Below are 288,358 nucleotides of genomic sequence, written 5' to 3' on the forward strand. Positions count from 1 at the left end.
ACTTCCTGACCCAGGTGGTGGGGTGCGTGTCCTATTTTTAGACTCTGATGGCACGTCCCCCAGTGAACTAAAAGACTCTGGCCTTGGAAGTGCGAAGAAGTCCGCAGACTCAGTAGGGAAACATTTTAGGGTGTTTCTGCGCCCACTCGGACTGTCATACCCCGGGCTGAATGGAGTGTCCGGAGGCCTCTCCTTTAGGAGGGGGAACTGTCAGGAACGGTGTCATTTCCAGTTTCACCTGCTGGTGGCACTATTACATTCAGCACCAAAAGGGTGTAATTCCAGTGGCCACCAGCGGGTGTCTCCCTGCCTGGACTTCAGACTTGCCATCAAGCACACCTGTCATGGGTCTGCTGGACTATATAGACCCGCCCTAAACTATTCTTCAGTGCTTCAGAATTCGTCTGCTAGCCTTTGTCCTTGCCAGTACCTGCTCTTGTTCCAGCCTGTTCCTGTTTGTTCCTGGACCCCGTTTGTGTATCCTGTCCTTGAGTCCTGTTTCCCGTTCCCTGCTCCTTGTTCTGCTTCCTTATTCCTGGTTTCTGTTCCCTTGTCGCTATTGCCCCTGCCTTATTTTTATTTCTTGTTTATTTCCTTGCTCGTGTATTATATTAGTTAGATAGATAGTTAGGTGGGTTTGGGGGTTTGCTGTGTTCTCACTATTTACTTGTTTTTGGTTTGCTTTCTTGATTACATGTGTGTCTTTATCATTAATGATAAACATAGCTTTTTTTTTTCATTTAATCGTTTGTCCCTGATTCCTTGGTGCAGCCCAGCGATCTGACCACCTGCATTGGATGTTGTGTATAACATCCCCTGACACAAGCGTGTCCCATGGCCACGTGCTGATGAGGATGCACCATCTCCATGACCAGCAATGTTGCCTCTAGACACAGAGCCTGCTTGCCCTCTTTTATTGGCTTGTGACTGTCTGCCTCTCCTTGTTGGCCTTCCAGACATACTAATGGCCTGCACTGTAGTGAGATGTAGCTGCACATAACTGGGATGTATATATATTCTGATTATACAGCAGCTAACAGAATGCCTGCCTGTGGTATTAATAGGATCAGAAGAAGCACACCAGCACTTGTCTTCAGGTAGCTATAGGTGCAACTGTGCAGGGTACACAGTACACTAACTGTAAATACTTCAAGAGCCTGCCTGTGCTATTAATAGGATCAGAAGAAGCACACAAGCACTTGTCTTCAGGTAGCTATAGATGCAACTGTGCAGGGTACACAGTACACTAACTGTAAATACTTCAAGAGCCTGCCTGTGCTATTAATAGGATCAGAAGAACACAAGCACTTGTCTTCAGGTAGCTATACTGTAGGTGCAACTGTGCAGGGTACACAGTACACTAATTGTAAATACTTCAGGAGCCTGCCTGTGCTATTAATAAGATCAGAAGAAGAACACAAGCACTTGTCTTCAGGTAGCTATACTGTAGGTGCAACTGTGCAGGGTACACAGTACACTAACTGTAAATACATCAAGAGCCTGCCTGTGCTATTAATAGGATCAGAAGAAGCACACAAGCACTTGTCTTCAGGTAGCTATAGGTGCAACTGTGCAGGGTACACAGTACACTAACTGTAAATACTTCAAGAGCCTGCCTGTGCTATTAATAGGATCAGAAGAAGCACACAAGCACTTGTTTTCAGGTAGCTATAGGTGCAACTGTGCAGGGTACACAGTACACTAACTGTAAATACTTCAAGAGCCTGCCTGTGCTATTAATAGGATCAGAAGAACACAAGCACTTGTCTTCAGGTAGCTATACTGCAGGAGCAACTGTGCAGGGTACACAGTACACTAATTGTAAATACTTCAAGAGCCTGCCTGTGCTATTAATAGGATCAGAAGAAGAACACAAGCACTTGTCTTCAGGTAGCTATACTGTAGGTGCAACTGTGCAGGGTACACAGTACACTAACTGTAAATACTTCAAGAGCCTGCCTGTGCTATTAATAGGATCAGAAGAAGAACACAAGCAGTTGTCTTCAGGTAGCTATACTGTAGGTGCAACTGTGCAGGGTACACAGTACACTAATTGTAAATACTTCAAGAGCCTGCCTGTGCTATTAATAGGATCAGAAGAACACAAGCACTTGTCTTCAGGTAGCTATACTGTAGGTGCAACTGTGCAGGGTACCCAGTACACTAACTGTAAATACATCAAGAGCCTGCCTGTGCTATTAATAGGATCAGAAGAAGCACACAAGCACTTGTCTTCAGGTAGCTATAGGTGCAACTGTGCAGGGTACACAGTACACTAACTGTAAATATTTCAAGAGCCTGCCTGTGCTATTAATAGGATCAGAAGAACACAAGCACTTGTCTTCAGGTAGCTATACTGTAGGTGCAACTCTGCAGGGTACATAGTACACTAACTGTAAATACTGTAAAAACACCTGACTGCCTGTCAGTATATTAGGAAGAGAATAACAGGAAAGGATCTAGCTAAACTGAATACAGTCTATATATATATATATATATATATATATATATATATATATATATATATATATATATATATATATATACAACACCTGGGATATATATATATACACAATACACTGTAAGTGCAGCTAACTGACTCGACCTGCCTACTCTATCTAACATAAATCAAATGACACTGTCTCTCTGCCTATCTATCTATCTCCACTGCCACTACACAAGGTCGACACGCAGGCGGCCTTATATAGTGTGGGGCGTGTACTAAACCCCCTGAGCCATAATTGGACAAAGCCACCCTGGCTTTGGCCAATTACGGCTCTCTGTACACACGGCGCTGTGATTGGCCAAGCATGCGGGTCATAGTGCATGCTTGGCCAATCATCAGCCAGCAATGCACTGCGATGCCGCAGTAAATTATGGGCCGTGACGCGCCACTCGAATTTGGCGCGGACGGCCAATATCGTTCGCAATTCGACGAACGGTCGAACAGGTGATGTTCGAGTCAAACATGGGTTCGACTCGAACTCAAAGCTCATCCCTACCCACTCCCTCTCTGCTCTCATCTCAGGACCCCCTCCCTGTTGTCATCCTAGGTCCCCCTCTCTGCTCTCATCTCAGGCCTAGGGATGAGCCCGATGTTGGAGTCGAACGTAAGTCTGACTCGAACATCGGGTGTTCGCTCATTCGCCGAACTGCGAATAATATGCGGCGTTTGCAGCAAATTCGAAAGCCGCAAAACGCTGTTAAAGTCTATGGGACACTAACATGAAAAAGCAAAAGTGCTCATTTTAACCACTTCCATACCAGCCATTTTCCCCCCTTCCTGCCCAGGAGAGAGCTTTCTTTTGGTGGTATTTGATCACCTCTGCGGTTTTTAATTTTTGCACTAAAAACTAAAAATGACTGACAATTAAGAAAAGAAAAACTGATGGGCACTGATAGGCGGCACTTATGGGCACTGATAGGTGGCACTGGATAGGCAGCACTGATGAGGAGCTACTGACAGGCATTACTGAGTGGCACTGATTGACACTTTGAGGCGGCACTGACAGGCATTACTGATGGGGCACTGATTGACACTTTTTTGGGCACTGATTGGCACTGTTGTTGGCATTGATCGGTACTGTTGTGGGCACTGACAGGCGTTCATTATAGGGACAGGGTGGCAGGTGTTGGGCACTGATCGGCGGCTGATGGGCACCTTTTGATGAGGGCTGTGCTGATAATCAATTTGCTGATTATCAGCACAGACCCCCCCTCTGACAGGGAGAGCCGCCGATCGGCTCTCCCTATCAGAGTGAACTGAGGAAAGCCATTTACAGGCACTTCCTGGTTCACGCGATGATCAGCTGTGATTGGTCACAGCTGATCATGTGGTAAGAAGCCTCTGTCAGAAGCTTCATACCACGATCGAAGTTGTGGTGTGTCAGACTGACACATAGCGCCACCGATCGCTGCGCTTTGTTCCCCCATGGGCACGCGCTCCGCTGTGATATCCTGATCTTGTCATATGACGTCCGGTCAGAATATCACAACCACTTTGCTGCTGTCATTCTGCTATATGGTGGGCGGCAAGTGGTTAAAGGCTTATATGCAAGTTATTGCCATAAAAAGTATTTGGGGACCCGGGTCCTGCCCCAGGGGACATGTATCAATGCAAAAAAAAGTTTTAAAAACGGCCGTTTTTTCGGGAGCAGTGATCTTAATAATGCTTAAAGTGAAACAATAAAAATGAAATATTCCTTTAAATATCATGCCTGGGGGGTGTCCTTAGTATGCCTGTAAAGTAGTGCATTTTTCCCATGTTTATAACAGTACCGCAGCAAAATTACATTTCTAAAGGAAAAAAAAGTAATTTAAAACTGCTCAAAACTGTAATGTATCGTCAGGTCCCGGCAATATAGATGAAAATCATTGAAAAAAACAACATGGGTTCCCCCCCAGAGTCCATTACCAGGCCCTTTGGTCTGGTATGGATATTAAGGGGAACCCCACACCCAAATTTTTTTTAAAAATTGCGTGGGGGTCCCCCCAAAATCCATACCAGGCCCTTCAGGTCTGGTATGGATATTGTGGGAAACCCTGCGCCAATTTTTTTTTCAAATAGCGTAGGGGTCCCCCCAAAATCCGTACCAGGCTCTTCAGGTCTGGTATGGCTTTTAAGGGGAACCCCGAGCCAAATTTTTTTTTTATAAATGGCGTAGGGGTCCACCCCAAAATCCATACCAGACCCTTATTCGAGCACGCAACCTGGCAGGCCGCAGGAAAAGAGGGAGATGAGAGAGCGCCCCCCCCTCCTGAATTGTACCAGGCCACATGCCCTCAACATGTTGATGGGGACAAGGGCCTCATCCCCACAACCCTTGACCGGTGGTTGTGGGGGTCTGCAGGTGGGCCCCAGATCCTGCCCTCCCCGTGTGAGTACCCCTGCTCATTCACCAAAAAAGTGTCAAAATGTTAAAAATGACAAGAGACAATTTGTGACAAGTCCCTTATTAAAAAAAAAAAAACTGTCCTTCGATGTCCATCCATCTTCAATCACAGCATCCCGATAAAAAATAAATAAAAACGGAAAAAACTCTGCCTCCATGGGAAGCTCCCACTGACTGAAGCCTCTTCGCAATGACAGCTGTTATATAGTTGAGGGCAGGGCAACCGGTGATGTAAAGCATTTCTTGCCTCAGCTATCTTGAGTAATGTAGCATTTACTTCCTGGAATCCATCTGCCCTTAGCTCATGAATGCAGGCATAAGGGTGTGCTTAGATGAGAAAGCCCCTCCTCCAGATGAAAGAAAGAAAAAAACGCCCATGAAGACTCAGGGGGTTTATGACATCATTTTGGCCTAGGTCAGAAACCGGGAAATGTAAATAAGCCCCTCCCACTGTTAAACCTGTTGCAGTGTCACCTAATTAATTTCCTCTAGGTACTAAAGGCTGAAGCCCCCATCCTCAGGCAAAAAAAAAAGATCTACAAACCTGCCTAGATGAGCACCTATACTGCTCATATTATCATCTGCCATTGCATGGAAAACAATAAACATTTCTCTTACAGTCTTAAGGAAAATTCAGGTGGGCCTCCCAAAAAAATGTAGTCTGCTACATCCCTTAATTAAGGTGACATAACCTTGTCAAATTGGCTTTATGGTTTAATGTACATATTTTTTTTTTCCATTTTTAATTAAATGTACAAAAGAAGGAAAATCTTAACCCTGTGACTTACAGAGTTGTTTGCATTGTGTATTCACATAGGATAATGTCCCCTCTACACATCACAGGAAGGTACCTCTCAGGGCAGGCAGCCCCCACACAAATAACTACAAGGGGTCACCATGCAGGACCTCCAGGTGTGCTGGTGCCTCATCCCCCTGAGTGAAAATCTATAATCAATCAATTACACCTTGTTAGCCCAAAATGTACAAAAAAAAAGAGAAAAAAAGAAATAAAATAGACCAATTTTTTTAAAATCTTTTTCTTAAATAGTTTTATCTTAAATGATGATCCTACACTTAATCAATTAACCACTTCAATACCAGGCACTTAGACACCTTCCTGCCCAGACCAATTTTCAGCTTTCAGCGCTGTCGCAATTTGAATGACAATTGCGCGGTCATGTTACACTGTACCCAAACAAATTTTTTATCATTTTGTTCCCACAAATAGAGCTTTCTTTTGGTGGTATTTGATCACCTCTGCGGTTTTTATTTTTTGCGCAACAAATAAAAAAAGACCGAAAATTTTGAAAAAAAACAAGTTTTTCTTTGTTTCTGTTAAAACTTTTTTGTAAATAAGTACGTTTTCTTCTTCAATGACGGGCACTGATATGGCTGCACTGACGGGCACTGATATGGCTGCACTGACGGGCACTGATACGGCGGCACTGATGGGCACCGATGAGGTGACACCAATGAGGTGGCACTGATGAGGTGGCACTGACGGGCACTGATGATGGGCACTGATAGGCGGCACTGATGGGCACTGATAGGCGGCACTGATGGGCACTGATAGGTGGCACTGGTATGCGGCACTGATGGGCACTCATAGGCGGCACTGATGGACACTTATAGGCGGCACTGATGGGCACTCATAGGTGGCATTGATGGGCACTCATAGGTGGCATTGATGGTTACTTATGGGTGGCACTGATAGTTGGCACAGATGGGCATGGATGGGCACTGATAGATGGGCACGGATGGGCACTGACAGGTGGCATGAATGGACACTGATGGGTGGCACTGATGGCACTGCTTGTTTGCAGTGATGCCCCTAAGGATGGCATTGCTGGGCATCACTGCAACATAATGGTGCCAATCAGTGCCCATTTGTGGGCACTGATTGGCACAGGTTTGGCACACTGGGCACATGTGGATGGCCATGGGGTACATACCTGGCCATCCACATGTTGCCCCTTCCCTGGTGGTCCTAGTGGCGATCCCTGGTGGTCCAGTGTGGTGATCTGAGGGGGGGCTGCGCTGATAAACAATCAGCGCAGACCCCCCCTGCCAGGAGAGCCGCCGATCGGCTCTCCTCTAATCGCGTCTGTCAGACGCGAGTGAGGAAGAGTCGATCAACGGCTCTTCCTATTGACAGCGTGATCAGCCGGGATTGGACACGGCTGATCACGTGGTAAAGAGCCTCCGGCGGAGGCTTTTTACCAAGATCAGTGGAGCGGTGTGTCAGACTGACACACCGCTCCACTGATCGCCGCGATGCGCGCCCCCGGGACGTCATATGACGTCCAGTCAGGATAACAGAACCACTTCCCGGACGTCAATCCGCTATAGGGCGGGCGGGAAGTGGTTAATCAGTAAAACATCCTCAGTTACAAAGCTTCCTCTAATGGGCGCTCTCCTGTGAAGTGTGGAGGGGACATTATCCTATGTGAATGTCAGTACAAACAACTCTGTAAGTGTAATCTATTGTAACATTAGACATTACTGCTGTGTTATTAGTGAACACCATTTTTTTTTTTTGTACGTTTTCTCATTGTATTTATATTGTTTTGTAGATCATTTACCCCTGTCACCCCCTAATGAAGATTGTAGAGTTCAATTGAAACGCATTGGGGACTCGACGGCAGTATGGAATATACTGTATAGTGTTCTTGTATGTTTTTGTATGGTATATTGTAACTTTTCCATTTCAATGAAGTATGTACATGTACTTATCCTTCTTAATATTTGTACAATCAAATGATTTGATTGTAAGGTATATATTGTGCAGCTGCATAAATGTCCCAGGGTTAAGATTCCCTTTCTTCTTTATTTGAAGAGGGTTGTTAGATGTTAGAACCTTCCTTTGCTGGAGACCTTTTTAAAGGGAACAGTTCTTCCATGAGCATATTGACAAAAATTACATTCCTCTCCCATTATATTCCAAAAGACACAAGTTTTTGGAGTTCCACTTTAACTTTTAATGAATACATGACTGCATAAATTTTTTTCTTTTATTAAACCTATCTGGAGTTTGACTTTAGGGTTTGATTATCCAGACAATTCACTTCTGCCTATGTTTGCATTCGTTTTTTAATACTTATCAACAGAATGATATCGCTCCTCTCACAGATATGCCTGTGGCATAAATGCAATCTTATTGAAAGCTATCATTGTTGAATACCACTTTTCACAAATATGAGTCTACTGATTAAGGTTTTCAGGCTTTTACTGGATCCATAACAGGACAGCTGCAAATGGAAAGGTGACATAACCTTGTCAAGTTGGCTTTATGGTTTAATGTACATATTTTTTTTTACATTTTTATTACATTTTTTCATTTTTTTCTGTAAGTGATTGCTAGGACAGTTATGGTTACATAGATTTTATAGTCAGCACACGCTGCAATGAACCAAACCCAGTAATTTTTACCGGCATCACTAATTAAATGTGAGGTCACATTGCTATGGGATATTGTACATGAGGTACAAGCTCCAAGCTCTGTGCTCCATTTTGTACACTCAGGTGGCCAGACCATTTTTGCAATTTTTCCTTTGCTTTTTTATTTTTCACTTATAGCTTTCAGAGTTTGTAAAAGACCCACCAAACCATATATTTTCTGAAAGTACATTACCAGTAGAATAAAAAGAAGGTGCTACTGATTTTTAAGGTCCCACGATATTTGCGAAATGTTTATCAAATCAGTATTTTTGCTAAAAATCCACTAAAATCATTATTAGCAGATAAAAACACAGCAAATTTGACAAAATTCCTACTAAATATAAAAACGTAACCTGTACTGAGTTAATAAATAACAAACATCTGTAACTTTTTTTGCGCCTTTTTGCGAAATGGTGAAAATCGAACAGATGCAGAAGTGTAAATATCCAAATTTCTCCAAAAATCTGCATTCTATGCATTAAGATAAAAAAAACCTTCTGTGTGTAGAAGCCCCCCCCCCCCGAAATCCCCTAATTACTTACCTGAGCCCCATCTATCTGCAGCAATGTCCACGAGTGTCTTAGCTGTCCCAGACACTCTTCCTGATTGGATGAGACACAGCAGCAGCGTCATGGCTCCCACAGCTGTCACTCAAAATCAGTCAGCCAGCCAATCAGGAGAGAGATGGGGCTGGGCCAGGTCGGGGCTCCGTGTCTTAATGGATACCGGAGAGGGACTCAAGAAGAGGCAGATCGGGGCTGCTCTGTGCAAATCCAACTGCAACAGAGCAGGTAAGTATATCATGTTTGTTATTTAAAAAAAAAAAACAAGTCTTTACAATCACTTTAAGGGCACTAAGTGTCATTGCTGTCCCTTGATTGTTCCTCTGCCATCCACATGAATCACTTCTGACAAGTTTTCCTGACACAAAGGAAAAAATGGTGATGGGGAGGGATCACTAGCAGATTGACAGCCTCAGCTCTGTTCCTGTGTGCTGTGTGAAAGGTTGTGTCTTCCTTCCCTCCAATCAGCTCTCAGAGCTCTCCTCACTGAGCTGAGCTATGCAGAATGTAACTTCACCTCTCCGCCCCCCTTTTTTAATATTTCAGACAAGCTGTTGGGATTGAGTTCACCTGCTGGTGGCACTATCCTGTTCTGGGCTGTTTGCTGCAGCTCCAGTGTCCACCAGCAGGTGTCTCTCAGGAGCCAGCAGGCAGTGGTAATCAGGCACATTAGTGTTCAGCTGCCGGGGGGGGGCTACTTAAGGCTGCTCCTCCCTTCCCCCGCCGCGTCACGATTCTGATCCCTTCCTTGCTACCAATTTGATACTGATTGCCAGATCCAGCCTGCACTCCTCTGCCTTGCTCTTGCCCCCCTCTTCCTAGCTCCTGCTTAAGTTCCCAGTCTTGATCTCCTCTACCACACACCCCTGCATTCCCTGTACCCTTAGCAGTATATTGTATATATTTATATTTAATTAGTAGTTAGGTTTATTAGTTATTCTGGTTCTTGTGCATTGGGGTTTGGTTCTTGTTCGTCTTTGGGGTTGTTCATGTTTGTTGTTTGCTGTGTTCATTATTTGCTGTTTTTCACTGTAAATAAATATCACCTTAAAGATTAATACTTTGATTGTTTGGTTTCAGTTCCCTTGTGTAGCTAGGTGGCTGGTCTGATAAGCCGATGATTCCTGACACAAGCTTTATAAATTCTGTATTTTGAAGGGATGTAGAGAAGAGAAGACTACAGATAAACTGGTACAACTTATGTAGGAGGATTTATTTTATCTCTGTGTGTCACCTGGGGCCAGTCACTTTACTGGGTATACAGCGGGTGAAATAAGTATTGGATACATCACCATTTTTCTAGGTAAATATATTTCTAAAGGTGATATTGATAGTAAATGTTCACTACATGTCCTTAACAACCCATGCAAACCATAAATACAAAGAACCCAGAACAAATAAGTTCAGAAATAAAGTTATGTGTAATAAAATGGAATGACACAGGGAAAAAGTATTGAACACGCTAACTGAAATGTATTTATAATTTAATACAAAACCCTTTGTTGGTAATGACAGCTATAAGATGCCTCCTGTATGGAGAAACTAGTCGCATTCATTGCTCAGGTGTCATTTTGGCCCATTTTTTTACACAAACAGTCTTCAAATCTTGAAGGTTCCTAGGGCCTCTTCTATGAACTCTGATCTTTAGTTCTTTCCATAGATTTTCTATTGGATTCAAGTCAGATGATTGGCTGGGCCATTCTAGCAGCTTTATTTTCTTTGTTTGAAACCAATTGAGAGTTTCCCTGGCTTTGTGTTTGGGATGGTGCAAAAAGGCACGGAAAGCCAAGACACCAGCTGAAATCTATCAGTAATTTGAAAGCAATCCTGCCCCTTGTCAGTGCAAATTAATATCAGCTGGTTCAGTCACAACTGATGAGAATTCTCAACTGGTGACACCTTGCATTACCAAGGTGTCACACAAGAAACATCTCATGACAGGTAAAAGCAAAGAGCTCTCTCAAGACCTTTGCAACCTTATTGTTGCAAAATATACTGATGGCATTGATTACAGAAGAATTTCTAAACTTCTGAATGTTCCAGTGAGCACTGTTAGAGCCATAATCCGAAAGTGGAAAGAAGATAATTTAACCATAAACCGGCTACGACCAGGTGCTCCTCGCAAGATTTCTGACAGAGAAGTGAAAAGAATTATCAGAAGAGTTGTCAAAGAGCCAAGGACCACTTGTGGAGAGCTTCAGAAAGACCTGGAATCAGCAGGTATAAATGTTTCAAAGAAAAGAATACGTAATGCCCATGGCCTGTATGCACACTCACCACACAAGACTTTACTGCTAAAGAAAAAGCATGTTGAAACTTGTTTAAAGTTTGCTGCACAACATTTAGACAGGCCTGTGAAATCCTGGGAGAATATAGTCTGGTCAGATGAGACCAAAATTGAACTCAAAATTGAACTCTTTAGATGCCATAATACACATCATGTTTGGAGGTCAAATGGCACTGCCCATCACCCCAAAAACACCCCAATACCACCAGTGAAGTTTGGAGGTGGGAACATCATGGTGTAGGGCTGTTTTTCACTATACGGTGCTGGAAAACTTCATATCATTGAAGGAAGGATGAATGGAAAAATGTACCAAGACATTCTTGATAAAAATCTGCTGCCATCTACCAGGATGATGAAGATGAAACGAGAAAAGAAAAAGATCCTGGACGGCCGCACACCATAGAAGGCATCTTTATTGATATGAAGAAATAAAATCCAAATGTCACAGTCACCTCATGTACAGGGAGGAACAGGAAAAATAGCTAACATGTTTCACGCACCATCAAGGCACTTATTCATAGCTGGGTATATATAGGGACTTCAGGTTTTGATAGCCAATCCAGAAACGGTCTCAAATGGAGACCTGCCCACATAATCAAACTCTAGAACGACACCCAAGAGATAGGAGACACTTGGGATGTGAAGTTGAATTTTAAATCAAAGATTGAAGACAAGATAATATGACATTATAATAATGCCTATAAAGGTCCACCAAACCAGAAAAGTTTATATATATATATATATGTATATATATATATATATATATATATATATATATATATATATATATATATATATATGCGCTAGACACATGATTATTTTCAATGTTCGCATTATTCAACTTCTCCCATTGTGTACATCCATAACCTTGGGATAAAGACCATGATACATACTAAAACAATATTAAACAATAACAAAATACAAAGTAACAACATTAATTTTCAAATCGTAAATGATAAATAATCTCAAAGGAAAATTGTGTATAAATGATGATAAACAAAATTCGTAAAAATGTAAAACATTCTGAAACCATACAAAATCGCAAAATAACATATACATGAAATTGATGTGGAAATACCAATAATCCTATTCCCAGCACTATCAACAATGTCTTGGTAACTGCATATATATATACACATCATCCTGAAATATATAAACCTAACTACATATAGATAAAACCTTAATTTTCGTTAAAAATGATTATGTATAAATCATTATTCCCACATAAATCCATGCACTCAAGAAAAACGCAAGCCCCATTCGACGACATCTGGAATCCATTCAAATTGGATTCATAAACAAAAAATATATCTCAAATTTGCAACAAACGGCCAAGAAAAAAAGAGAAGAAAAAGACAGAAAATCGTCATCAGATGGGGAAGCAGTTAAATGGTGCATGGAAAAGGTGGGAAAATAAGATGAAACGAGGGTGGACATTTCAGCAAGACAATTATCCCAAACACAAAGCCAAGGAAAATCTCAATTGGTTTCAAAGAAAGAAAATAAAGCTGTTAGAATGGCCCAGCCAATCACCTGACTTGAATCCAATAGAAAATCTATGGAAAGGAATAAAGATCAGAGATCATAGAAGAGGCCCTAGGAACCTTCAAGATTTGAAGACTATTTGTGTAGAAAAATGGACCAAAATCACACCCGAGCAACGCATGTGACTAGTTTCTCCATACAGGAGGCGTATTATAGCTGTCATTACCAACAAAGGATTTTGTATCAAGTTATAAATACATTTCAGGTAGCGTGTTCAATACTTTTTCCCTGTGTCATTCCATTTTATTACACATAACTTAATTTCTGAATTTATTTGTTTTGCTTTCTTTGTATGTATGGATTGATGGGTTGTTACGGACAGGTGGTGAAAATGTCATGTCAATAGTACCTTTACAAATAGATTTACCTAGAAAAATTGTGACGTGTTCAATACTTATTTTACCTGCTATATGTAAGGGTCTTCAACCACTGTAAAACTGAACTCCAAGTATGTTTCTTATTTCATTGTTGCTTTGGTCCAGCTTGGGACCGTTGCGGTAGTGATGAATCACTGTAGTAGTTGGCGCTACTACCGTGATCGTCACAGACTTTTGGGTCCTGTGAAGAGGGAATGCCCTTAAGTATAGTACACACAGGGGCTCACTTGCTCAGCATAGCTGCCAGTGACAGCCTTGTATTTTTTTCAATGAATGCAAGGAATTCTCTGATTGGATGAGGTAAAGCGGCAGGACGGTGACATCACAATCTCCTCCTCATCCAAACAGAAAGTGCCTTGAATTTATTGAAAAAAACTACAAGTTGTTCTGTAAATGTCAGCCGTGCTGAGCAAATAACCCTCTTCATTCACTATGCAGAAGGGCAGCCATTACGCATAGGAACCCGGAAGACCACGACAGTCACTGTAGTAGTGCCAACTACTACAGTGATTGTCTGCTACATGATGGCCTCCTGCATGCGCACACCCCCTGTCAACCGGTGCTGTGTGATTGGACACAGCACAAGTTTGGCAGCAGATTTCAGCCAATTATTTCGGCTGAAAGCAGCTGTTTAGCTGTGTCCAATCACACACCTAGTTGTGTGTTTACAAACACACAGAACACTGTTTACTGTAAACAGCTATCTGGCTCTTTCTTCCTTCTGAAAATCAGGGAGAAAAAACAGCCAGATAGTAAGGTAAAAGCAGCACACATTACATATTGGTAGGCACACAGTTAACCCCCTTAATTGCCCCTAGATGTTAACCCCTTCTCATCCAGTATCATTAGCACAGTGTCACTGTACAGTATTATATCTGATCACTGTATTAAAGTCAATAGTGATGTCAGTGTCAGTTAGTGACCCTCACGAGAACAGTCACAACAATATCAGCAATGTGTAGTAGAGCAGGTCTAGATGTGCTGACAACGCCTGTCTTGAGGGGTGGAATGCAGCCTGGTTTTTCCAAGTACAATTGGGAAGATCTCCAGAAGTAGGGCTTGTCCCTATCCTTTCCCTACTCAACTGGAACCTCTTCCTACCACTAATCACTGTCCCTCTCCGATGGGTGACCTGTCCCTACTGTAACAACTCCTAGCTAGAGTGCTAGATTTTTTATTAGTGTGGCTGGCAGCCAAGCCTGTTTATTATTTGGGTCAGGGTGAGTGACTCAGGGAGGCTAGTATGACTCACTGGCAGTATCTCTGATACCTCCCCCTACTTCTAGAAACTTGCTGAAAATTTTAGAAGAATGGGGGTGGAGGTGAGGAGGAGCTGCCTGGAGTATTCATGAGGGCTGTGACCAATCCCCAACATATGGGTTAGCGGGGGGGCAGACCCCCTCAAATAGTCAGGGTCAACCCAGCTGGAGCAGTGGATTTCTGGTGGAAGATGGAGATGGAGTGTTAGGAGGCTATCAGAAACCCTTGAAGGTAGCCCCTGGGGGGGGGGGACACCTCGAGTCTGGGAGCTCGGGTGCAGAAGGGACCCTCTTCATGACACACAAAGGGTGTCCTGACCAGTGGCACAGCAGCAGGTGTGAGGATAGCAGGAGGAGAACACTGCCAGGCAAATCTCCAGGGAGGAAGACAGCCAGGTGGGCAGTTGAGTGTTACAGTCGGGGAGGACAGAGAGGCAGCCTGAGAGGACTGAGTGAGAGCAGTCTGAGATGGATGCAGGGTCAGTCTGGGAGGACTGTGGAAGTTTAGCCAAGAGGGCTGGAAAATGGGGCAGCTGCAGTCAGGTGGGCTGGCAGTGTCTGAAGAGGTGGTGCTGGGATCAGTAGCCACAGAAGGACAGTTGGGCACTAGGACTTTGCTACACAAACAAGGGGCTCGTAATCCCTGCCTGTAAAGGACATTTTCTACCATTCTAACAGTGTCAGCTGGTCCTGGGAGTTGTAATGATTCAAGCAAGTGTGGTGCTGGAGTAAGCTGAGGAGTGTAAATAGCTGTACAGAAGAAGTTGTCCCTGAAGAGTTCTACTAAAGTCAAGTGGGCATCCTATATTACCCTTCTCCCTATCCAAGTTAAACCCCTAATAAAAATACAAAACAAAGCACTGGACTGTTCCTTGCTCCAAGTGTGCTGTGAAAATGCAGTGTGCCTGGCTGTGCAGGGTGGGGGATCCCTTTACACTTGGGGCTCCCTAGCGGGTGCACTACACTACCCATGCACAAAAATGCACGCCAAGCCAGGGCCTTAAAACGGAACTACACTGCATCTGAGCAGCACAAACCAAGATCGCTGTATAATTAATTTTTAAAGCTACCCCCTCCCCCCCTTGAATGGATCCATGTCTCCATACATTATTTTGCTGAAAATTCAGATGATCCATGTAGCATTTACTTTCTGGAAGCCACCAGGCCTTAGCTCAAGCATGTAGGCAGGAGGGTGTACTTAGCTGAAAAAAAACTCCCACCCCCCTGAAGACACCTGGGATATATGGCATCATTTGCTTAGGCATGGAAACCAGGAAGTAACTGAAGAAATGTAAAAAAAGTTTTAAACAAGTAAATATAATATACTTTCCTATCTATTTAGTAATGTTAGCAGCATAAGGATTAAAAATAGCCAATGTTGAGTGGCAGAGTGAAGAGAGAGTGAATGATTTAAATAGGCTCTGCCTGTCCCAAGATGGCTGCTGGAGTCACATGGGGCAGCAGCATCCAATCAAATAGCTTCCCCAGTGGCCCAGGAAACATGTTCCTCTTGACTTCCTCTACCCCTGCAATGCTGCTGTTGTTGATCGCTACCTGTAAGGAAGAAAGTACACTGCACCTGCCTGCATACAGCTTCATGGTCCCCAGCTGTAAACCGTAGACTGTTACAGTCTGCCTACAATAGTGCTATTGATACGGCAAGGAAAGTGTCCTCTGCCAATAATACCTGACGTTTTGCAGTATCTCACATCACCCCAAGACTGATCAATGATCTTGATTGCAGGAACTTGTGTTGCTGTGTGCCTGGCTGCCTCTGTGCTGTTTGAGAAAGGACCCTTTCTAATCTACAGCAGCTCCTTGGGGGGGTAGTGCTACATTTGATTTTACATTTGACCATAGCTATGCTTTAACCATTTAGTGACCGCCCAACATACATTTACTGGGGCAGGGCGGCCGCTCTGTGCCAGATCACATACCTAGCACATGATCTGACATTTCCGGGCCTGGGCATACACGTGTGGTGCTGGTGACCCAATCTGTGGGCCCGTTGGACTCAATATCTGCCAATACCCACCAATTGTTCGGGATACAAGCAGAATGGTAGTCTGCCTATGTAAACAAGGCAGATTCTTGTTCTGTCAGCGGAGAAGGCTTTGATCCTGTTTCTGCAAAGCAGGAACACGGATCTTTGCCGTACCCTAGTCAAAGCACCTCCCCCACAGTGAGTAAGCAAAACATAGGCATACATTTAACCCTTTGATTGCCTCTGATGTTAACCCCTTCCCTGCCAGTGTCATTAGTACAGTGACGGTGCATACTTTTTAGCACTGATCACTGTATTAGTGTCACTGGTCCCCAAAATTGTCAAAAGTGTCAGTTAGTGTCCGATTTGTCTGCTGCAATATGGCAGTCCCGCTATAAGTTGCTGATTACTGTCATTACTAATAAAAAAATTAAATAAAAAAAGATAAATAAAAATATCCCATAGTTTGTAGATCCTATAACTTTTGCGCAGACCAATCAATATACGCTTATTGGGGGTTTTTTTTACCAAAAATATGTAGCAGAATACATATTGACCTAAACTGATGAAGAAATTTGATTATTATTTTTTTTTTTTTTAATTGGATGTTTTATAGCAGAAAGTAAAAAATATTGTTTTTATTCAAAATTGTTGGCATTTTTTTTTTTTTATAGTGCAAAAAATAAAAACCGCAGAGGTGATCAAATACCACCAAAAGAAAGCTCTATTTGTGGGGAAAAAAGGACATCAATTTTATTTGTGTACAGCGTCGCACAACCACGCAATTGTCAGTTAAAGTAACGCAGTGCCATATCGCAAAACATGGTCATGAAGGGGGTAAATCTTCTGGAGCTCGAGTGGTTAATAATACATACTTTTATTTTTGGTTAAACCAGTTCCGAGTCCCTTTAACCCCTAAATGTCTATGTACTGGATGAGCGGGGAATATTACAAGGAGCCCCCTCCGGCTCATGTACACACTCCATCACAAGCCAAGAGCCATTTAAAAACATGAACATAAAAGCACACTTTAGTAATTTGCACTTACATTAAAGTGCTGCATTTTAATCACGCTTAATGGAGTTTATTCTGGAAGCTGGAGTGCTTGCCGTTTGATTTGTTTTACATACATTTGAATGATTCCAAGGCGGAGGAATAATATGCAGTACATGAAGGTGCATGCATACAGCCATGCATAATAATAACGCCATATCCCATCAGGGGGCGCTCTCCCGCGGCAGAACAGAAGGCACGCAGAGCACAATCCCAATGTAATAGGCTAATCAGCTCATAGTTACAGAGAGAGAGAACGCATTCACATCCTACAGACAGAGAGAAGTGTGCGAGAGAGAGACGATCCATCCTGCCGGGCGGAGAGAACACACTTCATCCCGCTGATTACTCAGGACACTTCCCAGGGATCCTGTCCATGTTCTACAGGAGACAGAGGGGGTGAGCCCCTGGTGACAAGTGTCGGGGGATCAGACCAATAATCATGCTGCAAAGTGTCCCTCTCTTCCAGGGAGGAAAGTCAGCGGATGTCTGGAGGAAGACCTGATCTCCACTACGAGAAAGACCTGATCTCCACAATGATCTCCACTATGATCCCCACTATGAGGAAGCCCTGATCCCCACTATGAGGAAGCCCTGATCTCCACTATGAGGAAGCCTTGATCTCCACTATGATCACCACTATGAGGAAGACCTGATGTCCACTATGATCTCCACAATGAGGAAGACCTGATCTCCACTATGATCACCACTATGAGGAAGACCTGATGTCCACTATGATCTCCACAATGAGGAAGACCTGATGTCCACTATGATCCCCACTATGAGGAAGACCTGATGTCCACTATGATCTCCACAATGAGGAAGACCTGATGTCCACTATGATCCCCACTATGAGGAAGACCTAATGTCCACTATGATCTCCACAATGAGGAAGACCTGATGTCCACTATGATCTCCACAATGATCTCCACAATGCAGCTACAAGAGGCGAAGTGCCTGTGGCCCCATACGAGGCTATAACTAACCTGAGGATCAGCTCTCCAATGAATGAAGAATGGGTATGTGTATTACTGGCATCACATTACATGTCACCAGGTACCAGCATGGCACATCCAACCATACACTTCTATACACCACACTACATACACATCCATACACTTCTATACACCACACTACATGCACATCTACCTAATACTTCCCTCTACCTATGGGATAGCAACACTCACACTCACATTTCTGTCTATCACACATTACATAATACATGTGTCACTGTATAGATGTGTCTATCTATTCTATCTATCCGATGTCTATCTACTATAAAGCTGTCTGTCTATGTATGTATCTTTCTATCTTATATCTATCTATTTACCCAATATCTGTCTGCTACGGATCTATCTATCTATCTATCTATCTATCTATCTATCTATCTATCTATCTATTTATCTATCTATCCACTATGGAGCTGTCTGTCTGTCTATATATGTATCTGTCTATCTTATATCTATCTGCACTGGATCGATCGATCAATTTATCTATCTATCTATCTATCTATCTATCTATCTATCTATCTATCTATCTATCTATCTATTTATCTATCTATCTATCTATTTATCTATCTATCTAACAATATTTACTGTATCTACTATGGATCAATCAATCTATCTAGCTAGCTAATATTTTTCTATCATGGATCTATCTATCTATCTATCTATCTATCTATCTATCTATCTATCTATCTATCTATCTATCTATCTATCTATCTAGTATTTATCTATCTAATATCTAGCTACTATGGATCTATCTATCTATCTATCTATCTATCTATCTATCTATCTATCTATCTATCTATCTATCTATCTATCTATCTTTCTCTATCTTCACCCTACCCTATCTCTACCTTTTATCACTCTCTGTTCCTATCTATATTTGTATGTATTACACCGATATGCAGTTCTGTCCATTCGAATGCAGAATGGCACAAATTGGGCACAGTGTTATGCCACCCATGAGAGGACAGGAGGCCAGCTTTTGTGATGTTGTTTCATATTGTGTCTATATTCTATTCACTGTCATTCAGAAAATTACTTTCAGGCTTTCGCTTGTAGGTTTCAACCCTTATCGGTTATTAAGAGGATCTGCTATATTCCTGCCTATAGCCCTGCTGGTTTACATGGCAATGCTCTCCTCTGCTGAACGTGGGTGCCCTACAGGATGTAGGTGTGATGGAAAAATGTTTTATTGCGAGTCTCAGAAGCTGCAGGAAATCCCTTCGTCAATATCTCCTGGATGTGTCGGGTTGTCTCTCCGGTATAACAGCCTCTACTTACTGAAATATAATCAATTTAAAGGTCTTAATCAGCTCACTTGGCTGTACATAGACCATAACCATATTAGCAGTATTGATGAAAATGCATTCAATGGGATCCGTAGATTAAAGGAGCTTGTTCTGAGTTCTAACCGGATTTCCCATCTGCTAAACAACACCTTCAGACCAGTCACTAATCTAAGAAACTTAGATCTTTCCTACAACACCATCCAGAAATTAGGACCTGGTCAGTTTAAGGGTTTGAGGAAACTGCAGAGCTTACACTTGAGGTCGAATTTACTGCGTAACATTCCAGTTCGGATATTTCAGGACTGCAGAAATATGGAACTTTTGGATCTGGGGTATAACCGAATCCGCAGTTTGGCCAGAAATGTTTTCACAGGTATGATCAGGTTGAAGGAACTTCACTTAGAGCACAACCATTTTTCCAAACTTAACCTAGCCCTTTTCCCCAGGCTTGTCAGCCTACAGAACCTGTACTTACAATGGAACAGGATCAGCTTTATAGGTCAAACCATGTCTTGGACCTGGACCTCCTTACAGAGGCTTGATTTATCTGGTAACGAAATAGAGGCTTTCAGTGGCCCAAGTGTCTTTCAGTGTGTACCCAATCTACAGCGACTCAACCTGGATTCCAACAAACTGACCTTCATAGGCCAGGAGATCCTGGACAGCTGGGGGTCTCTTACCGACGTAGGTCTTGCTGGCAATATCTGGGAATGTAGCCGAAATATTTGTTCTTTGGTCAACTGGCTTAAAAATTTTAAAGGCCTTCGGGACAACACAATCCTTTGTGCCAGCCCTAAGGACCTGCAGGGGATCAATGTCATGCAGGCAGTCAAAAACTACAATGTTTGCAGCAAAAACGTTACAGAGAGCAGGGAGTTGAAAACCACTGGTCGGAATACAACTACAAAACACAAAATATTGAGAACTAAGCATGAAAGTAACCACTCAATGCCCCCGACTGTTGGAGTGACGGGACCTGGCTATGAGACCAGCGGGGATGCAGATAGCGTTTCTTTACATAAAATCATAGCGGGGACTATAGCGCTGTTCCTGTCTGTGTTAGTGATCTCCTTAGTAATCTACGTGTCATGGAGACGGTCTCCCGCAGGTGTTAGGCATCTGCAGCAGGCTACTCTTATGAAAAATCACAGCCAAACAAAAAGATCATCCCTAACACAGATTAGCCTAACGCCACAGGAATTTTATGTAGACTACAAGCCTGCAACAAGCAGAGAGACTTGTGAATCCATAAGCACTACTGGTTCCTGCACATATACCAAATCAGGTTCCAGGGAATGTGAGGTATAAAGATTGCAAATACACTTTCTTCTTATTTATTTTTTTTATTTTTAGTTTTTTTTTTAGGATGACTTGGCTTATTTTTTATTGAACTGTAGCATTTTAACTTTTCTGTCACTTTTCACTAACACATCACCTATAAGCAACTGTCCATTTATGAATATGTTTATTTCTCCTGCCAAATTATAAGCCAACAACATTTCAAGAGAAGCTGATATAAAGTCACGGTGAGATGGTGTGCAGTCTATTGTGAGTTATGGTGCTGTTTCCTTTTTTTTTTTTTGGATTAAAGTATGACATGTTTTAAGATTTTGGAGAGTTGAGCTGACATTTCTTTAATCCATGCTGTAGCGTTGGTGGTGTGCTCTTTGGTTGTTCTAAAAAAAATGGTAAAATATTGCCTATATATGTAATACGTCTACATTAATGTATAACTATGGAGCTGCAGTTTGTTAGACTAATTAAGCTATAAAACCCTATTTCTTACATTACTGGAGGCAACGTTCTAAGGATACAGTGTGTTTTTGACCTTATCAGTCTCCTCCAACCTCAGCAAACGTCTGTATGGTTCTGCTATTTTCGTGTTGAGACAGGTCCTTTTATGAGCAGTACAGGCTGATGTGACATCTCAGCCAGTTAGAGGATATGAATACAGATTTTGCATACTTGACTTTGGAAAAACGGCATAATAGAGGCTTTATATCATAAGAAAGCAGTGATGTGCTGTAATCCATAGCAACCAATTAAATATTAGGTTTTATTAAACATAATATTACTGCTGAAATCAGATTTGGTTGGTGTAGATTGCAGCACATCGATCTATAAACGTCAGTGGAGGGAAAAAAAAATATGAATTTTTTATAATGCTCCTTACTGTGTTCCAGTTTTTAGTTTTCTGTTTAAGGCCACGTTGTAAAACAGATGTTTATTTTACAAGGAGATGATTATGATGTGTTTTGTTCTGCCATGCATTCATTCATGGTTGAATTTTTTTTGACAGGGAAACAGTTATGTGATGTGCTTATATTGCAAAAGAAGCAAGTGGTTTTCACAAAAAAGAAATAAATAAATGCACTAAAACGCACATGCTTATTCTGTAAAAATAATGTACAAAGAGCAGTAACCAAGCAAGTGCAACCAATAAGAGATCTTAAACCAATATGACTTTAATAACCTGAACTGTGGTTGCTGTAGGTTACTGAACTTTGCACAACATCATTACTCCTTGCATTGACTAGTTTAACAAATATGCACTTTATTTGAGGTTTTTAAATATGTTGATGCTGTGTAGTTTTTTTTATTTTTTATGTTTTGACACATAACAGCAGGTTAATAAAGCAAAGTGCAATAACTGTATATACACTGGCTTCTTTAATCTAAAATCTGTAGGTTTCTATGGACTACTGCACTTTGTTAATCTTCATTGCCCCTTGCACCGCCATATTAATTAGGCTGTATAGTATTGGAGGATGGTAAAGTGGCAGTGGGGGAGTTATTTGTACAGCAATTGAACCTGAAAAGCAAATACTACCTGGTCATGGTTGACAGGAGAGAATGAAATGTAGGACAGCCTCTGGAGGCCTCTACCTACAAAAGTATTTCTGAAGCACAACAAGGCGGTCTAGTTTTGCTTAAGGCCTGAGGTGACTACCTCAATTGATATGTAGTTCTGGATGAACAGACACAAGCTGATGCACTAACTGGTTATTTTTATCTGTATAGAACTCCAGTGGGGAGTTGCCATTGCCAGAGTCTTCAGTTCTGCCCTTGATGAATCTGATATTAACGCCCCAAATGCTCTCCAACCTCAGTTAACCATGACTGCTGTCAAGAAAGGCAAGATGTATGAAATATTGAACAAAGAGAATGCCAAACCAACTGTATATTCCAAGTAATAAAGTTTTTTGATAAGAAATTCCATTAACATGCCAACACTTTTTACTTTCAAAGGATAAGACTACTCAGGCTGTAAAGAAATCTGGTTTGTTGATAGCTTTGTGGTGGGATCGCTTCAGCAGCTGGAAAGTTCTTTATGGTCCAGTTATCGCTATCTCCTTAAAGTTTGAAGCCCCGATGAAGGGTGTCCTCTATAACCTCCCTAAAATGATTTGGCTTGTTAAGGTTTATTTTACCTCTTATTTAGACTTTATCATTGTCTTCCACTCTTTTTTGTTTAGTAAATATGTTTTATTGAAAATCATTAAAGCTACCAAGATAGTTAGAGTACTGAGGGAGACATAGTATACCCTTTTACAAACCATTGTCAGCTGTACAATAAGGCACCCGGGGTGTCGGTGGGTATCGTTCAGAAGATTGGACCAAGTAGCATAAAGTGCAATTAGTAAAACAATAAGGAAGCTAATCTAAGTGGGCATGGTCCAGTTTCATTGGTGGAGGCCCTTGAAGTGAAAACAAGGTCCAAAATAAAGTAGTTGTAAGACCATAGAGATATTTAGGTGGTTGCTTTGTCTCGATCTGTCCAGTAATGAAAAATAAGGAAGATAAAGCAGGAAGGAAAGAAATGTGAAAAGTAGGGGGTTGGTGAGTATATTATAGGAAAAGAGGCAGACTGGGGCACCATCAGTCTGCCACTTATTTTGCTTCATATTTTGCATATCTCACCTGACACCGGAGTTAATTTCGACAACAAAATAAACACTATTTTGGTCCACTAAAATATAACTAAAACTAAATAATTCAGATGACTAAAATATGACTAAAACTAAAATGGCATTTTAGTCAAAAGACTATGATTAAAACTAAATCGAAATTTGACGTCAAAATGAGCACTGCACTATGGCATAAGAATAAGTAGGGGGCATCTACTAAGCTGCTGAAAAAAAAAGAAATGAAGAAAAAGGCTTTTATTAATTTTTTTCTTTAATATTTATTGTTGGTAATATATTCAGGTAATATGTGCAATGGCATTACAGCCAAAAGAGTTTACAGTTTTTGGGCATTTTGTTTGTCAAAAAGAGATATTTTTTGTTTGTTTATGAAACTTGGATTGATTTATAAAGACATTATATATCACAACAGCTGAATCTGTGTCTGTAGTATATTTTCAGACCTTAATACCATAAATAATAACATGTTATTCTATTTTTCCTCCAGGAGTATATCATGAGTTTGGAAATTCGAGAGAAATGCTTAACCACTTGCCGCCCGCCATATAGCAAAATGCCGGCGGCAAAGTGGTTTTGATATCCTGACCGGACGTCATATGACATCGCCAGGATATGAAGCCGCTGCGCACCCCCGGGTGCGCGCATCGCGGCGATTGGTGGTGCGGTGTGTCAGTATGACACACTGCAACACCGATCTAGGTAAAGAGTCTCTGACGGAGACTCTTTACCATGTGATCAGCCATGTCCAATCACGGCTGATCACAGTGTAAACAGGAAGAGCCGTTGACCAGCTTTTCTTCACTCGCGTCTGTCAGACGCGAGTAGAGAAGAGACGATCGGCTGCTCCTCTGACAGGGGGTGTCTGTGCTGATTGATTATCAGCGCACTCCCCCCCCCCCCGATGCCTACACTGGACCACCAGGGACACCACTAGGACCACCAGGGATATCATCACCAGGTATGCCACCCTAGACCACCAGGGATGACAATCAGTGCCCACAATGGATGCCAATCAGTGCCCACAATGGGCATCACTGTTTGGCAGGCTTTATTGTTTGGCACTGATTGGCATCCATCGGTACCATCTATTAGTGTATATCAGTGCCCATCTGTGCCACCTATCAGTGCCCATCCGTGCCACCTATCAGTGCCCATCTGTGCCGCCTATCAGTGCCCATCCGTGCCGCCTTTCAGTGCCCATCAGTGCCACCTATGTGTACAAATCAGTGCTGCATATCAGTGCCGCATATTAGTGCCCATCATCAGTGCCACCTCATCAGTGCCACCTCATTGGTGCCATCTCATCAGTGCCGCCTTATCAGTGCCCGTCAGTGCAGCCCCATCAGTGAAGGAGAAAACTTACTTATTTACAAAGTTTTGTAACAAAATTTTCGGTCTTTTCTTTATTTGTTTAGCAGAAAATAAAAACCCCAGAGGTGATCAAATACCACCAAAAGAAAGCTCTATTTGTGGGAACAAAATTATAAAAATTTAGTTTGGGTACAGTGTAGCATGACTGTGCAATTGTCATTCAAAGTGTGACAGCGCTGAAAGCTGAAAATTGGTCTGGGCAGGAAGGTGTATAAGTGCCCTGTATTGAAGTGGTTAAATAATCCATTACAATTTAACTAAATTCATTCGATTTTAGTTGACTAAAATACGACTAAAGTGATTCAGATGTCTAAAATACAACTAAAACAATTCAGATGACTAAAATACGACAAAAACCTAAAATGCCATTTTAGTCAAAAGACAAGGGGCGGATTTACTAAAGGCAAATGCACTGAGCACATTGCACAGTGCAGTTGCGCTCTGCAAGTGCAGTTGTTTCAGAACTTAGTTAATGAGCAGAAGCTCTGCTGACTTCCATCATCCAATCATGTGCAAGCAAAAATGCTGTTTTTTAAAAATTTTCCTTGCATGTGATTGGGCAGTCCTTGCAAAGTAAAGATTTACCACATTTACTAAGCTCTGGAGCAACTGCACTTTGAAAGGTGCACAGTCTATTTGCCCCATAGTAAATAAACCCCTATGCCTAAAACTAAATCTAAATTTGAAGTCAGATTTAAAACTGCCTGAGATGCTGGCCTTTTGATTTGACAGCTATCTTGCTAAAGACATTGGGGTTTATTTATTAAAGGTAACTCCACTTTGCACTACAAGTGCACTTCAAGTGTACTTGGAAGTGCAGTCGTAGATCTGAGGGGGACATGCAAGGAAAATAAAAAACAGCATTTTTGCTTGTACATGATTGGAAGATAAAATCAGCAGAGCTTCCCCTCATTTCAGATCTTCCCCTCAGATTTACAGCGACTGTACTTCCAAGTACCCTTTCAAGTGCACTTGTAGTGCAGAGTAGATTTGCCTTTAGTAAATCAACCCCATTGCATTCAAGGCCTGGAACATACATTATAGCAAACCTAGCTAGCCTTTTGAATCTAGCAAAACTGGACCCACACCTGCTATTTGTTACCTAGAAAGGTGCAGGAGTTTTCTTACTCCTTCCCTTGATGTGATATAACAGATACCATCATGTATCACTGTGTATGAAATTCTGTCTGCGTTGTCCCAGAGGGACCAGTCATATTCAAACTTCAAAGTGTAAGTTCACCTTTTGAGAAAAAAATGAAAATGCGAACTAACACCATACACCCCCTCCCTCTGATCCCTGTTGTTCTTACCTCTGTGGGCGATGAGTTGTCAGTACTTACACAGCAGGTGCAGCCATACAGGGATTTGAAATAGCTGCTCATCTCTTCTTTCTGCAAGGCTTCCGGAGTGGATCAGAGCAATGCTCTGTGCTGGCGCTGACCAATCAAAAGAATTCAGATATGTCCCGGAAGCGCTAAAGAAAGAAGAAGGAGAAAAGTGGGGATTTAAAATCCCTGTACCACTGCACCTGCTGCGAGGGCACTGACAGCTCTTCACCCACAGAGAGGGGACCAGGGGGATGGGGGGTGTATGGTGTTAGTTCACCTTTAAATTTTCTGCCTCTTCTTCCTGCAGCACTTCCGGGACAGATCAGAGTGATTTTGATTGGTCAGCACTAGCACAGAGCATCGTTGTGATCTATCCCAGAAGCCTTGCAGAAAGAAGAGCAGGGATTTAAAATGCTTGGACTGCTGCACTGGCTGTGTGGGCACTTGGCAGCTCATCACCCAAAGAGGTAAGTACAGCAGAGACTGCACTGGCTGTGTGGGCACTGGCAGCTCATCACCCAAAGAGGTAAGTACAGCAGAGACTACACTGGCTGTGTGGGCACTTGGCAGCTCATCACCCAAAGAGGTAAGTACAGCAGAGACTGCACTGGCTGTGTGGGCACTTGGCAGCTCATCACCCAAAGAGGTAAGTACAGCAGAGACTGCACTGGCTGTGTGGGCACTTGGCAGCTCATCACCCAAAGAGGTAAGTACAGCAGAGACTGCACTGGCTGTGTGGGCACTGGCAGCTCATCACCTAAAGAGGTACTGTATTTTCCGGTGTATAAGGCGACCGGGCGTATAAGACGACCCCCTCATTTTACAGTTTTTTAACAGTTTTTGCCTGTGCTTACCGTATAAGACGACCCCCCGTCCGAGGCTTCCGACGCTTCATATTTCTTCACTTCTTGCTGGAGCTGGCGCCATACCTTCTTCCTGCTTGCTGGAGCCAATCACGGAGAGTGATGTATTCTATTAATGAATAAAAAGCCTGCTTAGATTGGCAGAGGCTGTAACATCATCAGCCCGTGCCTCTCTGACTCTCAAAGCCAATCCGAGCAGGCTACTCTATGTAGCCTGCTCGGATTGGCAGAGGTTGTTACTCCAATCCGAGCAGGCTCTCATTTGAATACATCGCTCACCGGGATTGGCTCAGCGGTATATACTGTATGTAAAATCAAAGGTATAAAAATGATACTGTGCCAAACCTATAGATAAATGAGCAGCCAACACAACTAGACTAATTGTAATACAAATGAAACATAAAGTGTGGCGCTAGTGGATAGTACAATATATAATGTGTAATGTGTATGAAAATACATAAAACTGTATATGAAGAAAAGTCTCCGGGAACTAATCTTTTCATGAAAATAATATACTATACTTAAAACAAGAAGTGAATGTGCAATTATCAAGCGATTATAGATCGCAAGGAAAAAAAATTAATTGCAAATCTATTTAAAACATGCAGATTGGAGTGCAGAGAGCACTAGTGTGCAACGTATATCTGGGGTAATACCACAGTTGAAGTCTCTTAAGACGAAACGCGTAGGGTACAATACGCCGGCTGTGGCCACCTTTTACTGCGCTATATTTTACCTATTTTTCACTTGTTTTTATATATTTTTGGATATCCGTTTTTACTGTCAATAAATCCTGCCTTACGGATTTACACCATGCGGAGATTTCTTTCTTTTTGTCCATGCTGTTAACATCACACTTCCTACCTGGATGATAAGCGACTAATGAGCTGTTTCCGCAGTTGGCTGATTAGAGGGGTGCCGTACAGTCCACCTGGAGAGCCCGTTCTCTGGGCCTTGCTGTCTTGCCTTACTGACCCACCGCCATAAGGATAAGCGACCACCGAGTTGTCTCCGCAGTTGGCTGATCAGAGGGGTGCCGTACAGTCCACCTGGAGAGCCCGTCCTCTGGGCCTTGCTGTCATGCCTTATTGACCCACCGCCATAAGGCAAGCTGGGTCCATCATTCCGGGTAAGAGTATCCCTTTCTCCTTTTGCGTTCTTGATGGTGAAGACACTCTAGGGTGTATACCCACCATTGAAAACATCCATTTAAAGACGATATATATGTCACTTTCTCATTACATTTGGATGCACCAGTGACGCCAGTTGGAGTTTTATTTTTATATTTTTAGTTTTCATTTTTCTTTTCATATATGTTCATGCTTATATGTGCACATGTTTTATTGATCACAGATATATGTGGCACACTAGTGCTCTCTGCATTCCAATCTGCACGTTTTATATGGATTTGCAATGAAATTTTTTTCCTTGCGATCTATAATCGCTTGATAATTGCACATTCACTTCTTGTTTTAAGTATAGTATATTATTTTCATGAGAAGATTAGTTCCCGGGGAATTTTCTTCATATATGGTCTTATGTATTCTCATATACATTACACATTATATATTGTACTATCCACTAGCGCCAACACTTTATGTTTCATTTATACTGTATGTAGCCGAAGCTACATACAGTATTACCGAACACCCAGCAGGCATCCAAGGGGCTGACCTGGCATATAAGACGACCCCTGCTTTTTGGCCAGTTTTTTTAAGTGTAAAAGGTCGTCTTATACATCGGAAAATACGATAAGTACAGCAGAGGCTGGGGGGGTGGGGATAAGGGTTTTACAGTGTAACTTCACCTTTTGAATTTTTTTCAGAAGAGGTTAACTAACCCTTTAATTCTTTGACTGATATCTCCAGTGTAAATCTAAATCTAATGGGATAAACAAAGACACTCCTTTGCATCAGTTGGTAAATTAGACCTTTAGCGCCATCACCATTTTAAGTATCTAAAGAAGAAGCGGGCATTCGCATCAGGCAAACCTTCAAGAAGGCGGAAAAAAAAAAAAGAAACGTTAAACTGACAATTATCTTTTATGTCATCAGTTTAAAAGCATTGCGCTTCTTTTCCTGTCAAGTCCAGTCACCTTGTGATCTTATTGTCGCTAAACTCGAATGTAATCCCTACCTAAACCCAGAATAACACACTCAGATCCTAGTCACATACACAGACAGTCAGCGAAGCAGAGAGAAACTTGACTGAAGTTCTACCCTTGTGCTTGATCTCCAAAGAAGAACATATTTTAGCAAGAGAGAAAAAAAAGATACTGGATAATAGATGTAGCTTCTGGGCAAAAACATACTTTGTTCCTTTTGTTATTGCTATACATGCTTTGAATGTTCTTATGTTGTCTGCATAATGCAGGCCGAATGGTGAAATTTAGATACGCTGAATATTGTGCTTGATAAATTTTTAGGCAACAGTAAATACATTTGAACAATAGTTTATTTATTTTTTTTATGTACTGAATGGCAAAATAAGATTGCTTTTTTCTTTCATTCTTTTTACTAACTGAAAAAAAAAACACTGTGCTTTTGAATTATAAATTTCATCTTGAGGATCAGACGCGGTTAGGATTTTGCCAGAAGGGTTCGTTTGTCTGAAATACCTGTGGGCTAGTAGGAGCTCCTGTGGGTGTTTTGTTGAAAGATTGTGGGCCTGATTTACTAAAGGGAATACAGCAAACTAATGAGAGTTGTTTATTTCAAACATCCAATCATTGGCAGGGAAATGTAAAAGCTCTGTATTTTTATTTATTTTTTTCCCCATAAACTTCAATAGGAATGCCTGAAACTGCTATTGCAAGCATTTTTTTCAGGCGTATTTCAAGCATTATTTAGCCAGTTGAAACTGGTCTCCTCCCACTATTATTTTCTATTGGCTAAAATAAGAAAGGCCCAAAGCTTGAATACACATGTAAAAGGCCTTAAATACGATTACAAAATGTGTGTGTACAGACGTAAGAATGCTTGAATAAAAATGAATGAAAACATCTGAAAATTGTTCTGCTCAGGTGTAAATGCAGGCTGGCGCTACTATTACTATTTAACCACTTAAGGATTTGCCCCCTTAATGACCAGGCCATTTTTTGCGATACAGCACTGCGTCGCTTTAACTGACAATTGCGTGACCGTGCAACGTTGTACCCAAACAAAACTTATGTCCTTTACCTCCTACTAATAGAGCTTTCTTTTGGTGGTATTTGATCACCTCTGCGGTTTTTATTTTTTGCGCTATAAACAAAAAAAGACTCAATTTTGAAAAAAAAACAATATTTTTATTTTTACTAAAATAAATATCCCCCCAAAAAAACAAAACATTTCTGCATAAGTTTAGGCCAATATGTATTCTTCCACATATTTTTGTTAAAAAAAATCACAATAAGTGTATATTGATTGTTTTTTGCGCAAAAGTTATAGCGTCTACAAAATAGGGGATAGATTTATGGCATTTTTATTATTATTACTTTTTTTTACTAGTAATGGTGGTGATTTGCGATTTTTAGCAGGACTATGGCATTGTGGTGGACAGATCGGACACATTTTTGGGACCATTGACATTTATACAGCGATCAGTGCTATAAAAATGCACTGGCAGGGAAGGGGTTATCACTAGGGAGCGATCAAGGAGTTAAATGTGTTCCCTGGGAGGTGCTTCTAACTGTGGGGGGGTGGGAGAGGACTGAAGGAAGAGAGAGATCGCTGTTCCTAATCACTAGGAACAGCAGATCTGTCTCTCCTCCCCTGTCAGAATGGGGATCTGTCTGTTTACATTGACAGATCCCCATTCTGGCTCTCTATGGAGCGATCGCGGGTGGCTGGTGGACATCGCGGCCACCGGCCATGTGCATCGGCTCCAGCGTCTTGCCCTCTATCGCTCTTAAACCGGCCGACGTACACCTACGAAGATTCGCCCAGGAGAGCCAACCTGCCACAGTATAATGAAGGCGGCTGGTCCTTAAGTGGTTAAAAGAGAAGTATGGGAATATTTTTTTTTTGGAATCATACTTACCTGGGTGAATGCAGCATCAATCCAATGCTGCATCTGTCTCCCGCTGGCTCTAAGACTTAAGAATCGAGTGATCAAACACTACCGATTACTTGGTTCTCACAGCACCTTGAGCAGAGACCTGGTGACTGTCAGTCAGGGCTCTCTGCTGTCCCCCCCCCCTCACTGGAGCTCAGGGCTGTGGAGGGGGCTCAGGCTCTCAGTTGCTTGCTAGAGCCTGAGCCGGGTGCTGACCGTGATCTTTCTCGAGCCTGGACCGGCTCTGTGACGTCAGCCGCTGAAAACGGGTCACAGAGGTGCAGCATGAACTGCACTCCTGTGATCCAAAGGAGCTTTGGCTGTACTTGTCCTTTAATAAATGAGGTTTACTGCGCGTCCTCTCAATATATTGCATGTCAGATTTTATTAAATTGGACCCTATAGATCTAATGGCAATAGTTAAATAAAGCCCTGCACTGCTTAGTATCTAATAAAAGGTTTTGGGAATCTTATTGGCAGGTTATTATTCAAGGCTCTTACATAAACATACTATATTGTATATACTGAAGCTGGAAAAATGTATATTTTAGTGTTTGGTCAATGTTGGAAAGCTCAGTGGCCCACTGGATTGGTTTTCAGGTAATTTCAGCTTGGGTTCCTAGGTAACATGTCAATGAGTTTCTAATGCTATCCAGAAAATGTGGCAGCTATGCTAAACTCTGGAAATTAATCTTAACCTAAGACCCCTTTCACACTGGGGCTGTTTTCAGGTGCTGTAGCACTAGAAACTGCCTCTGCTAAGCGCCTGAAAACCGCCTCCCATTCATTCCAGTGTGACTTTTCACACTGGGGCGGTGCGTTTGTGGGACATTCCGAAAAGTCCAGCAAGCTGCATCTTTGGGGTGGGTTGGAAGCTCTGTATTTAGAGCTCCCAAATCGCCCCGCCCATTGGAATCAATGGGCAGCGCTTTCAAAGTGCCTGAAAAGCAGTTTGAAAGCGCTGCAAAACTGGAGTTTTTAACCTTTTTTTGGGGTCCCGCTAGCGACCAAAAAGCGGTGCAAAAGCGCAGCCTAAACAGCACCTCTAAAACTAGTATTAAAGGCTGGCGCTTTCATGGTAAAAGCAGTCTAAGTTCTCTGTAATCCACTGTAGCCAGATTTCACTGGGAGTGTATTTCAGGACGAATGTGCTGTGAAACGTGCTATCTCTCTCTGTGCTTCTCTTACCACCAATTACACGTTTGTTGACCGGGAGAAAACTGCACTTACATTTGTTTCTATAAGCCTTTTTTTTTAAGAAGAAGAAGTCATCTAAAGGAGATATCTATGGGGTCTGTATTAATTGTGCTTGAGAACTGCCTGTCTGCATCACAAGCACTGCTTCTCAGATAGCCCAATTACTGAAAAAAGTGACTGGAGTAAATTCTTCCACTAAAGCATTGCCTGGATAGATCATTAGTGTATTGCAGTGTTTCTTGACCTTTTTCACTCAATCTTGAGGCACCCCATTCTAAAATGTAAAAAAATGAAACAAATAGTTTTACATAATGCAGCCACACCCACACACATAGGACACCCAACCTCAGACACAATTTATTCTTACAAAGCAAACACCTTTGCACACTGGTCCTGACTAGTATTCCAATGTTTCTCTTCATCCCCAGTTTTTCTCCCTCACTCAGCTAATGTGACCCCAGCTAGATTGAGAGAGGCAGGGGATGGGCAAACAAGGATGCTGTGCATGCACCCAACATCCTCCTTATCACATGACATCATTGGTTGTTAGGACACTGGTGGCAGAAAGGTTGTAATGGTGCACAATGAGAATCTGTGGCTCAGGCTTGATCCACCCCATGACTTTTATACAATTGATGGGCAATTTTTTGACATTTTGCTAAAGCACCATAAAGAAACCTTTCAACCAGGATGCCTAAAAAAGATTGATGTATTGAACAGGTAGGATGGGCTCCCCATCTCAAGGTTTCATTTTCAGTTTTGGTGGGAATCTATCTTTAAATAATCCACAGAAGGGACATCTTGCTACAGGAGTCCCTGAACAATAAAGTAAGCCGGAGGGTGATTCAGCTTGCCATCATCTTCCAAAAACTTCAATCTCAAATTTATTTGGGCTAACTTTCCCCAGTGCATGACCAGAGCTTGTTTTTGTCTAGGACATGGCAGGACAGAGTACTGTACAGAGCCCTGTACTATATACGCTTTGTTGTACATTTCATTGGGGATGGGCCGAATAGACCCCTGTTCGGTTCGCACCAAAACTTTCGAACACAGCGAAAGTTCGGACCCGAATAACGAACCCCATTAAAGTCAATGGGACCCGAATGTCAAAAATCAAAAGTGCCCATATTGAAGGCTTATATGCCAGTAATTGGGCATACAGTGGTTATAGGGGTCCGGGTCCTGTCCTGGGGGACATGTATCAATAAAAAAAAAGTTTGTGAAAAATGTCATTTTTAAATGAGCAGTGATTTTTTTTATTTTTAAAGTGAAAGCCTAAAAATGAAGAATTCCTTCCAATATAGTGCCTGCGGGGGGGGGGGGGGGGGGGGGTCCCCTTAGTCTACCTGTAAAGTGACAGATCTATACCATGTTTAGAATCTGCTGCAGCAATAATTGCATTTATAAAGCCAAAAAAAATGACATTTTCCCTGCAAGCTGCCTTTATTTTGCTCAGCAACAGCTGGGGAGCCAGTGTGTATGATGAGGTCACACTGTAGTGCACTGGGAACAAGATTCAAGATTTTTTGGATACATTATGGTGTCACTTTGACTTTAGATAGAAGTAACGGGTGCGTAAAAATTGGTCTTTGAGTGTCAGTGGCGCCTTCCCACCGTAACCCTATAGAGGTAATCTTGATGAAAGCAAGAATTGGCCTTCCTGTAAAAAATTGCAATGATATGCACCTGTCAAACAGGTGCAGAAAAATTACTCTTTGTGGACAAGGAGGCAGGTTTATCCACTCTGGCAACTGCAGGGAACTGCACACTTGTCTCTGCTTGCGTGACATAGGATGAGGAGGATGAGGACGGTTTAGTAAGCCAGTCCACCACCTATGCTCTACCTGAGGACTGATGACCACCACGCCCACCTTTGCCTGTGGACACATTTGTTTCTGGTCCCCTTACAGTGCAAGGGAACGTCTGCCTCTCCTTGTCCTCCCAGACATTATTGGGAGGGAGGGGATGGTGCTTATAAGCAAATGTAAAGAAGAAGTGGAAATCTGTAGGTAGATGCACTTTAATCAATGTAAAGTGGTGTTTGGTGCACTTTAGTTGAGTACTCACACTACACAGATACACTCCACAGATACACTATAATATACTGCAAAATAATGCGCCAAACGTACAGTGACGCACAGAACTATATGACGTTAAACTGGCAGTAACGCACGCAAAACTATATGGCGTTAAACTGGCAGTAACGCACACAGAAGTAAATGGCATCAAACTGGCAGTAACGCACAAAACTATATGGCGTTAAACTGGCAGTAACGCACACAAAATTATATGGCGTTAAACTGGCAGTAGCACACGCAAAACTATATGGCATTAACCTGTAAGTAACGCACACGGAACTAAATGGCTTTAAACTGGCAGTAGCGCACGCAAAACTATATGGCGTTAAACTGGCAGTAACGCACACAGAGCAATATGGCATTAAACTGGCAGTAACGCTCGCAAAACTATATGGTGTTAAACTGGCAGTAATGCATACAAAACGATATGGCGTTAAACTGGCAGTAACGCACACAGAAGTAAATGGCGCTACACTGGCAGTAATACACGCAAAACTATATGGTGTTAAACTGGCAGTAACGCACACAGAAGTAAATGGCGTTAAACTGGCAGTAATGCACACAGAACTATATGGTGCTAAACTGGCAGTAACGCACGCAAAACTATATGGCGTTAAACGGGCAGTAACGCACATAGAAGTAAATGGCGTTAACCTGGCAGTAACGCACACAGAAATAAATAGCGTTAAACTGGCAGTAACGCAATCAAATAGACGGTGTTCAACCATCACTACACTGACGCTATCTGAATTGTCCTTACTCTAGCTATACACTAATATAAAGATTACTGACACAGTCTCACTACACTACACTGAAACTATCTGAGCTGTCCCTACTCTACACTAATGTATGTATGAATGACATGGTCTCACTACACTACAGTGAAACTATCTGAGCTGTCCCTTCTCTAGCTGCACACTATGCAAAGCTGAACGATGGTCCTCCTCACTACACTCACACTATCCCTAGACTGACACTAAACTAATATTCTACACTGACAATTGAAGCAAATTAGCACAGTATAGTACACTAACTAATAGCACTGAACAGAGCCCTGATCTATCTCTCTCCACGCCGAAATCACACTGAAAATGGCTGCCATTGAAAGAATACTTTTATACTGTGGGGCAGGAATGAGCCATGATTGGATAAAGTCATGATGACAGTGTCCAATCATGGCTCTGACAGTGCTCTGTGCCCTGATTGGCTGAAGCTTTCACTGCTTCAGTAAAATACAGCTTTCTTTTCGTGGTATTTGCTCATCTCTGCGTTTTTATTTTTTGCGCTATAAACAAAAAAAGAGCGACAATTTTGAAAAGAAAACTATATTTTTTACTTTTTGCTATAATAAATATCCCCAAAAAAATTTTCTTCATCAGTTTAGGCCAATATCTACATAATTTTGGTAAAAAAAATAACAATAAGCGTATATTGATTGGTTTGCGCAAAAGTTATAGCGTCTACAAAATAGGGGAAAGATTTATGGCATTTATATTATTATTTTTTTTTACTAGTAATGGCAGCGATCTGCAATTTTTAGCGGGACTGCGACATTACGGCGGACAGATCAGACACTTTTAACCCTTTTTTGGGACCACTGAAATTTATATAGCGATCAGTGCTATACAAATGCACTGATTACTGTATAAATGTCACTGGCAGGGAAGGGGTTAACACTAGGGGTGATCAAGGGGTTAAGTGTGTTTCCTCATGTGTGTTCTAACTGTGAGGGGATGGGACTGACTAGAGGAGGAGCCAGATCTCTGTTCCTACTCAGTATGAACACACAATCTGTCTCTCCTCCCCTGACAGAATCGGGATTTCTGTGTTTACACACACAAATCCCCGATCTGGCTCTCGTGCCCGCCGGGCACATGCATCAGGTCTTCCACCATAAAGCGTGCACCTGCTATGGCTGTTAAAAGAGCCGCCGTATGGGTACGGTGATTCGGGGAGCGGTACCACTCTGCCGCCGTATATCAGCGTGAGCCAGTCGGCAAGTGGGTAAAGTGTAAGTTGACCTTTACTAAAAATCTGTAAGGTGAGCTTACACTGGATCCCCTCCCCATCGCACCCGGTCCTGCTAACCTGGATTCCGGCGATCCCCCGCACTGACACATCGTTTAGCCGCTTTACCAGTCTGGGGATTTGAAATCCCTGCGGCTTTCTCGCCTCTTCTCCAGCCCTGACAGGATGGGCTACGCAGGTTCTGATCGGTCGGCGCCAAACAATTAGAATACCTCCTATACGTTAGGGCTGGGGGAAAAAAATCGATTTTAACCTGTAGCTGTAGCAAATTGGAGCATGCTCTGCTGGGGTTTTTTTTGCCTTCCTCTGGATCAACTGAGGGTATAAAATTGGATATATTGGATTGTACGATATTTTTTATTTATTTATTGTTTTTAAGGTTGAACTGGATGGACTTGTGTCTTTTTTCAACCTGACTAACTATGTAACTATGTAACCTTGAATCGAGTTGAGAGGTCAAATTGATTCAAAATTTCAGCAAATCGATTTTTTTAGATTTTTTTTTCCCACCAGGACCGGTGCGGTGTCACACCGCGCCGGTCCTGAGGAGCTGTGGGCAGGAGTTTTTAGGTAAGGCTGTGGCTTCAGCCTAGTCCACGAGGCCGGATGCCGCAGACTAGGCCGAAGCCGCGGCCTCACCTAAAAACTCCTTTTTTTGGACACCGCGCCGGTCCTGAGGAGCTGCGGGCAGGAGTTTTTAGGTGAGGCTGCGGCTTTGGCCTAATCCGTGAGGCTGGACGCCGCGGATTAGGCCGAAGCAGCGGCCTCACCTAAAAACTTCTGCCCGCAGCTCTTCAGGAACAGCGCGGTGTCCAAAAAAAACTCGATTCGAATCGTGAATCGAGTTTGTTTTTTTTTTTTTTTTTTTTTGGAGAAAATCTCCCAGCCCTACTATACATTCCTTTACGAGGAACTTTCTCAAACTAGTTGATAAAGAATTGAACAAATTAAAAATCCGCACAACACATTGCAATAACCTAACTAAAAGAGAAACCTCAGCATTAAAGGCACTTTCTAGTAACAACCAAATTACTATAAAGGCCGCAAACATTATAAAGGTGCAAACATTGTTGTGCTGGACAATGACAAATATGTCAACATGTGCAACAGAATACTAAACAACCTGGAATGGTACCGCCGGACACCGGCAAGCATTGCCCAAAAATACAACAATGATTTCTATCTGTTAGTAGATAACTCTACAATTACCAAACAACTCTGGGAATTTATCAGGAACAACTTCCCCCCACACCCCGGTATTTTATGCACTGCCAAAAATCCATAAGAATAATAAGAACACACCCGGAAGAACAATCATCTCCGGTGTGGGGGCGATAAGTGAGAAAGCTAGTAAATTAGTGGATGAAGTTCTAAAACCGTTTGTTTCATCCTTACCTTCCTTTGTCAAGGACACACTTCATTTTTTGTAAATTATTGACAAACTGAGGATCCCCACAAGTGCACTACTAGTAACAGTGGACGTTGAATCCCTGTATAGCTCGATCCCCCATGAGAAAGGCCTAGCGGCAATAAAACACATTTTGCATAAAGCCAAAAAAGTAGATCCTGTATATGGAGAGTTCATCATTTCTTTGTTAGAATTCATCCTCAATCATAACGTATTTACGTTTAATGGCTCCCACTACCTCCAGGTACAGGAGGTTGCGATGGGGACATGTTGTGCCCCATCGTATGCCAACCTGTACCTGGGGGAGTGGGAGGCCATGTTCCTAGGTGATGAGACTCTATCAATGTACAGGGACCACATCCTTGGGTGGTACCGGTACATCGATGACATATTCATCATCTGGGACGGACCACCAGATGTACTTCAACGATGCCTCTTGAGGATGAATCGCAACGACTTCAATTTAAACTTTACCATGTCGTTTAACAAGCACTGTGTTACATTTTTAGATGTAGAAGCCTATAGAGGGGAGGGGGGGCATCTTGAGTAGATTATATAGGAAACCTACTGCGAGCAATGCAATTCTGCATGCCACCAGCTTCCACCCCAAACCCCTCATGGACTCTATCCCATATAGCAAGTACCTCAGGGTAAGACGAAACTGCTCAAACGATAATACCTTTAAAATGGAAGCAAACAAATTACGGGAGAGATTGTTACAGCGAGGCTACTCTCATGCTTCACTAAAACAATCCTTTAAAAAAGCCTCCTTACAACCAAGGAACGAGCTACTTCACTCTGAAAAATCTAAAAACGAAAATGACATCAGTACCATTAAAATCATTACAAAATACAGCAACCAACAGAAACAAATTAAAAGTATTGTTCAAAAATACTGGCGTATGCTACAATGTGATCCAGCACTGGGACCGTTTGTCCCTCCTAAACCTCTCTTTACTTTTAAACGGGCTACATCTCTGAGGGATAGAATCACAACCAGTGAATATAAGGGGGAACTAAATAAATCTCACTGTAAATACAAGAGAACTTTTAAATGTGGGGCATGCAATTATTGTAAATTCATGCTCACAGAAAAAAACCCCACTCTCCCGAACGGTCAGACCTTCTACCCCAAGCATTTCGCCAATTGTAAAACCCATGGGGTAATATATATGCTTCTATGCGAATGCACATGCTTTTATATTGGCAAAACAAAAGTGGAGTTTTGGAGAAGGGCGTATAGACATATGCTATGCATGAAAACATGCGACCCCGATCTCCCTCTTGGGAGACACACCACATTAGTACATAATGGAAAGTTCCCAAAAATAAGGTTTCTCATCTTAGACCGCGTGCATCCTGGTCTCAGAGGGGGAGACTGGAACAAGACCCTATTACAAATGGAATCCCGATGCATATACAAATTAAAGGCCACCCAGCCTCCGGGCTTGAATGAAACAATTTGGTTCAAGCCATTTCTTGAGGGCTTTTCCTCGGGGGGTAGGGAACAATAACTACCACTGTTTCCCCCCCCCCGCTCTGGTTTCCCCCTCTGCGACTTGGATGCAGGCGGTTGATTGTCATTTCACTATTTCTTTATTCTTTACTATCCTTATTATCTTCTTCCACCTATACCCTATAGTTGGAACTAATAGGTCAATGATGAATTCCTGCTGCATACGACCAGTTCATTAATACATCTTTTACAGCATGGAAATTATAAATATTTTGGGTCCAACTGGCAATAGATATTTAGACGCATTTAAAAATGCATGTGAACATGCTTATATGTATATGGACATTATACTCTATGGTAGTCCTTTTAAGTATTCACTACTCTATGCGACTCCAATCTATATATATATTCCCAGCTTGTCATTTTATATTCACATCTATGGATTATGTATGCGTCCGACCCAATGTTTAAATACTCTTAGGAGTCCTCCTTGTTTACAGTAACTGTTATTATTGTATGCTCTAATTACTAGACTGCCTGTGAATGAAAAGACATTATGGTTGATCCTGCCATAAACATCATGTACATTAACCATTTCTGTTCGATCTGATTGATTCTCCTGTTCATGTTTCATTGTGTTCTACATACCTTACCTTATGCTGTTATGTGAAGTTATACTCATCTATTCCATAATACCATGTTAACCTGTGAGACTCTGTCTGTCACCAATGTTTTTTTGGTTCCAAAAAATGCAAATTACATCAAGGATAACTATATACATTTTTTATTCTTTTTCTCATACAGAAGGTGATGTTCTTGCAACATCACATCATCACATTGCATAATCAACTTGATGCTTGCCCAGCACACTAAGCCGCCCGGGCTATCGAACCCATGGCGGCGCTACATGAGGCTACAGTATACGTCCATCCTCGACTGGTCTCCATCTTGCGACCCCGGCGGACATACACAGTCCGCCGGGGAAGCATACTGTGTCGGCGGGTGGAGTGGGCGTGGCCACGTTTCGACACGAGCGCTTGCGCATGCGCACCGCGGACTGGGTGGCGGTCACTCCTCCCGGGGGGCCATACACGGCTCGTACCTGCCTCCTCTCCCGCCCACATCATCAGCTGTTGTAATCTCTATCAACAGCTGATTGGGGGAGAGAGGCTTTATATACACAGTATACTTTCATGCCGGACATCCCTTGCAGTCTGCGGGATGACACCGGCCTGAATAGACACACATCTACCTGCTTGCTATGTAAGTAATCTTTGTATGGCTGTCTTTTCAGCCTAGACTTACCAACTACATGTCTGAAAATTATGCACTAAGACCTTGCCTGTGGCTTCGTTTAAACAATTTAACAGCTGAATCTAATATTAAATTAACTACACCTTTTACTATCTTACATATATGAACTGGTCTCTAATAAATAGACTATTTCATTTAAATGGTATAGTAATGTAGTATCTCTATTACCCTCTTACATAATCCGTTGAGAAACACACATCCAGGATTTAACTATTTAATTAATTGAACCTTTATTTATTTGTTACTATTTTCAGCCACTCACCATACGTCTCTAAAACAACATCTATTGAGCCACCTCCAGGTAGGAGCTAAACTTTATAGGATAACCCTTTTTTAACATTATGTCAATTCATGAACTTTTAAACACAACAATTAAAAAGATCTCCTATTATACACTGCTATTATCACATCTTTTTTGCAGGACCTGCCTATCGGCCTCAGTGGAGCCTCAAGTTTTTATTTCTATACGCCCCTCATGGGCTTTCTCTTCTTTTTAATAGAATACCATATACATACAATTTTTTGATAGAAATCTCATCGTTATCCATATAGGAATTCCATTTTCAATATGCAAAACAAGCATTCTCTCTCAGAATCAAGAACACACTGGGTAGACAGACCGTGTCATTGTCGCTGTTTTTAATTTAAAGTTTCATGGAATGCCAAGTCAGCTAATACAGTGTTAATGTAAGTGAAAAAGACATGAAAAATATACCATGTAATTCACGTATATGTATATCTACATGCTCATTATTGTTTTCTCACTATATTTTTTCTAATATAGAACTATTGCTAACTCACACCCACCCCTGAGGAAGGAGGCTAATCAACTCCGAAACGTGTCGGGTGCAAGAGTACTGTTTTATACACTGTATATACACAAATGTTAAACTGCTTGATTCGAATTCCCATAATAGACGTTACATTATTGTCATATTTTTTAGTATTTTTCTATTTAATAAACTATATCTGTACTTCATATACTCTTCTACGCCCTTTTATACGTGCCTAAAAAGTCCACCAATAGGGGAACTTTTTGTTTAATTTTACGAGGTACGTTTAGGAGATTAAGCCGCGTGGGATTTCTGATCTCCGGACCGGTAAAGTGGCTATACGATGTGTCAGTGCGGGAGATCGCTGGCTTCAGGTACAGCGGGACCTAGTTGTGGTGGGAACGAGGTCCAGTGTAAGTTCACCTTACTGATTTTTCTGTAAAGGTAAAGGTGAACTCACCCTTTAAAGTGGTTGTAAATGTCAGACGTGAAATATGAACAAGTTGTATCCCTCAATACTGTGTACTTATCTCAATTAAGAGCACTAAGTGTCATTTCTGTCTGCTGCTTCACTCCTCTTCTATCAGAATGAAGAGAGAAAAGACAGCAGGGGAGGTACTTCCAGCACACAGCCTGTGATTGACAGCCTCATTTCTGTTCCTGTCTTCTGTTTAAAGGGGGTGTGTCCCTTCCCTCCAATCATCTCTCAGAACTCTCCTCACTAAGCTCTGCAGAGTATAACTTCAGGTCTCCATTTTTTCCCAAATTTCACATGCAATACTGAAAATGTCAGTTCACCAACCCTCTATGCGGTATTTTTCCGTCAAAAACACTTGGTGAATACTGCGTAAAACAGCTTTAGTGTGAACTCACTAAAGGAAATGAATCAAGAAATGCATGTGTTAAATAAGTAGTGGTCCAGGGAGGTCACAGGAGCACACTTATTTCTGCGGTCCTGTGACCCAGATTCAGCCAACAGCAGGCTAAAGCCCACTGTTGACAGACATCACAGAGCCAGTCCAGGTTCTGTAGGGACCTTGACAATAATGTCAGGATCCACCACCCAAATGCCTTTCTCAGCAGCTGGCTAAGCTTCTCTGCGTGCTGCTGAGAGCCTGAGCCAGCTTCCCCGTCTTCACTCCATAGCTCAGCGCTCCAGTGACAGTCACTGCTCTAAGCTTCAGTGAAGATCGAGAACTGAGTGATCAGTGGTCTTAGAGCTATCAAGGGACAGCTGCAGCATTGGACCATCTTGTTTTTCATTCTAGGTTTACGCTTTTACACTTATACAGTATGAGCTAGTAATGATTAAAGTGTATGTCAACCAAATTTTTTATATTCTTGATTAATGGGTGAATCATTTGGCCTGAGCATGACTTCGGACTGAACATTGGCTGTTTGCCCCATACAGGAAACATCCAAATTTACAGGGTGTTCGTTGGATGTTCGAAGAGCCCCCCTGTCCCAAAGCCCCCCACGTTGAGGTCATGTGGCCTGGTACAGTTCAGGAGGGGGTGGGGGACACTCGTTTGTCCCCTCCCTTTCCTGATCTGTCAGACTGCTCGCTCGGATAAGGGTCTGGTACGCCGTATTTTTTTTTACATTTTGGCTCTAGTATGGACTGGGGGGGACCCCATGCAGTTTTTTGTTTTTTCTTCAATAGCCGGGTGCCAGCAATTGCAACTGTGAGTCAATTTGACTTCCTTTTATTTTCTTTAAAAATGTAATTTTTGCTGTAGCATGCTCTGTACATGCTACAAATGTGGCACTTTACAGGCAGACTAAGGGGATCCCCCCCCCCCCAGGCACTGTAGTTAAAAGAAGTTTTTCATTTGTATCGTTGCACTTTATGCATCATTAAAATCACTGCTTTTAAAAAAAAGTTTTGCATTGATACATGCCCCCAGGGCAGTACCCGGATCCCTATGCCCCTTTTATTGCCAATTATTTGCATATAAGCCTTCAAAATGGTCACTTTTGATTTTTCCTGTTCAGCTCCCATAGACTTCAATGGAGTTTGCCGTTCGGGTTAGAACTTTTTCCCCTATTTTGGGATTTCTGCTGCGAAACGAACAGAGGGGTGTTTGGCCCATCTCTGTTCCTGACATGTACCTGCTGTACCATGTACTTGTGCTAAAAAAAGTAATCTGTTCTCTTTATATTGCTTACTTTATGTGAAGTACCTGTTGATCCTGCCAGTCATCCTGCTTTCCTATTTCAAACTGACCACATCCATCCCAGTGTGGCCTGTTTTATTGCCCAAGATTGGTGCTGACACCTTCTCCACCTCTGCAGAGCCATTCACGAGGAAGATCGGTGTGCTGCTGTTTTTCCACCTCCCAACCCCAAGCCCTTTATGCAGCTGAGAACAGAGATTATTGTAATCACTTACTGTAATATATATATATATATATATATATATATAATACACACACACACACAAATATGTAGTATTTCATTTTTAAGCTGATCGGGTTGTTTTACAAGGTAAGGGTTTATGTTCACATATACTTTAAGGTTTTAGTTTGGGTTTGAATTTGGGGCTATAATTAACCCACTTTCTATAATTTAAAAGTATAGCACTTGAGATTTGGTGAGTCAACATGCCACAGTTTAAAAAACAAAATGACATTAAGAGCCACATTTTATGAAATTTTGTTCAGTTTTAATGTTTTTCAAAGTGTCGGTGTACATACACAGATGAGTATGTAATAGTGAGATCCTCTAACCTTAGCAGCTTAAGCAAAAAGCGGATAGCAAACAAACCTCTACCTGGGAGCGTTGTTTGCTACAAGTTTGATTTGAGTTATTACTCGAAGGGTCGCAGCTGAATATCAACACTCCAATGACAATATGTGAGTCCTTATTGAATCTCTCTGCAAGTCCTAACAAGATTGAACAGACTCCACACCTGATGTTTTTCATTATTTCAGTATTGTGGGTTGTAAACAGGGTATGGAGAAACGTTTTTTTTACTGAAAACACATGTCTGTTAATAATTGCTAGAAATAGGTGACTGGTGCTTAATTAGATCTTTTCATCTTTGTGATTGTATTGGGTGCCATGTGATGACAATACAGTCTTAACCTAACTCTGCACAGAGATTTTCCAACTTGCTGGGTAAGTTTGAAAAATGTTACTCATCACAGTGGCAAAGATTCTTTAACTTCTGATTTAGAGCATGTAGAGATTCAGCGTAATAATTTTTACATTTAATTTTAAAGAAACAGAAAAATGATTCAAGAAAATATCCATAGAATAACAGTACAACAAATAAATAAATAAGCAACAGTAAAATAAACAGAATTCAAAGTGAAAAGTACTGAACAACGTTTCTCTGTTCTTTGCGTCCCATGTACAGTAATTGGCTTGCAGAGTACTCCAACCTGGTATAGCAGAGTCACTGTCTCTTATTAAAGATGACAGCTGTAGATGCAGCCAGTCAATATTGCTGGTCTGAAGAGGGCATTTACAAAGTTAACAAAACCATCCCAGGGACCTGAGGGGTGTGCTGAATAAATGTTGAAGTAGTTTATCATGCTCCAGAAGACCCTCCCTAAGTGCCACATTTTCTGAAAAAAAAATACAATATATTTAATTCTAAAAGTATTTTACTAATATACTATTGAATAGTATGAATACATCAAATATACCAAATATGGTATATACCAGCGGTGTGTTTCTATTAGGCTGTCCCCCATCAGTCTGGTGATATAGGTGTGTTTGGCGTCTATTTGTTACTTACCTATACCGTAGCATATTCACTTGTTATGAATATATATCCATCATAGCAGGAATTATGGAAATTGTATTAACGTTAACTCTGAACAGTTCTTCAGTAGGTCATTTTAGATTACTACCCCAGTCTGACAGTTGTCCCTCATTAGACTGTATACAACTATTCATGACAGGGAATTAAGAGACTTTCCAGACTCTTAAAACTAATGTTTACAGCTAGAAAATTTACAACATCCAGCTCCGGTTTTGCAGTAAGTGGGATTTATGATGGCTCTTCTTTGTGCCTTGAGCTGAGTTGTGTTCTAGTGTGGGGGGGTTTATGAAATATGTCACTCTGTTTAGCTGCCACAAATATTAGATTTATATCTGAATGCTTTGTCACTGACTTATGCATTTTTGAGAAGTGGGTAGCACTGTGTTTAGTATGATATCCCCATTCTCCATGCTCAGTTTGGGGTTCAACAAAGCTCATTATTATCCCATGCCAAACTGGACCAACAGTATAGTCTTACTTCTTGTTTTCTTGATGTCAGAGCAGAATGGTGCCTAAGTGGATAGGTCTTTTTTCCTTGCAGTGCTGGTATCCCCACCTTGGCTGTTATCTGTATTGAGTTTGGATGCTATCTTTGTGCATGTCTGGACTTCTTCTAACATTTCAAATATATTGGGGCTTATATATGATAAACATGTCAAGAAGAAAATTACTTGTTGCCTATGAAACCAGTCAGCCTCCAGATATCATCTCTCCAGTCTTAATCTCAAATTGGAACAAGGATTTGAACTGGTTGCTATAGGTACAAACGAGTATTATCTTCACACTTTTCATATGGAACCCCTATTGTTAGGTTAGTTTTCCACCAAATATTGGCTTTGCTGTATGTGTGGGATTGTGCAGGGACATTGTTAGCTTCTCCGGGTGTAGAAAACAATAGTTCAGTGATGTTTGTAAAGCACTATAGAAAGCATCAGCACTGTATAAATGAGTGAAATAATTATGTTATACTGATAGGTTTATGCTAAGTAAACCAATTTCTGGCTTTTAGGAGAACTACGTTTACTGTGCACATGGATTTCATCAGAGGCGATTGCCAACAAATGCTTCAGTTTATTTTCAGACTCTTTAAGCAAATGCAATCTCATGCATAGTTTGTCTCTACCACTATTTAGTTAAGCCAACTAAGGAAGAGATATGTGAATAAATGTACACTGTCCCTGTGCCTCAGCCAACAGCTATTATCTTTTTTTTAATACCCTTTTTAAAATCATCTAATATTCAAGGAGCAAGCTTTTTATTGTGTTTTTGGACAGCACTTCAGGCTCATCTTGCATGTTTCTGTGCTGTGCAACCTCTTTTTCTAAAAGCAAATTTTGTGCTTTGAACTAGGTGGCATGCACAGGTCTGGATTTTTGCATACTTAAATTTTAGTTCGTAACAACAACGCCATCAGCCATGAGGATTTACCGACACCATACATCACAGAAAAGCTGCAGGTACTCTAGATGAGTTCCAAAACATAATAGAGGTGACACCTTTCCTGTGATTTAATCCTCAGGACTCTTTTCTGCCAGATGTGCTGTCATGCATTTTGCTGCATTTATTGTACTGAACAACTGTAGTTGACATCAGGAAATTCATTGTGTTAAAGAGTCTGTACTTGCGTTGCCGGGCAGCGTGTTAGAAAAAAACCTGCATTCAGTATTTGGGCACATAGACCTGCACTTTGCGAGTTACTGTAAGTTAATTCTCTCAAAAGCACAATGCTTTGCATGACTATGATATGATATGTGAATATACTGGAAACTTCAATTTTCTCATGAATTCTGGTGGAAAAGGATATATCCATGCTCTGACATCTTTCTAAAGTGACAGATGCCTAACAAAATGAGACACCAAGTTGGGAATCAAACCCTAAAGCGGTTGTATGCCCCAAAAACACAAAAAAAACCAAAAAAAAACTGTAAGGCAAAGGCATAATGAGCTAGTATCCACTGCATACTAGCTCATTATGAAATACTTACCTTAGAATGAAGCTCCCACAGGGCCGCCCGGTCAACACTGAGGGAGCTGACATGATCCCTCTGAGTTTCTTCGGCGCATGCGCCCTCCGTTCCCGACAAGTTCCGGCACGATACGCCGGACCTTCACTGCACATGCGCCGCTGACATCAGCGGCTGCATGCAAGGTGAATATCGCCTAAACCATACAGGTTTAGAGATATTCATTTTACCTTTAGGTAAGCCTTATTATAGGCTTACCTGTAGGTAAAAATGACCAAGCAGACAATACAACCGCTTTAATATATAATCCTTTATAAGAGCCATGAAAACACAAACTTAGGGCAGGGACAATCAACTTGATAGATCTTACGGTCTAATGATCGATTCACGCATAGGACTTTTTCAGAGGTTCAGGCATTAAACCGTTGGATGCGTCAAGCTCCTTGTCTCTTCCTCAAGTTTGTGTTACTATGGATCTAATATAGCACTCATTATTTAAATTCGATGCCCACCTTTCTGCTTTTTTGTTGGATAAGGATTTATTGAACAGTAGATGCCGCCGTATAAGATGAATATGAATACTAGAGTAAAAAACTCAGCACATCGGCTGTGGTTAGTTTTAATGTAATTCGTTTTATTTGTAATTCATTTTACTGGAATGTACATTATATGAAAAGGCAAATGCCTTCCTTTGTCTGAAGGTGTGGATTCCGGTGATCAGTAATTCAACATTCACTTACCTCGATATCATTATTGACAGTGCTTACTGATAATCTGGATATTTAGTGGTCGTTGGTTTAAATTATTCCTGGGCTTTTAAAAAAAATATATTAAACGTGCACAAAAAGGCTTCACTTGCGCTAGGTAATAGATGGAATGAAATTTTCGAAAGCATCAACATTTCCGACAAATTAAAATCTTCCATACAGAATTAATATTTAAAAGCACACTGAGCATGTTGTGTGTGTTGATCTTGTATCATTACTTTTCTTTAAGGAGCTAACTCTTCTCTAAGTTCTCTAGTTTCATTTAAACCAGCAGACCCTTTTAAACCAAGTCAAAGATAAACCATCTATGCTTCTGCTTCTGCTTCATGCCTGGTGAAATAATTCTAGCAAAGATGGTAGTAGTAGAGTCCTTTGGTCATTGTTCTTTATTCCTGATGTGAGACTCTTGACCCATGATTGACACTTCTTATAGTTCCTCATTATAGACCATCCTCTCAATTATTGTGTTTTCTTTGTTCTATTCTGTAACAATTATTTCTTGTTTTCTGCCCTACTAGTTATATTTCTGTTCTGCTGCTTTGCTAAAGTCTGTATACACTGCCTCAATGTACTTTGCATAGCTAGCTGTACTTTAGACATGTGCACACTGAAATATTTTGTTTCGGAATTTCGTTTTCGTTCGAAAAATAAATTTATTTAGTTACTCCCGAAATTCGTTTTTATTCATTTCGTTTTTCGTTAAAAATTGCATTCGTCCGAAAATCCAAATTAGGTTGAATCTGTCATTGAAGACTTATGGTGTCTGTCGAATGTTCAAAGAAGATTTGACGGAGCAGCTAAACTGTACAACGCCGTATAGTTTACCTGCTCCGTCGAATCTTCTTAGAACTTTCAATAGACACCATAAGCCAAACTACGTGTGTACTTAGTTCTAGCTATTTTACTGCTCCTCCTCTTTGGTTACAATCAGCCAATAACATTCATCATCATCATTATTTTTATTTATCTTTTCTCCCCTACGTCGGATCTTTTCTCCCCTACGTTGAATCTTTTCTCTCTATGTCGAATCTTTTCTCTCTATGTAGAATAATCTTGGACTAATAGAGTTAGGGTTAGGCACATTTGACCACAGGTTTGATGGACACAGATTGTTATTGTCATCATCATGTCGAATCTCCTAACTATATCGAACTGTTGTAGCAATCTTGGACTAATAGAGTTAGGGTTAGGCACATTTGACCACAGGTTTGATGGACACAGATTGTTATTGTCATCATCATGTCGAATCTCCTAACTATATCTCCTAACGAATCTCCTAACTATATCGAACTGTTGTAGCAACGAAAATGAAAATAAAGCATTTGTTTATGTTGGATCTTTTGTTTTTCGGATTCTGCACTTTCATTATCGTTTGTTAAAACGATAACGAAAATACCTGAAATTCGGACGAAAATGCATTCGGACAAAAACAAATGCACATGTCTACTGTACTTTATACAAATGCTTTCTTATTCCCTAAGCTGCTTTATTTGTCTTTGTGTTTTGCATTATTATTATTTTTTTGTGGGCCTCCTCCACTTCAGAGCGCTCTGCTGCTTCTCTAAGTCATGTGTTCCAAGCTACTCTCCAAGCACCATCCCTCTCAAACATTTCTGCCCTCTCTTTTCAGTGCACTGCTGTGAAGAAAGGCCCTGGAAATGACACCCAAAGCCACTGCTTGTAATATCTGATTTGCTAACGTGTGTTGTGAGATGGGTTAAAGCGGAGTTCCACCCAAAAGTGGAAGCTCTGCTTATTTGTCTCCTCCCCCTTTTCCGGTGCCACATTTGACACCTTTCAGGGGGGAGCGGGTACCTGTTTTTGACAGGTACCCATCCCCACTTCCGAGAGATCTCGCCGTGGTGAGATCACCCAGAAGTTCGCCCCCCCCCTCCTTCCCCCACCGCCAGGTCGTTCAGAAAGCACAGCGCGCTTCGTGCATGCACAGTAGGGAACCGGCTGTAAAGCCGAAAGGCTTCACTGCCGGTTTCCCTTACCACGAATGGAGGCGGCAACATCACTGATGGGAACATCGGCTGGGGTGCCGAACTCGCTGGGTTCCAGGACAGGTAAGTGTCCTAATATTAAAAGTCAACAGCTACAGTATGTGTAACTGCTGACTTTTAATTTTTTGCTGGGGTTGGCGGAACTCCGCTTTAAGTAAGGTGATACTGGAAGACTAAAGTGATGAGAACCTGAGTTTACTCTGAGCATCCAATCATGTAAAGAGTCATATGACAAAAGACTAGGTTAGGATGTTTGTGTTGAGCACAGGATCACTGCACCAAACTGTAATAAATCAGGTGTTGTTTTATTTAACCTAATTTCATCTTAATTTTACTTTAGTGAAATAGCTTCTAGGCTTTCTCAGTTACCCGTTAGTAAGCAATCAGAAAATCAGTAAAGAATAGTTCTTTTTCCATATAAAATAGATGCAGATTGACCTATTCATTTCCAGCTTTTCCTTTGAGGATCTGCATTACTTCTAGACTTCGCTATTAGCAAGAAATCAAAAATTTACAATTTCGGGGACGTTGGCATGTTTTTTCTAAGTACCTACAGTGTCACCCTGTTTTTAGGTACTACTAACTAGGACCCTCTCTTCGATAAGAAATCAAAAATGTTTTTTACACCTTCTCTCCTACGCCAAGTATACCACCCCACAGATGTCTCCTTTGAGGACTTAAAATATAGCTAAAGGCAAAACTTTTTTTGATTAGAGTGATATTAAAGTCTTGTTTTTTTTTTTGGTTTAAAAATAACAAGCATGTTATATTTCCCTACTCTGTGCAGTTGGTTTTGCACAGAACAGCCCAGATCCTCCTCTTCTCGGGTCCCTGGCCCCTCCCTCCTGCCAAGTGCCCCCAGAGCAAGCAGCTTGCTAAGGGGGCACCCAAGCTGAGTCACTGCTCTATGTGTCCATTTCGACACTGAGCCATGGCTCGGCCCCACCTCCTCTCTCTCCTCATTGGCTCACTGACTTTGGTGCCCGCTGCTGTCTCAGCCGATGAAGAGGGAGAGTTCCGAACAGCCGAGGCTCTCATGCAACATCGCTGGATTGAGATGGAGCTCAGGTAAGTATTAGGGGGGGCCTGAGGGGTGCTTCTGCACAAAGAAGGTGTTAAGGTGTTAAGATAAAAAAACCCTCTGCTTTTAGAACCACGTTTTCAAGTTTTGGATAGAGTGGAGAGGGATTGGAACACCTGTCAGTTTCTATTGCTCTCATTAATGCCCCCATTAATGAGATAAATTTTCTCTATTTGTCCTGTTTACCATTATCATTGAAAGTGAAAGTAAAAGAAAATCTCACATTTTGGGTTGTCTCCAAAAGTAATGGGGGGGGGGGTCTTCCAATGTGGGCACTAGTTCTGGTGACCTGGGGGTCCCCAACTAATTACCTTAATTTGAACGGATTTCTTCTCATGGTTTTCACATGGTGAAAAAAAATCTAACAGGGGTTATAACCCTCCCTTACTCCTCCCTTAATCCAAAATGAAAAAAAAAATGTTGCCTATAGTTCTACTTTAATCACTTGATGCCCGCGTTAGAGCTGAAAGACGGCTACAGTGCGGGCTCAAATTGCCGGGAGGGCGTACATGGACGTCCTCCCATGCTTTGTGCTGCCCTCTGTGATCACTGAGACCTTGGGACTCGGCTGATCACAGATTGGAGTAAAGGGCCGACCCTTTACCACGTGATCAGCTTTCAGCCATTGACAGCTGATCACATGATGTAAACAGAAGCCGGTAATGGCCTATTTTTCCCTTATGCTGACAGCCACTGCTGCTAAGCAGTGCCCACCAGTGCCAAATACCAGTGTCCACCAGTGCCACCTACCAGTGCCCATCATTACTGCTAAGCAGTGTGCACCAGTGCCACCTATCAGTACCCACCAGTGCCACCTATCAGTGCCCATCAGTGCTGCCAATCAGTTCCTCATCATCAGTGCCACCTATCAGTGGCACCTACCAGTCCCTACCAGTGCCCATTAGTACCACCCATCAGTGCCACCTATCGATGCAGCCTCATCAGTGCCTCCTGATCAGTGCCCACCAGTGCCGCCTCATCAGTGCCCATTACTGCCACCTATCAGTGCCCATCAGTGCAGCCTCATCAGTGCACATCAATAAAAGAGAAAAATTACCTGTTTGCAATTTTTTTTTTTTTAACAAAATATGAAAACTTTTTTTTTCAAAATTTTCTGTATCACCCAGTAGTGATTAAATACCACCAAAAGAAAGCTCTATTTGTGTGAAAAAAAAATGATAAAAATTTTAAATGGGTACAGTGTAGTATGATCACGAAATTGTCATTCAAAGTGTGACAGATCTGAAAGCCAAGAAAATTGTCCTGGTCAGGGGTATGTGTCCAGTAAGCAAGTGGTTACTTAGTAGGAATATTCTCTATTTGCACCCACGGAAAGTTGTGTGTTCTATCCAGATGGGTTACTGTAGCCTTGGCAGTTATAAGCTGTCCTTCTTTTTTATTTAAAGCAACACTCTGGGAACAAATACTATATTATCCTTACATACACAGTGCCTTGAAAAAGTATGCATACCCTTTGAAGTTTCCCAAAAACGTAAATGTATTTTATTGGGATTTTATGTGCTAGACCAACACAAAGTGGCAAAGTGGAACGAAGATGATAAATGGTTTTCAAAATTTTTTTACAAATAAATATCTGAAAAGTGTAGCATGCATTTGTGTTCAGCCCCCTTTACTCTGATACCCCTAACTAAAATCTGGTGGAACCAATTGCCTTCAGAAGCCACCTAATTAGTAAATAGAGTCCACCTGTGTGTATTTTAATCTCAGTATAATTACAGCTGTTCTGTGAAGCCCTCAGTGGTTTGTTAGAGAACCTTAGTGAGCAAACAGCATCATGAAGGCCAAGGAACACACCAGACAGGTCAGGGATAAAGTTGGAGAGAAGTTTAAAGCAGGGTTAGGTTATTAATAAATATCCCAAGTTTTGAACATCTCACGGAGCACTGTTCAATCCGTCATCCGAAAATGGAAAGAGTATGGCACGACTGCAAACCTACCAAGACCTACCAAAACCTACCAAGACATGGCCGTCCACCTAAACTGGCCGGCAAGGAGAGCATTAATCAGAGAAGCAGCCAAGAGGCCCATGGCAACTCTGGAGGAACTGCAGAGATCCACAGCTCAGGTGGTAGAATCTGTCCATAGGACAACTATTAGTCGTGCACCCCACAAATCTGCCCTTTATGGAAGAGTGGCAAGAAGAAAGCCATTGTTTAAAGAAAGCCGTAAGAAGTCCCGTTTGCAGTTTTTGAGAAGCCATGTGGGGGACACAGCAAACGTGGAAGAAGGTGCTCTGGTCAGATGAGACCAAAATTGAACTTTTTGGCCTAAAAGCAAAACGCAATGTGTGGCAGAAAACTAACACTGTACATCACTCTGAACACACCATCCCCACCGTGAAACATGGTGGTAGCAGCATCGTGTTGTGGGGATGCTTTTCTTCAGCAGGGATAGGGAAGCTGGTCAGAGTTCATAAGAAATGGATGGAACCAAATACAGGGCGATCTTAGAAGAACACCTGTTAGAGTCTGCAAAAGACTTGAGACTGGGGCGGAGGTTCACCTTCTAGCAGGACAACAACCCTAAACATACAGCCAGCGCTACAATGGAATGGTTTAGCATATTCATGTGTTAGAATGGCCCAGTCAAAGTCCAGACATAAATCCAATTGAGAATCTGTGGCAAAACTTGAAAATGGCTGTTCACAGACGCTCTCCATCCAATCTGTCAGAGCTTGAGCTATTTTGCAAAGCAGAATGGGCAAAAATGTCACTCTCTAGTTGTGCAAAGCTGGTAGAGACATACCCAAAAAGATTTGCGGCTGTAATTGCAGTGAAAGGTGGTTCTACAAAGTATTGACTCAGGGGGGCTGAATACAAATGGACACCACACTTTTCACATATTTATTTGCAAAAAACTTTAAAAACCATTTATCATTTTCCTTCCACTTCACAATTATGTGTCACTTTGTGTTGTTCTATCGCATAAAATCCCAATAAAATACATTTACATTTTTAGTTGTAACATGACAAAATGTGGAGAATTTCAAGGGGTATGAATACTTCTTCAAGGCACTGTATATACTATAAGGGCTCTCCCATCTGTACTCCTTTTGTTTTTTCCAGTGGACACCCTTTCTGTGGGCCCTCTCTTTGCCCTTTCAGCTCTACCCTGCAGACCCCTGAGGACCACAGTCACATCAATACTAAAAAAAGTTAGTACATAGTCAGCTGCAGCATGCAAACTTCTGGGTATCGGGGGAGCAGTTAGCCTTCTCTTACTACAAGAAATCCAATTGATTATTTTGGGATGGTATATCCCGTACCTAATTTTTTAAAAATGTAACATGTACATTATGTAATTTTACAATGGAGATGAAGCATACTATTCCAATATTCTAAAGATTGTTGCATTAGGAATTATCAGTATCACTGAGTCCCATTGGCATCTAAAGTACAGCACAGAAGAGTCTCTTATCTCCGTGTATAGCAAGTAGGAATTCTACAACTCAGCATAATACATTGGAGTACATTAAATATATGGTCTGATGAGCACTCCCACTGACTGTAACTTTCATTTCCTATAGGCTGTGCTCCCGAGCATTGGGACTTTAGTGCAGCAGCCCATCTGTAAGATAGCATGGTTTGTGAGCATCGTACGGTAGATTTGTATAGCTGTCAGCCAAGCCAGTTTATCAGGCTGCTGATGTTTCTTGGAGAACTCCGCTCTTGCTCTTATCTAGCAGCTAACAGAGCCAAGATGGTGGATTGTAAACTTTACAATGTAATATGTTTTAGAAATTGTCTGTCAGCGTAATAGTTTCGTAGAGGTGATATTAAAGTCAAAATCGGGGAGGAATGACAGGTACCATTAAAGTGTACCTGCCTCTTATATGAATTGCAGCCATTTATAAAAGTGAAACAAGATCCAGTACTACCTGCTGAATGTGCTATGAGATTCAAAGCTAGACCCTTAGATCTGAAAAAATGATCGAGTTAAAGAACTCCAGCCATACATATATAGGAACTGGTTTACCCATACCTCCCAACTTTCTGAGAGGGGAATGAGGGACACCTACTAGTAAAAGGATGTAGGCATATGAAAACGCCTACTGCCACACCTCCTTCAGGGAGAATTGTATAAAAGAAATTGATTGGCTAAACCCACAGGTGCTTTTTTACCACAAATGCAGCAATTTAGAAATTGGATGAAAGGTTTAGCACTGGGAAACACTTTTTGAAAGTTAAATAGTGCATTTTACATACAACTATATAAATCAGACCAGAATGAGGGACAAATGAGGAGCTCTGAGGGACAGCGGGACTTTGCTCCAAATCAGGGACATTCCCTCGAAATCAGGGACAGGTGGGAGCTATGGGTTTACCTACTAAAAAAGTTGTACTTTTGTCCATTCAGTCCTGAGATATGCCCAGCCCTTACAGAAAGCTGTGCAAGCCTGGGGATCTGATTTGTCTGTGCTTCAGTTAAGCAGTTTAGCCTGGTCATCTTCCTGCCCTTAACCTGTGATTGGACAGCTAATGTCGCGTACACATGGTCAGACTTTTCAGCTACAAAAGTCCGACAGCCCGTCCGACAGACTTTCGACGGACTTTTGACGGACTTTTGGTGGACTTTTAACAGACTTTCTAATGACCGGACTTGCCTACACACGATCACACCAAAGTCCGACGGATTCGTACGTGATTAAATAAGGAAGTTGATAGCCAGTAGGCAATAGCTGCCCTAGCGACGATTTTTGTCTGTCGGACTAGCATACAGACGAGCGGATTTCTGGGTCCGGCGGAGTTACGACGTAAAGATTTGAAGCAAGTTCCAAATCTAAAGTCCGTCAGATTTGCGACTGGAAAAGTCAGCTGAAGGTCCGGTGAAGCACACACACAATTGGATTGTCTGCCGGATTTGGTCCGTCAGCGTCCGTCGGACAAGTCCGGTCAAAGTCCGACCGTGCGTACGCGGCATAAGAGTCATCCCTTTGTTCAGTCTGCTCTTTCCCCCTGTCAGAATGTTCTTTCAAAGTTCATATACATTGCAGCCTGATTGGCTCCTAGTGATTCTTCTCCCTCTTCCAGTCTGAGTGCTGCAGTACAGGGAGTGGCCCAAAAATACACAAAATCATTTTTTAATGAACATAACTGCATTAATCAGTGTCTGTTTAACCTGCCTGGAGGCCAGCTTTAAATATCGGTCTATCCGAAAGCATACATGCACAAATGACAGGTACACTTCATATCTTTAAACACTTTGACTACAAGGCACAACACGTAGATGATAAACTGTGTAAATATTACTCATTACCTGTTTTGCTGCACGATATTTGTCCAAGGGGAAATATCCAAGTCGTATATTTGTTGCCATGGGGCTCTGTCTGCAGTCGTCTACATTACTCTGTCTAGGGCTCTGACATGGCAATATGAAAAGTTGAACATTTCCCAGCAGGTACAGGGAATAGCAGAAAGGTTTGTGCCTCTATAAAGCAACAGGATAGGTCATAGTATTTACAAAGCTTAGTACATCACTACACTGACTTAAAATATTAAACTTGCTGCAAAGCTGCAAGAAGTTTGAGCTGTGCTTTAAAACTGAATCTTTAGAATAAGCTGAAATGGTCTAAATACAAGAGGCACGTGTGTGTTGGTGTGCTTTGTGTATTTGTTGCAGGTCTGTGCAGTGATCTAGTGTGAAACTTTGCCTCTGTGCAGGAGCTTCCTGTAATCAAGACCGGTAGCTGCTGATCTTTCTCAGGCTCTATTCACACTAATGCATTTTTTGACGCATTTTACAGAAATGCAGGGAAATTTTTTAACATGGGTTCCTATGGAACATGTTCACACCAATGCATTTATGTGCCTCTGCATTTTTGTAAAGGAACAGAGACTTTCAGATCCAGAGGCCCCGCCCCCCTGTGACACCCCTGACCCATCATGCCCCGGGTGGTAACATCACAAGGGGGTGTGCCCTCCGGATGATGTAATCTGATGGCCACACCCCCATCATTATCTAAGATATGCTTGACATCGGCGCTGACAGATAAGCGGGACGCAGCATCGGAGGAGGGTCGGCGGCAGAGGAAGAAGAACACCAGACAAAGAAGAAAGAAGAGCGGAAGAAGAAGCAGCAGGAGAAAGAAGCTTGGAGGAGGAAGATGTGGGAGAAGATGGAGTAAGAAGCAGGGAAGAAGAAGATATTTTTAATAAAAAATTTGTCAAAAACTGTCAACTGAATTTTTTCACACTACACTACTTTTTCGGGGTGAATGGGTAGGGGTACAATGTACCCCATACTCATTCACATGGGGGGGCTAGGATCTGGGGGCCCCCTTGTTAAAGGGGCTTCCAGATTTTGATAAGCCCCCCGACCCCGACAACCACTGGGCAAGGGTTGTCAGGAAGAGGTCCTTGTCCCCATCAACATGGGGACAAGGTGCTTTGGGGTGGGGGTGCAGAGCTCCCCTTGCCCCAAAGCACCCATCCCCCCATGTTGAGGGCATGCGGTCTGGTATGGTTTAGGAGGGGGGGGCTTGCTTGTCCCCTCCCCTTCCTGACCTGCCAGGCGTTTTTTTCAAGATTTTTTTTTTAGCCGGCAATCCTTTTTATTACATTTAGCGGGGAAGCCCGCTGACAGCTGATGGCTCATTGGTTGTTAAGGCTTCCCGGCCCCTCCTTAGCAACCAGCTATATACAGCGTAAAAAAAAAAAAAAAAAAAAGCAAAATGCAAATTGCTGCAAAATCGCTGTAAAATCACGGTAAAAACGTGTGTCCAAAAATGCGACAGGCACTGCAAAAAGCACCGCAGAAACACTCAAAAGCAACATGCATAGATGTGAATCGAGCCTCAATGTGCAGGCTGACTGGTCTTGTCTCTGCCCCCTCCTTTCATTTTCTGCATGAAGCCTGAAGTGGGGGGGGGGGTGGGGGGCTATTGGGTCCCTCCCATAGTCCTGCACTTTGCACAGACTATGTACAGTATAGTGATGATGTCACTACTTTATAAGGTAATATTTGGGTTTGCAACGGTACTGTATTTGGTGCATACAAAATAGATTCATGTCCTTTGTGGCTATTAAACCCAAACATTAAAAATAATTGTCATTACATGCTATATAACACAGTGTGCATACTCTCTTAGCCACTAGAGCAGGGGTCTCCAAACTTTCTAAACAAAGGACCAGTTTACTGTCCTTCAAATTTTAGGGGGGCCGGATTGTGCCCAGTTGGAGAAGAAAATGTCTTGGCATCTGTGGTACTAAACAATGCCCCGTGACTGGTATTAGTCTCAGTAATAGTGCCATATCTTTGGTATTAATCGGAGGAATAGTGCCCAATTATTGGTGTCAGTGAGAAAAATAGTGCCCTATCATTTGTGTCAGTGGGAGGAATAGTGCCCCATTATTTGTATCAGTGGGAGGCATAGTACCCCATCGTTGGTGTTAGTGGGAGGAATAGTGCCCCATCATTTGTGTCAATGGAAGGTATAGTACTCGATCCTTGAAGTCAATGGAAGGAATAATGTGCCATAGCTGGTGTCACTAAGAGGACTAGTGCCCCATTGTCAGTGTCAGTGGCAGGAACTATGCCTCACTGTTGCTGACAGTGGAGGCAATAATACCCAGAGGGCCAGATAAAAGCAAGCAAAGGGCCGCAGTTTGGAGACCACTGCACTATCATTTCATACTGAATGCAAAAAAACCTGGTTGACCCTGCCTTTCACCAGCGCTCCCCCTTGTCTGTGTTCCTGCTGCTTTCTATGATTGTAAAGCTCGTTGCCACTTCTGTTGTGCATGCTCCCCACTTAGCTGAGTAAGTAAGCAGTGTATTATTATACATGGCTTACTAGGTCATGTGATTGCAGCTGTCATCCACCAGCACAGACCAGGGTGGGGGTGATGGCATATGATGTTGCTTTTGTTATTCATTATGTATAAGCCCAGCCTTCTAGGCCATTCAGTATGACGTGCAGTATGAGTAGGCATGTACTGCACCCCCTAGGCAGATCAGATGCTTGACTGACAGCACACTCTGCTCTGAATGGTATGAAGGGGAGGGATTGTGATAGCTAATGCAATTTCCCAAGACATGTGATACCCTTTGGCTTAGCTCTGCCTACTCCCAGGCTGTGCTGCTGACAGAGAGATCACATGACCAGAGCAGAAAAGGAAAAAAAAAGGTGGAAGCAACTCTTATTTTAATGCAATCCCAGATAGCAAGGATAACTTGCCACAAATTGGTGGCAGTGTTGATATGTAAGTCTGTTAACTTGCTGCATGTTTTCACTGGCAAGTCGTGCACTTGCAGAGCACTTGAAGCACAAGTTCTAGTTGAACCACTTATCCAATTTGTAGCAAATTTGTGTGGCAAGTCTCTAGCAAGAACAAAGTTGCAGTGATGAGTCTACAGCAAGAACTCTGTAAGTCTACAGCATGAAAATTCAGTCACAGTGATCCCTGTGGTGGGATGACTATTGCACAACATATCTGAACCAGAACTTTCTGCAGACTTGCAGAATGTTTGCAAAGAAAGTTGATCTGGAGTCGTTAGGGACCTTAGATTGTAAGCTCCTTGAGGGTAGGGACTGATGTGAATGTATAATATATATGTAAAGCGCTGCATAAATTGACGGCGCTATATAAGTACCTGAAATAAATAAATAAAAAAATAAAATACAATGGGGATTGCTGCAATTGTGCAACAAACTTGTGAAGCCTGGCAAGTCTAGCAATAGCTTAGCAAGTCATTTTCAAACTTTCAGCTCAATTGCTTACTATCTGGGATATATAATCACATTTGTGGCTGTTGGTGTGCTCTATCTATCCAGGTAGGGCAGATAACTAGAATTGAGTGATACTTTTGTGCCCAAAGTTTAGGATAAGGTAGGACTCTAGGAAGAAAATGTCTCCTGACTTTTAAAGTAATAAGGTAATAATCCTAGTTTCAGTATCAAACAGTATACTACTGTCATCATAGAACTTCCTGTGCTGTGGGTGAGAATTGCATATCTTGTTCAGTGAAGGGATCCTTTAGCCTCCCTTAGCTCTTCTCTTTTCCATTCACAAAACGGCTTGCATTCTGTTTACAGGTGTCCCCTGAAAGGACATAGGAAGAGGAGGACAGGAAAAAGGAGTAAACCCCTAGGGGTGGGACTTTTAAGGCACTACCAAAAATAAAAAAATATTGATAAAAAAAATAGTTTATTACAAAATAATTTTAGACAAGAGTACTGAACATGGTCATGAATACTGGAACAACAGAATACAAAATGAGTGTAGATATAATATCCTAACCTGACGCTTTCAGGGCTGATTGTCATCTCTTTCATCAGGGGTTAACAGGATATGTATGGTATCTATTCTTCCCGCATCATGGCTGCCTACAGATGCATGTTTGCGATAAAGAAACCCATTGTATAGGGAAAAAAAACAAAAGAGGTGAACCAAATGAAGGGACTACACCCAACCCAAAAGAAATTGGGGGAAGGGTATAGGAAAATCCCTGATGGAAAAAGCCATGGACACTGAGGCCTGAGAAGGAAGCCCTAGCATATAAGTTCACCTCGAGACCATGATATCAGGTCCTGAGAAGGATGAAGTTCAAAGGGTGTGAAATTAAGCTGGAATCCTAAATACACAACAACGGCTTGTCTTCTCGGTTTTCCCTATACAATAGGTTTCTTTATTGCAAATATGCATCTGTAGGCAGCCATGATGCGGGAAGAATCACCGGGGACCTCATGTGACAGTGTTTTTAAACGTGAACATGGATTTTTTATGTATATACAACTAAACTAGATACCATACATATCCTGTTAACCTCTGATTAAAGAGATGACAATCAGCTATGAAACGCGTCGGGTTAGGATATTGTATCTACACTCATTTTGTATTCTGTTGTTCCAGTATTCATGACCATGTTCAGTACTCTTGTCTAAAATTATTTTGTAATAAACAATTTTTTTATCAATACTTTTTGATTTTCGGTAGAGCCTTAAAAGTCCCACCCCTAGGGTTTTTCTCCTTTTTCCTGTTTCCATAGGATGTGGCACATTGGGAATTTTGTTTCATCAGAATTCTTTTCATCTAGGAAAAGGAGGATAGGGGAAATAGCATATATAAACATAATTCTGCCATGCTAATAATGATAATGTGCAAAACACAACAATATAATTCAATAGTGAAAAAATGAGAAATATTGTATAGAAATTGTGTAAGTCCATGTACACATGCATATCATAAAATACATATCATGCATTACAAAATGCATATCAGAAAAAATGCCACTCCCAATCGAATGATGCAAAACCAATATGTGATTTAAAGTGTCTACTTGAGAGAAATCCCATAATCACCACATAGACCATCACTAATGTAAGGAATTTACAACCTGACCAAACAACATGGGCCGCAGCACTTTATAATAGGATATACTGGATGGATACGGTTTACAGGCTGATTTGACTCCATAATAGTCCGCTTGCTCTGGTAAGAGTCCATTTCTTACATTGGTGATGGCCTATGTGGTGATTATGGGATTTCTCTCAAGTAGACATCTTCCATCACATATTGATGTTGCATCATTCGATTGAGGCTGTCTTTTTTTTTTTTTTTTTATTATATGCACTTTGAGTGGACTTACACAATTTCTATACAATATTTCTTTTTTTTCACTATTGTATTTTATTGTTGTGTTTTGTACATTATCACTATTAGTGCGGTAACATTTTGTTAATATATTTGATTGCACAGTGGGTCTGACTGTTTTTTGCCAGCAGCTTTTTTCGCACCTGCCAGCGCGTTTTCTACTATATACGTTAAGGGTAAATGACAGAATCTCCCATTGTCCATTTACAGAACACCTAGTATTCTATTTACAGGCATTCTATGAAAGAACATAGAAGGAGGAGGAGCTTGTAAACAATAGGATTCCCCTTGTGCATTTGTCCATTCACAAAACACTTTGTATTCTGTTCAGAGAATGGACAAGGGGAGAGGAGGGGCAGGTAAATTACAGGATCTCCCCTTGTCTATTCACTGAGCACCTTTTATCCTGGTCAGCGTTCTTAGAAAGAACATGGGGAGAAGAAGATCAGGTGAACAACAGGGTCTATCTTTGCACATTCACAAAGCACCTTGCCCTCTCTGAACAGAATACAAAGCTTTTTGTGAATGGACAAGGGGGAAAGAAAGGCGAGGTGAACGACATTATACCTTCCCTGTATGAGACCCACAGTTCTCACCTGCAGCTCCTGAAGCTCTCTGCTTACTGTAGTATCCGGCATAAACTAAACTAGGACTATTACTTTTGGAGAACTTGAGAGAAAAGTCATTAGAACGAATTTATTTGTATGCAGCAAGGGTCATAAGAATGTTTTTCCCTGGAGTTTCACTTTAAATATTCTTCCATTGTCCACAAGCTGATAATCTGCATGTATTACGAGTAGTATAAACATAATGAATATCATGTCCACAGGCCTCAGGCCCCAGGCCTCTATGCAATTGATGTCTTACTCTACAAATATGTACAAAACGCTGTGGGATACTTTTTTCCTTATTGATTTAGAAGGATTGAACTAATAGACATTCAATGAATGATAATGCTAACAGATAATTATCTGTCTGTATATTTATTAGGGGAAATCAGTAATGATCTACTTCCTGCATTATATTCGTTTTTCTTTTCATTCCAAGCTCTATAGTGACTGCGCTCATCAGTTCCTAATTGGTAATTACGGCCCCTGACTCTTATTAACCTTTCTCTATGGGGACTGCTGTTCTTCAAAATACATTTGCCGTGAAAGCTAAGTAAGTAAGATAGATAGATATGAAAGGGGACAACCGACAATTCATACTGATTTTTTTTTTTTTTTTTTCTTTTCTGTTTGGAAATGGTGATACGATTCAGGGAAACATATAATTTATACGAATAACATTTTACAATGCATTAGAAAGATAAAAAAAAAAAATGAAAGTGTCTTGTCATTTTTATTTTTCTGGTAAAATCGCAAATTGAAACAAAAAAAGCAAACACTGCCATCTTGTGGTTGCTGGAATTAGCGTTTTGGTGCTGCTGAAAGATGAGTCATGAGAGCTTGTAGCTCATTAGTTGCCACATTTTTGTGACATGTACACATTCAGGCCAGCTCCACCAAGTGCACAGCTATTTCAGCAGCTGCACATATAGTGTAATGTCTGCAAGCCTGCTTGGATGTCCTAATCCCCCACTTCGTACATTCATAGTATGACTCACTAGAAGGTCATAATACAAGTTGTGCTTTAGAAACTGAATATGAAAACCAATTAATTCGGAGACCTATTTATAAAACTTGAGAAAAAAAAATTGGGGATTGATGTGAAGTCGTTGCTCACACTAGGCAGATTCCTAATTAGAGGATAAAAATTGATCACGATTTTCTTATAGCCTGTTTTTGTAAATAAAACTCTTAATTTTAGGTGATGCATGATTAGGAAATCTAACTCAGTGTGTAAGTAGGTGGGAAACTCTCTTCTCAGCTGCAGATGGCCAATACCAATGAATGAGTTTAAATCAGCTAAATAAATTCTAGGTTCATCAATAGATTTTCAGTATGTTACAGTTTGTTTTTTAGGAAGCAGCCACAGCCTGAGTAGAAAAATCTATTCCCTGCCAGCTCTGTATGGAAGCAGCTGTCATTCTGCAGAGTTTCAGCACACACCCTACTGGGACAGAGCTAGCTTTCTCCAAACGCCAAGAATTGGCACCTTTGCCAATGATAATCGTGCTGTCATGCAAGACTGTACCTATATGACACATTCATAATTTTTTTCCACACAAATAGAGCTTTCTTTCTGTGATATTTAATCACCACTGGGGTTTTTTTTTTTTTTTGCTAAACAAACAAATAAAGACCGAAAATTTTGAAAAAAAAACCCCAACATTTTTCATAGTTTGCTATAAAATTTTGCAAACAAGTACCGGCAATTTTTCTCCTGATAGGGGACCGATAGGCTGCACTGATGGGCACTGATGAGGTGGCACTGATGAGACGGCACTGATAGGCAGCACTGATAGGTGACACTGATGAGGAGGCACTGATGGGCACTGATTGGCATCACTGATAGGCACTGATTTTCAGCACTGATTGGCAGCACTGGTGGGCACTGATTGGCAGCACTGATAGGTGACACTGATGAGGAGGCACTGATGGGCACTGATTGGCATCACTGATGGCCACTGATTTTCAGCACTGATTAGCAGCACTGGTGGGCACTGATTGGCAGCACTGTTGGGACTGCACTGATAATCAGGACATTCATAATCAGTGCCCTGATTATCAGTGTAGATGTCCCTTTTACACAACTTACTGAAGAAGTCTACGCCTTGTGCCCTGACGATACACGTATAGGGGATGGAGCCCACGTGCTGACGTCACACAGCGGCTATCCAGTTTGATTTGTATCTATGCCTGTACAGCTAGCACGGCTTATAGTGCCTTATTTGTGAGTATGTTTGACTCATCTTTTATGGGAAGAAATTGGTTTTAAATGGAGAGCACTAAATCTCGCCATTCTGTTTTTTACATATGTTGATTATTGCACACTTGGAGAGCTTGTCAAGCACTTAGAGGAAGTGTATGGAATTGAGGACTTCCAGTGTCAGCTTTACGCCAGTCCCTTATGATATCCCCAGATGGGAACTGCTTTATTTGACCCGCTGGTGAAACAGGGGTCAAATTGTGAGGTGAGCTGCCTAATACACAGGTGGAGGAGAGAACGAGCATGGTTTATTTGGATCATCTTACACGAATGGTGGATTGTTTTCTGTCACCTGTTTTACTCATCCTTTTTCATGGGCTAGAATATTTAGTTCATGTCTTCATTGTATTGTTTATGCACATTGTATTTTTAGTAGTGCAGCACTATTTATTTATGCGGTTATCGGCTCTCTTCTCCCTTCCTCACGCTATCATCGTGAGGAATAGAAAGCCAATAACCGGCTGGTGTTTACATCGTGATCAGCTGTCATTGAACACAGCTAATCGCATGGTAAAGAGCAGCTGTGATTGGCCCTTTACCCTGATCTGAGATCAGGTGAGTCTGAAGAACTCAATGATCACAGAGTACACCACCTGCACACCGCAGGGGGCGCATGGGCAGCGCGATCACGGGAGGACGTCCATGGATGCCCTCTGAACAAATTAAGCCTGCGCTGCAGCCATCTTTCGGCCATAGCGCAGATGGGAAGGGGTAAAACTGAAGGTGCATTTGGGCTTTAGACAAGAAGTAAAAAAAAAAAAATTACATATTTTAACTGGAGATTCACCGTAACACTTTCGCTGCCAGGCCCTGTGCTCCATTTTGTACACTCAGGTGGCCAGACCTTTTATTTTTCACTTATAGCTTTGAAAGTTTGTAAAAGACCCCCCAAACCATATATTTTCTGAAAGCACATGACCAGTGGAATAAAAAGAAGGTGCTACTGATTTCTAAGGTCCCACGATATTTGCGCGAATGTTTATCAAACAATATTTTTGCTAAAATTTTACAAAATTCCCACAAAATATGAAAGCTTAACTTGTATTGAGTCAATAAATAACAAATATTTGTAACTTTTAAACTGCACCTTTTTGTTCAAAATGGTGAAAACTGAAAAGATGCAAAAGTGTAAATATCCAAATTTCTCAAAAAATCTGAAGGTTTTCATTTTTCCCAGCTTTAAGAATTTGTGAAAGACCCCCAATGTCATATATTTTCTGAAAGCATATGACCTCTAGAATAAAAAGAAAGTGCTACTGATTTTTTAGACCCTGCGGTATTTGCGCAAATGTTTGTCAAACCAATATAGTCACAAAAAATACACTAAAACCATTATTAGCAGATAAAAACACAGCAAACTTTACAAAATTCCCGCTAAATCCCTAATAAATATAAAAGCTTAACCTGTATGGAGTTAATAAATAAATTTTAAATTGCGCCTTTTTGCAAAAAAGGTGAAAAATGAACGTACCCAAAAGTTTCTCTAAAAATCTGGAGGTTTTCATTTTTCACTTACAGCTTTCAGAGTTTGTAAAAGACCCCCCAAACCATATATTTTCTGAAAGCATATGACCTCTGGATTAAAAATAAGGTGCTACTGATTTTTTAGGCCCCGCGGTATTTGCGCAAATGTTTATCAAAACAATATTTTTGCTAAAAATACACTAAATCATTAATAGTGCACATAAACATAACTTACAAAATTCCTGTTAAATTGCTACTAAAGCATCGTTCACATGTGGCATACTAAAGTGTACGCCTATGGAGGGCCATGTTTACCTGCACAGGAATGCACAGGTGGTCCATACATCCCCGTACAGGCAGGCCCATTTATGTCATTTGAAATGCAATGGCTGCACAGGCATAGCTGCTGTTTCCAATCTGACATCCGTGTGGGTGTGTGTACATGACCCCGAATGCAGTGTGAGCTCAGGGACATGCATGTGGACCTACATGGATGTAAAATTGGGAGCATTGGCTCTGTTCGTCCAGGTGCTACATTGCTACATCCCAAATGACATCAATGGGACTGCCTGCACAGAGATGAATGGTACACCTGTACGTTCCCGTAAAGGTATGATGTTTATGCCCTGTGTAAACAAGGCCTTAGGCCCCTTTCACATAAGCAGACTGATCGGGTCTGCCTGTCCGTTTTTCAGGTGGGCCAAATCGGACCACGCATTGTTCTCTATGGAGAGGCTGTTGTAAATGGACATGTGTCTGTTTACTCCCGCCTGCATCCAGTCCATTCCACTAAAAAAAGACAAATGGGGATTCCATTCCACATCCATCTAGCCGATCGGATCGGATGGCATCTGAAAAGAATAGACAGACAGTCCGTTTCCATCCGACTGCCCCATAGAGAACAGCGGGCTGTTTCCGTGCCCTCTTTGCATCAGCGGAGCGGACACGGACCTGTCATCCGCCTGCTCAGTGGGGATCAGCAGACAGATCCCCCGCTGAGCAGGCGGATCTGCTTGACAGAGTCCACTCCATATGAAAGGGGTCTTACCAGGAGCAGACGGTCCATTAGGGGTGCTGCCCCCCTCGGACTCATAAGTTTGTATGAGTTTTTTTTTCAAGCCACATGATTAGAGCCTCAGGCTTGAAAAAAAACTCATACAAGGTTCGGCTCGGGGCGCAGAGCATTGCGCCCCGAACCCACCCACATGTGACAATAGTGAATTAATATTCGCTATGGTCTTCTGGCTTCTCCCAAGGAAGCCGAGGAGGGGTGAGTGCGGGGGGAGACCTTCACTATGGAGGGGTGAGTGCAGGAGGGTTGACGGCTGTTGGCTTCAGAAGAGCAGAGAGAATTGTTTGCATAGAAAGAATCAGGAAACACTTTAGTCAAGATCGCGATAACGATTCTTGATGATTAATCGTGCAGCTCTAATAGGTTTGCTTTAAAGCATATGCAAAAAAAAGTAATTATTTATAAGTTCACAAATACTGCAGGAGCTGCACTCGTCAGTATCCCCAGTGCAGGAGGGATAGATGCTCTGATCCATTTGGATCACATGTGGTAAACCATTTCGCTTCTTGGATACTTCCCTTAAAGGTTTAAAAAAAATGCTATACCAGTATGTATTTACTCAAAAAATCACATTCTGTTGCACTCAGCCTTTTCCAAATCTCCAAATTCCTTTTTTCTTTTTTGCATTTGTGATCGAACTTCATGTTAAAGGGTGGCTATGGTCATTCCCCACGGTCCCACTGTTTGTAGGAACATAGGCACTCTTCTTGATTGCTCCCAAGATGGGCTGTGCACTGAGGGATTTGTAGTGTGCATAAATGCAGGGAAAAAAAGAGAGGTTTGAAGATCAGATGATGTTACAAGGAGGCAGAAAAACACAGCATTAAACAGTTTCATGAAAAATAGATTACAGGGTCATGAGGTAATGGATGTGTAGGGATAATTTTTGTAGAATAATGCCGCGTACACACGACCGGACTTTCCAGCAGAAAAGGTCCGACGGAATCATTCCGTCGGATTTTCCGATCGTGTGTGGGCTTCATCTGACTTTTTCTTTCTAAAATTCTGACGGACCTAGAAGTAGAACACGTTTCAAATCTTTCCGACGGACTCAATGCCTATCGTGAAAACCGTTCGTCTGTATGCTATTCAGACGGACCAAAAACTACGCAAGGGCAGCTATTGGCTACTGGCTATTGAACTTCCTTTTTCTAGTCCCGTCGTACGTCATCGCGTTCTAAACGAATGGACTTTGGTGTGATCGTGTGTAGGCAAGGTTTCAGAAAAACCGTCGGAGTCTATTCTGACGGAGAGTCCGGCCGTGTGTGCGCAGTATTAGGATATCTATCAATTAGTAGCGATTTAATATAATCACACACATAGATTGGACTTGATGGACTTGTGTCTTTTTTTGACCTCACCTACTATGTAACTATGTAACCATGTATGTACCTTCATTGGTTCTACTGCTGTGAAGAAGTACTAAACTCCAAAACAAAAAATGTCATATATTGTAGCTTACCAGTTCTTATATGTGTGGCTGCATTAGTTTTCTTTTTTTAGTTCTTTTCCCCCCTTTATTTCCACCTTGTGATCCAGCCAGTAAGTCTGTTATTTTGCAGGTTCCTTTTACAGACCAAACTGTTCAGCAAAAGTTGCAGTTAGAGGGGTCAGACCAAGGTTTCTCAAGCAGGGCTCTGTGGAACCCTAGGGTTCCGCAAGAGGTCCCCAGGCGCCCCACCACAATCTACCCATCAGTCACAGGCAGCTGACAAGTAGATTGCATCTCCTCTGCTGACACATGCAGAGCTGTGCAGGCAAGCGGCTGTGATTGTATTAGCTGTGGAGCACTGCTCCCAACTGATCCCTCCTCCTCCCATCCTGTCTATCCTAGGTGCTTGTATGTGACATCACCTATGATAGACAGCAGGGGAGGAGGGGCCATTGAGGAACAGCGGGCCAGAAGAGGACTGATCACAGCTGTTTCCCTGCTTAGTTGCATATGAAGGAGACTGCAACCCTGTTATGTGCCCTGATCCCATGTTAAGTGTTCTCCTGTGTGCCCTTGATCCCATTTAAGGAGTTTTGCTGTGTGCCCTGATCCCATGTAAGGTGCCCTGCCATGTTCCCTGATTCCATATAATGTGCCCTGCCATGTGCCCTAAACCCATGTATATATGTAATATCATGTAAATACCATGTAATATCATGTAAAGTGCCTTGCTCTCATGTAATGTGCCCTGCTCCCATGTAATTTGCCGTGCTGTCTCCTATGTAGTGTGCCCTCCTGAACCTCTGTGCTTTGCCCTGCTAGCTCCCTGTACACTGCTTATCCCAAGTTGGAATCAGAATTGACCATCTGTGCAGAAAAGAGCAAGCACAAGTTTTTAATTAATTGGGTACGGTTTAATACTGATTCTATTAATTAATGCTATTTCCAAAAAATAATTGTTAAATAACCAGCTGGCTGATCACACTATAGTTCTGTGAGCTGTAGATGTGAACATTATTTTAGCGTTTCGCCCAAGATCTCAGACTTCTTGCCAAGGGTTCCTCCAAGGTAAAAAGGCTGAGAACCCCTGAGTTAGACAAACCATTTACCACTGACAGAGGTGCTTACAATGATTAGGTTTTATGTGAAGCTTTTATCCGAAAAGAAAAAAAAAACTGTTTCTGTAATGGTTTTAATAAGCTTTAAACAGTGTTGAGCATGGAACTGAATACTTTATGCATGCTTTGGATGAGTTTAAAAATGTACCTTCCCTGCTGCTGCCTCAATCGACTGCCCCAAGTCATCATCAATGACGATTCAGGTATGGTGGAAAATATGACAGTACCCCCCCAACCTCCTAAAGTTTTTGTCCATGAGCAGCCAGGCCCATATTCCATACCTTGGCCCTGTGTAAAGCCTGAGCAAGTTTAAATTTTGAAAGTTAAACCTGCACATGATTTTTAGAGGCTGCAGCAACCATGAAGGGTGAAGCATGAGAGTGGGATGACTAAGTATAGACTCCTTGTGGAGACTGCTATGAATCAGAGCTGGTAGTTTGCCTAGCCTGGGTTTTAAACGAATGTAATAACAGTAAGATTATAGTGTACAGATCTAATCATGCGTGACTTTTTATTCCATAACTGCCTTTTAATGGAAAGCAGCATGTGAACTGCATGTCTCCATTACAAGCATCATGTATAGGCAGTCCAGACTTTCATAGCACAAACTACACAACTAATTGCATTTAAAAAAATGACATTTTAGATCTAAAATATAAGCTTTTATGGACAGAATTGTGTCAGATGTACTTTGCCCTTCTCAGATTTCTGTGCAGTGAAGAAGACTACCTATTTTATAATATATGGCGTGGTATGGATAGTAAACACAACATGGCCTGGAGAAAAAGGTTAGCTTCAGTGTCTTTCTTTATTTACTAAATTAAGGAAGAATTCCAGGTATGGTATTTTTTATATAGTTACATTGATTCAATTTGGACCAATGTGACTCTGCATATGTCATACCTGTGGGATCCTTGTGGAAGTTGGAAATTGCTGTAGTAGACACCACTACTCCAGTGATCTCCACCTTTTTCTGGACCTGTGCTGATTAGCTGCCCTGCTACATTGTGAACACAGGAGGTCCGCCACTTGGCACGGGAGCCATTCAGAGATTGCTTTGCATTTTCTGGATGCAGCCGGTCAGCTGCTGGACATGGGACCCAGAAGCTAGTGGAGATCATTAGAGTAGTGGTATCTACCATAGTGATTTCCAGCTTCTCAACGAATCTCATAGTTTTGGTCTATGCACAGTTACATTGGTCCAAGCTGGATCAATGCAACTCCTGTGTGTAAAAATGCCATACCTGAAATTCACCTTTAACCACTTGCCGACCGCCGCACGCCAATGTACGTCCAAAGTTTGGCAGCGGATATCATTGTTATGGCAGCAGCTAGCTGCCATAACCCCGGTATCCCCGTTTTCGTGCGGCGGTCGGCTTTCAGATAAAAGTGGTCTCTGCGGCAGATTCGCAGTGAGATCACTTTTATTGGTGGCGGGAGAGGCCCCCCCCCCGCTGCGATCTGGTGCCCTCCACCGCTTACCGGAGCCATCGGTAGCGGCGGAGACAATCGCGTCTGTCTCCCTGTTGTGCCTGGAGACGAGTGAGGCTAAGATGGCGCCCACTCGTCTCCATGACACTGCAGGGCGGAAGTGACGTCAAAACGTCACTTCCGCCCATACGTCTTAAAGGCACATTTTTTCAATGACTTTTTTTTTTTTTTTTATTGCATTTTAGTGTAAATATCAGATCTGAGGTCTTTTTGACCCCGGATCTCATATTTAAGAGGTCCTGTCATGCTTTTTTCTATTACAAGGGATGTTTACATCCCTTGTAATAGGAATAAAAGTGACATTTTTTTAAAAAAAACAGTGTAAAAATAAATAAAATCATGTAAAATAAATAATAAAAATAAAAAAAATTAAAAAAAACCCCCCGTGAGTAGCGCCCGCATATGAAAACGGTGGTCAAACCACACGTGTGAGGTATCGCCGCAATCGTTAGAGCAAGAGCAATAATTCTAGCCCTAGACCTCCTCTGTAACGCAAAACATGCAACCTGTAGAATTTTTTAAACGTCGCCTATGGAGATTTTTGAGGGTAAAAGTTTGACGCCATTCCACGAGTGGGTGCAATTTTGAAGCGTGACATGTTGGGTATCAATTTACTCAGGGTAACATTATCTTTCACAATATAAAAAAAAAATGGGCTAACTTTACTGTTGTCTTATTTTTTAATTAAAAAAAGTGAATTTTTTCCCAAAAAAGCGCGCTTGTAAGACCGCTGCGCAAATACGCAAATACGGTGTTAGAAAAAAAACAATATATATTGTTTGGGGGTTCTAAGTAATTTTTTTAGCAAAAAAAAACTGTTTTAAACATGTAAACACCTAAATTCCAAAACGAGGCTGGTCCTTAAGTGGTTAAATACTCCACATTCTGATTAGCTCTGTGTAGCCACACAATGAAGCAGAGTCGAAGCTGGGTTAGCACTTAAATTGTATCCTTATTCTCCACAAATATTCCATACACATCCACTATTTAATGGCCTTGTAATCAATTTCTCATGACATAACTTTTGAAATAACATTTTTCTACCTCCTTGTAGCGCCCTCTGTGGGCTCCCAAACCTCTCCTTTTTTTCCCCTTACTTCTGTTTGGTTGTAATGAGCAGTTCACATTAGTTGCGGTCATGTGTACTGCTCTATGCACACTAAAAATCCCAAAGTCCACCTCAGGAGTGAGCAAGAGAGGGTGGCCCCTGTTCCTACATACAGTGAGACCATTCAGAATGAAAGTAACCACCCTCTAACAGGAGGTCAGATCACAGCTGCAAGAGAAAAAGGGAATTTAGAGATCTGGTGGAGGCTGAGAGCAATAGAAGAGACTTTTTTTGAGTTAAGAATACATACTTGTATAGATTTTTTTTTAAACCAGAGTTTATTGTCACTTTAAAGTTGGAATTTGGTACAAAAATCACATTTGGGTATAGCCATGGTGTTGCAGCTAGTAACAAACAGTCCTCCAAATCACCCCACTGCCAGACTTCATAATCACTTCCAGAGACAATGAACAGTCTTTTGCATGCTTTGTTTTTGTTGTTTTATTGGGAAGTACAACTTGGAGAAGGATAGGAATATGGGATGCCCATAGGATAAGTTATTGCCATCATATTTAAGGATTTAGTACACTTTGATAAAGTTAGAGCCAGAAGATTGAATGTGCATATTGAATTGGATACGATTCTCCTCCTGCATCCCCATGCAGACTGTTGCTCCTCCTGCAGCTCAACCCCCGCAGACTGTTCCATCTAAAAGTTCCCTGCCATCCGACCGTGTGGTGGCGGAGACATCACTAATGACCGTGTAAAAGCAATGTTTTTAGATCTCTTTCACCTCCTGCCCACAACTTGTTTCCTCCTGTACACTTGGTTCCTCCTGCACAAACTTGAAGTTACTTCTAGAAATATGACACATCCTCTTCTATTGAATAGTAGGGGCCCACTCTGAATAACCCTCCCTACTGTGGCTTTGGTTGCTCGCTGCCACTAGGCCTGAGGCCTGCAGAACCTCTCCCCGGAGCCTAGTGGGTTAAAAGCATATCTTCTTGGAAATATGGACTACTGTTCCCAGGCAGCCCAACTTGCAAATCATGAGCCCGCAGGCTACATCGACTTGACACAGATCCTCATGGTCTCTTTTCTGATTCAGGACTCCCAATCATCCACTGTGTGTTTGATTAAGACTCCACTAGTGACCGTGTACTAGCAGAGTTCCCTTCACAGACTCCTTGGCACTTCCAGCCCTTGGCACCTCCAGCCCCACTATGGTAACACTCATCGACCTTCCAACAGCCCTGAGTCCTTCATGAGGAACTTTAACTGGACCATACGTACTGACAGTTTCTCCTGCCCCTCTGCTCCAGGAGTTCCCTGCCATCTGACCGTGTGGTGGCAGAGACATTGCCAATAACCGTGTAGAGGCAATGTTCCCTCACAGCTTTCCCTGGGCCTTCTCCTGCGATTGGCGCACCCCCCAGATGGGGATGGCCTCCTGCGACTGTCTAACATGCCGATCCTCACTTCACCCAGCCAACTCTGACTCCAGTGGCATATCACCTCAGCTTATATATGAGGCCCGCCCCCTGCCAATACCGATTGGGGATTGGTCAGGGCTCACACACAAGCTGCCTGACACTCCAGTTCCAGGCCCAGCCCCTCTTTTAGAAAATTCTCCTCATAAGCAGGGGAGGTGCCTCAGAACTGAAGTGCAGGTGGTCACACCCACTGTTACTCTGACCACTCCCAGCCCCCAGATCAAAACAGACAGGCCTAGCGCGCAGCATAAGCCTGCCTAAATTTACCTGTGCTGGATAACCTAGTAAAAATACCTTACTAGCACCTACCTACTGGTAGAGGGTGCTACATGGGTGTGCTCACATGAAATTTTTAAAAACCAAACTGGGTTCAGCTTTAAGCTTTGGCACCCACTTGGGTGATGTCCTCCAGCCCCAAATCTACATCTTGTTTTAACCCCTGTAACCCTGCAGGCAGTTATACGTAGAGTCTTAAGAACCCATATGTGATTAGATGTTACGGATCATTTCTCTTCTGGGCATGGTTTTTCTATATTCAATAAATCTAGCAGTATCTAGGAATCATAAATTTAAGGATAAGTGCACCTTTAGCCACACAATCTAAATTGTTTTAATTCACCCGCTATCTGCCATTATTATTATTATACTTGCCCTCATTTTGGTCCGAGCAGTCCATTCTAATCTGGCCATAGAAAAAAATTATGATTTCCATATTTAGATCTAAGATGGTCAATATTCTTTCTGGCCACATTTCAAGGTACTCTTGGCAGCTGATATGCTTGCCCTGGGCAGGGTAATGTAACTGTGTATACATCGGAGGTATAGTATGCTGACTTTTTAAAGGTATATATACAGTTCACACAAGCAATAAGTAAAGGGAAAGAAAGTTCAGAATATTAACAAAGGAGTTATGACAAAAAAGAATTGAAAATTACAGTTGTAGGCTATAAACAAAATTATACACTGTCATAGCCATAATAAGCATAAATGACCCATAAGATAATTACTTATTCACTTGAATAGCTGTGTAAGTTTAAATGAAACTGTGGACAATATAACTGTCATTAATGCTCCATGCACAATTTAAAACCTACATATGTTAATATGTTTAGCATTGAAGCTATACGATCTGTACACATGCCTTTGAAGAACATATGTGTAAATATGCAGTATATGTATACTACATTAAAAAAATATACAGTATATTGCAAGAGGGACAAGTTCAATTGGCATTGACAGCAATAAACCATTCACAAGAGTGGAGCTACACTTTATTTTTCAGCAAGACAGCAAACAGACACAGATTCAGTGCAGGAGGGCTTCATACAGCAAGTCCATAGCATAAAACAGACAAAACATTGGCTTGCCAGAGTCCCCAACTAAAGTTATAACAGTTCTAAACTAACAGGGTGCCCCCCTAATTGGTTCAAACTGCTTTTGTGTCCTGTCAGTGTATATAGGCTACCAGATAAGATGTGGACCTAAAAATGGAGGCTTTATCCCACCCAAAGCTCTACAAAGCCTCTGGGCTGCAGCACCCAGGACAGGGCATGTTAAGTTTATAGAAACCAAGAAGTTTGTTACCTCTTTATCAGATATAAACCCCAAAGCCCTCACTGTAGTTGATTTTCTAAAGACAAATAGACTACTCACATTTCAAGGGAAGTTTCACTTTGCATTAACATTTTCCCCAAAACTTATTGAATGAGGTGAAGTTTTGCTAATTTCATCCAATCATATCTAATCAAAATGCTGTGTTTCTATTTTCCTTTCATGTGATTGGGTATTCTCGGCAAAGTGAAATATCACCACATTCACTAGGCTCTGGGGGTAATTACCTTGCCATTCATTAGCCTATCCCATAGCCCTTGATAATGTTATTTTCTAGTCTAGTCGGGAGAAGCTACAGCGGTGACTTTATAATACCCGCTGGGGTGTCTGTATGTGATTTATTGTTTTATATGCAATTTTACTCCTGCCTTCTTGTAAGTAGCTTTAACCTTCAATAAAAAGCCTGGATTATTATTTACTACACTATGTGTTCCTCCTTTATCTCTCCCTTTTGCTGAGCCCTCTGTTAAACATCCTGGTTGTACGGTAACCCATCCTGGAATCTTGGCTCTTGATTTCCATCCATCCCATGGTGATATTGGGATAACGTGCAGCCAGACCCCCATCTTGGGGTCAGAGTAGCTGGTAAGCAGCTTGAGAGTTGGGTGAGTACTTTTGGGTGTGAATATTTTGCTGTCCACACTGAAATATGGATTTTTGTTGATGCACAAGCTTAAGTTAACTTTTTGCACAAGAGCACTTCTCTTCTTTTTTTCTGATGGACTTTACTGGATTATTTACAGTTTTTGATACATATGAATGTTTTACTTGATTGTTATGAATTTATGCACTTTACATTGATAGCGCAATACGTTTTTCATTAATATTCATCAGCCTATTTGCCTTTACTAAATCATCTTCACTATCCACAATCTTTTCACCTTCCAGAAAGTGCCTCCCTATATTTATATACAGTGCCTTGAAAAAATATTCATACCCCTTAAAATTTTCCATGTTTTGTTGTGTTACGACCAAAAACGTAAATGTATTTTATTGGGATTTTATATGATAGACCAACACAAAGTGGCACATAATTTTGATGTGGAAGGAAAATGATAAATGGTTTTCAAAATTTCTGACAAATAATTATGTGAAAAGTGTGAGGGCATTTGTATTCAACCCCCCTGAGTCAATAATTTGTAGAACCACCTTTCGTTGCAATTACAGCTGCAAGTCTTGTGAACGTTTTGCCCGTTCTTCTTTGCAAAATAGCTCAAGCTCTGTCAGATTGGATGGAGAGCGTCTGTGAGCAGCAATTTTCAAGTCTTGCCACAGATTCTCAATTGGATTTAGGTCTGGGCTATGACTGAGTCATTCTAACACATGAATATGCTTTGATCTAAACCAGTGTTCATCAACCCTGTCCTCAGGGCCCACTAACAGGCCAGGTTTTATGTATTACCTTGGGAAGATGCAGACTAGAATACTGCAATCACTGAGCAGCAAATTATATCACCTGTGATGTATTTCAGTTATCTTGCAAACCTGGCCTGTTAGTGGGCCCTGGGGACAGGGTTGATGACCACTGATCTAAACCATTCCATTGTAGCTCTGGCTGTATGTTTAGGGTTGTTGTCTTGCTGGAAGGTGAACCCCCCCCCCCAGTCTTAAGTCTTTTGCAGACTCTAACAGGTTTTCTTCTAAGCTTGCCCTGTATTTGGCTCCATCCATCTTCTTATCAACTTCCTACCCCTTTCTCTGCTAAAGAAAAGCATCCCCATGCTGTCCCCACCATGTTTCACGGTGGGGATGGTGTGTTTAGATTGATGTGCAGTGTTAGTTTTCCGCCACACATAATGTTTTGCTTTTAGGCCAGAAAGTTCAATTTTGGTCTCATCTGACTGTAGTTCCTTCTTCCACATGTTTACTGTGTCCCCCACATGGCTTCTCGCAAACTGCAAACGGGACTTCTTATGACTTTCTTTCAACAATGGCTTTCTTCTTGCCACTCTTCCATAAAGGCCAGATTTGTTGAGTACACAACTAATAGTTGTCCTGTGGACAGATTCTCCCACCTGAGCTGTGGATCTCTGCAGCCTCCAGAGGTACCTCTTGGCTGCTTCTCTGATTAATGCTCTTCTTGCCTGGCCTGTCAGTTTAGGTAGACGACCATGTCTTGGTAGGTTTGCAGTTGTGCTATTCTCTTTCCATTTTTGGATGATGGATTAAACAGTGCTCCGTGAGATGTGCAAAGCTTGGGATATTTATAACCTAACCCTGCTTTAAACTTCTCCACAACTTTATCCCTGACCTGTCTGGTGTGTTCCTTGGCCTTCATGATGCGGTTTGTGCACTAAGGTTCTCTAAAAAACCTCTGAGGGCTTCACAGAACAGCTGTATTTATACTGAGATTAAATTACACACAGGTGGACTCTATTTACTAATTAGGTGACTCTTGAAGGCAATTGGTTCTACAAGATTTTAGTTAGGGTATCAGAGTAATGGGGGCTAAATACAAATGCATGCCACACTTTTCGGATATTTATTTGTAAAAATTTTTGAAAACCATTTATCATTTTCCTTCCACTTCACAATTATGTGCCACTTTGTGTTGGTCTATCACATAAAATTCCAATAAAATACATTTACGTTTTTGGTTGTAACATGACAAAATGTGCACAATTTCAAGGGGTATGAATTCTTTTGCAAGGCACTGTATGTTAGAACTATCAGACCTGAGCTGCAATTTGTGCTTGCACATGGTTGAATTCAGTGGTTGGAAGTCAGCAGAGCTTTACCCCATTCACTAACTTAGGGGAATACAAGTACATTAGAATCCAGAAGAATATTCTCATCTCAACATTCCTGAAAATGGCTTATAATAGGTGCTGTAGCAACTGTTGCCTGGGAACCAGCAGCAATACACGGTAAAAGCATATGTCACCAGAACACCGTGGATCTTAAAAATAGCATCCAAAGGTTAATTATGTGATCACATCTCAGCAAATAATTGCAGAATTGTCATGTTTCGGGGCCCCTAAAGACCCCTTCATCAGGCATGTGATCACAGGTAAACTTTTAGGCAACCTTTTTGAAGATCTATTGGACAGGAGGATGCCGAGAGATAGTCCCCTGCTAGAGTGAAGGAGAGCTCTGGCTGCTGGGGGAGTGGAGATCAAGAACAAAGGAGTGCTTTGCCATCCTAGGCTAGAGTAGCCTGACACATCTCTAGTACCTGCATACAAGGGTGGCTCCATAGAACACTGCGAGAGAAATCCTGAAACAGGAAACCTAGGGCAATGGTCATGATACCAGCTTACATGGGCAAATAAGCAAGAATTGCAAGATAAAGAAGTTTCATACTCAATAGGTAAGTAAAGCAGCTGCTGAAAGTGCTTAAAAACTGAGGGTTTAGGGCCAATTCACACCAGATGTGGTGGGACTGCATTGGATGGCTTTTCCAGTGCATTCTCACCACATGACAAGGCAAAATGCCTTGTCTCCTGCATGCCAGGTTCATATCACTGCATTGCGATGGTTTACAGGGCAGGCAGTGCACCGCAGAAGCCAGTTGAACTTTATGAAAAGTCTGTGTGACATTTCAATAAAGTTTTATGAAAAAAAAAATGTTTTAAAGATTAATTTTACCTATCAGGTTTAAAGCGATTGTAAACCCCTATTGTTTGTTAATTAACAAATGTGCCTTACCTTCTCTGTTGCATGGTTTTGCACAAAGCAGCCCTGATCCTCCTCTTCTCATGTCTTTTGTCAATGCTCCTGGCTCCCCCCCCCCCCCCCTGCTGAGTGTCCACCATAGCAAGCCACTAGCTATGGGGCACTCATGCCTAGCTATATGGCTCCCGCTGCTGTCTCTGATTAATCACATTTTTATTAAGCATTTTGCATTTACACAAGTTCCACTCACAGCATGTAGATAGTGTATTCACATATACCTATAATATTATAATTGTTAGTACATAGCGCCAAATTTTCTTTTGTAACAATTCGTAAAGGTTAAGAAAAGAACCAGAACCATATAATTAGGTATTTTTACCTATTCTTTCATAATGACTATTTTGTACATCGTAGGCAGATAACTGCCCTGTAGAGAAAGAGAGAGATAAGGAGAAAAAAAGAAAAAGAGAAAAAAAAACACCAAATACAAACTCGGACAAACCTGCACAAACCTCTGGGAAGCCCCCTCTCGACCTTCAACTGCAACAAAACATAACATAACAGCCAAGCCACACCAAACCACACAAAATCCGAATCTTACCCATGGACCTTAACTTTTCAAAGATAGATAGGATCTCAGTATCTCTGAGCTCAAAAATTCTATCCACGGTAAGCACACTTCCAAAAACGTATGATAGCTACCCTGTATACTCGCCGTTATTTCCTCCATTCTCTTTAATTGATTAATTTCAGCAACCCACTCTTTAATAGTGAGCGCAACGCTTGTATTCCAATGTCTAGGTATGATTATTTGTGCAAGATATTAGGTAAAGGAGCAGCCCTTTTGTGACCTCTCGCATAGAGCCCGGATATATGGATAACAGAGCTATTTCTGGAGATTTCTAATAAGATATGCCAGTTACATAAGAGCAAATCTGGGATACAATCTCCCAGAATTCTATTATCTGGGGACATGTCCACCATATATGAATCACTGTACCTGCATCTCTTCCGCAAAGCCTACACTCCTCAGGATAGATCTGAGAAATTCTATGTAGCCTCGCCAGGCATCTGTACCATCTAGTTAGTACTTTATAGTTCTTTTCTTGTATGTAAGTCGAGGAACTAGATTTGAAAGTTAACCAGAAAGCTTTCTTCCATTCTTCTATGGAAATCAAATGTCCCAGTTCTCTAATCTCTGATATAGTAAGGGCTTAAAGGAAATGTGTGGGATAGGAATATACCATAAAGCGTTGAAATAGTGCTAGAACATTCTAGTCCACTACAAAGAGATTCAAGCAGTGTTAAATCCCTATGAAGTGAGGTCATTTTAGATAGTTGTCTATAATAATGTTGGAGCTGGAAATAGTGAAACCACTGACCCACATGATTGCGTTCAGTAGTCATTATCATGTTCAATACCTGGAGTCCTTTTGATGACAGGGCTTGTGTAATCAGGGAAGGAGTCAGCAGTGTCCATCTTAAAAACCTATCCGACGACAAGCCAGGTAAGAATTCCACAATGGAACCAATCCCGTATTTTAGTCAATACAGAAGCTATATACCGTATATACTCGAGTATAAGTCGAGGCCCTAATTTACCACAAAAAAATGGGAAAAACTTATTGCCCCAAGTATAGGATGAGGGTGAGAAATGCAGCATCTACTGTAAGTGGAAAAAGAGGGTCAACTATGCCCATCTGCAGCTGTATACCTCCCTGTGTCCTGTGCATGTGTCCTGTGCATATGTGCATGTGTCATGTGTCCTGTGCACATGTGCATGTGTTTCCTTTGTATATGTGCATGTGTATATGTGCATGTGTCATGTGTCCTGTGTATATTTGCATGTGTCATGTGTATATTTGCATGTGTCATGTGTCCTGTGTATATGTGCATGTGTCATGTACCTGTGTCCTGTGTATATGTGCATGTTTCCTGTACCTGTGTCCTGTGTATATGTGCATGTGTCATGTGTATATGTGCATGTGTCCTGTAACTGTGTCCTGTGTATATGTGCATGTTTCCTGTACCTGTGTCCTGTGTATATGTGCATGTGTCATGTGTATATGTGCATGTGTCCTGTACCTGTGTCCTGTACCTGTGTCCTGTAAATATGTGCATGTGTCATGTACCTGTGTCCTGTGTATATGTGCATGTGTCCTGTGTATATGTGCATGTGTCCTGTACCTGTGTCCTGTGTATATGTGCATGTGTCCTGTACCTGTGTCCTGTGTATATGTGCATGTTTCCTGTACCTGTGTCCTGTGTATATGTGCATGTGTCATGTGTATATGTACCTATGTCCTGTGTATGTGTCATGTGTATATGTACCTGTATATGTGTCCTGTGTATGTATGCATGTGTCTGTGTGCATGTGTCTGTGTGCATCCTACCTGTGTCCTGTGCATGCCTCCGTGTGCCGCTCTGCACCGATCAGCGTGTGCTATTACTATTCGGCGGCCATTCACTGTTCAAAAGCCTCGCCTCCTCCTCGTCCATGATAGGGAAAAAACTCAATTTCCCAGCAGTCAGCAGTCAGCCAATCATGGACATTCTCTCATCCTCATACCACGGACGAGGATGAGAGAATGTCCGTGATAGGCTGTACACTGACTGCCTATCACAGATGAGGAGAAGGAGCGGCTTTGGAACAGGGAGAGGCTGCCGAGTGGTATGTAGCACACGCTGGCCGCCGTCTGCCTGCATGACACGCTGATCATGCAGGCAGACGGCGGTGACTCGAGTATAAGTCGAGGGGGGCACTTTCAGCCCCAAAAATAGGGGCTGAAAATTTCGACTTATACTCAAGTATATACGGTAATAAAGTAATAAAGTTCCATATGCGGTAAACCTGATCCCTCCTCTGTCTTCCGCTTTACCAGAATATCATAGCGAAGTCTAGCCGAAGAATTTGGCCAGATATAGTGAAGCAAGCTCGATCTCAGAGACTGAAAGAAAGTCCGTGGAAGAGCTATAGGCAATGTTTGGTATAGATATAAGAAGCGAGGTAAGATATCCATCTTGTATATTGCCATTCTCCCTAACCAGGAATGTTTCCCTTTGGCCATATGCTGCACTCTATTAATTGTGTAATTAAGTAAGGGGAGATAATTCAACTCATACATTTTTTCTTCTGAAGAAGCAATATTCACTCCTAAATATTTAAGAGATTGTAATTCCCATTGAAATGGGAAATTATTTTCTAGCGTTTCTTTTTCCTTTATGGATAAAGTAGTATTGAGGCAACAAGATTTTTCGACATTTACTTTGAAATTGCTATAGTAACCGAATTGTTCCAATTCATGAAGAACATTTGGAAAAGCTATTCTTGGATTAGATACATATATAAGTAGATTGTCTGCGAAAATACTCAGTTTATTTGAATTATTAACCACCTGAACCCCCTGAATTAAAACTGAATTAGGGGTTGGACCCTAGTCCGACCGCCAAGTGTTCTATGGCCAGAATATATAGATATGATGATAGCGGACAGCCCTGGCGTGTCCCATTAGAGATTTTAACAGGTGAATATAATGTCCTGTTGACCTTTATTCTAGCTGATGGAGCGGTATATAGGGACATTAATTTTTGTATAAAGTCTCCTGGAAGTCCTATTTGTTCCAATGATGCAACTATGAACTTCCAATCTAGGCAATCAAAAGCATTTTCCGCATCTAAAGCTGCTGTCTCTGAGCTTATTAGGAGTTTGAGATTGAAGAGAGCCACTCCAAAACACTTACCAGCTAGCCTGCTAAAAAAAAACAAATTGACAACAAATTGTCTAACAATTCACATTGAGGTTTTATAGGTTTAGCAACTAAATACTCCGTTTTTAATGTGAATTGTTAGACAGGGTCAATTTGTTTTTTGTTTTTTTGTTTATTTATTTATTTATGTTTTGCAGGCTAGATAGTAAGTGTGCTGGAAAATTGCTGCCTGTGCATTGCCTTCCATGTGCACCTTACTGCAAAGGCTAGTTATACATTGGGATGGTTGCCATCTTTTTGTATAGCTTGCACTTAGAAGATTTCTAACCTAAATATGGAACTTTAGTCAGAAAATTAAGTCCTGCTAGATCACTTCAAGCTGGGCCCTTTTGCAGGTATAGCTTTATATGTATAACATTAAAATTAAAATTGTGCAGCGACGGACCTGTCAGAGCGCCGCTCTCCCCTATGGGGGATCGGATGACGACGGACCGTAGAGTCCGTCGTCACCCGATCCGATCCGCAGACGGATGGAAAAGTAGGTTTTTCCTCCGTCACACTTTTTTTGATTGGAGTGGGTCAGATGTCAGCGGACATGTCACCGCTGACATCTGACGCTCCATAGACCTCCATGGAGTGTCCGTTCAGGTCCGCCTAAAAAATTGACAGGCGGACCTGAACAGATCGGCCGTGTGAAAGAGGCCTAAATCTACAGGTTTAGTTCCGCTTTATTATGTACTGCTGTTCAGGGTCTCTGGTCTTCAGCAAAATGGCAGCCTCCATCAAGAAGAGACCAGAGCAATGTTGGATGCAATTTACAGCACACACTATTTTATCATTATTTTTATCAAGTTGTTATGGGTAAAGTTCTGCTTTAACCTCCCTGGTGGTATGATTATTTCGGATTTTAGGTGCTGAAAGCGGTACAATTATTTTGCATGGAAATTTGGCGTTTTATATTGTAGGTCTGTAATTCTTAACAATAACACACTTAAATCTGTCCAAACAAGAGTCTAGTAGATATCCCGGGTATGATAGTTTGAAACACAAAAACATAAATTATAATATAATAAATAAAAATAAATAATTAAAAAAAATAAAAATAAATAGTAGTAAAATAAATTTCCCCACGATTCACTATTGCTCAATTCTGCAAGTGTTCTAATTTACTATCGCTGTTTTCTAGATGGTCTAAAGCCACTTTTGACGTAAAGGGACACTTTTTGGTTGCTATGGACAATCTCCAGTTTCCAGGCAGAAAGAACAGTATATATCACATAAAACTGCATGCAGGGCATGGGCCAAAGCACTGGGGACAAAAGGGATGTGAAATCATTTCATACAGTACTGTAATCTGTAAGATTACAGTACTGTATGTGTTATGATTTTGACATTTTTTTGAATTTGCCGCCAGGCTCCGCCCCGTGCGTCGCGACGCTCGCAGGGAATGGAGCCTGGCAAGGAGAGGCTTCGGACGAGGACAGAGCCCACGGACACTGCGGGGGACATCGCAGGATCCCGGGGACAAGGTAAGTAAAGCCACACCAGGATCCTGCGATGTAATCCCGAGTGTGGCTCAGGGTTACCGCTAATGGTCCTGATTTTTAACCCCGAGCCACACTCGGGAAAACCGCCAGGGAGGCTACTGCAGATAATGCATTAAAGCGGAGTTCCACCCAAAAGTGGAACTTCCGCTTGTTGTACTCCATCCCCCCTCAGGTGCCACATTTGGCACCATTTGGGGGGGAGGGGGAGCAGGATACCTGTCTTTCACAGGTATCCTGTTCCCACTTTCGGGAGCCTCAGCCCCGGGTATTGACGTCACGGCCTGGGCTCCCTCCTCCTCCCGCCGAGCCAGTGGAAGAGAGGAGCGGAGAAGAGTGCATGCGCAGTAGGGTTCCTGGCATGAAGCCATAAGGCTTCACTGTCGTGTTCCCTTACTTGCAATGGAGGTGGCATGCACCCAACAGCTGATGGAAACATCAGCTGTGGTGCCGACATCGCTGGACTCCAGGACAGGTAAGTGTCCGATTATTAAAAGTCAGCAGCTGCAGTATGTGTAGCTGCTGGCTTTTAATTTTTGCAGCGGTGGGCAGACCTCCGCTTTAAGGTAAAAAACCTTCAGTCTCAACCTTTACCCACTTTAAATCAAATGAGTAAAACGGAGCATTAGAGCAAAGTAGAGTGGGTCATGCTGGGGACCCAGGAATCCTTTTACATTTCTTTATGATTTTGTTCAGAAGCAAATGAAGGGTACAACTTGACCCTCTGCCAGTGCCACACTTTACCTTTGTATACACAGACAGACTCATGTAATACTGTAAATGCACTGCATGTTGTTGTAGTTCATTTGAAAAATCTGATATTATTAATTATATTTAAGTAAATGATTATTATATTTAAATCATATTTGAATCTGTTGTGTAAAAATAAGGTTAGCTGTTATTTTTAATATATTTTATTACAAAGAAAATGATACTTGTCCATAAATGGAGTAATCTGCAATATCCACCCAGCAATTATCTTTGATCAATCTATTACAAGTCTAATACTGGAAGCCAAGGTTTAATTAGTTGTTGCGGTTTCTGCTCATTCTCAACTTGCACTTTCTTAGTAAATAACTGCTGCTACTTTATTTTATGATGATGTATCATCTCACTAGTAAGATAAATACTGTGATGTTATTTTCTGCTGTCATTTATTTTACACGGGTTATATTCTTTATTTGCTGCAGCATAGCGAAAAAGAAAATAAAAAAATATATGGTGATCTATAACTAGTCTGTCTTCCCTCGTGAACAGATTCATTTATATTTTGTTTTTTACCACCGACTTAGTATTTTACATCAGCAAATGTAAAACAAAAAGACACAGAACACTCAAGAGACACAAAATAAACCTTTAAAATAAGCTAGATTCCGTAAGTATTCAATATAGTAAAGTGTGTTTATTGTACCGCAGTCTCCTAAATGTATTGTCGTTGGACGGCATTGGCCGGTTCAATAGAAACCGGCCGACATTCGGCCTGTGTGTGCTACAACCGGTCCGACAAAAGCCAGCCATTCAGCAAGCTTCTGTCGAAGGTGCGTGACCGAAAAAGGTTTGTTAACCGACTCCCGGTCAGCGCTCTCAACCAATGGCTGGGCACATATTATATCATTTTCTTGTACAATTTTCCTTTAGCTTTGTCAAAACCATATAATATGAGGTCAAATCTAAACACTTTCAATTTGTATGCAATCAGGCACGCTCTTGCACTACAAAGTTGACGATAATTCTAAAAGAAATTGAAAAAGAAAATTGTAAAATGCATGGCCATCTTTAGAGAGCTTCACCCTCTTTATTTGTCCTGCTTAAAGTGTAACTCCACTTTTGTTGAGAAAAAAGCATTCTCCTCTGGGTGATCTATGTACATTGCAAGGAGTATAACAAACTTTGTTGCAGATTCCTACCTTTTGTCATTCTGAAGAAATCCATGTGTGTTTGTAAGTGCCTTCTGAGTAGGTCTAATGGGAGTGGTTTAATAATTAACTGTCAGGTGTGGCAGCAGCAGGGCACTAATGAGGAAATCTGCTGGGCCTGCATCCCTTTTCACGGGTTCCTAATGAAAGTATCTCTCCAAAAATGACATTTTTGTTGCAGGGGATGCCTGAAATCTGACTTGTATCTTAGTGAAGATTTCTGGGAATATTGGTGAGGCAATCACACAAGCAGGAAATTATATTTCTGGGGGGTGGTCAGTACACACTTTGTGTACAGAACAACCCCAGGTAGCCATATTGCAATGTATTCTCAAAAAATAACTAGGGATTCCTTCTCTTTGGATGGATTTCCTCTCAATTCCAGTTATGGCACAGGAAGTGAAGGGACTTTACATATTAACTAAATTATATACCCCACTTTTTTGTTTGAGGTTTTTATCCGATTAATTGAAACAATAAACAATCGGCAACTAATCCATTATGAAAATATTCATTAGTCGCAGCGCTAGTTATAACCCTCCTTTAATCCAAAATGAAAAAAAAAAGTTTTGCCTTTATTCCTAATTTAAGTTCCAATTCCCCCTTAACTTTTCTGCAGTTTTGATAATTTTTTTTTTAAATGCAGACTTTTATTGAATCCAAACACAAAACTGATCAATACAAAGTAATCTCAATGATAAACAACTGTCCCATACATTCTAATTCTAAAACAAAAAAAAATGCAGCATAGCAATAAGAAAAATCCAAAGTACAAATGCAGAACCAATGTAAGGCAAGACAAGAGGCAATGTAAACCATCAACCATGGCAGCACATGGGGTGTACAGAATATTATCGCCCGTCAATTATCAGCTGTTTGGGAGGGCCCACAATTTTACCATTTATACCAAAACGTTGTTCATTCTTTTATTAGCTTTTAAAGGAAAGCTGTACTGAAAGAATTAGGGGGGCTACCATTACCGCTGTTTTTTTGGCTTTAGTCCTTTTGATTTGTTGAAATGGAATGAATGAGCAGCAGTCAAAACTTCTGATCTGCACACTTGTTCCATGTAAATGATTGAAAGTGAAGCTTTATCAATCAGAAGAATCCAAAGTCAGTAAAAGAAAATATTTTATACTTACCTGCCCAGCCATTTCTATTGCATTTTTAATTTACTTGCAGAGCAAAGCCGTCAGCAGGATTTTACAGAGGTGCCAAACTCCTGCGTCTTCCATCGTGTATTGTAGTTCCATTTGCCAACCCATACATCACTACATTACAGTTGAATTGAACCACAGGCAGCTGGAAATGTGTCAGGTGTAGAGATTCTGCTGGCGGCTTTGCTCTACAAAAAAGGAAAAATCTATGAATGGGTTGTTGGACAAGTAACAATAACCTTCCTATTTTTGCAAGTCTTTTTTAATTTAAAAAAAGTGACACAGGCAATCTTGACAATATTATAGGTTTTTACAACTTCTGTTGCCGCCACTGTTTCTTAACAGTTCAACCTGCAAGAAAGTGCAGCTAAAAACATAAATGTAGGCAAGAGAGGTACAGTATTTTTTATGATCATTTAAAAGGTTTGTTCACCTTTACCAAAATAAAGTTGCCTATGCAGGTAAGAGGCATCTGTAGATAAAAACAAGCTGTGCAGCTTTGACCAAAGTTAAATAATGTCTTTTGCTATAGGTGTAAGTCATTATCGTACCCCCTAAAGTCTGATTGCATCATATTATTCTACCTTGCTCATACTATCTTTTTACTATGACATTGCTAAGACACTCCCAGACAATTGTATACCCCCTTGCGTGTACTTTATCTCCCTTGTTGCAGTAACTCTAAGCTTAGCAATGCTGCAATGGCATTGATAGTGGACCACACATGTTCAGGGGTTTGTGACCTCGCTCATGTGACGCGGGGGGGAGCAGTAATGCCCGGGAGTGTCTTAGTAATGTCCTTGCAACAACACATGATGGGATGATGCCATCTCTGAAAGTTTTTTGGATAGGTTTCAAGAGATATGTAAATGGATCACACCTATAGCTACTGCATTATCCGACTTTAGTCAAAGCTGCACAGTTTGTTTTTACCTACACCTATCGTACCTGCATTTGCTTTTTTAGCACATGTGCGGTCGATCGCACTGTTGCAATTTGCAAACTTTGTCTGAAGAACATCAAGCGTGGCAAAAACACCAGCCATTTGGGCTGCTTGACAAGTTTGACAAGGAATTTAACCTCCCACCACTCAGCCCTTTGGCAAGAGCACTTGAGAGCCACACAAAAGGGACACAATTCTGTTCCTCCTCCTTACTCACCTCAGTCTACCCCCGCTATACCTCATGACCTCTCAGTAACCTCCACTGACAGGGATGATGGTATAGCGCAGGGTCCCAGGCCCTTGCAGCACATCTGCCAGTAGCACACCACCAGCTGTAGACTATAGCTGGCAAATTTCTCTGCCCCATCTGCTGTGGCAAAAAAATATACAGTCACTGCCACCCACATGCCCAGCGTCTAAATGCAAGCTGCTCAAAGCTGCTGGCTTTACAACTTCTGGTGGATTCTGCCCTCTTCCGTAAATTTGCAGAATGTGCTGTACCACAATGACAGGTTCCCAGTCATTATTTCCATTCATGTAAGGCCATTCCAGCTCTGTACCATCACATGGAAGGCACTGTTGTGGCATTGTTGGGCAAGGCAGTCAGCCGCAAAGTCCAAGTTACTGCTGACACGTGGTCCAGCAAGCATGGTCAGGGATGATATATTTTGTTCACAGCACACTAGGTAACTCTGCTTGCAACTCAGAAGGATGCAGGACAGGGCTTAGTGCTGCAGCTTATTGTGCCGCCATGTCTACATACAGCTAGTGCTGATGTGAGATTTGTCAGCTCTACCCCTCCTCCTCCTCCTTGCCCTCTTCTGCTGAATTGTCCTATGAACCACAAGTACCCCCTAAGCATTCACGGCGTTATTCAATGAATCAGGCTAAAAGGTGCCATGCAGTGCTTCAGCTGGTATGTCTAGGGGACAGGAACCACACCAGAGCAGAGTTTCTTGCAGCTCTGCAGGTGGTTCTTGCCAAGCCAGCTGGCGCCAGGAATGGTGGTGTGCGCTAATGGTACAAACCTCCTTTCCGCCCTTAGACAGTGAAAGTTGACACATGTGCTATGCTTGGCACATGTCCTCAATTTGGTGGTGCAGAATTTCTTAAATAGGTACCCAGGGTTGGAAGATCTGCTAAAGCAGGCCCGAAGAGTCTGTAGCCATTTCAGGCGGTCATACACAGCCAGTGCTCGGCTGGCGGAAATTCAGCGGGAATTCCACCTGCCCATAAACCACCTGATTTGTGACATGCTCATCAGGTGGAACTCAACTTTAACAATGCTGCAGCAGGTGCACATGCAGGAGAGGGCTATCAATGAGTACCTGTGTGTATGGCACTACGACATGCTCAGGCCGGCTCGGCTTTTTTTCCCCATGCCAATGGCTGCTGATAAGGGTTGCATGCACAGTTCTATCACTATTTGAGGAGGCCACAAGGAAGGTAAGCCGTCACAATGCATGCATCAGTGACACAATCCCTGTTGTGTTCCTGCTGGAGCAGACTCAGGGCCCGCTTTATGCAGACACTATTTTACCTACGCCACAGAACACACAAGAGGAGAGGGAGGAGGATTCTGGCAGTTTTGGAGGCATTGAAGCAGAGGAAGACATATGTCAAATCTTAAGAGATGGTTTTCCATCCCCAGAACCCTTTGGAGTGGTACGTGGCTGGGAGGAGGCAGTTTCAGATATTATAATCCTCAGTGACCCCAAGGATTCTGCTTCTCATGCCTTCTCAAACTTGTGGTGCATGGGCTCCCTCATGCTTCAAAGCCTGAAAAAGGACCCGAGAATACGTGGCATCAAGGAGAAGGATCACTATTGGCTATTGTATTGGCTACAACCCCCTTGAGCACCATTACAAGGGGAACATCTCAGAATTCATCCTGTCTCCACGAAGGGAGCAGAAGATGAAATCTCTTGAGGACACCTTAAAGAGGAGTTTATCCAATGATTTTCCCAACTCTGGTAGGTTACAGTGTCATGGAACAGTTTTGAGGCTTCGGTTGGTCAAGAGAGGAGTGGTGGAGAAGGGGGCCGCCTAAGTGATGCATTTCACAATTGTTTTAGTCCTCGGCGCCCAGGGCTCTAAGCTTCAACATCCCTCATTGGCATCTGCATCATATGGTGGACGATTATCTAGAGGCGAAAACAGAGGTGGAGAGCTTTCCAGTTGACAATCCATTGGGTTACTGGGTCATGACAATAGACCACTGGCCAGAACTTGCCCAGTATGCAATTGAGCTGCTGGGCTGCCCTGCTTTATAAATGCAACTATTGCTGCAGCAGCTTCTATACACAGTAAGGATGTGCCACTTTACAGGTAGACTAAGGGAACCCCCCAGGCACTATATTGAAAGGAATTTTTCATTTTTATTGTTATTTCTCATTTTTATGTTTTCACTTTAAGCATCAGTAAATCACTGCTCATTTAAAAATTACGTTTTTTACAAACTTTTTTTTTCATTGATACATGTCCCCCAGGGAAGTACCCGGACCCCATAACCATTGTATGCCCAATTACTTGCATATAAGCCTTCAAAATTGGCACTATTGATTTTTGCAGCTCGGGTCCCATAGACTTCAGTGGGGTTTGTTATTCAGTTCCAAACTTTTGCAATGTTCGAAAGTTCTGGTGAGAACTGAACAGGGGGTCGCTTGGCCCATCCCTATTTACAACCACTTTAAGGGGTTTGGGCAGGCAGTAAGCACTATGTACTGGCACTTCTGCTGCTGACTTAACCGGTGGTTGCATATCCTCAGCAAAGTGATCTCATAAAAAATCTCCTGTATGCGCCTTTGATTGGGGTCTCTCTGGTTTCTTGGATGCTGTTACTAAGCAACTTGTGACATCTATGGAGACTTGTTAGGAGATGAGAAGGCCAGATGAACAGAGATAGTAATTAGGAAGGTATACTTTTTTCTGCTGTTTATATTATGTCAGAATACCTTCCCTCCCGGGTCATTGGTGTGCACAGCCAAATCCAACACTTGATTGGTGCCAGATTTAGGCTGCATTCACACTCGAGCAGTCAATATAGGGAGTATTAGTCCTGCGCTCCCAAGCAGTGGTGTTATAGGTGGTTTTAGATAGGGAAAAGCAGCTTGCACCGAATGGGGTCCAGCCTTAAACCCTGGTGTGACTAACAACTGACAAATGGGATGGTGCTGCGCTAATCCTACAATAAATTATAATATCTAGGTGTACTGGGTATCAACTCTTGTCTTTACTGAGGTATAAGATGGTGATCTAAACCACCATGGGGAATATAGCACTATGTGGACGTGCAGGCAGTATGTGCATAATAGAAAAAAATAATAATAAATAAAAGGTGGAGCCCACCAAAAAAACTATACATATGTATCTCTCAGCTTAAATAAAAATAAAACCATGGTGAAATCTACAATAAAATTTTAAAAAAATATTAAAATATTTTTTCAATAAGATAGTGATTGCCGCTGAGACATTAAATGCCAGTACAAAGTGCTGTGAATTAATATCCGGAAATTATTATAGTTCAATGAACCATGATTCATATAAATAAATAGATGGCTAAAAACTCAATAACATAAAAGCAAAAATTGCCAAATGATACAATGTTACATTGAATGTCCAAAGTGATCTTCATAGTTGTGCATCATGCAATATAGTGTCCAGCGCCAGCAGGGGGTGCTCAAACTTAAAATAATACAATCCAATAAAGGTGACTTAGTGCAACAAAAAACAGCTTCAATGCTTCCTTAGTGATAACAGACAATTAAGTCGTGTAGATAGCAGCTGAGTTTAAAAATCATTTGTTCAGAAGAGTGGTGAATGTGAAGTGTGCAGCAGGATCTCCTTCATGCAACAATCCTCTAGTGGTAGATAATGGCCCCTTACCTCACTATACTGAGGTTACAGCATAGAGCAGACAGCGTTTGTGGTGTCTCCTGTGCAGGGGGGTCCTAGGTAATGGACTGTCATTTATCAGACCTCAGATCCATGGGGAGCATCATAGTAAATGGAGAGATGAAGATACCATATAGTGTAGTATTTCAAGCATGTATCAGACTTTATTCAACATTAGCAGCATACAGGGTACTCACACAGTAAAAAACGAAAGGTACAGTGTATCCAGACGAGCGGTGAGCTCATACACTGCTGACAGTAGGCGGTGCCTGTCCCTACGCGTGGAGTCACGGGTCACGTGGCTTCATCAGGGGAAGCATTTTAGACATGTATTACAAGCTTTTTACATGTGTATTCAAACTTCATGTGAGTTTGTGTTAGTTAGGGGAAAGCACTTGAGGAAAGGAGACCGGACCCCATAACCATTGTATGCCCAATTACTTGCATATAAGCCTTCAAAATTGTCACTTTTGATTTTTGCAGCTCTGGTCCCATAGACTTCAGTGGGGTTTGTTATTTAGTTCCAAACTTTTGCAATGTTCGAAAGTTCTGGTGCGAACTGAACAGGGGGTCGCTTGGCCCATCCCTATTTACAACCACTTTAAGGGGTTTGGGCAGGCAGTAAGCACTATGTACTGGCACTTCTGCTGCTGACTTAACCGGTGGTTGCATATCCTCAGCAAAGTGATCTCATAAAAAATCTCCTGTATGCGCCTTTGATTGGGGTCTCTCTGGTTTCTTGGATGCTGTTACTAAGCAGCTTGTGACATCTATGGAGACTTGTTAGGAGATGAGAAGGCCAGATGAACAGAGATAGTAATTAGGAAGGTATACTTTTTTCTGCTGTTTATATTATGTCAGAATACCTTCTCTCCCGAGTCATTGGTGTGCACAGCCAAATCCAACACTTGATTGGTGCCAGATTTAGGCTGCATTCACACTCGAGCAGTGCTATTTTCAGATGTTTTTTTCAGAGTTCAGAGTGTTTTTGCCAACATACACAAGCATTTTAGACATGTATTACAAGCTTTTTACATGTGTATTCAAACTTCATGTGAGTTTGTGTTAGCTAGGGGAAAGCACTTGAGGAAAGGAGACCAGTTCTTACATGCTAAAAACCACCAGAAATTTGCCTGAAAAAAACATACAAATATGCTTGATTCAAGTGTTTACAGACATTTCCTTTGAAGTCAATGGGGCCAAAAACGCCCAAACCTGCTTAAAAGTAGCTTTTAGAGCTTCAGGCATCGAGCTACCGGCATGTCAGCACTGGTGTGTGAATAGACACCATTGAAATACAGTGGATTTAGGATGCTGAGAGTTTTGGAGCTTCAAGCTACAAAAGGTTCAGGTGTGAATGGGACCTTAGTGTTTGGCTAGAGGGGAGAGGTCAATAGTGAAGCAATGTTTTTTCGTTTCAATGTTTTTATTAACATTTTCACATTAGGTATTAGGGATGGGCTTTATGTTCAGGTCGAACATGAGTTTGAATCGAACATTGGCTGTTCGCCGAACAGCAAACAATTTGGGGTGTTCACGGCAAATTCGAAAGCCGCGGAACACCCTTTAAAAGTCTATGGGAGAAATCAAAATGTGATAATTTTAAAGGCTCTATTGTCATAAAAAGTGTTTGGGGACCTGGGTCCTGCCCCTGGGGACATGTATCAATGCAAAAAAAAGTTTTAAAAACGTCAGTTTTTTCGGGAGCAGTGATTTTAATAATGCTTAAAGTGAAACAATAGAAGTGTAACATTTCTTTAAATTTCGTTCCTGGGGGTGTCTATAGTATGCCTGTAAATGGGCGCATGTTTCCCGTGCTTAGAACAGTCTGACAGCAAAATGACATTTCTAAAGGAAAAAAAAGTCATGTAAAACTACTATCGCTAGCGCCGGCTATAATGAATTGTCGGTCCGGCAATACACATAAATAAAAAAAAAAAAATGACGTGGGATCCCCCTCAAAATCCATACCAGACCCTTCAGGTCTGGTATGGATTTTAAGGGGAACCCCGCGCCAAAATTAAAAAAAAAAATGGCACGGGCCCCCCCCAGAATCCATACCAGACCCTTATCCGAGCACGCAACCTGGCAGGCTACAGGAAAAGAGGGGGGATAAGAGTGCTCCCCCTCTCCTGGACCATACCAGGCCACATGCCCTTAACATTGGGAGGGTGCTTTGGGGTAGCCCCCCAAAGCACCTTGTCCCCATGTTGATGGGGAGAAGGGCCTCATCCCCACATCCCTTGTCTGGTGGTTGTGGGGGTCTGCGGGCGGGGGGCTTATCAGAATCTGGCTTACCAGAAGAAAGAAGATGGAAGAAGAAGCATCAAGAAGAAGGAATTAAGAAAGGACTTGTCAAAAACCGTCTCTTGTGTTTTTTAACCTTTTTGACACTTTTTTGTGAAATGGTAAGGGTACATGTGTACCCCATTACCAATTCACATGGGGGGCCGGGATCTGGGGGTCCCCTTGTTAAAGGGGGCTTCCAGATTCCGATAAGCCCCCCGCCCGCAGACCCCCACAACCACCGGGCAAGGGTTGTGGGGATGAGGCCCTTCTCCCCATCAACATGGGGACAAGGTGCTATGGGGGGCTACCCCAAAGCACCCTCCCAATGTAGAGGGCATGTGGCCTGGTACGGTTCAGGAGGGGGGCCACTCTCTCATTCCCCCTATTTTCCTGTGGCCTGCCAGGTTGCGTGCGCAAATAAGGGTCTGGTATGGATTTTTGGGGGGACCCCACGCCATTTTTAACAAAAAATTTGGCACGGGTTCCCCTCAAAATCCATTCCAGACCTGAAGGGTCTGGAATGGATTTTGAGGGGGACCCCATGCCATTTTTTTTTCAAATTTTGGTGCGGGGTCCCCCTTACTATCCATACCAGACCTGAAGGGCCTGGTATGGAATTTAGGAGTACCCCCACGCACTTTTAAAAAAATTTTGGTTCGGGGTTCCCCTGTGGGGAAATTCCATGCCATTTTTATCAATGAACTTTTATGTGTATTGCCAGACCGACAATTCATTATAGCTGGCGCTAGCGATAGTAGTTTTACATGACTTTTTTTCCTTTAGAAATGTCATTTTGCTGTCAGACTATTCTAAACATGGGAAACATCCACCCCTTTACAGGCATACTATAGACACCCCCCAGGTACAAAATTTAAAGGAATATTACACTTTTATTGTTTCACTTTAAAGTGGATGTAAACCCAATGTCATCCTTTCTAAACTACTGCCATAGGGGTTATCTATAAGGATATACATGCCTCCTGCATGTATCTTTACTTGTCAAACGTCTCCCCTCTGTCTGTTATGAGACCCGAAAAACTGCAGATTCTGTGGGTGGGTCTGTTGTCTGGAGCTCGTTGGGTGGAGTTGTGATGTCAGTAGACTCCCCACCCACCTCTACACTCCGCTTGTCAATATGCATTTTCTCCTGTGTATTTCTTACACTGAATTTCTGCTATGATCTCTAACATCCAGTGAAAAGACAGGAAAGTAACCACATGACTTCAGCATGCCAAAACATGCTGAGGTGTGGAACAGCCAATCCTTGCAGACCTGCTGAAGAAAGGAGTGGGGGTGGGAATTAAAAAATAATGCATGTCTTAGGCTAGTGCACGAGATATGTAACTCACCTGTCATTCACAACAAGGGGGAGGATTTGACAAAGTTTTTCTCTGTTTGTCAAGTTTTATCTCACTGAACAATAAAAGAGGATTGCTCAGAGCTGGATTAACTTTTATTAAAATTGTGGGTTTACATCCACTTTAAGCATTATTAAAATCACTGCTCCCGAAAAAACAACCGTTTTTAAAACTTCTTTTTGCATTGATACATGTCCCCTGGGGCAGGACCCAGGTCCCCAAACACTTTTTATGACAATAACTTGCATATAAGCCTTTAAAATTAGCACTTTTGATTATTCATGTCCGTGTCCCATAGACTTTAACGGTGTTCACGTGTTCAAACAAATTTTTTGCCTGTTCGCATGTTCTGGATGTGAACCGAACCGGAGGGGGTGTTCGGCGCATCCCTATTAGGTACAAAAACAATAGCAAATTATTTAAACATTATATCAATTGCACAGTACTAGATGTTCGTTTATCGGAGAAAGGACATTGGGTACCTTTTCATTGGCACTTAGATGATACTCATTGAGCTCCTTATTAAACAAAGAAAATTTTAAGTGGGAAGAAGAGAGGAAAGAAAAAAGGGGGGGAGACCCCAAGCTCTGGTCAGTGCCGCTCGAAGGCTCCTCAGACAGGAGCCGTATGGAGATCTCCAGTCAGATAACTGATCCACGGGCCACAGACTTTTTCAAACACCTTTATTTTTACATTCAAGACTGCTGAGAGCCTTTCATTTATTATGAGCCAGGAGAGCTTGCTCTTAAGTTGGTCAAATGGGATGACAGCTGACCTCCAATTTCTGGCTATATTGATTCTGGCAGAAATAAATATGAAGGTGAGAAGCCTTCTCTGGGTTTTTGAGGCCGCATCAACTTTAAGCCCCAACAGGGCATGTTTAGGAGATTTAATGAGGTTGATTTGGGTAAGGGTAAAAATAAAGTTGTAGACCCTTATCCAAAATCGTTGCACCTTGGGGCATTGCCACCATATATGGTATATCGTTCCATCCTGCCCACAACCTCAAAAGCACTTTGGAGAAGCTCCCGAGACATATGTAGCCAGTCTGGTCGGCACCATGTCCATCTTTAAAGGACCTTATAGTTTGCCTCTATAATAGAGGTGTTAAGTGATTTGGAAGCTGCTTGGGCAATCAATTGCCATTCCTCTAATTCGAGGTTTTCTTCAAGGTCTAGCTCCCATTTGACAATGTAAGCTTGTTTGACTGAGGTATGCATTAAGATGGTATACAATTTAGAAATATGACCTTTAATTTTATTATATTTATGACATAGATATTACATGGGCGACATAATCGTCAGATTGCTATTGGGAGATAAAGTGTTTAGGTAATGTTTCAGTTGAATATACCGGTATTGTTCAGAATCTAGCATCTGGTGTTTATCTATTAGGGTCTGTTTAGTTAACATGCCCTTATGATCACAAATGTCTGCAATACGCAGGAGACCTTTATTGGTCCATCAGTTGAAGTTATGAGGAGTGAGGCCTGGGGTGAAATCTTTGTTTTGCAACAAAGGGGCCAGTGGACCATGGGGGGACTTGAATGATCAAGGTTTAGATCTATATCTATGCCAAATGCTAAATAATAGGGAGAGAGAGGGGCATAAAATTATAGGTCGGTCCCGAGCCGGTATCCATATGGTATAGGATATCAGTTTGGATGGACATGAATGTGATTTTATATGCATCCACAATGAATGAGGCTGAGAGGAGTGAAACCTAATAAGCTGGGACAGTTGAGCGGCATAGAAATATTTGAGTAGATCAGGGACTCCCAGACCACTCTTCATTTTTGGGATATATAGTGTGCGTCTATTCACCCTAGGCCTCTTGTCACCCCAGAGAAACTGAAAGAGCTTTTTTTTGAAAATGTAATAAATCAGTTCTAACCAGAGTATCCACATGGTATAGGATATCAGTTTGGATGGACATGAATGTGATCTTATATGCATCCACAATGAGTGAGGCTGAGAGGAATGGAACCTAATAAGCTGGGACAGTTAAGCGGCATAGAAATATTTGAGTAGATCAGGGACTCCCAGACCACTCTTCATTTTTGGGATATAAAGTGTGCATCTATTCACCCTAGGCCTCTTGTCACCCCAGAGAAACTGAAAGAGCTTTTTTTGAAAATGTAAAAAATCAGTTCTAACCAGAGCAAAAAGCAAAGTGTGAAAAAGGTACAGAATCCTTGGAAGGATATTCATCTTTATAGAGTGTAGTCTGCCGAACCACGATGGAGGATGGATCTGCCAGTTAATCAAGTCTGCCGTTTTGGGAATACAGGGTGTGCATGGGGGGAGTTAGATATATTCCTAGATAGGAGAGAGCTACAGGTTCCCAAAACAACTTATATGAAAATTGGAGGGCTTTCATTATCCAATCCGGTAGGGAGATGTTTAGCGCTCTGGATTTTTCCTGGTTAATTGAGAGGCCAGAGAGCCGTGAGAAGGGCTGTAATATGCCATAGAGATTGGGAAGGGTGGTGATGGGCATGGAGACCATCAGCAGGATGTCATCCACAAAAAAATGTGCATTTATGTTCCCTGTCCCCACATTCTATCCCTTTTATGTCCAAGCACTTGTGGATTTCGATAGCTAAAGGTTCTATAGCCAGTACAAACAATAAAAGTGATAGTGGGCAGCCCTGGCGAGTCCCCCTTTGTATTGGAAAGGATTTGAACAAATAGCCATTACTCATTAAAGGCGCTGTAGGAGAACTGTACAGGGCTTTTAGAGTCGACAAAAACTATGGAAAAAATCTATATCTTGATAAGACATAGAAGAGGTAGTCCTATGATAGGGAATCAAAGGCCTTCCGAATATCTAAAGATAGCAACATGCCTCATCTAGGCCCCTTCCCATCCCAATCTGAAAGGACAGCTGAAATAATGTCTATTATTCTCCTGGTCTGGTCAGACGCCTGGCGGCCAGGAATGAATCCTGCTTGATCGGGATGTATGTAACATGCAAGAAAAGTATTCAGTCTACAGGCCACTATTTTGGAAATTATTTTCACGTCCATATTTATCAAGGATATTGGGCGGTAATTGGAGCAATATTCATGGTCTTTCCCCCGGTTTCGGTATGACATGTTTATACGCTGTATTTTCATGGACTGGGATGCAATTGCCCCTACGGATGTCTTTAAAATAGGCGCATAAGTGAGGAATGAGAATTTCTTGATATTTACGATAGTATTGACCCGAAAAGCCATCTGGTCCTGGAGCCTTAAATGGGTGTAAGGATTTAATGCCCATTTTAATTTCTGGCTCAGAAAATTCTCCTTCCATGAGCTCGGTATGGGCCTGCTGAAGCTGCGGTAGAGGGACATTTTGAAAAAAATTGTCTGCCCTTTCTATTGAGAATTGGGCCTGTTGGTGATATAATATTGAGAAAAAGTCTTGGAATTCTTGTACTATCAATTGCGGGTTCTGGGTCGGTTGTCCATTGCGCAATTTCAGTTTGAGTAATGACAAGAAAACGAAGTAGATGTGGCGCTGTTCTATTGTGCAACTATCCTTAATAAGCCAAAAAACTACTAATGTGAACAAAATATATCCAATTGAATAAATAAATAAAATTGTGCACTGATATATGCATGTGCATAAAGGTGCATTAATATATTATACTACATGTCTTCATATGTGTTAATGAAAAAGGAAAACTTAACAAAAAACAAAAAAAATCAAATAAATATATAATATCTGTATAAGATATGCAATTCCAAATAATAAATAGACTCGATTTTTCTGCTTGGGTGAGTCAATTTTGTGTCTGATGTTAATTAAAGGAGCTTTTATCTGTTTATCTAGGAGATGTTATAACTCTATTTCCTGCTGTTTGATGGTCCTGTCTCGATTACGTTTAGATCTAGCAGCCAGCTGGATAAGCTTCTCCCAAATGGCAACCTTATAGGCAGCCCAGTTTATGGCTGTAGAGGTCTCCAACGGTAAATTGTCCCAAAAGGATGCACGTAATTCAATTTCTATTTCTGAGTACAAGATGGGATCATTGTGTGTATGGATGTGTTTAGGCGCCATGGAGAAGGACAGGGCTTCATCCGCATATTAGAGAGCAATACTTTAACGGGAGAATGATCCAACCATGGAACAGTCAAGATCTTTGTCCATATCATATATGAAAATAACGCTGTGCAAGTGAATATGTGGTCTATGCGTGAATACGTTTTATGCACATGGGAGAAATGAGTATAGTCCCTGGCAGAGGGATTGTCTTCCCGCCAAGTGTCAACCAGACCATAAAGATGTAGCAGTCGAGCTATCTTGTTGCTATTCTTAGGTACTTTTTTGAGGACTTCCCTAACCGGATCAGATCTGTCTAAAGTACGGTTAAGCGGGATATTACTATCTCCCCCCAAAATCACCTGTCCTTAGACCTTAGGCATTAGGACCTTGAGCATGTTACTGTCCAAAATTAGGGGCATAGTAGGAGATAAGGGATACTAGCTGATCATGGATATGGCCAACCACCATGATATATCTACCAATTTTATCCTTCACTATGGTGATGTCAGGTGAGTACTTACCGAGGCAGAGATGCCGAGAGCGGTTCGCCCTTGCCACTACGCGCATCCCGTCCCCTGGAGATGAAACAGGGAATGGGTGGTACTAAGGAGCACGGGCCACCAGCAGGTATGGGTCCCTTGTGGGAAACTGCAGAGCCGGGTTTGGGGATGCAGGAGTCCAAGAACCGGTGGAAGTCCCGTTGCTGAATGGAGCAGACAAACTGTAAGCAAGCAGAGGGTCAAACACAGGCAATAAGCAAGACAAGTCCGTAAAACAGGCCGGGGGTCAAACACTGGTATCGGGCAGAGGAAGTCCGTTAATCAGGCCGGGGGTCAAACACTGGTATCAAGCAGAGGAAGTCGGTTAATCAGGCCGGGGGTCAAACACTGGTATCAAGCAGAGGAAGTCAGTTAATCAGGCCGGGGGTCAAACACTGGTATCAAGCAGAGGAAGTCTGTTAATCAGGCCGTGGGTCAAACACTGGTATCAAGCAGAGGAAGTCCGTTAATCAGGCCGGGGGTCAGTCCAGGAGAGAGGCAGCGTGGTAAGAGCAGTCCGGGTCACAACAGGAGATCAGGTAAGCATAAACAGGAAACAGGAAGCAACAGGAGCTGAAGACAAACCAGCAACCAGTCTGGGTACTGGAGCTGATTTAAATAGCCCCGCCAGAGTGTCATGGTAGGCGTGCATGAGTCACCGCGCGCACCCGTGTGCTATCGCGCAAAAGCACGCGCCGCTCCATTGGGCCTCACGCACGCATGCGCCGAAGCGCCAATCCAGCGCGCACATGCCCAGGGACTGGATGAATGTGACTGGAGAAGACCCTTCTCTGACAGGTGATGAGGGTAAAGGGGGTCCTTTTCGAAAAGCATATAGCCACCATTCTTTTCTTTTCACTGCCTGATGAAAGGTATTATTGTGGGTATTTGGCGCTAAGATACCTGGGGGCCGAAGTTTTGGAAAAATGTGTCTCCTGTAATAACAGGATGTCAACTTTCTGTTTATAATAATATTGGAAGGCCAGTGTCCTCTTGGTTGGGGAGTTAAATCCATGTATATTATGGATGACAATGGAATATGTAGAGTTCTGTGTCTTAGCCATTGTGGTGGGGCAGAGCACTCTTACCTAGATGTTTGTATCAAACATCGGATGACGCAGCAATCCTCTTGTTGTGGTGGGCTGTCAGAACTAGAATCCGGAGTCAAAGTCTATTGTGAGGGTAGGAAGGGAAAGATAGAAAAAGGGTAAGAAGGTTAAAGTGGAAAGGAGAACATGTTATATGACCATTTGACAGTTATTCAAAATATTATAATCATTATATCGTACAAGTAGCATTGCCCTCCCTGGAATCAAAGCATGAAGTTGCCTCCATCATCTGGTGAAGGCAAGATCATAGGAGGGGCATGCGTATTCACCCCAGCTCAATATCAAAAACTCAAGAATAAAAATAAAAAGTAAGGCAGGTATAGGTGAGAGAATTAGCTAACAAACAATAAATTCTGAACAGGGTCAACTCCAATGGTTAGGTAATGTCTGGGTGTTATTCATGGTCCATCTAGGGTGAGCCCAAATCAAATAAAGCACACCCTGTGGACCATGGGGCAACCGATAAAGCCTTAGAGGAGTGACCAAGGTTAATCCATAATTAAATAATCAGTTATCAGAACAGTGAACTTGTCAACAATTAACTGAAAAAGGACATGGCAAAGTCTGGAGTGGCAGCGGTCGTACCACTACGATCAACAAGAGGGATCAATCCCCTACACAGTGTAGATTTCAGTAATCTCCCGGTAAGGTGATGGGGGAAGGAGGCAGGTAGTTCCTTCAGGTGTTAGGTGGGGACCTTCTAGCTCATTGTGACCTCTGTGCCGACCACAACGGGGACAGGGGGCGGGTCATCTGACACTATGGGGAAGATGTGTGCAGTTCCCTGGAAATGATGACCAACTCCAGCAGCAGATCTTCTCCATCTTGGAAAGTGACGAAGGAATAGGGTTTGCCTTTATAAGTGAAAGACAGTTTAAACGGGAACGACCATCTATATTTGATCTGTTGATTGAGTAGTTGCTGCAGTAGTAGCTTCAGGTTTCTCCGTTTCTGACGGTCGAAGGAGCAATGTTACATAGTTACATAGTAGGTGAGGTTGAAAAAAGACACAAGTCCATCAAGTCCAACCTATGTGTGTGATTATATGTCAGTATTACATTGTATATCCCTGTATGTTGCAGTCGTTTAACTGCTTATCTAATAGTTTTTTAAACTATTGATGCTCCCCGCTGAGACCACTGCCTGTGGAAGGGAATTCCACATCCTTGCCGCTCTTACAGTAAAGAACCCTCTACGTAGTTTAAGGTTAAACCTCTTTTCTTTTAATTTTAATGAGTGGCCACGTGTCTTGTTAAACTCCCTTCCGCAAAAAAGTTTTATCCCTATTGTGGGGTCACCAGTACAATATTTATAAATTGAAATCATATCCCCTCTCAAATGTCTCCAGAGAGAAAAAATTCAGTGCTCACAACCTTTCCTCATAATATCCTTCAGACCCTTTATTAGCTTTGTTGCCCTTCTTTGTACTCGCTCCATTTCCAGTACATCCTTCCTGAGAACTGGTGCCCAGAACTAGACAGCATACTCTAGGTGCGGCCAGACCAGAGTCTTGTAGAGCGGGAGAATTAATGTTTTATCTTTGAAGTTGATCCCCTTTTTAATGCATGCCAATATTCTGTTTGCTTTGTTAGTAGCAGCTTGGCATTGCATGCCATTGCTGAGCCTATCATCTACTAGAACCCCCAGGATCCCCCCCCCACCCGTATAGATTGCATTCATATTTTTGCCACCCAAATGCATTATTTTACATTTTTCTACATTAAACCTCATTTACCATGTAGTTGCCCACCCCATTCATTTGTTCAGATCTTTTTGCAAGATGTCATTGAATAATTGTATGGGCGCATCATAGAGAAGCAAATCCTGCTTATTTCTGGCTTCCAGCATAATTTTTTATTTTATTTTGTAATAGTGTGGTTTGGTGATCACATCTCGTGGCATGCCGTCTGCCCTTGGGGCTGTCAGGGCACGATGGATCAATTTCCATTTGATGGGGGATGGGGGGAAATATCTGGAATCAGGGTCCTCATGAGCACATGCATGGCATCCTCTAGGTCCGTACAGGTTTCAGGCAGCTCCCTGATGCACACATTGTTAACGTCCGCCAGTCTGTCCTGGAGCTCAGTGATCATAGAATTTTGATTGACCCGTGCGGATGTGTTATCAACTTTGGTTTCAGTGGCCTCAAATCTGTCTCCAATGCTCTGGATATCTCGCTTGAGATCAGTAGTGATAATGGAGCAGGCTTTGGATAGCTCTTGCTGGAGCATGGTGGAGAATCGGGCCAGGAGGTCTTCGTCCCTGGCATATGGGGCCTGTGAAGAGTTAGGTCTGTCTTGTTCAGGGCTGGGTTGGCTAAACAGCAAGTCTGCCATTTCAGCCATATTTCTGTCCATAGAAGATGCTGGGGAATCTGCAGCCTCAGCAGCGCATAGTAGATTAGCAGGGGAGGGGGACAGTGTATATGACTCACCCCGCAGGTCAGTGTCTTGCTCTCCAGAGGATTGTGAAGAGAATGGGTCCCGCACTGCCTCCATCTGCTGCTCGTATCTGGATGGAGGTGAAGGTGGTAGGAGTTGAGAGGGGCCCGGGCCCAGGCTGCCTCATGTCTCTTATCTGTCTGCCACCATCTTGGAAGGCTGTGCAAGGACCGGAGGGGGCACGCTGCTCTGCTCTGTTTGTCCTGTTTATATTGCCATTTTTTCTGCAGTCCAGATCCCTGCCACAGCATCATCCTCCCTGGATGTTGGATGGATGGGTGTGCACTTTCTAGCTTTGCCTCTGCCCACTGTTGTTGCTATGTTGAGCCGCATGACTGATCCCGAGCCCACGCGCATGCGCTCTGAAGCAATGTTTTTTTATGCTGATGGGACATATTTCCAGGATATATTTCCTATATAGTGGTCAAAAGCTTGACCATTGTTATGCCCCGTCGAACATTGATCGGACATTCTGACAACAAAATGCATGGATTTTTTCCGACGGATGTTGGCTCAAACTTGTTTTGCATACACACGGTCACACAAAGTTGTTGGAAAATCCGATCGTTCTGAACGCGGTGACGTAATACACGTACGTCGGGACTATAAACAGGTCAGTAGCCAATAGATTTCATCTCTTAATTTATTCTGAGCATGCGTGGCACTTAGTGCGTCGGATTTGTATACACACGATCGGAATTTCCGACAACGGATTTTGTTATAGCAAGCTCTCAAACTTTGTGTGTCAGAAATTCCGATGGAAAATGTGTGATGGCACCCACACACGGTCGGAATTTCCGACAACAAGGTCCTATCACACATTTTCCGTCGGAAAATCCGACCGTGTGTACAGGGCATTATAGTGACCATTATTATAATGTTTTTCTTTTCTTTATCTTAAAGTGATACTAAAGTCTTGTTTTGTTTTTATTTAGCTAAAATTAACAAACATAATATACTTGCCTGCTCTGTGTAGTGGTTTTGCATTCCTCCTCTTCTCCTGTCCCTGTTCAGTGCTCCTGGCCCCTCCCTCCTGTTGAGTGCCTCTGCAGCAAGCAGCTTGCTATGGGGTCACCTGAGCCGAGCCACAGCTCTGTGTGTCCATGCAGACACAATGCCCCCTTTCTCTCCTCATTGGCTAACTGACTTTCAATTTTTTAATTGAATTACTGAAATAAATGACCTTTTTGATGATATTCAAATTTTTATGAGATTCACCTGTAAGTAATTTTCTCTTTTTTATTTATTAAAGATCAATTCTATGCAACAAATGTAAGCAGTCAATGAGCTATTAATTTCATCCAGCTTTCAAAACAGCCACTGAGAGACCAACCATTCCCTCAATGTACTGTAGTCTGTATAGCCTGTTCTAGGCAGAATTTAATGAGCCTGTCACAGGGTCACTGAAAGTGAATTTTAAGTTGTGTAATTTCTTTTGTTATGCCACCTGTATCACTAAAAATCACAAATCATAGTTCTAAGACATGTTTGAATTCCAATGGTGGGCTGTGAAAAATGTATTACTACTTACATTTATTTTACATCAGATTTATGTTAGGAATCTGGTGATCTGACACGTTTATCCATCCTATATGTAAAGTAGGTAGCCTCTATGTTGTCTCTAACATACAGAAAGCCTGATGTATCAAATTGTCAGTTCTACATTCTGAGGAGCTACTTCATCAAAGCTGAATTTCAATAATTAAAGAACTGTTTCTATTCACGTCTCACTGGTTCTGGTTATGGCAGCAGTAACTACAGTATATGGTGGGTGGAAAGAAAAGAGACTTGGAGAACAATCATTTTGTTCTGTATGAAGGGACATCATCGCTCAAGTCTGTCCGAGCAAGCATAAGCCTTTTCTACGACCCTGCTTACAGAATCATTGGTTTAACAACATATACATTACAAGTGGCAATTTTAGCATTTTGTACAGTTTGAAAACAGTATGGTATATATGGGAATGTCTCTATAAAATCATAATCATACCATTTTTGTGTTATGTAAATACATTTTATATTTTTAATTTTTTTTGCAATATGTTATAATAATTTAGTACTTAGTAATTATGATAACGTAGTACTTAGTAATAGGTATCCGATAATGGTTATGGCTGGTAATGGGCTGCCAAGATTACAATAAGCTAATTTATGACTTATCTGTATTGTATTTTAAAGGGTATTTATACCCAAGAACAAAATAGTTAATATATTGCAGTTTACCCACTTGACGACCGCCGCACGATGATGTACGTCGGCAGAGCGGCACGGGCAGGCAAAAGGACATACATATACGTCCTTGCCTTCCCGCGGGTGGGGGGTCCGATCGGACCCCCCTCCGCTGCCAGCGGCGGTCGCCTTTGGTCTGGTAGCGATCAGAGATGAGGGGGAGGCCATCCGATCGTGGCCCCCCCTCGCGATCGCTCCCAGCCAATGAGATTCTTCCCCTGCCTCTGTGTAGTACACAGAGGCAGGGGATGTGCTGTCATCTCTCCTCGGCTCGGCAGTTTCCGTTCCGGCACCGAGGAGAGAAGACTGAAATTTGTGAAATGAGTGCACCAAACACACACACACATTAGAACATGCCAGGCACACATTACACCCCCCTTTACCCCCCGATCACCCCCCCTGTCACACTGACACCAAGCAGTTTTTTTTTTTTTTTTTCTGATTACTGCATGGTGTCAGTTTGTGACAGTTACTTTGTTAGGGCAGTTACTGTTAGCCCCCTTTAGGTCTAGGGTACCCCCCTAACCCCCCCTAATAAAGTTTTAACCCCTTGATCACCCCCTGTCGCCAGTGTCGCCTCCCTTAGTGGTATAGTATCTGAACGGATCAATATCTGATCGGATCAGATCTATACTAGCGTCCCCAGCAGTTTAGGGTTCCCAAAAACGCAGTGTTAGCGGGATCAGCCCAGATACCTGCTAGCACCTGCGTTTTGCCCCTCCGCCCGGCCCAGCCCAGCCCACCCAAGTGCAGTATTATTCGATTACTGTCACTTACAAAACACTAAACGCATAACTGCAGCATTCGCAGAGTCAGGCCTGATCCCTGCGATCGCTAACAGTTTTTTTGGTAGCGTTTTGGTGAACTGGCATGCGCCAGCGGCCTAGTACACCCCGGTCGTAGTCAAACCAGCACTGCAGTAACACTTGGTGACGTGGCGAGTCCCATAAGTGCAGTTCAAGCTGGTGAGGTGGCAAGCACAAGTAGTGTCCCGCTGCCACCAAGAAGAAGACAAACAGGCCCGTCGTGCCCATAGTGCCCTTCCTGCTGCATTCGCCAATCCTAATTGGGAACCCACCACTTCTGCAGCACCCGTACTTCCCCCATTCACATCCCCAACCAAATGCAGTCGGCTGCATGAGAGGCATTTTCTTTATGTCCTCCCGAGTACCCCTACCCAACAAATCCCCCCAAAAAAGATGTTGTGTCTGCAGCAAGCGCGGATATAGGCGTGACACCCGCTATTATTGTCCCTCCTGTCCTGACAATCCTGGTTTTTGCATTGGTGAATGTTTTGAACGCTACCATTCACTAGTTGAGTATTAGCGTAGGGTACAGCATTGCACAGACTAGGCACACTTTCACAGGGTCTCCCAAGATGCCATCGCATTTTGAGAGACCCGAATGGAACCGGTTACAGTTATAAAAGTTAGTTACAAAAAAAGTGTAAAAAAAAAATATAAAATAAAAAAAAATAGTTGTCGTTTTATTGTTCTCTCTCTCTCTATTCTCTCTCTCTATTGTTCTGCTCTTTTTTACTGTATTCTATTCTGCAATGTTTTATTGTTATTATGTTGTATCATGTTTGCTTTTCAGGTATGCAATTTTTTATACTTTACCGTTTACTGTGTTTTATTGTTAACCATTTTTTTGTCTTCAGGTACGCCATTCACGACTTTGAGTGGTTATACCAGAATGATGCCTGCAGTTTTAGGTATCATCTTGGTATCATTCTTTTCAGCCAGCGGTCGGCTTTCATGTAAAAGCAATCCTAGCGGCTAATTAGCCTCTAGACTGCTTTTACAAGCCGTCTTCCGTGTTTTTCTCTGGCTCTCCTGTCTCAACAGGGAACCTGAGAATGCAGCCAGTGATTCAGCCAGCTGACCATAGAGCTGATCAGAAACCAGAGTGGCTCCAAACATCTCTATGGCCTAAGAAACTGGAAGCTACGAGCATTTCATGACTTAGATTTCGCCGGATGTAAACAGTGGCATTGGGAAATTGGGACAGCATTTTATCACACTGATCTTGGTGTGGTCAGATGCTTTGAGGGCAGAGGAGAGATCTAGGGTCTAATAGACCCCAATTTTTTCAAAAAAGAGTACCTGTCACTATCTATTGCTATCATAGGGGATATTTACATTCCCTGAGATAAAGATGATTAAAAAAAAAAATGAAAGGAACAGTTTAAAAATAAGATAAAAAACCAAAAAAAAAATAAAAAAAAAAAAAAAAAAAAAAAAGCACCCCTGTCCCCCCTGCTCTCGCGCTAAGGCGAACGCAAGCGGCGGTCTGTCGTCAAACGTAAACAGCAATTGCACCATGCATGTGAGGTATCACCGCGAAGGTCAGATCGAGGGCAGTAATTTTAGCAGTAGACCTCCTCTGTAAATCTAAAGTGGTAACCTGTAAAGGCTTTTAAAGGCTTTTAAAAATGTATTTATTTTGTTGCCACTGCATGTTTGAGCGCAATTGTAAAGCATGTCATGTTTGGTATCCATGTACTCGGCCTAAGATCATCTTTTTTATTTCATCAAACATTTGGGCAATATAGTGTGTTTTAGTGCATTAAAATTTTAAAAAGTGTGTTTTTTCCCCAAAAAATGCGTTTGAAAAATTGCTGCGCAAATACTGTGTGAAAAAAAAATGAAACACCCACCATTTTAATCTGTAGGGCATTTGCTTTAAAAAAATATATAATGTTTGGGGGTTCAAAGTAATTTTCTTGCAAAAAAAAATAATTTTTTCATGTAAACAAAAAGTGTCAGGAAGGGCTTTGTCTTCAAGTGGTTAGAAGAGTGGGTGATGTGTGACATAAGCTTCTAAATGTTGTGCATAAAATGCCAGGACAGTTCAAACATGTTGCTCAAACATGCCATGGGAATATGTGAAATTACACCCCAAAATACATTCTGTTGCTTCTCCTGAGTATGGGGATACCACATGTGTGAGACTTTTTGGGAGCCTAGAAATATGTCATTTAGTGACAACTTTTTGTAAATATTTTTTTTTTTTGTCATTATTCAATCACTTGGGACAAAAAAAAAAATATTCAATGGGTTCAACATGCCTCTCAGCAATTTCCTTGGGGTGTCTACTTTCCAAAATGGGGTCATTTGTGGGGGTTTTGTACTGCCCTGCCATTTTAGCACCTCAAGAAATGACATAGGCAGTCATAAACTAAAAGCTGTGTAAATTCCAGAAAATGTACCCTAGTTTGTAGACGCTATAACTTTTGCGCAAACCAATAAATATACGCTTATTGACATTTTTTTTACCAAAGACATGTGGCCGAATACATTTTGGCCTAAATGTATGACTAAAATTGAGTTTACTGGATTTTTTTTATAACAAACAGTAGAAAATATCATTTTTTTTCAAAATTTTTGGTCTTTTTCCGTTTATAGCGCAAAAAATAAAAATGGCAGAGGTGATCAAATACCATCAAAAGAAAGCTCTATTTGTGGGAAGAAAAGGACGCAAATTTCGTTTGGGTACAACATTGCATGACCGCGCAATTAGCAGTTAAAGCGACGCAGTGCCAAATTGGAAAAAGTCCTCTGGTCCTTAGGCAGCATAATGGTCCGGGGCTGAAGTGGTTACATTAGTGGTTATAAAGCTTCAAGTTTTTTTAAAAATAAAAATAACAAAGATGCCTATGCTTACCTGCTCTGTGCAATGGTTTTGCACAGAGCAGCCCTGCTCCTCTTCATCAGGTGCCCCAGGGTAAGCCACTTTCTCTGAGGGCACCAGTCCCACTGCTGGGTTCATTGACACAGACAGCAGGACCCCCCCCCCCCCCCCGCTCCTGTGATCAATCGCTCTCGCTGCTGTCAATCTGTCCAATGAGGAGAGTGACAGTGGCAGGATGGGTTCAGGAAAGGAAAAGGGGGGTCTGGGGGGCAGCTGCAACACAGAAAGTTGTTAAGGTGAAAAACCTTAAAGCTTTAGAACCACTTTAAATTCAAAACACCATAGCTCCCTCCATAGATACAGATGCATGAGTGAGCTTAATCACCCTAGGACAGAATGTGTGTAATTCACAGGATCAGCAGGTGTAAATAAATGTAAAAAATGTAAAGAAAAAAAGAATACTAATGCAGCCACCACATCTGATACTGGTAAGTTGTAATATGTTATATTTTGGGGTTTAGATACGCTTTAAGCAAAAGTCATACTTAAGTTAAAATGAACCTGAAGTGATTTTAATGTTTCCAAAATGCCACTGCTACCACATAGCTGGCACCTTCAGGTTCCGGTATGTCAGCTCATCTTAAAGCGGAGCTCCACCCAAAAGGGAAAGCTCCGCTTGTTTGCATCCCCCCCGATCCACTGCCACATTTGGCACTTCATTTTGACAGATACGCTTTTACTTCTCCACGGCAATCGCCGAGTATGTCCAACCCCTCCTCTTTCCCCCCGCTGCCTTCTGGGACACACACAGGTCCCAGAAGGAAACAGGCCCATTCTGAAAGTGCAGCTCGATTTGCGCATGTGCAGTAGGAAATTGGCTGTGAAGCCTGAGGGCTTGAATGCCAGTTTCCCTTAGTGAAGATGCCAAAGCCTGCACCGAAGCCGATTGAAGAAACTGCTCGGTTGCCGACATCACTGGATCCCTGGACAAGTAATGCCGTGTACACACAAGCAGACTTTCGACGGACTGAACTCCGAAGGACTTTTTGACGGACTTTTGACTGAGTTCCGACGCAATGGACCTGCCTACACACGATCACACCAAAGTCCGACTGATTCGAACGTGATGACGTACGACCGGACTAGGATAAGGAAGTTCATAGCCAGTCGCCAATAGCTGCCCTTGCGTCGTTGTTCGTCCGTCGGACTAGCATACAGACGAACTGATTTTTCCACCGGACTCGAGTCCATCGGAAAGAATTGAAACATGTTCTATTTCTAAAGTCCATCTGATTTTTCGACAGCAAAGGTCCAATGAAGCCCACACAGGATCGAATTGTCCGGCTGATTCGTTCCGTCGGACCTTTGCTGCCGAAAAGTCCAGTCGTGTGTACACGGCATAAGTGTCCTTATATTAAAAGTCAGCAGGTACAGTATTTGTAGCTGCTGACTTTTCATTTTTTTTCCCCAGACTGGAGCTCCTCTTTAACTATTAAGCCCTGTGGGTAGTCCAAATTTTGAAGTATCCCGATGAATAAATATTGATCAAGTACATCCTTACCTGCCTCTTCTGATATTCTTTTGGCCTATCACCGTGATTGATAGCATCACTAACTGTGTGGCAGATGAGGTCAAGGATAAAATATTTACATACCAGAGTAGCATAGGAGTCTTGCTTAATAGCTAAGGTGAGTTAATATGCTACTAGATGATAGCAGTGACACTTTCAGAACTGGAAGTATTACTATCCTAAAAACAGTAACGTAGCCATATACTAGTTATACATACAGTATGCTTATACCTATCTTTACTAATAATCCAAACATGGAGAAAGATATTTGACATCCGAAAAAATGGGAGGTGATTAAAGCAGAGATGTCAGTCAGGAATGTACTTGGAAACTGTTTCTTCATAACAGTAAATATTTATTGGATAGACATTATTAATAAAATACCATCAATTCACATTTCTTGACACAGAGTTGGCTACTTCCTCAGGTGGGGGATACTGTATATAAGATGCTGAATACAATGATAAAAAAATATTTTGTACACATATAGTAAGAAATAAAAAATAAAAGACAGGTCAATGAAAACATGTATAATACATACAATAATATGTTTTGTCGATGTATTATTATTTTACTACAATTTTATATTAATGATTTATAATAATATAAATATAAATATAATATTTAAATTTTCCTATTTATAATCTTTATCTAAACAGACATTCACTTTAGATATATAAATAAATTCTCATAAAATCCTGATGTCATTTATTAGACTTGCAATATCATTGACTTATTTATTTATTCAAATTAGATCATATCAGATATACAGTATATCTTCTATACCATTAATAAATATAATTGTTGCGGTACCCCCATAGGGGCTGCTGAGTTATGTGGCCCACTTGTCACCCTGCCCAGCCTGGAATTCACCTCTCAGACCCTCCAAGACAGAAAACAGTCCATGTGCTTGTTTTTATGTTTTATTGAGGGATTTGAACTTGGATGGGGTATAGGAAGTATGAGATGCCCATTGGAATTTTGTAAAACTTGCTTGGACAAAGTATATACACGCTGGTATATACACTCCATTTAGCCTACTGCACATTGCTTCCTCTCTAATGTTCACTCCTCTCTCCTCTTGCACATCGCTTCCTCTCTACTGTTCCAGGTACAGCTAGCACAAAGTGGTTAGGCCTGACACTGGCTCAGTCAGCCCTTAGTAATTGTCTTTTGCAGGCAGGGACCACGGGCCCCTATAGTGTAGCAGAAATATAAAGTTGGTGCTAGCTGTCCTACATGCGGCTACTGAGCCCAGTAACCCATCTTCAGGCCCTGCCAGCCCTCCTGGCTACAGCTGCCCCTCTCCACTGCCCATTACACCACAGTCCACTCCACTGGCTTTGCACCGATCCCAGACTGCATGCTCCCAGTCCTCTCAGGTTTGCCTCCCCAGTCCTCCTGATTGTGCATGTCACTCACCAACCCTCTCCTGGCTGCGACCAGTTGTTCCTCTCTCTGGAGGCTTGCCCGGCAAGGCTCTCTCCTGCTGTTCTCTCTTGCTGCTGTGCATCCTGTCCATGACACCTCCACGATTTCTTGAAGGACCCTGTCCACACCTGAGCCCAGGCCCAAGGTCACCTCCCCCAGACTGGGGGGCTCCCTCAAAGGCCCCGACAGCCTAGAATTTAATATCCAAAGCTCTGAACAACTACAACTCCTCCAGGTTGGGGATTGGTTTAGGGCTCCTCAGAACACCCCAGGCAACTTTACCTCTCCTCTCCTCCTCTCTTTCTAGAATCTTCTAGAAAGAAGAGCGAGGTCTCAGTGATGTTGCCTGTGCGCCACCAGCTGCTACCCTGAGCCACTCCCAGCCCAGAATGAAAACAACAAACAGCAAACAGGCCTGACTGTCAGCTAGGCCTTCCTAAATTTGCCTATCTTACAAAAATCCTATCTCTAGCTCCTACCTACCTAGAGGGTGCTACACAATCATCATTTTATATATGTAAAACCACATTATACTTTTACCACCCAGTCCTAGGTTAAGTCAACAAAACAGGTATATCTGTACCACCAGACATTCAGGTACTTTTTTATTTTTTATGACCATCGTCTAATATTTTTAAGTTCTATACTAAAATATTTAATTTTATGTGTCATACATTTTTTTACTGACTTTTTTTTACTGAATTTTTAGTTTATACAATATGTTTTCAAATGTTTGATACATTTTATTAAGCATCTTATCCCCCCCCCCCCCATGCCACGAAATGTGTTAATGGGGTTTAACGAGTAATAAATGTCCAATAAACATCCACCTTTATGAAGAAACAGGTTTCCAGCACTTTCTTTACAGATGGGTGCCACTTCTAAAATCACCTCAATTTTTTTTTTTTTTTGGGGTTGGGCAAAATCTTTCACTATACATCATGGTTGGTTCCACAGACTGTATGGTGTAGGATTGTCCAGCTCCTCCCAACAAGCATCGAGTGTGACATTTTCTGCATTGACCTTGCAGATGCAAGTACATCAGTTTACAAATGCCATGCCTATCTTTTAATCTATATCTATATATTGGATATCTAAAAAAAATGATGCAACTGTCAATGCAGTATGTTGGGGTGCTATTTGAAAAGAATGGCACTGCAATGCTTCAATGCATGTAACATGCATTACAGTAGCACACATTTAGCCGCAATGCATAGATGTAAATGTACCCTAGACTTATTTAAAAGAAAATTGATAATGTTATTTAAGTCTCAATAGTCTGTAAAGAGTCCACAAACTGCAGCTGTGACTGAACAGTAGGCTCCTCTCTTCATGTATCTGCTTTGGCTATCAAATTGTCAGGTAGTGCTTAGCAAATCCACCTCCTCATAAGATGTTTTCTATGAAATCTTGATGTTAATTCTGAATTCCACTACTCAAAGACTTAAAATAAATAGAACCAATTATCCTATAAAAAGGAACTATAATTATTTTGCTCAGGCATGGTCACTTATCTTCCTTGGATCTGTCATTTCACGTTTTCACATAAATATGTATGTTTGGATCTCCTGAACATGCCAGGAGGAATATAGCTGGATACCTCTTACTTATATCATAAGGACAGTGGAGATCATTTAAGCGTTCCATGTCCAATCACCCTGTCCCTTAAGATCAGTCTGCTGAAGATGTCTACTGTTGCCCATAGAAATGGAATCATATCATGGCCAGCTTGTTACAATTATAAAACAGTTACTTGTGTCCCTGGAACATTACATAACATACTTTAGGCTTCACTTTAGGCCACACAGAACGCCTGACACTTGTAAAAACGTCTAATGCTTTTACAAGTGTTTAGGTACATTTACAGGTGCCAGGCACTTGGGCGTTAATTCATTTTATTGGCCAGAAATCATTTATTCTGGTCATTGAAATGAATCAACACTCAAATGCACCTAGAGTTGAAGCATGTTTACATGCATTTACAAGCATCAAGCATTTTTTCTGCCTAAACTCTGCTGCTCCTGGATGCAGTTGCAGTGTTTTTTTTTCCTGCCTTTAAACTGTTACTAGACCCACAGCAGTAAAATCAGTCTGTATATGTAGTAAAGCATGCTTGTTATACTCTCTGTGGAATCTAAGGGGTTAATCCTCCGCATTGTGTAAAAAGGCTGTTTGATCCTGTCGTGTCTGATCCCCCCCTTTTTTTACTGTCCACAATCCATCCGCTGATAGTACAGAACCCTTGGGGGCACTCTGTACATGCTCAGTTTGGTGTGTATTGCTAGTTTTTTGGGGGGGAGGGTGCATGTGATCAGCACAGGGCTAATCGGCACTGCCCAGATAGAGGATCAGGGATCCTGCAGCCTCATAGAACAGTCAGATGAGAATGAAAACTCCTTCTACAAGCTTTAATAAGTGCTCAGTCGGACACTGATAGAAGTCACAAGACAGAAAAATACTGCTAATGAGAAAAGATATTTAGCATTTTATATTTACTAAAATGATTGCATTTCCATGTTCTGTGTACAGTGGGAGACCAGATATAGTGAATGCAGGGTCCACATGTCTTTGGTAAAAAAAATGTCAATAGGCGTATATTTATTGGTTTGCACAAAAAGTTATAGCGTCTACAAACTAGGGTACATTTTCTGGAATTTACGCAGCTTTTAGTTTATGACTGCCTATCTCATTTCTTGAGGTGATAAAATGGCAGGACAGTACAAAACCCCCCCAAATGACCCCATTTTAGAAATGAGACACCCCAAGGAAATTGCTGAAAGGCATGTTGAGCCCATTGTATTTTTTTTGTCTTAAGTGATTGAATAATGACAAAAAAAAAAAATTACAAAAAGTTGTCACTAAATAATATATTACTCACACATGCCATGGTTATATGACCCCATTTTGGAAAGTAGACACCCCGAGCTATTTGCTGAGAGGCATGTTGAGTCCTTGGAATATTATATATTTTGCCACAAGTTGCAGGAAAATGACAAACTTTTTTTTTTTTTTGCACAAAGTTGTCACTAAATATATTGCTCAAACATGCCATGGGCATGTGTGGAATTACACCCCAAAATGCATTCTGCTGCTTCTCCTGAGTACGGGGATACCACATGTGTGAGACTTTTTGGGAGACTAGCCGCGTACGGGACCCCGAAAACCAAGCACCGACTTCAGGATTTCTAAGGGCGTAAATTTTTTATTTCACTCCTCACTACCTATCACAATTTTGAAGGCCATAAAATGCCAAGATAGCACAACCCCCCAAAAAGACCCCATTTTGGAAAGTAGACACCCTAAGTTATTTGCTGAGAGGCATGGTGAGTATTTTGCAGCTCTCATTTGTTTTTGAAAATGAAGAAAGAAAAGAAAAATTTTTTTTTTTTCTTTTTTCAATTTTCAAAACTTTGTGACAAAAAGTGAGATCTGCAAAATACTCTCCATACCTCTCAGCAAATAGCTTGGGGTGTCTACTTTCCAAAATGGGGTAATTTGTTGTCACTAAATGATATACTGCTCACACATGCCATGGTTATATGTGGAATTACATCCCAAAATACATTCTGCTGCTTCTCCTGAGTACGGGGATACCACATGTGTGAGACTTTTTGGGAGCCTAGCTGTGTACGTGTGTACTTCCGTGTGTATTTTTAAGGGCGTAAATTTTTGATTTCACTCCTCAATACCTATCACTACCTATCACAGTTTTGAAGGCCATAAAATGCCCAGATAGCACAAAACCACCCCAAATGACCCCATTTTGGAAAGTAGACACCCCAAGCTATTTGCTGAGAGGCATGTTGAGTCCATGGAATATTTTATATTTTGCCACAAGTTGCGGGAAAATACACCCCAAAATACATTCTGCTGCTTCTCCTGAGTACAGGGATACCACATGTGTGGGACTTTTTGGGAGTCTAGCCACGTACGGGACCACGAAAACCAAGCACCGCCTTCAGGCTTTCTAAGGGCGTGAATTTTTGATTTCACTCCTCACTACCTATCACAGTTTTGAAGGCCATAAAATGCCAAGAAAGCACAACCCCCTCCCCCCAAATGACCCCATTTTGGAAAGTAGACACCCCAAGCTATTTGCTGAGAGCCATGGTGAGTATTTTGCAGCTCTCATTTGTTTTTGAAAATGAAGAAAGATAAGAAAAATGTATAATATAATAATAATGTATAATGCCAATAACTTGGGGTGTCCACTTTCCAAAATGGGGTAATTTGGGGGGGTGGGGTTGTGCCATCTGGGCATTCCATGGCCTCTAAAACTGTGATAGGCAGTGAGGAGTGAAATCAAAAATTTACACCTTTAGAAAGCCTGAAGGCGGTGATTGGTTTTCGGGGTCCTGTACGCGGCTAAGCTCCCAAAAAGTTTCACACATGTGGTATCCCTGTACTCATGAGAAGCAGCAGAATGTGTTTTGGGGTGTAATTCCACATATGCCCATGGCATATTTGAGCAATATATCATTTAGTGACAACTTTGTGCAAAAAAAAAAAAAAATTGTCTTTTTCCCGCAACTTGTATCAAAATATAAAATATTCCATGGACTCGACATGCCTCTCAGAAAATAGCTTGGGGTGCCTACTTTCCAAAATGGGGTCATTTGGGGGGGGGGGGTTGAACTGTCCTGGCATTTTATGCACAACTTTTAGAATCACCCACTCTTCTAACCACTTGAAGATAAAGCCCTTTCTGACACTTTTTATTTACATGAAAATATTTTTTTTATTTTGCAAGAAAATTACTTTGAACCCCCAAACATTATATATTTTTTTAAAGCAAAGGCCCTAGAGATTAAAATGGTGGGTGTTTTTTTTTTCATACAGTATTTGCGCAGCGATTTTTCAGACGCATTTTTTTTGGAAAAAACACATTTTTTAAAATTTTAATGCACTAAAACACACTATATTGCTCAAATGTTTGATTAAATAAAAAAGATGATCTTAGGCCGAGTACATGGATACCAAACACGACATGCTTTAAATTGTGCACAAACGTGCAGTGGCGACAAACTATATACATTTTTAAAAGCCTTTACAGGTTACCACTTTAGATTTAGGAAGGAGGTCTACTGCTAAAATTACTGCCCTTGATCTGACCTTTCCATGCATGGTGCAATTGCTGTTTACCTATGATGCCAATGATTTTTTTTAATCATTTTTATTGTTATCTCAGGGAATGTAAATATCCCCTATGATAGCAATAGGTAGTGACAGGTACTGTTTTTTGAAAAAAATTAGGTCTATTAGACCCTAGATCTGCCCCCGAAGCATCTGACCATACCAAGATTGGTGTGATAAAATGCTTTCCCAATTTCCCAATGGGGCTGTTTATATCCGCCGAAATCTATGTCTATGTCATCATTCTGGTATAACCACTCAAAATCCAGCAACGTCCAGCAACATACCAATACATTGCTGGTCCTTGTTGGGCATATATTATAATCTTTTTTTTTCATGCAGCATGTGGGCTGAATGAAAAAAAGAGATTGCTTGGTGGGTATGCCCACCATTAGAATACCTCCCTTCATCCACCCACTTCTAATGATGGGCATACATGCACCATTTTGTTTTTAACTGTGGTGGTGAAATCACCTCCTACAGCACTGGAGTCACGGCTTTATGTATCATGGGAGCAAACGCTGTTGCTGTCAAGATAAATAAATCCGCACTGCAACTGAATGGCATACCTGCTAAGCAAATGATGGTTAACAATAAAACAAAGTAACATTGCAGTATAACAGTAAGACATACCATACCTGCAAAGCAAATACAAAAAAAACATAGTAAAAAATAAAACATTTTTTAAAGCAATCTGTACCTAAAATATATATATGCCGAAGCATGGGGGCATCCGCCCCAAATCGCTCCTCCACCCCTGCTGCCCCCATGCTTTGGCATATATGCTCTTTTTTTAACTGTGGTGGTGAAATCACCTCCTACAGCGCTGGAGTCATGGCTTTATGTATCGTGGGAGCAAATGCTGTTGCTGTCAAGATAAATAAATCTGCACTGCAGCTGAATGGCGTACCTGAAAACAAAAAAATGGTTAACAATAAAACACAGTAAACAGTAAAGTATAAAAAAATTACATACCTGTAAAGCAAACATGATAAAACATAATAACAATAAAACATTGCAGAATAGCATACAGTAAAAAAGAGCAGAACAACAGGGAGAGAGAGAACAATTAAACAAAAACTATTTTTGTTTTTTTATTTTATCGATTTTTGTGTTTTTATTTTTTTTAATTTTTACATTTTTTAGTTTTTTACACTTTTATTTGTAACTGTAACTGCAATGCCCCATACACACGATCGGACATTGATGGGACATTCCGACAACAAAATCCATGGATTTTTTCCGACGGATGTTGGCTTAAACTTGTTTTGCATACACACGGTTGCACAAAGTTGTCGGAATTTCCGATCGCCAAGAACGCGGTCACGTACACCACATACGACGAGACTATAAAAGGGCAGTTCAGAACGAAGCACGGCACCCTTTGGGCTCCTTTTGCTAATCTCTTGTTAGTAAAAGTTTGGTGAGAGACGATTCGTGCTTTTTCAGACTCGTGGTTTTCAAATCGTTTTCTGCTGTTCAGTTTGTGCTTGTGGGTTTGTATCTGTTCTTCAGTGCGTGCAGCGAGTACAATTGACTTGTCATTGTGTCCGTGTTCGTTCGTTACTGATTTTCGGGTCGCTCTTCACAGGCCTTGCTGTTCTTCAGTGCGTTCTGTTACTTCGTTCTGAGCAGCCGACCGTTTTCTAGCCATGTTGCGTATACGTACTCCTCGTAGAGTTCGTGCTGTGCGTGGGCTTGGTGTTGGGGTCCTTACCTTGACACAAGCTGAGTCCATGAACAGGGTGGGGAGGAGTTCATGGACCAAGAATTGGTTGCTCCAGCGTGACCAGTTCTGTCACATGCCTTTGCTCCGTGAGATCCGTGAGAATAATCCTGATGATTTCAGAAACTTTCTCAGGATGACGGACCCAGTATTTCACCGTTTGTTGGCTTTGCTGACCCCCTATATCAGCAGGCAGGATACCTGCATGAGGCAAGCCATCACTCCGGAGCAGAGGCTAGTCGCCACCCTGCGGTACTTGGCGATGGGGAGAAGCCTGCAGGACCTTAAGTTCTCGACAGGCATCTCCCCCCAGGCTCTGGGGATCATTATTCCAGAGACCTGTTCTGCCATCATCCAGGTCCTGCAGAAGGAGTATATTAAGGTAAGATTTTTATCCTTTAACATCACATTTTATTGTATTTATTGTTTGTTAATATATTGTATTTCTTTCCCCATTCCCTAATTACCATGATTGTAATATGCTGTGAATGTCCCCTTTGTCCTCATGCATGCTGGATTTTTAGTTAATTTTTTTTTGTCCTTCATACATATTTGCCTTCACTAACCTCCCCAGCATGCTCTCCTGGCCCTATATTCACCTTGTGTAGTCACTTAACAATATATTTTGTCAGCTCCATAGTAGTGCAGAGTGCCAGAGGCTTTTTTTTTTTTTTTTGGTGTCCCAAAATCTTTGGGAACCCTCCCTCCCCAGCTAACTCAGCTGATACCAATCCTCTATCTGCTGACTTTGCCAAACCCATACACACTATACCCACCTCTTTAGTGGTCAGTTTTATGGATGAATTCCCCAAAGCATGTAGTGCAAGGGCCTACCTGAATACTTTCAAATGGTACTGTTTACATTTTTGGTATCCTATTATTATCTTGATAGGTAATAGCAGAATGTAAAAATGTGCTAAAATGTGTATAGTGTGTATTTATCTCTTTGTATTATGACACTTCTTACCTGTCCAGTGGGCTGCCAATAGTGTAAGTAAGGAGGGGCTGACCAAAGTAATCCACATTATTTAGGCATTCATCTCTCAATGAAGTGGAGAGGGTTACCTGTCCAAAACATCTCCCCCCCATAAAATTTTACAAATGGCCCATGAGAGGGGAGGGGAGGAATCTGATAGGTGGACCTTATACCTTTGTCTTTAAATACTCCCTAAAATAAATGTAATACTGATGTTGGCCAAGAATGTTTGTGTCTAATCTGCTTTCCATGTTTATGTGCTAAATGATTAATTTATTTTTCTTGTTTGACTCCACAGTTTCCTTACAACCCACAGGAATGGCAGACTGTGGCCTCCCACTTTGCCCAGTGGTGGGACTTTCCTAATTGCGGAGGGGCAATTGATGGGAAACATGCCCACATCGTCCCACCACCCAACTCGGGGTCATACTATTACAACTATAAGGGGCTCAATAGTATTGTGATGTTGGCAGTGGTGTCGGCTACTTATGAGTTCCTGTATGTGGACATGGGGAAGAATGGCCGGATGTCAGATGGTGGAGTCATCGCCCAGACGGAGTTCTACAGGCATCTCCAGAATGGCAGCTTGGACTTGCCACCTCCAGAAGACAATGTGGAAGGACTCCCATTCATCTTCGTTGTGGATGAAGCGTTTGCGCTGGGGGACCATCTCATGCGGCCATTCCCTATGAGGACCCTCACCCCGGACCAGAGGGTTTTTCATTACCGGCTGGCCAGAGCCAGAAGAGTGGTGGAGAACACGTTTGGAGTCATGGCCAGCAGGTTCCGCCTATTTCTTACACCCATACATATGGCGGAGTATAAACTCAATCATATCATCCTGGCGTGCTGTGTTCTACACAACTTTTTAAGGAGAAATTCTGAACCAACCCTGACGGCGCTTAAAGCTGGCCGTCCTGGCTTGCCCGCGAGGTCCGTCTAAGATACATGGAATACTTTGTGGGTAGGGGGGCCATCAATATGCTAGACAATGTCTGAGACATTTTTTAAATAAAAAACAATTTAAACTACTAAAATATTTGCTGACATTTATTGCTTGTGTTTCTTTTAGCTGACCCTGACTGAAATGTGGGTAGTCCTGAAAATGGCGTGATTGTGTAACATTAGAAAGCACTGTTGGGTGTTATTTACTAAAGGCAAAGACACTTTGCACTACAAGTGCACTTGAGACTGCACTGAAACTGCACTTGTAGTGCAAAGTGGATTTGCCCATAGGAAATAACCCCCATTGTCACAGAAAACACCAATTTTACCACAACAAAAGTTTGGAAGCATTGAAACAATAATCCACACATTCTTGATTATCAATCTTTTTAATACAAGCACAATCACATGTGCATTTATAAAAGGTTTTTAAAACAAACCAACATGTTTGTTGAATAACATTTTTTTGGGTCACATTAATACAAGTAGAAATGTCCATTTAAGGTAAAACAGGCATGTTTAAAACCAACAAGAAATACACAAATCTGGAACTTGCAAAGTTCAACTTTTGTAGAAATTGAAGGCAATATCAGACATGAGTATTTATAAACTGTGTTTGATATTGCGTCCAGATGGGGTGAAGTCACCCCTGGAAAAGCCAAATTTTGAAGATGCACACAAATTGCCGAATGTCAACATGTGCTAGCTGCCATCACGGGGGATCAAGGGACGTGTTTTGTGGGTGCAACCCCTTCCTCTCAGTTACTTTATTATTGAGGAAGGGGTTGCATCCCCAAAACGCCTACATTGATCTCCCATGATGGCAGATAGCACATGTTGACACACTGTGTGCATCTTCAAAATTTGGCTTTTCTCGAATATGTAAAAAAATCAGAAACATTTTTAGATTCCAAAAACCACAAAAAAGTAAGTGATTTGGAGGTGTTTTAAACTCTCCCTAAAACATCAATGATGTTCTTCATTTTGTTTTGAACATCATTGATGTTTTTCAGGATGTTTTCCAAGTCCCTATTACACCCCATGATCTCCCCGATCAGGATCTGTGCACTTTCACTAGTGAAATGACCTGGATCCACAACATCACGATCACCTTAAGATATAAAAACAAAAACACGCCATGTATTATAAATCTGCCGGCATCCATCTCTTACCTGAGCCTGTGGTCGCAGACACTCACCTGATGTGGTGACTATTTCCACCACATCTCCCTCCTCCTCCTCTGCTTGTCTTTGGTGGATTTCCACTTCCTCATGAGGTGGTGGGTCTATGGACTCCTCAGATGAGTGGTGTCCTCCGGGTCTTTTCTCCTCTATGTAAAAAAAAAAAATAGGTATACTTAGCACACAGATATTTGATGGCAGAAATAGGAATATGAAACATTGCTTGGAAGTGGGGTACAATTGTCTGCTTTGGCAGAGTTCCAAGATGAAGAAATATTTTTGTCACTTTGACAAGCTAGAATACTTACCTGTTTTATACAAGCTTCACAGATGGAGTCACCCCTATAGTAGCCACTGGAGCACCTGTGTGGGGCCCCTAATAAAAAGGGTGTTCTGGTGTCCCACACTAGTGCTCCAGCGTCCAGATGTGCAAACAGGTGCTGAGTGTCCTCTCCTTACACAGAATCTAGTTTGCATTACATTCTAGTTACAAACCCATCTAGACACCAAAATTATTTTAAGAGAAGTAGGCTAGCAAAAATGTATTCAAATGCATATGGCAAAAACAATGGTGTTTTCTAGGCCGAACGAACAATGTTTCTGACAAACGAACAATGTGCCCATGAACATGAAAGTTGCCATTTTAAACTGTACAACAGTAAAGAAAAGCACATGGAGCAGCACGAACGTAATAAAAATAACGAATAGGAACACAGGAAAACTACTTACTTTTTTTGTAGCACTCTCCTGATCCTTCTGTACTGCTCGTGCTCTCTTAATTTGAGGTCCGACCACCGCTTCCTGGGTTGATCTTTCAATCGTCGTACCCCAAAATTCCAGTGCAGTCTCTTGACAACTTTCGCCATGATCTTGGCCTTTCTGACATTGAGGTTGGGGTAAGGTCCATACTTCCTGTCATAGTCGGCCTTCTTCAGGATGTTGACCATCACCAACATCTCCCCAAAGGACAAATTTGAGGCCTTAAATCGTCTCCTCCGGGATCGGGACGTTTCTGGCTCCGGGCTTTCCTCCTCCTCGTTGCTGTAATTAACATGCACCTGCTGTGTCTCCGCCATGTGCTCTTCCCCCACTGTGCCCAACGAAAAGGGGTGGGGAATAGACTAGAAAGAACGTCAGGGGTGGGCGGAGTTTCACGCATGGGCAGTGTATATAAAGCGTAACACGCATGCGCAGTACGTACGATCTGTGAGCGGAGGAAGGAGTTTTGGAAGCGCCGATCATGATAACGAAGGTAACATTTAAACTTGGGCATATACTGATTCTAGGCCTATATTGGGACAAGATTAGGAGACTTTAGCCTGACATTAGGGTTTGTCTTGTGTATTGCAGATAAAATGGATGGCTTCAATGACCACAACTTCCTCCCCCTGTTCATAGACAAATACAGGGAGCTGCCCTGTCTGTGGCAGATCAAACACCCCCAATACAATAATAAACAGAAGAGGCAGGCAGCGCTGGAGAAACTGCTGGAGTTGGTGAAGCTGGTGGTCCCAACGGCAACCATCCTCTATTTAAAAGCCAAAATTGGTGGCCTGAGGAGCACTTATCTTAGGGAGCGCAAGAAGGTCACAGATTCCCAGAGATCCAGAGCTGCAGCAGATGACATTTATGTCCCCAGGCTGTGGTACTATGAGAGACTGCGATTTCTCTCAGACCAGACTGAAGTCAGGGAATCCCTCTCCACTCTTCTTTCCACTCTTCCTTCCACCCTATCTTCCACTCCAGCTGAGGCTTCCGATGTCCAACCTGGGACTTTCATCCAGGAAGAAGTGGAGGAGCCCAGGTATAGCATTCTTCTACAGATTTCTGGTCAATAAATAAATGATGTTTACAAGATGTTATTATTGATCAATAATTGCTGATTTAATAAAGTGTTTTATATCAATAGACAGTAGTGGGCACAAATAATTGGGACAAGAGTGAAAAATGCTGGGCTCAGAATGATAGTCTGTTATATTTGTTAACATTCAGTTTGCAACAGTCATGAGATGAAAATTGTGTGTGATTGATGAAGAAAAAACTAAAACGATGTCCCTTTTTCATGCACAGGAAGACCTCAGCCAGGAGGAGGCTGTGGAATGTGGCACACAGGAGGAGGCCGTGGAATGTGGCAGCCAGGAGGAGGTGGGGGTTAGTGGCAGCCAGGAGGAGGCGGGGCTAAGTGGCAGCCAGGAGAAGGCTGGGCCCAGTAAGAGCCTGACAGAATCGCAGGTCCCTCCCCTCCGCCTTCCAAACAAAAGACCCAGGAAGGGGAGTAACGTGCAGGATTCAGCACTCAGGCTGATTCAGGAGGCTTCTGTGTCCCTCAGAGCTTTCCCCATTCCTGAAGAGGCCTTTGCCTGCATGGCTGCCACAAAACTGCAGGGCATGCAGGAGGGTCAACGCTTCATGTGTGAGGACCTTCTTTATAAAGCCTTAACTAAGGGGGTGAGGGGCGAAATCACACCCAATACCCACCTGTGTGAGTTGGACCATCCTCCTCCTCCTCCTACCACAACTCCACCATCATAGACACAGCGTGGAAGGAAGCGTGGAAGGAAGACCAGAGAGTGATGACCTGGGTTCAGTCTGGTCTGACAAAAGATGCAGGGTCTTGTATGACCACAGCCTGGGGACAATACATGTCATCTGCTGCTGTTCAGGATCTCTTGGACTTCTGGACCAGACTGCACTCCCTTAGATATGGACTCCTCAGGCCACCAATTTTTGCTGGAAATAATTGATGTGTGCCCTGGGGGCCAAAGGCTTTGCCAATTTCAGCTGTTTCTCAAGCGTTGCCTCCCTCTTTGTTTGGTTATGAGCCCTTAATACATTTTTGTTTCAATTACCCTTGCCTATGTGTGTTTTCCTTTTAAAAGGACAGTTTGTTTGTGAGGAAGCAGGTACATTTTAAAAATACAATGTGAAATTAACAAGAGACACCAACACCAAGCAATCTCCTTGAGATTAAATAATACAAGATAATAATGGTGTTGTGGTAACTTGACACGCAAAACACACACAAAAATATTCTGGAGTTAAAAAAAAAATGAAAAAAAATCAGGCTTGAAAAAAATACTAACCAAAAAAAAAAAAAAATTTTAATTTTTGAGTCAGATGTGACAAATACAAATATTATATTGATGAAATCAAAAGAAATAATTAAGAAATAAGCTTGTGAGAACTCTGTGTGAATATGAGCAGCAAAACTACTTCATTCTTCTAGCATTATAAAGAAGAAGAGAGTGCGCTGCATTAAACAATTTAAAACATTGCAGCGTGACGAAAGTGCTATATCCATTCTGAACGCTAATTTTACCAGACTGAGCAGTTCCGTCTCGGAATTTATTCTGAGCATGCATGACACTTTGTGCGTCGGAATTGTCCACACACGGTCGGAACTGACGCGATCGGATTTTGTTGTCGGAAAATTTTATAGCCCGCTCTCAAACTTTGTGTGTCGGAAAATCCGATGGAAAAAGTCCGATGGAGCCCACACACGGTCGGAATTTCCGACAACAAGCTCCGATCGCACATTTTCCGTCGGAAAATCCGACCGTGTGTACAAGGCATTATGGTTGTAACGGTTCGGCTCCAGGTTCGGGTATCTCAAAATGTGATGGCATCTTGGGAGACCCTGTGAAAGTGTGTCCTAGTCTGTGCAGTGCTGTACCCTATGCTAAAACTCCACTAGTGTATAGTAGCGTTCAAAACATTCACCAATGCAAAGACCAGGATTGACAGGACAGGAGGGACAATAATAGCGGGTGTCACGCCTATATCTGCGTTTGCTACATACACGACATCCTCTTTGGGGGGCTCGTTGGATAGGGGTACCAGGGAGGACATACGGAAAATGCCTCTCATGCAGCCGGCTTACTGCATTTGGATTGGGAAGGTGAGGTAAAGCACCGTCTGGAAACAGAAGGGCTCTGACGATCTCTTCCTGGAATTTAAGGAAGGATCCAGTCCGTCCTGAAGCTCTGTATAGCACATGAGCGTTCAGCAAAGCCAATTGAAATAAATAAACAGACACTTTTTTGTACCAGCGTCTGGCCTTATGGGCAACTAGGTACGGTGCCAACAACTGGTCGCTGAGGTCCACCCCTCCCATATTTTGGTTATATTTGTGGACACAGAGAGGTTTCTCTACAACACCAGTCGCCGTAGGAATTTGGACCGTCGTGTCTGCGTGAAGGGAGGACAAAAACATTCTTATTATCCCTCCACTTCACAGCGAGCAAATTATTACACTTCAAGCAGGCTCTGTCCCCCAGCCTAAGACGGAAATCTACAAGCCTCTGGGGTAAGCCCCAGAGATTAGATTGCATGGTACCACATCTGATGATCAAACAAGTGACTAAAAAGTGGCACGCTCATGTAATAATTGTCCACATACAAATGGTGCTCTTTTCCAAATAAGGGTGACACCAAGTCCCACAAAATCTTGCCAGTACTCCCTATGTAATCTGGGCAGTTTGGCGGCTCTACGTGACTATCTCTTTCCTCGTAAACCTTAAAACTATATGTATAGCCTGTGGCCCTGTCACAGAGCTTATACATCTTGACCCTGTATCTGGCACGCTTGCTGGGAAGATACTGTTTGAAAGACAAGCGGCCAGAAAATTTAATCAGGAACTCATCAATGCAGACAACTTGATTGCGAGTAAACAAGGCTGCAAAACGTTGGTTGAAGTGGTTTATGAGGGGCCGAATTTTGTGGAGCGGATCGTATCCAGGGTCTCCACGAGGACGACAGAGTTCATTGTCATTGAAGTGCATGAACCGCAAAATCTGCTCGTATTATGCCCTGGCCATGAAAGCAGAGAACACGGGCGTATGGTGAATTGGGTCAGTGGACCAATATGACCGCAACTCACTCTTTTTAGTTACGCCCATGAAGAGGGATAGGCCCAGAATTGTCTTACCCATAATTGGTTTCCAATCTCTGGCAAGGGAGGACAACTAGGGATTAGCGGCGATGAATTGACCAGCATACAAATTACTTTTGTCCACAATAGATCTATAGAGATCTTCTATGAAAAACAGCGAATAAAAATCAAGTGACAATCAAGTGTCCCGATTGTTTTACCGGGATTTTGGTTTTGTCCTGAGAAAATCGGGAATGTTTTGGGCAAAAAACGTCAACGGCTACACAAAAATGGCCGCCGTCGCCTCCACGAGTGTTGTTTCCCCTTGTGTTCAGTGCAGAGGAGAGGGGCAGCCAATCGGCTTCTCTCTTCAGTGTACAAATAGAAAATTCTATTGTACACTGAAGCCTATTGACTACAGGGATTGGCGACCTCTCCCCACTCTCCACTGAACACGAGGAAATGTTCAGTCTCCACCCGTCTGCCGCCGCCAACCCACTGCTCCGCCCCGTGTGTCCGATGAGCTCCACTGAGAAGGACCGGGGCTCGCTGACTGGGGACAGTGCACTGATTGTCCTAGCTCCCCCCTTGCGATGAGCGGGGACACAGTCACACTGATGGAAGGACCGGGGCTCCGCTGGCTGGGGACAGTGCACTGATGGTCTTGGCTCCCCCTTGCACCCCGTCCCCCATGTCACCATCATACCTGTTTCCCCCTCCCCCCATGTCACCACCATACCTGCAACCCCCTCCCCCGTGTCACCACCATACCTGCACCCCCCTCCCCCCATGTCACCACCATACCTGCAACCCCCTCCCCCCGTGTCACCACCATACCTGCTTCCCCCCTCCCCCCGTGTCACCACCATACCTGCTTCCCCCCTCCCCCTCTGTTACCACCATACCTGCACCCCCCTCCCCCCATGTCACCACCATACCTGCTTCCGCCCTCCCCCGTGTCACCACCATACCTGTTTCCCCCCTCCCCCATGTCACCACCATACCTGGTTCCCCCCTCCCCCCGTGTCACCACCATACCTGGTTCCCCCCTCCCCCGTGTCACCACCATACTTGCACCCCCCTCCCCCGTGTCACCACCATACCTGCTTCCCCCCTCCCCCCGTGTCACCACTATACCTGCACTCCCCTCCCCCTGTGTCACCACCATACCTGCTTCCGCCCTCCCCCGTGTCACCACCATACCTGTTTCTCCCCTCCCCCGTGTCACTACCATACCTGGTTCCCCCCTCCCCCCGTGTTACCACCATACCTGGTTCCCCCCTCCCCCATGTCACCACCATACCTGCTTCCTCCCCCCCCCCTTGTCACCACCATACCTGCTTCCCCCCTCCCCCGTGTCACCACCATACCTGCTTCCCCCCTCCGGCTTCTCTCTACAGTGTACAAATAGAACATTCTATTGTACACTGAAGCCTATTGGCTACAGGGATTGGCGACCCCTCCCCGCTCTCCACTGAACACAAGGAAATGTTCAGTCTCCACCCACCGCCGCCAACCCTCGATTCCGCCCCGTGTGTCCGACGAGCTCCACTGATGGAAGGACTGGGGCTCGCTGGCTGGGGACAGTGCACTGATGGTCCTGGCTCCCCCTTGCGATGAGCGGGGACACAGTCACACTGAAGCCTATTGGCTACAGGGATTGGCGACCCCTCCCTGCTCTCCACTGAACACAAGGAAATGTTCAGTCTCCACCCGCCGCCGCCAACCCTCCGCTCCGCCCCGTGTGTCAGACGAGCTCCACTGATGGAAGGACTGTGGCTCCGCTGGCTGGGGACAGTGTACTGATGGTCTTGGCTCCCCCTTGCACCCCGTCCCCCCATGTCACCATCATACCTGTTTCCCCCCTCTCCCCATGTCACCATCATACCTGCAACCCCTTCCCCCATGTCACCACCATACCTGCATCCCCCTCCCCCCATGTCACCACCATACCTGTTTCCCCCCTCCCCCCGTGTCACCACCATACCTGCTTCCCCCCTCCCCCCCATGTCACCACCATACCTGCTTCCTCCCTCCCCCCTGTGTCACCACCATACCTGCACCCCCCTCCCCCCGTGTCACCACCATACCTGCTTCCCCCCTCCCCCATGTCACCACCATACCTGTTTCCCCCTCCCCCCGTGTCACCACCATACCTGGTTCCCCTCCCCCCGTGTCACCACCATACCTGGTTCCCCCTCCACCCCTGCGTCACCACCATACCAGGTTCCCCCCGTGTCACCACCATACCTGTTTCCCCCTCCCCCCGTGTCACCACCATACCTGGTTCCCCTCCCCCCCGTGTCACCACCATACCTGGTTCCCCCTCCCCCCTGCGTCACCACCATACCAGGTTCCCCCCGGTTCACCATCATACCTGCACCCCCTCCCCCGTGTCACCACCATACCTGCTTCCCCCCTCCCCCCCCGTGTCACCACCATACCTGCTTCCCCCCTCCCCCCGTGTCACCACCATACCTGCTTCCCCCCTCCCCCTGTGTCACCAACATAACCTGCGACCCCCTCCCCCCATATCACCACCATACCTGCAGCCCCCCCATATCACCACCATACCTGCCTCCCCATGTTATCACTATAACTGTTCCCCCCATGTCACCACTATACCTGCACCCCCTCCGCCCATATCACCACCATACCTGCAGCCCCCTCCCCCCATGTCACCACCATACCTGCCCCCCTCCCCCTTGTCATCACCATACCTGTTCCCCCTATGTCACCACCATACCTGCACCCCTCCCCCATGTCAACACCATGCCTGCACCCGCCTCCCCCATGACAACACCATGCCTGCACCCACCTCCCCCCCATGTCAACACCAAGCCTGCATCCCCCTCCCCCCATGCCTGCATCCCCTCCCCCAAGTCACCACCATGCCTGCACCCCCTACCCCAAGTCACCACCATGCCTGCACCCCCTCCGGCCTAGTCACCACCATGCCTGCACCCCCCAGGTCACCATCATGCCTGCACCCCCAAATCACCACCATGCCTCCACCCTTCCCCAAGTTAGCCTGTAACACCCCAAGCACCATGCCTCCACCCACACACCTCTCCCTCCTTGTCACCACTCTTGAGGAGATGTAGCTAGACTGCAGCCAACACTCCATCTGCAGCCAACACTCCACTTGGGGCACTGATTTGAGGCACTCCGCTAGGGACACCTAATGTAAGAGGCACTCCGCTGGGGACACCTGATGTAAGAGACACTCCGCTGGGGACACCTGATGTAAGAGGCACTCCACTGGGGACACCTGATGTAAGAGGCATTCCGCTGAGGACACCTGATGTAAGAGCCACTCCGCTGGGGACACCTGATGTAAGAGGCACTCCGCTGGGGACACCTGATGTAAGAGATACTGTACTGGGGACACCTGATGTAAGAGGCACTCCACTGGGAATACCTGATGTAAGAGGTACTGTCCTGGGGACACCTGATGTAAGGAGGCACTCCGCTGGGAATGCCTGATGGAAGGAGGCACTCTGCTGGGGGCACCTGATGTAAGGACGGACTCTGCTGGGGGCACCTGATGTAAGGTCTACAGTATCGTATTCTGAGCCTGAATCTGACAGATGAGTGACTTCCTCTTCACTATCTGTCATGCTCAGAAATGTGTAGGCCTCTTCACTAGTGTACCTTCGATTTGACATTTTAGGCTCTAAATTTACTGGTACACTAGTGAGACTCATAGGAAAAAAAGCTCCTAGGCTGTCAGCAACTGTATCAAACGCTACCAAAAAAACTGTTAGCGATCGCAGGGAGCAGGCCTGACTCTGTGAACACTGCAGGTATGTGTTTAGTGTTTTGTAAGTGACAGTGATGGATTGATACTGCACTTGGGTGGGCTGGGCTGGGCGGAGGGGAAAAACGCAGGTGCCAGCAGGTATCTTGGCTGATCCCACTAACACTGCGTTTTTGGTAACCCTAAACTGCTGGGGACGCTAGTATAGATCTGATCAGATCAGATATTGATCCGTTCAGACACTATACCACTAAGGGAGGTCTATGCTTCATGCAAGGGTGTTAGCGCTACTGGCACTAATCTGACACTGCTTGGGGCGACGCAGACCCTAACTGACCCTAAAACCTAACTAATATCACCCACCGGGCGATCAGGGGGTTAAACTTTATTGGGTTATAAACGGCGGGTGCCCTGACGCTATAAAAAACAAACTAACCAGCGTCACCCATAACACTTATACAGTGATCACTGGTGACAGGGGGTGGAAGGGTTAACTAGGGGGCAATCAGGGGGTTAAAACCCTTATTAAGTAATATATGGGGGCAGGACTGGTGCAAGGATTTTTGACACCCTAGGCGAAACCTAATTTTGCCGCATCCCCCAATGGCTCCACCTCCGACTCCAACCCCTTTTCCCTGCCCATGTATACCCCACCTTTTTAATGAAGCACCCATCAAATGCAGCCCACCAGCGCCCATCAAATGCAGCCTCACCAGCGCCCATCAAATGCAGCCTCACCAGCGCCCATCAAATGCAGCCTCACCAGCGCCCATCAATGTAGCCTCACCAGCGCCCATCAAATGCAGCCTCACCAGCTCCCATCAATGCAGCCTCACCAGTGCTCATCAATTAATGTTTACTTGCTTCCATTTATGCGGAAGACAGACACAGTCCTCCGCCGCTGCTGCGCCTCTGACATTATGTGCGAACTGCTGATGCTGAGACTTAGTTGCTTGCTGCAGAGAGAAGAGAGTAGGAACACCAGTGGCCAGGTGCCCTAGGCAGCAATGCGCCCTAGGCGGCTGCCTAGTTTGCCTAGTGGTAGCACCGGCCCTGTATGGGGGTACCTGACACTATAAAAACCTGACGGTGAACCTAAATAGCTAACTGGCTAACTAGCGTCACCTGTGACACTTATACAGTGATCACTGGTGACAGGGGGTGAAAGGGTTAACTAGGGGTAATCAGGGGGTTAAAACCTTTATTAGGTAATATATGGGGGTACCTGACCCTATAAAAACCTGACGGTGAACCTAAATAACAGGCTAACTATCGTCATCCGCGACGCTAATACATCAATCAGAAAAATGATTGCTTAGTGACACTGGTGACAGGGGGTGAAAGGGTTAACTGGGGGCGGGGGGTTAAACCTTTATTTGGGGGGTTAGGGGGGTACCCTAGACCTAAAGGGGCCTACCACAAACAACCCTAACACTTATAACAGTTACAAAATAACACCAGTGCAGTGATCAGTAGAAAAATTAAAACTGCTATTGGTGTCACTGTGACAGGGGGTGCAGGGGCGGTGATTGGGGGGCGATTTGTGTGCCTATGAGTACTAGTGTTTGTGTGCTGTTGGTGCAACTCACTCTGATGTCTTCTCTCCTCGGGCGCCGGAACGAAAAGGCTGCACGAGGAGAGATGACATCACTTCATCTGCTTCTGTTTACAGTTTCAGAAGCAGAGGAAGCTTCTCATTCGTCAGGAGCGATCGTGAGGGAGAGGCCATGAATCAGTGGCCTCCCCCTCAGAATGGATCGCTCCTGGAACGATGCCGACCGCCTCAGGCACCGATTGCGCCCCCTGCCCGCTGGAGGAGAGTAATGTACGGGTACGTTACTCTGCCTACCCGTGCCATTCTGTCAACGCATATTGTTGTGAGGCGGTCGGCAAGTGGTTAATCCCCAACATAACAGTACTGGAAAAGGGAAAGTTAGCACTCTGCGCCAGCAAGGGCTCTGTTACATTGCATAGTGCTTTTCTGCTTAATGCTGCAAACATGTTTGTGGGATGAAAAGGGCAAAGATGTGACCATATAAGTATACTGCTGCTCCTTCATTGTTAAATTATAGACCGAGGAAAGAAAAGAGCTGGCAGCCTTCCTTTCCTATAGTTACAAATCAGATGAATGGGTACCATTAGCATTAATATGGGGGGAGGGTGCTGAACTGTGCAAAAGGGCCCATTTAGACATATGCATCCATTGGGGTTATTACTGCGTATACCTTAATCTATATAACACATTAGTGTGTTTTGCATTTAGGTATCCTTTTAATTTTGAAGGGGCCTTCAGCACATGGTAATGACCATAAAACGTATCTGTTTTTTTGTAACGCAGCAAACCATGATGCATGACATGTGTGTTGTGGTGCACTACAATGCATGTTTTTTTCTATTACTATAACTGTGTGTATTACACAAAGTTTTATGCATCACATTGCAGTTACACATGGTAAAATGTATAGTTCTGAAGGGGTCCTATGTTTATTATTTCAAACATATAGTTAAAATTCTAGAACTGTTTCTTCTTTACCCTTTTTTTTTTTCATACGTTTGTGATTAAGATCCTAAGGCTGGGATTTTTACCTACTATTTTGTATTAAATGCATTTACATATTGTACATACTGTATATACATAGGTGCTTGTAATTGAAAGGGTCTGGGGTCCTCAAACTGAAATTTTATTCATAAGTAGGTGTCAACATGTGTTTCTGATAAGTTTGGTATGTGTACAGTGCCTTGAAAAAGTATTCACACCCCTTGAAATTTTCCACATTTTGTCATGTTACAACCAAAATTGTAAATTTATTTTTTGGAATTGGATATGATAGACCAACACAAAGTGGCACATAATTGTGAAGTGGAAGGAAAATGATTAATATTTTTTTACATTTTTTTACAAATAAATATATGAAAAGTGTGGCGTGCATTTGTATTCAGCCCCCTTTACTCTGATACCCCTAACTAAAATCTAGTGGAACTAATTCATAAATAGATATGTAATAATGGGTGACTGCGCTTAGGATACCTACTAGGTGTGCAGCCTCCCCTAATATAGCTCCCCGAGGGGGGGTCTATGAATATAAAAGTATAGTAAAAGGAGATAGTGGCGCTCCCAAGAATGCGTATAGGTGGCCAGTCCATGGTGTGCACCTAGAAAGGTTTGATATACAAGAAAATAATGAGTGACCAGATAAGCTTCAAATAAACAGTGCCTAATAGTGATGTACCAATCAGGAGATAAAAATCACCACGAAAACATTCATAACATAGTTGTCTGCTGTGAGTGAAGTGACTATTGAACAAGCCCACTCCACTACCGTGATTCCACTGACATGGTTAATATATGAAAATTGTCTATAAATGAGTGTACAAATAATAGTCCATATAATATAATTGAATCTTCACTCAAAATAAATAACACACAAATGGTGACTTAGGTGTTTTCTGAGAAACTTAGTAGATATATGAAAAGTGTTCATAAGTGAGTGTACAAATAATAGTCCATATAATGTAATTAAATCTTCACTCAAAGTGAGTAACGCACAAATGGTGACTTTTAGGTGTTTTCAAAAAATCTTCTGGTGACTTTGTGCTCCCCCTCCAGGGTCCCTACTCACCGGATCCACTCACCCCCAAAGGGATAATATGCTTATAGTTGCAAACACCGCGGTCACTCCACCATCATAGTTGTTCCAGTGCCTAGGATATCTTTCCTTTCTTCAGGTAATTTAGTGTAGTAAATTAATTTATTAAAAACGCAAGCTGCGTCATTTCCTGGTGTAGTTGCAGGTGGAACGCAGATGGAACGCAGTGCGGTGCTGCTGTCCCCAATGTAGGATACTAGCGTTCGCTGCATTGCTAGGCTTATGTAATACCATTAGCCGGCTCCTTAACACACCAGAGCCTGGTGAGCGGCTTTTTGGTCATACTCACTAGCCCTTCCAGGTTTATCAGGTTTTAAACTTTTTTATATTTTTGTATCCAGTTGTTCTTTATACATTATATTTAAAAAAAAAAACTATTTTTAATAAATTAATTTACTACACTATGGGAGCCCACATCTCTTTCCTTTTATGAGGAACCTACTAGAGATCACACCACATATTACCTGAAGAAAGGAAGGATATCCTAGGCACCGGAACAACTATGATAGTGGAGTGACCGCAGTGGTTGCAACTATAAGCGTATTACCCCTTCGGGGGTGAGTGGATCCGGTGAGTAGGGACCTTGGAGGGGGAGCACAAAGTCACCAGAAGATTTTTTGAAAACACCTAAAAGTCACCATTTGTGCGTTACTCACTTTGAGTGAAGATTTAATTACATTATATGGACTATTATTTGTACACTCACTTATAGACACTTTTCATATATTAACCATGTCAGTGGAATCACGGTAGTGGAGTGGGCTTGTTCAATGGTCACTTTACTCACAGCAGACAACTATGTTATGAACGTTTTCGTGGTGATTTTTATCTCCTGATTGGTACATCACTATTAGGCACTGTTTATTTGAAGCTTATCTGGTCACTATATTTATTTGTGTTGTGGTATTAGTCTGCACATATACTATTATTTAGTCATTATTTTCTTGTATATCACACCTTTCTAGGTGCACACCACTGACTGGCCACCTATACGCAATCTAGGGAGCGCCACTATCCCCTTTTACTATACTTTTATAATTCATAAATAGAGTCTACCTGTGTGTAATTTAAGGCTTTTTAGAGAACCTTAGTGAACAAACAGCATCATGAAGGCCAAGGAATACACCAGACAGATCAGGGATAAAGTTTTGGAAAGGTTTAAAGCAGGGTTAGGGTATAAAAAAATTATCCCAAGCTTTGAATATCTTACGGAGCACTGTTCAATCCATCATCCAAAAATGCACAGAGTATGGCACAACTGCAAACCTATCAAGACATGGCCGTCCACCTAAACAGACAGGCCGGGCAAGGAAAGCATTCATTAGAGAATCAGCCAAGAGGCCTATGGTAACTCTGGAGGAGCTGCAGATATCCACAGCTCAAGTGGGAGAATCTGTCCATAGGACAACTATTAGTCGTGCACTCCACAAATCTGGCCTTTATGGAAGAGTGGTAAGAAGAAAGCCATTGTTGAAAGAAAGCCATAAGAAGTCCAGTTTGCAGTTTGCAAAAAGCCATGTGGGGGACACAACAAACATGTGGAAGAAGGTGCTCTGGTAAGATGAGACCAAAATTGAACTTTTTGACCTAAAAGTAAAACTCTATGTGTGGCGAAAAACTAACGCTGCACATCAACCTGAACACACCATCCCCACCGTGAAACAAGGTGGTGGCATCATGTTGTGGGGATGCTTTTTTTCAGCAGGGACAGACAAGCTGGTCAGAGTTGATGGAAAGATGGATGGAGCCAAACACAGGGCAATCTTATGCCGCGTACACACGAGCGGACTTTTTGACCGGACTGGTCATACGGTCTATCCGACGGACTTTCGGCAGACTTCCGACGGACTTTTCAAACGAATGGACTCGCGCACACACACGACTGGACTTTCCGGCAGAATAGGTCCAACGGTCTTCCCGACGGACTTTCGACAGAGTTACGGCGGACTTCCGGATTTGCCCACACACGTTCATTTTGAACGTGATGAAGTACGACGGGACTAGAAAAGGAAGTCAATCTCGCCGCTTTTATCGGCGAGATTAACACCTTGCAAGCCCCGTCGCAGAGCATACCAGGCCCTCAGGTCTGGTATGGATTTTAAGGGGAACCCCCTATGCCGAAAAAAACGGCATGGGGGTCCCCCCAAAATCCATACCAGACCCTTATCTGAGCACGCAGCCCGGCCGGTCAGGAAAGGGGGTGGTGATGAGCGAGCGCCCCCCCCCCCTCCTGAACCGTACCAGGCCACATGCCCTCAACATGGGGGGTGGGTGCTTTGGGGAAGGGGGCGCCCTGCGGCCTCCCCACCCCAAAGCACCTTGTCGCCATGTTGATGAGGACAAGGGCCTCTTCCCGACAACCCTGGCCGTTGGTTGTCGGGGTCTGTGGGCGGGGGGCTTATTGGAATCCGGGAGCCCCCCTTTAAGAAGGGGGCCCCCAGATCCCGGCCCCCCGCCCTATGTGAATGAGTATGGAGTACATCGTATCCCTACCCATTCACCTGGGGAAAAAAGTGTCAATAAAAAAACACACTACACAGGTTTTTAAAATAATTTATTAGGCAGCTCTGGGGGTCTTCTTCCGACTTCTCCCAGGGCCCGGTTCTTCTCCCGCTCTCCGGCCTCTTCTCCCAATGTCCGGTTCTTCTCCTGCTTTCTGGCTTCTTCTCCCTTTGTCCGGTTCTTCTCCCGCTCTCTGGCCTCTTCTCCGCTTCTTCTCCCGCTCTCCGGTTCTTCTGCCAGGCTCCTCCGCTATCTTCTGCTCATTTGCCGCTCTCTTTCTGGCGGTGGCCCGGTCTTCTCCATCGTCTTCTTTCCTATCCTCTTCTTCCGATGTTGACACGACGCTCTCTCCCGCTGCAATGCTGTGTTCACGGTGCGCAACAATTTATAGAGGCATTGGGCATGGTCTCCGGGTGATGTCACCTGGTGACCATGCCCCTTATGACGTCACAGTCCCAAGGCATGCTGGGACTGTGCCGTCATAAGGGGTGGGGTCGCCATATTCATGTGTTAAAATTGCCCAGTCAAAGTCCAGACCTAAATTCAATTGAGAATTTAAGGCAAGACTTGAATATTGCTATTTACAGACGCTCTCCATCCAATCTGACGGAGCTTGAGCTATTTTGCAAAGAAGAATGGGAAAACATTTCACTCTCTAAATGTGCAAAGCTGGTAGAGACATCCCCAAAAAGACTTGCAGCTGTAATTGCAGCGAAAGGTGGTTCTAGAAAGTATTGACTCCGGGGAAGCTGAATACAAATGCACGCCACACTTTTCACATATTTATTTGTAAAAAAATGTACCATTTATCATTTTCCTTCCACTTCACAATTATGTGCTACTTTGTGTTGGTCACATAAAATCAAATAAAATCAAATAAGCAGTATGAATACTTTTTCAAGGCACTGTATATCAGACTGAGAAATCAAAGCATTAAATGTCCCATATCCACTCATCTGCTTTTGCCAACACATGAGGGTGGCTTTTTCAGTCTTGAATTATGCTAAATATGTTATATTATAAAGAAGGCTCCTTGGCTAGGGTCAGAGCTAGCATCTCCAGCAGTGAAATCTCACTAAGAGAGCCCTCAGACAACATTAAAATACAGTAGATGAACCAACAGCCCAACATCTATTTAAAGCCAGGTCACCAGTTTTAGTTCAACTGAGCCTTTAATAGTCTTTGTAAAAAGAACTGCTTTTTTCCACTGAATAAGAGAGAAAGACTCTGTGTTGTGGCCAGATGTTTCATCTAGAGCTTGGCATGGCAGAGTGGGCCATGTTTCATCTTGACGCTTCGAGTGTCTTTAAGGAGTTTCATTCAGTTGAGTTATTTTTAATGAGGCTCTTACATTTGGCAATACTTAACAAATTAGTTGCTTTGCCCAATAGGAGGTAATATTAATGAGCAAGCATCAGGTTATAGAACAATGTAGCTTTTTAAATATAAACTCAAAGTGTTACTAAAGCTATATATTTTTTTAAAATTAAAATAACAAACATGTTATACTTACCTGCTCTGTGCAGTTGCACAGAGTGGCCCAGATCCTCCTCTTCTGGGGTCCACGGTGGTGATCTTGGCTCCTCCTCTTCTTACATCCACCATAGCCAGCCGCTTGCTATAGGGAGAAGCATGGTTTGCATGCTCCAGACCTGTGTCTTTATGGAGCCGCACTCCATAGACCTACACAGCGGGACTTAGGCCCGCCCCCCACTTCCTCTTCACTTTATTTGATTGACAGCAGCAAGAGCCAATAGCTCCTGCTGCTTCTCAAATGCGTGAAGAGGAAGAAAGAGGAGAATAGATGCAGCCATGCACAGCGCTGATCTATTCTCCCCTCTCTTACTCCTCAAACAGGGGAAGGGGGTCTCAGGAAAATTGCAAAAATTCTTTTTACCTTAATGCAAACAATGCATTAAGGTTAAAAAACGTTTTAAGGTTTAGTAACACTTTAAGTTGTTTTATACAGTATGCAATAATCGTAAGCGTTTGTCTCAAAATGTTATTGTGAATTAAATACCACAGCTGACATTATTATTTGAATTTGTACACATTTTATGCACCTTGAAGTAAATATGTCTTAAAATATAACAAACAAGCAATTAAAAGTGGGGGGTATAACACACACACACACATCTTTTTTCCGCTCAGCTCCTGTTATTAGCTCATTTGATTTTCTTAGATCTTTTTCATGTTCAAGATGCAAATTTACAGCTCTACTACCCTTTTTCATCACACAATGCATTGTGCTCCCTTCCTTAGTATATAGACATGTGCAGATATGCGTGGTTGGAACACATTGCTAACACATGCTGATTGGACAGTGAAGAAGCAGCAGCACAGTGATTACGTCATACAACTGCTCTCCTTCTGCCCATACGGTACTGGGCAGCACATGTGTAAAGCATATTCGGCTGGTGGTATTAGTTCTTCCTCTCTCATTGTGAAGAAATTCATATTAAGACAAACTGAGGGACTTATAGTTGACTTTGCAATAAAATGAAAGGTCCTCAAGAGAGGCCCACCATGTAAAATCCCATATTCCACCTGTATAAAAAAGACACCTGCAGAGAAAAGTAAAAAAGTATGTTAACCCTAAACCTAGCTTTCTCACAGGAGGGGGGTCATGGCCCTTCCCGCAAGTTCCTGGAAACTATGAGTATTTAAAATCTTCCAAAAAGACGCTCCAGAGCACAGTACAGGAGCTTCTCATAAGGGCATACTTACTCAGCATTCCCAGTATCCATTTGCAGGATCATGGCTTCACATTCACCTATGCACTACAGGTGGCAGTTGGGGGAGGGAGTAAATATATTTTTTAACCACTTGACCTCCAGAAGGTTTTACCTCTTTCATGACCAGGGCATTTTTGCTATTCAGCACTGTGCTACTTTAACTGGCAATTGCACGGGCATGCAGAACTGTAACCAAATGAGTTTATATCATATTTTTTAACGCACAAATAGACCTTTCTTTTGATGGTATTTAATAACCACTGGGTTTTTTATTTGTTGCTTTTTGTTGTTTTTGTTTTTAAAATTTGGCAAACAAATAAATACATTTTTACATACTGTGATCAGGGATACTGATAGATGACAGCATGTAAGAAAAGTTAAATATTTTTTATTGCATTTGTTTACTGTATTTTAATACATTTATCTCATTTTTTTTACAATTTTTTTCTACATACTGTCTTAAGTTCAGTTTTTCTTTTACTTTTTTAACTGTGTTTGCGTGATACAGTGATGATCACTGTAACACCAATCGTTTGAACTGGCTCTCATTCATGACTCATTGTTTACTATTGTGATGCTGTGATTGGCCCACAGCTCTCACATGGTACAGGGTGATGTGATTGGCCCAGGTACCATGTGATCACAGATCACACACAGTAGTAAACAGTAGTTTACTAGGTGACATATGATTGCACAGCGGCCCGATACTGAGCACCACAATTCACTGTGTCTGGTGGACACAGTGGTTGCAGATTGCTTCACTGCTCGCCCCTCAAGTGCATATGAGCACTGTGACATACTGGTACGTTGAGGTGTCTGGGGAGGCCGTCATCCAGCAGTAAAATTACTGTTGGCCAGTCGGCAAGTGGTTAACTTTTTTCTACAAGTGGAAACAGCACAGTGTGGCTCTAAACGCAGTCAGTTTGAGTCCAGGTGCCCACATCTGTCCCTAACCATAGGTAATGGATCCATGTGGAATTACATGCAAACAACTGTTGACAGTGTCAGCCTGTCATTTATCTGTACAGCCTTTCTGTCTCCACCTAGTTGGAAACCCCTGTCTGTTCCCACCAGAGAATTATGCTTATCTGGGCGGTGTACAGTCTTAAATTGCTGTGTGCATGAGCCCTGAAAATGAAACTATACTTTACTAATTTCTTTACCCATTCCTGGAAAATAACACAGGATGGACCCCATGACACAGTGCTCAGACCTAGGGGCTTAGGTTACTAGCACTGTCTTGTGGAGAAGAAGGAAAAGTCTGACATGTTGCCCCATTCTTGGAATTACTGAGAATTTCTAATGGTGACCATACATTCTTTGATTTTTTTTTTATCTGATCGATGTGCAATTCAATTAAAATGATCTAATCTACAAACAATTGAATAGCCATGACCTCCATTTCGATTGACTTAGACTTAATTTCAGATATGAGTCTTTGATCAGATTTTAAACAATCAAATTGTGAGAATACAATGCCTTGAAAAAGTATTCATACCCCTTGAAATTTTCCACATTTTGTCACGTTACAACCAAAAACGTAAATGTATTTTATTGGGATTTTATGTGATAGACCAACACAAAGTAGGCACATACTTGTGAAGTGGAAGGAAAATGATAATTAGTTTTCAATTTTTTTTCAAATGAATATGTTAAAAGTGTGGCGTGCATTTGTATTCAGCCCCCCTGAGTAAATACTTAGTAGAACCACCTTTCACTGCAATTACAGCTGCAAGTCTTTTTGGGTATGTCTCTACCAGCCTTGCACATCTAGAGAATTACATTTGTAGCGCTGGTAGATTTTCAATCTACTGCTTATAGGTAAATTTAGTGGGTTATCTGTTCATACATAGTCAGATTTGCTTCTGTTCCAGCTTGGCTGAGTTGCATGTAGTTTCACACTGTGCCTGTGGGTGTCATTGTCACCATGGGTCGGTGTTGGAAAAGCAACACGTTGAAGCGTATGAGTGCTCCTCTGTCCCGGAGATAACTCGGTGGAGGTGGTCCTCTGAGTTGCATTCTGGTAGATGGTATTTATGGGACAGACGCCATGTATTAGGGTTCGTTTCGTTCCACCTGCTGGCCTTCCTGGCCAACAGGTATGTGCTAGGAGTACTACCTCGTGATCCTCCGACCGGGAGGCCCACATTGCCGCAGCATGTGGGTGGGCCCAGAAGCCTGTCTGGGGCCTACCACAGCGGCAAGGGAATGGTCCTGGGCTGTCTGTCCTACGGGAAGAAGCTGGACAACTGAGAAGATCCCAGGGGACGACGCGTCATGAAAGGATCATGCAGAGTGCTGGTCTGGAGAGGGGCCTGGTGACTCAGTTGGAGGACATATCCTAAAGTAATCCTACCGCATAGTACTGCCGGGTCGGCTTAAAGGTTCTAGTGCTGTGTTGGCTATTCATCATAAACCATTACATCCTGTGGCAGAGGATCGTACGGGTTTCTATTCCCATCAAGTCTGTGGCAGAGACTTTTGTTCGTGCTGTGTACTGGCTGCTAGGTTAGTGAGAGAAACCTATCCAGGCGGGCGAAGATTCAACTCTAAAAAGAGAGTACATTCATCTACAAGATTCTAATTCCTAATACTACACTAAGAGAAGGTATTTGAACTTCCCTGCAACTCTTCTTCTACCTCTTTCCTGCTACTTCCTTCAATTTACATTTATTAAAGCATTGGAAAAGATACTCAAGTGTCCAGTGCCTACATTATCTGGTATTAAACTCAACGGGACCCCAGACCCGGTTCTGGTGAAATTGAGGTAACGAAGCTGACGGTAATAGCCCGCTTTAAACCAGCAGCTCCACCGAGAGTTATTGCTACATGTGGGGGCGTCGTCCGGGATTGTTAGCCGTCAACCTCCCGCAATCCTGAGAAGTATTTCACCGGGAGCTTACGTTTGGAATAAGTTTCTGGACTTTGTCATTTTTTGGGGGAGAAGAAGGGGTTAAAGTGCAGGACTTTATTTCTGACTGCGTAGGCTGCGGGTGAGAAGCAAAAGCCCGTGAGCTACGTGATCAGAGGAACAAGTGGGAGGAGCCTAACCTACTTGTTACCGCGTGGGACGCGCGTGTGTGTTTTGCGCCAGAGGAGAGGAGAGGCCTCGTGATCATACTGAGAAGATCAGAGTGCAGCCATGTCTTCTTTTCCGTTGGTACCGCCAACTATGGGACCTAAGATGTTCCCTACGAGTACCACTGCGGGTGCTATGCTGACCGAAACCCTGCTGACAGATACCGGCATTCGTTTGAAGCCGCAGGGGGGGGTTTGTGCTATACACTGTTGGAGATATCGAAGGGCTGGGCATGCTTTGCCACAAGTGTGAAGGACTGGCCATACATCTCCGTCCATTTGTCAGTTGTTTGCAGTGCGGAGAATATTTGTTCACAGTGGAGCAACCTACCATGTCGCCCCGTGCTTATCATGTGGATTGGGCTACAGGAATTGCCACAATGGAAACTACTGCCATTGCTGCTGGAGAGCAACAGGTCGTGATTTCGCTTGCTACCGTGAGTGCTTCAGAGGAAGATGGCGCTGTTACTGCTTCCTCAGCAGATATCACCTTTATGTCTACGTCTACTACACCTATCCCTGTTGCACCTGTCCAGAGGAAGGTGGGATATGTGAAGGCTTCAGGCGGCCGTGGTCGAGGCCTACCCCAGAGACTACCTGAACCGGAGCCGGAGAAACATATGGATCCACGTCAGGAACGGGTGAGAGATCAAAGGGGAACATATCTGGGACTCTTTGTAAATATTTGCCAGCAGAAGAGTTGAGAGACTCAGAGATAGATTCCATGTCAGATCTCTCCAGTGATGATGATTTGTTTGAGGCAATGTCACAGGAACTATTGTGGGCCCAGGGTGAAGATGTTACTTCTGCCTTAACTTTCTCAGAGTGGACAGCCCTGGATTCTGGGAAGACATCACCTTGTGTGGAGCCACACAGTACTACCAAAGAGACATTGTCTAAAGTTGCTAGTTTGCTTCCGACACCCGTCGGGTCTATGGTGAGTAAATCACTGAACTCTTGTGTGCCCCCTGGTTTGGGGAAAAATAGATCTTTGCCTAAACTTGCACGTTTACAGAGAATGCTTACCAAACGTGTTGCCACAGAATATGGTCTGGAATTTCCCTATGTTACTCAGGAGATTATGCAGGAAATTGAGGCCAACCGGAAACTGTGGTACAGTGAAGCTGTTTGGGACTATTTGTCTGTGCCAAAACCTTTCCGGAAAACTGGATATTCTGTTGCCATGGATGAACGCTTCAGTGGATGTTTCCTACACTGCAACTATGGTCGGCACATCTATGCTGACAAAGTGGTCATTTGCAGACCTGGAAAAAGATGATATTGTGTACTTTATCATTACAGTGGATAAAATGGGAAATAAACTGACATTGCCAGATCCTCGGTTTTATTGGTGACTATGAACAAGAACTTTGGGGTATATAGTTAGAGAGTGTCAGTATATAGAGATCTCTGTGGTCAAGAAGTGATATTCATCCCAGTGTTTTCAAATCCAAAAGACTCTTTGTTAGCTGGATTTTCTTTATTGAAAGTATGTGATTCACTTAAAGATAGGGATGGACTTTTCAAGTTACTTCAGTTTGTTTTATTAAAAGGAAAAATATACGGGAAGAGAATGTCATTCTTCTTTTGGAATGAGGCTTTGCTCCTAAACTGTTCAGTGAGGGTACTGTACACATTTAGTGTTTGTCTAACTTTGTGTTTTTTCAGGAACAATTGGATCTCCTATCAAGCTGTAAGGCTTTTCAGCTAGATAGATAGTGGGACTTGTAACAGTTCTAAATGTGTTTTCTTTTACGGATGTAAAGGTGTTGTTCTATAAATGTTAAACCTGTAATATTTCTATACTGTCTTTTCTTCCCCTTCATCCAAGTTTTTAAGTTCAAATACCTACTCTCAGGCTTGGGAGTTATTTTGACAGACTTTGAGGACAACGTCTATTGTAGTGGGGGAGTATGTAGCGCTGGTAGTTTTTCAATCTACTGCTTATAGGTAAATTTAGTGGGTTATCTGTTTATACATAGTCAGATTTGCCTCTGTTCCAGCTGGGCTGAGTTGCATGTAGTTTCACACTGTGCCTGTGGGTGTCGTTGTCACCATGGGTCGGTGTTGGAAAGGCAACACGTTGAAGCGTATGAGTGCTCCTCTGTCCCAGAGATAACTCTGTGCAGGTGGTCCTCCGAGTTGCATTCTGGGAGAGGGTATTTATGAGACAGACGCCATGTTTTAGGGTTCTTTTCGTTCCACCTGCTGGCCCTCCTGGCCGACAGGTATGTGCTAGGAGTACTACCTCGTGGTCCTCCGACCGGGAGGCCCACATTGCCGCAGCATGTGGGTGGGCCCAGAAGCCTGTCTGGGGCCTACCACAGCGGCAAGGGAATGGTCCTGGGCTGTCTGTCCTATGGGAAGAAGCTGGACAACTGAGAAGATCCCAGGGGAGGACCCGTCATGGAAAGATCATGCAGAGTGCTGGTCTGGAGAGGGGCCTGGCGATTCAGTTGGAGGACGTATACTAAAGTAATCCTACCGCATAGTACTGCCGGGTTGGCTTAAAGGTTCTAGTGCTGTGTTGGCTATTCATCTTAACCATTACATCCTGTGGCAGAGGATCGTACGGGTTTCTATTCCCATCAGGTCTGTGGCAGAGACTTTTGTTCGTGCTGCATACTGGCTGCTAGGTTAGTAAGAGAAACCTATCCAGGCGGGCGAAGATTCAACTCTAAAAAGAGAGTACATTCATCTACAAGATTCCAATTCCTAATACTACACTAAGAAAAGGTATTTGAACTTCCCTGCAACTCTTCTTGTACCTCTTTCCTGCTACTTCCTTCAATTTAGGTTTATTAAAGCATTGGAAAAGATACTCAAGTGTCCAGTGCCTACATTGTCTGGTATTAAACTCAACGGGACCCTAGACCCGGTTCTGGTGAAATTGAGGTAATGAAGGTGACGGTAACAGCCCGCTTTAATCCAGCAGCTCCACCGAGAGTTATTGCTACACATTTTTGCCCATTCTTATTTGCAAAGAAGCTGAAGCTCTGTCAGATTAGATGGAGAGTGTCTGTGCAATTTTCAGGTCTTGCCATAGATTCTCAATTGGATTTAGGTCTGGACTTTGACTGGGCCATTCTAACACATGAATATGCTTTGATCTTAACCATTCCATTGTAGCTCTGGCTGTATGCTTGGGGTTGTTGTCCTGCTGGAAGGTGAACTTCCGCCCCAGTCTCAAGTCTTTTGCAGACTCTAACAGGTTTTCTTCTAAGATTGCCCTGTATTTGGCTCCATCCTTCTTCCCATCAACCCCAAACAGCTTTCTTGTCCCTGCTGCAGAAAAGCATCCCCACAACATGTTGCTGCCACCAACATGTTTTACAGTGGGGATGGTGTGTTCAGGGTGATGTGCAGTGTTAGTTTTCCACCACATATAGCGTTTTGCTTTTAGGCCAAAAAGTTCAGTTTTGCTCACCAGAGCACCTTCTTCCACATATTTGCTGTGCCCCCCACATGGTTTCTTGCAAACTGCAAACGGGACTTCCTATGGCTTTCTTTTAACAATGGCTTTCTTCTTGCTACTTTCTATTAACCTCCCTGGCAGGTTATTGATTGTTATTGTAATGATTATTTCTGATTTTTGATGCTAAAAGCGGTACAATTATTTTGCATGAAAATTTGGCATTTTATATTGTAGGCCTGTAATTCTTAGGAGTAACTCACTTAAATCTGTCCAAATGAGAGTCTAGTAGACATCCCGGGTATGATAAAGTTTGAAGAACGAAATAAAAAATGATAATATAATAAATAATTATAAATAATTATAACAAATAATAATATAATAATAAAAATTATTCAGTAATGTAATCAAATCAAAAATGCTGAAATTTGCTCAGTTGCAGAATTGTCACTGTCATTACTTTCAATGTTTGATGATGGATTTCCCCACAAATCACTATCGCTCAATTCTGTGAGTGATTATAATTTATTATCGCTGTTTTCTAGCTGGTCTAAAACCACTTTTGATGTAAAGGGATGGTTTTGGTTGCTATGGACAATCTCCAGTTTCCAGGCAGAAAGAACAGTATTTATAATATAAAACTGCATGCAGGGCACTGGACTGACCACTAGGGACAAAAGGGATGTGAAATAAATTGATACAGTAATGTAATCTGTAAGATTACAGTGTACTGTACAGTGGAACCTCGGATTGCGAGTAACGCGGTTAACATGCATTTCGCAATACGAGCACTGTATTTCTAAAAATCCTAACTCGGTTTGCGAGTGTTGTCTTGCAAAACGAGCAGGATTCAGGCCATTCGGAAATGCACGGAAAGGACCGAGAACAGTTCAGCTGACCTCGGCAAACCTCGTAAAGGCTCGTGAACTGAGTCTTTCCGAGGTTTTCCGAGGTCAGCCAAAGTGTGCTCGGGCCCTTTCGGCCGTTTCCAAGGCTCTCCGGCGCCCCCGCCTCTGGCTGCATGCGGTATTGCATCCCATTGAAGTCAATGCGGAAGAAATAATTTTCGTTTCCATTGACTTCAATGGGAAAACTCGCTTTTATATCTGAGTCCTTTGGATTACGAGCATACTCCTGAAACGGATTATGCTTGTAATCCGAGGTTCCACTGTATATATATTTGTGTTTTTTACTTTTTGAATTTGGCGCCGTTCTCTGTCCCCATGCGTCGCAACGCTCGCAGGGAACGGAGCTCAGCTCTGTGATAGATCCGGCGGAGGACATCATAGGATCCTGGGGACAAGGTAAGGGAGCTGTACCTGGATCCTGCGATGCAATCCCAAGTGTGGCTCAGGGTTACTGCTTTTGGTGCTGAAAATCCACCCCGAGCCACACTCAGGAATACCGTCAGGGAGGTTAAGGCCAGATTTGTGGAATGCATGACTAATAGTTGTCCTGCGGACAAAATTTACCACCTGGGCTGTGGATCTCTGCAGCTCCTCCAGAGTTACCATGGGCCTCTTGGCTGCTTCCGGGCTCTCCTTGCCCGGCCTGTCAGTTTAGGTGGATGGCCATGTCTTGGTAGGTTTACAGTTGTGCCATACTCTTTCCATTTTCAGATGATGGATTGAACAGTGCTCTGTGAGATGTTCAAAGCTTGGGGTATTTTTTTACAACCTAACCCTGCTTTAAACTTCTCCACAACTTTATCTCTAACCTGTCTGGTGTGTCCCTTGGCCTTCATGGTGCTGTTTGTTCACTAAGGTTCTCTGGTTCTCTAACAAACCTCCGAGGGCTTCACAGAACAGCTGTATTTATACGGAGATTAAATTACACACGTGAACTATGAATTAGGTGACTTCTGAAGGCAATTGGTTTCACTAGATTTTAGTTAGGGGTATCAGAGTAAAGAGGGCTGAATACAAATGCACGCCACACTTTTCAGATATTTATTTGTAAAAAATGATTGAAACCATTTATCATTTTCTTCCACTTTACAATTATGTCCCACTTTATGTTGGTCTATCACATAAAATCCCAATAAAATACATTTATGTTTTTGGTTGTAACACGACAACATTTGGAAAATTTCAAGGGGTGTGAATACTTTTTCAAGACACTGTACATGTTGGAAACAGAGCTGCCAACAATCTTATCTTACCTATTGATCAAATCCACTTCCTTGTGTGTGGCATATAGATTGTATGGGTGGTCGACTATAGATATCATAAGGATTGTTCAGTTTTTCAGCAGACTTGTGTTGAAATGCCAAGATACTATACACAGAAGACATGATGGAAGTTTCACGGCTGGTTGACACAGGAACAGACGGCTACTGGAGCGCTTTACCTCTCCGGAAGCTGTCCGTTCCCAACTGCAGTGAGGGGTAGTGTGGCGCACGATTCAGTGCATCACACACAGCTCCCTTTTTGTTGTTGTTTTTGTACAAACTTATTGAATATGTAAATATGTACAGAACCCCAAAAGGTGTCAAATAATTTAAACCAATATTGTGCACAATAAATAAATATGAAATGGTGATAATACAAGTCCACTCCCAAAACCAATGTTCAGTGCTCCATCAAACAATCAATATGCATCTTGAATAAAGATCAAAAACCAATGGGGTTAATTTACTAAAGGCAAATAGGCTGTGCACTTTGTAAAATGCAGTTGCACTCTGCAGGAGCAGTTGCTCCAGAGCTTAGTAAATTAGTTAAAGTTTTCACTTTGCAAAGAATACCCAATCAAATGCAAGGAAAATAAAAAAAAAAACTTCTTTTTTGTTGTCAGCAGAGCTTCTGCTCATTTACCAAGCTCTGGAGCAACTGCTCCTGCAGAGTGCAAATGCACTTTGCAAAGTGTACAGTCTATTTGCTTTGAGACTCAGGTGCATGAAACCCTATACCTGATATACTGTATATGATCACGAAATGATAAGAGCTCTACTGCACAGAAAACAACTAGTTTAAATCCCTCAAGGATATAGTGGACACGTCAACATCCACAGGGGTCCTCTTCTGCCTGTCCAGGAACTGTAATTCTCCACAATGTTGCTCAGAAAATAAATACAAAGGACCATAGCATAATACTACTAAAACCGCTAGTTTATTTTAAGCAAATATACTCACAAGTATCTTAGGGTAAAAACGGCTCAAACAAACACCAAACCACCATACCCTGGTTGATGCAAAGCTATGCAAATGTAGTAACCTCTTTCTTTGCCCCCTGAAGATGTCCCTTGAACAGATGAAACACGTAGGACAGGGTATGCCAGTTTGGGGTTTGTTTGAGCTGTTTTTACTCTAAGATGCATGTGTGCCCCATTACCCTATAGCATTGAGCACATGATTATTTGTTTTACTACAAAATGCAGCATACAGTGGGGACGGAAAGTATTCAGACCCCCTTAAATTTTTCACTCTTTGTTATATTGCAGCCATTTGCTAAAGTCATTTAAGTTTATTTTTTTTCCTCATTAATGTACACACAGCACCCCATATTGACAGAAAAACACAGAATTGTTGACATTTTTGCAGATTTATTAAAAAAGAAAAACTGAAATATCACATGGTCCTAAGTACTCAGACCCTTTGCTTTGACAATCATATTTAACTCAGGTGCTGTCCATTTCTTCTGATCATCCTTGAGATGGTTCTACACCTTCATTTGAGTCCAGCTGTGTTTGATTATACTGACTGGACTTGATTAGGAAAGCCACACACCTGTCTATATAAGACCTTACAGCTCACAGTGCATGTCAGAGCAAATGAGAATCATGAGGTCAAAGGAACTGCCTGAAGAGCTCAGAGACAGAATTGTGGCAAAGCACAGATGTGGCCAAGGTTACAAAAACATTTCTGCTGCACTTAATGTTTCTAAGAGCACAGTGGTCTCCATAATCCTTAAATGGAAGACGTTTGGGATGACCAGAACCCTTCCTACAGCTGGCCGTCCGGCCAAACTGAGCTATCGGGGGAGAAGAGCCTTGGTGAGAGAGGTAAAGAAGAACCCAAAGATCACTGTGGCTGAGCTCTGGAGATGCAGTCGGGAGATGGGAGAAAGTTGTAGAAAGTCAACCATCACTGCAGCCCTTCACCAGTCGGGGCTTTATGGCAGAGTGGCCCAACGGAAGCCTCTCCTCAGTGCAAAACACATGAAAGCCCGCATGGAGTTTGCTAAAAACACCTGAAGGTCTCCAAGATGGTGAGAAATAGGATTCTTTGGTCTGATGAGACCAAGATAGAACGTTTTGGCCCTAATTCTAAGTGGTATGTGTGGAGAAAACTAGGCACTGCTCATCACCTGTCCAATACAGTCCCAACCGTGAAGCATGGTGGTGGCAGCATCATGCTGTGGGGGTGTTTTTCAGCTGCAGGGACAGGACGACTGGTTGCAATTGAGGGAAAGATGAAAGTGGCCAAGTACAGGGATATCCTGGATGAAAACCTTCTCCAGAGTGCTCAGGACCTCAGACTGGGCTGAAGGTTTACCTTCCAACAAGACAATGACCCCAAGCACACAGCCAAAACAATGAACTAGTGGCTTCACAACAACTCCGTGACTGTTCTTGAATGACCAAGCCAGAGCCCTGACTTAAACCCAATTGAGCATCTCTGGAGAGACCTAAAAATGACTGTCCACCAACGTTTACCAAAATGTCAAAAATTATGTGTTTTTCTGTCAATATGGGGTGCTGCGTGTACATTAATGAGGAAAAAATGAACTTAAATGATTTTAGCAAATGGCTTCAATATAACAAAAAGTGAAAAATTTAAGGGGGTCTGAATACTTTCCGTCCCCACTGTATGTGGATTGTATCGCAGCTCTTAACTGTATTGCAGTGTAAATATGACACAGAAAATAATTGTTTTCTGTGTTTCCTTGTGGTGACAGGTGTTTTACAACGCAGTAAAACACCTGTCATTGCACTTCATGTGTGAATTCATCCTTAGTTCTAAGCAGGCAGTTGTTTGATCAAAGTTGGTAAATTTCGTGATTTTGGTCACCAGGACATACTGTGAGTGGTAATGGTTTCGAAAACTCCTATTTAGTCTACAAAAGTTTGAAAGAGCTTTGAGAAATAAGTATAATCCATTTCTTTAGAATGCAGTTTGCCAACATCTATTAGACATAAGGCATGTTGTCCTTTTTTCAGTTGTTGAAAGTTTCTGTATAATAGCGAACTACCTCTAAAGGAAGAGTTGAGATGCTCAAATTACAAAATATAATCTCCCACTGCCAAGAAAAGGTCTACACGAGTATGTGACAGTTGCACAGACAGAGGGACTTAATCAAAAAAGTAATTCTAGGTACGTTTGTATGCCTGTGTTTGCCCCCATTTTGCTATACACTGGCATTCACCCCCGTGAGACATAGGAGTTATAAAAATTTGTTGATACTGGGTTTAAATGTGTCTCATAAACCAGCACTGGTTTATGAGACACATTTGATATATGCCTGGGGGCATTGTTGTTTTTTCAGCTGCTGCGGGGAAAGACTTTGTTTACTATGCGCTGATTATTATTGAGACTAATATTGAGTTGAGGAAGCAAATACATGCCAATTTAGATAAGGATGTTCACATAAAATCACCTGCACTTGGGCATATGTGCGGCAAATATGGACATAAAAAGACAAAAAACTAGACTAAGTGCCATAAAATTAATGGTGAGTCACTGATACAAACATCTTAAAGGCTCACACCGTGTTGTGCAGCATTGGATGTTACAAAGCAATTGATGGCTGTGAGTGTCACATATGATGTATTATAAATACATCAATATCAGAAAATGTGCAGGTGTAAAACGGTGAAAAATATGCTTTAAAAATGCAGAAAACATTTGGATGGGCATTCAGCAGTTAAAAAAAAAAGAAAAGAAATAAAATATTACCAAACAAGTTATCTACTGCTTTAGAAATATAGTTAGAAACCTAGTTTGAGTATCTCAAGGTAGTAAAACCAGGGATATATGGACAGCTAGCATTTTCAGGAGGTCAGCAATAGCAGCCTACATATTTTGTTAGCACTTGTTCCTGTTTTCTTGTTGTTTTTAGACATTTTTATCTCAGTTTTACATCTTTTGTGACTGTGTTTCTGCTCCAACAAGCATTAAATGTATATTATACCATTTTACTTTGCATGACATGCCTATAATTGATATGTATTCAATCTCAAAGGTTGTGAAGGTAATAATGATTTAAAAGTTTTTGATGACATGTCAGTTGAAAGCTCCTGTATTTCTAATAATGGTCTTATATGCCAACTCAATTCTGTATTCACCTTATTACCCGCAGTGCAGTTAATCTGGAACATAACAAATATATTTTTGTGTGCGTTGGAATTCTGCAAATTTATTCAAAAAGAGAAGAAGACAAACTGTTCATTTTATTTAGAAACAAGCAAAAGGTCCTCTTGCCTGCCCAATGTTGTGGATTTCGGCCATTTGGCATTCATTATAGTAACTTCGCTGAATTTAACAAAACATATTGACTTTTTTGTCTAAAGAGTTGTTTATTTAAAAAGGATTCTTGCTGGTTTGTGTGGATAATGCAGAAACATGTCGCCACACAAATGTCAGTGTTATTTCTGTGTACTATTGAATGGCAACAAAGGTTAAAGTGCTGGCTCACCCAAAACTAGTTATATTTTTAGGTGAATTCTAATATTCCAAATAACACTCTGGATTTGATCTCTAAAGCCTCGTACACACGATTCGATCGATGGCAGGGGATTGTGTGATGACAGACTGTTAGCCTAAAATCTGCCCGTTAGTACGCTCCTTCAGACAATTGTTGTTCAACTGTCGGCCAACAAATGTTGGATGGCAGGCTAGTAAATTTTCGGCGACAGCGGTCTGTTGTCAGATTTTCATATCGTGTGTACACAAGTCCGTCACACACAAGTCCAAAGTACAAACACGCATGCTCGGAATCAATGCTCGCCAAACATGACATTAGCAGAAGGTGCCCAAAGGGTGGCGCTCAAGAGCTGGAATTCCACGTAGTAAGTCACTACGTTCGTGTTTGTTGGCCGACAATTGTGTACCGTTTGTATGCAAAACAAGATCCAGGCACACGCCTTTCGGACAAAAAGTCTGACACTCTGTTGGCCAATAATCCGATCGTGTGTACGAGGCTTTAGTGATGCCATCCGTAAGAGATCCTGCAGGAGTTTCTTATTCTCACACTTTTTCTGTGCCCTCTGCAGTGTCAAAATCTGAGTTGATATGTGTTTTCTAAGTTTGCATTATGGCACATTTGTCTCTCTTTATCACCATCTGGCTTTTTTGTGAAATGTATCCTATTTGCTGCAGGGAAGTGTACAATTTAATTTGAATACATTAAAAAGATTGTAAACGATAACCTGTTAAAACAGCCCATTCCGTTTAAGACTGAAATTAAAGGCAAGACATTTGTATATAGATGAAAAAAACATAAATACCTTTTTATATAAATAATCACATTCCTTCTGTTCTCAGCTGCATTAGAGCTGGGAGGGGGGGGGGGGGGGAGAAAAAGCACACCGATCTAGCCAGTTAAAGTGGAGGGCCACCCTAAAATAAAAAATAGCATGAAAAATCCTAAAAAAAATGAAAAAAAAACATTTGAAAAAAAAAAAAAATTTTACTTACCTGAACCCTTGTTGCTAGGCAGTCTTCCTAATCTGCCTCTTTCTATTCCGTGGCGTGTCTTGCTCCTCGGTGAGCGGCCCCGTTGCCTTCTGGGAACTGTGTGTGCACAGTAGGAAACTGGCAGTGAAGCCGCAAGGCTCCACTGCCTGTTTCCCTTAGTTAGGATGGCAGTGCCGGGACCCGAGAGCCAAGGGACGGGTCGGCCTTGGGCGGCCGACATCGCGGGCACCCAGGACAGGTAAGTGTACTTATTTAAAGTCAGCAGCTACAGTGTTTGTAGCTGCTGACTTTTAAAAAATGTTTTTCCTGGCCAGAACCCTGCTCTAAAGGCTGTGCAAAATGGGTGTGTCAGGACAAGTCTGATTAATGGAGGAGAGCAGGCATAGCATAGCTAGAGAACTGACCATGGTGTGCTCTCCTGATTAGTGTGGTCAGTTTTTAATAGGAAAGCAGAGGGACTGGCAGGAACACCAGGGATTTCACACAAAGGATGCAATAAAAAGAGAACAGGATACTCTTTCGTACAAGTACAAGGCTCAGCAGGGACATATCAGGAATATGAAATGCTGGGGAAACAAATAGACATGTGAGGTTCGTTTCACCCTGAATAATATTCGGACACATTTTTCATTATTCGGAGATTCGAATATATCCGAATTACATTATAAACAAATTTTACGGAATGCTCCGAATAACGTAACGAAATTCGTCCGAATTTCGGAAATTCGGACTGAAATTCGAATCAAATTTTATATTGAACACCAGTCGAATTCTAACTACACATAATGCTGAAAGCAAAGACTGTGTATGTTAATAGAGTACCATTTCGAAATAATGCTATTTTTGTTAAGCCAAAGGTGATTTAAAGAGTCATTGTAATCATTTGATGAAGACTTTTCTTGTGTTTGTTCACTTTGCTGCATTCAAATCAAAAAGAATATAACATTTTCGTTTCGACCGATGTGAAAATTTATTGATTTGAGCATTTATATTCGGAGAAATCAGTAAATTCGAAGAAAATTCAAAAATTCCAAATACGAATTCCGAATACGAATTGAACGAATCAACTAAATTGAACTAAACGAAATGACTAGATTAACGAATCAAAACGAAACAAAACACATTTTTTCGTCATGCACATTTCTAGTAACAAACGCTTTAAGGCAAATTACATTTTTTTACAATATTTTCTAATGGAAGGGCCATTTCAGAGCTGTGTCATTTCAGAGCTGAAACTGTGATATTTGGACACTAACAGCTCCAGTATCTAATATGCTACAGAAGGGATTTTAGTGTATGTAAAGCCAAACACACAACAGGATATTAAAGAAATTTCTCTAAAATGAGGCTGAACTCCATCTCCAGCAGTTTTCAACAGTATAGGCTTCTCCATTTTAAGGTTTCCTCTCTTTTTCTGTTCCATTCACAACTGTGGAGTTTTGGATTTCCCAAGCACTTTCTATCCACTTGATGATGGTCACCTGGGCATACAGAGAAGGTAAATCTCCCTATTGGGAACACAGACAACAATGAAGACCTGACAGGGCCTTAAAGGGGTTGTAAAGGTAAAAAATTTTTCACCTTAATGCATTCTATGCATTAAGGTGAAAAAACTTTTGACAGTACCGCCGCCCCCAGGCCCCCCGTTTTACTTACCTGACGCCTCGAATCTTCGCTCCTCGTCCTCGTCAGCTTCATTGCAGCTCAGCCTGGTCGCTGATTGGCTGCAGTGGATGGATTGAAAGCAGCGCAGCCATTGGCTCGCGCTGCTGTCAATCACATCCGATGACGCGGCGCGCCGGGGGCGGGGCCGAGTGATACAGCGAGCGGCTATAGCCGCCGGCTGTATCACGGGAGCGCGCCCGCAAGCACTCACCACCGTGCGAGGGAGCTCGCATGAAGGTGGTAAATGCTTGCGGGGAGGAGCTGAAACAGCCGCCGAGGGACCCCAGAAGACCAGGTTCGGGGCCACTCTGTGCAGAACGAGCTGCACAGTGAAGGTAAGTATAACATGTTTGTTATTTTTAAAAAAAAAAAATAATAACTTTACAACCCCTTTAACATGTCCTTACTATATCCAAAACTAAAAGCAAATAGTTTGACATTACATACACTTAAAGTAGAACTATAGGCAATTTTTTTTTTTTCGGAAAGAGCAAGGCAGGATTATAACCCCTGTCAGATTTTTTTTTTTGCCATCTGTGTCCCGTTGGGGAGATTTACCTTCACTTACTGTCCCATAGCCAAAACAGGAAGCGAGAGGAAATCTCTGCATCAAGAACTAGTGTCCACATTGGAAGATTTCACCTCTGTTACTTTTCTGGGGACAACCCAAAATTTGTTTTCCCTTCAGTAATACTTTACAATTAGCCTTACACTAGTAGCCTAAATTAGTAAAATTAGCCTTACACTGGCCATACACTAGTAAAACAAATGTTTGTACAATTATTCGTACGAAAATTCTGCTCAGTACATTTGATGTCTTGATGAAAGTCTCTTGAAAGTGCTTCAAAATTTGCTTTTAACATTCAATTTAAGAGTAAATGGACTTTCCTAAATGAAAACCACATACCCTAAAAACTAATTCCAATACGACTCCACTGCTGATTAGGAAATCGAATGAAGGATCTGGAAACAAAAATTTGCAAATGTAATTTTACTATTGTATAGCCAACTTTATTGGATTAGGTTATGTTATTGTTAGTGTCAGAAATTGGGGGTTCAGCTTAACTGATAGGGCTAGGATTTACAGTTTGTTAGATGTTGATTATTAAGAGCTCATTTTATGGGTAGGTCAATTATTTGGGTCAAGTGGTAGGTTAAGTGTTAGAGAGAAGTAAAGAAGAGTTTGTTTTAAGGGGTAGGTTAAGTGTTAAATATTTTGGTATAGCTAAGGGTAAGTATTAGTGGGCAGTTAATTGTGAGGGGTAGCATCAGTTTAGGGACACGTGTTTTATTCTATTCTATTCTGGCAGCAAAAGCCCTGCTCTGAGTCCTCCCATGTCGAGCCTCCAGCACCAACAGTCAGTATACCACATTTTGTCATGTGTTTGTCGTAAAGGTGGTTGTAAAGGTTAATTTACAAAAAAAAAACATGTTATACTTACCTGCAGTCCTGAACCTCCTCTTCTGGGGTCCCCTGACAATGCTCTTGGTTTCTCCTCTTCTTCGTCTGCCCCCATAGCAAGCTGCTTGCTATGGGGGCACATGTATGGGCTTGATCCAGAGTTGATCTGTGTGCTTCAATAGACACACTGGCTCCTGCCCTGCTCAGAAGATCTTACAATCTAATAGGGTGGGGCAGGTGGTACAAAAGGTTGTAACTGTGGGGAATGAGCTGATGGAAGTGGTAAAAGATTAGTTGGAGACGTGATAGGCTTCCCTGAAGAGATGAGTTTTCAGGGATTGCCTGAAGGTAGCAAGAGTAGAGGATAGCTGGACAGGTTGAGGTAGTGAGATAAGGTAATTGTAAGGTAAGGTAATTATAAGGTAATAGCTGCAAATACTGTATTTAGAATTATGTGGAAGATTTACAGTTTTGTTACCAAGTGATACTTGGCTAAATCTACCAGTAATGTAGAAAAAAATACTTTTAGGCTGCATGCACAGCTGCAGTACTGGCACATTTCCGATGCAACACTTGGCAGCAAGAGTATAGGGAATGGACATGGTGGCTCGTTGGTAAAGAAGGTCTCAGAAAGCAATAAAAATTAGTTCTAACCATTCCCCACTCTACCAAAAACAGAAAAAGTTGGGCTTTATTCATTTGCTATCTCTGCAGCACTATTTCGATATTATTCTTCTATAGCCATATACTAATAGTCATGCAATATGTTGGAGGCTCCAAACCTTTGGTAATTTATCTGGAACAAGAAAGTACAATCTACTGAGGATGGCCAAACCCAATGTTTTATTTTTTTCAAAAACTCTTATAGTTATTTCGGTGTGCTTAATATTCTGGGGGAAAAGCCTGAGAAAACCCAAATAGGACCAATAGGAGGGGGTGTGCAGAGGAGGAGCAAAATCACACAAATCACATTTTCAAGCCTTTAGTTGCCATCATGTTTTCTATATTGCTATTGTCTCCTTGAGAAGCCATGATGTATATGGTAATACTAGGAGGTAGAAACCCCCTACATTTACCATGTTGCTGTGCCAGAGCTTATTACCCATGGAACCTACACCAGTTGTCTTTTTTGCCCCTACTGCCTAGCAGCTGCAGTGCAACCATTGATTGGAACTACTAATTTCTTTTTCAACCACTCTTTTCAGTGAAGTTTCTAAAGCCTTATGGCATATGTACCTCCCAGCCAATCTTCAGCTGTTTTGCTAACCTTTAGTAGTCTTGGCAGCTAATTGGTGGGGTTTGTAAACAGTTCCTTCACATCTGCAGCATGGGGCAAATACCCCACACTGGAAATACACAGAAACTATACCAGAATAAAGCTTGTTCTTTTAATATACAAGAGAGACTTGGACCACCACATACTGAATTCTTGAATGAATTTAAAGTTGAGATCCCAGGGTCCCAGAGAAATATAGGCAAAGAGGGGGGATTTTCGGGACTTTGAATGAGGTGGGTGGGAGTGGCTAAATGATAACTCGGTTTTGAAAAGGATACTTTTATTGTCAAAAAGTATCACAGCATAACATAAATGAGTAAATATGCAATCACATGTTAAAAACCATGTATGGTAAAAACAGTAATACAGTATGGCAGGCCCATAGTATGGTAAATGGTAATATCTTCCATGTGGAACCAAAATAAGATCACAGAAATCTAGTACATACAGTATATTGAAATCAATAGATCATCTACAGAATAGGTGCATCCAGTAGGACTGACGTGTTTCATGTATATAAAATTACACTCTTAAGGGGCAGGTGCACTTGGATCTACAACAAAACAAGAATAAATAAATATGTACCATGGTTGAAACCATATGTGGGAGAAGTATATACATATAGGGAGAGAAGTGTAAACTGAGTCTGTGCATCCAGACAGGGAGGGCTGCCAGAGGTATCATTCCAGGGAGCTGAGGTCGGAACCTGGCATTGAAAAGACTGGGTACATACCAAGATTCCAAAAAAGAGGAAAAACACATAGCCAAATGGTGGTAGGTGTGGGTTCAAATTCTAGAAATGAATTACAATAGGTGCATTGTAAATACATGTTATAGTGGACCACTGATAAAATATAATATAATAGAAACCCAACACCACAAATCCATATAAAAGCTATAAGTATGATATAATTAATGGGCTAGAGGGACTATAGCTTCAGTAAGGATGTGGGTTAAGAAAACCATCATGAAAGGAAATTGGGAAAAAATAAAAAAAGTGTAAAAAATGACAACTAAATACTAAAGGGGCATAGGTATCAAAAAGGTGAGCAGATAATTACCTGATGTAGTGGTAAAAAATATCTTTGTATGCAGTCCATGAAAGTGAGAGAGAGACAGGACATCCTGTCTGGTGGAAAGGCTGACAGTGAATGGGAACACTATATGTGCACAGAGTGATCAGTGGGCTCCTCCCAGCGTCACACAGGCGCAACAATTAGGATAGGGAGCATGCCTGCCAGAGGGGCGACCGCCGCCCATCCAGCTAGGCATATTCCCATCCATGTGTTGACGCTGATGGAAAAACACAAACGCCAGGACGCCAAATGACATCATGCGCATGGTGTGGAGGTGTGGCGTCGATGCCAGGAGGGACCAGCCCGCCCAGTCCCCTGCAACAGCAAATGCTGGCATTGTAACACCCGGGAAGTGACAACAAAACACAGCCCCACAGATCCAGACCACAGCAGACTGAACAGGCTCCATCTCTGACCGGGGATTGTCATGCATAGACTTTGAACAGAATATGTTAAAGAAGCCTACATTGAGAGGCAAAAAGACAAGGATCGACCTTGTCCTGTATATATAGTATACAATTGTACATGGTCAGAGACTACCTGATAGACACTCCACGCACCTCCATCCCTAATTTGGTTTAAATAGGAGGGGGAAAAAAGAGAAATATAGGACACCATCTGGTCATTCAATATAGGTATCTGTGTACTTTTAACCACTTGCCGCCCGCCATATAGCAAAATGACGGCGGCAAAGTGGTTGCGATATCCTGCTTCATATGGTGTCGCCAGGATGTCAAGCTGCGTGCCCCTGGGGGCGCACATCATGGCGATCGTTGTTGCGGTGTGTCAGTCTGACACACTGCAACACCAATCTAGGTAAAGAGTCTCTGACGGAGACTCTTTACCATGTGATCAGCCGTGTCCAATCACAGCTAATCACAGTGCAAATAGGAAGATCCGTTGATCGCGTCTGTCAGACGCGAGTAGAGGAGAGCCGATAGGCTGCTCCTCTGACAGGGGGGTCTGTGCTGATTGATCATCAGCGCAGCTCCCCCCCCCCCCCCCGAGGATGCCCACACTGGACCACCAGGGACGCCACCAGGGATGCCCACCACTAGTCACCAGCAGGTATGTCACCCATGGCCACCATGGATAACAATCAGTGCCCACAATGGATGCCAATCAGTGCCCACAATTGATGCCAATCAGTGCCCACAATGCCTGCCAATCAGTGGTGCCCATCAGTACCATCCATTAGTGTACATCAGTGCCACCTATCAGTGACCATCCATGCCCATTCGTGCCACCTATCAGTGCCCATCCGTGCCACCTATCAGTGCCAATCCATGCCGCCTATCAGTGCCGCCTATGTGTACCCATCAGTGCTGCATATCAGTGCCGCCTATCAGTGCCCCCTCATCAGTGCCCATCAGTGCTGCCTTATCAGTGCCCGTCTGTGCAGCCCCATCAGTGCCCATCAGTGAAGGAGAAAACGTAATTATTTACAAAGTTTTGTAACAGAAACAAAAAAAATGTTTTATTCAAAATGTTTGGTCTTCTTTTTATTTGTTTAGCGGAAAATAAAAATCCCAGAGGTGATCAAATACCACCAAAAGAAAGCTCTATTTGTGGGAACAAGATGATAAAAATGTAGTTTGGGTACAGTGTAGCATGACCGCGCAATTGTCATTCAAAGTGCGACAGCGCTGAAAGCTGAAAATTGGTCTGGGCAGGAAGGTGTATAAGTGCCCTCAGGGATGGACTGGCCATCGGGACTACCGGGAGATTCCCGGTGGGCCGATGGCTCAGTCTGGGCCAGTTTCACTTCCAGCGGCGATCTACCCGTCAACCGCCGACAGCTGGCGCCTGACGGGTAGATCGAGATTAGCCACAGCATGCAGAGTAGCGCAGGGAGCTTCTGTAGTAGTAAGTTCTCTCTCTCTCGTGTCATCACGCTGTTCCCCGGCGGCCCCTCCTCTCTTCTTTTCTATACCAATTGGCTTGTAAGATCATCTGGTATAGACGAGAAGAGAGGAGGGGCCGCTGGGGAACAGCGTGATGACACGAGAAAGACATTACTACTACAGAAGCTCCCTGCGCTACTCTGCATGCTGGCTGGTAAGATCCCACAATGTGCCATGTGCCCCACAATGTACCCTGATGATGTGCCCCGATGTGCTATGTGCCCCATCATGTGCCCCGATGTGCTATGTGCCCCATCATGTGCCCCGATGTGCTATGTGCCCCATCATGTGCCCCGATGTGCTATGTGCCCCATCATGTGCCCCGATGTGCTATGTGCCCCATCATGTGCCCCGATGTGCTATGTGCCCCATCATGTGCCCTGATGTGCCCGTGCCCTGATGTGCCATGTGTCACGTGCCCTAATGTGCCATGTAGCCTGATGTGCCCTAATGTGCTATGTGCTCTGATGTCCCCCGTGCCCTGATGTGCCATGTGCCACGTGCCCTAATGTGCCATGTAGCCTGATGTGCCCTAATGTGCTATGTGCCCCATAATGTGCCCTGATGTGCCCCATCATGTGCCCTGATGTGCCATAATGTGCCCTGATGTGCCATGTGCCCCGTGCCCTAATGTGCCACGTGGCCTGATGTGCCCCATGCCCTGATGTGGCCTGATGTGCGATGTGCCCCATAATGTGCCATGTGCCCCATCATGTGCCATGTGCCCCATCATGTGCCCTGATGTGCCCCGTGCCCTGATGTGCCATGTGCCCTGATGTGCCCCGTGCCCTGATGTGCCATGTGGCCTGATGTGCCCCGTGCCCTGATGTGCCCGTTCCCTGATGTGCCATGTGCCCTGATGTGCCATAATGTGCCCTGATGTGCGCCGTGCCCTGATGTGCCATAATGTGCCCTGATGTGCGCCGTGCCCTGATGTGCCATGTGCCCTGATGTGCCATGTGGCCTGATGTGCCCCGTGCCCTAATGTGCCCTGATGTGCCCCGTGTCCTGATGTGCCCCGTGGCCTGATGTGCCCGTTCCCTGATGTGCCATGATGTGCTATGTGCCCCGATGTGCCCTGATGTGCCACGTGCCCTGATGTGCTATGTGCCCTGATGTGCCCTGATGTGCTATGTGCCCTGATGTGCCCCGTGCCCTGATGTGCTGTGCCCCGATATCCTATGCCCTGATGTGCCTTGTGCCCCGATGTGCTTTGCCCCGATGTCCTGTGCCCTGATGTGCCCCGGTGTGCTGTGCCTCAATGTCGTGTGCCCTGATGTTCTGTGCCCTGATGTGCTGTGTCCTGATGTGCTATACCCTGATTTGCTGTGCCCTGTACCCTGATGTGATGTACCCTGATGTACTGTGCCCTGACATGCCCTGATGTGTTGTGCCCTATTAGCTGATGTGCTGGGCTCTGTACCCTGATGTGCTGTGCACTGTACCCTGATATGTTGTGCCCTGTACGCTGATGTACTGGGCACTGTACCCTGATATGTTGTGCCCTGTACGCTGATGTACTGGGCACTGTACCCTGATATGTTGTACCCTGTACGCTGATGTGCTGGGCACTGTACCCTGATATGTTGTGCCCTGTATGCTGATGTACTGGGCACTGTACCCTAATATGTTGTGCCCTGTACGCTGATGTACTGGGCACTGTACCCTGATATGTTGTGCCCTGTACGCTGATGTACTGGGCTCTGTACCCTGATGTGCTGTGCCCTGTACCCTGATGTGGCCTGGTGTGCTGTACCCTGATGTGCTGTGCCCTGATGTGCTGGGCTCTGTACCCTGATGTGGCCTGATGTGTTGTGCCCTGATGTGCCTTGTGCCCTGTGCCCTGATGTGCTGGGCTCTGTACCCTGATGTGGCCTGATGTGTTGTGCCCTGATGTGCCTTGTGCCCTGTGCCCTGATGTGCTGGGCTCTGTACCCTGATGTGGCCTGATGTACCGTGCCCTGATGTGTTGTGCCCTGGGCCGGTCTGGATGAAGTCCAGGGCCACATTTTTGTCCCAGTCCAGCCCTGAGTGCCCTGTATTGAAGTGATTAAAATACTAGTTTTGGCTGTACAGTGTACTTTTTAACCGTATCAATTTCACATACACATTTTCTGATCTTTTATACAGTGTATACATATTGCTATTACAAGAAGTATCTTATTTGTCTACTTTACTGGCATCTAGTTCCAAGTGATAATCTCACTATTACAATAAACCTTATAAATCAAACTTATGCATTTTAAGCATATGCTGTGGGGAGAGGAATATCGAGTTGAGCTATTGCTTCTTCAGTGCTGATATATATTCTGAATTAGTCATTTTTTTCCTACAAAATCTGCCTGCATCTAATATGTGCAAAAAGTACACTTAAATTATAATTCATCCCCAAAAGCTTCTTCTGCTCTTTGGTCTTTCTGAGGTATGTTGGTTTATTAACAGCAGCGATCCATTAATTGTGTGCTCTGTACAGTTGATTTCCCAAGTAAGTTTATTAAGTGTAAATGTGGAGGTAATGGAAGATGGAAGCTCCCAATATATAAGCTTTGCTGTCATCTTGTGACAAGAAATCTATATATACATATAATAAAATGTGTCATTCTCTGAAGACAAAGATCATGAGTCAAAGCAGGAGAGTGAGTGCATCTCTGGAATATATATGGCTCCTCACAGACTTCATTTACTGAATGTATGCTGCACAATCACACACTGTACAAAAAGAGAACCTTGGTAAAAACATACAATTCTACACATAATTATTTCAATGTCTAACCAATTTTTTCTTATCTTTATGTTTTATATTTTTTCACAAAATGCAAAGTCTATTCAGGTTTTAGAATGGCCTGTGAGGGTATATTTGAGATATTGTTACATGCAAATAACTATTATTACTGTGTATTCCTTTTCCAGAATAAATTATCAATCAATCAATGGTAACAGCTATGTTTGTTTACAAGGGCATTAACCTTCCTAAAATAATTAAAGCTGAACATAAGGCAATCTGCTAAATACACACATATTTTATACAAAACAAATTGTATATATACAGTACATAGAAAGACCACATGCAATCACAACTAAGCTTTGCCAAAACACACCTTGAAGATTCTGAGGCCACATGGAAAAAGGTGTTATGCCCCGTACACACGAGTTGATTTTCCATCGGAAAAAACTTGTTGTTTTTCCGATGGAATTCTGCTCAAGTTTGCCTTGCATACACACGGTCACACAAAAGTTCTCTGAACTTTCGACCGTCAAGAACGCGGTGACGTACAACACTACGACTAGCCGAGAAAATGAAGTTCAATGCTTCTGAGCATGCGTCGAATTGTTTCTGAGCATGCATAGGAATTTTGCGCGTCAAAATTGGTACAGACAATCGGAATTTCCGATCGGAACTTTTTCCAACTGAAAAATAGAGAACCTGCTCTCAATCTTTTGCTGGCGGGAATTCCGGCGCATGGAGCATACACACGGTCGGAATTTCCGACCAAAAGCTCACATCTGACTTTTGCTGGGGGAATTTCCGATCGTGTGTACGGGGCATTATGGTCAGATGAGACTAATGAGATGAGATGATTATTTGGCCTCAACACCATACCTTCCAACATGGCAATGACCCAAAGCACACAGTAAAAATGATGACCACACAGAGGTTGAAGGAGAAAAAGGTGATTGTCCTTGCATGGCTTAGTCAGAGCCCAGACTTAAACCCCATTGAAAATCTGTGGAATGACTTGAAGACTGCAGTCCACAAATGGTCACCATCAAATTTAACTGAACTTGAGCAGTTCTGCAAAGAAGAATGGGCAAATATTGCAAAGTCTAGATGTGCAAAGTTAGTACAGACATATCCCAACAGACTAAAGGTTGTAATAAAAGCAAAAGGGGGTTCAGCAAAATACTGACACAAGGGGGTGATTCTTTTTCCAACTCAGCGATTCTGTTTTTGAATTTTCTGACATGTTGGTGTTACATCTTTCACTTGGATGTTACAAGATAAATGCAGTTGGACAAAACAAAAGCTGTCTCTGTCTTCATTTCAGGCTGCAAAGCAACAAAATGTGATTATTTTAAAGGGAGATGATTCTTTTTATACCCACTATATATATATATATATATATATATATATATATATATATATATATATATATATATATATATATATATATATATATATATATATATAATATACAGTGCCTTGAAAAAGTATTCATACCCATTGAAATTGTCCATATTTTGTCATGTTATAACCAAAAATGTAAATGTATTTTATTGGGATTTTATGTGATAAACCAACACAAAGTGGCACATAATTGTGAAGTGGAAGGAAAATGATTAATGGTTTTCAAAGTTTTTTTACAAATAAATATGTGAAAAGTGTGGCATGCATTTGTATTCAGCCCCCTGAGTCAATACTTTGTAGAATCACCTTTTGCTGCAATTACAGCTACAAGTCTTTTTGGGGATGTCTCTACCAGCTTTACACATCTAGAGAGTGAAATATTTGCCCATTATTCTTTGCAAATAGATCAAGCTTTGTCAGATTGGATGGAGAGCGTCTGTGAACAGCAATTTTCAAGTCTTGCTACAGATTCTCAATTGGATTTAGGTCTGGACTTTGATTGGGCCATTCTAACACATGAATATGCTTTGATCTATTCTAAACCATTCCATTGTATCTCTGGCTGTATGTTTAGGGTCGTTGTCCTGCTGGAAGGTGAACCTCCGCCCCACCCTCAAGTCGTTTGCAGTCTCTAACAGATTTTCTTCTAAGATTTCCCTGTATTTGACTCCATCCATCTTCCCATCAACTCTGACCAGCTTCCCTGTCCCTGCTGAAGAACAGCATCCCCACAAAATGATACCGCCACCACCATGTTTCACTTGGGGCATAGGTGAGCGCAGCCTATTGCTTTAGGGTGTGCATCCCAAAGCTCAAACACACATCCGTGTGTGTGTGTGTTTATATATAACACGGTTTACTATGCTTCAGTTATGTATGAACACAGTGAGTGATCGGTAACGATCACTCACTGTGTTCATTGACAGAAGGAAGGGGCCAGTAAATGATATAGGGGCCCAGGCAGCAGGGGAAATCTGCGCCACAGTGAGTGTTTAGGGTGTGGCCAGGCACACCCGGCATACCCTGTGCAGATTTTAGTTAGGGGCATCAGAGTAAAGGGGGCTGAATACAAATGCACGCCACACTTTTCAGACATTTATTTGTAAAAAATGTACAAAACCATTTATTATTTTCCTTCCACTTCACAATTATGTACCACTTTGTGTTGGTCTATTGGCTAATTCTCAATTGGATTTAGGTCTGGACTTTGATCGGGCCATTCTAATGCCGTGTACACACGGGCAGACTTTTGAGCATCAAACATCCGACGGTCTTTCCGACGGACTTTCAACGGAGTTACGACGGACTTGCAAACGACCGGACTTGCGCACACGAACAGACTAAAGTCCATTCGAAAGTCCAGTCGTTTGGATGATGTACGACCGGACTAGAATAAGGAAGTTCATAGCCAGTACCCAATAGCTACCCTTGCGTCGTTTTTTTGTCTGTCGGACTAGCATACAGACGAACGGATTTTTCGATCGGACTCAAGTCCATCGGAAAGATTTGAAACATGTTCTAAAATCTAAAGTCCATCTGATTTTCGACAGAAAAAGTCCACCGATGAAGCCCACACACGATCGGATTGTCCGACAGATTTCTTCTGTCGGACCAGTACGGTCGGAAAGTCCGCCCGTGTGTACACGGCATAACACGTCTCATAAAATCCCAATAAAATACATTTATGTTTTTGATTGTAACGTGACAAAATGTGGAAAATTTCAAGGGGTGTGAATACTTTTTCAATGCACTGTATACATGCAGGGAGTTCAGCTTTAATGTAGGTATTTATTTAGGCCCGACCTATAAATATGCTTGTTCCTCAATATTCATTTTTGCAAGATTTTTGATCAGAATCTGCCTGTGCATTATAAAGGTCTCCATATAATCAATCAGCCCAGCCTGCTTTACATTTATTGTACTTTGATTGCACTGATTGCGCAATCCTGCAGTTGTGTACACTCGATTACAGGTACTCAAAGTCAGTCATGGACAACACATGAACATCTTGTGATGTTATGGAGATGGGGAGAGGAGGATATGTTCTGTAGTTTGCAGAGGTGAACTAGGAAGGGCTGAGATTTCACTGAAGAGTGCACAAAAACTTCCTGAGTTTCTGGCAGGACCAAGGAGTAATTTTTGTACTTATTGAACAGATATAGCAAAACACTTTTTTATTAGTATATTTAGCAGACCTAAAAGGAGCAAAGAGAAGTTTATTGTTAGGGTTTGCATACACTTTAATTATTTGGGAAAAGTCTATATATTCTAGAACCCCTCCAGTAAATGACATTGTCTTTCATGTTTTTATAATTTTGTAGGTCATGAGTTTTCAAATAATAAATCCCAAACTGCCTCTTTGTATCTAATTTTTCTTACAAGTTATTGGCACCTTTTTTTTGTATAAACTAACATTTTTAGTCTAGGGGTCCTTCAAATTACCGTTTTTTAAATTTTTGATTACATTAAACCGACATCTTAAGCTCCATTCCAAAGTAGATGCTGATTAGTACAAAGTATATTTGAAAAGAAAAAAAGCAAACAGAGTGATTTTAATTAGAAATGGTTTATTATTTCTAATATGAGATATGAAGCAACTTGATATTTAGCAAGTGCTAATATAATTCCTGTACTATTTAAATAACATTGTATTTATCTCCCCTTCTGCAATAATTTACATTTATAAATGCTAAAAACAAACAAGCTGCAAAAATAATCACATGCCTGTTTGCTATATATCTATTCGTTTTGGAAACAATACTAGTCCCTTTAAAAATAACCCCTTTACAAAGATAGCAGTAAAGGGGAATTCCTCCTAGCAAATCTGTGTGCAAAGGTTTGCTTTACTTAATGCCCCTCCCAGCATAAGCTTACCTTTCCTTTGCTCATCCCTTGCTCAATTCAGTGCAACGAGCTAAAGGAATTACCTGCTACTTCTGGTTATGTAGAAACGTGTGGTTCACTGAGTAACAGCATTAGGCAAATTAGCATTGTGCAAACTATTAGTTCAGCTACCCATAGGCACTTGAACAGTGTGGTGAGTAGGGATGAGCCCACAGTTCGAGACGAACGTAGGTTTAACTCAAGCATCGGGTGTTCGATGGGCATTCACAGGAAATTTGAGCGCCGTGGAATGCCCCATAATGCACTGCGAGATCGAAGTGCGTTGACGTTTAATGATTGGCCAAAGCATGCACCTGACCTGCATGCTTTGGCCAATCACAGAGTGCTCTGCTGCGAGATCCATAATCAAGGAGCTTTTTGCCAATCATGGCTCAGGGGGACTAAGTCCACGCCCCACACTATATAATGCTGCTTCCAACGGCGGCCGTGTGTAGTGTTGCTGGTGTTGGCGCAGACAGAGGGAGAATGATTAAGCTAAATTAGGCAGGCAGATTATTTAGTGCAGGCAGTGTATTTCATATATATATATATATATATGTATATATATATATATATATATATATATATATATATATATATATACTCATAATATACTCTGCATTCAGTGTAGACTAGATATTCAGTGTAGATTCTATATTCAGTCAGTGCAGGCAGTGTAGTATATATAACACAGTGTATTGAAGTGGTTAAGGGGAACCCCACACCAAAATGTAAAAAAAAAATGGCGTGGGTGTCCCTCCCAAAATGCATACCAGGCCCTTCAGGTCTGGTGACCCTTCTGACATCATGTGCCATGAGAGGGGATGGGGTCATCTGGTTACGTCAGCGGGTAGCCCCACCCTTGCCTTTATAACAGCTGTCACCGCGAAAAGACAGCAGTCAGTGGGACGCCTCCCACCTTGGCGGACCTTTTTTTCTCTCTCTAATTTTCAGGTCCATCGGAGCACTTATTTATTTGTATTTTAATAAAGGAATTATCAAAAACTATCTTTTGTGTTTTTTACTTTTTTAAACTTTTTTGTGTGAATGGGTAGGGGTATAATGTACCCGATACCCATTCACATGGGGGGGGGGCAGGATCTGGGGGCCCCTTGTTAACCTCCCTGGCGGTATGATTATTTCAGATTTTTGATGCTCAAAGCAGTACAATTATTTTGCATGGAAATTTGGCGTTTTATATTGTAGGCCTGTAATTCTTAGGAATAACTCACTTAAATCTGTCCAAACCAGAGTCTAGTAGACATCCCGGGTATGATAAACTTTGAAACACGAAATCATATATTATAATATAATCAGGGCTTTTTTTCAGGGGGAACTTGGTGGAACTCAGTTCCACCACCTCTGGCTCAGATCCTTTGGTGCCTGCTCACCACAATCACTTGTAAACACAGAAGTCTGGTTTCTGTCTTTACAAGTGACAGCTCTGCACTCTGTATGTAATGCAATCCTGGTATTTAATGCCCCTTTAAGACCCTCCTACTGTTTTTGTGAAATTTGACTGAACACACCCACTATTAGATGTGATTTGGAGGGTGTGTGTAGGGGGAGGGGTTTTGTGGGGCCGTGGTTAAGTTCCAGCACCTATTGTTTAAGAAAAAAAGCCCTGAATATAATGAATATGATAAGTAACTATAAATAATTATACCAAATAATAATATAATAATAATAAAAATTATTCAATAATGTAATCAAATCAAAAACACTGAAATTTACTCAGTTGCAGAATTGTCGCTGTCATTGCTTTTCAGTGTTTGATGATGAATCTCCCCACAAATCACTATCGCTCAATTCTGCAAGTGATTTTAATTTATTACCACTGTTTTCTAGCTGGTCTAAAACCACTTTTAAAGTAAAGGGACAGTTTTGATTGCTATGGACAATCTCCAGTTTCCAGGCAGAAAGAACAGTTTTTATAATATAAAACTGCATGCAGGACACTGGAGAAACCACTAGGGACAAAAGGGATGTGAAATAATTTCATACAGTAATGTAATCTGTAAGATTACAGTATACTGTATGTATTGTTTTTTTAACTTTTTGAATTTGGAGCCGTTCTATGTCCCCGTGCATCGCAACGCTCGCAGGGAACGGAGCTCGACTCCGTGATGAATCGAGCAGAGGACGAGCCGCTCACACTGCGGGAAGACATCGCAGGATCCAGGGGACAAGGTAAGTAAGCTCTTCCTGAATCCTGTGTTGCGATCCTGAGTCTGGCTCATGGTTACCCCTTTTGGTTCTGAAATTCCACCCCGAGCCAGACTCGGGAATACCGCCAGGGAGGTTAAATGGGGCTTCCAGATTCCAATAAGCCCCCCACTCGCATACCCTCACAACCACCGGGCAAGGGTTGTGGGGATGAGGCCCTTGTCCCCAAAGGGCCTGGTATGGACTGGGGGGGGGACCCACAACGTTTTTTTACTTGATTTTTATCTATATTACTGGGACCCGGCAATACATTACATGCCATTTTTCCCTTTAGAAATGTCATTTTGCTGCAGGACTGTAAAACTCATCACACAGATGCGCTACTTTACAGGCAGATTAAGGGGGCCCCCAGGCACAATATTTAAAGGAATATTTCATTTTTATTGTTTCACTTTAAGCATTATTAAAATCACTGCTCCTGAAAAAGCAGTCGTTTTCAAAACTTTCCATGTTCGTGTCCCATAGACTTTAATGGTGTTCACATGTTCGCACAAATTTTGTGCCTCTTCGCATGTTCTGGTGCAAACCGGAACCAGGGGGTGTTCGGCTCATCCCTAGTGGTGAGAAGGTAAAGGGAAGGTTGATATACTGCTAAAGAATGCTTAAATATAGCCAAACTGCAGGATAATCAGCCTTTCTCAAACTTTTCAACACAGAGGAACCCTTGAAATAACTTTCTGGTCTCAGGGAAACCCTGCTAAAATGACTGATATGATAATGTGATGGTCAGTGGGAAGAATGCTCCTTACACTTGTGGACATTGGGAAGAATTACCCCCTCACAAAAAGCTAAAAACTGCAATAGTGTCAGTCGGAACTTACCTGGGAGGCAGAAATTGCTCATTGCTCAAGGAACCTGTGACAGACCCAACCGGGACAGGGGCTTTTGGAGGGGACTGCAGGCTAGCCTCTTGCCTACTGAAAATGGGCCCTGGCATTTGAGGGGGCTCTATTCTTTGGGAGGTGTGTGTCTAGGGGACCTTTGAGTAGTTTTAATCCATGTCCATGTCTCCCTGAAACACACAGACTCTGGTAACTGGAGGACCTAGATTCAGACCTGGGGCCTCTGTGCCCAGATTTGCAATAACTGCTTCACCCCCCTCCTAGATTCAGAGCAGATGTTAATATAAATAGCTCAAAACAACTTGATTCTGAGGTCTCCTGCTATGATCTGTCTATTAAGGTGTTATTTGTTTATTGTTAAGCGTGTCTCTCCTATTGTGTGACTCTTAGGTGTGAATTCCCATTGTTATTTGAGTCACCTGTTGTTTCTATCTGTTGGCTAATCCTCCTTAGAGGTTCCTACATGAGAAGATTAGTATGGTGTCAACTTTTCCTCATTATATAATCATTGTGTGATGTTTAGGGTAATATTAGGCTTTATTGTTCATGTGGTAACTGTCCTACTTTTGAAGTGTATAAAAACCTGTATTTATGTTCAATAAACAGTCATTCCTTTGGTTTTTACCTCAACATCTTGTCTGTGTATGATGCTTGGGGAAGAGGGCTGTTATTAGCTCTCGGTCTGCTGGAAGGGTTTGGAGGGCAGGAGGCACTGTTTTGGCGGAAGCACCCAAGTGGGGTGCCAAGCGGTCCCTTACAGTACCCCTAGTAATCTCTGGAGGAACCCTAGTTGAGAAACCATGGTTTATATACAGAAGGTATCTGTATCCATTTCCCTCTGGTACTCCAGCCTGTGGGCTCTCCCTCTACATCAGCACATACAAGTGATGGGCTATCAATCCTGCTTTGTACAAGGAGGAGGAAGGTGTATGGTCACAGTCAGGAGGGCTTTAGAGAGACTTCTCAGGACCAATGGAGGGAGCCCACATGAGCAAGGGGTAAGGTAGTATTGCTCCCTATTTTGCACTCTAGATGGGGAAGAGGGGGGTGCAGTTCAGGGGTAAACTTTGTCTATTTCTTGAATGTGTTTTGTGTATTTATCAGCTTGAAACATTGCTGCTCCCTCTTTTTGTGTAGGATGACTGGTCTTGTATCCTCACACTCCTGTAGTTTTCCGCACACAGCTTGTAGTGGGTGGGCCCCCCTAAACATTTGCTCCTTGCAAAGGTATTTGGTGCACACAAATTGAATTAGAGGAGTATGAAAGTTTTCAGCTATAAATATAACCTGGTATTATGCCTTGCTCGTGGAAAGCACACATTCACTCTCAGTCTTTTTACCAACTGGCCAGTTTCACCCAAAAAATGTAGAGCCACTATCACTAGACTACAAGTAACAAAACTGCTAAAGCTCTGGAATACCGTTATAAAAAAATTAAAAACCTACAGTTACCAAAAGAATTGTTCATATTTAAAAGAAAGCGAACTTTTAATATCACAGGATTACAATAGCCATATACATAAAAAAAGGAAAATAATACTCAAATACCCATAAAATAGATTAAAACATCAAAAATAGACATCTCTCACCTACCAGCTGGTCCTGTAAGTATAAAGACGTGCTCTCCTGTCTGTAAACCCTTCACCTATAATTTATGTATACTGTAAGTCAGTTATGGAAGTACCATTATAAAGTGGTAGCAATTCTAACAAACAATTTTGGCTACAGAACCATGTCAACATTATGGATGCTTCTGATATTTGTGCAAAAGTTGATCAAAACGAGTGCAGAATACAAGAATCAGAACAAGAATTGAGGGAATATATTTTAAGTTTTAGGTTTCGGCTAGGGCTGGAGCTAGCAAAGGTTATATTTTGACTGGAGCAGAATATCGTAAGACTTTAATGTAACAGTAATGTTTTGCCTGTGGCAACTCTCCAAAAGAAAAAACAGCCCACATATCTTTCAAGACACCCCAGTGTCAAAACAGCCATTCTGGGCCTAAGAACATATGGGAATATGCATTACACAGAAAGATTGAAGCGTCTTGCCTTTTACAAGCTGTGTATATTTATTGTTGGAGAGGTTTTGAGAAACAACTCTATATATATATATATATTTTTTTTAATTATTTAGCTTCTGAAATATGAAAACATTTGCTGTGTTTGAATTGAAATTGTTAAGAGGGTTAAGAGCTCTGGTTAATGAATTGGAGCTATGGATTCAATTCTGTGTATTATCGCCTTTTAATTTGTTGATTCATTTTACCTTTGAAAGAGGAGGATGATCTCAAACACAAGGATCATCTACTTGTTTCATAAGCACAAAAATCAACAAATTAAAAGGAAATAGTTGTCTGTATAAAATATTTTAAACAATCAAAGTAATATGAAGCTGTTATATAAAGCAGGCTCATTCAGTTTTATACAGTAAGTGGTGCTCTCATTTTGGGTTCTTATGAGGTCTCATCTGGCAGAGCTGATGTTTTGTGTGCTTGATTTTCTAGCTGTTATGTGAAATTTTCTCCACCCCCTATGTATTCTGCAGATTGTACTCAGCAAATGTTCAATATGCAACAAAGGCATATAGGCTCAATGAACATAATCAAAAAAAGTCCGAAGACAGAAAAAACTACTAGATAGAATTGTGCACACAACATTTTTTAGGTCACAGATACATAGATGCAAGTCTGTGCATTAGATGTACAATACAATATATGATACACTATATTGTCAAAAGTATTGTAACACCTGCCTTTACACGCACATGAACTTTAATGACATCACAGTCTTAGTCGGGTTGAGGTCAGGACTCTGATCGGGCCAGTCAAGTTCCTCCACCTCAAACTCGCTCATCCATGTCCTTATGCAGAGAGCAAGGTTCCCCCTTGTGGGATTTTAAAGGCCCTGGTGATGATATATCACCAACAAACGGTATAAGTAATATGTATAAATATAGAAATGTATTATAGTATATACAATTCAAAAATAAATGACAAACAATAGATAACTGATAAGGAAAACGTGGCTAATACAATTACACATCAACATGACACAATGGCTAGATGCTGTAAGGGGTCCTAGGACACCACATGGTAGAGATGGAGTGCAGGCTCCACAGCCATGCGTTTCAGGAATTGCTTCTTCAGGGATGTAACAATGGATGAAAGCATTCATACTAAAAATGCAAATAATTAGAGTTTAAACAAAAACAGTATATCAAGACATGAACAGTATGGCCTTTGTCTATTATGGAACCATGCCCAAAAACAGACTTACATGTTGATGATGGAAAATTGCATATTAGCCAAATAGAGTATGCAAATTTAAAAACAGCCAGATCCAGCCAGGGGTAACCCATGCCAGGGGTAACCACTCACCATCACCGGGGTGTGAGTTTCATGAGTTTCATATCACATATATATATATATATATATATATATATATATATATATATATATATATATATATATATATATATATATATGTGATATGAAACAACATTTAAGCTGTAACAACACAGCAAGAATGCTGCTTGCAAAAATATCAATTAAAAAAAAAAAATATACGCTTTAATAACCAGAAAGCCCTAATAGAGAAAAATATATAAAAAACATGATTCTATGGTAAGCAGAGCATGGATGTATAAATAGATTTAGCCATGAAAATCTTAATACATGTATGGGCACGGTAATCAGACAGAAATGAGTGTAGTTGTCCTATGCCCTAATACGTGTGGCCCTATGCAAAACAAATATGCTGGCCATCCAAAGGAAATCATCAGAAAAGGACATCACAGCATTACTTACCAAAAGAAATCGAGTTGGAGCATCCCCTCGAAAGTGGTGAAAAACACCCTACCGAAAAGCGTATGGAGGTGACTAAGCAAGCTCAGCAGAGCATCTTAAATATCCCTTGGGGGGTATCAGTCACGCTGTCACACCTCACTACGGCGCATAGCGCCATGCTGTTTTTGCGTGCATTCCATAACTGACCCCCGGGAACACGACGGGATCACATCCCGAGAGACAGAGCCGCGTCACGCACCCTCCGATGCACAGATGGGCGGAGCCAGGACATCACAGCCAAACAACTCAAAGGGCTGCTAAGCAACCCAGAGGAGGAGGGGCCACTGTCTGGCAACAAACTCGCCCAAGATGGCAAAATCCGCCACCCTGTGCAACTGCATGGGTGGCCTGGATGTGCCAGGTGGGCGCCCAGAAGAGCCAAGGGATCGGAGCGGATGGGAGGATAACTTAAAAGCCTGTTCAAGCGTAATGATGACACTTCTCAGTGAAGAGGACAATAAAAGTACTATTGAAATAGACAAAGAAATAGACAAGATACATACACAATTATTACGCTTTAAAACACACATCTCTTACTGAACATGAAAATAGTTTGAAGGTTAATCTTGATAAATTTAACAAAAATATTCTCCTACAGAAAGACAAAATTTTTTAGAGGGACCAGGTAGCGTTTAAGGAAGGGCAAGCATATAAATCAATCTTTCTCAAAAATGAGAAGGCAACAATTCCAACAATCGAAAAATGATCAAGAATATGTTACTTCTGATGTCTCCTCCAACTCATCTACCTCTCTTTCTTCCCAACCCTTTAGGAAAAAGAAAACCTCAAGAAAAAATAAACAACATCCACATGGTGATGGGTCTCTGGTTCGATCGCCTAAAAAGCACACGGTAGACTTACCTTTTACACCTTTCACTTCTTTACAACAGGCTAAACCACCCCTGTGTAATTTGGCCAAAACAGCCTCAGGTCATGCACTGGGTGATCACTATCCCTCATTTAATGATCTTTGAGTAAGTAACACATCAGCACACACTTTACCAGCACAATTGAGGACACTTCCCATATTGATACTCCTATAGGTCCTTCATGACCTGCCAATATTGCTAGTTTGCCTATTGGGAATTCCTATAAGTCTGCCCACTGTACTGAGCAAGTTCAGGAGCAGGAATTGGATATTATAAATCTATCCAAATATGAATTCTCGCCCGAGGAAGTCAAGGTCCTTAAAAGAGGACTAAATTTCTGTCCACTACAAAATGTAGACAAATTTGAAGTCATTAAAGACCTCCAGCTGTTTGGATGCAAGTTACTTTTAAAAACCATGTTTGGTCCAAAGGTTAACAAAACCTCCATGTTGGAGCAAGAAGCCCTTAAAAATTTGGACAGCCTTCTAAATGATAACGAACTACATGATCTTTTTGATCAGATTGACCTTGGCTCCCTCCTGGAGACACCTCAAGCAACTCCTCCTGTGAAATCATCTCTAAAAAAGAAATCAGATTTTTACCCTGCTCCCAGCACCAAATCAAATTTAATAGCATTTCTCCACCTAACTAGTAGAGACATTCAGGCCCTTAAATTTAAAACCCTTGAGGACAACCTAACATCAGGGGAGAGGCAGGTCCTGTTGGACCTTACTAACCAAATAGACATCACCGCGAAGCCATCTGATAAAGGTGGTAACACGGGGATCATGGACAACGAAATAATACGTTCTTTGAGATCTTGCTTATCTCAACAATATAATTCCCAAACATATCTGGGAATTCGTACGTACCACATTCCCAGTGGTTCCATTGTTTTATGCTCTCCCCAAAAAGCATAAAAACAAAAACAACCCTGCCAGACCAATCGTATCGGGTAATGGCTCTCTGAGAACCTTAGCCGCTACGTAGATGAATATCTTAGACCGTACGTTGTCAGTCTACCAAGCAAAATCAGGGACACGCTACACCTGCTTCAGATTTTGAATGGTTTACACATTTCTCCAGATGCTTTGTTGCTCTTGATAGATGTGGAGGCTCGCTACTGCTCCATCCCACACGACAAAGGAATATCTGTAATTAGACATCTTCTCCAGCACACAAATCAGACGCAGTGGAGACTCAATGAGTTTATAGTCACTGTGCTTGAATTCATACTTACTCATAATGTTCTTGCATTCCAAGTTTCCCACTTCCTGGTGCAGAGGGTAGCAATGGGGACATGTTGTGCCCCGTCCTATGCCAACCTGTACCTGGGGGAGTGGGAACGTGGGTTCCTGTTGTCTGATGACTCTTTGGAATTTTCTAGTCATATTAGTTTATGGTATAGGTATATCGATGATGTCTTTGTCGTGTGGGATGGGCCGTTGGAGACGGGCTCCATCATTGTTTGAAGGCCATGAATTCCAACTAATTCAATTTAACTTCCACATTAAATTCTGATTCTACATCCTTACCCTTCCTGGACATTATTATTTCCAAGGATCTGGATGGGACACTTTCAAGTACTCTTTTTCATAAACCAACAGCTGGGAATACTATCCTACACTTCTCTAGTTTCCACCCTAGACCTCTAGTCAATTCCATCCTCTACAGTCAGTACCTGCAGATTCGCAGGAACTGCTCTGGTGACATTACATTCAAAATGGAGGCAAATGTCCTATGTGATAGTCTTCTGGCAAGGGGCTACTCTAAATCTTGCCTCAAGAAGGCCTTTAGATGCACCACCATCCCAAATAGACAGCCCTTATTATACACTTCTAGGAAAGAACAACACAACCACACGTATCATAAGCTGATGTTGTGGCCAACACTCACAGGCAAGAAGAATTATGGAAAAATACTAGCACCTCTTAAGTAGACATGTGCAGGATGAAAAAATTAGTTTAGTTTAGTTTCGTTTCGATTCGTTATTTAACTTAATTCGTTTAGTTAAATTCGTTGCATTCATTACATTCGTTTTCGGAATTCGTTTCGTTTCGTATTCAAATTCGAAAAAATTCGACCGCATTCGAAAAAATTCGACTGCATTCGAAAAAATTCGACCGTATTCGAAAAAAACTATCAAATTCGAAAAAATTCTAACACATTCGAAAAAAACTGTCAAATTCGAAAAAATTCTACCACATTCGAAAAAAACTATCAAATTTGAAAAAATTCGACCGCATTCGAAAAAATTCGACTGCATTCGAAAAAATTCGACCGTATTCGAAAAAAACTATCACATTCGAAAAAATTCTAACACATTCGAAAAAAACTGTCAAATTCGAAAAAATTCTACCACATTCGAAAAAAACTATCAAATTCGAAAAAATTCTAACACATTCGAAAAAAACTGTCAAATTCGAAAAAATTCTACCACATTCGAAAAAAACTATCAAATTCGAAAAAATTCTACCACATTCGAAAAAAACTATCAAATTCGAAAAAATTCTACCACATTCGAAAAAAACTGTCAAATTCGAAAAAATTCTACCACATTCGAAAAAAACTATCAAATTCGAAAAAATTCTACCACATTCGAAAAAAACTATCAAATTCGAAAAAATTCTACCACATTCGAAAAAAACTATCAAATTCGAAAAAATTCTACCACATTCGAAAAAAACTGTCAAATTCGAAAAAATTCTACCACATTCGAAAAAAACTATCAAATTCGAAAAAATTCTACCACATTCGAAAAAAACTATCAAATTCAAAAAAATTCTACCACATTCAAAAAAAACTGTCAAATTCGAAAAAATTCTACCACATTCGAAAAAAACTGTCAAATTCGAAAAATTTCTACCACATTCGAAAAAAACTATAAAATTCGAAAAAAACAATAACTGAATTTGAAAAAGTAAACTATATATAACCATTTTGCGAAATTTGAAATTCGTATAGAATGAAATCGAATTCCAATAGAAAAGATTAGGATAGAATAGAAAGTATAAAAGAATAGCATAGAAAAACAATAGATCAGAATAGAAAAAAATATAATATATTGTATTCTAAGCTTTTCTATTTGAATTCGAATTCATTCTGTACCAAATTCCAATTTTGGAAGATGGTTAAATATATATATTATATTTTTTTTCTATTCTGTTCCATTGTTTTTCTATGCTATTCTTTTCTATTCTATTCTAAACTTTTCTATTCGAATTTGAATTAATTCTATGCGAAATTCGAATTTCGGAAGATGGCTTCTAAAATTAGAATTTCGTATAGAATGAATTCGAATTTGAATAGAAAAGATTAGAATAGAAATAGAATAGACTAGAAAAACAATAGAACAGAAGAGAATAAAATATAATATATATATTTTTTTCTATTCTGTTTCATTGTTTTTCTATGCTATTCTTTTTTATTCTATTCTAAACTTTTCTATTCGAATTTGAATTCATTCTATACGAAATTCGAATTTCGGAAGATGGCTTCTGAAATTCGAATTTCGTATAGAATGAATTTGAATTTGAATAGAAAAGAATAGACTAGAAAAACAATAGAACAGAACAGAATAAAATATAATATATATATTATATCTTATTCTATTCTGTTCTATTGTTTTTCTAGTCTATTCTTTCTACTCTATTTTAATCTTTTCTATTCAAATTAATTTTATACGAAATTCGAATTTTGGAAGATGGTTTTATATATATATATATATATAGATATATATATATATCTATATATATATTATATATATATAGATATATATATCTATATATATATAAAATATTTTTTTCTATTCTGTTCTATTGTTTTTCTATTATTTTCTATTATATTCTGATCTTTTCTATTTGAATTCAAATTCATTCTATACAAAATTCGAATTTCAGAAAATAGTTATATAGAAATAGAATGAAATCAAATTCGAAAAGAATAGAGTAGAAAAACAATAGAACAGAATAGAAAGAAATATTTTATATATATATGTACAGAATGAATTCGAATAGAAAAGATTAGAATAGAATATTTTATATTTTTTTCTATTCTGTTCTATTGTTTTTCTATGCTATTCTTTTATATTATTTTGTGTTCTATTCTAATCTTTTCTATTTGAATTCATTCTGTACCAAATTCCAATTTCGGAAGATGTGTGTGTGTGTATATATATATATATATATATATATATATATATATATATATATATATATATATATATATATATATATTTTTTTTTTTTTTTTTTTTCTATTCTGTTCTATTGTTTTTCTGTTCTAGTCTTTTCTATTAGAATTCGATTTCATTCTATTTCATTCTGTTTCTGTATAACCATTTTCGGAAATTCAAATTTCGTATAGAATGATTTCGCATTCAAATAGAAAAGATTAGAATAAAATAGAAAAGAATAGAAAAGAATAGAAAAACAATAGACCAGCATAGAAAAAAAATAAAAATAAAAAAAAAATATATAAATATATATACCGTATTTATCGGCATATAACACGCACTTTTTTCCCCTTAAAATCAGGGGAAAATCATGGGTGCGTGTTATACGCCGATCCCTTGCGATCCTGAGCTGACAGATCTTCAAAATCGCCGACCGCGATTTGAAAATGGCGCCGAAATACACAGAGCCGGTCCTCGGCTCTTCTCGGCCACTTTCGGCTTCACTCGAGCGCCGCCCGAACCTAGCCGAGTGTGCTCGGCTAGGTTCGGATAGCTCCGCTCACAGTCACGCCCATCCCGGGCGGGACTACGAGTGGAGCCGAAAGTGAACGAGAGCCGCCGAGAAGAGCCGAGGACCGGCTCTGTGTATTTTGGCGCCGGCGGCACCATTTTCAAATCGCGGTTGGCGATTTTGAAGCTCAGGATCGCAGGGGATCATAGGATTTTCAAACTGCGAGCTGCAAGGCTGCACTGGGGCAAGGCTGCACTGGGGCAAGGCTGCACTGGGATAAGGCTGCAATGGACACTGGGAAGGCTGCACTGACAAGGCTGCACTGACAAGGCTGCACTGACATGGCTGCACTGACATGGCTGCACTGGGGCAAGGCTGCACTGAGAAGGCTGCAATGATGGGCATTTAAATGTAAGTTTTTTTCCCTTAAACTTCCCTCCTAAAAGTTTTTTTTTCCTTAAAATTCCCTCCTAAACTTGGGGTGCGTGTTATACGCCTGTGCGTGTTATACGCCGATAAATACGGTAATTTTTTTGTATTATTCTCTTCTATTGTTTTTTTATGCTTTTCTTTTCTATTATTTTATATTCTATAATAGTCTTTTCAATTCAAATTCATTCTATACGAAATTCGAATTTCGGAACATGGCTTCTGAAGTTTGAATTTCTTATAGAATGAATTCGAATTTGAATAGAAAAGATTAGAACAGAAAATAATAGAAAAGAATAGACTAGAAAAACAATAGAACAGAATAGAAGAAAATATAATATATATATATATTATATTTTCTTCTATTCTGTTCTATTGTTTTTCTAGTCTATTCTTTTCTATTCTATTCTAATCTTTTATATTCAAATTTGATTTCGGTCTATATGAAATTCGAATTTTGGAAGATGTTTTATATTTATATATATGTATATATATATATATATATATATATATATATATATATATATTATACATATATATATATTATACATATACACACACATATATATATATATATATATGTATATATATATATATATATATATATATATATATATATATATGTGTGTGTGTATATGTATAATATATATATATGTATAATATATATATATATATATATATATATATATATATATATATATAACCATCTTCCGAAATTTGAATTTCTTATAAAATGAATTTGAATTTGAATAGAAAAGATTAGAATAGAGTAGAAGAGAAAAGACTAGAAAAGCAATAGAACAGAATAGAATAAATTATATATATTATATTTTATTCTGTTCTGTTCTATTGTTTGTCTAGTCTATTATTTTCTATTCTAATCTTTTCTATTCAAATTCGAATTCATTCTATACGAAATTCCACTTTCAGAAGCCATCTTCCGAAATTCGAATTTTGTATAGAATGAATTCAAATTCGAATAGAAAAGTTTAGAATAGAATAGAAAAGAATAGCATAGAAAAACAATGAAACAGAATAGAAAATTATATATATATATATATATATATATATATATATATATATATATATATATATATATAACATCTTCCAAAATTCGAATTTCATATAGACCGAAATCAAATTTGAATGTAAAAGATTAGAATAGAATAGAAAATAATAGAAAAGAATAGACTAGAAAAACAATAGAACAGAATAGAAGAAAATATAATATATAGAATGAATTTGAATTTGAATTGAAAATACTATTATAGAATATAAAATAATAGAAAAGAAAAGCATAAAAAAACAATAGAAGAGAATAATAAAAAAAAAGTTATATATATATATATATATATATATATATATATATATATATATATATATATATATATATATATATATACATATTCTATTGCTTTATTATTTTATATTCTACCTTATTGTTTTTTTTAGAAAAAAGTTTTCTATTTTTTTTTAATTTGATTATGTTTTCGAATTCGAATCGAATATGTTTTCGAATATGTTTTCGAATTCGATTCGAATATGTTTTCGAATTCGATTCGATTATGTTTTCGAATTCGATTCGAATATGTTTTCGAATTCAATTCGAATATGTTTTCGAATTCGATTCGAATTCGTTCGTTTTTTTTCGGATTCGTTTAAATTCTTTACTTTTGTCATTCGGAAATTCGGATGCATCCGAATTTCCGAATAATGAAAAATTTGTCCGAATTTCGATTCGGAACGAAACGAAATGCACATGCCTACTCTTAAGTATGGCCCCCCGAGATTGGCCCACATGTTTCAGATCAACCCTCCATTACATATAGGAGAGCTAAATTCGATAAAGGATCAATTGGTCCACAGTGAATTTGCAGTTGGTGGTAGAAAAGATCCATGTAAGTGCGGGGGTTGTAATTATTGTCAATTTATACGAACAGCAAAACAAATATGCTTGCCAAATGGTACTATTTTCAAACATCGTCACTACGCTAACTGCAAAACACAGGGAGTTTTCTATCTCCTTACCTGTGAGCGTGGTTGCTTCTGCGTGGGTAAAGTCATACAGGAGTTTTGGAAGCACGCCTACAGACATCTTCTGAGCATGAAATCATGCAACCCAGACTTACCGTGGGGGAGGCATGTCAGAGATACCCATAACGAGAAATTAACTCAGATTCAATTCCGTATACTGGATAGAGTACACCCCCCGCCTCTGGGGGTGGCTGGAATAAAAAATTACTACAATCTGAATTAAGATGGATTTACTGCCTTGGAGCCACATCACCCCCAGGGATGAATGAGGCCACCAATTTCAAACCCTTCTTAGAGGGCTTTACCTCAGGGGGTTGGGAAAGATGAGATATGGGGGGGCCATCTATTATATGGAATGTAGGAATCTTAGTATTATATTAACACTATGTCTATTGTGGGAGCAGCCTCAACACTGCCCCATAATAAATAGGACCATTCCACACATATACTTTCTCATCCCAACACTCATACATTTATTTTATTAATTCATTTTATATTTTTCGTCTCTCCTTCCTTTCTTGCTGTGGTTTCTTTCTTCTTTCTTCTTTACGCCTGCTTTACTTCTTCTTTCCCTTCTGTTTTTACTAAATGTGTATTACCCATCCATTTACTTCACTACATTTGATCATTGTATTTTACAATATCTATCAATATCTCTGTTTTGTTTTTTCCTGTGTGTTGTCTTTTAGGAGTAGGCTGCATGTATCTTGTGACATCCAAGGGTCTGCTCTAAATATGTTGTTCCAGCCTCCTCCATCCGGGGTTCACTTGCCCTACATTCGCTCAGATCCCTTGGCTCTTCTGGGCGCCCACCCGGAGCACCAAGGCCACCTGTGCGGCTGCAGAGGATGGAGGATTTTGCCATCTTGGGCAAGTTTGTTGCCGGACAGTGGCCCCTCCTCCTCTGTGTTGCTTAGCAGCCCCTGGAGTTGTCTGGCCAGATGTCCTGGCTCCATTCATCTGTGCGTTGGCGGGTGCGTGACGTGGCACGCGGCTCTGCCGCTCAGGGCCTGGTCACACCGCATGCCATGCTCCCGGGGGTCAGTTGTGGAACGCACGCCAGCCCAGCATGGTGCTATTCGCCACAGGGCGGCATGACAGCATGGCTGATACCCCCAAGGGGTATTTAAGATGCTCTGCTGAGCTTGTTTAATCACCTCCATAGGGTGTTTTTCCCCACCTTCCAGGCGATGCTCCAACTCATGATTTCTTTTGGTAAGTAATGCTGTGATGTCCTTTTCTGATGATTTCCTTTGGATGGCCAGCATATTTGTTTTGCATAGGGCCACACATATTAGGGCATAGGACAACTACACTAATTTCTGTCTTTGATTACCATGCCCATACATGTATTATGATTTTCATGGCTCAGCAGCCACACCACTTAGAATCTAAGGACCTCTCTGCTGCACATAAGCCCTGCTTGGCCTCGTTCCGTTTTTCTGACCTCGGTGGGTGTCCTTCTGTTGAGCCCCGGTGATGGTGAATGGTTTTGGTGCATGGGTTACCCCTGGCTGGATCTGGCTGTTTTTAAATTGGCATACTCTATGTGGCTAATTTGCAATTTTCCATCGTCAACATGTAAGTCTGTTTTTGGGCATGGTTCCATAATAGACAAAGGCCATACTCTTCATGTCTTGATATGCTGTTTTTGTTTAAACTTTAATTATTTGCATTTTTACTATGAATGTTTTTATCCATTGATACAACCCTGAAGAAGGAAGCAATTTTTGAAACGCGTTGGGTGCGCAGCCTGCACTCCATCTCTACCATGTGGTGTCCTAGGACCCCTTACAGCATCTAGCCATTGTGTCATGTTGATGTGTAATTGTATTAGCCACGTTTTCCTTATCAGTTATCTATTGTTTGTCATTTATTTTTGAATTGTATATACTATAATACATTTCTATATTTATACATATTACTTATACCGTTTGTTGGTGATATATCATCACCAGGGCCTTTAAAATCCCACAAGGGGGAACCTTGCTCTCTGCATAAGGACATGGATGAGCGAGTTTGAGGTGGTGGAACTTGACTGGCCCGATCAGAGTCCTGACCTCAACCCGACAAAGACTGTGATGTCATTAAAGTTCATGTGCGTGTAAAGGCAGGTGTCACAATACTTTTGACAATATAGTGTATCATATATTGTATTGTACATCTAATGCACAGACTTGCATCTATGTATCTGTGACCTAAAAAATGTTGTGTGCTCAATTCTATCTAGTAGTTTTTTCTGTCTTCTGACTTTTTTTGATTATGTTCATTGAGCCCATATGCCTTTGTTGCATATTGAACATTTGCTGAGTACAATCTGCAGAATACATATGGGGTGGAGAGAATTTCACATAACAGCTAGAAAATCAAGCACACAAAACATCAGCTCTGCCAGATGAGACCTCATAAGAACCCAAAATGAGAGCCCCACTTACTGTATGAAACTGAATGAGCCTGCTTTATATAACAGCTTCACATTTTCCTTATCAATTATCTATTACTTGTCATTTATTTTTGTTTATACTATAAAAAATTTCAATTTTTTACATATTACTTATACCGTTAGTTGGTGTTATATCATCACCAGGGCCTTTAAAATCCCGCAAGGGGGAACCTTGCTCTCTGTATATTGTACACCCCTAGTCCTCTCTATCTCAACCTTTTTATGTAAATCCATGTCTTTATGGACCTTGCTTTGTGCACTGGTGCGCAGTCATGTTGGAACAGGAAGGAGCCATCCCCAAACTGTTCCCACAAAGTTGGGAGCATGAAATTGTCCAAAATTTCTTAGTATGCTGACGCCTTAAGAGTTCCCTTCACTAGAACTAAGAGGCCAAGCCCAACCCCTGAAAGACAACTCCACACCATAATCTCCCCTCCACCAAATGATTTGGACCAGTGCACAAAGCAAGGTCCATAAAGGCATGGATGAGCGAGTTTGGGGTGGAAGAACTTGACTGGCCTGATCAGAGTCCTGACCTCAACCTGACAGAACACCTTTGGGATGAATTAGAGCGGAGACTGCGAGCCAGGCCTTCTCATCCAACCTCATTGCCTGACCTCACAAATGCGCTTCTGGAAGAACGGTGAAACATTCCCATAGACACACTCCAAAACCTTGTGGACAGCCTTCCCAGAAGAGTTGAAGCTATTATAGCTGCAAATGGTGGGCCAAATCAATATTGAACCCTACAGACTAATGCCCCGTACACACAGTCGGATTTTCCGATGGAAAATGTCCGATCGGAGCGTGTTGTCGGAAATTCCGACCGTGTGTGGGCTCCATCGGACATTTTCCCTCGGATTTTCCGACACACAAAGTTGGAGAGCAGAAGATAAAATTTTCCGACAACAAAATCCGTTGTCGGAAATTCCGATCGTGTGTACACAAATCCGACGGACAAAGTGCCACGCATGCTCAGAATAAATAAAGAGATGAAAGCTATTGGCCACTGCCCCGTTTATAGTCCCGACGTACGTGTTTTACGTCACCGCGTTTAGAACGATCGGATTTTCCGACAACTTTGTGTGACCGTGTGTATGCAAGACAAGTTTGAGCCAACATCCGTCGGAAAAAATCCTAGGATTTTGTTGTCGGAAAGTCCGAACAAAGTCCGACCGTGTGTACGCCCTATAAGACTGGGATGCCAATAACCACTTACGGACCGCCTGCCGTTGTTTTACGTCGTTATGGCAACAGCTAGCTGCCATAACCCCGGTATCCTCTTCTTCAGCGGGCAGTCCGCTTCAAGATAAAAGTGGTCTCTGTGGCGGATTCGCAACGAGATCACTTTTACCGGCGGCGGAAGAGGGGCCCCCCCTCCCGCCGATCTCCGGTGCCCTCCGCCGCTTGAGCTGCCGGCGGAGGCGAGCGCATCTGAGCCCTAGCTTGACATGGAAACGAGTGAGGGGAAGATGGCCCCCACCTGTCTCCATATCATTGCAGGGCGGAAGCAACGTCAAAACGTCACTTCTGCCCATAGCTCTGAAAGGGGCATTTTTTTTTTCAAATGATATTAAATTTTTTTTATTTTTATTGCATTCTAGTGTAAATATGAGATCTGAGGTCTTTTTGACCCCAGATCTCATATTTAAGAGGTCCTGTCATGCTTTTTTTCTATTACAAGGGATGTTTACATCCCTTGTAATAGGAATAAAAGTAACACATTTTTTTTTTAAGAACAGTGTTAAAATTAAAAATAAAAGGTAAAATAAATAAGAAAAAAACCCCTTTTTTTTAAACGCGCCCCGCTGAACTTGAGTTGCGTGCAGAAGCAAACACATACGTGAGTAGCGCCCGCATATGAAAACGGTGTTCAAACCACACATGTGAGGTATCGCCACGATCGTTAGAGTGAGAGCAATCATTCTAGCCCTAGACCTCCTCTGTAACTCAAAACATGCAACCTGTAGAATTTTTTTAAACATCGCCTATGGCGATTTTTTAAGGGTAAAAGTTTGTCGTCATTCTACAAGCGGGTGCAACTTTGAAGCGTGACATGTTGGGTATCAATTTACTCGGCGTAACATCATCTTTCAGAATATAAAAAAAAATTGGGCTGACTTTACTAACGTCTTATTTTTTAAATAAAAAAGTGATTTTTTTCAAAAAAAAGTGCGCTTGTAAGACCGCTGCGCAAATATGGTGTGACAAAAAGTATTGCAACGACTGCCATTTTATTCTTTAGGGTGTTAGAAAAAAAATACAGTATATAATGTTTAGGGGTTCTAAGTAATTTTCTAGCAAAAAAAGAACAGTTTTTAACTTGTAAACACCAAATCTCAGAAAGAGGCTCGATCCTTAATTGGTTAAAGTTTATGTGCGTGTAAAGGCCTGATACTTTTGACAATATAGTGTACATACTATACTGTTTTAAATATACAGAAACTTGCAATGCTGCTGCTGGGGGATTTTTACATTGAAGTCAGCAGCAAACTGGCAAATCACAAACTATTTCAAAATTATCGTATTTTTGCAGACACTTCTCCAATTTGTAGAAAATCATGTAAAAATATGACAGAACAAGCCGCTGTATGTTCATCTGCTCCTGGTTATCTACTAGGAATGAATGAAGCAATTCTCAAGTTGTGAATTGACAAACAGAAAACTTTTGAATCGTCTAAATATATTAATACGGACTAGTCCAGTCTGCAATGATAATACAGTGTAATAATCATGACTGCTTGGATCCTGGATTACATAATTCTCCACATATCATGCAGATTTTCATAGAATTATTCATGCAAATAATCTTTTTCTCGTATGAGTATTTCCATGCAGATTTATGTGCAGACAATCACATAATTCAGGATCCAGGCAACTGTGACAAGTACATTTTATGGACCTCTGCAAACTGGATATATTTAATCAGTTTGTTTATCTCAAGTCGTGGGTGTGCAATAGATGCAAATGCTGGGCCTGGCTTCAATTAGTCATCATGCTTCCAAACTTTCTTTAGTTTTTTTGCAGTTACTAGTGAAAAGCAACAAGAAAAAAGATGTGAAACAGAATGTATAATGAGAGAAACTTCATGCATTGTTTAACCGCTTCAGCCACGGAAGATTTTACCCCCTTCCTGACCAGAGCACTTTTTGGGATATGGCACTACTTCATTTTAACTGACAATTGCGCGGTCGTGCGACGTTGCACCCAAACAAAATTTACGTCTTTTTTCTCCCACAAATAGACCTTTCTTTTGGTGGTATTTGATCACTTCTGCGTTTTTTATTTTTTGCGCTATAAACAAAAAAAGAGCGACAATTTTGAAAAAAAATTAATATTTTTTACTTTTAGCTATAATAAATATCCCCCAAAAATATACAAAAAAATATTGTTTTCCTCTGTTTAGGTCGATATGTATTCTTCTACATATTTTTGGTTAAAAAAATCGCAATAAGCGTATGTTGATTGGTTTGCGCAAAAGTTATAGCGTCTACAAAATAGGGGATAGTTTTATGGCACTTTTATTATTAATTTTTTATTTACTAGTAATGGCAGCGATCTGTGATTTTTATCGGGACTGCAACATTATGGCGGACGCGTCGGACAATTTTGACACATTTTTGGGACCATTGGCATTTATACAGCGATCAGTGCTATAAAAATGTTTGATTACTGTAAAAATGTCACTGGCAGTGAAAGGGTTAACATTAGGGGGCCATCAAGGGGTTAATTGTATTCTCTAGTGTGTGTTCTAACTCAAGGGGGGAGGGGACTGTGTAGGGGAGATGACAGATCGCTGTTCATACTGTGTATGAACAGACGATCTGTCTCTTCTCCCCTCAGAGAACCGGAAACTGTGTGTTTACACACACAGATTTTCGGTTCTCGGTGTGCCATGAGCGATCGCAGGAGCCCGTCGGTGATCGCGACCACTGGGCACTTGCATCAGCTCCATTGGCGAACAGGGGGCGCACGCGCACCCCTAGTAGCGACGAAGGGCAAAATGACGTTACATAACATCGTTTTGCCCAGCCATGCCATTCTGCCGCAGTACAACTGCGGCAGCTGGTCAGCCAGTGGTTAACTGATTTTTTTTATTGATTTATATGAAGGAATGAAGTTGCCCACAAGAGAGGACTGGGGTCAGGGGGCTTCTAACGTAACCAACTCGTCATTCATGGTAGGGACTGTTTTCTGTAGACTAAAGAAGGTGTACCAAATTTCAGGGCCAATCCTAGGGTCACAGGCGCCTGGGTGCAGAAATATTTGTGGCGCCCCCCACACGGGCGTGGTCATCGTACTAACTCATTCCCTGTACAAATGTTTCTATGGCAACGATTCAAACACAGAGAGGCTCCCCTAAAGGAGTCTTCATTAACCTGGGATCCTCCCATGATCTCTTAACAATAAACAAAATACAGGAAGAGAAGCAGAGTACTCTAATGGGACCTGGAGGGGGGTCTCTCTAATGCACACAAAGATGGCTTCTATTATAGAGTCTGTTAGAAAGAGCCCCCAGACATATTGCAGACATACTACAGAAGATGGTTAAAGACCGCAGACATGATACAGGTGATGGTTAGAGACCACAGACATGATACAGGAGATGGTCAGAGACTGCAGACATGATACAGGAGATGGTCAGAGACTGCAGACATGATACAGGAGATGGTCAGAGACTGCAGACATGATACAGGAGATGGTCAGAGACTGCAGACATGATACAGGAGATGGTCAGAGACTGCAGACATGATACAAGAGATGGTCAGAGACTGCGAAAATGATACAAGAGATCAATGCAGCCTCACCAGTGCCCATCAAATGCAGCCTTTTCATTTCCCACCAAATGCAGCCTTATCATTGCCCACCAAATGCAGCCTTATCATTACCCAGCAACTGCAGCCTACCAGTGCCCACCAATTGCAGCCTCATTGGTGCCCACCAAATGCAGCCTACCAGTGCCCACCAATTGCAGTCTACCAATGCCCACCAAATGCAGCCTACCAGTGCCCACCAATTGAAGCCTACCAATGCCCACCAAATGCATCCTACCAGTGCCCACCAAATGCAGCCTTATCAGTGCTCTCCAATTGCAGCCTCATCAGTGCCCATCAATTGCAGCCTACCAGTGCCTAATCGCAGCCTACCAATGCCCACCAAATGCAGGCTACCAGTGCCAACCAAATGCAGCCTACCAGTGCCCGTGGATCACACAGAGCTGCGATCCCCTGCTGTCACGGAGCTTGGATTTGAATCGCCCGGATGGCCACTATAGCAAAGTCCCGCCTCCTAGACTGGCTCACGGCTCCTGTGGTACATGTCACACTGATTCAAATTCATGGCATGTTTCATCTATCAATGTCTCATCTATCTCAGGAGTCGGTCTAGGAGGCGGGACTTTGTTACAGTGCCACCGGGCATTTCAGACCAAACCTTGTGCGGTGTGTGACATACACAAGGAGAGAAGGAGGGAGGAGAGCATTCTGGCACTCAGGGCCGGTACAAGGATTTTTGACTACATAGGCGAGAATGCCTTTTGCCGCCCCCTCCCCCAACCCATCCACACTGTCCTCTTGCTGCTCCCTGTCTAAAACTGAGCTGGTACCTCCTTCACAGTGCGTCTGTAATGTGATGGGGCGCAATGTGAAGGATGTCACATACCACTGAAAATGGAGCTGTGCTGAACTTTCACTAAACAGCAGTGTGTAATGAGGGGGTGAGGTTATGCATTCCTCGCTTCCCCTGGGCACAGGCAGCTGAGGCCAACTAAAACATCCAATGGCTGGGTTCCCCCCATAAGCAAACTCCCAGATCACACCCTACAGATACTTCCACTTTGATCACACTTCCCCAGATCCCCCCACCCTAATTATACTCCCCTATAACCCACCCCACCCTGATCACACCTCCCCAGATACCACTACCCTGATTACACCTCCCCAGATACCACTATCCTGATTACACCCCTGGATACCCCTCTACACACTACAGAGCACTCCATCTATAGAGAGAGAGAGGGGGGCTGAGAGAGAGAGAGCGGGGAGGCTGAGAGAGAGGGGCTAAGAGAGAGAGAGAGAGACCCCTAGCCCTATCCAGAGTCCCTCCTCTGATCCCCTTATCCTAGTCTGTATCTGCAGGTAAGTCTGTGTCAGTGTATGATACCCAGTACCTTCTTGATCTGGGAGGTGCTCTGCTGCTCCTTCCAGCAGCTCCCTGGCAGCTTGCACATCTTGCTCATCCTTGTCCTCCGGGCCTCACTGACACTGGAGCAGAGAGGAGGGGACGGGGCTAGGTCAGGCTCCGTGTCTGAATGGATACACGGAGCTCTGACTCGACTCGGGTGCCCCCATAGAAAGCTGCTGGTTGAGGGGGCACTCAATAAGAGGGAGGGGCCAGGAGCAGCAAAGAGGGACCCTGGAAGAGGAGGATCCGTGCTGCTCTGTGCAAAACCAACTGCACAGAGAAGGTAAGAATAACATGTTTGTTTTTGTTTTTGTTTTTTTAAACATGCCTTTACAATCACTTTAAGTTGAAAAATTGACTCACTGTTGAGTGTTTATGTTATAGGTTAAAAAATGTTAACAGTTACCAGGTTAGAGTTACAGAGGAGATCTTTTGCTAGAATTATTGCTCTCGCTCTCACAATCGTGTATACCGTAAGTGACGTTGCTTCTGTGTTTTTACATAGGAGACGTTGTTCCAGTCTCAGCCTAGCCGGCGTATGCACCGAATCGTGGATGGCTTCTCCCGATGGGACAGGAGGCCCGGGAAGAGCAGGGGAAGAGTCCCCTCCCACTGCCTGGGATAATGAGCGAGTGGCTGCTGAGTGGGTTTGGCCATTATCACCAGATAGCCAACCGCCCAGTCTAAAAAACGGTACCAGGGTATAGCCTGCAGCTGCAGGCTATACCCCAATACTTCCATTTCTCCCTACCAGTACGGCGATTTGCGGAAAGTGGTTAAATTATGTGATTTGTATCCGACTATACAGGAAGATTGTAGTAGGAGTATGGGAAACTAATAAATTGGACTTTGGGGGCACACGAGTAGTTAGACTATATAAGATAAAAATAATTTTATTTATATTAAATTTAAAATACAAGAATGAAAGATAAATATTATAGCTATTACAATGTACATATGAAAGTATTGTATATTCGATAGGTCCTACCCTATATGCAATTTCAACCCTACTAGTTATACATATCATTCAACATTCAAATAAAAAATATATGAAAACAACTTCCCAATTACAAATTGTAATTTATGAATGTAGAAGAGAGAGTTGTGGGCTGAATTGCAAGATCCAGGTAGGTTTTCTCTTATTCGCTCGACATGTTTTAAAATGCTTCTTCAGGAGCTAGAGATAATTCTGCTTAATACATGTAAAAAATCACAATAAGTACATATACAGTGTAGGCAAAAAAATATAAGAAATAAAAAGTGGAATAAAATACAACCGATTATAGTGATCGCATGGAGCAGGACCCCTGAAGGAAAATGGTCAACTGGGGGCCAACGGTACGGCCTAGTAACTGGGGAGGCTATTACTCAGATGGTATAGAATATACTGTATTTATCGGCGTATAACATGCACAGGCATATAACACGCACATTCATTTTAAGAGGGAAGTTTCAGGAAAAAACTTAAATTTTAAATAAGGAATTTTTAAGCAAAATAAGGGTCAGTGCCCATCTGCAGCCTCACCATTGCCATCAATGCAGCCTGATCAATGCCCATCTGCAGCCTCACAAGTGCCATCAATGTAGCAGCCTCACCATTGCCATCAATGCAGCAGCCTCACCATTGCCATCAATGCAGCAGCCTCGCCATTGCCATCAATGCAGCAGCCTCGCCATTGCCATCAATGCAGCAGCCTCTCCATTGCCATCAGTGCAGCAGCCTCACCATTGCCATCAGTGCAGCCTGATCGATGCCCATCTGCAGCCTAGTGGGGACAGGGAGAGGGGCGGGACGAGCGCCGACAGATTACATACAGCGAGAATCTCCTGTGATAGACAGAACAGTGGTCCAATGGCGGCCCAGGAGACGGGACTGTAGCATTGGCCGAGCGTTGCCGCGCTGGGCGAAGGCACCAGCGCGGCAACGCTCGGCCAATGCTACAGTAGCAGAGGCGGGGACTGGGTGGGGAACCCGAAGGGTCCCCGTGTCCCCGTCAATCGCCGCACATCCGGTCGGAGGAGAGGACCAGATGTGCGGCACTGTGTAATCGAATTTACCGGCCAAGTTCCATAAAGCCAACCAGGCGATCACAACCAGGGATATGCGCCATGGGATCACAATCAGGAAGGAGAAAGAGTTTTAGTTATATAACAATTTGCAAAAATATACATAATGTCAATAGTTTAAGTATAAAAAAACTTGCCGGAGAGTGTGCACTGGCAGCGTTCAGTAATGTGTTTCCTGCTGTCGTTTTTCTAAATAGATTTGTCGCTAAAGTGTTGTTATCATCCTTGTAGATAGTAAGATCCAAGAAATTGGTAGTTTTAACATCACAATTGTAGGTAAAAATTTGTGACCTGATGTTACTCTTAGATGAAAATAACGACATCAATATTACTGATACTGTTATTCATGACACACCTCTACCTAAGGTAGGCCCGGTAAGGCCTAGTAACTGGGGAGGCTATTACTCAGATGGTATAGAATATACTGTATTTATCGGCGTATAACACGCACAGGCATATAACACACACATTCATTTTAAGAGGGAAGTTTCAGGAAAAAACTTAAATTAATGATCACATATATTATTCAGGCAATGGCAAAATGCTCACCCCCATTAGCCGACACCTTGATTTATGCCATCGTTTTGATACCTCCTCTGTCTCCTTTACTGTTCTGGCCGTCATCCCTAAGAACCCCAGAGGGGGTGAATGGGATAAATTTATACTACAAAAGGAGACTCTATGGATTGAACACCTGAACGCTACCAGAGCGCCAGGACTTAATGAGACCCAATCCTATAGACCATTTCTTTGAACATCTCATATTTAATATCCCAAGGACTTCCAGTAGTATACACACCGAAAATATTACAATGCCCAGTTTAGAGACACCTAGATTGGTTAAAGACACTCCTTCTAGCCCTTGACATTTAAAGATGAAGGTTATAATCTATAAATTTATGGTCATTGCAATGAAGTCATATATTTGGATACCATTATGTATTTTGAAAGTTTTTTATACTTAAACTATTGACATTATGTATATTTTTGCAAATTGTTATATAACTAAAACTCTTTCTCCTTCCTGATTGTGATCCCATGGCGCATATCCCTGGTTGTGATTGCCTGGTTGGCTTTATGGACCTTGGCCAGTAAACTCGGTTACACAGCGCCACACTGGTCCTCTCCTCCGACTGGATGTGCGGCGATTGACGGGGACACGGGGACCCTTCGGGTTCCCCACCCAGTCCCCGCCTCTGCTACTGTAGCATTGGCCGAGCGTTGCCGCGCTGGTGCCTCCGCCCGGCGCGTGCGCGGAAGGTGATGGGTTTTCCCATCCCGCCCTGCTGCGCCCACATTGGTCGGTTGTTGGCGGCGTCGACGCATGCGCAGCAGCCAGTAGTCAGACCGGGAGACGGCGAGCCCACTCGGGCTGTCCGCATCTTCCGGTGGGGGGCACTATTTAAAGACGCACAGCTACCCCACACTGTCAGCGGACGCTGCTCCACTGGAGGGAAGCTATACCACATCCTCTATCTATCTCACTGAACTTTAGGTAAGCCACTTAGATAGCCAATATAGATCGCACTCCTCTATATGCTCAAATTAGTCTAGGCATGTTAATATGCAAAATGCTACATTATATATTATTTTTTAATTCTTTATACTAGAAATATTGGCCTATCCAAGCCACTGCTGTCTATAAAGCTGGCACCTACTCTCATTTTGGGAATTGAGGTCATTCTGGTACTTCCGCAACGCTCTGCATATATTACCAATCTTTTATTATAATCCAGCGATTATTCACTCTATCGATACAATATTATACCTGCATTTTTCCTATTTTGTCTGACTATATGGGGCAAGCTATATTTATATACACATACAAATTTTTGTATATATCTATATATTTATATTCCTTTTTTCTTGGCTATCACTGCTCTCTTTTGAAATGCCTGTATTTATAAAAAGACTTGTTATGCCTCCTTTTAGAATACACTATATACCCGCTCTAATAAGTGTAATTTTACTAGTCTCTTTAGAGTAGTTGGTTATCCCTAAATACTCTTTGTAGGGAATCGGGAGGTATTATTTATCTTAATATACAGCAGGCTGTATATATTTTTTTTTTTTTTAATTTTTATGCTGCATTTTTTCAATTTCATATATATTCTATACCATCTGAATAATAGCCTCCCCAGTTACTAGGCCATACCGTTGGCCCCCAGTTGACCATTTTCCTTCAGGGGTCCTGCTCCATGCGGTCACTATAATCGGTTGGAATTTATTCCACTTTTTATTTCTTATTTAAGGTATAGCTCATATTCTAAATATTCTTTTGCCTACACTGTATATGTACTTATTGTGATTTTTTACATGTATTCAGCAGAATTATCTCTAGCTCCTGAAGAAGCATTTTAAATACGCAACATGTCGAGCGAATAAGAGAAAACCTACCTGGATCTTGCAATTCAGCCCACAACTCTCTCTTCTACATTCATAAATTACAATTTGTAATTGGGAAGTTGTTTTCATATATTTTTTATTTGAATGTTGAATGATATGTATAACTAGTAGGGTTGAAACTGCATATAGGGTAGGATATACAATACTTTCATATGTACATTGTAATAGCTATAATATTTATCTTTCATTCTTGTATTTTAAATTTAATATAAATAAAATTATTTTTATCTTATATAGTCTAACTACTCGTGTGCCCCCAAAGTCCAATTTATTAGTTTCCCATATTCCTACTACATAATATAGGGACGTTGGCACACCATTTCTAGCAGTACCTACAGTGTCACCCTGTTCTCAGGTACATACCCGTTTGGGAATTTTCTTGAAATATACAGGAAGATTACCCAGGCATTCCCTGAAGTTTCTTTGAAGTTGCCTGTCAAAGTCCTGCTGACTTCAGGTCAGGTCACAGCAGTGTGAACCACCTATCTTCTTTTTTATACTCTGTAGCTCCTGAAGTGCAGGTTAATTTGTTTTATTTTTACAGTACAATTTATACTGTATTATGTATTGCTGTAATCATTTTTATATGAATAAATGGTGGTTGAACGAATCATCTGAGTTTCCATTAATTCATTATTGGGGAAATTTGCTTTGATATACGAGTGCTTTGGATTACAAGCATGTTTCCAGAATGAATTATGCTCGCAATCCAAGGTTTTACTGTACTATGTTATGACATTTACTATTTGTCTAAAAAATGTCTAATTGGGTTTGAGGAATAGGAAAGGACCCCATTGGGCCTCACTGTGCAATACATTAGTCCTGACCCTTGCACTATGACCACTGCACTGTATGTGCTGGGTTGTACGTTGCATATTCTTGACTGCTGCACTGTACACTCTATATACCCCTGACCTCAGCACACTGTACATTATGTTGTGTGTTAAATAGTCCTGATCACTGCACTTTTTAATGCTGAATAGTCATGACTCCTGTAGTTCTGACTACTCTATATGCTAGATAGTCCTGGCTAATGCACTCTATGTACCATGTTGTACCCATAGGCATGCGCAGGGGGTGTGCCAGGGGTGCCTGGGCACACCCTAATCACTCTATGCGGTGCCAGCTCCACCTACTGCCCAGGTTTCCCCCTGTGTTGCCCCCCCTGCAGTGCTGCCAGCTTCCCTCCTCTACTCTCCTCTCCCCTTGGCTGCTGCGGGGGATGTTTCAGGATGGAGAGCGGGGGAAAGGGCTGTCATTTAGCTCCCCCTTCCTTTTCTAAATGAACACTGTGAACACACTCATTCACTGTGTTCATTCATAACTGAAGCATAGTAAACTGTGTTTATTATGCTTCTGTTTGTGAATGAACAGGAAACTGCTCAGCACAGATCTCTTCCCATTCATTCCCTGTCCAGTGCAATTGAGGCTTCAGAGAAAGGCATGTATGTTTGAACTTTGGGGTGCGCACATTAATGCAATAGGCTGCGCACACCTATGGTTGTACTTAATAGAGTCCTAACAGCTGCAGTTTATATGCTCTGTTGGAAATTACATAGACCTGAATGCTAAACTTTATACACTCTTTTGTACATTATATAGTCCTGACTTCTGCACTCTACACACTATATTGTACATAATATAGTCATGACTGCTGCACTGTATGTGCTCTGTTGTATGTTCTGTACTTTTTCAGCCAGAACATGGCTATCTCCGGCACTCCCTGTGATCACTGACATCACTGGTAAACACAAAAGCTGGTAGAGGACGTTTTCCCACCTACTAGCTTCCTCTGCAGGCTTCTGTGTTTACCAGTGACAGCGTGCCTCTTCCAGCGGCTCAGGCACAGAACCCTCCCTGCCCACGTGACACAGAGCAGAAGGTGAGCAACACCAGCCTCATGGCAGTTGCTCCTCCTGCAGCCCTCACTGGCACTGAGGACTTCTCCCTGGCACTCTCAGGGAAGTCCTAGTTGTTCTTCCATAGCACCATAGCAGTCCTCCTTTATGACACTTTGTACTGGGTAGGTGAGGGGAGCTCTATACTATATGGGGGGGTGAGAGGAGAGCAATTCACTGAGGGAGGAGAGATCACTGTCTCTGTACTAAGGATGTTGGTAAGAGAGCTAGCTCTGTGTTACCCACTCCTGAGCCCTGTAACCTGTGTGATACACACTACTGAGCCCTGTAAGATACATACTCTTGAGTACTGTACCATACGCACTCCTGAGTCATGCACCCAGAGCATACTGCTCACTACTGAAACCTGTGTCCTGCTGGTGGCGGGGGATGTGAGTGCCTGCAACTGTTTTCTAAGAAAAAAACCTACATACTTCTCACCTAGATGTTTATGATCTCGACAGTTGCTGGCCCCTGCCACTAAGGATGAGCCTGTCAAGTAGGCTGTACAGGGCCACAGAGTCTAGAGTTTTGATGCATCCAGATATATAAGGTTCATGGATCTAGATGTAGCAACACAAAGCTCAATGTGGGTGAATCTTCAGTTTGTGTTTTCTTTGGTGGGGATCTTACAATCTTGCACACAAGCCCACTGCATTCAGAAAATGCCCCTGCCAACGTGTGATACTGACTGCAGGTCCTACATTGATCAATGTCTGAATGGTTAAGTAAGTCTACTCAGCTTAGTCCTGTCCTGATTGCCCAGGTGTCTAAACCCTTTCTGTATTAAAAAATAGGTCTGTTACTGTACTCTTTGTAAACTGCTCAACTATATACTGTATATGAATAAAATATGGACAAAGTATTAAAATTTAATCCACTTGTGAAATGTATGTGGCTTTCCCTCCCCAACGTCCTACTACTCACAATAGATTAGTATAACCACCCATTACAAAGATTGGTGAAAAATATGAGGCAGAAGCAGGTGGTCAAAGCCAGATGAAATTTTCATATCAGAGTACCTCAGTACTGAAGGCTCTGGTGGTGTTCTATGAATAAAGGGATCCAGCATGCAGTCATCGGGAAGTGCCTACTATTCAGCTTGACTAGCAGCTTAACCTTTGTAGTCTGGCGAGTGGTTTGCCAAAAGTTTAATACTACCTATTTAAAAATAGCGCACAACTGAGATACATTTTCCTTTCTAATGAAAAACGCAGCTACCACATAATAATTTATTTCAAGCATATACGTATTCATAGACCTAAGGGCCTGAAAATAAAAGGATGAAAAATATGTCAAGCTGCAAAAGACACTACTTATCTCATGAATCATTCAGACCTAAGGTTATATAAAAGCTATAACAAAAGACACAAGTACAATGTAGATGGAATTGAGCTGCAAGCATATGAGTGTAAACATGTTCAACAATTTTTTGAGCTAAGAAATTTACAAAAAAAATGGCAAATAATATGTAAAAACATCCAGTAAGTACATTTTTTTATCAAGTTGTTTATAGATATCAGCTTTCAGTAATAATGCCTTTATTATAGTGCTCATAATTGGTTCAATGTGGAATTTTGATCATACTTTGACATGAAGTTGTCCAGGTTACCAGTTCTGCAACATGGCAAACTATTAATATATCAATGGATAGATTTGGGAAAATTGTTTTCCTGTACTTACTATAATTTTCCTTTCTTGAATCCTGCTCATGTCAGCTTACTGTGGTTTGTAACAAGCAATGGCCAACTAGGGAGGGAACTTGAAAGAAAAGAAAAAAGACTGTACTTCAACAGTGACTGCCCTAAATTTTTTAGCAAGCTACTGCCAAGAGACAACTGTAGCATGAGGTACAACGGGTATCTTCTAAGCATTGATAAGCCACTGAATCCGGACAGAGTCGGGATTATGGATGAGCCGAACACTCCCTGGTTCGATTCGCAGCAGAACATGCAAACAGGCAAAAAATTTGTTCGAACACGCGAACACCGTTAAAGTCTATGGGACACAAACGTGAAAAATCAAAAGTGCTAATTTTAAGGGTTAATATGCAAGTTATTTTAATAAAAAGTGTTTGGGGACCTGGGTCCTGCCCCAGGGGAAATTTATCAATGCAAAAAAAGTTTAAAAAACGTCAGTTTTTTTTTTTTTTTCGAGAGCAGTGATTTTAATAATGCTTAAAGTGAAACAATAAAAGTGAAATATTCCTTTAAATTTCGTACCTGGGGGGGTGTCTATAGTATGCCTGTAAAGTGGCACATTTTTCTCATGTTTAGAACAGTCCCTGCACAAAATGACATTTCTAGAGGAAAGAAAGTCATTTAAAACTACTAGCGGCTATAATGAATTGTCTGGTCTCAGCAATACAGATAATCATTGAAAAAAACGGCATGGGATCCCCCCCAGTCCATTACCAGGCCCTTTGGGTCTGGTATAAATATTAAGGGGAACCCCGAACCAAAATTAAAAAAAAAAATTGCGTGGAGGTCCCCCCAAATTACATGACAGGCCCTTCAGGTCTGGTATGGATAGTAAGGGGAACCCTGCGCCAATTTTGTTTTTAAAAAAGGCGTAGGGGTCCCCCTCAAAATCCAAACCAGATCCTTCAGGTCTGGTATGGATTTTAAGGGGAACCCCAAGCCAAAATTTTTAAAAAATGCCGTGGGAGTCCCCCCAAAAATCCATACCAGACCCTTATCCGAGCACGCAACCTGGCAGGCTGAACCATACCAGGCCACATGCCCTCAACATGGGGAGGGCCTCATCCCCACAACCCTTGCCCGGTGGTTGTGGGGGTCTGTGGGCGGGGAGCTTATCGGAATCTGGAAGCCCCCTTTAACAAGGGGACCCCCAGATCCCGCCCCCCCTGTTTGAAATGGTAACAGGTACATTGTACCCATACCATTTCACAAAAAAGTGTCAAAATGTTAAAAAACCACAAGACACATCTTGGGACAAGTCCTTTATTAAAAAATAAAAATGTTCCACGATGTCCATTCATCTTCTTCTCTCGCTCTCGACAGACTGAAAAAAAAAAAGATCCGCCTCCATGGGAGGCACCCGCCTTATGATGCTTCAGCACCATGACAGTTCTTTTATAAGTGAGGGCGGGGCCACATGGTGATGCCTCTGACACCAAGGGGGAAGCCGTTGGGAAGTCCCCGTGCATCAGAGGGGGGTGGGGTCACCCAGGCACGTCACCGTGTGGCCCCGCCCTCACTTATAAAAGAACTGTCATCGCGCTGAACCCCAAAGCACCCTCCTCATGTTGAGGGCATGTGGCCTGGTGTGGTTCAGAAGGGGGCGCTCTCTCGTCCCCCGCTCTTTTCCTGCGGCCTGCCAGGTTGCGTGCTCGGATAAGGGTCTGGTATGGATTTTTGGGGGGACCCCCACGCCATTTTTTTTTAAATTTTGGCATGGGGTTCCCCTTAAAATCCATACCAGACCTAAAGGGTCTGGTATGGATTTTGAGGGTGACCCCTATGCCATTTTTTTTTACAAATTTAGTGCAGGGTTCCCTTAATATCCATACCAGACCTGAAGGGCCTGGTATTGAATTTGGGGGGACCCCCATGCAATTTTTTTTTAGATTTGGTTCGGTGTTCCCCTTAATATTCATACCAGACCCAAAGGGCCTGGTAATGGACTGGGGGGATCCCATGCCGTTTTTTTCAATTACTTTTATCTGTATTGCCGTTCCCGACAATTCATTATAGCTGCAAGTACTTTTAAATTACTTTTTTCCTTTAGAAATGTCATTTTGTGCAGGGACTGTTAAACACGGAAACACTGAAAAAATGTGCCACTTTAAAGGCATACTATAGACACCCCCCAGGTACGAAATTTAAAGGAATATTTCACCTTTTTTTTAACCATATTTTATTGAAAGTAAAGGATCAATACATGTTATGAATATCAAAGAAATTTCTCAAAGTACAAAACGTGGTACAAAATAGTACATATAGTATCACAAGTGTAAGAGTACACAACAAGGCATTGGACAACTAATGCCAATGGACTGTAATCATACGAGGGATATGTATTTGAGTCTAAGAGCGACAATAATAGAAATAAGAACATGTAATATGTAATACAGGATTGCGGACGCAGCCGCCGTTTAAAGTATTCATGTTTATAGATGTCTAAATAGGAAAAAAAAAGATTACAAGTCATAGATGGAAAAACCTTGCATTTCTACATAACCTTGTTTGAGAGAATGGATGGAATTTCTCTGTGTCAGTAGGTGGTGTAATGTCGCGTGTGATAGAGGTCCGGATAGCGAATGAGGGGGTAAGGGGATGTGGGGTTGGGGGGGTCTTCTCCTTCTCTGCCACAGCTCCCACGTCTCTCTCACGGCATGGCTCTTTTGTATTCATCTGTGGTGATGAAATGTAGCCAGCAGGCCCATGTGTTGGTGAACGTAGCGGGTGTATCTTTCGCTTGATGTATGAGCTCTTCCATTTCCGCAGTTTTTTGTATACGTTTAAACCAGTCTGCCATAGATGGTGGATAAGGAGAGCGCCACTTGAATGGAAAGCACATCTTTGCTGCGTTAACCATGTGCATGGCTAGGGAGCGGAAGTAAGAGCGTGTTGGGGTCGTGGAATGGTGAAGGAGAAACTGCGCTGGGGTGTATTCAAGTGCGTAGGTGGTTATTTGTGTGATATATCTGTGGACCTCTGTCCAGAAGGGCTGGAGTTTAGGGCATGTCCACCATATATGTATGAGAGAGCCTATTTCTGTCTTACATCTCCAGCATTGCTGGGGGAGAGCTGGGTTGAAACAATGTAGCTTAAGTGGGGTTCGGTACCACCTGGATAATACTTTAAATGCATTCTCCTGTATCTGAACGTTTATTGTTCCCTTATGTACGTGCATGTAGATGTTTTCCCAAGCCATCTCTGTAAGGTTAATTGAGAGTTCTTGTTCCCATTTTTTGTTGGTCTAGTGTAGGTTGGAATTTTGGTCTGAGAATAGCAAGGTGTAAGTAAGAGAAAATAAGTGGTTTTGGGGCTCCTCTTTCAAGCATAAGGATTCGAAGGTAGTGGTACATCTAGACCAGTCTGGTCGGGGCTTAGGTTTGTCAAAGAAGTGTCTAATTTGTACATACGTCCAAAAGGGGAACAAATCTGTGGTCATTTTGGCAACAAGTTCTGTTTGAGATAGAAGGCGACCATTGTCAAAGAACTGTTCTGCTCGGATGTTTGGATGAGGCCAACCTTCAGCTAAAAAGGAAGTATGTGTACCTGGGGTGAACTCTGGGTTTTGTGCTAGTGGTGTCATTGGGCCCAGGATTGAAGAGATTTTGTGTTTGTTGCATGCATCCCGAAAGGAGAGCAGTGTTGGGTTGATGAGTGGGTGGAGTTTACATCCTGGGGGGGGTGTCGATGTGTGATCCAGGGAAGATGAGCTAATGGAAGAGGCGACATTGATTGTTCCAGTTGGATCCAATCTTTATACTTGGTATGTATGTTCCAATCTGTGATCCTAGCAAGGTGGCTTGCTTGTTGGTATTTTCTTATATCAGGTAGACCTATTCCTCCTTTGAGTTTGGGAGAGATGAGCTTTATGTAGCTAAGTCTCGGTTTTAGTTTGCCCCACACAAATTTTATGCATGTTGTTCGATATGTTGAGAAGAAGGCAAGTGGGATCTTTATTGGAATTGTCTGTAGAAGGTACAATATTCTGGGCAAGATATTCATTTTAATGATGGCGGCTCTACCAAACCAGGAAAATAGGCCTGAGGCCCATTTTGTTAAATCTCTTATTATGTTTTGTAGTAATGGTAGGTGGTTTAGGGAGTACAAGTCCAAAAAGGGATTTTGGGAGTTGAATGCCCAGATAGGTGATCGCGCGATCGTTCCAAGTAAATGGAAACATTGTTTAGCATTGCTTGTAAGTTTTGGAGGGTAATGTAACGTTTAAGGCATTAGATTTCGTAAAATTGATTTGTAGATTGGTCAGGGTCTTAAAGGTATCGAAATCTTTGAGCATGTTCGGGAGTGTGGTGAGCGGTTCGGTAAGAAAGAGGAGAATGTCGTCCGCAAAGGCTGCTAGTTTGTAGGTGCGGTTTTTAATCTCTATGCCTTTCACATCTGGGTTCGCTCTGAGTCGTCTCAGAAGTGGTTCAAGGGTGAGGATGAAGATTAGAGGGGAAAGTGGGCATCCCTGGCGTGTTCCATTCGACACAGAGAAGGCATCCGACAGGTGGCCATTCACTCGGACTCTAGCGGTGGGGTTAGAGTAGAGCGTTAGTATGAAGTTTAGCGTTTTGGTAGGGAGGCCTATAGCCTTCAGTGCTTCTGTCATGTAGTCCCAGGCCACTCTGTCGAATGCCTTCTCTGCGTCGAGGGAAAGTATGAATCCTTGATGCTGGGTGGATGTAAGCCAGTGGTGAACATTAATGGCTTTGAGCATATTATCTCTTGCTGACGAAGCCAACTTGGTCGAGATGGACTAGTTGGGGGAGAAGGGGGAGAAGTCGGTTTGGTATTGCTTTGGCGTACCATTTGAGATCTACGTTGAGTAGCAAAAGGGGTCTGTAACTAGAGACCACTGTTGGTTCCTTACCTGGCTTTGGGATTACTGTAATGTGTGCAGTTAGTAGGTCTCGAGGGGGTTCAGAGGGAGTCGTGAATGAGTTATATGCGGACAGAAAAAAGGGGGTAAGGATACCAGCATAAGTTCTGTAATATCCTACAGTCAAACCGTCGGGTCCGGGACTTTTGCCCATTTTCATTTGTTTCAATGCTAGGTCGACTTCTTCTCTGTTCAAGGGGGTATCTAGATCTTGTGCCATGGATTCAGAAATAGGAGCTGGGCTATATTGTCGCAGGAAATCAATAATCAATTGTTTCCTTGTGTTTGCATCTGTGGGTGGGTCCGTTGGGGGAAGGTTATAAAGTTTAGAATAGTATTTGACGAACTGTTTAGCTATATCTGGGGTCGAGTTCATTTTTTTCCCTGTTGCATCTATGATTGAGTGTATCGTCGTGGAGGCTTTTTTGTTTTGTAGGGCTCTTGCAAGCATTTTACTGGCTTTATTGCCGTATTCATAGAATGTTTTCTGAGATAGGATATATTTGCGCCGTATTTGCTTTCCTAGAAGGTCTAACAGTTCATTTCGGTCAGTCAAGGTAGCTAGAGCTTGCGTATGTTTGTGCGCTTTTTCTAGCTTCTGGATCCGATCAGTGAGTTCAGTGTAGTGTTGTCGCCTTTCACGATTTCGTTTGGCGGCTGCTGCAATAAGGAAGCCACGGAGCACACATTTGTGGGCTTCCCAGTTAATAAGTGGAGAGGTGTCGGGGGGTTTGTTCTCTTGGAAGTATTGTTTGATATGTTGTTCAACTTCTGCTGCGATGTTTGGATCAGTAAGTAAGGAGGAGTCTAGTCGCCACTTCTGCGAGTGGGGAGGAGTATCAGGGAATGTCATTGTCATGGAAACAGGGTGGTGATCCGATAGGAACATAGTGTCTATGGACGCGCGTTTGAGCATTGACAAATCTTTTTGTGACATGAAGAGATAATCTATTCCGGAGTACCGGTGGTGTGGTGCTGAAAAAAAAGTGAAATCTTTGCCATTGGGGTTTAACGTTCGCCAAGTGTCGTGAAGTAGCATATTTTGAAGGTGGGATTTAATTGTTCGTAGGGCTGCATAAGGGAGAGAGGATGTACCAGATGAAGTATCCTGAGTGGGGTTAGAGCGGGATATTAAAGTCTCCACCTAGAAAAAGAATACCTTCCTGGAATGTGATTAGTGAGTCAGTGATGTCACGGTAGAAAGATACTTGGACGGTGTTTGGAGCGTATATGTTAGCTAGCGTGATTTTCCTATTTAGGTGTGACCCTTTCAGAAAAAGGAATCTACCATCGTTGTCAGTCATTGTATCGGCTAGTTGAAAAGGGCAGCCTTTTGCTATGAGTATAGAAACCCCTTTAGATTTGGATAGCGGATTGGTTGCATGATACACCGTTGGGAAATGATGGTTATGTAGTTTCTGTGTGGAGTCGGAACGAAAATGTGTTTCTTGTAGGAAGATAATGTCAGCTTTGTTGCGATGCATGGTCAGGAGAAGTTTGGAACGTTTTTCGGGTATGTTGAGTCCTCTGGTGTTAAGTGAGATAATTTTAAGCGTAGGAGTAGCTATAGAAGTTAGTGAAGAACTCATCTTAAAGATTTATCAGCGAGCCTTCTTGTTTGAAGGTGGGGAGTGTTTCAGGAGCCGTGGCAAAGAAACAGGCTGGAGGGGGGGCTAGGGATCTAACTGCAATTAGTGTGTATGTGGTTATTTTTGTGGGTTCGGGAGCAGATGGGGCGCGTAGGGTGGTGCGATTGGGGTAAAGGAATAGGTTAAAAAAGGGGGGGGTGTTCCGGTGGCAGGTGGTAATTTGCTCACCTGTCCAGGTGGACGGGATCCACAGATGTGGGTATTCCGGAAAGGATCAGTGGCGTGTGATATAGGAAATGGGGTATGAAGAATGGTATCAATAGATTGCCACTGTGTGGGGGTTGGTCTGTCGAAAGAGAGGTGTGAGACAAGTTATACATTCTAAACCGTCAAACCGAGAGCCTTATCGTGCGAAGGGGTAGGCTAGTGGGGATTAGGTGTAGCATGCGGATGTGCGAGATGTTAGGGTTAAGGCCGTGTGTCCATGTTGTGCATGTCAGTGTGCGGAGATTATATATGTTAAGGTATATCTCCACTTTGCAATAAAGGTCAGATAATGGTAGGGGGAAGCATCTGTGTTAATTCTGTGTTGTCTAAACGAGTCTTTATGATACGTGTATTGTAGAACTTAAGATAATTTGAACACGATAAAAAACAAAACTTATAACATTGAACATTAGCAAATCCTTGGCTGTAGAGCATCCTGTGAGGATGTGGTATAACCAAGAGGAGATGAAAGATCAAAAGGAAAAAAGAAGGAAAAGGCCTGTTGACTCTCTCTCCTCTGCTTCCCTTTCCCCTTCCTCCCTTTTCCTTCTTTCCCCCCTCCTCTCTCCCCCCTCCCTCCATCTTTCTCTTGTGTCAAGGCTGCTAATTAGCATCAAAGCAACAAGCCCTCTAGCGCAAAAACAGTGCCCTTTAGAAGCTAATGTTTATATAACCACATTCAAGGATGGAGCTCAGAGGTGATTAGGAGAGGTTACTGAGACAAATGAGTAGCTTCAACTGGGGTTTACTTAAAAGTATGTGCACATGTGGGATACGGCAGATATTGCCTCAATAGACCTGTTTAGAGGCTTTGCGGGTGGATCAAGTCGTTTATGGGGAGGATTCGATTATACCAATTGATCTGGATATGCATGAAGTATCTCATATATAGGGATGAGCCGAACACCCCCCGGTTCGGTTCGCACCAGAACCCGCGAACGGACCGAAAGTTCGCACGAACGTTAGAACCCCATTGACGTCTATGGGACTCGAACGTTCGAAATCAAAAGTGCTCATTTTAAAGGCTAATTTGCATGGTATTGTCCTAAAAAGGGTTTGGGGACCCGGGTCCTACCCCAGGGGACATGTATCAATGCAAAAAAAACTTTTAAAAACGGCCGTTTTTTCGGGAGCAGTGATTTTAATGATGCTTAAAGTAAAAAAAAAAAAAGTGAAATATACCTTTAAATATCGTACCTGGGGGGTGTCTATAGTATGCCTGTAAAGTGACGCGTGTTTCCCATGTTTAGAACAGTCCCTGCACCAAATGTCATTTTTAAAGGAAAAAATCTCATTTAAAACTGCTTGCGGGTTTAATGTCATGTCGGGTCATGGCAATATGGATGAAAATCAGTGAGACAAACGGCATGGGTACCCCCCAGTCCATTACCAGGCCCTTTGGGTCTTGTATGGATATTAAGGGGAACCCCGCACCCAAATTAAAATAAGGAAAGGTGTGGGGCCACCAGGCCCTATATACTCTGAACAGCAGTATACAGGCGGTGCAAACAAGACAGGGACTGTAGGTTTGTTGTTAAGTAGAATCTGTTTGTAATTTTGAACATTTTTAACGTGTTTAGCTCCAGCCAAAAAATCTTTTCTAAGCTTTTTGGAAAACATAGGGAAGGGTTATCACCCCTGTGACATTTGTTTTGCTGTCTTTCCTCCTCTTCAGAAGATTTCACCTCACTTTTTTGTCCCAATGAAAAATGTTTTTTGAAAATTTGGGTTTTTTTGTGGAACAAGGATTGGAAAGCATCAGTGGAAAGGAGAAATTGTTTTCCCATATTAACTCTTACAGGAGAGAATTTCCCTTCCTAGGGGTAGATTTCATCTCACTTCCTGTTGTCTCCTTCCGTTTGCAAGTAGGAGTCGTTTGTAAGTTAGATGTTTGAAAGTAGGGTCCTGCCCTATATACTCAGCAGAAATTTGGGCCTTAGGTGTTGCTGTGGCCACAACACTGTAAGCCCTCACAGGGCCCTGCTGTGAAATATTAGATCAAGAATTGTAATTACATGCCCCTGTTGAACAGGAGCTGAAAAATTAGGCCTTAGGCACTGGTGCTGGTGCCACAACACTGCAACCCCTCACAGACACTCTAGTTGGAACGCAGGAACGAGCCCTGCTGCAAAGTATTGCTTCAAAAATTGTAATTACACGCCCCTGTTACACAGGGGCAGAAAAATTGGGCCTTAGGCACTGGTGCTGGTGCCACAACACTGCAACCCCTCACAGACACTCTAGTTGGAACGCAGGAACGAGCCCTGCTGCAAAGTATTGCATCAAAAATTGTAATTACACGCCCCTGTTAGACAGGGGCAGAAAAATTGGGCCTTAGGCACTGGTGCTGGTGCCACAACACTGCAACCCCTCACAGACACTCTAGTTGGAACGCAGGAACGAGCCCTGCTGCAAAGTATTGCTTCAAAAATTGTAATTACACGCCCCTGTTAGACAGGGGCAGAAAAATTGGGCCTTAGGCACTGGTGCTTGTGCCACAACACTGCAACCCCTCACAGACACTCTAGTTGGAACGCAGGAACAAGCCCTGCTGCAAAGTATTGCATCAAAAATTGTAATTACACGCCCCTGTTAGACAGGGGCAGAAAAATTGGGCCTTAGGCACTGGTGCTGGTGCCACAACACTGCAACCCCTCACAGACACTCTAGTTGGAACGCAGGAACGAGCCCTGCTGCAAAGTATTGCATCAAAAATTGTAATTACACGCCCCTGTTAGACAGGGGCAGAAAAATTGGGCCTTAGGCACTGGTGCTGGTGCCACAACACTGCAACCCCTCACAGACACTCTAGTTGGAATGCAGGAACGAGCCCTGCTGCAAAGTATTACATCAAAAATTGTAATTACACGCCCCTGTTAAACGGGGGCTGAAAAATTGTGCCTTAGGCACTGGTGGTGGCGCCCAGAACCAAAAATGTTCTTACAAGCTATCAGCGTGATGATTGAGGAGGAAGAGGATAATTACTCAGGGATAGTCACTCAGCATCAGCATAGGCAGTCTTTGAAGGGATCTGAGATTTCAAAAAAAATTATTCGGTTACATCAGCATCAGGTGCTTGGTAGCTGGTGGTGATCCAAGACTCATTCATTTTTATGAAGGTCAGCCGATCGACCGAGTCGGTGGACAGACGCACCCTGTGATCGGTTACCACGCCTCCAGCAGCACTGAATGTGCGTTCCGAAAGAACGCTGGATGCAGGACAGGCCAGTAGCTCAATTGCATACTGTGCAAGCTCTGGCCAGTGATCCATCCTCAAGACCCAGTAACCCAGAGGATTTTCGGTGGGAAAGGTGTCCAAGTCTGATCTTGCCCCTAGGTATTCCTGCACCATGTAAAACAGACGCTGGCGATGGTTGCTGGAACCGATCATACCTTGGGGCTGCGGACCAATAAATTGTCTGAACGCATCGGTCAGACGGCCACCTTCTCCACCGCTCCTTCTTTGACTGACCGAAGCCTCAGCAACACGTTGTCCAGAAACAGGAGTTTGTAACCTCCCAGTCTCTGGGAACGCGTTGCACAGACCTTTCTGCAAGGCCTCCCGAAGATGTTTCATCCTCTGCTCCCTCTGCGATGGCAAGATAAGGTCCGCAACCTTACCCTTGTAACGTGGATCAAGGAGGGTTGCCAGCCAGTATTGGTCCTTCTCCTTGATACCACGAATACGAGGATCCTTACGCAGGCTTTGCAGGATCAGGGAGGCCATGCAGCGTAGGTTTGCTGAGGCATTCGGTCCGGAGTCCTCTGGGTCACTAAGAACGACATGGTCCGCAGCCACCTCCTCCCAGCCACGTACAAGTCCATGTGTTTCTTGGGACTGATCCCTTAAAGACTGCTGCTGATGCTGAGTGCCAGGCTCCACCTCCATACTGACACAATCTTCCTCCTCCTCCTCTTCCTCCTCTTCCTGTGTGATCGGCGGGCACGCAGGAACACTGTCTGGATAAAGGGGGCCTTGAGAGCTAAGGAAGTCCTCCTCTTCCTGCCTCTGTTCTGCCTCAAGTGCCCTGTCCATTATTCCACGCAGCGTGTGCTCCAACAGGTGGACAAGGGGGACAGTGTCACTGATGCATGCACTGTCACTGCTCACCATCCTCGTGGCCTCCTCGAATGGTGACAGGACAGTGCATGCATCCCTGATCATGGCCCACTGGCGTGGGGAAAAAAAAACAAGCTCCCCTGACCCTGTCCTGGTGCCATAGTCGCACAGGTACTCATTGATGGCCCTCTGCTGCGTGTGCAGCCGCTGCAGCATGGCCAACGTTGAGTTCCACCTGGTGGGCATGTCAGAGATTAGGCGGTTCTTGGGCAGGTTAAACTCCTTTTGGAGGTCCGTCAGCCGAGCACTGGCATTATATGACCGGCGGAAATGCACACAGACTTTCCTGGCCTGCCTCAGGACATCCTGTAAGCCCGGGTACCTGCCCAAGAACCGCTGCACCACCAAGTTAAGGACGTGAGCCAAACAGGGCACATGGGTCATTTGTCCCTGTCGGAGGGCAGAGAGGAGGTTGGTACCATTGTCGCAAACCACCATTCCTGCCTTAAGTTGGCGTGGCGTCAACCACCTCTGAACCTGCCCCTGCAGAGCTGACAGAACCTCTGCCCCAGTGTGGCTCCTGTCCCCCAAGCACACCAGCTCAAGCACCGCATGGCATCTTTTGGCCTGCGTACTTGCGTAGCCCCTTGAACGCCTACGGAGCACCGCTGGTTCCGAGGAAGAGGCCATGGAGGAAGAAGAAGAGGAGGGGGTGGAGGAGAGAGGTGTGTCACCATCAGCATTTTGGAGGCGTGGTGGCGGAACAACCTCCAACACTACTGCACCTTGTCCTGCATCCTTCCCAGCTGCCAGCAGAGTCACCCAATGCGCCGTGAAACTTAGGTAACGTCCCTGTCCATGCCTGCTGGACCATGAGTCAGCGGTAATATGCACCTTACCGCTGACCGCCCTGTCCAGCGAGGCATGGACATTGCCTTCCACATGCCGGTAGAGAGCCGGAATCGCCTTCCGTGAGAAAAAGTGGCGTTTGGGTACCTGCCACTGAGGAACCGCACATTCCACAAACTCACGGAAGGGGGCAGAGTCTACCAACTGAAAAGGCAGCAGTTGAAGTGCTAGCAATTTTGCCAAGCTAGCATTCAACCGCTGGGCATGTGGATGGCTGGGAGCAAACTTCTTTCGGCGGTGCAGCAGCTGGGGCAGGGAAATTTGCCTGGTACAATCTGACGTCGGTGTACCAAAAGCAGATTGCCCACAAGTACTTGGCTGTGACACACCTAATTCTACACCTTCATTCCTCTCACTGCAGGTCTCAGAGAGGACTGAAGGTCTAGTGGGGTTGGAAATCTCAGCTGATGAGGAGCAAGGAGAGATCCTCTTTGTTCTTTGGTGTGGGTCTTTTAGATACGCTTGCCAACGAACTGCATGGCAGGTCAACATATGTCTGGTCAAGCATGTGGTACCCAAGCGGGAGATGTTTTGGCCACGCGAGATACGCTTGAGACATATGTTGCAAATAGCAGCGGTGCGATCTGATGCACTCGTCTCAAAAAAGGCCCACACCAAAGAACTTTTTGAATAACGCGCAGAGACTGCAGCGCCCTGCACATGTGGAGCTTTGGGGTGTGATGCAGTCAATGTGCTGCCCTTAGGCTGGCCCCTGGAGGGCATCCTGCCTCGTTGGTGATGTGCCGCCACCTCCTCCTCCTCCTCCTCCTCTCCTATCAGGCACCCACGTTGAGTCAGTGACCTCATCATCCCCTCCCTCCTCATCACTGGAGCAAACCTGGCAGTATGCTGCAGCAGGGGGAGCATGACTGCCAGATTGCTGTCCTTCTTGGGCACCCCCTCTGTCCGTGTCCATGTTACTGCCTTCATCGAGCTCAGTATCGTCATCAGAGCCTTCCAAACGCTGGGCATCCTCCTGGAGCATGTACCCAACACTGTGGTCAAACAGTTCGAGGGAATCCTCATGAGGACATGGTGGAGCTAGGGAAGGAGTCACTGATGACATTGAGCTGAGGGAAGAGGCCGCTGCTTTGCCAGACAAAGCACCCTGGGCATGGGTGAGAGAGGATGAGGAGGATGAGGACGGCTTGGTCATCCACTCGACCAAGTCTTCCGCATGTTGCGGCTCAACACGGCCAGCTGCCGAAAAAAAGGCCAAGCGTGTCCCATGGCCACGTGCTGATGAGGATGCACCGTCTCCACGACCAGCACTAGACACAGAGCCTGCTTGCCCTCTCTTATTGGCTTGTGACTGTCTGCCTCTCCTTCTTGGCCTTCCAGACATACTAATGGCCTGTAGCTGCACTAAGCTGGGATAGAACACCTGTAATTTTCTTCAGGTAGCTTTATATACTGTAACCAGACAAGCCTGCCTGTCAGTAGGAAGATAACAGGAACGGATCTAGCTGAACACTGTGAGCAGGACGCACTGTACTAAATGTAAATAGTCTAGCTGCCTGACCGTGGTACTAATAGGATCAAATAGAACACCTGTAATTTTCTTCAGGTAGCTTTATATACTGTAACCAGACAAGCCTGCCTGTCAGTAGGAAGATAACAGGAACGGATCTAGCTGTACACTGTGAGCAGGACGCACTGTACTAAATGTAAATAGTCTAGCTGCCTGACCGTGGTACTAATAGGATCAAATAGAACACCTGTAATTTTCTTCAGGTAGCTTTATATACTGTAACCAGACAAGCCTGCCTGTCAGTAGGAAGATAACAGGAACGGATCTAGCTGAAAACTGTGAGCAGGACGCACTGTACTAAATGTAAATAGTCTAGCTGCCTGACCGTGGTACTAATAGGATCAAATAGAACACCTGTAATTTTCTTCAGGTAGCTTTATATACTGTAACCAGACAAGCCTGCCTGTCAGTAGGAAGATAACAGGAACGGATCTAGCTGAACACTGTGAGCAGGACGCACTGCACTAAATGTAAATAGTCTAGAAGATAACAGGAACGGATCTAGCTGAACACTGTGAGCAGGACGCACTGCACTAAATGTAAATAGTCTAGAAGATAACAGGAACGGATCTAGCTGAACACTGTGAGCAGGACGCACTGCACTAAATGTAAATAGTCTAGAAGATAACAGGAACGGATCTAGCTGAACACTGTGAGCAGGACGCACTGCACTAAATGTAAATAGTCTAGAAGATAACAGGAACGGATCTAGCTGAACACTGTGAGCAGGACGCACTGCACTAAATGTAAATAGCAGGAACGGATCTAGCTGAACACTGTGAGCAGGACGCACTGTACTAAATGTAAATAGTCTAGAAGATAACAGGAACGGATCTAGCTGAACACTGTGAGCAGGACGCACTGCACTAAATGTAAATAGCAGGAACGGCTCTAGCTGAACACTGTGAGCAGGACGCACTGCACTAAATGTAAATAGCAGGAACGGATCTAGCTGAACACTGTGAGCAGGACGCACTGCACTAAATGTAAATAACAGGAACGGATCTAGCTGAACACTGTGAGCAGGACGCACTGCACTAAATGTAAATAGTCTAGAAGATAACAGGAACGGATCTAGCTGAACACTGTGAGCAGGACGCACTGCACTAAATGTAAATAGCAGGAACGGATCTAGCTGAACACTGTGAGCAGGACGCACTGCACTAAATGTAAATAGCAGGAACGGATCTAGCTGAACACTGTGAGCAGGACGCACTGCACTAAATGTAAATAGCAGGAACGGATCTAGCTGAACACTGTGAGCAGGACGCACTGCACTAAATGTAAATAACAGGAACGGATCTAGCTGAACACTGTGAGCAGGACGCACTGCACTAAATGTAAATAGCAGGAATGGATCTAGCTGAACACTGTGAGCAGGACGCACTGCACTAAATGTAAATAGCAGGAACGGATCTAGCTGAACACTGTGAGCAGGACGCACTGCACTAAATGTAAATTGCAGGAACGGATCTAGCTGAACACTGTGAGCAGGACGCACTGCACTAAATGTAAATAGTCTAGAAGATAACAGGAACGGATCTAGCTGAACACTGTGAGCAGGACGCACTGCACTAAATGTAAATAGCAGGAACGGATCTAGCTGAACACTGTGAGCAGGACGCACTGCATTAAATGTAAATAGTCTAGATAGAAGATAACAGGAACGGATCTAGCTAAACTGAATACAGTGTATATATATTTATGGGTGGAGCCCTATGTCCGATATGGACATAGATAACATTTGTAGTTAGCATAAAACTTACCATCGGAAATAGACCTGGAAGTGTGGACTTACCATATGAAATGGACCTGAAAGTGTGCCTTGGTCTGCTGGTCGGTATGCCAGAATAAGGGGGCATACCCTAGTTAAAGAAATGATTATTCTGTAGAGAGAAATGAATGAAATGAATGAATGAAATGAATGCCTTGAAATGGGGATGGGAGGGTGGGTATCGCGCACAGGAAACCGACAAGCACCACAGGTGAGCGGGCTGCTTAAATACCCCCCGGGCTCCTCCCATAAATTCAGGCCACCATACTGGCCTTCCTACTTATGGGTGGAGCCCTATGTCCGATATGGACATAGATAACATTTGTAGTTAGCATAAAACTTACCATCGGAAATAGACCTGGAAGTGTGGACTTACAATATGAAATGGACCTGAAAGTGTGCCTTGGTCTGCTGGTCGGTATGCCAGAATAAGGGGGCAAAAACATTCAGGTAGGGGTGTGGTTTTATTAGTTTTGGCTTTATTTATTTGAGCAAGTTTGGTGAATGCTTGTGCCGTTTCCACCTAAGGTGTGGGGACGTACAGGCGAGGTAGGCAGAGTTTCACCTGCTGAGTCTCTTGATGACGTGGTCTGGGACCCATGCCGAAATGCTGCCATGGCTGCCCCAATACTAAAGAGTGACTGGAGTGCTGAATGGGGTCGAGGTGTAGGCAGTGTAGAAGAACCCCCAGGTGTTTGATGAACTGGCAGGCACTCGAGGGTTGCCCGGAAAGGTAATAGGGGACTAGAGGTTGAGTGTTCCGGTAGGAGTGACAGTAGGCGGGCGAGTATGGTTACTGGCCACCGGACGTTGTTTACTTTATGGAGATGGATGACTATCCTGGAGCTTGATTGCTGGGTTTTGGACACTGCAGGGTGGAGGATGAAATGGTTTTGGCAGCGAGCCAACTACACAGAACTTGGCCTGCGGGATTGCTGCGGGTGAACTCGCTGGGCCGCCAGAACCCGTGGTAGGCCGAGTAAATGGCTGCTTGTATGACCAAACTGGGGAGAAGGCCCAACAGTGAACTGGTTAATATAGTAGACATGTCCCAGAAGATGGCAGCCTGGAACGAACGTGCAGTGGACATTAAACTGGTGTTGCCAGGCTAATTACACCAGCCTGCGCAAGAAGGACATAACAGAGCGATGCGGACCTGGCTTTATTAAGAGGCTCGCCTCGGACCGGACGTCGGAGGCAAGCCACGACCTGTCCTGTCCAGATAAGACCCTAGAGTTAAGCGGTTGCCATGACTGGGTGTAACTTGAAGAGGGAGGAAGTCCGGGTAAACCCGGGGTTTAGGAGTGTCTCTGGGGCCATGTACTTGTGAACCTATGATGGCCAAAAATTGCCGCGATGCCTGTGGTGGCTGTGGCATCTGTCGCTACCTGGGGTGATAAGAGCGACGTAGGTGATAAGACCCTAGAGTTTAAGGTATAACCATTGATACACCGACCCACGTAGTACGGGACCTTCCGACATTGATAGGTCCGCATTTTTAGGAAAGACTGCAGCTGCTTGTTAGTACACACCCGTGTATGGGTGAAGTCTTGGGGAACTAACCTGATACGGGTCAGTTTGTCAAGGGGGAGGCTGGCCTGCGTGGTGTTCGTTAATTCGGAGGAGGTTATTGTAGACCTCGGTTCCGGTTTATTGAGTTTTTAGAGACTACAAGCTGAAGGACATAATGGTATTACCAGCGAGTCAAGTTGTGTCTACGTAGTACCTGGCTGCCTGTGCCAGTAAGTGAATTGTTAGGCCGTAGAAACCACAGAGGGCCAGGTAGATGGCTGCTTGTCTAGATTGGGGAATGTCTGAGGTTTTGACATGTCCCTGAAGATGGCAGTTGTGATGGGCAACGTTTGCCGTTAGCTGTGGTCTGATGCTTCTGGACGCCACATAGAAAGGATTCTACTGTATGAGCCGTAGACACGGATGACTCTCTGCTGTCCTGTGAGGGCAAGAAACGCTGGATGTAGGCTAGGTATAGCCTGATGATGTTATGAGGAGCCAGCTGTGTGTGGAAATACGATACCTGGTGCGGGGTGGAACCTGAATTCAACTGACCTAAGCGAGATGTGATACAGAAATTGATGAATGGCTCGTATGAAATGCCACTGGAGACAAGTGGCCGATTAAGTGCCACTGAAGATTGATGTGTGACTGATTGTGTGCCACTGGAAATGTGTACTAACTGCAAGAAGTCATGCTAAGATGCGAACCCTGCAATGATTGCAAGAGTTGTGCTTAATACGTGTTTGCAACAATTGCCAGGGAGTTTGTGTCAATGGAGATGTGTTTGCCGTGACTGCATGAAGTCCGTATTACTGCATGTGCTTGCACGGGCTGCAAGGAGTTATACTTGGATGCGTGTTTGCAACAATTATAAAGTTGTGTTTGGATGCGTGCTTGCCATGATTGCAAGAAGTTATGCTTGGGTGTGTCCCTGCAACATTTGCGAGAAGTTGTGACTGGATGCGTGCTTGCAATGATTGCAAGAAGTTATGCTAATATGCGTGTCTTGTAATGATTGTAAGATTTGTGCTTGAATGTGTGCTTGCAACGATTGCAAGGGAGTTCCTGTCGGTGGAGATGTGTTTGTAGTGACTGTGAAAAGTTCGTATTGCTGCATGTGCTTGCGAGACTGCAAGCGTTAAGCTTGGATGTGTGCTTGCAATGGCTGCGAGAAGTTGTAATTGGATGCGTACTCGCGACGATTGCAAGAAGTTATGCTTGAATGCATGCCTGCAACGTTTGCAAGAAGTTTTGTGATTGGATGCGTGTTTGAAATGATTGCAAGAAATTGTGCTTGGATGTGTGCTTGCAACGATTGCAAGACGTTCTGTTTGGATGCGTACTTGCAACGATTGCAAGAAGTCATGATGGGATGTGTGCTTGCAATTGCAAGAAGTTATGTTTCGATGTGTGCTTGCAATGAAATGCAAGAAGTTGTGTTTGGATGCGTATTTGCGATGATTGCAAGAGGTTATACTTGGATGTGCAGTGACTATGAGGGGGTATAGTCGCGAGGCGAAGGTTCCAACGAATGAAATCAGGACCATGACTGAGCTTCGAAGGAAGACGGGGTGTGGCCCCCCCTTTTTTTTTTTTTTTTTTTTGACTGACCTAGAGGAAATGACAGATGAGAACCGGTGGAGTGTTTGACTACCTGGTTTGAAAGGTAATTGTAACATGTTTAAGCGACAGGTGCATGGCATTAAATAAATGAGTGAACTGTTTGTGCCATGACAAAGGCACGAATCGGTGTGCCATGACTGCGCAAATGAGGCTGCACCAACTGGGGCTTGCCAGGATGAATGGATGTCTGACAGATGCCCTGAATTTGAATCGGGGCGCGGCATGCGACAGCGAAATAAATGAAATGTTTGCCTTAGAGTGAAATGAATGAGAAACGTTTCGCCATGACAGAGGCACGAATCGGTTGTGCCGCAGCTGCGACTGACTGCGGCCTGGACTCTGGAGCATATACTGAAATGAGGCAAAGAAACGCTGGTGCATGCCGGAATAAGTTGGTGCATCACGGATGCGACTGGATTTGAATTGGAGTGTGGTATGTAACCGTGAAATGTTTGTCCTGGCAAAGGCACGAATTGTTTATGCCGCAACTGATAGCTAACCAAGTTCTGATGCAGGTGTTGGCTGGGGCCGTTTGTATGGTGTTTGCGATCTTTGTGACAATGAAATGATTCGAAATGTTTGCCTTGATTATGAAATGAGTGAACTCCCTGACAGAGGTCCGGCCTGGTCGTGTCGTGACTGATTCGACCATGAACCGGGCTCTGGAGCATGTATTGAAATGAGGCAACTGAAGACATTGGTGCACACCGGGACGAATCGGTGCCTGTTTGATGCATCTGGATTCGAATCGGAGCGCAGTATGAAATGAATGAGAGAAATGATTACCTTGTCCGAGGCTCGACTTGGTTGTGCCCGTGTTCTGCGACTGGCAACTAACCGAGCTCTGGTATAGGTATGGATACGGTCGAAACAAGCGAGGCATTCCGTGACGACTCGGTGCATCTCAGATGCGACTGGTTTCGAAACGGTGATGCGTTGTGGGAGTGAAATGGTAGTAATTGCATGACAGAGATACGGATCAGTCGCCCGATATCTGCGACTAGCTATGATCCGGACTCTGGAGCATGTTTCAGAAATGAGGCCGAGCCCTGGGGCACGCCGTAACGAATCGATGCATGGAAGATGCAACTGGATTCAAAGCGGAGCGCGGTAAGTGCGGTGTAACATATCGTTTGCCATGACGGAGGCTCGAATCGGTCGTGCTGTTGTAGCGACTGACTACGAATCGGACTCCGGAGCATGTACCGAAATGTGGCCAATCCTGGGGCACGCCGAGACGAATCAATGCATTTCCATGCGACTGCATTCATGTCGGAACGTGATACGTGGAAATGAAATGATAACCATGACAGAGGTACGAATGACTGATAATAACGTAACTCTGGAGCATGTATAGAAATGAGGCCAATCCTGGGGCACGCCGAGACGAATCGGTGCACTTCCATGCGACCGCATTCATGTCGGAACGTGATACGTGGAAATGAAATGATAACCATGACAGAGGTACGAATGACTGATAATAACGTAACTCTGGAGCATGTATAGAAATGAGGCCAATCCTGGGGCACGCCGAAACGAATCGGTGCATTTCCATGCGACTGAATTCATGTCGGAACGTGATACGTGGAAATGAAATGATAACCATGACAGAGGTACGAATGACTGATAATAACGCAACTCTGGAGCATGTATAGAAATGAGGCCGTAATAACTGGGGCACACCGGAACGAATCGGTGCATCTTTTGGTGCGACTGGATTCGAATCGGAGCGCGGTAGGTGACTGAAATGAGAAATGTTTGAAATGATTTGAAATGTCAGAAATGAGTTTAGAAATGTTTCAGAAATGAGAAATGATTGGTATCGAACTGACTTGATCCGATAAATTTGAAATGTCAGAAATGAGTTTAGAAATGTTTCAGAAATGAGAAATGGTTGGTATCGAACTGACTTGATAAATTGCAAATTGCGACTCGCTATGGCTGTCTACCGACGCATATATATTTTTTTTTTTTTTCGTTTTTGAATACCGACATGCTAGAAATGAAGCGACGTCTGCGTCGCGGTGCTGTCGAAATGGTAACATATCGAACGTACGAGCGATATACATTGCAGTTTGTGAAATGCGAGTGAAACGAAAATTTGAAATCACGGTTTAGTGACATGATATGAAAACGAAAAGTCCGACGGGACCTTACCTGTGACAGCCAAGCCAGACGCGTGGTACAAAATACGAACGAAAAACGCGGACTTCGAAGGTTTTGAGTACGGAATATCGAATACGGGAACTTGCGAGGCAAGAACTTGCGGACGCTGGTATATCGAATAGTCGGCCTAGTGACGTATATCGCGCACAGGAAACCGACAAGCACCACAGGTGAGCGGGCTGCTTAAATACCCCCCGGGCTCCTCCCATAAATTCAGGCCACCATACTGGCCTTCCTACATATGCAACACCTGGGATGCATATATATACACAATACACTGTAAGTGCAGCTAACTGACTGACTGTTCTGCCTAATCTATCTAACTCAAATCAAATGACACTGTCTCTCTCTCTCTCTATCTCTCAGCACACCGGAACACACACTACACAGGGCCGCCGTGCAGGCGGCCTTATATAGTGTGGGGTGTGTACTAAATCCCCTGAGCCATAATTGGCCAAAGCCACCCTGGCTTTGGCCAATTACAGCTCTCTCTACTGACGGCGCTGTGATTGGCCAAGCATGCGGGTCATAGTGCATGCTTGGCCAATCATCAGCCAGCAATGCACTGCGATGCCGCAGTGAATTATGGGCCGTGACGCGCCACACGAATTTAGCGCGAACGGCCCATATCGTTCGCAATTCGGCGAACGGGCGAACAGCCGATGTTCGAGTCGAACATGGGTTCGACTCGAACACGAAGCTCATCCCTACTCATATATCATTCCGGAGTAGGTGTATATTGTCAAATAATATGAGCTGTCATGAATTGGGGATGCGGGGTGAGCTATCACAATACCCGGATGACAATAAGTCTCTGAGCTCCGATCTTGGCTAAACCTATAAAACAAGTATTGATGAGAGTAGAAAGTGGAAAACTGAGCATTTCGATCTCTACATACCGAGTAATAAACAACATCAATTCTAAATAATAGTGTAAAGCGTGCATGGCAAAAGAACCATAACTAATTACCCAAATTGATGAGTATGGATGGAGATAGTTAAAGCATAAGTGTCCGCCGAACTTCATTCACTGTGATCTCGGGTAAGTCAGTTTTGTTTTGTGGCTGTTGTCATGACTGTCGAAGAAGGGAGCCTGAGTATGCTCTTTCATCCTGTCAATGTTATCTCTCCTGGAAGGAAGTAGGCATGAGTCTTCAGATTGGCGCGATGGGAGACAGGATTCTGAGGGTTCCGATTGCCCGTGATGTGGCGGATGTACCATTTGCGTCGTCCGAGACCTGTGGGAGGGTCGGTTCTGGGAGTGCCGCTGTTGGTGTTGTGCTGCATTAACGGTGTGTTCCCGGTATTCTGCAAGCTGGTTGTGTGTGACAGATCGGGGGCTGCGTTAGATTGCGTGCACCAGTTAGGTATGGATCTTCCGATGCCGCCTGTCTCCAGTGCTGATTACAGTGCAACTTGTGAGAGCGTAGATTTTGCTGTGTGTTGGGTCAGTAGAGATGGCTTTAAGCGTTGCTGCATCCTCCGTGCAGAGCTGGAAGGGGTTTCGGCAGTGGAGTGAACATTATCTCCTCAAGTTGACGGGATGATTTGCGGGAAGAGAAAAAAGATAAAAAGAACAAAAAGAAAAAGTCAAAAAGACTGATGAGTATGTTCTGGAATGAACTCAATTAGGTAGCTAGGGCTTCCTCAGTGAGATATGTCTCAGTAATCGCGGCGTGCTTGGCGGGGCAGAGGGGCAGTCATAGGGCTCGCTGGTTGCCGCCGAGGCATGGCATTTGAGCTGGGTCTAGTTGCCGATGGGGATCGTTGCCTCCGGAAGCTCGTGTTTTGGGATTCCATCGGTCCTTCTCTGGAAAGGCGTTCGAGATCTGAAAAAGTAAAATCGGCATACCAATTTGGTACATCGACGTAAGGAATGTCCAGGGTTTGGCAGAAAGCCTCCAGCTCCTCAGGGACTCTCAGTAAAGCCGAGTTGCCTTGATGGGTTGCCTGGAGGCCGAACGGGAACTTCCATCGGTATCTGATTGCTTCTTGAGAATATCTTCCTTAAGAGCAAAGTCATTCACATGGCAGACAATATCTCTTGGGGGGTCGGTGTCTCTGCCTCGAGGCCTGAGGGCCCTGTGTATGCGCTCCATTGCAATAGGCGCATGACGCGACTGGTCGAGGAGGCAATTGAACAGGTCCGTTACAGCAGGAAGAATCTGGTCGTTGTCGACAGATTCGGGGAGACCCCTCACCCTCAGATTATGTTGTCTTCCTCTATTATCCAGATCTTCAACATGGCATTGAAAATCTCAGAGTTGCAGAGTGTGCGTATCAACCTTATGATGACCTCTCCGTATGGCGGTTTGAAGTTGTGTCGCCGTGTGTTCCACTCTTTGTACTCTCCCCGCTATGGCCTGAATTTCATGGCAGAGGTCTGTTATGACCGTGAACAGTGTGCCCTTGATGTCGGTTGCTACTGCTCGGAGGTCGTTTAGGCTCGGCTGTTGGAGTGAGGCTTGATTGTTCTCCACCTGAGCGGGAGATTGGTCCGTGGGAGTGAGTGTAATCCCAGTGGGGCTTTGAGCATGCGATGAGGTGAGAGAAGGAGCCGCCATGTTGGTTCTCGGGGTTCTGAATATCTCCGGGATATTTTGGCTGATGCGTCCGTTTAATTCTCTCGGTGAGCGGGATCTGGTTGCATGGGGTCCGCGGGAAGAAGTCCCCATGATGGGTGGCCGAATTTCAGCTGTAATCCCCAGGTATGGGTTTAGTGTAGGCTATGGTCTGACGGAGCTTGAGGGTTAAGCAGCCATCTTCTCTCAAGGCAAAACCCATATTTCACTTTTATTGTTTCACTTTAAGCATTATTAAAATCACTGCTCCTGAAAAAACGCCCGTTTTTAAAACTTTTTTTTTGCATTGATACACTTTTTTATGACAATACCATGCATATAAGCCTTTAAAATTAGCACTTTTGATTTCTCTCATAGACTTTTAAAGGGTGTTCCGCGGCTTTCGAATTTGCCGCGAACACCCCAAATTGTTCGCTATTCGGCGAACACCCGATGTTCGAGTCAAACATAGGTTCGACTCGAACATCGGGCTCATCCCTAGTCAGGATGACACTGTGCTTCAAGATATGCAGAGATCTGGCCAAAATTAGTATGTTGTCCTCCATAATAGAATTTGGAGGATCAGAAGGAGGTATCGCTCACAGCACAGACCATACCAGAGTCCCAAGAGAGGGGCCATAAGTCCCAGCATCCCACTGAATGCCAGCTTTATCTGCCAGAAGGGAAGACAAAGAAAAAACTGGTAACATCGTAACATAGTAACATAATTGGTAAGGTTGCATAATAACTTCAGTTCATCCAGTTCAACCTGTGTAGGTATGTGTGTAGAAAAATCATTTCCCACATCCCCTTAAATTGTTTACGTTAAGATGCACATCCAAGAGTCTTTTAAAACTATCCATACTTCCTGCCGACATCACTGATTGTGGAAGAGAGTTCCACATCCTTACCATCCTGACAGTGAAAAGCCCCCTACGCAGCTTAAGGTTAAACCGTTTCTCATCCAGTCTCATCGTGTGACCCCGTGTCCTCTTACACTCCCTGGGACTGAAACATTTCATACTTATGCTGGGATCACCATTAAGATATTTGTACATCGCAATCATATCCCCTCTCAAGCGTCTCTTCTCCAGGGAGAAGAAATTTAGCGCTTGTAGTCGTTCCTCATAATTGAGGTCCTCCAGTCCCCATATTAATTTAGTTGCCCTTCTCTGGACTCTCTCCAGCTCTAGCAAAGTCCTTTCGCAGGACTGGTGACCAGATCTGGATGGAATACTCCAAATGCGGCCGAACCAGAGTTTTATAAAGTGGCAGAATAATCGTCTTATCGCTGAAGTAAATTCCCTTTTTAATGCATGCTAATATTCTGCTGGCTTTGGAAGCCGCAGCTTGACACTGCATGCTATTGCTCAGTCTGTCTTCTGCTAGGACCCCTAGATCCTTCTCCATCCTGGAAGCCCCTAGAGATTCTCACCCCTAATGAGAAACTTGCGTTTATATTTTTACCCCCAAAGTGCATTACCTTACATTTACCAGTATTAAAGTTCATTTGCCATGTAATAGCCCACTCAATTACTTTATTCAGTTCCTCTTGTAAAGTTACTATATCCTGCTGTGTTGTTATTGCCCTGCATATTTTTGTGTTGTCAGCAAAGACTCAGATCGAGCTATTTATCGCATCCCCTATGTCCTTTATAAATAAATTAAACAGAGTTGGTGCCAGGACAGAGCCCTGGGGTACCCCACTGACCACTCTAGACTCTGTTACTTATCACGACCCTTTTGCACACACCCCCGTAGCCAGTTTTCTATCCAGGGACATACCCTATGGTCCATGCCTACAGGCCTCAGCTTGTAGATTAAGCGTTTGTGGGGGACTGTATCAAATGCTTTTGCAACATTCAGATACACCACATCCACTGACCTACCTTTGTTTAGATGGGAGCTCACTTCCTCGTGGAATGTTAATAGGTTGGTTTGGCAAGAGCGACCTTTTGTAAACCCATGCTGATTACTGCTAATTATACTGTTTTCACCAGCAAATTCTTGGATATGGTCCCTTATCATCCCTTCAAATAGTTTACAAACTACTGACGTTAGACTGACAGACCTATAGTTCCCAGGAATAGATCTCTGCCCTTTTTTGAATATTGGTACCACATGGGCTTTTCGCCAGTCAGCTGGTACCAATCCTGTTAGGAAGCTGTCCATGAAGATTAGGAATAGTGGTCTGGTTATAACCTGACTGAGTTCTTTAAGGACTCTCGGTTGTAAGCCATCTGGTCCTGGTGATTTATTTATGTTAAGCTTCTCTAATCCTTTCTGGATTCCAGCCTCTGTTAGCCACAAAGGTAGATCCTGTGGTGTATAGCTAACAATACTGTCTTTGTTAGAATACCCCTCCTTTTCCTGTGTGAAGACTGAGGAGAAGAAAGCATTTAGTACAGCTGCCTTCTCCTTGTCATCTATAATCACCTTCCCTTCCTCGTCCTTTATGAGGCCTATGTGTTCTGTAGGAAACCAGTGCAGATATGTACCGTAGGTCACCATACAAACACAATAGTTTATACTGTGATGACAACAGCCCAGAACTACAAGCACTCACCAGCAGGAAGATATACAACCTGAATGGTCTTATGACCACAAAAGGCTAAACCTGGTAGGAGGAATGATCAGGTTACATCCCACAATGAATTGACATGCGGAGGTCCAGGATTTGCGAAAACTGTTGTCCTATACTTACCATAATTGTCCTTTCCTGGATCCTCCTCATGTCAGCTTAGGATTCCCACCCTGGGTTTCGTTGCAAGACTAATATTGAGAACATCTGTAGATACTCCAGGCTGCAAATGTAATGGCCACTTGAGGGTGGTCCTAATTAGGGTCAGAAGGGCAGGCCTAATCCACAATAGACTAACATGAGGGGGTTCAGGAAATATATATGTATATTTATTTATTTATTATAAAAAATACATTTAAATATTTTAAATAGAGATTGAGCTACAGTATTTCACCTTTTTTTTGTATTTACAAGCAAAGACTGCAGGAAGTTAGCAGTGTGTATAAAAATATTTCCTTGCATTATCGCTACAAGTATCAGCACTTCTGAGTAACTTCTGAAATATGTACATATGGATTTTGTCTGTTCTTTATAAGTGTAGAAATCCTTCAGAAAGCAAAATCATGTAATATAGGTTTTAAGAAGTTCCTTGATTGTTTATCAATTTAGGCTACGTCTCCACAAGCATTGGATGCAAAAGTAAAGCACTCAGCACCCATACTTGCCAATTTAGTTTAGCTCTCTGTTGCTCACATACTGTATATTGGGACCAGCGTTAAGAGACAAGCAACTTGATGAAATAGTGAATGTTAACTGTGCAATTAGGATCAGTTCACACAATCAGATCAAGAGATTGTGGTTGCATCATTGGACACAAAACGTAAAGTGTAACCTTAACGCCATGTACTGTACATTGAAAGGATTTTACCAAAATTTGTAGCAGTCATGGATAACTGGTTAACCCTGTCAATTGTCTACCCATTGAGGTGGGTAGAATGGCTCATCTCTTGCAGGGAACTGACATTTTTCATTTTTTAGAAACCCCCAAAGTTCCTATGACTATAGGTGAAATGCTTCCGTCTATACAAAAATATCTTTATCCACAGGATCCCCCCACTTAACCACATAACACAAATATAATGTGACATTTTGTATATTTAGGAAAGCATACATAGTTTGAAAATATCCTAATAATTGCTATCTAAGATTCTACATATGGAGTGCTTACATATCACCAGCTTATGTTAGCAGCTTTGAAGAAAGCTCACACTTCAGTACTAGAATAACTACTATACTAATATAGATAAAGACATTTATAGCATTCCCCATGTGGCAATATTCCAAATGGTAATTGAAGGTGGTGCTATAAAGAGGTGACCCCATGCACCTCACCTAATTTTATGTATGCCCATAACTGTAATATGGAAGAGCTTTGCTCACAGAAATGCTGATTAGAATTAATTTACAGAAGTAAAGCATAAACATCAGATGCAGATTTAGAAGAATATTTCTTAGGGGTAAAGCTGTGCCATATGGCCATGCATCTGACACAGACACAGCTAAGCAATCTGTACTTGCTAAATGTGGGGAAGATTGTTTTCCACAGCAGAATACATAACATATTTGTGTTTGTTTCTTACCTATTTATGTTTATTCACTTGTAAAAGCTTATTTTGAAGACATATTCTTAACCTGCCCAAGGCATTTGTGAAATTGGTTCATCACTGTACAGGGTGCAGTCAGGACAGACAGAGATTTTGCTACTCTGATTAACAGCTTCTATAATTAAACAACAGCCATGCCTGGGAACTGTCAGAATTTGCCCCCAAGGCTCAGGAATTTTAGGCACATTTTTGATTCTCAGAGATTATGCCTCCAATTTTAAGACTGCTATTTCAGTGTTGCATTTCATATTCTTCAAATAAAATCTATCTATAGTCGCATAATCTGTGTCTGCATCATCTGAGAACCCAAGTTTTCTATTAGACATAAAAACTATATACACCTACTTCTTGAATATGTCATATTTATTTCCCCCTGCTTGTGCCTGGATAATGGATAACAGACTTAGTTTGCGCAGAGACAAATCAAGTTTGATCATGTGCACTGCAACAATGCAGTGAGTTCTAATAAAAAATGTACTATATAGTAGCATATATATATCTCACAAAAGTTAGTACACCCCTCACATTTTTGTAAATATTTGATTATATCTTTTCATGTGACAACACTGAAGAAATGACACTTTGCTACAATGTAAAGTAGTGAGTGTATAGCTTGTTTAACAGTGAATATTTGCTGTCCCATCAAAAAAATTCAACACAGGCATTAATGTCTAAACCGCTGGCAACAAAAGTGAGTACACCCCTAAGTGAAAATGTCCAAATTGGGCCCAAAGTGTCAATATTTTGTGTGGCCACCATTATTTTCCAGCACTGCATTAACCTTCTTGTGCATGGAGTTCACCAGAGCTTCACAGGTTGCCTCTGGAGTCCTCTTCTACTCCTTCATGATGACATCACGGGGCTGGTGGGTGTTAGAGACTAGGGATGGGCCGAATGACCCCCTGTTCGGTTTGCACCAGAACTTTCGAACATTGGAAAAGTTCGGACCCGAATAACGAACCCCATTGAAGTCTATGGGACCCGAATCTGAAAAATCAAAAGTGCCCATTTTAAAGGTTTATATGCTTTAAAGGCTTATAACTGGGGATACAATGGTTATGGGGGTTCGGGTACTGCCCTGGGGAACATGTATCAATGAAAAAAAAGTTTGTAAAAAATGTCATTTATAAATGAACGGTGATATATTGATGCTTAAAATGAAAGTGTAAAAATGAAAAATTCCTTTCAAAATAGTGCCTGGGGGGGGGGGGTCCCCTTAGTCCACCTGTAAAGTGGCCCATCTGTACTGTGTATAGAAGCTGCTGCAGCAAAAATTGCTAATATAAAGCCCAAAAAATGACATTTTCACTGCAAACTTTCTTTATTTTGTATGCAACGGCTTTGGGAGCCAGTCTGTATGATGAGGCCACAATGTAGTGCACAGGGAACAAGATTAGAAATTTTTTGGATAAATTCTAGTGTCTCTACCACAGACTTTGCCTTTCTACTTCTGTAATGGGTGCATAAAGATTGTTCTTTGGATGTCGATGGCGCCTTCACACTGTAACCCTATAGAGGTACTCTTGATGAAAGCAAGAATTGGCCTTGCTGTCAAAAATTGCAATGATATGCGCCTGTCAAACAGGTGCGGACATTTTTTTTGACAGTACATGCCCAGCGTATAAATGCAAGCTTCTGAAAGCTGTTGGCTCTACAACTTCTGACTTTCCGCCTAGTGGATTCTGCCCCCTTCTGTGAATTTGCAGAATGTTCTGTACCACAATGGCAGGTTTCCAGTCGCTATTTCTTTTCACATAAGGCCATTCCAGCTCTCTACCATCACATAGAAGGCAATGTTTTGGCATCATTGGGCAAGGCAGTCAGAAACAAAAAAGTCCATGTTACTGCTGACACATGGTCCAGCAAGCATGGACAGGGATGATATATATATAGTTCACAACACATTGGGTAACTCTGCTTGCAACTCGGAAGGATGCAGGACAGGGCTCAGTGCTGCAGCTTGTTGTGCCCCCACGTCTCCATACAGCTGGTGATGATGCAAGATTTGTCAGCTTTATCCCCTCTTCCTCCTCCTCCTCCATGCCCTCCTCTGCTGAATTGTCCTATGAGCCTCCAGAACCCCCTAAGTGTTCAAAGGGCTATTCAATGAGTCAGGCTAAAAGGTATCATGCAGTGCTTGAGCTGGTGTGTCTAGGGGACACCGGAGCAGAGATTCTTGCAGCTCTACAGGGATAGGCCCTGTTGGTTCACACCACACCAGCTGGAGCCAGGAATAGTGGTGTGTGATAATGACACAAACATCCTGTCCGCCCTTAGACAGGGAAAGTTGACACATATGCCATGCCTGGCACATGTCCTCAATTTGGTGGTGCAGCATTTCCTAAATAGGTACCAAGTGTTGGAAGATCTACTAAAGCAGGCCAGAAGACTCTGTAACCATTTTAGGCGATCATACACAGCCTGTGCTCGGTTGGCTGAAATTCAGTGGGAATTCCACCTGCCCGTAAAAGGCCTGATTTGTGACATGCCAACCAGGTGGAACTCTACTTTGGCAATGCTGCAGCACCTGCACAATGACAGGCTCAGGCCGGCTCGGCTTTTTTTTTTTTTTTTTTCCCCGGCTTGGCTTTTTTTCCCACGCTAATGGCTGCTCATAAAGGATGCATGCACTGTACTGTCACCATTTGAGGAGGCCACAAGGATGGTGAACTGTGACAATCCCTGTTGTGTTCCTGCTGGAGCAGACTCTGCATGGCATTATGGACAGGGCACTCGAGGCAGAGCAGCGGGATGAAGAGGAGGACTTCCTTTTCTCTCAAGGCTCAATTTATGCAGACACCATTGTTCCTATGCCACAGAACACACAAGAGGAGAGAGAGGAGGAGGATTCTGGCAGTTTCTGGCAGTTTCAGAGGCACTGAAGCAGAGGAAGACATACGTCAAACAGTAATGCCCCGTACACACGGTCGGACTTTGTTCGGACATTCCGACAACAAAATCCTAGGATTTTTTCCGACGGATGTTGGCTCAAACTTGTCTTGCTTACACACAGTCACACAAAGTTGTCGGAAAATCCGATCGTTCTGAACGCGGTGACGTAAAACACGTACGTCGGGGCTATAAACGGGGCAGTGGCCAATAGCTTTCATCTCTTTATTTATTCTGAGCATGCGTGGCACTTTGTCCGTCGGATTTGTGTACACACGATCGGAATTTCCGACAACGAATTTTGTTGTCGGAAAATTTTATAGCCTGCTCTCAAACTTTGTGTGTCGGAAAATCCGATGGAAAATGTCCGATGGAGCCCACACACGGTCGGAATTTCCGACAACACGCTCCGATCGGACATTGTCCATCGGAAAATCCGACCGTGTGTACGGGGCATAAGAGATGGTTTTCCATCCCCAGAACCCTTGGCAGTAGTACGTGGCTGGGAGGAGGCAGTTCCAGATACTGTAATCCTCAGTGACCCCAAGGAATCTGCTTCTCATGCCTCCACAAATTTGCAGTGCATGGGCTCCCTCATATTTCAAAGCCTGCGAAAGGACCCAAGTATACGTGGCATAAAGGGAAAGGATCACTATTGGTTTACAACCCTCCTTGACCACCATTATAAGGGGAAAGTTTTAAAACTCATCCCGCCCTCATAGAGAGTGCAGAAGATGAAAGCTCTTAAGGACACCTTAAAGAGGAGTGTATCAAATGCTGTTCCTGACTCTGGTAGGTTACAGTGTCCTGGAAAGTGTAGTTTTGAGGCTTCTGTTGGTCAAGAGAGGAGCGGTGGAGAAAGCGGCTGCCTAAGTGATGCATTTCTGAATTTATTTAGTCCTTGCTGCCCAGGGCTGTCAGCTTCCACATCCCATCGGCAGCGTCTTCATCACACGGTGGACAATTATCTAGGGGCGAAAACAGAGATGGAGAGCTTTCCAGACGACAATCCACTGGCTTACTGGGTCATGAGAATAGACCACTGGCCAGAACTTGCCCAGTATGCAATTGAGCTGCATCCAGCATGCTTTCTGAATGGGCATTCAGTGCTGCTGGAGGTTTTGTTTGACTTTTTTCAAAATGAATGAGTCCCGATTTACCAGCAGCTATGAAGCCCCTGATGCCGATGTTGCAGATTAAGTGTTTTTGGGATGTGGAATCTCTGCAGGACTTCTAGGCTGTCTAGTGTTGTGGGTGTTGAATATCATCTGGAAGAATGTTTTTGGTGTAGGTTTCAAGGGCACAATTAACACCCAAAGAACAATTATTCCACACCTGTTTGACAGGGAATGTATTTTATTTCCCACTACAGCAGATGGGGCAGAGAAATTTGCTGGCTATAGTCTACAGCTGGGGGTGTGCTTCTGGCAGATGTGCTGCAAGGACCTGGGACACCCTGTGCTATACCATCATCCTTGTCAGTGGAGGCTGCTGAGGGATCATGAGACAGACTGAGGTGAGTAAAGAGGAGGGACAGATTTGTGCCCCCTTTGTGTGGATTTTAGGTGCTCTTGCCAAAGGCTGAGTGGTGGGAGGTTAAATGCCTTGTCAAGCATGTGGTGCAAAAATGGTTGATGTTTTTGCCACACTTGATGCGCTTGAGACAAAGTTTGCAAGTGCGATCGGCTGCACATGTACTAAAAAAGGCCCAGACAGCTGAGCTGTGGGAAGTGGGCCTGGGAGATAACAGCTCCACAATGTGATGGAATAGGGTGGCTGCTCTTTAATCTTCCATGATGGCTGCCTCGTTGGGGTTGTGTCTCACGCTCACTTTCCTCCTCTGCTCTATCTGGCACCCAAGTCGAGTCAGGGACCTCATCATCATCATCTCCTCCGTCCTCATTACCACTGAAAACAACTCGGCAATACGCTGCAGCTGAAAGAAGAATATGGCATTAAACTTGCAGTAACGCACAGAACTATATGGCGTTAAACTTGCAGTAACGCAGATAACAACATGGCGTTAAACTTGCAGTACTGCAATAAAATATTCAACGTTAAACTTGCAGAACTATGTGACGTTAAACTTGCAGTAACGCACAGAACTATATGGCGTTAAACTTGTAGTAATGCACAGAAGAAAAACAGTTTCAGACGGTCACTACTGACTGGACTATCCTTACATTCACACTAATGTAAAGATAAATGGTGGTCGCCCTACACTCACAAAGATTGAACTATCCCTACATTCACACTAATGTAATTATGAATGGTCGCAGTACACTCACAATGACTGAACTATCCCTACATTCACACTAATGTAAAGATGAATGGTGGTCGCATTACACTCACAATGACTGAATTATCCCTACATTCACACTAATGTAAAGATTAATGGTTGCATTACACTCACACTGAACTATCCCTAGATGCACACTAAACTGATATTCTACACTGACAACTGAATCAGAATAGCACACTAACTGTCTAGTAGCACTGAACAGAACCCTGTTCTATCTCTCTCCACGCCGCTATCACACTACAAATGGCCGCTATAGAAAGAATAATTTTATAGTGTGGGGTAGGGGTGTTGAATATAATCGTAGCATCGATGCATCGGGATTCAGGTGTCCACGATGTGGCATCGTAGCTACAACCAGCATAATCGATTGGCGGGTGACGTCATCCCAACTTGCCCCTCCCCTCTTGTGTCTTAACCAATCCCCTCTTATAATACATTAAGGCTGGATTCACACCTATGCATTTTTTGTGCTTTTTGCATTTTGCAGATTTGCACTACAGAACGTGTTCCATAGGAAACCATGTTAAATGGACTGTAGTGCAAATCTGCAAAATGCAAAAGGCACTAAAACTGCATAGGTGTGAATCCAGCCTTGGTGCCCCACCGTTCAAGTGTACATGCCTTTTTAAAAATATGTAGCGATATAAAGCATATTTCAGAATGTTCCTCGGCGCTCATGTAACTGCCCGACACACAGCTCTCGTCTCTCCATCTAACAGCTACAGCGGGCGGGGCTGAGAATCCTCCGCCAATATCAGCCAAGAGGAGAGCAGCAAGTGGCCAGCCGGGTCTGAGTTACATGTGAGCCGAGGAACAGTCTGAAATATGCGGTATATAAAAAGCTACATATTTTTTACAGTGGGGACTTAATGTACAATAAGAGGGGTAATTCGATAAGGCACAGTTAGTTTAACAGGAGTAAGCAGAGTACATATAAGTGTACTCTGCTTACAACTTGTACTGACCGCGTGGGTGAGTTCAGCTCCGTCTTCCCCGTTCACACATTCCACTATGTTAGCTCCTAGTGTGCTGGAATGTGCAACAGGTAAGAGCTGAACTCTCAGCACTGAGAGATCTGTGAAGTTCAATGTATTCTGTTTGTCAGCAGCAAATTCCATCACTTCTGTCCTCCCGGCAGCAGTGTGTTTTTCTACTATGTGAATCATAGCTCCCAACTGTCCCTGATTTGGAGGGACTGTCCCTGATTTGGAGCAATCTCCCTCTGTCCCTCAGTCCTCCTCATTTGTCCCTCATTTTGGTCTGATCTCTATAGTTATATATAAAATGCACTTTTTATCTATCAAAAAAATGTTTCCCAGCGCTAAACCTTTCATCTGATTTCTAAATTGCTGCATTTGTAAATTCCAAAAGCCAACATAAAGGAATAGTAGTGGTAAAAAAAGCACTTGTGGGTTTAACCAATCTTGTTTTTTTTGTACAATTCTCCTTTAAGGGGGCGTGGCAAGGGGCGTGTCCTATGCCTGCATACTTTTGCTGATAGGTGTCCCTCATTCCCATCGCAAAAAGTTGGGAGGTATGTGTGAATGCCTGTACCCTGAGTGCCAGCGTCACTGATCACACTATCCATCTGCCTGATCCCCGTGCCTTCTATCTGATGTATTAGCCACTTCCAGGGAGAAAATCTTAAACTACCCCCAGGATATTAGTAGGCTGGAGCAGGCTTGGGCAGTGCACCTTTACATGTATCCATATAAAAAATATAGATAAGATAAATGAATGCAATAAGGACAATAGTTAACAGACTAGGCATCTAAAATTACTATATTATATAAATTAAAAGGAAATTTTGAAAAAATCTTAAAATGTATTATTAGAATATTTAAAGTATTTAAAGTAGCAGGTTCAAGAATTGTCCAAAAAACTGTTTACATCCCAGTTCACATTTAACTTGTGTGGAACATAGCTTTTCAGGAGATAAATCTATTTAGTTTCAATTTTGGACAATTCTCTGACTTTAAAACTACCTCTCCAATGAGAAGTAAAACACTCAATACCCATAAAAAATGTTCAAAGTTAATGACACCCCCAGTTTAGTTCACAGATCGCAGTGCGAACTGTGAACTCGCACAGGAATTGGATCACATGGGTGAGAACACCCATGCGATCCGATTCTAGTGCGGGGAAAAACAAGTCCCTGCACTATTTTCTGTGCGAATCCTATGAGATTTCAGCCATACAACTGTATGGCTGAACTCGCATTGTTTAGAGATCGCATGTGATCGGCTAGTGTGAACCCAGGCTTAAGATTACAAACCTGACAACATCCACATTTATAATATCCAGTCAGGTTGTGAAAAAAGGGGGATCTAGAGGGAAGATCTAGAATATTATGAACAATTCTATCTTTTAATGAAGGCACACCTCTGAAAATAACCTGGGACATAGGCGGGAGCACAGGCCCAAGAACTCTGTCATTCTGTAAAATATGCCAGTGTTTTCCTAAAATGCATTTGACAACTGTGTGCTGTGTAGAAAAAGAGGGAAATGCATAAAAGATAACAATATTGCTAGTTTTTCCCTGAGACATATGAGCCCTTTTTGACCCCTCCGTAATAGGTGGTCAATACTCTCTGGTAAGAGTACATCTTAACCTTTGGTGGTAGTTTATTCACAAGGTGGAGGAACCGAATTTGATGTTGATACACAAGAACCTTTGCACATATAAGATTGCGGTGAAGGCATCACACTGGTGCTATACTGAAGACATACAGACTTATTTAGCGTAACACATTTTTAAAAATATTTAATTGCTTCAGCCAATCAGGGCTTTCAATGCACTGTGTGGCGGCGCAGTGCATTGTGGTTGGTCGATTGTTCGGAGAACTTCCGAACAGCCAATGTTTGGCCAGAACTCATGCTCAGGCCGAACCGTTCGCCCATTCTTGTTAGAGACCTTGCGCTTCTCCACCTTCCGTTTGAGGATGCCCCACAGATGCTCAATAGGGTTTAGGTCTCGAGACATGCTTGGAGTCCATCACCTTTACCCTCAGGTTCTTTAGCAAGGCAGTGGTCATCGTGGAGGTGTGTTTGGGGTTGTTGTCATGTTGGAATACTGCCCTGTGGCCCAGTCTCTGAATGGAGGGGACCATGCTCTGCTTCAGTATGTCACAGTTCATGTTGGCATTCATGGTTCCCTCGATGAACTGTAGCTCCCCAGTGCCAGCAGTACTCATGCAGCCCAAGACCATGACACTCCCACCCAGGGCCGGTACAGGGGGGGAAGGGGTGGATACCCTGGGCAGCACAATTTCCTGGAGGAAGGGGGGCGCAGGTGAAGTGTCAGCAGTGTGCTGTTAAAACCTTGCTGGACAACAAGCACATTGTTACTGACTATCGTTGGCCAGCCCAACTTCTGTGATGGGGAGGAGATCGGGTGTCGGTCTGCTAGGGGGAGAAGGACTGTGATTGGCCACTGAAAAGGCCAATCACAGTCCTGCTAGCTCCACCCACCGTGAGAAAGAAGGTGTCTCGCTTAGACAGATAGAGGGATCTCTCTGTGACTGAAATGGCAATCAGGTGAAAGTTTATGAAAATACTAATGAGCTTCTTGTAACTTAGAAAAGTCAGAGCCCAGTTTGTTTTCATATGCTGTTGCTGCTGCTCTCCTACCACATTGGCCCTTTTAATTTTTGGTGGAAAGGACACATGGAAAAACTCTGCCATATCCTTGCATGGGTAGAAAAAACGAAAAAACCCCTAATGGGGCTTTAATGCAGACAATAATATACAATTCGAAATAAGTGGATGATCAAAGGTAATTTTTATTGGTACAACAAAGTATAAAAATAGTAAATTCTGACATTAAAAGTCAAGACATGAACTGGAGTACAAAGTTAATAAAAAACACAATGCCCATGACAGGGACCAGTGTACAGTACAATACACCTAAGGCAACAAGATCAAAATAGTAAAATCCTGAGGTGTTTCGACCCCAGTGGGTCTTCTTCAGAGGATAGATGAATAACAGCTGTAGGGATGTAAACATGCATCAAAAAATCTTTCAAAACAGCACAAAACAAAACAAAAAACTATATTTATCTGTATGCATGAACAGCTTCATATATTACATAGTTACCAGTCACGTTGCTCCTAATGACTATAGATGGCCGTAATGTAAGGAAGTTGCCCCCTCATGTATCCGTAATTACCCAAACGGTGGGCCGATCCCCCGGAGAGCAGGTGTAAAGTCAGCGTGCCTTGCAAGGGATCACACATAAATTACCCCAAAAGAGGTTGGAGGAGGGGAGGGGCATGCACTGCACCTACAGTAAAGTAACAACAATACTAAATTAAGAGTGAGAACAAAAAGGGGGTTATTTGTTCCCAGGGCAATGAAGGAGAATAGTAAATTACAAGAGCTTTTGACATGTTGACCAGTGTGGGTTGTGAGTGGGTCCATGTATGTTGCATGCAAGGAACAGGGTAAACATGAAAGGAATGTTACATTAGGAAAGAAAAAAAAAAAAAAAAAAAAAAGGGGGGGGGAGATGGAGGGGAAGGGAGGGAAGGAAAGAGGGGGACATGATGGGAAAGGAAGGAGGCCATAGAAGCAGGGGAAGTGTGGTAAAAGAAAGTGAAGAGAGAAGAAAGTAGTGAGAAATTGTGTCTAAGGAAAAGTTATGAGGGAGAAAGGAGACTTGAAAGGAAAAAACAGGTGGGACGTAGTCAAGGACTGGGGCAATGAACAATACGCATGCACATAAGGACTGACCAGCTACAAGGATGTGAAAGGTGGTGGTGATCATATTACGTGTGTGATGTGAAGGTGCCAAATACGTGAGGTGAAGGAGAGAACCAGCCATTCAGCTGGAGGGAAATAAGGAAGTAAGGGGGAGGGGGTTGGTGGGTGGGAGACATGAGTGATGGCAAGTGTGAATGAAGGGAGCAAATTCAACAAACAAACCAAAACGTGATGTGTGAAAAAGAAAGGTGATGCGTGGTGATGGCAATACAATTTACCTTGGATGGGGGCACAATCAATGGAATCGGAATGCCCGAGACTCTAAAAGGATGTAAGTATATATAAATCAAAATAGGTTGATCGGAGTGGGGGATGTGAAATAAACATGATGTGAACCACACATCGAAAGAGGCAATTGAAAAGTAAAGTTCTTACCAGTCAATCTGTGAGATTGCAACATAGGAGCGTCCGGCGGGATCACAACGGTACCAGTGGACCAGTGCATGCCCCTCCCCTCCTCCAACCTCTTTTGGGGGTAATTTATGTGTGATCCCTTGCAAGGCACGCTGACTTTACACCACACAAAGGCTAAAGAAACCTAAGATTCCTAAAGGAGAGACAAATCCAGAAATCCAGTTTCACAATTTGACTCTTTTACTGTGTTTCATAAAATGGCACTTATTCTTATATGTAGAGGCTTTTTTGAAACCACATATTTTTTTTTTTTTTAGAAAGCAGCATCAAGATAAGGAGCTGCATCTAGGGACAGCACACAGAAGCAGCATTAGGGCCTGTGCTGACACGCTTTGGACTTGTGTTGTTGTCATCAATTTAAAATGCTTCTGAGAAGTTCAGATTTCATTCACAAGTACATTTGATCTGCAGATCACCTCCTTCTGATCTGCATTTGACCTGCTTCAAACAGGTTTTACATTCCCATGGACATGCAAAAACTGTACTTGTATACTAGACAGTACTTGTAAGTAGTATTATAGCGGTATCGTTGACAATAGAGGTGATCATTGAGGGGATAAAACTTTTTTCTGCCCCACTTTGACCCATTTGTAGCCAGGGTTTAACCTCCTTCCATTTATAGCCATTGATACTGACTTGTCCCTATATCAGAATCTCTGGATTGGGTCATAAGAGGAAGGGTTTCTTAAGTGAGCAGAGGTTAATTTAGAACTGGTGAGTTTCACAGTCAAGGAAGAAAGAGCGTACAAACCGTGTTACTTCCTTTTTATTCTACACACAGTCATATTCTCCAGGGGAAAGCCTTATGCATAATATATGACTTATCTCACTTTCTTTGTGTGGTATTTAATAGGTACAACATAGAAGGTCTTGATTTTAATTATTGATTAATATTTTACAATAATTAATCATTATTCTTTAAAAAAATGTTTTGTGTTGTAATGAAAAAGACATTTTTTGTATTTTCTTGGGACTGCAACACAGAGAACTGCTGGATGGAATATAAATTGAATTCTCGGTTATGAGAAATGGTCAGTAAGGCAGCAGATTCCTGCTGTGCTCTGTCTAAGTGGAAAAGTCATCAGTCTCTGTGTTTACACATTGGCTCATTCCATAATTTCTCTGATGTGAGTCATATTTTATATTCTGTGGCTCTGGGAGATGTAAAAATCACCAATATTTTCTCAATAACCTCTATAAAATTGTATGTTTATTTAATTTCCTGTCCACACGCACAGTATATTTATGAATATGTTGCAAATAATGCTGCCAAGGATAGCCAAGCAGTTTAGATTAATTTCAGATACCACATTTTGGAAAATGGATATTTACTCAAGAGAAATTTAGCAATTGCATGGCACTGAGGGTGTGAAATTGCAATTAAATCCTAAAAGTGTGTTTATTTCTTTCTTTTTTTTTTTTCCAGAACTCCTCATCCTATCCGAGAAGTCTGTGCTACTATTTACCCGGAGAATGAAATCACTTAACACTTACTGACAAATATTTATACAGTGGTCACTGTAGAAGCGCATGTTTAGTATCATGTTGGACTGTCATTGGCCCTGACACTTACATGTCATGGCAGTGAAAAAATTGGGTCCTGTAGCATCCAGTTGCTGGTGATCTTGCAGTGCATATGCAATTGCCCAAGGCTGATGGGTGGATGTCCCTTTCTATGGATGCTCAAGTTAATCTCAAAGGCATTATGCCAACCCCTGAATTTACCATTATAGTTGTGCTGTTGCAGCTGGGATTCACTGGACCAAACTACATTTTTCCACTCTTCAATAGTCCAGTGACAGTGTTCCCAAGCAGCGATTACAAACACTTTTTGAGGTTAACAAGTAAGGTATCCTGCAAGCTTGTTTGTATGTGTACCCCATACCACCAAGAGTGCAATGCATGGTGCAGTCCAGTATTGGTTGTTTATCCCACATGTGTATTGTAATTACTGTGGTGTGGCATTTACTGTTATGTCCCCAGTAGGGAAGAGAAGAGAGGTTTTGATTAAATTGATTTTTGCCAATAATTTACAGATTTTATAGTCAGTTTTGCTGACATGGAAACTCACAATTGCACTCACTGAGTTGCTTAGGTGAAATTTGATTTAAAAAAATACCTACTCACCCTTTTTTATATTTGGAGTGTGTTTTTAGGGGGGGGGGATTACTTATTGTTTTAGATTTATTTCAATTAGTGTTTTATCATTTTTTTTTCTGTGTATTTGATCATTATTTGTGTAATGTCGCTTTAAATTTAATATGTCAGTTTTTTTCATTGTCTGTCTTTTTCTTAATGTGAAAAAAATGTAAGGTAATGAGGCTAATGAAGGGAAGAATTGGGCACAAGACTACCACCAGAGTAGTTGAACGCCATTTGAGTTGAGCCATTTAAAAACCACGGCACCCTTAAAAACCATAGCAAAAACATCTACATTTCACGATCACTATTGACTCCAAATAATTTTGCCAAAATTGCAAAATTTCCCCCATCTCCTGATTTTCTCCAAAATTTCTGAGATGTGAAATTCTGAGTTTTGCTCATCCCTTGTCTCCTGCCACCAAATCCATGAGGACCACCTCCCATATAGTGGATGTTTTTCCATGAGTACAATTTCCTCAAAATCTCAACAGAACACAAAAGAGATCAACCCAAGTCACTTGGAGGTCAGGGTAAACATACATGATTTGTTTTTAATGATAGGATATCAACTATTGAAGGCTTGTGTTGCATAACCCAGCTCTACAAAACAGTGCAAATAGTGACAAGTACAAATAAATATATATAATGGCAGTAAAAATAATCAAAGTCCATAAAAGTGAAAAACAATGGTGAAAATCCAATTTCCAGCAAACGTGATGTGCAGTACAGCCAGTAACACTCTCCTGCATCAACGTGTACCATAAGCTGTTTACCAGATAAGATAGTATGATCCCTTAGTTATAGGAGGTCAAGACACCCATCCCCAATTTATTGGGACAATATGGCAATGAAGCCCACCACCATGCTCCTCCGCTTCTCAAAAGGATTCAGTAACAACCATGTTAAACAATGGCAATAGTAAAAAGAAAGGAGTCCCACATAGCATCATACAGTAACAGCTCATGGAATTTATTTACCATAAAATAATACCTACAAAATAAATGGGTAAAACAAGCTGTGAAACAAGAAAAGCAGCCACACCGCTCAGCGTGTGTGTGCAGTGAGGTCAGAACGCAAGCTCCGCGCAAGTAAACTCTTGCTTCTTATCTAACAAAAACTAGCTATATGGCAATATGTCCCATATTTTTATTTTTTTTAAAAAGTTAAAAGTCAAAAAAAAAAAAAAAGAAGCAAGAGTTTACTCTTATGGAGCAACCTGTGGCAGTGGCTTGCCTCATAATGCTTTTATCGTAAATGCTTATAATTAGTCTTGGCAGTGTCAGATTTCGTGTTCCCAGCCCTTGATGATGTCAGTTCTGACAACACGCCTTAGACGGAGCTTGTAATCTGACCTCACTTCACACACGCTAAACAGCGTGGCTGCTTTTCTTATTTCAAAGCTTGGTTGTATATTTAAAGCAGTAGTGCAGCACTTTTGGTTTACTAGTTGTATTCAGTAATTGTTTGAGTTTATGATGGTTGCTGCAGTCACCTTTTTCTAGTGGTTATACTACAAAAAGAGACTACACACATTTGCTTTTAAGAACATCACTGTACAGCCAGGTTTTTTTCTCACTGTAGGTCTAATTTAGAATAGTGGCATAACACAAAGATAGCACAGGGATAGACTGTGCCTGTTGCATGTTCATCTCTTGATCTTGGGTCTACTGTGCCTAGTGACCCAATGCCTCAATATTATGTGAAACTGAATATTAATAAATGTTGTTAATGGGGAACTTTAGACATTCTATAGATTAAGGTCAGTGGATTAACAAGCATGTGATTGACCAGGAAAGGATAGTCGCTACTCCTGATCATCCCAGGTGAATAAACATTGAGGAACGGCCTCAGTCTACATGCATTTCACTCCAGAGGTTTATTCATCGGCCTATGACTAAGCCCCGGTGGGCAGAGCAAAATGCATCAGGGTGTGTGGTGTGGTGAAGGCTGAGCCTTATTGTTTATTTACTAGCCCTGGGTGCCTGAATCATCTTCTGTGTTGTGGATGTGTCACCAGGGTGGACCAGCAGGTTAAACGGTAGGCGTTGGCCGGCCAGCAGAGTCTGAGCTGGTGGCAGCGGGCGCATGCAGAGCAGAAGAGACACAGAATGTGTGGTCAGACAAGCCGGGTTTGGTAATAGACGATCAGATGCAGGCATAGACAGCAGGCAAAGAATAGTCTGGGTACTGGCAGAGATCACCAACATGAGTTCAGGTGAAGGCAGGAGAGGTTCAACGAAGTCAGAGGCATGGTTTCAGGAACACAGGTCCAGCTGCAGATCAGACAACAAAGCACTTATATATGGCATTTGGGCACCATTTATTGGCACGCGCACGTGTGCGGTCACATTCGTGTGCCTGACACGATGGGTATTTGCGGGATCGCGCAAGTGCATTTGTGTTCACCCTTGAGCATTAGTAATGGTATGGTTAGCACGTCCCTGACAGGTGGACTCCAATTAAGTTGTAGAAACATCTCAAGGATGATCAGTGGAAGCAGGATGCACCTGAGCTTAATTTTGAGTCATGGCAAAGGCTGGGAATACTTGTGTACATGTGATTTTTTTTCATTTTTTTTTTACATAAATATGCAAAGATTTCAAACAAACTTCTTTCATGTTGTCATTATGGGGTATTGTTTGTAGAATTTCAAGGAAAAATAATGAATTGAATCCATTTTGTAATAAGGCTGTAACATAACAAAATGTAGAAAAAATGAAGCACTGTAAATACTTTCCGGATGCACTGTAACAGGTCAAAGCATGTGATTGACATTTAATTAGCAAGATCTCACACCTTTAGCCCCAGACAAAATGTAACTTAATTTTTAATATTATTGGAGATTTCCCTTCTTGCCCAGAGCACACCAGGACATGAAATGAGAGAGTGCAGGTCTCACCAGGACAAGAAGACAGTGAAGTGTTTAATTTGCAGTCTGGCTTTGAAGAGGCACTCAATGGCCAGCAATGGCCATTGATAACTCTGTAAATAAAAATACATGGACGTTGTCATTTCTGGCCTTGTGTAGTGAATTAGCTCAAGGTGACTGCATACCTCAATAATGTGTCTAGTGTATTGAAGCAGTTCCAGATATTTGCTGTTATGGTATTACCAATGATTGAGAAAACGCATTGTGCATCGTTGTCGATTCAGTATATACAATTAATTTATATTGTGTTTTCTCTCTATCAACATCCACCAGACCAAGAAGACCAGGTCAAATTTGGCAGGGTAGGTCTGAATCATTAACTGTCTGATGTGGATATCGCTGGCAGCAGCTCAAGCAATCTCCTCAGAAATATAACCTTTTATTCTGAAGTTTGTCTCCAACGAGACATGAATCAAGAATTTCTTGCATTTCATATTCAAAGTGTTAATTTAAAATTACTGGAGGAAAGGATCATTAAAAACTTTAGAGTGATTTATGAGTTTAATTAAAGCTGGAAAAAATTTATTAGACATTTTCCAAGAAATTTGTTACTATAGACTTGCAAAAACTGGTTCAAGGATTTCAGAAATGATAGAAGGAAAGACCAATTGTGTTCTTAGATTTATATATTTGATATTTAAATTAATATTAGAAAGTTCTAAATAGTTTCTATTTATTTTATACATGTAATACAAGCACAACGGTTTGGAAGATTTGGGGGTATAATATTTTGGTTCTACTTTTAAATGCAGCTCTGCAATATGGACTTGCAGCAGCAGCATCTGCATTTCACTCCTACATAACCAGTGTTGCAATTGAAATCCTTTTCCAGTCGTATCATAGCAGTATACACTTTGGGTTGTGACTCTGCCCCCACAACCTGAAAGGACCACATAGCTATAAGTTGCAGAGAGGGCCACCGCCCCAGTATTCTCTTATTTTTCCCCACCTGTCAGGACTGAATGGATTAAGAAGCACCCCCTTACCGCTTCGCCCCAGCCAGGTTCTAGACTCTCCTGGGGGGAAGTCCTTACCTGTACAGCCTCTAAATGAGCTAGATGGAAGGATCCCCGCTCTGGTAATCTCAGGGGTATGTCAGCGGCTCCAGTATAAGCCTTAAATAGGCTTAGTTGTTTTGCAGCAGCCTCCAAATCTTTTAAATCGCTCTCACTGTGGTTTCCTGTGCCTTGTAATACTCCTATAGCTTCCTGCAGTGCGCCAAACGTCTCGGCGCTTCCGCGCATGTGCAGTACACGGCCTCAGGGCGTCCCTTTGTTCTGCCAGACTCCAAGATGGTGCCAAGCATTGCGCGGCGCTACTACTCATGCGGGACGTGACGTGACCTCAGCGGCCAGGGGGGCAGTTTTAAAAAAGCCCGCTGATACTGTTTTTTTTCTCCTGCCTGTTTCCTGTACGTTTTTGGCTACATTTTCGCTCTGACTGCAATCCTGGTGTACCCCCCTTCAGGGTAAGTGGCTATCTTATTGCATCCCCTTTTCTTTGCCTTACTCTGCATGTTCTTACCTGCCTGTCTCTCTTAGGTGTATCACTCCTTTTTCCTATGGAGGCTACTGCTCCAGCAGATCACCATCAGCCTAATAGGTAAGGGGGAGGAATCCTTTTGGTAAGTAGTGAAGATTGAAAAAGAGAGCAGGATTCCACTAACGCTGCCTAATTGGTCAGCCCTATCAGGTCCTCAAGATGGTCCAAATCAAGACGAAGAGAGACCTTGCACAGGAGAAGCCGCTCCGGCCACAGGCGAAGCCGCTCATGCGGAAGAAGTTGCTCAGGCCACAGGGGAAGCCATAGAAGGAGTCGATCCTACTCAAGGCATAGCCACTCCTATCACAGAAGATCCCCTGCACATAGACGCCAGTCACCTGTGCACCCCTCTCGTCCGGTCGGGAACGCTTGCTGGGTATGCAGGGCCACAGCCCTCCCAGATAAACTGGCTTGTCGCAGATGCATCGACGAAGCCACCAGGGGGAAAGAACCGGACACCATAGAACCTACTGGAGTCTTAACTCCGCAAGTCTCAACTCCCGATGCGGAGTTTACAGCCCAAAGTGCCTCACCCACTCATCCCAGTGCATCAAGGGAACAAGAATTCCTGTCGGACAATGAAGAGCTGGAAACGTCAGCTGGATTCGATTTTTCGCTACTAGAGCCTTTTATTAAATCGGTCAAGGAAGCGATAAACTGGGAGGAACCTAAGGAGACCCAGCAGAAACAGAGGAAATATTTCCCAAATCTCAAAAGAATTCCAGAGGCTTTCCCATTCATCGATGAATTAGATGAGCTGATTAAGGAGGAATGGCAGAATCCTGAAAAGAAGACTAGTCTAACCAACAGACTTACCAAATTGTACCCGCTTAAGGAACCCAAGGTGTCCCTTTTAGTTTCCCCCCCAGTAGTAGACGCATCCTTGATGCATCTAGCCAGACATGTGACGCTCCCTATCGAAGAGGCGGTGACGTTCAGAGACGTGCTCGATAGAAAGGTTGATACTGACCTTAAAAGAGCTTACCTATTTGCAGGAGGCGCTTGCAGACCAGCCGTGGCACTTGCTGCGGTGGGAAGAGCTATCTCTAGTTGGTCCTCAGGTACCGCAAAACTCGTTGCTGAGGGCGCAGACCAAGAGCAGATACTCAAGGCCCTACAAGAACTTAGTCTTGCAGGGGACTCAATCCGGATAGAGTCGTTCAAAATGGAAAGCCTACAGTCGATCCTCCAAGCAATAAACATTGGAGATTGGATGCTTTCAATTGACCTCCAGGACTCATATCTGCATATCCCTATCCACGCCGCATTCCAGAAATTCCTTCGTTTCACCTTAAACCATCGGCACTTCCAATTCCAAAGCCTCCTGTTCGGGATTTCTACTGCACCCAGGACATTTACGAAGGTCCTATTACCCGCAATAGCTTAATTGAGAGAAATGGGACTAAAGGTCCACATTACCTGGACGATATCCTGCTTCTCTCAGATGGCCAGGAGTCTCTCATCCAATATCGGGAAATTCTGGTCTCCACGCTGCAGTCCCTAGGGTGGCTGATAAATTGGAAGAAAAGCAATATCCAATCCACCGAGAGAATGGTCTTTCTGGGAGCCAAACTGGACACCAGGGCAAACACAGTGGAGCTCCCACTGGAAAAAATCCCTCCCCTAATCCAGAGAGTGAGGAGGTCAATCTCAGCCACAACGTTACCAGCCAGAGCATGCCACAGTATCTTAGGCTCATTATCAGCGATCATTCCAATGGTCCAATGGGCACAATGGAACTCAAGACCCCTCCAAATCTCTTTTCTGCACCAGTGGCATGGCAAGTCAATGTCCTAGCCGATCTCCATCTCAGAGGAGGTCAAGCAATCGCTACGATGGTGGACACGGCCTCAACTTGAAGAGATGCAAGCACATAGTCACACCTCTTCAGGAGATAGTGACCTCAGATGCCAGCCTGGAGGGGTGGGGGGCACACTATCAGAACTACGCGGCTCAGGGCCGCTGGCCATTCAGGACACAGGACTCAGTGTCGAACATTCTGGAAATGAAGGCAGCATTTCAGGCTCTCCTGGCCTACAGCCCTCACTTGAGGGGGAAGCAGGTCCTTCTGAGAATGGACAACAGAGTGGCCGTCGCCTACTTCAACAGGCAGGGGGGGGGCACCAGAAGCAGCTCCATGATGCAGGAGGTCTGTCCGGTTTTACAATGGGCACAGCTGAACCTGTCAGATTTGAGGGCGGTTTACGTCCTGGGGGCCCAGAACCTCTTGGCCGACTCACTAAGCAGGAGCTTCACCTCCAACAAAGAGTGGTCTCTGAGTCCTCAGGCATTTGCTCTCATATCTCGAACCTGGGGATCACCAGATATAGATCTTGCAGCAACACCAGCAAACACGAAATGCCAGAGAATCTTGTCAAGAATTCCCTTTCCTTCAGCAGAGGGGACAGATTGCCTCCAACACCCCTGGGATTTCCACCTGGGCTACATCTTTCCCCCGACTCCCCTCATAGCGATGTTCCTTCTGAGGCTCAAGAGATCAATGGCAGTAGTAGTAGCAGTAATTGCCTTTTGGCTGAGAAGGCCATGGTTCACTACCCTCCTGCAACTGAACACGGCAGACCCCTTGCTTCTCCCGTTATCGACGGACCTGCTCTCCCAGGACCATCTAAATGTAGAAGCTACATTTGATGGCCTGGAGACTGAAAGGGCTAGGTATTTAGATCAAGGCTGTTCCCAAAAGGTGGTGGACAACTTACTCCAGGCCAGAAGGCCTACCACCAACAACACCTACAGAAGGGTCTGGGAGAAGTTTGTCACCTTCACTCAGTAGCAAGGCTGGGATTCATCCTCCCCTTCGGTATCACAGATTCTGGAGTTTCTACAGTCAGGCCTATAAAAAGGCCGTAGGTCAAGCACCCTGAAGGTTCAAGTGTCGGCCCTATCCTCCATGACAGGAGTTAAGTAGGCACAAGATCCCCTTGTTATCCAGGCCCCCCAGAAAACCTTCCTTCCCGGTCTGCGACCTCTCAGTCGTTCTGGAAGCTCTATCTAAAGAACCTTTCTTCCTGCTCGAGAACATCTCCCTCTGGGACCTAACACTAAAGGTTTCGTTCTTAATAGCTATAAAATCGGCTAAAAGGATGTCAGAGATGCAAGCTCTACTGGCTAGTGAACCATACCTGATCGTTTACCCAGACAGATTAGTCCTGAGGCCTTCAGATCACTTCATCCCCTAGGTATCCTCATCCTTTCATTTCAACCAGGAGATTAATCTCCCAGCGCTTATCACGGATCAGGGCGACCCTCATCCATTGGACATCAAGGGCAACATCTTGGAGTACCTCTCGGAAACCAAATCCATCAGGAAAACGGAAAGCCTTCTAATCATCCCGCATGGCTTCATGAGAGGTCAGGCGGGATCCTCTTGCATCATTGCATCATGGCTAGTAAAGGCCATCAAGAAGGCTTATTCGTTATGTAACCATCAGATACCTGAGGGCTTAAAGGCACATTCAACCAGGGCAGTGGCAACCTCCTGGGCGGCCTACTGTAGAGTCTCGGCGGAAACCATTTGCAGAGCGGCCACCTGGTCTTCCAGGAACACCTGTATGTCTCATTATAAGGTGGATTCCACTCGCTTATCCACAATGGATTTTGGAAGAACCATTATCCAGGCCAACTCTTCTATTCTTTGTTAATAAACTTAGTTTGCATTCCCACCCAGTTTTGCAAGTTATTCCCCAAAGTGTATGCTGCCATGATGCGGCAGGAAAACGGAAAATTGTATACTCACAATTTTCCTTTCCTGTCGCATCTTCATGGCAGCATACAATCACCCACCCTTCTGAGGTGATGTATATTTACAGAGAATACTGGGGTGGGAGCCCTCTCTGCAACTTATAGCTATGTGGTCCTATCAGGTTGTTGGGGCGGAGTCACAACCCAAAGTGTATGCTGCCATGAAGATGCGACAGGAGAGGAAAATTACGGAAAGGTAAGTACACAATTTTCCGTTTTCTAGCACCAGACATGGGTAATTTTGCTGCTGGAAGTGGACAGAAGAAGGAAAGGGCTGACATAGTGCCTTATACAGGTATATGCCTTGTGTGAGAGGGATGTTCAGGCAAATTCTAGCGACACGGTGCTGACTTGTGGGGCAGGCAATACAGCCAGTATATGATAGAGAGGATGAAGCATGGGGAGTGCTAGGGCAAGATCCTCTAAGTGGCCTAAGTTGTTATTGTAAAGAGAAATGCATTAGTAATGAAAACTCTCTAGGTCAGGGATATGCAATTAGCAGACCTCCAGCTGTTGCAGATCTACAAGTCCCTTGAGGCATAGCAAGGCTCTGAAAGCCACAAGCATGACACCCAGAGGCAAAGGCATGATGGGACTTGTAGTTTTGCAACAGCTGGAGGTCCGCTAATTGCATATCCCTGCTCTAGGTGATAGAGACTGGAGAGAGAGTACAGAGTTTGTTTAAATGAGATACCCCAGAGTGAGAGGGAATGGAGAGGCTTATTCAAGTAAGATATTTGAGGATGACAGAACTGTAGAGGCTGTTCCAGCCTTTAGGAAGAGAGTGAAATGCATTAGAGACAGAATATCAAGAAACCTAAGGACGAGGGTATGTCCCAGGGCAAATAAGGTGCAAACATGAACACAGAAGTCAAAACCGTTTAAAGGATACTACAGGAAAAACATTGAGCACAATTGGGAGCTTAACGATATGAAAGGGGGAAAGAAGGGTGGAGGAGACCAAAAAGGGTAAAAGAAAATAAATAGCCAGGTGGCAGAACTTTGCAGCAGAAAGCTAATGAGGATAAAGTGAGGCAGCAAAAGGAGTTTTGATGAATCAAAGAGAACAGAAGAAGGTAAGTTGCAAAATCAGGATTAGAGCAGGCAAATTCCAGAGAAGGACAGCACCTGGGGATACAATGTAAGCAATAGAACTGAGTCAGACTGTGGCAATCATTATAATCATTTTTAAGCACATTGGAACCTCTCACCACCCCATCCTGTATATAACACCCCCATACAGACATCAGATTAGCTGTTGACCCCCTGTACCATGCACAGCACCAGAAGTTCCCGATTCCTCTTCAGTGAGATAGCCAACTTTGGTGTACTGTGCATGCATGTCTTTTCTCCATAGGTCCTAATGGAGAAACAATTTTTTTGCAAGCTGCAGGTAGATGGCTTGCTCACCCTCACATCTCTTTTTGTGGCCCAGTATGCTTTGCCTCCCACCCCAAGATCTTGCACAACAGTTATTTAGCAGTCATATGTAGAGGTGCACTCTCTACCTATTGTTTAGTAATAGAAAAATTGTATTTTGGTTCACATGTAATCAGTGGCGGAATTACCAGGGTCGCAGCAGTCGCACTTGTGATTGGGCCCTGGAGTTCTGCCCATGTGGGGGGGCCCAAAAGCCCGGGATGTGGCTCTGGGTTTGCTGGCTGCAGTTATAAACAGAGAGTGTCTATTACACTCTCTGTCACACTGCTCAGACCCCCCACTGACAGGCCCCCCCCTCCTCCCATGGACGTCGGATAGAGTAGGAGAGGAAAGAGATAAGGCCCATACACAGGATAGGACTTTTTGACAACAAACATGTAAATTAGCTGTTTTAAGGCAACATCCTACCGTGTGTACACCCAACGGACAAACTTTTTCGTTTTCATCAGACAAATGTTGGCTGTGCAAACAGACAAACTTTCCGGCAACAAAAGTCCTATGGTGCAAAATCCTATCGTGTGTACACAAGACCATAGGACTTTAGTCCAAAGTACAAACACGCATGCTCAGAACCAATGCAAAAGATCAGACAACAATACAGAAGTTGACCAAAGGGTGGCGATCAAGAGCTGAAAAACCACGTGATTTGGTGAAAGTCGCTGAAAAAGTGCTGCCGTGTGTATGCTTAATTAGTTTACGGCCGACGCCCTTTGTACAAAAATCCACGGGAAAGTTTGTACAAAGTCCTGTCATGTGTATGGGCCTTTACAGAGAGCAGGACCTTATCCTCCTACCCCCCTCGTGTGCGTCCCCGTGCCCCTGCCCACATTCTAATCCTCGGCAGCTCCATGCTTCGCAAAGAGAAACTCCAGCAGCCTGCAGGTAGATAGTGAAGGAAAGGCCAGCTTGTACTATGGATGCTGCAACCCTCCACAGAGGATCCACAGCTCTCCGGGTCAGCCAATCACCTTGCTTCCTAATGAAACTTCTCAGTGACTGAAAAGAAAGCAGCACACAGTGGGTCAGTCATGGATGGGACTGAGTGTGTTGTCCCCTCCAGAGCCCCTCAACCAACACAGCAGCCCACTGGGGTTTCCCTAGTGTGGTGCACTACAAGCCCCAGCATACTTTGCAGCCTATGGCTACTTTCAGACTGGGGTGGGCATCGGCGGTAAAGCGGTGCTATTTTTAGTGCCAGTTTACCGTTGTTTTAGCGGCGCTATTCGGCAGCTAGTGGGGCGGTTTTAATCCCCGTTAGCAGCCGAAAAAGAATTAAACCCGCCCGCAAATCTCCACTGCAGCGGTGCTTTGCCGGCGGTTTTAGCGGCTCTGCCCCATTGTTTTCAATGGGCAGGGGCGATTTAGGAGTGGTGTATACAACACTGCAAAGATGCAGGACTTTTTTTACCGTCCTGTAAGCGCACCGCTATATTGTGAAAGCCCTCGGGCTTTCACACTGGAGAGACAGGAGAGGCTCTATACAGGCGCTATTTATAGCGATGTAGCGCCTGTAAAGTGCCTCAGTGTGAAAGTAGCCTTAGTGTATGTATAGCACAGGCTAGTAGGTCTTGTTTGCTGACCAATCCAGGGCCCAAGCCTCCATCTATGGTAAGGGAAGTGTCCCCCACCCTTCCTCTCTTATCTCGCCAGCCTCTAAACACACTTATGTAAGGGAGAGCTCTGTGGACTATAATGTAAAGGGGGACTCTGATGTACGTGGGGGGCTTTGATGAACACAGACCCCCTTACATCAGGATTCCCATAGCACCTCTTACATCAGTTTTCCTTTACATTACAGTCCACAGAGCTCTCCTTAGGGCCCTTTCACATGGGCGGACTCTGCCAAGCAAATCCACCTGCTCAGTAGGGGATCTCTCCGCTGATCCCCACCAAGCAGGCGGATGACAGGTCCATGTCTGCTCCACTTGTGCAGAGTGGACACAGACTGCTGTTCTCTATGGACTGGTCTGACTGTCATCCAATCTGCTAGATGGATGGGGAATGGATCTCCATCCATCTGTTTTCATTAGAGCAGATGCAGGCAGGTGTAAATGGACACATCTGTTTACATCTGCCTCCCCATACAAAACAATGGGTGGTCCCATCGGTTCAAATGTGTAAAAGATGCCAGAAAGGGGTCCTGCTGCAGGACCATAATCAAGGGCCCCGGAGAGAAAAGGACACCAGGATCATTAGGAAGGGCCCCCGGACCAGAGTTCAGGGTACCCTTCATGGTTCCTTGCACCGGGGCCGTGAAGGTTCTAGTTACGCCTCTGCATGTAATCCATCTGGTTATTGTTAGGGTTTGGAGGTCTGTTAGGAAGAATTGTCAAATTGATACCAAATAATTTACCAATGTGATACAATTGATATATAAATAATTTATACTAATATCACAAATATTTTGGATTGATTATTGCATTTTGGGAACCTGAGTTATAAAGTCAGTCAAACGTATATTTACATCTTGCCATAAAAGTTCTAAATTCAATTCTGTTTTCCAGTTTTAACATTGGTTATCTTATAAGAAACCAAAATGGACACTGTAAAATTCTTCCAAAGTAGGAGCAGAGAAGACAATTGAGATGAATTAGCCCAGATTATCAGGTTGAGATCTCCTCAGGCTCAATCTGGAACCTGCTTCTCACAAATATGACTTGATCAGAATGAATAGTTTTGGGCAGATCATAGGTGTAATTGGCATAAAAATCTTTACACTCATTATTTGACATTTTTATTCTGTGTTGCTGTATAAAAATGTGCAAGTAGTGTAAGGAATTACCAAGGAGGTAGGGTGATAATTTTAATTAGCAGTGGTAGGGTTATATTATAGTCAATTCTTTAAGAACATACAGTTGTCCAGGAAATTTCCTGATAGCGGTATCAAACTGAACAGGTCACATTGATGAAGTGAGACATTTAAAAGCAAAAAAATGTTTGTTACTTATCTAGGGATAACACTGTTAAGAAGACAGAAGAGCTCGACCGCCAAGTCCTGCAGGGCTATAAAAACTGGTGCACAGCCAAGAGTAAATGCTCACTCTCCAATGCCAGTAAAAGTAGAAAAAAGCCAGCAACACAGTCAAATTTTCAATCCTTTATTTGTTGCATGGTAAAAATCCGGTATAGAAAGACTTACGTGTTTCAGCTAAACAACCCTCACATTGCATTTTCCATAGCCAATTAGACACACATTTAAATACCCATTTCCCAGCCAAACAGGTTATTGGCAGTGGGGATAAGGCTTCCTTCTACAGAAATGATATTTTTGAGACCCCTTAACATTAACAGATAATGCATATATTACATTGAGGTTATGTAATTTGTGCTTGTGATTAGGGATGAGCTTCTAGTTCGACTTGAACATCGGGTTTTCGCCCGTTCGCCGTACAGCAAATTTTATGGGGCGTTTGCAGCAAATTCGAGCGCCCCATAATGCACTGCAAGACCGCAGTGCATTGCTGTATGATGATTGGCCAAAGCATACAACCTGACCTGCATGCTTTAGCCAATCCCAGCACGCTCCTCAGCGAGAGCCGTAATTGGCCAAAGGCAGGGAGCCTTTGGCAAATCATTGCTCAGGGGGACCAAGTCCACGACCCACACTATATAAGGCTGCTTACACAGCATATAGTGTGTTATAGTGAACAGAGATAGAGAGGTTTAGCTAGATTAGGCAGGCAGGTTAGTTAGTGGCAGTGTGTATGTAAATATATATATATATATATATATATATATATATATATATATATACACACACACACACACACACACAGTCTACTAGTATATAAAGCAGAGCATGATCCCCTCCCTTCAGAGACTGGGCCGCAGGGCAGTATTCTAACATAAAGACCCCAAACACACCTCCAAGACGACCAATGCCTTGCTAAAGAAGCTGAGGGTAAAGGTGGTGAACTGGCCCAGCATGTCTCCAGACCTAATCCCTATTGAGCATCTGTGGGGCATCCTCAAACGGAAGGTGGAGGAGCACAAGGTCTCTAACATGCACCAGCTCCTTGATGTTATCATGGAGGAGTGGAAGAGGACTCCTGTGAAGCTCTGGTGAACTCCATGCCCATGAGGGTTTAGGCAATGCTGGAAAATAATGGTAGTCACACAAAATATTGACACTTTGGGCCCAATTTAGACATTTTCACTTAGGGGTGTGGTGTGTACTCACTTTTGTTGCCAGCGGTTTAGACATTAAAGGGGTTGTAAAGGAAAATTTTTTTTTTTAAATAACAAACATGTTATACTTACCTTACCTGCACTGTGCAGCTCGTTTTGCACAGAGTGGTCCAGAACCTGGTCTTCTGGGGTCCCTCGGCGGCTGTCTCAGCTCCTCCCCACAAGAACTAATCACCTTCATGCGAGCTCTCTCTCATGGTGGTGAGTTCTTGCGGGAGCGCTCCCGTAATACAGCCAGCGGCTATAGCCGCTCACTATAACACTCGGCCCCACTCCCCCCGCGTTACGCGTCATTGGATGTGATTGACAACAGCGCGAGCCAATGGCTGCGCTGCTTTCAATCCATCCACTCTAGCCAATCAACGGCGAAGAGGACATCGGGGGCAAGCACAGCAGGTTTAGGGGCTCAGGTAAGTAAAGCAGGGGGCTGGGGGGGCCGGTATTGTCGGATGTTTTTTCACCTTAATGCATCCTATGCATTAAGGTGAAATGGGTTTAAAGGGGTTGTAAACGCGAACCTTTACAAACCCTTTAATGGCTGTGTGTTGGGTTATTTTAAAGGGAAAGCAAATTTACACTGTTATACAAGCTGTACACTCACTACTTTACATTGTAGCAAAGTGTCATTTCTTCAGTTTTGTCACATGAAAAGATATAATAAAATATTTTAAAAAATGTGAGGGGTGTACTCACTTTTGTGACATACTGTATATATTTTGCATTCAGCTTTGAATATAGAGTTTACACTGTGTATATATAGGCTGTCAGTACAGGCAGTGTATTTGATACACATATATATATATATATACACTCTGCATTCAACGTAGCCTATATATACAGTGCATTCGGCGGTGTACAGTTTCTAATACAGTGCAGGCGGTGCACACAGTATATAATTGTCAAAAACCATGAAATCAGGCCGAGACAGAAGTACAGTTAAATCACACTTGTTTAATAATAAAAGTAAAAAGAACAAATGTAGTCAAAACATAGCCAAGGTTCAGTACCCGGAATGGATAGTCAGCCAAGCCAGAAGTCAGGGATCAATGTTGGGAACAGCAAGCAGAATCTGGAGCCAGAAGGGATGTCAGCAAAGCAAGTCTTGAACAGGATGGCAGGAGATAATTTCTTTGATGTTGACCAAGGCGAAGGCAGAGCTCCTCTGGACTGGATCATCAACAGCTGAGTAACTGTGGAGAGATAGGAGCTGGCAATTAGCCGACAGCTGAGCAGCCAGCTCAGAGAAGGAAGAGCTGAGCCAGCCCTGACAATAATACAGTGTGGACAGTTTCAAATACACTTCAGGCGGTGTACACAGTATATAATACAGTGTAGTGCGGTGTTAAAAAAAAAAAAAAATACCAATCATGTCCGGAAGGCCTCCAAGGAGAGGCAGCTGCTCACAGGCCACTAAAAGAGGCAAGCAGCCTCTGAAATAATATTTAACAGCAGGGACTGTTCCTGCACCCAACAAGAGTAACTGTGAGGGGTTACCATGTTCTGCCACTTCCAAAACCTAAGGCCCAATTTTTCAAATAGTGCAGTCCGTATAGTATACATACTGCAGTTCAGAGTATATAGTGCACTCAGTGTAGTATATATATAACAGTACAGGGTATATAGTGCAGTGTACAATATATAATATAGTATATTGAAGTGGTTAAGGGGAGCCCTATGACAGAATTAAGAAAAATTTAAAAAACGGCATGGGTTCCCCCCGTCCATACCAAGCCCTTTGGGTCTGGATTTTGACGGGCTCCCACACCATTTTTAAAACAAATTTTGGCGTGGAGTTCACCTTAATATCCATACCAGACCCGAAGGGCCTGGTATGGACTGGGGGGGGGACCCACGCTGTTTTTTTTAAATGATTTTTTATGTATAATGCTATGATCTGGCAATACATTACAGCTGTGAGCAATTTTTAATTACATTTCTTCCTTTAGAAATGTCATTTTGCTACGGTACTTTTCTAAACATGGGAAAAATGCGCTACTTTACAGGCAGACTAAGGGACACCCCCCCCCCCCGGCACGATATTTAAAGGAATATTTCATTTTTATTGTTTTATTGTTTCCTAAAATCACTGCTCCTGAAAAAACGGCCGTTTAAAAACTTTTTGTTTGCATCTCTCTCCTAGGGCAGTATCCGGGTCCCCAAACACTTTTTATGGTAATAACTTGCATATAAGCCATTAAAATTATCACTTTTGATATTTCACGTTTGACTTTAACGGTGTTCGCACAAATTTTTTGTCTGTTCGCAAGTTCTGGTGCGAACCGAACCGGGGGGTGTTCGTCTGATCCCTACTTATGATATTGTGTTTTAATTGATGCCTAGAATGGCAAACAATATCTTTGTACGTCAAGCATATTAAAAACATTAAAAATAGCAGAATAGGGGGGCGTGGCCGAACGGAGAGCTGAGCAGACGTGCCTGGGGTGAGCTCCTCCAGGCAAAGAACACACCTGGAGATATACTCACCCAGGGACCAGCGCTGATCCTGCTTGAGCCTCAGACAGGCACATAGACAAGGAGGGAGCTTTTTGGGACCGGGATCGCGGCATCCGCGACGATCGCGGAGCTCCGGGCCGACTATTAGGAAAGGCCGCGGCTCCGGCCTACTCACGGGGAACGGCGGCCATCTTGCTTCACCCAGAGGCCGTGCCAGTCCTGTCTCCGGCCGCTACGCATACCCTGCCTCCTGCACATTTATTGAGGACACTCAGCCTGCTACTGGGGGCCTGTTATCCCCTCCGTACCGCTCTAAGAGACCTGCCAGAGGGACCTGGTAAGTGACGGCGGCCATTTTGCTACACCCAGCGGCCTATCCATCTCTCTTGGGCCCAATCTGAACCCCCGCCATCCCCAGAAATACCTTGGCCTGGCCAATTGAGACCCCCGAAGGGGATATTTAGTGATCATCCACCCCAGCATGTACTCACGGTACTGCCCTAGCTCCAGAGACTGAATGTGGCGGCCATCTTGCTACACCCCGGCAACCCCTGTCTCCTCTGGGCCTAATCTTAGCCTCACCCACCTCCTGGGGGCACCCTGAGCTGACAGACTGTGGCCCTAGACGGGGAAAGTAGCAAGCATCTACCCCCATAAGTACACGAACTGTCACCACGGCCCTGAACACGAGTGGTGGCCATCTTGCACCACCCAAGCTGCGGTATCTACATACGCTCCTGGTATTGTTACCTCTTTGAGCCTGGATCGCTCCCTGCACAGCCACAAGAGAAGCCCAGCGGGGTCGGCGCCCACCAGTGGTCCCCATCCATACAACTTTGCAGAAAAGCAGAACAGACCATATATGGCTAAGCAATGAGCTGCTGAGCTCCGCAACTGCCCGTAGCTGACAGGCTATTCTCCAGTCGTCGCACATCTTTGAAAAGCATGTCCACACACAGTGCTCGATCTACTGAGTCCACGGACTTGCAACAAGGCACAATCCAACGATATCTGCTCCGCACATCTCAATCTGATTCCCGCACTCCCAAGGACAAGATGGCATCCGCTGGAAACCCGGGGAAGGGCAAGCCTCCCCCTCCCACTCAACCGGCGACAGACAGCAGCGAGGATTCGGATAACCCTCCCGTCCTGCACTCGGACCTATCAGATGTGGCATCCAGGTCTGGGACCCCTGCTGCCCCTCTTTCGGACATGGGTCCTAGAGATGGGGCCCCTCAAGCTTCAGGAGGATCGAATAGATCCGAGACCTCGACCCTTCTGGCGGCCTTCAGAGCGGAGTTTGAGTCCTGGGCGATCAAAATGGAGACCTCACTCCATAAAGACCTCCAAGGCCCTCCAACAGCAGGTCTTGACTAATAAGACCGCAGTGTCTGCCCTAACTGACACTCAAACTGATCATGCAGCCCGCATCACGTCCCTTGAGCAGGCCTCCAGGGAGCACTTGCACCGTATACGACAACATCAACTGCGCATAGAAGATGGAGAAAATAGGAGCCGCAGGAATAATATACGGTTACAAGGCATACCGGAGGCCACAGCGGGTACAGATTTAAAACCTTCCGTCATTGCCATCCCCAACATAGTCCTGGGCAGAGAGGTTTCTTCACCTATTGAAATAGACCGGGTGCACAGAGTGGGGGGGCCGAGGAGAGAACAAAGTGACCGCCCACGCGATGTCCTCTGCAGGGTTCATTATTACACCCTTAAAGAAGAACTTATGCGCAAAGCATGGCGTTTGGGTCCCGTGGACTTTGATGGTTCTGCTATCCACTTATACCCAGACCTCTCTCGCAACACTCTCCACATGCGCCGAATGGTCCGCCCACTACTAGATCTGATACGTCAAGCCGGAGCAACTTATACGTGGGGACACCCCTTCAGTATCAAGGTGACCAGAGCTGAGCACAAATTTACCCTATCCGATCCGGATCAACTCCCAGCCTTTTTCAGCTTTCTGGAACAAGACCCAATCGAGATACCGAACTGGCTGGACCCGCCGGATGACCGCATCAGGGTACAAATACGGGACCCTCTCCCACAACGACGCAGGCAACCGAGGTCCAGATCACATTCTATAGGCCCCAGAATACGTCGGCCTACATCCCCAGAAGCTTAAGGTACCTCTAAGATGTTACATGAAGCCATTTCAGCATTCCCCACATGACTAGCACCCTCTCAGAGCGCTGCTCATCTCTTGTCTCATGATCAGGATGAGGTTTGGAATCCCCACTACCCCTTTACAGAAATTTTGTTTTGTTTTTTTCCTCCTTTGTTCCACCTGATTTCAGCAAGATATGTTACGATAGGAGACAAGATGACATGCTCCGTACCCCAATGTCTCAGGATAGAGGGAGCAATACATTGACAGGCCTTCTCCCTGCCCTTCGCTAGTGTATTACACCTGGCTGGGGTTCGGGAAAGGCTAAAGGACTGCAAATTTCTGATGCTTGATTTGGTTACGCTATTATTGAGCTTCTAACATATTTTACCACACTGGCCTTACATTTAGGTATTTAGTGGAGTTGTTCCACCTGGATACAGGTAGAGGGGCCGATAGATGGACTGGATGGGTCCACGGTCTCCTGCCATTGTCCACATGGACACCTCTAGCTCTCCGTATACGGTTTCTCATACACCGTTTAGTCTCACCTTAAAATGTTACTACACATTGTTACTGACTTCAGAATTATTACACAGATTTGTTTCCAAGGCCCCTGTTGGGGTTTATGGATAGCATATGTTGAAAATGTTTACTTCCCCCTTCCCATGATGCTATTTTAAGGATTGATATCTCCTCTGTGAGAGAGGGCGGGTGGGCTTGTACGAAGTCATTTGCCCACGCAGACCCCCACCCTCCTTCACAGACGATCTGATGTGTGTTCTACTGTTTAACTGTTTTGTTACACTGATGTGCCTCAAATAAGCTACATATGCCTGTCATGCTACTGGGCTCATGGCTCAGACTCTCCACTTCGACCTCCCACCCTCAATAGGTCGGGCACGGATAGTGCCTTTGTACGTGATTTTTCACGTCGTGTCCCGTTTTCGTGGACCCCTTAGATTTATTAGGCTCCTTATTTAGGTGTCCCCCTACCTAGCTGTGTCCTGGTATATTTTTGCCACCTTATAATTCCCCCCCCTCCCATCCCTCTTCCTCCCTCTGTTGTCTCTAGACTGACTCTCTTTTTCTCATTCCACTATGGCCCACACGGTACTATCTCATCCTCGCCTGAAACTTTGCTCCTACAATGTAAATGGCCTCAATATAGCATCTAAGAGAGGGCAAATCCTCTACCAAATGCATAAACAACAGGTCAATGTGTTACTGTTACAGGAAACTCATTTCCACACAAACTCCACCCCTTCCTGCTCCAACAGGTACTTTAACAGATGGCTTCACAGTACAAACCCGTCTCAGAAAACCAAAGGCGTTTCTACTGCATTCTACAAAACGCTCCCGATTGACCTGATAGACCAGGTCTCGGACCCCCAGGGAAGGTATGTGTTCGTAAAATTCTCCTTATGGGGCACGAAATTCACTATTGCCAACCTCTACCTACCAAATACTAATCAAATATCGTCTGCTCTGCGGTACATGAGGATCTTGTCGGAATTTGCAGAGGGTAAAATAATCATAGGCGGGGATTTTAACGCCCCCCTGTGCGGAGGTTCTGGCAAAAGATCCTCGACTTGTACTGCAGACTCATGGCGACCTCGGTTGCATCCTCTCCTGAGGTAGCCTTGCTATCTATGCTCCCTGGCCCGCTTAAATCGGTCAAAAAAGACGTTCTGCGTCACTTTCTGGCGGCAGCTAGAATGGTTCTGCCTAGACATTGGAAGTCGACAAGCATGCCTTCCCTGGGGGATTGGGCAATTGAAGTGGACCAAATTAATAGACTGGAACGGATGTTGTCGCAGGAAATGGGTAAGGAGGAACAATTTTCCAAGACCTGGACCTCGTGGACTATCTTCCGCTATTCTGCGGAATTTATTTCATGGGCTACAGAGGATTCCACCAATGCAACTGTGTGACCAGAGTGGAATCTCTTTCTCTTAATCTCTGTATTCTTTACTCCCTTGTCCCCTCTACTCTTACTCTTCCTTCTCCCTTTCTCCCCTTAAATGTTACAGCGTTACACGATCACCTAAATCATACTCTCTAACCTCATCAGGCCAATAATATGACTCACATTGAGCTTCCCCAACAGAGAAAACACATTTAACACAGCAACAATAGCCCTAGCGTGTTTACAATAGGTGGACGCCGCTCGTTGAGTGGATAGTGGTGCTCACCTGCACTTTAATCAGCTTAGACGGTATAACTGCACAGGCTTAAATATCAAACTAAATCATTAAGAGCTCACAAATTGTTTAAAACATGAGATGATATGTTACCAGTATCGCAATGATGTCTATTTCTATTTTTTGTGTTTTTGTATGACATAAATGTATACTGTACATTTTTTTTTCTTTTTCTCAATAAAAATAAGATTGAATTAAAAATAGCAGAATAACTGCAAACACTGTCAGAATTAAATTAGTGTAGCACTACAGCATAGTGCTCAAAATTACCCACAACATAAGTTGTAAGAAAATGACAAAAGTTAATCTATATGAATTCAGGCCTTCTGGTTTTCTGCTTGGGTTAATGAGGCTTAGTACAAGTTACCATTTTTGGGACAGGCATCAAGTCAAGATCATATCTCTGCAGGACTCTGCGTGACTCATCCAGTTGGAGTTGATATGTAATTGATGTTGTTGGGACAGTCATTGACAACCCTAAGAGGGCATAACCATTTGCACAGAAGTCAAGAGATTCATTTTGGTGGTTCTGGTGAACATTATGTCAAGTTTTATGTTCTCTTTAAAGGAAAATAGCAGATGTACTCACTCTAGTAAAAAGATTCCTTTATGGATATATATCTGTAAACTGGAACAAAAAAAGGAGATCAGAGTCACCAGAGATCCAGGTGACTCATCCAGTTGGAGTTGATATGTAATTGATGTTGTTGGGACAGTCATTGACAACCCTAAGAGGGCATAACCATTTGCACTGAAGTTAAGAGATTCATTTTGGTGGTTCTGGTGAATATTATGTCAAGTTTTATGTTCTCTTTAAAGTAAAATAGCAGATGTACTCACTCTAGTAAAAAGATTCCTTTATGGATATATATCTGTAAACTGGAGCAAAAAAAGGGGATCAGAGTCACCAGAGATCCAGAGTCACCAGAGATCCAGGTGACTCATCCAGTTGGAGTTGATATGTAATTGATGTTGTTGGGACAGTCATTGACAACCCTAAGAGGGCATAATCATTTGCACTGAGGTTAAGAGATTCATTTTGGTGGTTCTGGTGAATATTATGCCAAGTTTTATGTTCTCTTTAAAGAAAAATAGCAGATGTACACACTCTAGTAAAAAGATTCCTTTATGGATATATATGTGTAAACTGGAACAACAAAAGGAGGGAAGTCTAACACATTTCACACTAATGAGTTGCTTTGATTAAGCACTCATTGCCATGAAACACATTATAAGGCTCACTCCTGCTGTCGTACCAATGTATAGATATAAATCAATAAAGGAATATTTTACTGGATTTTGGTCATCAACTATTTTGCTTTATGGACTTTTTGATGAGCTGGATGTGCACCCAGTATTATTGGGGGCAAACATGGGTCAGCCTGGAAAAATATTACCTGCGTTTTGATTCTAGGTTCTCTTACCAGATTTTTATCTGGTCACTGCAATGCTTGTTCTATAAATTAGAAAAATGAATGTAAAGTTCTACCTACTTTTTCTGGGATTTTATCTTTAAAATAACTATATGCCCTAGAATTGGCCTGAAAGTGCCTGTAATGCTTGTTCTTTAAAGTAGAAAAGTGAATATTTTAAGTAATAGTTAGGTAAATTGTCCACTTATCTAACAAGGTAATATAGTGCACTTACTCCAGAAGAATCTTTTGCAGCTGCCTGGACATTCTAGCATGCTATAGTAACAGCACTTGGCTGAATATATTCCTTAATTCACCTTTAAATAAGATATTCTTTGCAAGTCATTGTAAATATCACCTTTCCTGCTATTTAGTCCCATTATCAAGCATAATCAGATAAATGAACCTCTAGATTGTGTACAATAATAAACAAATGTGCTACATATGCACAGGTAACAGAGGACTGATATTAATCAGAAGTAGATATGATCCTCTTACCTCGCTCTACATCTTTAGAAGGGGAGACCGCAACACTTATGGGGCGTACACACGGTCGGACTTTTCGGCTACAAAAGTCAGACGGATGCCGACGGACCAAATCCGGCAGACAATCCGATCGTGTGTGGGCTTCCCCAGACTTTCAGCTGACTTTTCCAGTCGCAAATCTGACGGACATTAGATTTGGAACTTGCTTCAAATCTTTACGTCGTAACTCCACCGGACCCAGAAATCCGCTCGTCTGTATACTAGTCCGACGGACAAAAACCCACGCTAGGGCAGCTATTGGCTACTGGCTATCAACTTCCTTATTTTAGTCCGGTGTATGTCATCACGTACAAATCCGTCGGACTTTGGTGTGATCGTGTGTAGGCAAGTCCGGTCGTTAGAAAGTCCGTTTAAAGTCCGCCGAAAGTCTGTCAAAAGGCTGTCGGACAGGCTGTCGGACTTTTGTAGCCAAAAAGTCCGACCGTGTGTATGCCCCATTAGGGGTTTATTTACTAAAGGAAAATCCACTTTGCACTACAAGTGCACTTGGAAGTACAGTCGCTGTAGATCCGAGGGGAACATGGAAGGAAAATAAAAAGCAGTATTTTTGCATGCACATGATTGGATGATAAAATCAGCAGAGCTTCCCCTCATTTCAGATCTACCCCTCAGATCTACAGTGACTGCACCTCCAAGTGCACTTGTAGTGCAAAGTGCATTTGCCTTTTGTAAATCAACCCTTTAGAGTTCCTCATAATGCATATTCTTGTTCCAGCTCAGTGATTTATCAAGCAGAAAAGGAAGGATAAGCATGTCATCTCTACAGCACACCTTTAAAAATAAGTTAACGTGTATATAAAGCCAACTCTTGTACGTTTTGGATAGAGTAAGGAAAGTTTAAAACGTTTGGTTATTTTTTGATGGCTGTGTTCTGCTGGGGAGATGGGAGAATTCCCTTTCTTTTGGTCTTGAAGATATGCAAAAAATAAAAAACTTGCACCAAAGTAAAAGGGAATTCATCTCTTAGACAGTTGTCAGCAGAACATTTGTAACTGTTGGATTAATAAGCCCCTCAGCTCCTGCTCTGGTGACAGCCCAGTTTTGGATTTCACTTCATATTCTAATCTTTCGGCCTTGTGACAATTGTCACCAGGACAAATAGTGGGGACAGCGACAGCAATAAAAACCCAAGAGAGGGTCTAACCCTGGTATTCAAAACTAAATAAAAAGGTTGCCTTTACTAACACTTTAACAATGGCTGCTCTTGTATTTCTATCCTGACGGGTTTGTTGTAATCAGCAACTATTTTATATCGGTGGTCATAAAAGTGTACCAGTCCCAGACACACTAAAGTACGGTCTACAATTGTTGGAAAGATCCTCAGTGGCCTTATTTTACCTTTCTGCCTATAGTAACAAAAGGGGATTCTCCATTCATTTTCCTATACCACAGTAGGAGAATAAAAGTGAAGAAAATGCTGGTGCCTGGAGCAAACGTTCACAGACACATTAATAAATAAAGCCTTATATGAGTAAATGTATGCTAAACAGACTGCTTGTTACAGCTTTATACATGTTTTTCTGTATACGGCTTAGTAAAATGAAGAGGTTACAATCAGAATGAACATATTTCTGTAGGAAAATAGGTGAAAATTTCCTTTGATAAACACTGGCCATGTAGAAAATGTAGTGGCTGCAGAATGCAAAACACGTTGAATGCACTTCTAAGATGTAAGAGCAGTTATTGTACTGAGTTTGGTCTTTTATGCTCTGTAAATTATTATGCAATATATAACACTGTTGCCATACCAGCGGCATGCCTATTTGCATTTTTCTTGAAGAAAGACACGGACTCCAGCATTAAAAATACAAGCTAATAAAGTTTATTTTTTTTCTATTATACAATATTTCAAAGGTATATACAAAACCATTTAATAACTATGCAATAATATATATACAAATATCACAAAGACCTATAATAAAAATAGTGCTTGATTTAGCTTGTACATTGTACTGATACAGATCATAAACGCATAACATTTACAGTACGTTAGACAGCACAAGATGTAGGTCAAAGGCTAAGTTCACCCAAAATGGAAATTTTGGTTTTGCGCCAAGGCTGCTGGGTTGAAGGATTTACAGGCTGCTCATATCTCTCGTGGACTGCAGTGGTAAGACCTCCCTAGTAGTTCTTTGTTTTAGTGCCTCAATTATGAAACAAATGTCTCACTTCTCAGATTATCTTTTTATTTTTAAATAAAAACACCACAACATAACAGAAAAAAAATAGACCTATGGGGTGGGCGGAGCTTAAAACGTGTGCGGAAATTTTACTGGCTTGGTCACAAGATGATTTATCGAAGATGTTCGGGGAATTCGGGGAATTTTCTTACATGGATTCCTAACAAATGATTGCATAATTCCTTTCTGGTGGACTTTAATTTAGAACAAAAAATGTGGGGGCCCCCTGTGAAAAAATGGTACCTTTGTTATAGGAAGGCATGAGGACACTAACCAGTGCAGTGGTGCCAACCAAAAAGTGAGAGTTCAGCGCTGGGTAAAGTTAAAAGTTTTCAAACATTACAAGAACAACGTCAAAAAATATACACAAAGCATGAAAGCGTTCTACATTCATGTCTTAATATTCACAGTTGACATCTAAAAAGCCACACATGTAACAATAAAAACGTAAAACTATTTTTAACGTTTGTTATGTGCGAATTGCTGTATCCATACCAGTCAGACTCTACTTTATTGCACACCTCTAAATACACAGTTGAAATGAATATATGTGTGAACTGTCAAAACATTTATAGCTTTTTTTCAATCAGTAGTGTAATACAGGCACCCAACCACACTCCTGGGGCTCTCTACAGACTAGCTACACAGCCTGGTCAAGGATCCTACTTGGCCTATTAGTCAATGATGGAAAACACAAAGTTGATGGTCCTTCTGCTCTCCCCTCCTGTGAAAATGTTGCACAAAGCAGTCAGGTCCTAATTCCTGATTGGCTCAAACTTCTGCCCCTCCCTCCCTATGACTAAGTGCTGCTGCACAGATTACAGGAAGCTGATATAAGATATAGACAGATTTGGAAATTTATGCTACTTTTATGTAAAATACATTTTATGATGTTTTATGTATATCTAATTATCCACTTGCTTAATTGGTATATCTGCCTGAAGTTCAACATTACAGTAGCCACAGTGAATACGATGGCTGGTCTGTTTGCAAGGTTTACGGTACACATTTTCAGTTTTTAAATAAACCTAGAATTGCCTGTTGTCTACAAGACAGATAATAACAGCATGGTTACAGCTTTATAACAAAAACAACAATCTGGCAGAAATCTACTGTCTTACTGTATTTCCAGGTAAAAAAAAGTGTGTTAGAAAAGTATGATAGAGATATTGAAGGTGACTGATATATTTAGAAGGTTGTGCTAATACATACATCCATCAATTTGCTTCATTATAAAGTGCACTTTGAATCACAGTCCCTAGACCGGAAGTATTTTGGGTATTAAACCAATGCAGTTACCCATACTACTATCAGCTGGGGGGCCTGCCTGGTCTCTTTACCAGCAAGATCTATGCTCTGGTTTTTCACAGTTTGTAGACAGCAATGCCATGCTTGAGGCCTTTTGCTCTGAGACTAAATTTTAGTGCATAGTTTACTAGCAAGTATAAATTTAGCCATGAAAACATCAATCTTTTTATCAGTTAGTTACTTGGGAATTTACAAGAGCATAATATGCTCCTTGTTTAGCCAGCAGCTGGGGGTGCGTCCCTTGCTCAATGACTCTCCCGTTCTGAATGACTGCAATGATGTCAGCGTTCTGTACTGTTGTGAGTCGATGTGCAATCACCACACATGTCCTTCCTTGTCTGGCATCATCCAGAGCCTTCTGGACAATCTGTAATATTAAAAAGTCAAGAAACGTATTTAACACATTATACTGCTTCATTTGTTGGAACAATTGAAAGTTCACCCTTCAAACCATAAAATATTTTCATTAAAATGTAACTGTGCAAAAGTGTCATTTTTAGTAATTTCCTATATTCCGTCTGCCTTAACGACATATCTGTTCATGAGTGGCTTACAAAAATTAAAAAGGAGATATGATGTTAAATTCTGAATAATGAAATATATTTGGCCATAAAGCACAACACATGGGTTTGGGAAATCGAATACGGTTGTCATTCACATAAAATATAATACTACATTTCTTTGGTTATGTAAAGGATATGCTGGAAAATACAACAGAGTTGAATGTGCTATGTAAGTAAATTTACCACCACCTTGGTTGAGAATGGCTGCTTAAAGTGTTACTAAACCCACAACAGTAAAAATAGTCTATATATGCAGTAAAGCATGCTTGTTATACTCACTGTGGAACCTAAGGGGTTAATTCTCTGCACTGTGTAAAAAGGCCGTTTGGTCCTGTATTCTTTGACCCTCCTCTTTTTCCACTCTCCCCAAACCATCTCATGATAGAACAGAGCCTTGTGGGCAAGCTGCACATGCTCAGTTCGGTGTGTATTGCTAGAGAGTTTTTTTTTCGGGAGAGTGCATGTGATCAGCACAGGGCCAATCAGCACTGTCCAGACGGAGTCAGGGGTCCTGCAGCCTCATAGGACAATCAGGGGAGAATGAAAACTCCTCCTACAAGCTTTAACCAGACACTGATAGAAGTCACAAGGCTGCTCTAACTGCTGACGAGAAAAGCTATTTAGCAGTTTTTTATTTACTAAAACTATTACATTTCCATGTTATGCGTACTGTGGGAGACCAGATAAAGTGTTACTAAACCAAGGACACTATATTTACTATAAGAGCCTTAGTGCCTAACCAGTCAGTAATCAGAATTGCCCCTGCCTTGCTAATATATTAATTACAATGGTTTCTACTAGTTAAACATTTTGGTTTATTTATTTCACACTTTCTTGCATTTTTCTACATTTTTTAATGGGTCTTACTGAGAGGAATTTCAAATGCGGCACCAGTTTTAGGGGGCTGTAGGAAGCATAAATAAATAAGCATTGATTTAAAAAGAAACTGTAAGAATAGTGAGCTCTGGAGACCAAAATCATTCACAGCCCACGTTTAAAAACAAACTAACCTTTTCACTTTCTGTGTCAAGAGCAGACGTTGCCTCATCCAGCAGCAGAACTTTGGGTTTCCGTATTAAGGCTCGGGCAATGGCAATTCTCTGCTTCTGTCCTCCTGAGAGTTGAGCACCTTTATCACCCACGCGTGTGTTGTATTTCTAAAATAATGATGACATGTAAACATGTATATACTTTTCAAATGTAGATATGATTAAAATAAAAACACACCAATCTATTTATAGCCATCTATTCTTTTTATTATCTCTGCAGTGGTCAAGAAAGTTGGGCACAATCTGAAGTTCTGCTGAGAACATCTGCCTATCAAGTTCCAAATAGGTCAATATATCGCTATGTGTGTACAGGCAAGGGTTACCCAGTAATAGTTAGGGCAAATGTGGCAAATATTTTGTTTTGAAATGTATTGGGATGGAGGCATGGCACTATAGGTACCAGATCACAATTTTATTTTCTTAATGTGACTAACTTTTACTAGCTTATGTGGATTAAAAAAAAAATAATAATAAGATTTATCACCACTCCTTTGTGGTAGCTTCTAAAAAAAATGATTCAACTTCAACTCTTCTAAACAAGTCCTGCTGAATTGGACCAACTATAACTATATAGCTATACCATGATCCAGATAAATGAAAAGTTTCACAGGTATACAGGCAAGGCTAAAGAGAATAAATGAACGCAGTAGCTCATATTAACCCAAAGCTGCAATCCGATACACCAGTCCAGAATTTCCAATCCACCCTTGCTATAAATGTACTATGAAGCTAAACATTTCTCTCGGGGATGCATAGCAATAGCTTAAATCTATAGCCACATGTGTGCAGGTCTGAAAACCTATTTCTAACTAAAAAAAAAAAAACACGATAGCTTAACACATATTTATTCTTTCTTCAAATCACTTCTGCAGAAACATAATAAAAGCATTTTTGTTTACTTACATCTGGAAGATTTTCAATGAAAGTGTGGATATTTGCAGCCTTTGCAGCTTCTACAATTTCTTCATACGTCACTTCTCTGTCCAGAGCACCATACTGAATATTTTCAGCAATGCTGCAGTCAAACAGCATGGGCTCCTGAGACACAATTCCCATTTGGGATCTCAGCCACTTTAAATTCAACGTTTTTGTGTCTATTCCATCCGCAAGCTATAAAAAGAGACAGAATGTCTACTTAGAACAAAGTTTTCACTACTGTATATCATACTACTTGCATATTTTTTAATTGCTTATCATTGGCTTGATGCAGGCATGCCATCTCAGAGGAATAATAAACCCATTTGCTGTAAATGACAAGCTGGGTTGAGATAGAAGCAACATAAGTTACCATTTCTGATTGTGTGCTAAGTGAAGTAGCATAATAACTAAAAATATTTCAGTTTACAGAAGGTCAGAACTGTTGGGACTATGTCACTGGTGACAAACTTGTCAGTGGCAGGATAGTTTCAGAGGAAAACGTTCACCTGCCTAAAGGTCTCGCTACCCTACATCCGTCTCACCAACAATTCAGGCTTCTAAGCTTTTTCATCAGCAAGGAAGCATAACCTCACTGCTGAAACAGTCGAGGGGCAACACATACAAAGGGGGTAGGAATCCCCCCTGTATTATTAGCGATCCTGTTGCTGGCACATTCTTTCAGCCAACCTTGCAGCTTGCACACCTCTGCCACATAGAACAGAGAGTCCTATGTCATCTCTCCACCTCTAGCCTTCTTATTTGACAAATACCTCATCAACTGTAATTACAAGACACTACCATGCCATCACTAACTACATGGCCTTGGTTACGTGATGCAACATAAAGGCTTCAAAGAAGGTGCCAAGGTGAAATTGGGAGACACCCATATTCACTGGTATATCAGCTTTGACACAATGATAGTCACCCAGGAGTGGTGAGAACTGTGCACCCGAGTTTCCAGGTTACAGTGGGCAATTACCTCTCTCTCTATTGCACTTTTTACATCTTGGAGAATACAGCTCAAGCAGACTACAGGGTTTGAATTGGGAGGGTGAAGCCCACTTTGGAGTGAAAATTGACTTCAATGATCAGAACTTGCTGCTGACAGGTATAGGATTCCTATGGTCACACCAGTCCACTATGATCCTGATCAATGGCACCTTCCCTCTTTGGGTGGGAAACAAAAGTAAACAGAAAAGCACTGCTGCATGAATTTATCCTCTAAAAATGTGATATAAAACAAATGATAAGTGTTAATAACAACAATAAAGGGTTGCTGCAACACCTAATGTGTTCCCACAGTGTAAAAATGTATTTGTTTTGTTGGAGTTGCGCAGCCTATAAAAAAACTAGCATGAAATAACCATATAAATTGTCCACCATTCACATGAATAAAATAATAAAGTGATAAAAATATTAAAAATAAAATATTAAGGTAGCCGTGTTCATTTTGGCAGCAAATTTCGATTTAGCCTTAAGCCGCGTACACACGATCGGATTTTCCGACAGGAAATGTGTGATGACAAGCTGTTGGAAGAAAATCCGACTGTGTGTACGCTCCATCGGACAATTGTTGTCGGATGTTCCTGCTGACAAATGTTGGATAGCAGGTTTTAAAATTTTCCGCGGATAAATGTCTGTTATCGGATTTTCCGAGCATACAAGTCCGTCGGACAAAAGTCCAAAGTACAAATGCCTGGAAGCAAGGACGAGCCAGAAGCAGTTGGTCTTGTAAACTAGCGTTCGCAATGGAAAGTTAACATTCGTGACGTGGCAAATTAGGAAATCTTGAAATGCAGCGCACAATTCTCTTCTTCTTTAATTAGATAATAATGAAGCTGTTTTGCTGGTCATACTAATGGAGTTATTGCAAATACATTTTCAAAGGCTTTTTTTTTCTAGTGATATCAAGAATAATATTATTATGCTTTTTTTTTTTTATTTGGGCAAGTTACCACAACACCATAATCCCGTAGTTTTTAAGATCAAAGATACATCTATGTTGGTGTCCCTTGTCAATTTTACAAACTGTCATTTGAAGTAAAACACATAGCCAAGTATACTCCACAATTTTTTTATTGTGCATTAAAAAAAGATAACAAATAAAATTAGACATGCTATCTGTCAATAGAACGTAACCAAAAAGCGCATTCTATGCATCCAAAAATATAGAAAAATATATACCAAATCAAATCATTATTCAACCAAAAAAATGATGTCAAAGTAATAACTCCAAGGCCAATAATAAATAACACGTTATCTCCTCTGATTCCGGACATGGCTGGTTGACGAATGGCCATTCAGAAACTAACTGAAAAGCGCAAAATGAAAAGCGTGAAATGAAAAGTGCAAATCAACACTCACCAAACTTCTACTAACACGAAATTAGCAGAAGGAGCCCAAAGGGTGGCGCTAAAGAGCTGAAAAACAACGTAGTTCGTCACTACGTTCGTATTTGTTGGCCAAAAATTCCTTGTCGTTTGTATGCAAGACGAAGTTTGGGCCAACACCCTTCGGACAAAAGTTCATGGTTTTGTTGGCCAACAATCCGATCGGGTGTACAAGGCTTTAGTCTTAGGACTAAAATGGCATTATAGTTTTAGTCCCATTTTAGTCTTCTGCAAGTGTTTTAGTTTTAGTCATAGTCTTCGACTAAAATGCCATTTTAGTTTTAGTCCGATTTTAGTCATCATATTTTAGTCGACCATAATCTCCAGTTCATTTTAGTCGAATAAAATAATTTTGGTCAACTAAAATCGAATGTGTTTAGTTAAATTGTAATTCATTATTTAAGCATTTCTCTAGAATTTCCAAACTCAATATATACTCCTGGAGTAAAAAAAATGGTATTAAGGTTTGAACAAACTCACAGATACAGATTTAGCCACTCTGGACGGTCTGAAGAGGCCTGTAATGCTGCAGAGTGCTGGATGGTGGTCTCACGTCTCAGGGGTGGCCTGTAATGCACAGTGCCCTGGATGCCGGTGGTCACTGGTCAGAGGAGGCCTGTGATGCGGCACATTGCTGGATGGTGGTCTGAGGGGAGGCTTCAGGCCTGCTGTACTACACATTCACAGTGTGCTCTCTGCTCTGGATGTGGGCGGTCATTTTGTGAGTTGGGACTCGGGAGTGGGACAGTCTCGTCGGGACTCGGGAGTGGGACAGTCTCGTCGGGACTCGGGAGTGGGACAGTCTCATCGGGACTCGGAAGGCCTGCTTTTAATGCACAGTTCTGCTCTGGTCTCTGGCAGTCGTCACGGACGGTGCACACAGTCGATTCAACTCACTTGCTTGCTGGGAGTGGAAGCAGGCGGAGCTTAGTGGAAACTGGAAGTTAGTTCACGAAGGTAAACATCCCTGCCTCACATTTTCATCATAGTTTTCATCAGTGGAAGAAAATGTGCTGTACTTTTCATTTTCATCACTGTAAAAATGCCTCTGATGAAAACTTTGACGAAAACATTTTTGTTGATGTAATTGACACTGGATGGTAGTGTCCATAACCACAATAATAATCAGTGCTGAGTGTATACTAAGTGGTAGAGCAGTAATTTTCAATTGTGATGAAAAACTCTGCTTCTGTGATACACGCAATAACTCGATAAACGGCGCCTTAAAGGGACCAGTACTCACGTCCGAACAGTTTACTTGGGAGGATACCAGTGGCTGCTGTTGCTCCACTTTTTGGGGGGGGGTGGCAAACAAACCATCCGATCCCCCCTCCCGTTCAGGACGGTTGATCAAACCCCCCCATCACTCGCCCAACAAACCCCCCCCGTTGCTCACCCCCCAGCCCTACACTTACCCCATCCAGGTTGCTGGCAGCTTCGTGGCTTCCCCCTCCATCTCCTCCTTGGCAGCTTCCCCCCTGCTTCTTCTCCCGGCCGGACAATACGATCGCTTCTCCTCTTGGCCAATTGGGTCTTAAGGACCACTTCATGATTGGCTGGGAGGAGAAGCAGGAAGACAATAGTGAATATTAAGTTGCTATTGTCACACAAGTGGGTGGGCTCAGGGCGCAGTGCTCTGCGTCCCGAGTCCACACTTTTTTGAAGCCAATTAGAGCTAATCATGTGCTTAAAAAAAAAAAAAAAAAAACACTGAAATCCATGTGCCCAGCACCCTGCATGTAATTGTGATCTGAACATCAACCTGGATTTATTATTTGGTGTATTTGATTGTTAATTAAGGTGAGAGTTCTGTGAGCACTGAGGTGACAAGAGGAGGTGGAAGTGCACAGCACGTTTTTTCACTTGCAAGTGTGGACTTGAGTTGATCACAGAAGCTAAGTTTTTTTTATCACAATTGAAAACTACTGATCTACCACTTAGTATACACTCATCATGGATTATTATTGTGGTTGTGGACACTTCCATCATATTTATTTCTTTTTTATATTTTTTACCACTTTATTATTGTATTCATGTGAATGGTGGAAATGTATTTGGTTATTTCATGTTAGTTTGTCTATAGGCTGTGCAACTCAAATAACACTGATATATCATTGGGTGGACTGTTGCTTTAACTGCTTGGTGCATAAAATATGGGTCATTCCTTTTAAATTTTCAAATTGTAAAACTTTTTGTTTAACTAAACTTGAAATCTCCAGCAAGAGATTCAATTAATAATCCCCATACAGCAATAAAACCTTGTCCAATTATCTGCATCAATAGTCAGTCTCTGCAGTCAGTTACAGCTAATCTCCAGAATGTGAGCTATAGAACATTGTAGATCTGTGCATGAAGTAGGAGTTTCTATTGAACTTTAGGCACCGTTGGCATCCGATGGCCACAGGCTGCTAACTACATGGAGTTATTTGCCTAGGCAAATTATTACACTGAATACAGATTTCCATTATTAAACACATTTTGTAGCCAATGTTAAATGTTTGCTTTTCAAATAGCTGTCTGTGTTATTTGTTTCTGTGTGTCATGCAGTTCAGGAGGAAGTTTACTTAGGCTTCCTCGTTGGCAGGGTAATGACAAGAAAACTAAAGCCCTGATTATTAAAAATACATTATCTTAAAGGATTACTCTGCGAAGTTCAATACATAACTACATGCAGCATATTACATTTGGTGCTAAACGTTAATGTTTGATTAATGTGCAAATCCATAAAAACAGGAATCCATCAGCGGCTGTAATTTTATAAATTGCCATTCTCATTTTTGAAGCGCAATATGCCTGTTCATGGAATAATTTATAGGAGTGGAAGGAAAATTTGCAAAATAGCCTTTTTTGTTACTGCAAATTGATTAGTTACATAGCTATTAATAAATTATGCAACTGGTATTTTAAAATGTGCTTTTCAACTTGTGTTAAAAACTGAAATTATTTTTTCTTTATTATTGAATAAAAGGATAATTAGACATTAAAAGCATTATTTTTAACAAATGAGCTCTGCCAGCTGTCTTACGGAATAGGAGGATCAGAAAAAAACTGCAACACACATCAAACCAGTTGATAGAACTCATTGAATATATGAATGTCTGAATTTCATTAAAAAATCAGAATCCAGGATCTTGTGACCCCAAACTTTAAAAGAGAACCTGTGTTTCACCCACGCAAGGAAAAGCAACAGTTTCACTTTAGTCCCTGCCTCAATGGCAGCACATGGTCACCTCTCCCTCAATGTGCTGCCACCTGGCTGTAGAAGCAGGATAAGCCATAGCTTACACAAGACTACGGGCTCCCCACTGTGACAGTGCTTGGTGATTGGCACAGCACTGAGAGGGTCAAATAATTCTTCATACCTGGAAGTTTTGGGTATTCTTTAAAGCTGCCGCAGTGACGGGGTAGCAAAAGAAAGGCAAGCATGCTCTTCTGGGAAGAGACGCAATAAAAGCAAGCCTGTTGCTTTGCTCTGCATGGGGTTTATCTTAAGCTAAGGTCACTGACAGAGTGTACTTCAACAGAGTGCTATATGGATGCTACATGAATGAACCTTGTGAGCTGGGGCTACTTCTGTAGAATTGAAGCCAATGAGATATGAATGGCTATGACATTGTCCTCCAAGTTAGACATCTTCAGTCTGGAGCGATACAAGTTACCAGCTGTGCCTCCCCAACACTGAACTTGGTAGATTTGGGTATTTCATTAAACGACTTCACCATTCACACCAATGCCTTTCAAAAACCTTATTAACATCTGATGTATATATACACACATCTGTTTTTATTGCATATATCATTTTTGCTTACCACTTTTCCATCAACAGGATCGTAGAACCTCTCCAGTAGCTGAACAGATGTACTTTTTCCACACCCACTGCTGCCCACCAGAGCTAGGGTTTGTCCTTTTGCAACTTTCACATTCAATCCCTGAAGAACCTGGACTTTTGGTCTTGTTGGGTACACAAACTTGGTATCTTTGAATTCAAGGTTTCCTTCATACGCACTCTACAACATAAGTACACGTATTTAATTTAATATAGAAGCTTGGCGTTTATTACCCAAGCAAAATTTTTTGTGCAAAATGCCTTAATCAGAGATATTTTTGTAGTTCTTACTGGTGTTAACAGATGAAAACTAGAATTGCTGCTATGAGTAACTGCACCTCATTGTTTTTTAATAATCTAATTTTTTTTGATAATAAAAAAAAAACCTGTCTAATAATCTAAATAAAGGACTCTAATGTTTCCCAAAGACTTCGGAGAATGGGTGGACATGCCGTAACAATCCACCCCTAACAAATATTGCCCTCGGTCTTTGCAGGGTGGAGAATAGTACAGGCAGATGCTGCTGCTTACCTTGTGGAAGAACTGCAGTTATTTGGGCAGGTTTTTTTTATTTCCTTCAATGTTCACCCTGAGACCAGTAGACATCTGCCTACCCTTAAAGATGTGAAAACATTCTCTTATCTGGCAGCAAAACCACTGGATCGGGTGACTGTTATCTCATACTTATGAGCTGCATAAAGGTAGACTCAGAAAGACAATTTTTTCTAAAATTTCTGAATAGTAAACAAAAGCTTCTTATTGAAACATGGTTGTAGAGATACTGTAAATATCCCTCATAATAAGGAGAAGTGAGTTCTAAGTAATGCAATTTTTACATTGTAGGCCACTAGGTAAAAACATCCTGTCCACTTCAGGGGCCGATTTATAATGGCATTTCACACTATCATGGCCTACTTTTTGTAGCTTATGCTTAAAATACAGACGGCAGTATTGAGCCTGTGATACTTTATGGGGTTCTCTTTGCTTAACTTAGCAGAGAGAACTGGAAATCATGTAACTGGGCTCTCCTCCATGTTTTTTTCACAATAAACTTTTATAAAAGGCACATTCATTTGCCTTATAAATGTGCAAAGTTTCCATGCTTTGCTATTCTATTCTGACAGCTGAGACTTTCCAACAGTCCCATTGGACAGAAGTTGATCATTGGGTCGACTTATGCTGAGTGTCAACAGTCATAAATGGATTGAAATTCTGCTGCAGAACTAGCCAAATTTTGAACCATCTATGACCCGCTTTATTGTTCTGTAGGCAAAATAAGAACTGAGAGGGCTACTTGAAATAAAACAAAGTGTGCAGAGGAAACTTTTTCACAGTGGTAATGTATAAAGCGATGTAAATGTATGTTTTTTTGTCCGTTTTTTGAGACAGATAGGCAACAAAATACTTTAATATTGTCTTACCAGTTTTTCACCATCCTCACTGTAACTGTCAATTGCAGGTTGTCTGTCCAGAAGCTTCATGATTCTCTGGGATGATACTTTGGCTTTTCCCATGTCAGGTGCTAGAGATGAAGTCTGTCCAACATTCATGGCAGCAAAAATAATTGTGGAGAATACTCTGATATGAAGATACATACAGTAATGAGCACTTGCCCAGCAATCTAGATATCACGTTTATTCATGAAAAAAGTACATGAGAAAGTGTATGAATGCAACTGCATTCTATACATCCTAAGCTCTTAAGTCACTTTTGATCTAACACATGCATCAGTTTTACCAGAGACTCTATTACAAAATATGCCAATTAAGTTAAATTATACTGAACCGCCACACAAACAGAACGCTTTTAGGAAGAGAGCTAATGGAATATTTTATGTAGCAATCAACTTTTAAAGTGAATGATCAAAGAAACCACATAAGAGGCATGGATAGAGATATAGATATATATATGGGGATGGAAAGTATTCAGACCCCCTTAAATTTTTCACTCTTTGTTATATTGCAGCCATTTGCTAAAATCATTTAAGTTTATTTTTTTCCTCATTAATGTACACACAGCACCCCATATTGACAGAAAAACACAGAATTGTTGACATTTTTGCAGATTTATTAAAAAAGAAAAACTGAAATATCACATGGTCCTAAGTATTCAGACCCTTTGCTGTGACACTCATATATTTAACTCAGGTGCTGTCCATTTCTTCTGATCATCCTTGAGATGGTTCTACACCTTCATTTGAGTCTAGCTGTGTTTGATTATACTGATTGGACTTGATTAGGAAAGCCACACACCTGTCTATATAAGACCTTACAGCTCACAATGCATGTCAGAGCAAATGAGAATCATGAGGTCAAAGAAACTGCATGAAGAGCTCAGAGACAGAATTGTGGCAAGGCACAGATCTGGCCAAGGTTACAAAAAAAATTCTGCTGCACTTAAGGTTCCTAAGAGCACAGTGGCCTCCATAATCGTTAAATGGAAGATGTTTGGGATGACCAGAACCCTTCCTAGAGCTGGCCGTCCGGCCAAACTGAGCTATAGGGGGAGAAGAGCCTTGGTGAGAGAGGTAAAGAAGAACCCAAAGATCACTGTGGCTGAGCTCCGGAGATGCAGTCGGGAGATGGGAGAAAGTTGTAGAAAGTCAACCATCACTGCAGCCCTCCACCAGTCGGGGCTTTATGGCAGAGTGGCCTGACGGAAGCCTCTCCTCAGTGCAAGACACATGAAGGCGTGCATGGAGTTTGCTAAAAAACACCTGAAGGACTCCAAGATGGTGAGAAATAAGAATCTCTGGTCTGATGAGACCAAGATCAAACTTTTTAGCCTTAATTATAAGCGGTATGTGTGGAGAAAACCAGGCACTGCTCATCACCTGTCCAATACAGTCCCAACAGTGAAGCATGGTGGTGGCAGCATCATGCTGTGGGGGTGTTTTTCAGCTGCGGGGACAGGACGACTGGTTGCAATCGAGGGAAAGATTAATGCGGCCAAGTACAGGGATATCCTGAACGAAAACCTTCTCCAGAGTGCTCAGGACCTCAGACTAGGCCGAAGGTTTACCTTCCAACAAAACAATGACCCTAAGCACACAGCTAAAATAACGAAGGAGTGGCTTCACAACAACTCCGTGACTGTTCTTGAATGGCCCAGCCAGAGCCCTGACTTAAACCCAATTGAGCATCTCTGGAGAGACCTAAAAATGGCTGTCCACCAACGTTTACCATCCAACCTGACAGAACTGGAGAGGATCCGCAAGGAGGAATGGCAGAGGATCCCCAAATCCAGGTGTGAAAAACTTGTTGCATCTTTCCCAAAAAGACTCATGGCTGTATTAGAAAAAGGGTGCTTCTACTAAATACTGAGCAAAGGGTCTGAATACTTAGGACCATGTGATATTTCATTTTTTCATTTTTAATAAATCTGCAAAAATGTCAACAATTCTGTGTTTTTCTGTCAATATGGGGTGCTGTGTGTACATTAATGAGGAAAAAAATGAACTTAAATGATTTTAGCAAATAGCTGCAATATAACAAAGAGTGAAAGATTTAAGGGGGTCTGAATACTTTCCGTCCCCACTGTGTATATATATATATATATATATATATATATATAAAATCTCATTTCCTATGACAGTAAATTAGATACAGCCATAAATATTATATTTCTGCCTAAATAAAGGCAACTTTGCTTAGACATTTAGGGGTGGATTTACTAAAGGCAACTAGGCTGTTCACTTTGCAAAGGAATTTACCCCAGAGCTTAGTGAATGTGGAAGCTTGCATATGATTGGAAGATAGAAGCCAGCAGAGCTTCACCTCATTCACAAAGCTCTGGAGTAAATTACCCTGGAAAATAGCCTATTTGCCTTTACTAAATAAACCCTACAAAGGGGGCGGGGGGAGCTATTAAAACTGTTTCTGTAAACATATTTATGTATTAAATTCTGCCTGCTCAAAACAAGTTTAATGTCCTGTTTGCAACATTTTTTAAATCATCATTTGCACATCTTTTCACAGGAAAAGCCACATAATAAATAGATTAATGATATTCATACTGGAACATTTTTTCAATCCCATTACAATTTTCTCATCCTGCATAATAGTTCTAATGTAGAACCCTAACCACCCACTCCCGCTATTGCTCAACTACATCTTCTACACTACAGTGGACAGCCAGCTGCATTCGAGTGCCACCACCAGCTGCACAGCAAACAAAATATGACGAAATATATTGATCCTGTGGAGTACAGTACTTACATGAAGACATTCTCAAATTTTGTGTAGCAGTTTGCAATCAGCCAGGCTCCAAATCGGAATACAGCTGCATTGACAAAGAAGTTTATGGACTGGGAAACTGCATAGGTTAAGCCATGAAGGTGAGCTTTTTTTATAGAATCCCTAAAGTAGAAAACAAAAAAAAAAAAGAGAGAGAAATGATTTGTACTTGCAAGGTTTGACTGTCCTCCCATGTTATCATGCATAATTGATAAATCTGTGTATTCATGGACAGTAGGGCATTGATGTTTGAGACAAGAAGTGATTCCACTGAGGCACTTATTATAAGGTTGCTTTGAGTTCACTAGGAATTATACATATTAGAATTCATCAGATATGTACACAGCTAGAACATTCTTGTAGCTGCAGTAGCAGCAATGTCATACAAAATTGTGTAAAAAAAAAAATTATATATATATATATATATATATATATATATATATATATATATATATATATATATATATATATATATATATATATATATATATATATATATATATATATATATATATATATATATATATATATATATATATATATATATATTGCAGGGGCGGCACAGTGGCGCAGGGGCGGCACAGTGGCGCAGTGGGTAGCACTCTCGCCTAGCAGTAAGAAGGGTCGCTGGTTCAAATCCCGACCACGACACTACCTGCCTGGAGTTTGCATGTTCTCCCTGTGTCTGCGTGGGTTTCCTCCGGGTACTCCGGTTTCCTCCCACACTCCAAAGACATGCTGGTAGGTTAATTGGATTCTGTCTAAATCGCCCCTAGTATGTATGAATGTGAGTTAGGGACCTTAGATTGTAAGCTCCTTGAGGGTATAGGGACTGATGTGAATGTATAATATATATATGTAAAGCGCTGCGTAAATTGACGGCGCTATATAAGTACCTGAAATAAATAAAATAAAATAATAAAATATATATTTATATATATATATATATATATATATACACATACACACACACACACACATTTACGTAAATATTTTATTAAAAACTTTTCATGTGACAACAATGACGGAATGACACTTTGCTACAATGTAAAGTAGTGAGAGTACAGCTTGTATAAGGCTGGGTTCACACTGGTCCGACAAACGCTCCGACATTGGGAGCTCATGTCGCATGACGTGTGAAATTTAATGTTTCCCTATGGGAGCCGTCCTAACTGGTCCGACACAAGTCGTTCCGACTTTAGAAATGCTCCCTGTACTACTTTGGTCCGACTTTGATCCTACTTCAGCCTATTGTCTATCATTGAAGTCGGATCAAAGTCGGATTGCCGTCTTGCATGATCCGACTTTGGCACGCGACTTGTGCTCAGATGTTCTTGAGGGGGAACTCCGCGCCAAATTTTAAATAAAAAACCGGCATGGGTTCCCCCTCCAAGAGCATACCAGGCCCTTGGGTCTGGTATGGTTCTTGAGGGGAACCCCCTACGCCGATAAAGGCGGCGTGGGGGTCCCCCCCAATCCATACCAGACCCTTATCCGAGCAAGCAGCCCGGCCGGACAGGAATGGGGGTGGGGACGAGCGAGCGCCCCCCCCCTCCTGAACCGTACCAGGCCGCATGCCCTCAACATGGGGGGTTGGTGCTTTGGGGGAGGGGGCGCGCTGCGGCCCCCCACCCCAAAGCACCTTGTCCCCATGTTGATGAGGACAAGGGCCTCTTCCCGACAACCCTGGCCGTTGGTTGTCGGGGTCTACGGGCGGGGGCTTATCGGAATCCGGGAGCCCCCTTTAATAAGGGAGCCCCCAGATCCCGGCCCCCCACCCTATGTGAATGAGTATGGGGTACAGCGTACCCCTACCCATTCACCTAGGAAAAGTGTCAATTTAAAAAAAAAACACTACACAGATTTTTAAAGCATTTTATTAGACAGCTCCGGGGGTCTTCTTCCGACTTCGGGGGTCTCTCCGGTTCTTCTCCACGCTCTCCGGATCTTCTGCCGGCTCCTCCGCTCTCTTCTGCTCTTTTGCCGCTCTTTTGCTAAAGCGGAGGAGCCCGGTCTTCAATCTTCTGCCTTCTGCCTTCTGCCCTCTTCTCCTGATGTTGACACGACGCTCTCCCCGGCTGGAATGCTCTCTGTGCGCTCTGCTCTGACTTATATAGGCGGTGACCCCGCCCCCTTATGCCGTCACAGTCCCTGGGCATGCTGGGACTGTGACGGCATAAGGGGGCGTGGTCATCGGGTGATGACCACGCCCCCTAAAACGTCACAGTCCCAGCATGCCCAGGGACTGTGACGGCATAAGGGGGCGGGGTCACCGCCTATATAAGTCAGAGCAGAGCGCACAGAGAGCATTCCAGCCGGGGAGAGCGTCGTGTCAACATCAGGAGAAGAGGGCAGAAGGCAGAAGGCAGAAGATTGAAGACCGGGCTCCTCCGCTTTAGCAAAAGAGCGGCAAAAGAGCAGAAGAGAGCGGAGGAGCCCGGCAGAAGATCCGGAGAGCGTGGAGAAGAACCGGAGAGACCCCCGAAGTCGGAAGAAGACCCCCGGAGCTGTCTAATAAAATGCTTTAAAAATCTGTGTAGTGTTTTTTTTTAAATTGACACTTTTTTCCTAGGTGAATGGGTAGGGGTACGCTGTACCCCATACTCATTCACATAGGGTGGGGGGCCGGGATCTGGGGGCTCCCTTATTAAAGGGGGCTCCCGGATTCCGATAAGCCCCCCGCCCGCAGACCCCGACAACCAACGGCCAGGGTTGTCGGGAAGAGGCCCTTGTCCTCATCAACATGGGGACAAGGTGCTTTGGGGTGGGGGGGCCGCAGCGCGCCCCCTCCCCCAAGGCACCACCCCCCATGTTGAGGGCATGCGGCCTGGTACGGTTCAGGAGGGGGGGGGGCGCTCGCTCGTCCCCACCCCCATTCCTGTCCGGCCGGGCTGCGTGCTCGGATAAGGGTCTGGTATGGATTGGGGGCGACTCCCCACGCCGTTTTTTCGGCGTAGGGGGTTCCCCTCAAGGTCCATACCAGACCCAAGGGCCTGGTATGCCTCTGGAGGGGGAACCCATGCCGGTTTTTCATTTAAAATTTGGCGCGGAGTTCCCCCCTAAAGATTCATACCAAACACAGTGCCGGCATTGGCGGGGATCCAAGTCGGATCCCCGTTCATTGAAAGTCGGACACATGCCGGCTTCATGTCGCAGGGCAAAGTCGGATCCAAAGTAGGACGGCTGTCGTGTCGCACCAGTGTGAACCCAGCCTAACAGTGTAAATTTTCTGTCCACTCAAAATAACTCAACACACAGCCATTAGTCTGGGTTCACACTATACTACACGACAATAGTACGACTTTCATTCTACTTTGCTCTGCGACATCAGTCCTACATTGGTCCTACATTGATCCTACATTGGTCCTACATCCATCCGACTTTCATGAACAGGATACTACTTTGATCCAACTTTTCCGATAGTACACTTGTCCTTTGACCAATCAAAACTAACACACAATGGGAGGGGCTACAGCAGGGGGCAGGAAATAACACAAAGTCGGATGGTTAGGACAAGGATCCGACTTTGATCCTACTTCAATGATAGTCAATGGGCTGAAGTAGAATCAAAGTCGGACCAAAGTAGTACAGGGAGCATTTCTAAAGTCGGAAACGACTTGTGTCGGACCAGTTAAGACGGCTCCCATAGGGAAACATTGAATTTCACACGCCATGCGACATGAGCTCCCAATGTCAGAGCATTTGTCGGACCAGTGTGAACCCAGCCTGAATGTCTAAACCGCTGGCAACAAAAGTGAGTACACCCCTAAGTGAAAATGTCCAAATTGGTCCCAGTTAGGCATCTTCCCTCCCTGGTGTCATGTGACTCGTTAGTGTTACAAGGTGTCAGGTGTGAATGGGGAGCAGGTGTAGTAAATTTGGTGTTATCACTCTCACTCTCTTGTTGTTGTTCTACATAAAAACTGAGCTTCAGCACAGGGGCCAAGTCCATACAGCGGTTTACTAGGACAGGTTCCACTCAAAAAAGGCCTTGCCATGGTCGACCGAAGAAGGTGAGTGCACGTGCTCAGCATCATATCCAGAGGTTGTCTTTGGAAAAAAGACATGTGAGTGCTGCCAGCATTGCTTCAGAGGTTGAAGGTGTGGGGGGTCAGCCTGTCAGTGCTCAAACCATACACCGCATCAAATTATTCTGCATGGCTGTCATCCCAGAAGAAAGCCTCTTCTAAAGATGATGCACAAGAAAGCCCGCAAACAGTTTGCTGAAGACAAGCAGACTAAGGACATAGATTACTAGAACCATGTCCTGTGGTCTGATGAAACCAAGATAAACTTATTTGGTTCAGATGATGTCAAGCGTGTGTGGCAGCAACCAGGTGAAGAGTACAAAGAAGTGTGTCTTGCCTACAGTCAAGCATGGTGGTGGGAGTATCATGGTGTGGGGCTGCATGAGTGCTGCCAGCACTGGGGATCTACAGTTAATTGAGGGAACCATGAACGCCAACATGTACTGTGACATACTGAAGCAGAGCATTATCCCCTCCCTTTGGAGACTGGGCAGCAGAGTAGTATTCCAACATGATAAATGACCCCAAACACATCTCCAAGACGACCACTGCCTTGCTAAAGAAACTGAGGGCAAAAGTGATAGACTGGCCAAGCATGTCTGCAGACCTAAACCCTATTGAGCCTCTGTGGGGCATCCTCAAACGGAAGGTGGAGGAGCGCAAGGTCTCTAACATCCACCAGCTCTGTGAACTCCATGCCCAAGAGGGTTAAGGCAGTGCTGGAAAATAATGATGGCCACACAAAATATTGACACTTTGGGCCCAATTTGGACATTTTCACTTAGGATGTATTCACTTTTGTTGTCAGCAGTTTAGACATTAATGGCTGTGTATTCAGTTATTTTGAGGGGACAGCAAATTTACACTGTTATAAAAGCTGTACACTCACTACTTTACATTGTAGAAAAGTGTCAATTTATTTTATTCCGTGTTGTCACATTAAAAGATATAATAAAATATTTACAAAAATGTATATACATATACACACACACATACACTGAGCAAAATTACAAACGCAACACTTTTTTGTGTTGCCCCTATTTATCACGAGCTGAACTCAAAGATCTATGACCTTTTCTATGTACAGGCCTATTTCCCTCAAATATTGTTCACAAATCTGTCTAAATCTGTGTTAGTAAGCACTTCTCCTTTGCCGAGATAATCTATCCACCTCAGAGGTGTGGCATTTTAAGATACTGATTAGACAGCATGATTATTGCAGGTGTGCCTTAGGCTGGCCACAATAAAAGGGCACTCTACAGTAAAATGTGCAGTTTTATCACACAGCACAATGCCATAGATGTTTCAAGTTTTGAGGGAGCGTGCAATTGACATGCTGACTGCAGGAATGTCCACCAGTGCTGTTGCCCTTGAAATGACAATCATCTCATGTTGCAGCATGATAATGCATGGCCCCATGTTGCAAGTACCCCTGCACAATTTCTGGAAGCTGAAAACATCCCAGTTCTTGCATGACCAGCATACTCACCGGACATGTCACCCATTGAGCATGTTTAGGATGCTCTGGATTGGCGTATACAACAGCGTGTTCCAGTTCCTTCCAATATCCAGCAACTTTGCACAGCCATTGAAGAGGAATGGACCAACATTCCACAGGCCACAATCAACAGCCTGATCAACTCTCTATGAAGGAGATGTGCTGCACTGCCTGAGCCAAACGGTGGTCACACCAGATACTGACTGGTTTTCGGGACCCCCCCCCGACCCCCCAATACAGTAAAACTGCACATTTTAGAGTGCCCTTTTATTGTGGCCAGCCTAAGGCACACCTGTGCAATAATCATGCTGTCTAATCAGCATCTTGATATGCCACACCTGTGAGGTGGATGGATTATCTCGGCAGAGGAGAAGTGCTCACTAACACAGATTTAGACAGATTTGTGAATATTTGAGAGAAATAGGTCTTTTGTGTACATAGAAAAAGTCATAGATCTTAGAGTTCAGCTCATGATAAATAGGGGCAAACACAAAAGTGTTGCATTTATAATTTTGCTCAGTGTGTATATATAAAGTAAAGAATCAAGACCTACTGTAGAGGGGCTTTTAAAAAGATACCCCAAAAATGCACACTACTGGCCCAATGCCATTATTTATAGGATGGTGAAAATAGAGTCAGGAGAGAAGTTACATCATCAAAGGCCACCCAGTGGCTTAAGTGAAAAAGTACCAATGAGAGCAGAGTGTGATCTGTTTAGTGGGTAATTAGTAATTAGTAATTAGTGGGTAAGCCTGGCTAAATGCGAATACTTATACATTATGGGAATTGTTCTGGGAACCTGCAGTGCCTTTTGTTCCCTTTTTTAAAACCATACACAGCCAGACAGTTAGCAGAAACAAGGCCAACAATGGAATTCCCCATCATGATAGTCATACGGTGCTATAAATTGTGGGAAGTATGTTATGAGTCTAAGGCTTGCCATAGGTCATGCAATTTCCTGTCCAATTTCCTGTCCTTCAACCATGGGTTGTAGGTAGAAAATAGCTTGATTCCCCCATCAACACAGATGGTGTTGATGGGGGGAATCCCTCCCACTGAGCTATTGTATTCTGACAGCTAGCGGAATTCCCTGACGTCAGAATACAATGATCCCTGCTGCCACCTGCAGTGATCATACAAAGAAACCGCAGGCTGGTTGTACTGAAGTTGATCAATTGATTGACTTCAGTACAAGCAGCCTGCTCCTAGATGGATTGAAATTCGTCTGGTTCCTTCACTTGTTTAACCCACACAATGGAGTTAATTTATTAAAGATGTAGATGGTTCACTTGGAGCAGTGAAGCTGTGTTCACTTAATCCATTCACGTGCAAGGGAAATTATATTATTAATATTAATATTTTCATACACATCATTGGCTATTGGAAATGAACGCTGAATCACTGGGCACAGTAAACATTTTGCACCTTTTGTAAATAAACCCCAGTGACTCCACTCCTTGCACATTATTGAGTATTCTTTACAATGTGACTTTTTTTACCAAATTCACTAAGCTAACTGTATTTTCCATAAAAAGCGAACATGCGCTACTTCTTCAGAAAATTTTCCCACCAGTGGATTTACTAGAGGCAAATCCACTTTGCACTACAAGTGCACTGTAAGTGCAGTCGTAGATCTGAGGGGGACATGCAAGATAAATAAAAAGTAGCATTTTTGCTTGCATATAATTGGATAATAAAAGTCAGCAGAGCTTCCCCTCATTTCGATCTTCCCTTTAGATCTACAGTGACTGCACTTCCAAGTGTACTTGCAGTGCACTTGTAGTGCAAAGTGGATTTGCCTTAAGTAAATCAACCCCAGTGTCTAGTAAGTTATGCTTTGCATCTTTCATGAAAGAACAGATGCAATTAAAAAATAATTTATCATGGTAAAATATTACTTACTTGTAGGGGCCAGATAAGCTTAAACTGTATAGATTGAAAAATGCTTCTTCTCTTGTCAGAGATACCACCGTTCTTATATTTTCAACACATTCTGTTGAGATCTGCATGAGCAATAAAGATATGATTACATTTGTATCTTGAACATACAGAAAAACAAGGCATACACCACATAGTAAAATAGGTTGATGCTCATGTTTCTGTGAGTTGCAGCCTTTGTCAAGCTCACAGCAGAGAGCAGATATACAAAACTAGAGATAAATCCTCACATAAACTACATCCAAAAAACCCTTCCTATGAATAAATGCATGATAAATAAGAATACACTTAAAAGTGGGGTATGCCTGTACTAAAGCGGTGCACATACTGTATGGAAAAATGAATGGTATATTATGAATGCAAACTCAGCAAACTGAATGTGTTTGATATTTTTCTTCACATGTTGGGTCCTCAAAGTGAACATATCTTCACTTTATTCATGTAGCTAAGTAAATATTCTATATGCAAATCATAATCATAATGACTGCTGTGTAACAGACACAAAAGCAACAGAAAAAAAAGGATACAAATGTATGCATACAAAAATAATCCCAACAAGAATAAAAATATCTCACTACTGGCACATGCACACCACAATTCTCTTTTTTCCTTTGCTCTTACTCTTTAGGTTTATTAGTGTATTCACCATTGGTGTGCTTAATTGTTACTTTATCTACACAAAATTGTAATACTTTTCTTCTTGTGGGTTCTGTATTTTGTATTCATTTTCCGTTGATAGTTGGGTCAGGCGTGCAATTGCCATTGTTTATTAAAATTTTTGTATGTGTATTTATTGCAATACATTTGTATCATGCATTTATTTACAGGGGGGGTATTTGTTGGATGTGGTACATGTGGTTATATATCACTAGCTATATGTGTTTAAAGCAACCTTGTAAAATATGTAAATTAAAAGTGTATCAACAAAACTTGCCCAGATGGAAAGTTAGTTTGATTATTTCCTCTCTCTATGAACTACATCAAGACTATTCTTTCTTTTTTTGATGACGACTGCCCAAACACTTTCAACATTAGTCTATACTGTATATCTATACATGTTTATAATTACAGATAGTCATACACATATATATATACATATATATATATGTATATATATATATATATATATATATATATATATACACACACACACACAGAGTTTTTTTTTCTTTAGAAATACCGCTGATTATTCCCATGAAGGAGACAGTACAATGAGTGCCCTATTCAATCAATGCATGTACTTTTTGGAGAGTGCCAATTACTTATTGTTATGATTATGGATTGTCCAATACATTCTCTCTGACAAAAATGAAGCTGAAAATTGGATCAGCAGGTATAAATCATTCAGAAGTGGGAATATTCCACATAAGAAGAATGTTAAGTGCTGGTGTCAGCTTTAATTGGGTTCTGTTATAAAGGACATTGATGGACTATTAGAAGAAAACTTTACAGAAAGGATTATCGTTAAAATAGCTGCACTTGCTATACTGACTGTAAGACCATAAAAAACTCTACTGTAATTCCTAGCTACCAGAATAGGGCCTTGCTGTGTATACTACTCACCAGAATATTCCTCTGCTGTGTAAAACGTTCAAAATATTGGAGCTCTACTGTGTATACTATGTACCAGATTAGAGCTCTGCCGTATATGCTGTCCAACAAAGCATAGAAATGCAAAGGAAGAACATAGAAAGCTTCATAAAAAAACAAGTCAGCTCCCACACAACAAAGCTTCCCACGATGGGCACCCAACAGAAGCTCAAACTATAGAAAGGTATGACAGACCAAAACCAGATGAAAGAGTCCAAGAGAATTTTAATTGTTGGTAAAAAAAATGAATTTTAGATGACTTTTTTCACCAGCAATTAATATTATCTTGGACTATTTCATCTGGTTTTAATCTGGTTCTCCTTTGTTCATTTCTATGGTTTGAGTTACTGTTGGATGCCCATCGTGGGAAGCCTTGCCTACCAACGCCTCTTTTAGCATGTTGTTCTGGAGTCCCTACTACACTGTCCACCAGAA

General features: G+C 42.7%; 2 protein-coding genes across 3 annotated transcripts in view; one reads left to right on the forward strand and one right to left on the reverse strand.

The window, feature by feature from the left end:
* Window positions 1-17,586: 17,586 nt before the first annotated feature.
* On the forward strand, window positions 17,587-242,660 carry LRRTM3 (leucine rich repeat transmembrane neuronal 3). 2 transcript variants are annotated; one of them, XR_012235679.1, is made up of 3 exons: window positions 17,587-18,417; window positions 19,465-21,220; window positions 239,092-242,660. XR_012235679.1 is itself a non-coding variant. In XM_073596436.1 (3 exons), the coding sequence occupies exons 1-3, from the start codon at window positions 18,414-18,416 to the stop codon at window positions 239,140-239,142; spliced, it is 1,587 nt and encodes a 528-aa protein (XP_073452537.1). In that variant the 5' UTR covers window positions 17,587-18,413; the 3' UTR covers window positions 239,143-242,660. The 2 variants fall into 2 exon arrangements, 1 of the variants encoding a protein (XP_073452537.1); XM_073596436.1 differs by having other exon boundaries at window positions 19,465-20,996.
* A 21,539-nt stretch (window positions 242,661-264,199) lies between these two features.
* Window positions 264,200-288,358, reverse strand: part of LOC141106057 (ATP-dependent translocase ABCB1-like) — a 115,889-nt gene continuing 91,730 nt past the window's right edge. The window contains exons 23-29 of the mRNA XM_073596437.1: window positions 286,298-286,398; window positions 278,852-278,992; window positions 276,056-276,212; window positions 274,618-274,815; window positions 268,404-268,610; window positions 267,462-267,608; window positions 264,200-266,255 (exon numbers count right to left, since the gene is read on the reverse strand). Of these exons, the coding sequence (XP_073452538.1) occupies window positions 266,058-266,255; window positions 267,462-267,608; window positions 268,404-268,610; window positions 274,618-274,815; window positions 276,056-276,212; window positions 278,852-278,992; window positions 286,298-286,398 (1,149 nt within the window). The 3' untranslated portion in view covers window positions 264,200-266,057. The remainder of the gene's footprint in view (window positions 266,256-267,461; window positions 267,609-268,403; window positions 268,611-274,617; window positions 274,816-276,055; window positions 276,213-278,851; window positions 278,993-286,297; window positions 286,399-288,358) is intronic.

This window comes from Aquarana catesbeiana, linkage group LG08, assembly GCF_042186555.1.
Source record: "Aquarana catesbeiana isolate 2022-GZ linkage group LG08, ASM4218655v1, whole genome shotgun sequence".
Classification (NCBI taxonomy): Eukaryota; Metazoa; Chordata; class Amphibia; order Anura; family Ranidae; genus Aquarana; species Aquarana catesbeiana.

What these genes read in the sequence shown, in the direction of transcription:
- LRRTM3 (XM_073596436.1), top strand. An exon ending in CAGGTTCCAGGGAATGTGAG is followed by an intron (nt 20,997 to 239,091) that starts GTATAAAGATTG and finishes TTTTTTTTCCAG; the next exon opens with AACTCCTCATCCTATCCGAG.